This window comes from Engystomops pustulosus, unplaced genomic scaffold, assembly GCF_040894005.1.
Source record: "Engystomops pustulosus unplaced genomic scaffold, aEngPut4.maternal MAT_SCAFFOLD_130, whole genome shotgun sequence".
NCBI classification, from domain to species: Eukaryota; Metazoa; Chordata; class Amphibia; order Anura; family Leptodactylidae; genus Engystomops; species Engystomops pustulosus.
This window is the reverse complement of record NW_027285011.1, coordinates 1-209,790: the sequence shown is the minus strand read 5'-3', so window position 1 is coordinate 209,790 and position 209,790 is coordinate 1. Positions and strand designations below refer to the sequence as shown.

The 209,790-nt window shown below is 52.2% G+C and overlaps 2 protein-coding genes across 3 annotated transcripts; one reads left to right on the top strand and one right to left on the bottom strand.

Moving 5' to 3' along the window:
- The first annotated feature begins 42,679 nt into the window (after nucleotides 1-42,679).
- On the top strand, nucleotides 42,680-199,643 carry NPR2 (natriuretic peptide receptor 2). The gene is made up of 22 exons (XM_072131743.1): nucleotides 42,680-43,511; nucleotides 90,401-90,600; nucleotides 105,799-105,912; nucleotides 107,919-108,054; nucleotides 108,130-108,224; nucleotides 115,562-115,694; nucleotides 115,768-115,852; nucleotides 116,108-116,228; nucleotides 123,795-123,869; nucleotides 140,210-140,287; nucleotides 148,530-148,634; nucleotides 157,091-157,162; nucleotides 157,555-157,714; nucleotides 195,063-195,218; nucleotides 195,299-195,467; nucleotides 195,898-196,044; nucleotides 196,200-196,323; nucleotides 196,393-196,461; nucleotides 196,537-196,711; nucleotides 197,784-197,882; nucleotides 198,595-198,686; nucleotides 198,843-199,643. Exons 1-22 carry the CDS (start codon nucleotides 42,785-42,787, stop codon nucleotides 198,909-198,911), a joined length of 3,201 nt encoding a protein of 1,066 aa, XP_071987844.1. The 5' UTR covers nucleotides 42,680-42,784; the 3' UTR covers nucleotides 198,912-199,643.
- Nucleotides 199,644-201,678: 2,035 nt separating this feature from the next.
- SPAG8 (sperm associated antigen 8) lies at nucleotides 201,679-208,589 on the bottom strand. 2 transcript variants are annotated; one of them, XM_072131741.1, is made up of 6 exons: nucleotides 208,519-208,589; nucleotides 205,309-205,432; nucleotides 205,015-205,060; nucleotides 204,408-204,525; nucleotides 201,921-201,983; nucleotides 201,679-201,838 (listed from the first exon to the last, which is right to left on the bottom strand). In XM_072131741.1, the coding sequence occupies exons 1-6, from the start codon at nucleotides 208,567-208,569 to the stop codon at nucleotides 201,716-201,718; spliced, it is 525 nt and encodes a 174-aa protein (XP_071987842.1). In that variant the 5' UTR covers nucleotides 208,570-208,589; the 3' UTR covers nucleotides 201,679-201,715. The 2 variants fall into 2 exon arrangements, with proteins under 2 accessions (XP_071987842.1, XP_071987843.1); XM_072131742.1 differs by lacking the exon at nucleotides 205,015-205,060 and having other exon boundaries at nucleotides 205,302-205,432.
- Nucleotides 208,590-209,790: the final 1,201 nt, after the last annotated feature.

Below are 209,790 nucleotides of genomic sequence, written 5' to 3'. Positions count from 1 at the left end.
ACTACACAATGGGCAGCGCTGTTTCCTTCTGTCTCCCCGGTGTGTAGTACAGGTTAGTAATGAGGTGTGACCTGCAGTTACAGTGATCACCACTACACAATGGGCAGCGCTGTTTCCTTCTGTCTCCCCGGTGTGTAGTACAGGTTAGTAATGAGATGTGACCTGCAGTTACAGTGAGGCACCACTACACAATGGGCAGCGCTGTTTCCTTCTGTCTCCCCGGTGTGTAGTACAGGTTAGTAATGAGATGTGACCTGCAGTTACAGTGAGGCACCACTACACAATGGGCAGCGCTGTTTCCTTCTGTCTCCCCCGGTGTGTAGTACAGGTTAGTAATGAGATGTGATCCTGCAGTTACAGTGAGGCACCACTACACAATGGGCAGCGCTGTTTCCTTCTGTCTCCCCGGTGTGTAGTACAGGTTAGTAATGAGATGTGACCCTGCAGTTACAGTGAGGCACCACTACACAATGGGCAGCGCTGTTTCCTTCTGTCTCCCCGGTGTGTAGTACAGGTTAGTAATGAGATGTGACCCTGCAGTTACAGTGAGGCACCACTACACAATGGGCAGCGCTGTTTCCTTCTGTCTCCCCGGTGTGTAGTACAGGTTAGTAATGAGATGTGACCCTGCAGTTACAGTGAGGCACCACTACACAATGGGCAGCGCTGTTTCCTTCTGTCTCTCCTGTGTGTAGTACAGGTTAGTAATGAGATGTGACCCTGCAGTTACAGTGAGGCACCACTACACAATGGGCAGCGCTGTTTCCTTCTGTCTCCCCCCGGTGTGTAGTACAGGTTAGTAATGAGATGTGACCTGCAGTTACAGTGAGGCACCACTACACAATGGGCAGCGCTGTTTCCTTCTGTCTCCCCGGTGTGTAGTACAGGTTAGTAATGAGATGTGCCCTGCAGTTACAGTGAGGCACCACTACACAATGGGCAGCGCTGTTTCCTTCTGTCTCCCCCCGGTGTGTAGTACAGGTTAGTAATGAGATGTGACCCTGCAGTTACAGTGAGGCACCACTACACAATGGGCAGCGCTGTTTCCTTCTGTCTCCCCGGTGTGTAGTACAGGTTAGTAATGAGATGAGACCTGCAGTTACAGTGAGGCACCACTACACAATGGGCAGCGCTGTTTCCTTCTGTCTCTCCTGTGTGTAGTACAGGTTAGTAATGAGATGTGACCCTGCAGTTACAGTGAGGCACCACTACACAATGGGCAGCGCTGTTTCCTCCTGTCTCCCCTGTGTGTAGTACAGGTTAGTAATGAGATGTGACCCTGCAGTTACAGTGAGGCACCACTACACAATGGGCAGCGCTGTTTCCTTCTGTCTCCCCCCGGTGTGTAGTACAGGTTAGTAATGAGATGTGACCCTGCAGTTACAGTGAGGCACCACTACACAATGGGCAGCGCTGTTTCCTTCTGTCTCCCCGGTGTGTAGTACAGGTTAGTAATGAGATGTGACCCTGCAGTTACAGTGAGGCACCACTACACAATGGGCAGCGCTGTTTCCTTCTGTCTCCCCGGTGTGTAGTACAGGTTAGTAATGAGATGTGACCCTGCAGTTACAGTGAGGCACCACTACACAATGGGCAGCGCTGTTTCCTTCTGTCTCTCCTGTGTGTAGTACAGGTTAGTAATGAGATGTGACCCTGCAGTTACAGTGAGGCACCACTACACAATGGGCAGCGCTGTTTCCTTCTGTCTCCCCCCGTGTGTAGTACAGGTTAGTAATGAGATGTGACCTGCAGTTACAGTGAGGCACCACTACACAATGGGCAGCGCTGTTTCCTTCTGTCTCCCCGGTGTGTAGTACAGGTTAGTAATGAGGTGTGACCTGCAGTTACAGTGATCACCACTACACAATGGGCAGCGCTGTTTCCTTCTGTCTCCCCGGTGTGTAGTACAGGTTAGTAATGAGATGTGACCCTGCAGTTACAGTGATCACCACTACACAATGGGCAGCGCTGTTTCCTTCTGTCTCCCCGGTGTGTAGTACAGGTTAGTAATGAGATGTGACCTGCAGTTACAGTGAGGCACCACTACACAATGGGCAGCGCTGTTTCCTTCTGTCTCCCCGGTGTGTAGTACAGGTTAGTAATGAGATGTGACCCTGCAGTTACAGTGAGGCACCACTACACAATGGGCAGCGCTGTTTCCTTCTGTCTCCCCCCGGTGTGTAGTACAGGTTAGTAATGAGATGTGACCCTGCAGTTACAGTGAGGCACCACTACACAATGGGCAGCGCTGTTTCCTTCTGTCTCTCCCCGGTGTGTAGTACAGGTTAGTAATGAGATGTGACCCTGCAGTTACAGTGAGGCACCACTACACAATGGGCAGCGCTGTTTCCTTCTGTCTCTCCGGTGTGTAGTACAGGTTAGTAATGAGATGTGTCCCTGCAGTTACAGTGAGGCACCACTACACAATGGGCAGCGCTGTTTCCTTCTGTCTCCCCGGTGTGTAGTACAGGTTAGTAATGAGATGTGACCCTGCAGTTACAGTGAGGCACCACTACACAATGGGCAGCGCTGTTTCCTCCTGTCTCCCCCGGTGTGTAGTACAGGTTAGTAATGAGATGTGACCCTGCAGTTACAGTGATCACCACTACACAATGGGCAGCGCTGTTTCCTTCTGTCTCCCCCCGGTGTGTAGTACAGGTTAGTAATGAGATGTGACCTGCAGTTACAGTGAGGCACCACTACACAATGGGCAGCGCTGTTTCCTTCTGTCTCCCCGGTGTGTAGTACAGGTTAGTAATGAGATGTGACCCTGCAGTTACAGTGATCACCACTACACAATGGGCAGCGCTGTTTCCTTCTGTCTCCCCGGTGTGTAGTACAGGTTAGTAATGAGATGTGACCTGCAGTTACAGTGAGGCACCACTACACAATGGGCAGCGCTGTTTCCTTCTGTCTCCCCGGTGTGTAGTACAGGTTAGTAATGAGATGTGACCCTGCAGTTACAGTGAGGCACCACTACACAATGGGCAGCGCTGTTTCCTTCTGTCTCCCCCGGTGTGTAGTACAGGTTAGTAATGAGATGTGCCCTGCAGTTACAGTGAGGCACCACTACACAATGGGCAGCGCTGTTTCCTCCTGTCTCTCCTGTGTGTGTAGTACAGGTTAGTAATGAGATGTGACCCTGCAGTTACAGTGAGGCACCACTACACAATGGGCAGCGCTGTTTCCTCCTGTCTCTCCTGTGTGTGTAGTACAGGTTAGTAATGAGATGTGACCCTGCAGTTACAGTGAGGCACCACTACACAATGGGCAGCGCTGTTTCCTTCTGTCTCCCCGGTGTGTAGTACAGGTTAGTAATGAGATGTGACCTGCAGTTACAGTGAGGCACCACTACACAATGGGCAGCGCTGTTTCCTTCTGTCTCCCCGGTGTGTAGTACAGGTTAGTAATGAGATGTGCCCTGCAGTTACAGTGATCACCACTACACAATGGGCAGCGCTGTTTCCTTCTGTCTCCCCCCGGTGTGTAGTACAGGTTAGTAATGAGATGTACCCTGCAGTTACAGTGAGGCACCACTACACAATGGGCAGCGCTGTTTCCTTCTGTCTCCCCGGTGTGTAGTACAGGTTAGTAATGAGATGTGACCCTGCAGTTACAGTGAGGCACCACTACACAATGGGCAGCGCTGTTTCCTTCTGTCTCCCCGGTGTGTAGTACAGGTTAGTAATGAGATGTGACCCTGCAGTTACAGTGAGGCACCACTACACAATGGGCAGCGCTGTTTCCTTCTGTCTCCCCCCCGGTGTGTAGTACAGGTTAGTAATGAGATGTGTCCTGCAGTTACAGTGATCACCACTACACAATGGGCAGCGCTGTTTCCTCCTGTCTCCCCCCGGTGTGTAGTACAGGTTAGTAATGAGGTGTGACCCTGCAGTTACAGTGAGGCACCACTACACAATGGGCAGCGCTGTTTCCTTCTGTCTCCCCTGTGTGTAGTACAGGTTAGTAATGAGATGTGACCCTGCAGTTACAGTGAGGCACCACTACACAATGGGCAGCGCTGTTTCCTTCTGTCTCCCCTGTGTGTAGTACAGGTTAGTAATGAGATGTGACCCTGCAGTTACAGTGAGGCACCACTACACAATGGGCAGCGCTGTTTCCTTCTGTCTCCCCCCGGTGTGTAGTACAGGTTAGTAATGAGATGTGACCCTGCAGTTACAGTGAGGCACCACTACACAATGGGCAGCGCTGTTTCCTTCTGTCTCTCCCTGTGTGTAGTACAGGTTAGTAATGAGATGTGACCCTGCAGTTACAGTGAGGCACCACTACACAATGGGCAGCGCTGTTTCCTTCTGTCTCCCCGGTGTGTAGTACAGGTTAGTAATGAGATGTGACCCTGCAGTTACAGTGAGGCACCACTACACAATGGGCAGCGCTGTTTCCTTCTGTCTCCCCGGTGTGTAGTACAGGTTAGTAATGAGATGTGACCCTGCAGTTACAGTGAGGCACCACTACACAATGGGCAGCGCTGTTTCCTTCTGTCTCTCCTGTGTGTAGTACAGGTTAGTAATGAGATGTGACCCTGCAGTTACAGTGAGGCACCACTACACAATGGGCAGCGCTGTTTCCTTCTGTCTCTCCTGTGTGTAGTACAGGTTAGTAATGAGATGTGACCCGGCAGTTACAGTGAGGCACCACTACACAATGGGCAGCGCTGTTTCCTCCTGTCTCCCCGGTGTGTAGTACAGGTTAGTAATGAGGTGTGACCCTGCAGTTACAGTGAGGCACCACTACACAATGGGCAGCGCTGTTTCCTCCTGTCTCCCCGGTGTGTAGTACAGGTTAGTAATGAGGTGTGACCCTGCAGTTACAGTGATCACCACTACACAATGGGCAGCGCTGTTTCCTCCTGTCTCCCCGGTGTGTAGTACAGGTTAGTAATGAGGTGTGACCCTGCAGTTACAGTGATCACCACTACACAATGGGCAGCGCTGTTTCCTTCTGTCTCCCCCCGGTGTGTAGTACAGGTTAGTAATGAGATGTGTCCTGCAGTTACAGTGAGGCACCACTACACAATGGGCAGCGCTGTTTCCTCCTGTCTCCCCTGTGTGTAGTACAGGTTAGTAATGAGATGTGACCCTGCAGTTACAGTGAGGCACCACTACACAATGGGCAGCGCTGTTTCCTTCTGTCTCTCCTGTGTGTAGTACAGGTTAGTAATGAGATGTGACCCTGCAGTTACAGTGAGGCACCACTACACAATGGGCAGCGCTGTTTCCTTCTTTCTCTCCCCGGTGTGTAGTACAGGTTAGTAATGAGATGTGACCCTGCAGTTACAGTGAGGCACCACTACACAATGGGCAGCGCTGTTTCCTTCTGTCTCCCCGGTGTGTAGTACAGGTTAGTAATGAGATGTGACCTGCAGTTACAGTGAGGCACCACTACACAATGGGCAGCGCTGTTTCCTTCTGTCTCCCCGGTGTGTAGTACAGGTTAGTAATGAGATGTGACCCTGCAGTTACAGTGAGGCACCACTACACAATGGGCAGCGCTGTTTCCTTCTGTCTCTCCCCGGTGTGTAGTACAGGTTAGTAATGAGATGTGACCCTGCAGTTACAGTGATCACCACTACACAATGGGCAGCGCTGTTTCCTTCTGTCTCCCCTGTGTGTAGTACAGGTTAGTAATGAGATGTGACCCTGCAGTTACAGTGAGGCACCACTACACAATGGGCAGCGCTGTTTCCTTCTGTCTCCCCGGTGTGTAGTACAGGTTAGTAATGAGATGTGACCCTGCAGTTACAGTGAGGCACCACTACACAATGGGCAGCGCTGTTTCCTTCTGTCTCCCCGGTGTGTAGTACAGGTTAGTAATGAGATGTGACCCTGCAGTTACAGTGAGGCACCACTACACAATGGGCAGCGCTGTTTCCTTCTGTCTCTCCCCGGTGTGTAGTACAGGTTAGTAATGAGATGTGACCTGCAGTTACAGTGAGGCACCACTACACAATGGGCAGCGCTGTTTCCTTCTGTCTCCCCGGTGTGTAGTACAGGTTAGTAATGAGATGTGACCCTGCAGTTACAGTGAGGCACCACTACACAATGGGCAGCGCTGTTTCCTTCTGTCTCCCCGGTGTGTAGTACAGGTTAGTAATGAGATGTGACCCTGCAGTTACAGTGAGGCACCACTACACAATGGGCAGCGCTGTTTCCTTCTGTCTCCCCGGTGTGTAGTACAGGTTAGTAATGAGATGTGACCCTGCAGTTACAGTGAGGCACCACTACACAATGGGCAGCGCTGTTTCCTTCTGTCTCCCCCCGGTGTGTAGTACAGGTTAGTAATGAGATGTGACCTGCAGTTACAGTGAGGCACCACTACACAATGGGCAGCGCTGTTTCCTTCTGTCTCTCCCCGGTGTGTAGTACAGGTTAGTAATGAGGTGTGACCTGCGGTTACAGTGAGGCACCACTACACAATGGGCAGCGCTGTTTCCTTCTGTCTCTCCCCTGTGTGTAGTACAGGATAGTAATGAGGTGTGACCCTGCAGTTACAGTGAGGCACCACTACACAATGGGCAGCGCTGTTTCCTTCTGTCTCCCCTGTGTGTAGTACAGGTTAGTAATGAGATGTGACCCTGCAGTTACAGTGATCACCACTACACAATGGGCAGCGCTGTTTCCTCCTGTCTCCCCCCGGTGTGTAGTACAGGTTAGTAATGAGATGTGACCCTGCAGTTACAGTGAGGCACCACTACACAATGGGCAGCGCTGTTTCCTTCTGTCTCCCCGGTGTGTAGTACAGGTTAGTAATGAGATGTGACCCTGCAGTTACAGTGATCACCACTACACAATGGGCAGCGCTGTTTCCTCCTGTCTCCCCCCGGTGTGTAGTACAGGTTAGTAATGAGATGTGACCCTGCAGTTACAGTGAGGCACCACTACACAATGGGCAGCGCTGTTTCCTTCTGTCTCCCCGGTGTGTAGTACAGGTTAGTAATGAGATGTGACCCTGCAGTTACAGTGATCACCACTACACAATGGGCAGCGCTGTTTCCTTCTGTCTCCCCTGTGTGTAGTACAGGTTAGTAATGAGATGTGTCCCTGCAGTTACAGTGATCACCACTACACAATGGGCAGCGCTGTTTCCTTCTGTCTCCCCGGTGTGTAGTACAGGTTAGTAATGAGATGTGACCTGCAGTTACAGTGAGGCACCACTACACAATGGGCAGCGCTGTTTCCTCCTGTCTCCCCCGGTGTGTAGTACAGGTTAGTAATGAGATGTGACCCTGCAGTTACAGTGAGGCACCACTACACAATGGGCAGCGCTGTTTCCTCCTGTCTCTCTCCTGTGTGTAGTACAGGTTAGTAATGAGATGTGACCTGCAGTTACAGTGAGGCACCACTACACAATGGGCAGCGCTGTTTCCTTCTGTCTCTCCCCGGTGTGTAGTACAGGTTAGTAATGAGATGTGACCCTGCAGTTACAGTGAGGCACCACTACACAATGGGCAGCGCTGTTTCCTTCTTTCTCTCCCGGTGTGTAGTACAGGTTAGTAATGAGATGTGACCTGCAGTTACAGTGAGGCACCACTACACAATGGGCAGCGCTGTTTCCTTCTGTCTCCCCGGTGTGTAGTACAGGTTAGTAATGAGATGTGACCCTGCAGTTACAGTGAGGCACCACTACACAATGGGCAGCGCTGTTTCCTCCTGTCTCTCCTGTGTGTAGTACAGGTTAGTAATGAGATGTGACCTGCAGTTACAGTGAGGCACCACTACACAATGGCAGCGCTGTTTCCTTCTGTCTCTCCCGGTGTGTAGTACAGGTTAGTAATGAGATGTGACCCTGCAGTTACAGTGAGGCACCACTACACAATGGGCAGCGCTGTTTCCTTCTGTCTCCCCGGTGTGTAGTACAGGTTAGTAATGAGATGTGACCCTGCAGTTACAGTGAGGCACCACTACACAATGGGCAGCGCTGTTTCCTCCTGTCTCCCCGGTGTGTAGTACAGGTTAGTAATGAGATGTGACCCTGCAGTTACAGTGAGGCACCACTACACAATGGGCAGCGCTGTTTCCTCCTGTCTCCCCTGTGTGTAGTACAGGTTAGTAATGAGATGTGACCTGCAGTTACAGTGAGGCACCACTACACAATGGGCAGCGCTGTTTCCTTCTGTCTCTCCTGTGTGTAGTACAGGTTAGTAATGAGGTGTGACCCTGCAGTTACAGTGAGGCACCACTACACAATGGGCAGCGCTGTTTCCTTCTGTCTCTCCTGTGTGTAGTACAGGTTAGTAATGAGATGTGACCCTGCAGTTACAGTGAGGCACCACTACACAATGGGCAGCGCTGTTTCCTTCTGTCTCCCCCGGTGTGTAGTACAGGTTAGTAATGAGATGTGACCCTGCAGTTACAGTGAGGCACCACTACACAATGGGCAGCGCTGTTTCCTCCTGTCTCCCCGGTGTGTAGTACAGGTTAGTAATGAGATGTGACCCTGCAGTTACAGTGAGGCACCACTACACAATGGGCAGCGCTGTTTCCTCCTGTCTCCCCTGTGTGTAGTACAGGTTAGTAATGAGATGTGACCTGCAGTTACAGTGAGGCACCACTACACAATGGGCAGCGCTGTTTCCTTCTGTCTCTCCTGTGTGTAGTACAGGTTAGTAATGAGGTGTGACCCTGCAGTTACAGTGAGGCACCACTACACAATGGGCAGCGCTGTTTCCTTCTGTCTCCCTGTTGTGTAGTACAGGTTAGTAATGAGATGTGACCCTGCAGTTACAGTGAGGCACCACTACACAATGGGCAGCGCTGTTTCCTTCTGTCTCCTCCCGGTGTGTAGTACAGGTTAGTAATGAGATGTGACCCTGCAGTTACAGTGAGGCACCACTACACAATGGGCAGCGCTGTTTCCTCCTGTCTCTCCCCGGTGTGTAGTACAGGTTAGTAATGAGATGTGACCTGCAGTTACAGTGAGGCACCACTACACAATGGGCAGCGCTGTTTCCTTCTGTCTCTCCCCGGTGTGTAGTACAGGTTAGTAATGAGATGTGACCTGCAGTTACAGTGAGGCACCACTACACAATGGGCAGCGCTGTTTCCTTCTGTCTCCCCGGTGTGTAGTACAGGTTAGTAATGAGATGTGACCCTGCAGTTACAGTGAGGCACCACTACACAATGGGCAGCGCTGTTTCCTTCTGTCTCTCCCCGGTGTGTAGTACAGGTTAGTAATGAGATGTGACCTGCAGTTACAGTGAGGCACCACTACACAATGGGCAGCGCTGTTTCCTTCTGTCTCCCCGGTGTGTAGTACAGGTTAGTAATGAGATGTGACCTGCAGTTACAGTGAGGCACCACTACACAATGGGCAGCGCTGTTTCCTTCTGTCTCCCCCTGTGTGTAGTACAGGTTAGTAATGAGATGTGACCCTGCAGTTACAGTGAGGCACCACTACACAATGGGCAGCGCTGTTTCCTTCTGTCTCCCCGGTGTGTAGTACAGGTTAGTAATGAGATGAGACCTGCAGTTACAGTGAGGCACCACTACACAATGGGCAGCGCTGTTTCCTTCTGTCTCTCCTGTGTGTAGTACAGGTTAGTAATGAGATGTGACCCTGCAGTTACAGTGAGGCACCACTACACAATGGGCAGCGCTGTTTCCTTCTGTCTCCCCGGTGTGTAGTACAGGTTAGTAATGAGATGAGACCTGCAGTTACAGTGAGGCACCACTACACAATGGGCAGCGCTGTTTCCTTCTGTCTCTCCTGTGTGTAGTACAGGTTAGTAATGAGATGTGACCCTGCAGTTACAGTGAGGCACCACTACACAATGGGCAGCGCTGTTTCCTTCTGTCTCCCCGGTGTGTAGTACAGGTTAGTAATGAGATGTGATCCTGCAGTTACAGTGAGGCACCACTACACAATGGGCAGCGCTGTTTCCTCCTGTCTCCTCCCGGTGTGTAGTACAGGTTAGTAATGAGATGTGCCCTGCAGTTACAGTGATCACCACTACACAATGGGCAGCGCTGTTTCCTTCTGTCTCTCCCCGGTGTGTAGTACAGGTTAGTAATGAGATGTGTCCTGCAGTTACAGTGATCACCACTACACAATGGGCAGCGCTGTTTCCTTCTGTCTCTCCTGTGTGTAGTACAGGTTAGTAATGAGATGTGACCCTGCAGTTACAGTGAGGCACCACTACACAATGGGCAGCGCTGTTTCCTTCTGTCTCCCCCGGTGTGTAGTACAGGTTAGTAATGAGATGTGACCCTGCAGTTACAGTGAGGCACCACTACACAATGGGCAGCGCTGTTTCCTTCTGTCTCCCCCGGTGTGTAGTACAGGTTAGTAATGAGATGTGACCCTGCAGTTACAGTGAGGCACCACTACACAATGGGCAGCGCTGTTTCCTTCTGTCTCCCCCGGTGTGTAGTACAGGTTAGTAATGAGATGTGATCCTGCAGTTACAGTGAGGCACCACTACACAATGGGCAGCGCTGTTTCCTTCTGTCTCCCCGGTGTGTAGTACAGGTTAGTAATGAGATGTGACCTGCAGTTACAGTGAGGCACCACTACACAATGGGCAGCGCTGTTTCCTTCTGTCTCCCCGGTGTGTAGTACAGGTTAGTAATGAGATGTGTCCTGCAGTTACAGTGAGGCACCACTACACAATGGGCAGCGCTGTTTCCTCCTGTCTCCTCCCGGTGTGTAGTACAGGTTAGTAATGAGATGTGACCCTGCAGTTACAGTGAGGCACCACTACACAATGGGCAGCGCTGTTTCCTTCTGTCTCTCCTGTGTGTAGTACAGGTTAGTAATGAGATGTGACCTGCAGTTACAGTGAGGCACCACTACACAATGGGCAGCGCTGTTTCCTCCTGTCTCCTCCCGGTGTGTAGTACAGGTTAGTAATGAGATGTGACCCTGCAGTTACAGTGAGGCACCACTACACAATGGGCAGCGCTGTTTCCTTCTATCTCCCCGGTGTGTAGTACAGGTTAGTAATGAGATGTGACCCTGCAGTTACAGTGAGGCACCACTACACAATGGGCAGCGCTGTTTCCTTCTGTCTCTCCCCGGTGTGTAGTACAGGTTAGTAATGAGATGTGACCTGCAGTTACAGTGAGGCACCACTACACAATGGGCAGCGCTGTTTCCTTCTGTCTCCCCGGTGTGTAGTACAGGTTAGTAATGAGATGTGACCCTGCAGTTACAGTGAGGCACCACTACACAATGGGCAGCGCTGTTTCCTTCTGTCTCTCCTGTGTGTAGTACAGGTTAGTAATGAGATGTGACCTGCAGTTACAGTGAGGCACCACTACACAATGGGCAGCGCTGTTTCCTTCTGTCTCCCCGGTGTGTAGTACAGGTTAGTAATGAGATGTGACCCTGCAGTTACAGTGAGGCACCACTACACAATGGGCAGCGCTGTTTCCTTCTGTCTCTCCCCGGTGTGTAGTACAGGTTAGTAATGAGATGTGACCTGCAGTTACAGTGAGGCACCACTACACAATGGGCAGCGCTGTTTCCTTCTGTCTCCCCCGGTGTGTAGTACAGGTTAGTAATGAGATGTGACCTGCAGTTACAGTGAGGCACCACTACACAATGGGCAGCGCTGTTTCCTTCTGTCTCCCCGGTGTGTAGTACAGGTTAGTAATGAGATGTGACCCTGCAGTTACAGTGAGGCACCACTACACAATGGGCAGCGCTGTTTCCTTCTGTCTCTCCCCGGTGTGTAGTACAGGTTAGTAATGAGATGTGACCTGCAGTTACAGTGAGGCACCACTACACAATGGGCAGCGCTGTTTCCTTCTGTCTCCCCGGTGTGTAGTACAGGTTAGTAATGAGATGTGACCTGCAGTTACAGTGAGGCACCACTACACAATGGGCAGCGCTGTTTCCTTCTGTCTCTCCCCGGTGTGTAGTACAGGTTAGTAATGAGATGTGACCCTGCAGTTACAGTGATCACCACTACACAATGGGCAGCGCTGTTTCCTCCTGTCTCCCCGGTGTGTAGTACAGGTTAGTAATGAGATGTGACCCTGCAGTTACAGTGATCACCACTACACAATGGGCAGCGCTGTTTCCTTCTGTCTCCCCGGTGTGTAGTACAGGTTAGTAATGAGGTGTGACCTGCAGTTACAGTGAGGCACCACTACACAATGGGCAGCGCTGTTTCCTCCTGTCTCCCCGGTGTGTAGTACAGGTTAGTAATGAGATGTGCCCCTGCAGTTACAGTGATCACCACTACACAATGGGCAGCGCTGTTTCCTTCTGTCTCCCCGGTGTGTAGTACAGGTTAGTAATGAGATGTGACCTGCAGTTACAGTGAGGCACCACTACACAATGGGCAGCGCTGTTTCCTCCTGTCTCCTCCCGGTGTGTAGTACAGGTTAGTAATGAGATGTGACCTGCAGTTACAGTGAGGCACCACTACACAATGGGCAGCGCTGTTTCCTTCTGTCTCCCCCCTGTGTGTAGTACAGGTTAGTAATGAGATGTGACCCTGCAGTTACAGTGAGGCACCACTACACAATGGGCAGCGCTGTTTCCTCCTGTCTCCCCCCGGTGTGTAGTACAGGTTAGTAATGAGATGTGACCCTGCAGTTACAGTGAGGCACCACTACACAATGGGCAGCGCTGTTTCCTTCTGTCTCTCCCCGGTGTGTAGTACAGGTTAGTAATGAGATGTGACCCTGCAGTTACAGTGAGGCACCACTACACAATGGGCAGCGCTGTTTCCTCCTGTCTCCTCCCGGTGTGTAGTACAGGTTAGTAATGAGATGTGACCCTGCAGTTACAGTGAGGCACCACTACACAATGGGCAGCGCTGTTTCCTTCTGTCTCCCCCCGGTGTGTAGTACAGGTTAGTAATGAGGTGTGACCCTGCAGTTACAGTGAGGCACCACTACACAATGGGCAGCGCTGTTTCCTTCTGTCTCCCCCCGGTGTGTAGTACAGGTTAGTAATGAGATGTGACCTGCAGTTACAGTGAGGCACCACTACACAATGGGCAGCGCTGTTTCCTCCTGTCTCCTCCCGGTGTGTAGTACAGGTTAGTAATGAGATGTGACCCTGCAGTTACAGTGAGGCACCACTACACAATGGGCAGCGCTGTTTCCTTCTGTCTCCCCGGTGTGTAGTACAGGTTAGTAATGAGATGTGACCCTGCAGTTACAGTGAGGCACCACTACACAATGGGCAGCGCTGTTTCCTTCTATCTCCCCCCCGGTGTGTAGTACAGGTTAGTAATGAGATGTGACCCTGCAGTTACAGTGAGGCACCACTACACAATGGGCAGCGCTGTTTCCTTCTATCTCCCCCCCGGTGTGTAGTACAGGTTAGTAATGAGATGTGACCCTGCAGTTACAGTGAGGCACCACTACACAATGGGCAGCGCTGTTTCCTTCTATCTCCCCCCCGGTGTGTAGTACAGGTTAGTAATGAGATGTGACCTGCAGTTACAGTGAGGCACCACTACACAATGGGCAGCGCTGTTTCCTTCTGTCTCTCCGGTGTGTAGTACAGGTTAGTAATGAGATGTGACCTGCAGTTACAGTGAGGCACCACTACACAATGGGCAGCGCTGTTTCCTTCTGTCTCCCCCCGGTGTGTAGTACAGGTTAGTAATGAGATGTGACCTGCAGTTACAGTGAGGCACCACTACACAATGGGCAGCGCTGTTTCCTTCTGTCTCCCCGGTGTGTAGTACAGGTTAGTAATGAGATGTGTCCTGCAGTTACAGTGAGGCACCACTACACAATGGGCAGCGCTGTTTCCTTCTGTCTCCCCTGTGTGTAGTACAGGTTAGTAATGAGATGTGACCTGCAGTTACAGTGAGGCACCACTACACAATGGGCAGCGCTGTTTCCTTCTGTCTCCCCCCGGTGTGTAGTACAGGTTAGTAATGAGATGTGACCTGCAGTTACAGTGAGGCACCACTACACAATGGGCAGCGCTGTTTCCTTCTGTCTCCCCCGGTGTGTAGTACAGGTTAGTAATGAGATGTGACCTGCAGTTACAGTGAGGCACCACTACACAATGGGCAGCGCTGTTTCCTTCTGTCTCCCCGGTGTGTAGTACAGGTTAGTAATGAGATGTGACCCTGCAGTTACAGTGAGGCACCACTACACAATGGGCAGCGCTGTTTCCTTCTGTCTCCCCTGTGTGTAGTACAGGTTAGTAATGAGATGTGACCTGCAGTTACAGTGAGGCACCACTACACAATGGGCAGCGCTGTTTCCTCCTGTCTCCCCGGTGTGTAGTACAGGTTAGTAATGAGATGTGACCCTGCAGTTACAGTGAGGCACCACTACACAATGGGCAGCGCTGTTTCCTTCTGTCTCCCCCCGGTGTGTAGTACAGGTTAGTAATGAGATGTGACCTGCAGTTACATTGAGGCACCACTACACAATGGGCAGCGCTGTTTCCTTCTGTCTCTCCCCTGTGTGTAGTACAGGTTAGTAATGAGATGTGACCTGCAGTTACAGTGAGGCACCACTACACAATGGGCAGCGCTGTTTCCTTCTGTCTCCCCGGTGTGTAGTACAGGTTAGTAATGAGATGTGACCCTGCAGTTACAGTGAGGCACCACTACACAATGGGCAGCGCTGTTTCCTTCTGTCTCCCCCCGGTGTGTAGTACAGGTTAGTAATGAGATGTGACCTGCAGTTACAGTGAGGCACCACTACACAATGGGCAGCGCTGTTTCCTTCTGTCTCCCCGGTGTGTAGTACAGGTTAGTAATGAGATGTGACCCTGCAGTTACAGTGAGGCACCACTACACAATGGGCAGCGCTGTTTCCTTCTGTCTCTCCCCGGTGTGTAGTACAGGTTAGTAATGAGATGTGTCCTGCAGTTACAGTGAGGCACCACTACACAATGGGCAGCGCTGTTTCCTTCTGTCTCTCCTGTGTGTAGTACAGGTTAGTAATGAGATGTGACCTGCAGTTACAGTGAGGCACCACTACACAATGGGCAGCGCTGTTTCCTTCTGTCTCCCCCCTGTGTGTAGTACAGGTTAGTAATGAGATGTGACCCTGCAGTTACAGTGAGGCACCACTACACAATGGGCAGCGCTGTTTCCTTCTGTCTCCCCGGTGTGTAGTACAGGTTAGTAATGAGATGTGACCCTGCAGTTACAGTGAGGCACCACTACACAATGGGCAGCGCTGTTTCCTTCTGTCTCTCCTGTGTGTAGTACAGGTTAGTAATGAGGTGTGACCTGCAGTTACAGTGATCACCACTACACAATGGGCAGCGCTGTTTCCTTCTGTCTCCCCCCTGTGTGTAGTACAGGTTAGTAATGAGATGTGACCCTGCAGTTACAGTGAGGCACCACTACACAATGGGCAGCGCTGTTTCCTTCTGTCTCTCCTGTGTGTAGTACAGGTTAGTAATGAGGTGTGACCTGCAGTTACAGTGATCACCACTACACAATGGGCAGCGCTGTTTCCTTCTGTCTCTCCCCTGTGTGTAGTACAGGTTAGTAATGAGATGTGACCTGCAGTTACAGTGAGGCACCACTACACAATGGGCAGCGCTGTTTCCTTCTGTCTCCCCGGTGTGTAGTACAGGTTAGTAATGAGATGTGACCCTGCAGTTACAGTGAGGCACCACTACACAATGGGCAGCGCTGTTTCCTTCTGTCTCCCCGGTGTGTAGTACAGGTTAGTAATGAGATGTGACCCTGCAGTTACAGTGAGGCACCACTACACAATGGGCAGCGCTGTTTCCTTCTGTCTCCCCGGTGTGTAGTACAGGTTAGTAATGAGATGTGACCTGCAGTTACAGTGAGGCACCACTACACAATGGGCAGCGCTGTTTCCTCCTGTCTCTCTCCTGTGTGTAGTACAGGTTAGTAATGAGATGTGACCTGCAGTTACAGTGAGGCACCACTACACAATGGGCAGCGCTGTTTCCTTCTGTCTCCCCGGTGTGTAGTACAGGTTAGTAATGAGATGTGACCTGCAGTTACAGTGAGGCACCACTACACAATGGGCAGCGCTGTTTCCTTCTGTCTCCCCGGTGTGTAGTACAGGTTAGTAATGAGATGTGACCCTGCAGTTACAGTGAGGCACCACTACACAATGGGCAGCGCTGTTTCCTTCTGTCTCCCCGGTGTGTAGTACAGGTTAGTAATGAGATGTGACCTGCAGTTACAGTGAGGCACCACTACACAATGGGCAGCGCTGTTTCCTTCTGTCTCTCCTGTGTGTAGTACAGGTTAGTAATGAGATGTGACCCTGCAGTTACAGTGAGGCACCACTACACAATGGGCAGCGCTGTTTCCTTCTGTCTCCCCGGTGTGTAGTACAGGTTAGTAATGAGATGTGACCCTGCAGTTACAGTGAGGCACCACTACACAATGGGCAGCGCTGTTTCCTTCTGTCTCTCCCCTGTGTGTAGTACAGGTTAGTAATGAGATGTGACCCTGCAGTTACAGTGAGGCACCACTACACAATGGGCAGCGCTGTTTCCTCCTGTCTCCCCCCGGTGTGTAGTACAGGTTAGTAATGAGATGTGACCCTGCAGTTACAGTGAGGCACCACTACACAATGGGCAGCGCTGTTTCCTTCTGTCTCCCCCCGGTGTGTAGTACAGGTTAGTAATGAGATGTGACCCTGCAGTTACAGTGAGGCACCACTACACAATGGGCAGCGCTGTTTCCTCCTGTCTCCCCCCGGTGTGTAGTACAGGTTAGTAATGAGATGTGACCCTGCAGTTACAGTGAGGCACCACTACACAATGGGCAGCGCTGTTTCCTTCTGTCTCCCCGGTGTGTAGTACAGGTTAGTAATGAGATGTGACCTGCAGTTACAGTGAGGCACCACTACACAATGGGCAGCGCTGTTTCCTTCTGTCTCCCCGGTGTGTAGTACAGGTTAGTAATGAGGTGTGACCCTGCAGTTACAGTGAGGCACCACTACACAATGGGCAGCGCTGTTTCCTTCTGTCTCCCCGGTGTGTAGTACAGGTTAGTAATGAGATGTGACCCTGCAGTTACAGTGAGGCACCACTACACAATGGGCAGCGCTGTTTCCTTCTGTCTCCCCTGTGTGTAGTACAGGTTAGTAATGAGATGTGACCTGCAGTTACAGTGAGGCACCACTACACAATGGGCAGCGCTGTTTCCTTCTGTCTCTCCCCTGTGTGTAGTACAGGTTAGTAATGAGATGTGACCCTGCAGTTACAGTGAGGCACCACTACACAATGGGCAGCGCTGTTTCCTTCTGTCTCCCCGGTGTGTAGTACAGGTTAGTAATGAGATGTGACCTGCAGTTACAGTGAGGCACCACTACACAATGGGCAGCGCTGTTTCCTTCTGTCTCTCCTGTGTGTAGTACAGGTTAGTAATGAGATGTGACCCTGCAGTTACAGTGAGGCACCACTACACAATGGGCAGCGCTGTTTCCTTCTGTCTCTCCGGTGTGTAGTACAGGTTAGTAATGAGATGTGACCCTGCAGTTACAGTGAGGCACCACTACACAATGGGCAGCGCTGTTTCCTTCTGTCTCCCCTGTGTGTAGTACAGGTTAGTAATGAGATGTGACCCTGCAGTTACAGTGAGGCACCACTACACAATGGGCAGCGCTGTTTCCTTCTGTCTCTCCGGTGTGTAGTACAGGTTAGTAATGAGATGTGACCCTGCAGTTACAGTGATCACCACTACACAATGGGCAGCGCTGTTTCCTTCTGTCTCCCCCCGGTGTGTAGTACAGGTTAGTAATGAGATGTGACCCTGCAGTTACAGTGAGGCACCACTACACAATGGGCAGCGCTGTTTCCTTCTGTCTCCCCGGTGTGTAGTACAGGTTAGTAATGAGATGTGACCTGCAGTTACAGTGAGGCACCACTACACAATGGGCAGCGCTGTTTCCTTCTGTCTCCCCCGGTGTGTAGTACAGGTTAGTAATGAGGTGTGACCCTGCAGTTACAGTGAGGCACCACTACACAATGGGCAGCGCTGTTTCCTCCTGTCTCTCCTGTGTGTAGTACAGGTTAGTAATGAGGTGTGATCCTGCAGTTACAGTGAGGCACCACTACACAATGGGCAGCGCTGTTTCCTTCTGTCTCCCCGGTGTGTAGTACAGGTTAGTAATGAGGTGTGACCCTGCAGTTACAGTGAGGCACCACTACACAATGGGCAGCGCTGTTTCCTTCTGTCTCCCCGGTGTGTAGTACAGGTAAGTAATGAGATGTGACCCTGCAGTTACAGTGAGGCACCACTACACAATGGGCAGCGCTGTTTCCTCCTGTCTCCCCGGTGTGTAGTACAGGTTAGTAATGAGATGTGACCCTGCAGTTACAGTGAGGCACCACTACACAATGGGCAGCGCTGTTTCCTTCTGTCTCCCCCCGGTGTGTAGTACAGGTTAGTAATGAGATGTGACCCTGCAGTTACAGTGAGGCACCACTACACAATGGGCAGCGCTGTTTCCTTCTGTCTCCCCCGGTGTGTAGTACAGGTTAGTAATGAGGTGTGACCCTGCAGTTACAGTGAGGCACCACTACACAATGGGCAGCGCTGTTTCCTTCTGTCTCTCCTGTGTGTAGTACAGGTTAGTAATGAGATGTGACCTGCAGTTACAGTGAGGCACCACTACACAATGGGCAGCGCTGTTTCCTTCTGTCTCCCCGGTGTGTAGTACAGGTTAGTAATGAGATGTGACCCTGCAGTTACAGTGAGGCACCACTACACAATGGGCAGCGCTGTTTCCTTCTGTCTCTCCTGTGTGTAGTACAGGTTAGTAATGAGATGTGACCTGCAGTTACAGTGAGGCACCACTACACAATGGGCAGCGCTGTTTCCTTCTGTCTCCCCGGTGTGTAGTACAGGTTAGTAATGAGATGTGACCTGCAGTTACAGTGAGGCACCACTACACAATGGGCAGCGCTGTTTCCTCCTGTCTCTCCGGTGTGTAGTACAGGTTAGTAATGAGGTGTGACCCTGCAGTTACAGTGAGGCACCACTACACAATGGGCAGCGCTGTTTCCTTCTGTCTCCCCGGTGTGTAGTACAGGTTAGTAATGAGATGTGACCCTGCAGTTACAGTGAGGCACCACTACACAATGGGCAGCGCTGTTTCCTCCTGTCTCCCCGGTGTGTAGTACAGGTTAGTAATGAGATGTGACCTGCAGTTACAGTGAGGCACCACTACACAATGGGCAGCGCTGTTTCCTTCTGTCTCCCCGGTGTGTAGTACAGGTTAGTAATGAGATGTGACCTGCAGTTACAGTGAGGCACCACTACACAATGGGCAGCGCTGTTTCCTTCTGTCTCCCCCCGGTGTGTAGTACAGGTTAGTAATGAGATGTGACCCTGCAGTTACAGTGATCACCACTACACAATGGGCAGCGCTGTTTCCTTCTGTCTCCCCGGTGTGTAGTACAGGTTAGTAATGAGATGTGTCCTGCAGTTACAGTGATCACCACTACACAATGGGCAGCGCTGTTTCCTTCTGTCTCCCCGGTGTGTAGTACAGGTTAGTAATGAGATGTGCCCTGCAGTTACAGTGATCACCACTACACAATGGGCAGCGCTGTTTCCTTCTGTCTCCCCTGTGTGTAGTACAGGTTAGTAATGAGATGTGACCTGCAGTTACAGTGAGGCACCACTACACAATGGGCAGCGCTGTTTCCTTCTGTCTCCCCCCGGTGTGTAGTACAGGTTAGTAATGAGATGTGACCCTGCAGTTACAGTGAGGCACCACTACACAATGGGCAGCGCTGTTTCCTTCTGTCTCCCCCCGGTGTGTAGTACAGGTTAGTAATGAGATGTGACCCTGCAGTTACAGTGAGGCACCACTACACAATGGGCAGCGCTGTTTCCTCCTGTCTCCCCGGTGTGTAGTACAGGTTAGTAATGAGATGTGACCTGCAGTTACAGTGAGGCACCACTACACAATGGGCAGCGCTGTTTCCTTCTGTCTCTCCCCGGTGTGTAGTACAGGTTAGTAATGAGATGTGACCTGCAGTTACAGTGAGGCACCACTACACAATGGGCAGTGCTGTTTCCTTCTGTCTCCCCCCGGTGTGTAGTACAGGTTAGTAATGAGATGTGACCCTGCAGTTACAGTGAGGCACCACTACACAATGGGCAGCGCTGTTTCCTTCTGTCTCCCCCCGGTGTGTAGTACAGGTTAGTAATGAGATGTGACCCTGCAGTTACAGTGAGGCACCACTACACAATGGGCAGCGCTGTTTCCTTCTGTCTCCCCCCGGTGTGTAGTACAGGTTAGTAATGAGATGTGACCTGCAGTTACAGTGAGGCACCACTACACAATGGGCAGCGCTGTTTCCTTCTGTCTCCCCGGTGTGTAGTACAGGTTAGTAATGAGATGAGACCTGCAGTTACAGTGAGGCACCACTACACAATGGGCAGCGCTGTTTCCTTCTGTCTCCCCGGTGTGTAGTACAGGTTAGTAATGAGATGAGACCTGCAGTTACAGTGAGGCACCACTACACAATGGGCAGCGCTGTTTCCTTCTTTCTCTCCCCGGTGTGTAGTACAGGTTAGTAATGAGATGTGACCCTGCAGTTACAGTGAGGCACCACTACACAATGGGCAGCGCTGTTTCCTTCTGTCTCCCCCCGGTGTGTAGTACAGGTTAGTAATGAGATGTGCCCTGCAGTTACAGTGAGGCACCACTACACAATGGGCAGCGCTGTTTCCTTCTGTCTCCCCGGTGTGTAGTACAGGTTAGTAATGAGATGTGACCCTGCAGTTACAGTGAGGCACCACTACACAATGGGCAGTGCTGTTTCCTTCTGTCTCTCCGGTGTGTAGTACAGGTTAGTAATGAGGTGTGACCCTGCAGTTACAGTGAGGCACCACTACACAATGGGCAGCGCTGTTTCCTTCTGTCTCCCCGGTGTGTAGTACAGGTTAGTAATGAGATGTGACCCTGCAGTTACAGTGAGGCACCACTACACAATGGGCAGCGCTGTTTCCTTCTGTCTCTCCCCGGTGTGTAGTACAGGTTAGTAATGAGATGTGTCCTGCAGTTACAGTGAGGCACCACTACACAATGGGCAGTGCTGTTTCCTTCTGTCTCCCCGGTGTGTAGTACAGGTTAGTAATGAGATGTGACCTGCAGTTACAGTGAGGCACCACTACACAATGGGCAGTGCTGTTTCCTTCTGTCTCCCCCCGGTGTGTAGTACAGGTTAGTAATGAGATGTGACCCTGCAGTTACAGTGAGGCACCACTACACAATGGGCAGCGCTGTTTCCTTCTGTCTCCCCCCGGTGTGTAGTACAGGTTAGTAATGAGATGTGACCCTGCAGTTACAGTGAGGCACCACTACACAATGGGCAGTGCTGTTTCCTTCTGTCTCCCCCCGGTGTGTAGTACAGGTTAGTAATGAGATGTGACCCTGCAGTTACAGTGAGGCACCACTACACAATGGGCAGCGCTGTTTCCTTCTGTCTCTCCTGTGTGTAGTACAGGTTAGTAATGAGATGTGACCCTGCAGTTACAGTGAGGCACCACTACACAATGGGCAGCGCTGTTTCCTTCTGTCTCCCCGGTGTGTAGTACAGGTTAGTAATGAGATGTGACCTGCAGTTACAGTGAGGCACCACTACACAATGGGCAGCGCTGTTTCCTTCTGTCTCCCCGGTGTGTAGTACAGGTTAGTAATGAGATGTGACCTGCAGTTACAGTGATCACCACTACACAATGGGCAGCGCTGTTTCCTTCTGTCTCCCCGGTGTGTAGTACAGGTTAGTAATGAGATGTGACCCTGCAGTTACAGTGAGGCACCACTACACAATGGGCAGCGCTGTTTCCTTCTGTCTCCCCCCGGTGTGTAGTACAGGTTAGTAATGAGATGAGACCTGCAGTTACAGTGAGGCACCACTACACAATGGGCAGCGCTGTTTCCTTCTGTCTCCCCGGTGTGTAGTACAGGTTAGTAATGAGATGTGACCCTGCAGTTACAGTGAGGCACCACTACACAATGGGCAGCGCTGTTTCCTTCTGTCTCCCCGGTGTGTAGTACAGGTTAGTAATGAGATGTGCCCTGCAGTTACAGTGAGGCACCACTACACAATGGGCAGCGCTGTTTCCTTCTGTCTCCCCGGTGTGTAGTACAGGTTAGTAATGAGATGTGCCCTGCAGTTACAGTGAGGCACCACTACACAATGGGCAGCGCTGTTTCCTTCTGTCTCCCCCCGGTGTGTAGTACAGGTTAGTAATGAGATGTGACCTGCAGTTACAGTGAGGCACCACTACACAATGGGCAGCGCTGTTTCCTTCTGTCTCCCCCCTGTGTGTAGTACAGGTTAGTAATGAGATGTGACCTGCAGTTACAGTGAGGCACCACTACACAATGGGCAGCGCTGTTTCCTTCTGTCTCCCCCCTGTGTGTAGTACAGGTTAGTAATGAGATGTGACCCTGCAGTTACAGTGATCACCACTACACAATGGGCAGCGCTGTTTCCTTCTGTCTCTCCCCGGTGTGTAGTACAGGTTAGTAATGGGATGTGACCCTGCAGTTACAGTGATCACCACTACACAATGGGCAGCGCTGTTTCCTTCTGTCTCCCCGGTGTGTAGTACAGGTTAGTAATGAGATGTGTCCTGCAGTTACAGTGATCACCACTACACAATGGGCAGCGCTGTTTCCTTCTGTCTCTCCCCGGTGTGTAGTACAGGTTAGTAATGAGATGTGCCCTGCAGTTACAGTGATCACCACTACACAATGGGCAGCGCTGTTTCCTTCTGTCTCCCCGGTGTGTAGTACAGGTTAGTAATGAGATGTGACCCTGCAGTTACAGTGAGGCACCACTACACAATGGGCAGCGCTGTTTCCTTCTGTCTCCCCCCGGTGTGTAGTACAGGTTAGTAATGAGGTGTGACCCTGCAGTTACAGTGAGGCACCACTACACAATGGGCAGCGCTGTTTCCTTCTGTCTCTCCTGTGTGTAGTACAGGTTAGTAATGAGATGTGACCCTGCAGTTACAGTGAGGCACCACTACACAATGGGCAGCGCTGTTTCCTTCTGTCTCTCCGGTGTGTAGTACAGGTTAGTAATGAGATGTGACCTGCAGTTACAGTGAGGCACCACTACACAATGGGCAGCGCTGTTTCCTTCTGTCTCTCCTGTGTGTAGTACAGGTTAGTAATGAGATGTGACCTGCAGTTACAGTGAAGCACCACTACACAATGGGAGTATATACTGTATGTATGTGTGTGTATGTGCTGTACAGTATATACTGTATGTGTGTGTGTGTGTGTATATGCTGTACAGTATATACTGTATGTATGTATGTGTGTGTGCTGTACAGCATATACTGTATGTGTGTGTGTATATGGTGTACAGTATATACTGTATGTATGTGTGTGTGTGCTGTACAGTATATACTGTATGTGTGTGTGCTGTACAGTATATACTGTATGTGTGTGTGTGTATGTGCTGTACAGTATATACTGTATGTGTGTGTGTGTATGTGCTGTACAGTATATACTGTATGTGTGTGTGTGTATGTGCTGTACAGTATATACTGTATGTGTGTGTGTGTATGTGCTGTACAGTATATACTGTATGTGTGTGTGTATGTGCTGTACAGTATATACTGTATGTGTGTGTGTGTGTATGTGCTGTACAGTATATACTGTATGTGTGTGTGTGTATGTGCTGTACAGTATATACTGTATGTGTGTGTGTGTATGTGCTGTACAGTATATACTGTATGTGTGTGTGTGTATGTGCTGTACAGTATATACTGTATGTGTGTGTGTGTATGTGCTGTACAGTATATACTGTATGTGTGTGTGTGTATGTGCTGTACAGTATATACTGTATGTGTGTGTGTGTATGTGCTGTACAGTATATACTGTATGTATGTGTGTGTGTGTGTGTGTGCTGTACAGTATATACTGTATGTATGTGTGTGTGTGTGTATGTGCTGTACAGTATATACTGTATGTGTGTGTGTATGTGCTGTACAGTATATACTGTATGTGTGTGTGTATGTGCTGTACAGTATATACTGTATGTGTGTGTGTGTGCTGTACAGTATATACTGTATGTGTGTGTGTGTGCTGTACAGTATATACTGTATGTGCGTGTGTGTGCTGTACAGTATATACTGTATGTGTGTGTGTGTGCTGTACAGTATATACTGTATGTGTGTGTATGTGCTGTACAGTATATACTGTATGTGTGTGTGTGTGTGTATGTGCTGTACAGTATATACTGTATGTGTGTGTGTGTGTATGTGCTGTACAGTATATACTGTATGTGTGTGTGTGTGTGTATGTGCTGTACAGTATATACTGTATGTGTGTGTGTGTGTGTATGTGCTGTACAGTATATACTGTATGTGTGTGTATGTGCTGTACAGTATATACTGTATGTGTGTGTGTGTGTATGTGCTGTACAGTATATACTGTATGTGTGTGTGTGTGTATGTGCTGTACAGTATATACTGTATGTGTGTGTGTGTATGTGCTGTACAGTATATACTGTATGTGTGTGTGCTGTACAGTATATACTGTATGTGTGTGTGTGTGTGTGCTGTACAGTATATACTGTATGTGTGTGTGTGTGCTGTACAGTATATACTGTATGTGTTTGTGTGTGTGTGTGTGCTGTACAGTATATACTGTATGTGTGTGTGTGTTTGCTGTACAGTATATACTGTATGTGTGTGTGTGTGTGTGCTGTACAGTATATACTGTATGTGTGTGTGTGTGTGTGTGCTGTACAGTATATACTGTATGTGTGTGTGTGTGTGTGCTGTACAGTATATACTGTATGTCTGTGTGTGTGTGTGCTGTACAGTATATACTGTATGTGTGTGTGTGTGTGTGCTGTACAGTATATACTGTATGTGTGTGTGTGTGTGTGCTGTACAGTATATACTGTATGTGTGTGTGTGTGTGTGCTGTACAGTATATACTGTATGTGTGTGTGTGTGTGTGCTGTACAGTATATACTGTATGTGTGTGTGTGTGTGCTGTACAGTATATACTGTATGTGTGTGTGTGTGTGTGCTGTACAGTATATACTGTATGTGTGTGTGTGTGTGTGCTGTACAGTATATACTGTATGTGTGTGTGTGTGTGTGCTGTACAGTATATACTGTATGTGTGTGTGTGTGTGTGCTGTACAGTATATACTGTATGTGTGTGTGTGCTGTACAGTATATACTGTATGTGTGTGTGTGTGTGTGTGTATGTGCTGTACAGTATATACTGTATGTGTGTGTGTGTGTGTGCTGTACAGTATATACTGTATGTGTGTGTGTGTGTGTGTGCTGTACAGTATATACTGTATGTGTGTGTGTGTATGTGCTGTACAGTATATACTGTATGTGTGTGTGTGTGTGCTGTACAGTATATACTGTATGTATGTGTGTGTGTGTGTGTGTGTGTTGTACAGTATATACTGTATGTGTGTGTGTGTGTGTGTTGTACAGTATATACTGTATGTGTGTGTGTGTTGTACAGTATATACTGTATGTGTGTGTGTGTGTGTGTGTGTGCTGTACAGTATATACTGTATGTGTGTGTGTGTGTGCTGTACAGTATATACTGTATGTGTGTGTGTGTGTGCTGTACAGTATATACTGTATGTGTGTGTGTGCTGTACAGTATATACTGTATGTGTGTGTGTGTGTGTGTGTGTGTGCTGTACAGTATATACTGTATGTGTGTGTGTGTGTGTGCTGTACAGTATATACTGTATGTGTGTGTGTGTGTGTGTGTGTGCTGTACAGTATATACTGTATGTATGTGTGTGTGTGTGTGTGCTGTACAGTATATACTGTATGTATGTGTGTGTGTGTGTGTGCTGTACAGTATATACTGTATGTATGTGTGTGTGTGTGTGTGTGCTGTACAGTATATACTGTATGTGTGTGTGTGTGTGTGTGTGTGTTGTACAGTATATACTGTATGTGTGTGTGTGTTGTACAGTATATACTGTATGTGTGTGTGTGTGTGTTGTACAGTATATACTGTATGTGTGTGTGTGTGTGTTGTACAGTATATACTGTATGTGTGTGTGTGTGTGTGTTGTACAGTATATACTGTATGTGTGTGTGTGTTGTACAGTATATACTGTATGTGTGTGTGTGTGTGTTGTACAGTATATACTGTATGTGTGTGTGTGTTGTACAGTATATACTGTATGTGTGTGTGTGTTGTACAGTATATACTGTATGTGTGTGTGTGTGTGTGTGCTGTACAGTATATACTGTATGTGTGTGTGTGTGTGCTGTACAGTATATACTGTATGTGTGTGTGTGCTGTACAGTATATACTGTATGTGTGTGTGTGTGTGTGTGTGCTGTACAGTATATACTGTATGTGTGTGTGTGTGTGTGCTGTACAGTATATACTGTATGTGTGTGTGTGTGTGTGTGTGTGTGTGTGCTGTACAGTATATACTGTATGTATGTGTGTGTGTGTGTGTGCTGTACAGTATATACTGTATGTATGTGTGTGTGTGTGTGTGTGTGTGCTGTACAGTATATACTGTATGTGTGTGTGTGTGTTGTACAGTATATACTGTATGTGTGTGTGTGTGTGTTGTACAGTATATACTGTATGTGTGTGTGTGTGTTGTACAGTATATACTGTATGTGTGTGTGTGTGTGTGTGTTGTACAGTATATACTGTATGTGTGTGTGTGTTGTACAGTATATACTGTATGTGTGTGTGTGTGTGTGTGTGCTGTACAGTATATACTGTATGTGTGTGTGTGTGTGTGCTGTACAGTATATACTGTATGTGTGTGTGTGTGTGTGTGTGTGTGCTGTACAGTATATACTGTATGTATGTGTGTGTGTGTGTGTGCTGTACAGTATATACTGTATGTATGTGTGTGTGTGTGTGTGTGCTGTACAGTATATACTGTATGTGTGTGTGTGTGTTGTACAGTATATACTGTATGTGTGTGTGTGTGTGTTGTACAGTATATACTGTATGTGTGTGTGTGTGTGTTGTACAGTATATACTGTATGTGTGTGTGTGTGTTGTACAGTATATACTGTATGTGTGTGTGTGTGTGTGTGTGTTGTACAGTATATACTGTATGTGTGTGTGTGTTGTACAGTATATACTGTATGTGTGTGTGTGTGTGTGTTGTACAGTATATACTGTATGTGTGTGTGTGTTGTACAGTATATACTGTATGTGTGTGTGTGTTGTACAGTATATACTGTATGTGTGTGTGTGTTGTACAGTATATACTGTATGTGTGTATGTGTTGTACAGTATATACTGTATGTGTGTGTGTGTTGTACAGTATATACTGTATGTGTGTGTGTGTGTGTGCTGTACAGTATATACTGTATGTGTGTGTGTGTGTGCTGTACAGTATATACTGTATGTGTGTGTGTGCTGTACAGTATATACTGTATGTGTGTGTGTGTGTGTGTGTGCTGTACAGTATATACTGTATGTGTGTGTGTGTGCTGTACAGTATATACTGTATGTGTGTGTGTGTGTGTGTGTGTGCTGTACAGTATATACTGTATGTGTGTGTGTGTGTGTGTGTGCTGTACAGTATATACTGTATGTGTGTGTGTGTGCTGTACAGTATATACTGTATGTATGTGTGTGTGTGTGTGTGTGTGCTGTACAGTATATACTGTATGTGTGTGTGTGTGTGTGTGTGTGTGTGTTGTACAGTATATACTGTATGTGTGTGTGTGTGTGTGTTGTACAGTATATACTGTATGTGTGTGTGTGTGTGTGTTGTACAGTATATACTGTATGTGTGTGTGTGTGTGTGTGTTGTACAGTATATACTGTATGTGTGTGTGTGTTGTACAGTATATACTGTATGTGTGTGTGTGTGTTGTACAGTATATACTGTATGTGTGTGTGTGTTGTACAGTATATACTGTATGTGTGTGTGTGTTGTACAGTATATACTGTATGTGTGTGTGTGTTGTACAGTATATACTGTATGTGTGTGTGTGTGTGTGTGCTGTACAGTATATACTGTATGTGTGTGTGTGTGCTGTACAGTATATACTGTATGTGTGTGTGTGCTGTACAGTATATACTGTATGTGTGTGTGTGTGTGTGTGTGCTGTACAGTATATACTGTATGTGTGTGTGTGTGTATGTGTGCTGTACAGTATATACTGTATGTGTGTGTGTGTGTGTGTGTGCTGTACAGTATATACTGTATGTGTGTGTGTGCTGTACAGTATATACTGTATGTGTGTGTGTGTGTGTGCTGTACAGTATATACTGTATGTGTGTGTGTGTGTGTGCTGTACAGTATATACTGTATGTGTGTGTGTGTGTGTGCTGTACAGTATATACTGTATGTGTGTGTGTGTGTGTGCTGTACAGTATATACTGTATGTGTGTGTGTGTGCTGTACAGTATATACTGTATGTGTGTGTGTGTGTGTGCTGTACAGTATATACTGTATGTGTGTGTGTGTGTGTGTGCTGTACAGTATATACTGTATGTGTGTGTGTGTGTGTGTGCTGTACAGTATATACTGTATGTGTGTGTGTGTGTGTGTGTGTGCTGTACAGTATATACTGTATGTGTGTGTGTGTGTGTGTGTGTGTTGTACAGTATATACTGTATGTGTGTGTGTGTGTGTTGTACAGTATATACTGTATGTGTGTGTGTGTGTTGTACAGTATATACTGTATGTGTGTGTGTGTGTGTTGTACAGTATATACTGTATGTGTGTGTGTTGTACAGTATATACTGTATGTGTGTGTGTTGTACAGTATATACTGTATGTGTGTGTGTGTGTGTGTGTGTGTGTGTGCTGTACAGTATATACTGTATGTGTGTGTGTGTGTGTGTGTGCTGTACAGTATATACTGTATGTGTGTGTGTGTGTGTGTGTGCTGTACAGTATATACTGTATGTGTGTGTGTGCTGTACAGTATATACTGTATGTGTGTGTGTGTGTGTGTGTGTGTGTGCTGTACAGTATATACTGTATGTGTGTGTGTGTGTGTGTGCTGTACAGTATATACTGTATGTGTGTGTGTGTGTGTGTGCTGTACAGTATATACTGTATGTGTGTGTGTGTGTGTGTGTGTGTGTGCTGTACAGTATATACTGTATGTGTGTGTGTGTGTGTGTGCTGTACAGTATATACTGTATGTGTGTGTGTGTGTGTGTGCTGTACAGTATATACTGTATGTGTGTGTGTGTGTGCTGTACAGTATATACTGTATGTGTGTGTGTGTGTGTGCTGTACAGTATATACTGTATGCGTGTGTGTGTATAAACATTTATGTATGTATGAATATTTATTAAGGGGGAGGGGGGCCCCATGTAGAAATCTGCTGTGGGGCCCCGACTCTGGGACTCCCGTGGGATCTCTAGTTAGCACTTTCCAATGTTTTTTATGATGTTGGAGACACGCAGGGGATTCTGTCCGTTTTGCGTATCTCGCTCTTAGGTTGGAGTAAGTCGCCTCTGTCATGTGTGTCCGTCAATCTGAGGTTTTTATCAATTATTTTTTTAGGGTAACCCCTGTCCAAGTGTTTTAGTCATTATTGTTTAGTTAGTGTGGTAGGCCTGTTCATTGCTGGAGATCCTCCTTAGGCTTAGCGGATGTGACGCCAGCATGTGTCGTGGGGCGCACCGTCACACCCCAATAAGGGCGCAGGAGTGCGCTTTATATCCTCATCAATAGTAATGAGAGCTGCACGGAACTGCTGAGCACGTCGTCTATGTATCGCCACCACTCCCTGGCGTGTGGGAAGTGCTGGGACACATAGACACAGTCCTCCGCAAGCATTGCCATCATGATATTAGTGTAATTAGGGGCCATGTTCCCCCCATTGCCAAAACTCATTGCCAAACAAGAAGCCATTGTTGTGTAGCAGCGGCTCAGCGGATCCATGACAAGCAGAACACATTGTGGAGAGTTGGAGAGTGATCTGCTGAGGCGCACACAGACGCCACGGCAAAGCACACCAGGAACGATTCATCCGCTCTTGGAATGTTGATATTTTGTAGTTTGCTCAAAGTCCGATGCATCGCGGACATGAGACTGGATTTTCTGTACTGATTCCCCCAAAATGACATCCAAGACAACGGCTACATGTGGAAAGATGGAATTCCTCCAGAGACTACAGGCCTGACGGGTGGATTTTGTAAACTTTTCTGAATTTTTGGGAGAATATATATCAGCGGTGTGATGGGGTGCAGTACAGCCAGGTATTTGTGCATATTATCAGTAATGAGACCTGATGAGGTGTCCATGATGACGACGGCTCCGGCACTAATGTTCTCACACAATGGCACCACATACAGGACACGCCACTACCCCACATGTAATAGTGACCACGTGATCTACAGGTTATCACGCCCATGTGGAATCACGCATCATAAATACACAATCAGGAAGAGAAGACAGGACTTACCTGTGAGCCGACACTTGGTCACACAGAATCCCATCTAAGGTTTGTCCTCATTGATCATGTCCCCCCCCCCCCCCTGATACGAGGGGGCGACAGGACACAACTACTGAGGAAACGGGAGCTCCAATGGGTACATGGCCTAAACACGCTACAACCACACGGCCTCAATATCGAGTCCAATCTCAGCAGCATTATCTAGAGGATGGGACTGCCGCTCACTGTGATCGTCCCAATGTTTCTTCTGCACCTTCATGTCATGTATATTGTACGGGGAGAACCCCCCCCCCCCCAACTAATCCGGATGCTTCTATCTTTTTAGATGTCAAGACAATTGTTCATTAATAACCCCCATCGGACGGAGCAGCTTTGTTCACGTCTCCTACAGGAGTCTTATTTTTTGGTAATTTTGTCCCCATACATGCACAGATGTTACTTATCATCACGTTGTAGGAGTGCAGCGTCCCATAAGAACACAGGTCTGTCCATTGATGGACCAGTGACAATTGGGCGGTACTAGAGATACTGGGGGTCTTCTATAGTCTAGGACCCCCAGAATTTGTCCACCTCGTTGTTGATGGAAATGGGCTGCCAGATTCCAAGATGGCCACCGCTACCTGCACATGCCTTACACGCCTGCGCGACTGGTGACGTATACACCAATGTCATCACCTCCGGTACCACGTGGATCCATGACGTGTGGCCGCTGGCGGTTCCGAACACAAAAAACTATTTATGAATGAACCTGAGGAGACGTGGGGCAGGTGTGAATACCGAGGGGCGGGATCACTGTTACATTGTTTACACTCTTATTATGATGTAACAATACGATCGCACTGTAACAATGTCACGTGTATTATGATATTGCACTGGATCAATTATGAATTTTGTATCAATTATTGTTTCACATAATGATTGACCAATCAGAAGGGCTGTTGGTCCTTAAATAGTCGGATCTATTTCACTGTTGTTCTGCTATGTTCAGCACCGAAACGTCGCTGTGTGATGGAATAAAGGATCACCACTTTTCTACAATTCATTGAGTGCTAAGGGATCATCGGCTGCTGCACCAACCATCAACCACTGGCTCGGGCTGCTTTGGACTTTGCATTTTCTACATATATAATAACAGCCCCCCCCCCAGTAATACATCTACATACAGCAGCCAACCCCCAGTAATAAATCTATATACAGCCACCAACCCCCAGTAATACATCTATATACAGCCACCAACCCCCAGTAATACATCTATATACAGCCACCAACCCCCCAGTAATACAACTATATACAGCCACCAACCCCCCAGTAATACAACTATATACAGCCACCAACCCCCCAGTAATACATCTATATACAGCCACCAACCCCCAGTAATACAGCTATATACAGACATCAACCCCCAGTAATACATCTATATACAGACACCAACCCTCCAGTAATACAGCTATATACAGCCATCAACCCCCCAGTAATACAGCTATATACAGACACCAACCCCCAGTAATACATCTATATACAGCCACCAACCCCCCGTAATACAGCTATATACAGACACCAACCCCCCAGTAATAAATCTATATACAGCCACCAACCCCCAGTAATACATCTATATACAGCCACCAACCCCCAGTAATACAGCTATATACAGACACCAACCCCCCCAGTAATACATCTATATACAGCCGCCCACCCCCCAGTAATACATCTACATACAGCCACCAACCCCCAGTAATACATCTACATACAGCCGCCAACCCCCAGTAATACATCTATATACAGCCACCAACCCCCAGTAATACATCTATATACAGCCACCAACCCCCAGTAATACATCTATATACAGCCACCAACCCCCCAGTAATACAACTATATACAGCCACCAACCCCCCAGTAATACAACTATATACAGCCACCAACCCCCCAGTAATACATCTATATACAGCCACCAACCCCCAGTAATACAGCTATATACAGACATCAACCCCCAGTAATACATCTATATACAGACACCAACCCTCCAGTAATACAGCTATATACAGCCATCAACCCCCCAGTAATACAGCTATATACAGACACCAACCCCCAGTAATACATCTATATACAGCCACCAACCCCCCGTAATACAGCTATATACAGACACCAACCCCCCAGTAATAAATCTATATACAGCCACCAACCCCCAGTAATACATCTATATACAGCCACCAACCCCCAGTAATACAGCTATATACAGACACCAACCCCCCCAGTAATACATCTATATACAGCCGCCCACCCCCCAGTAATACATCTACATACAGCCACCAACCCCCAGTAATACATCTACATACAGCCGCCAACCCCCAGTAATACATCTATATACAGCTGCCAACCTCCCAGTAATACATCTATATACAGCCACCAACCCCCCAGTAATACAACTATATACAGCCACCAACCCCCCAGTAATACATCTACATACAGCTGCCAACCTCCCAGTAATACATCTATATACAGCCACCAACCCCCAGTAATACATCTATATACAGCCGCCAATCTCCCAGTAATACATCTATATACAGCCACCAACCCCCAGTAATACAGCTATATACAGCCGCCTACCTCCCTGTAATACATCTATATACAGCCACCAACCCCCCAGTAATACATCTATATACAGCAGCCAATCTCCCAGTAATACATCTATATACAGCCACCAACCCCCAGTAATACAGCTATATACAGCCGCCTACCTCCCTGTAATACATCTATATACAGCCACCAACCCCCCAGTAATACATCTATATACAGCAGCCAACCCCCCCCCAGTAATACATCTATATACAGCCGCCAATCTCCCAGTAATACATCTATATACAGCCGCCAACCTCCCTGTAATACATCTATATACAGCCACCAACCCCCCAGTAATACATCTATATACAGCAGCCAACCCCCCCCAGTAATACATCTATATACAGCCACCAACCCCCAGTAATACATCTATTTACAGCCACCAACCCCCAGTAATACATCTACATACAGCCGCCAACCTCCCAGTAATACATCTATATACAGCCACCAACCCCCAGTAATACACCTATATACAGCCACCAACCCCCATTAATACATCTACATACAGCCACCAACCCCCAGTAATACATCTATATACAGACACCAACCCCCCAGTAATACATCTATATACAGCCATTTCACCCCCAGTAATACATCTACATACAGCCGCCAACCCGCCCAGTAATACATCTATATACAGCCGCCAACCCCCAGTAATACATCTACATACAGCCGCCAACCCCCAGTAATACATCTACATACAGCAGCCAACCCCCCCCAGTAATACATCTATATACAGCCGCCAATCTCCCAGTAATACATCTATATACAGCCGCCAACCTCCCTGTAATACATCTATATACAGCCACCAACCCCCCAGTAATACATCTATATACAGCAGCCAACCCCCCCCAGTAATACATCTATATACAGCCACCAACCCCCAGTAATACATCTATTTACAGCCACCAACCCCCAGTAATACATCTACATACAGCCGCCAACCTCCCAGTAATACATCTATATACAGCCACCAACCCCCAGTAATACACCTATATACAGCCACCAACCCCCATTAATACATCTACATACAGCCACCAACCCCCAGTAATACATCTATATACAGACACCAACCCCCCAGTAATACATCTATATACAGCCATTTCACCCCCAGTAATACATCTACATACAGCCGCCAACCCGCCCAGTAATACATCTATATACAGCCGCCAACCCCCAGTAATACATCTACATACAGCCGCCAACCCCCAGTAATACATCTACATACAGCAGCCAACCCCCCCCAGTAATACATCTATATACAGCCGCCAATCTCCCAGTAATACATCTATATACAGCCGCCAACCTCCCTGTAATACATCTATATACAGCCACCAACCCCCCAGTAATACATCTATATACAGCAGCCAACCCCCCCCAGTAATACATCTATATACAGCCACCAACCCCCAGTAATACATCTATTTACAGCCACCAACCCCCAGTAATACATCTACATACAGCCGCCAACCTCCCAGTAATACATCTATATACAGCCACCAACCCCCAGTAATACACCTATATACAGCCACCAACCCCCATTAATACATCTACATACAGCCACCAACCCCCAGTAATACATCTATATACAGACACCAACCCCCCAGTAATACATCTATATACAGCCATTTCACCCCCAGTAATACATCTACATACAGCCGCCAACCCGCCCAGTAATACATCTATATACAGCCGCCAACCCCCAGTAATACATCTACATACAGCCGCCAACCCCCAGTAATACATCTACATACAGCAGCCAACCCCCCCCAGTAATACATCTATATACAGCCGCCAATCTCCCAGTAATACATCTATATACAGCCGCCAACCTCCCTGTAATACATCTATATACAGCCACCAACCCCCCAGTAATACATCTATATACAGCAGCCAACCCCCCCCAGTAATACATCTATATACAGCCACCAACCCCCAGTAATACATCTATTTACAGCCACCAACCCCCAGTAATACATCTACATACAGCCGCCAACCTCCCAGTAATACATCTATATACAGCCACCAACCCCCAGTAATACACCTATATACAGCCACCAACCCCCATTAATACATCTACATACAGCCACCAACCCCCAGTAATACATCTATATACAGACACCAACCCCCCAGTAATACATCTATATACAGCCATTTCACCCCCAGTAATACATCTACATACAGCCGCCAACCCGCCCAGTAATACATCTATATACAGCCGCCAACCCCCAGTAATACATCTACATACAGCCGCCAACCCCCAGTAATACATCTACATACAGCAGCCAACCCCCAGTAATACATCTATATACAGACACCAACCCCCAGTAATACATCTATATACAGACACCAACCCCCAGTAATACAACTATATACAGCAGCCAACCCCCCCAGTAATACATCTATATACAGCCACCAACCCCCAGTAATACATCTATATACAGACACCAACACCCCAGTAATACATCTACATACAGCCGCCAACCACCCCAGTAATACATCTATATACAACCGCCAACCCCCCCCAGTAATACATCTATATACAGACACCAACCCCCCAGTACTACATCTATATACAGCCGCCAACCCCCAGTAATACATCTATATACAGCCACCAACCCCCAGTAATACATCTACATACAGCCGCCAACCTCCCAGTAATACATCTATATACAGCCACCAACCCCCAGTAATACATCTATATACAGCCACCAACCCCCATTAATAAATCTACATACAGCCACCAACCCCCAGTAATACATCTATATACAGACACCAACCCCCCAGTAATACATCTATATACAGACACCAACCCCCAGTAATACATCTATATACAGACACCAACCCCCAGTAATACATTTATATACAGCAGCCAACCCCCCCAGTAATATATCTATATACAGCCACCAAACCCCCCAGTAATACATCTATATACAGCCACCAACCCCCCCCCAGTAATACATCTATATACAGCCACCAACCCCCCCCAGTAATACATCTATATACAGCCACCAACCCCCCCAGTAATACATCTATATACAGCCACCAACCCCCCCCAGTAATACATCTATATACAGCCACCAACCCCCCCCCAGTAATACATCTATATACAGCCACCAACCCCCCCCAGTAATACATCTATATACAGCCACCAACCCCCCCCAGTAATACATCTATATACAGCCACCAACCCCCCCCAGTAATACATCTATATACAGCCACCAACCCCCCCCCAGTAATACATCTATATACAGCCACCAACCCCCCCAGTAATACATCTATATACAGCCACCAACCCCCCCAGTAATACATCTATATACAGCCACCAACCCCCCCCAGTAATACATCTATATACAGCCACCAACCCCCCCCAGTAATACATCTATATACAGCCACCAACCCCCCCCAGTAATACATCTATATACAGCCACCAACCCCCCCCAGTAATACATCTATATACAGCCACCAACCCCCCCCAGTAATACATCTATATACAGCCACCAACCCCCCCAGTAATACATCTATATACAGCCACCAACCCCCCCCAGTAATACATCTATATACAGCCACCAACCCCCCCCAGTAATACATCTATATACAGCCACCAACCCCCCCCAGTAATACATCTATATACAGCCACCAACCCCCCCAGTAATACATCTATATACAGCCACCAACCCCCCCCCAGTAATACATCTATATACAGCCACCAACCCCCCCCAGTAATACATCTATATACAGCCACCAACCCCCCCCAGTAATACATCTATATACAGCCACCAACCCCCCCCAGTAATACATCTATATACAGCCACCAACCCCCCCCAGTAATACATCTATATACAGCCACCAACCCCCCCCAGTAATACATCTATATACAGCCACCAACCCCCCCCCCCAGTAATACATCTATATACAGCCACCAACCCCCCCCAGTAATACATCTATATACAGCCACCAACCCCCCCCCCCAGTAATACATCTATATACAGCCACCAACCCCCCCCAGTAATACATCTATATACAGCCACCAACCCCCCCCCAGTAATACATCTATATACAGCCACCAACCCCCCCCAGTAATACATCTATATACAGCCACCAACCCCCCCCAGTAATACATCTATATACAGCCACCAACCCCCCCCAGTAATACATCTATATACAGCCACCAACCCCCCCCAGTAATACATCTATATACAGCCACCAACCCCCCCCAGTAATACATCTATATACAGCCACCAACCCCCCCCAGTAATACATCTATATACAGCCACCAACCCCCCCCCAGTAATACATCTATATACAGCCACCAACCCCCCCCAGTAATACATCTATATACAGCCACCAACCCCCCCCAGTAATACATCTATATACAGCCACCAACCCCCCCCAGTAATACATCTATATACAGCCACCAACCCCCCCCAGTAATACATCTATATACAGCCACCAACCCCCCCCAGTAATACATCTATATACAGCCACCAACCCCCCCCCAGTAATACATCTATATACAGCCACCAACCCCCCCCAGTAATACATCTATATACAGCCACCAACCCCCCCCAGTAATACATCTATATACAGCCACCAACCCCCCCCAGTAATACATCTATATACAGCCACCAACCCCCCCCAGTAATACATCTATATACAGCCACCAACCCCCCCCCAGTAATACATCTATATACAGCCACCAACCCCCCCCAGTAATACATCTATATACAGCCACCAACCCCCCCCAGTAATACATCTATATACAGCCACCAACCCCCCCCAGTAATACATCTATATACAGCCACCAACCCCCCCCAGTAATACATCTATATACAGCCACCAACCCCCCCCAGTAATACATCTATATACAGCCACCAACCCCCCCCAGTAATACATCTATATACAGCCACCAACCCCCCCCAGTAATACATCTATATACAGCCACCAACCCCCCCCCCAGTAATACATCTATATACAGCCACCAACCCCCCAGTAATACATCTATATACAGCCACCAACCCCCCAGTAATACATCTATATACAGCCACCAACCCCCCCCCAGTAATACATCTATATACAGCCACCAACCCCCCAGTAACACATCTATATACAGCCACCAACCCCCCCCCAGTAATACATCTATATACAGCCACCAACCCCCCCCAGTAATACATCTATATACAGCCACCAACCCCCCCCCCAGTAATACATCTATATACAGCCACCAACCCCCCCCCAGTAATACATCTATATACAGCCACCAACCCCCCCCAGTAATACATCTATATACAGACACCAACCCCCCCCAGTAATACATCTATATACAGACACCAACCCCCCCAGTAATACATCTATATACAGACACCAACCCCCCCAGTAATACATCTATATACAGACACCAACCCCCCCCAGTAATACATCTATATACAGACACCAACCCCCCCCAGTAATACATCTATATACAGACACCAACCCCCCCCAGTAATACATCTATATACAGACACCAACCCCCCCCAGTAATACATCTATATACAGCCACCAACCCCCCCCCAGTAATACATCTATATACAGCCACCAACCCCCCCCCAGTAATACATCTATATACAGCCACCAACCCCCCCCAGTAATACATCTATATACAGCCACCAACCCCCCCCAGTAATACATCTATATACAGCCACCAACCCCCCCCAGTAATACATCTATATACAGCCACCAACCCCCCCCAGTAATACATCTATATACAGCCACCAACCCCCCCCAGTAATACATCTATATACAGCCACCAACCCCCCCCAGTAATACATCTATATACAGCCACCAACCCCCCCCAGTAATACATCTATATACAGCCACCAACCCCCCCCAGTAATACATCTATATACAGCCACCAACCCCCCCCAGTAATACATCTATATACAGACACCAACCCCCCCCAGTAATACATCTATATACAGCCACCAACCCCCCCCAGTAATACATCTATATACAGCCACCAACCCCCCCCCCCAGTAATACATCTATATACAGACACCAACCCCCCCCCAGTAATACATCTATATACAGACACCAACCCCCCCCAGTAATACATCTATATACAGACACCAACCCCCCCTGTAATACATCTATATACAGCCACCAACCCCCCCCAGTAATACATCTATATACAGCCACCAACCCCCCCCAGTAATACATCTATATACAGCCACCAACCCCCCCCAGTAATACATCTATATACAGCCACCAACCCCCCCCAGTAATACATCTATATACAGCCACCAACCCCCCCCAGTAATACATCTATATACAGCCACCAACCCCCCCCAGTAATACATCTATATACAGCCACCACCCCCCCCCAGTAATACATCTATATACAGACACCAACCCCCCCCCAGTAATACATCTATATACAGACACCAACCCCCCCAGTAATACATCTATATACAGACACCAACCCCCCCAGTAATACATCTATATACAGACACCAACCCCCCCCAGTAATACATCTATATACAGACACCAACCCCCCCCAGTAATACATCTATATACAGACACCAACCCCCCCCAGTAATACATCTATATACAGACACCAACCCCCCCCAGTAATACATCTATATACAGACACCAACCCCCCCCAGTAATACATCTATATACAGACACCAACCCCCCCCAGTAATACATCTATATACAGACACCAACCCCCCCCAGTAATACATCTATATACAGACACCAACCCCCCCAGTAATACATCTATATACAGACACCAACCCCCCCCAGTAATACATCTATATACAGACACCAACCCCCCCCAGTAATACATCTATATACAGACACCAACCCCCCCCAGTAATACATCTATATACAGACACCAACCCCCCCCAGTAATACATCTATATACAGACACCAACCCCCCCAGTAATACATCTATATACAGACACCAACCCCCCCAGTAATACATCTATATACAGACACCAACCCCCCCCAGTAATACATCTATATACAGACACCAACCCCCCCCCAGTAATACATCTATATACAGACACCAACCCCCCCCAGTAATACATCTATATACAGACACCAACCCCCCCCAGTAATACATCTATATACAGACACCAACCCCCCCCAGTAATACATCTATATACAGACACCAACCCCCCCCCAGTAATACATCTATATACAGACACCAACCCCCCCCAGTAATACATCTATATACAGACACCAACCCCCCCCAGTAATACATCTATATACAGACACCAACCCCCCCCAGTAATACATCTATATACAGACACCAACCCCCCCCAGTAATACATCTATATACAGACACCAACCCCCCCCAGTAATACATCTATATACAGACACCAACCCCCCCCCAGTAATACATCTATATACAGACACCAACCCCCCCCCAGTAATACATCTATATACAGACACCAACCCCCCCCCAGTAATACATCTACATACAGCAGCCAACCCCCCCCAGTAATACATCTATATACAGCCGCCAATCTCCCAGTAATACATCTATATACAGACACCAACCCCCCCCAGTAATACATCTATATACAGACACCAACCCCCCCCCAGTAATACATCTATATACAGACACCAACCCCCCCCAGTAATACATCTATATACAGACACCAACCCCCCCCAGTAATACATCTATATACAGACACCAACCCCCCCCAGTAATACATCTATATACAGACACCAACCCCCCCCAGTAATACATCTATATACAGACACCAACCCCCCCAGTAATACATCTATATACAGCCACCAACCCCCAGTAATACATCTACATACAGCCACCAACCCCCCCAGTAATACATCTACATACAGACACCAACCTCCCCAGTAATACATCTATATACAGACACCAACCCCCAGTAATACATCTATATACAGCAGCCAACCCCCCCAGTAATACATCTACATACAGCCACCAACCCCCCCAGTAATACATCTACATACAGCTACCAACCCCCCCAGTAATACATCTACATACAGGAGGAGGCACAGGGATAGTGCAGGGAGCTGCCGGCTCTGCTACATACAGAAGTAGGAGAGGAGGCACAGGGATAGTGCGGGGAGCTGCCGGCTCTGCTACATACAGCAGTAGGAGAGGAGGCACAGGGATAGTGCGGGGAGCTGCCGGCTCTGCTACATACAGCAGTAGGAGAGGAGGCACAGGGATAGTGCGGGGAGCTGCCGGCTCTGCTACATACAGCAGTAGGAGAGGAGGCACAGGGATAGTGCGGGGAGCTGCTGGCTCTGCTACATACAGCAGTAGGAGAGGCACAGGGATAGTGCGGGGAGCTGCCGGCTCTGCTACATACAGCAGTAGGAGAGGCACAGGGATAGTGCGGGGAGCTGCCGGCTCTGCTACATACAGCAGTAGGAGAGGCACAGGGATAGTGCGGGGAGCTGCCGGCTCTGCTACATACAGCAGTAGGAGAGGAGGCACAGGGATAGTGCGGGGAGCTGCCGGCTCTGCTACATACAGCAGTAGGAGAGGAGGCACAGGGATAGTGCGGGGAGCTGCCGGCTCTGCTACATACAGCAGTAGGAGAGGAGGCACAGGGATAGTGCGGGGAGCTGCCTGCTCTGCTACATACAGCAGTAGGAGAGGAGGCACAGGGATAGTGCGGGGAGCTGCCGGCTCTGCTACATACAGCAGTAGGAGAGGAGGCACAGGGATAGTGCGGGGAGCTGCCGGCTCTGCTACATACAGCAGTAGGAGAGGCACAGGGATAGTGCGGGGAGCTGCCGGCTCTGCTACATACAGCAGTAGGAGAGGCACAGGGATAGTGCGGGGAGCTGCCGACTCTGCTACATACAGCAGTAGGAGAGGAGGCACAGGGATAGTGCGGGGAGCTGCCGGCTCTGCTACATACAGCAGTAGGAGAGGAGGCACAGGGATAGTGCGGGGAGCTGCCGGCTCTGCTACATACAGCAGTAGGAGAGGAGGCACAGGGATAGTGCGGGGAGCTGCCTGCTCTGCTACATACAGCAGTAGGAGAGGAGGCACAGGGATAGTGCGGGGAGCTGCCGGCTCTGCTACATACAGCAGTAGGAGAGGAGGCACAGGGATAGTGCGGGGAGCTGCCGGCTCTGCTACATACAGCAGTAGGAGAGAGGGCACAGGGATAGTGCGGGGAGCTGCCGGCTCTGCTACATACAGCAGTAGGAGAGAGGGCACAGGGATAGTGCGGGGAGCTGCCGGCTCTGCTACATACAGCAGTAGGAGAGGCACAGGGATAGTGCAGGGAGCTGCCGGCCACACTCCTAGAAGTCACAGGGTAAATGGGGGGACTTCTGGTGACTCGTGTGTGTGATCCTGCATTGATGTTTGTGTCACTCTGTTGCCGTCAGTACATTTTTCTGAAGCCAGGCAGTAAATATTGTCAGGGTCTGGGTGCTCCGATGTCTCCACTAATGGGTGAGGTCAGGAGGAGTGACAGGAGGTGTTGTGCGGCCCCTATACATTCTATAGGGCGCTCCACTCCTGGTGTGGATGGGCACCCGGCGGACGCAGGATTCCAACAATAACATCTAGAGATTATGGGATCTGTTTTTAGGCTCTTACGAGGCTGCAGATAAGATTTGGGTCTGCGGTTCCTGCAGAGCTCCTGCAGGGGGAGTCCTTCTCCTGGGGTTGTCTCTCCCTGGGCTTGTGGTATGACATCTGGATGAGAGGTGAAGGGGGGAGGTAGTAGGAGGAGAGTTGTCTTCTTGCTCTGGGATAGTCCTGTGTGCGGCTGACGTTCCCCTTTGGGTGTGAAGGTTATGGCCCATGCACGTAGGCGGCTGTGAGGGGCGCGCGCCCTGCTCATTGATGTTATGATGCCCATTTTGGAGGGCAGCCCTGCCCTGAGCCTCGGCGCTTTGGCTTCCCTTCTCCTCTCCTTGTGTCCTCCGTGTACGGAGCAGAACCCCTCCATGAACCGTACGCTGACCCTGGCTGTGGTGCTGCCGGAGAGCAACCTGCGTTACGCCTGGTCATGGCCGCGCGTGTCTCCTGCGTTACGGATGGCGGTGGAGAAAGCCCAGAATGAGCTGCAGCTTCTGCCCGGGTACCACATCAGGACTGTCTTTGCCAATTCTGAACTTGATGGGGCCTGCTCGGAATATGTGGCTCCTCTCAAGGCTGTGGACCTCAAGCTCTACCACAACCCGGATGTGCTGTTTGGTCCCGGGTGCGTGTACCCCGCCGCCTCGGTCGCCCGCTTTGCTGCCCACTGGCGCCTCCCACTGATAACTGCCGGTGCTTTGGCCTTTGGATTTAAACCGGACGATGATCAATACAACACGACGGTGCGGACCGGCCCCACGGCTAACAAGCTGGGGGAGTTTGTCTCTCATCTACACGACCACTTTAACTGGAGTTCCCGAGCGGCCCTGGTGTACCACGACGTGAAGAAGGATGATCGCCCCCATTACTTCATCATTGAGGGGGTCTTCTGGGCCCTGGACAAGGAGTTCAGCAATCTGACGGTGAGATACCAGATGTATCCCGAGGATGATGATGTGGCCAGTGTTATTCAGTTCATTCAGAACAACGGTCGAGGTAAGTCGTCCTGAGTGGGTGCAGTTGTCTATGGTGACTCCATTATTACTGGGGGTGAATCATCTGATACCACGACCTGTCAATGGAGATTTACAGAATGTAAACCCGTGGCCTATGGGGATCACCTTGTGGGGTACATGTTGGTTGTAGTGTGGCACCATCCTGTGGCCTATGGGGGATCACCTTGTGGGGTACATGTTGGTTTGTAGTGTGGCACCATCCTGTGGCCTATGGGGGATCAACTTGTGCGGCACATGTTGGTTTGTAGTGTGGCACCATCCCGTGGCCTATGGGTATCACCTTGTGGGGTACATGTTGGTTTGTAGTGTGGCACCATCCCGTGGCCTATGGGGATCACCTTGTGGAGTACATGTTGGTTGTAGTGTGGCACCATCCCGTGGCCTATGGGGATCACCTTGTGGGGTACATGTTGGTTGTAGTGTGGCACCATCCCGTGGTCTATGGGGGGATTACCTTGTGGGGTACATGTTGTTTTGTAGTGTGGCACCATCCCGTGGCCTATGGGGGATCACCTTGTGGGGTACATGTTGGTTGTAGTGTGGCACCAACCTGTGGCCTATGGGGGATCACCTTGTGGGGTACATGTTGGTTGTAGTGTGGCACCATCCCGTGGTCTATGGGGGATCACCTTGTGGGGTACATGTTGGTTGTAGTGTGTCACCAACCTGTGGCCTATGGGGGATCACCTTGTGGGGTACATGTGGGTTTGTAGTGTGGCACCAACCCGTGGCCTATGGGGATCACCTTGTGGGGCACATGTTGGTTTGTAGTGTGGCACCATCCCGTGGCCTATGGGGGATCACCTTGTGGGGTACATGTTGGTTGTAGTGTGGCACCATCCTGTGGCCTATGGGGGATCACCTTGTGGGGTACATGTTGGTTTGTAGTGTGGCACCATCCTGTGGTCTATGGGGGATCACCTTGTGGGGTACATGTTGGTTTGTAGTGTGGCACCAACCTGTGGCCTATGGGGGATCACCTTGTGGGGTACATGTTGGTTTTAGTGTGGCACCAACCCGTGGCCTATGGGGGATCACCTTGTGGGGTACATGTTGGTTTGTAGTGTGGCACCAACACGTGGCCTATGGGGATCACCTTGTGGAGTACATGTTGGTTGTAGTGTGGCACCATCCCGTGGTCTATGGGGGGATCACCTTGTGGGGTGCATGTTGGTTTGTAGTGTGGCACCATCCCGTGGCCTATGGGGATCACCTTGTGGGGTACATGTTGGTTGTAGTGTGGCACCATCCCGTGGCCTATGGGGGATCACCTTGTGGGGTACATGTTGGTTGTAGTGTGGCACCAACCCGTGGCCTATGGGGATCACCTTGTCGGGTACATGTTGGTTGTAGTGTGGCACCATCCCGTGGTCTATGGGGGGATCACCTTGTGGGGTACATGTTGGTTGTAGTGTGGCACCAACCTGTGGCCTATGGGGGATCACCTTGTGGGGTACATGTGGGTTTGTAGTGTGGCACCATCCCGTGGTCTATGTGGGATCACCTTGTGGGGTACATGTTGGTTTGTAGTGTGGCACCATCCCGTGGCCTATGGGGGATCACCTTGTGGGGTACATGTTGGTTTGTAGTGTGGCACCATCCCGTGGCCTATGGGGGATCACCTTGTGGGGTACATGTTGGTTGTAGTGTGGCACCATCCCGTGGCCTATGGGGATCACCTTGTGGGGTACATGTTGGTTTGTAGTGTGGCACCATCCCGTGGCCTATGGGGGATCACCTTGTGGGGTACATGTTGGTTGTAGTGTGGCACCATCCCATGGCCTATGGGGATCACCTTGTGGGGTACATGTTGGTTGTAGTGTGGCACCAACCCGTGGCCTATGGGGGATCACCTTGTGGGGCACATGTTGGTTTGTAGTGTGGCACCATCCCGTGGCCTATGGGGGATCACCTTGTGGGGTACATGTTGGTTGTAGTGTGGCACCAACCCGTGGCCTATGGGGGATCACCTTGTGGGGCACATGTTGGTTTGTAGTGTGGCACCATCCCGTGGCCTATGGGGAACAGCTTGTGGGGTACATGTTGGTTGTAGTGTGGCACCATCCCGTGGCCTATGGGGGATCACCTTGTGGGGCACATGTTGGTTTGTAGTGTGGCACCAACCCGTGGCCTATGGGGGATCACCTTGTGGGGCACATGTTGGTTGTAGTGTGGCACCAACCTGTGGCCTATGGGGGATCACCTTGTGGGGCACATGTTGGTTGTAGTGTGGCACCTTCCCGTGGCCTATGGGGATCACCTTGTGGGGTACATGTTGGTTGTAGTGTGGCACCTTCCCGTGGCCTATGGGGATCACCATGTCGGGTACATGTTGGTTTTAGTGTGGCACCTTCCCGTGGTCAGTTTGCGGTTTATATGTTTCCACAGTGTATGGAGGATCTTGTGAGGTCCCAGATCATGTGACCCATTGGTTCTGTTCTGCTGCCCCGGCAATATGTGATGTATGTGCACCTCTGGTCCACTGATACAGGGCAAGGGTGAGAAGACTGCGCGGGAGGCCGGGGGGTGCTGGGACTGCCAGAGCTGGACCCTACAGGAGTGTAAGCCCCTCCTGCCCCACCTGGTAGAGTGTAAGCCCCTCCCGCCCCACCTGGTAGAGTGTAAGCCCTTCCCGCCCCACCTGGTAGAGTGTAAGCCCTTCCCGCCCCACCTGGTAGAGTGTAAGCCCCTCCCGCCCCACCTGGTAGAGTGTAAGCCCCTCCCGCCCCACCTGGTAGAGTGTAAGCCCCTCCCGCCCCACCTGGTTGAGTGTAAGCCCCTCCCGCCCCACCTGGTAGAGTGTAAGCCCCTGATACTCCTCCCACTCCTCTTGAATTTTCTTCTTATAGAGTGTAAGCTCCTCAGGTCAGGGCTTCCCCCCACTTGTCCTTATTGGCGGACAACCCAGCAGATGAGGCTGCCCCCCCCCCCCAGCACATGATGTCCTCATCGGTGAATCAACCCTGAGGAGGGTGTTCCTGATTCACCGCGAGGAGGGTGCTCCTGATTCACCGCGAGGAGGGTGCTCCTGATTCACCGTGAAGAGGGTGCTCCTGATTCACCGCGAGGAGGGTGCTCCTGATTCACCGCGAGGAGGGTGCTCCTGATTCACCGCGAGGAGGGTGCTCCTGATTCAGCGCGAGGAGGGTGCTCCTGGTTCACCGCGAGGAGGGTGATGACTACTTTTTGACTATATTTGATAGTGGGGTGGGGTGTCTGCGGCGCGTCGGGGTGGCTGCAGCGGGGTGTCTGCGGGGTGGCTGCGGAGCGGTGGGGTGGCTGCGGAGCGATGGGGTGGCTGCGGCGTGTTGGGGTGTCTGTGGCGTGTCGGGGTGTCTGCGGCGTGGTGGGGTGGCTGCGGAGCGGTGGGGTGGCTGCGGTGGGGTGGCTGCAGCGTGTCGGAGTGTCTGTGGCGTGTCGGGGTGTCTGCGGCGTGGTGGGCTGGCTGAGGAGTGGTGGGGTGGCTGCGGTGGGGTGACTGCGGCGCGGTGGGGTGCCTGCGGCGCGGTGGGGTGACTGTGGCGCGGGGGGTGACTGTGGCGCGGTGGGGTGGCTGTGAAGGGGTGGCTGCGGCGCGGTGGCCGCGGTGGGGTGACTGTGGCGCGGTGGGGTGGCTACGGCGTGGTGGCCATGGTGGGGTGACTGTGGCGGGGTGGGGTGGCTGCGGCGTGGTGGGGTGACTGTGGCGCGGTGGGGTGGCTGCGGCGCGGTGGCCACGGTGGGGTGACTGTGGCGCGGTGGGGTGGCTGCGGCGGGGTGGCTGCGGCGCGGTGGGGTGGCTGCGGCGGGGTGGCTGCGGCGCGGTGGGGTGGCTGCGGCGTGGTGGGGTGGCTGCGGCTGGGGTGGCTGCGGTTGGGTGGCTGCGGTGGGGTGGCTGTGGCTGCGTCGGGGGTGGCTGCGTCGGGGTGGCTGCGGCGCGGTGGGGTGGCTGTGGCGCTGTGGCTGCGGCCCGGTGGGGTCCCTGCGTATTCTCGGGTACTGCCCATAGGGAGGCCTCTCTTCCGAGGATGGGAGGGCAGATTCCCAGAAGAGAGTCGGTGGCCGCTGCTTTGCCATAAATCGTAGTGTTGGTTGTGCCGGAGCCACTTTGGTAAAGGGCAGAGTATTTTGATGCATCTCCGAGGTGAATCTCGAACCTGAAGGATGTGAAGGATCTGAGGGAGCACTGAGCCTTCTGTGACCACTTCTGTTGGTCGCTTGGGTTTCTCCGTGGGTGCCGACCTGCTGCTATTCCATGGTACCACTAGCTAGTGGTCTACAGCCTCGAGTAGCTTCGTGGTCTCCTGGATGTGGCCCGGAATACAGAACAAGCTCCGCCCAGTGTTCTCCGGGACGAGTCGTTTTACCAAGTCCATTGGGAACTTATTAGTCATTGTTGGTTTTAGGCTTCTGCGGCACCTTCACACCGGTGACCACGTACCTGATCACTATCACAGCAGCTCCAGAAGATCAGGGGGACATCATCATCATCATCATCATCATCATCATGCAGGACGTCCACCACAGACCAGGACAGCCAGGGGAGGCTGCATCTTCAGATCCTCTCCACCACCGCTGCTGGGATGGTGCTGCAGACGTGGAAGGACTCTTAAAGGGAACCTGCCAGCAGAAATTGAACTAATAAACTACTACCAGTATGTTGTCATACAGCAGATTATGTTTTATTTCATGACCCATTGAGGCGGAGATTTTTACCCTGAAGTCCAGCTCTCTTCCGCTCATTCAGTGTAATTGATGGTCCAGCTTCCAGAGACATCACTAAGCAGATCTTCTGAAGTCCAGCTCTCTTCCTCTCATTCAGTGTAATTGATGGTCCGGCCTCCAGAGACATCACTAAGCAGATCTCCTGAAGTCCAGCTCTCTTCCTCTCATTCAGTGTAATTGATGGTCCGGCCTCCAGAGACATCACTAAGCAGATCTCCTGAAGTCCAGCTCTCTTCCTCTCATTCAGTGTAATTGATGGTCCGGCCTCCAGAGACATCACTAAGCAGATCTCCTGAAGTCCAGCTCTCTTCCTCTCATTCAGTGTAATTGATGGTCCGGCCTCCAGAAACATCACTAAGCAGATCTCCTGAAGTCCAGCTCTCTTCCTCTCATTCAGTGTAATTGATGGTCCGGCTCAGTGTAATTGATGGTCCGGCCTCCAGAGACATCACTAAGCAGATCTCCTGAAGTCCAGCTCTCTTCCTCTCATTCAGTGTAGTTGATGGTCCGGCCTCCAGAGACATCACTAAGCAGATCTCCTGAAGTCCAGCTCTCTTCCTCTCATTCAGTGTAGTTGATGGTCTGGCCTCCAGAGACATCACTAAGCAGATCTCCTGAAGTCCAGCTCTCTTCCTCTCATTCAGTGTAGTTGATGGTCCGGCCTCCAGAGACATCACTAAGCAGATCTCCTGAAGTCCAGCTCTCTTCCTCTCATTCAGTGTAGTTGATGGTCCGGCCTCCAGAGACATCACTAAGCAGATCTCCTGAAGTCCAGCTCTCTTCCTCTCATTCAGTGTAGTTGATGGTCCAGCTTCCAGAGACATCACTAAGCAGATCTCCTGAAGTCCAGCTCTCTTCCTCTCATTCAGTGTAGTTGATGGTCCGGCCTCCAGAGACATCACTAAGCAGATCTCCTGAAGTCCAGCTCTCTTCCTCTCATTCAGTGTAGTTGATGGTCCAGCTTCCAGAGACATCACTAAGCAGATCTCCTGAAGTCCAGCTCTCTTCCTCTCATTCAGTGTAGTTGATGGTCCGGCCTCCAGAGACATCACTAAGCAGATCTCCTGAAGTCCAGCTCTCCTCCTCTCATTCAGTGTAGTTGATGGTCCGGCCTCCAGAGACATCACTAAGCAGATCTCCTGAAGTTTGATGTCAATCACCGAGGAGGAGGCGATCTCAGTTCATGGACCATGGAAGAAACATGACCTAGAAGGTTCTCCGCTGCTGCACGGTATTCTGGTAGTGGTTTATTAGACCACTTGCTGCTGACAGGTCCCCTTTAAGCTGGGGTCTGTGTGTATATAAGGGTCACTCGGCCCCTCTCTATAGCGTGGCTTGGCACCCGGCCATACGTATAGGATAAGATTGAGCATGTGTATGGCACATACCGCGACCCGGCGCCATAGCCGTCCACGTGAGAGCGTCCGTGTAAATACGGGAATCCTGCATGTGCAGAGCTACAGAGGCTCCATGATACAAGCAAAATCATTGCAAATGTATGTATAATTGGCAAAGGGGCGTGGCTTGTGGTCTGGTCAGGACATGGCTTGTGGTCTGGTCAGGGCGTGGCTTGTGGTCTGGTCAGGGCGTGGCTTGTGGTCTGGTCAGGGCGTGGCTTGTGGTCTGGTCAGGGCGTGGTTTGATTTGTGGATCACACGGAAGGACTGTCCTGGGAGGTGGGCCACAGACATGAGGGCTTTGACCTCTAAGGTGCCGGCTTTGTTTTCCCAGCAGATTTTGGCAGATGAGGGTCCCTTCCCCCGTCTGCGGCACCTGTCTGTCTGAGTTTACTTAAACCTCTTGTGTTCTGACCTGGGGGGAGATTCCTTCCATGGGGGGTCCGTCCTTCTGGCCATCGTCCTCCTGTCTAAGGCGTCTGGGAAATGATCCTGTCAGAAGAATTTATTTCCAGAGACCTCCAGCAACTGGACAGAGAGCGGACCCCACGGCGGCCTCCATATCCTATGGTCCCCACGGCGGCCTCCGTATCCTATGGTCCCCACGGCGGCCTCCATATCCTATGGTCCCCACGGCGGCGGCCTCCGTATCCTATGGTCCCCACGCCGGCGGCCTCCGTATCCTATGGTCCCCACGGCGGCCTCCATATCCTATGGTCCCCACGGCGGCGGCCTCCGTATCCTATGGCCCCCACGGCGACGGCCTCCGTATCCTATGGTCCCCACGGCGGCGGCCTCCATATCCTATGGTCCCCACGGCGGCGGCCTCCATATCCTATGGTCCCCGCGGCGGCGGCCTCCATATCCTATGGCCCCCACGGCGGCGGCCTCCATATCCTATGGCCCCCACGGCGGCGGCCTCCATATCCTATGGTCCCAGGTGTCCAAGCCTTTGTGGAGCCCCGGCCTAGGAGACCACGTCTGACCCCCAGTACTCAGAAGGATTGGGAGACACGCTGGGCAGACGGCACCCGGGGCTTCCTATGGCTTCTGCCTTCTCCGCTCTCACTACATGCGCTGAAGGTCTGGGGGCAGAACTGCTCTAGATTCCCATAGCAACCAATCAGAGCTCAGCTTCCATTTCCCATGGCTGTCTACAATATTAAAGCTGAGTTCTGATTGGTTCCCCCTCTTATTTGTGGTTTTCTCGTCTCCCTCCTGTTAATGTTGCCCCCTTGTATCTCCCCCTCTTATTATCGGCCCCTTTATCTCCCTATCCCTTCATGGACCCTCACCCCCTCTCACCTCCCCCATTACTGTGGGCCCCCTGGTGCTGATAGGGGGTCAGCAGGTGATCACAGGTACCTACCACGAGACCAGGTTTCTCCATGTCCAGTGAAGCTGTTCCACCATCTGGACCTGGTGCCGTCCTTGGACATGACTTATTCGTGGCCTCCTTAACCCTTACAGGAGCTTTTGGTTTGTGTTTCCGTTTTCTCCCTCGTTCCAGAAGTGATAACTTTGTCGTCTTCCGTTCTCAGAGACGCGTTCGTTATCTGCGGGACATGTTGTACTTTTAGTGGCGCCGCTTAATATTCCCTGGAATATAATCCAAGTGCAGGGAAACTAACAGAATACACATTCGTGGCGTTTTCTTGTGCTTTTGCGGGTTTTCCGCTTTATTCTTTGGGTCGCTCCAATCACAGGGATTCATAAGGTTTCTCACACTTTGGTGTCCGGACCTGTGGGCGGTGACAGCGGATTCATTTATATGAATTTGGGGCCTATATGACTGTTATATAAAAATGGGGAAAAAAGTGCCGATTCGGACAATTGGGCGCTACTATCCGCTGCAATGTTCATGGCCGCCAATAATCTTTTTTATACTTTGACAGAACGGAGATTTGGGCGACATTCGGCGATACCCAACGTGTCTATGAGTTTTACTGTTTATTTTATATGTTCTAGGGAAACTTTTCTTTATATTTTACATTTTTGACTATTATTTCGGACCCTCTAGGATACCCTAACCCTGCAGGGTCTGATTGCTCATTCTATATCTTGCAATACCACAATCTTGCTGCTCATCTCTAATACATCGCACAGAGATTCGTAGGCCGCCATATCATCGGATAGCCGCCCTCCCATGACGTCACGGGGGCGGTGATTGACCATTGAAGATGGCGCTGCTGATCGGCAGTCATATTGGGTGCCATGATCAGGGTCAGTGGTCGGGGGTCGCGGCTGTCAGCTGTATTATACAGATGTCCCCAAATATTTAGTGTCAGGGCCTGGAGCTGCCTCCAAGAATTGAGCCATTTTCTCAGCACCCCCAGGAGACCCTCCTGAGAACCACCCCCTGTGGTGGGCTTGTTAGCCTCACGTTCCCAGCCATCGTCAGAGGGATCATGGGACGTGTAGCGGTTGTACTGATACAGTCTTGTGTTTTCCATCCCCACCCGTCAGCTTGAGCGTCTCCACTGCTCTCCTCCGCGGTGCAGCCATCTCCACAGCCCCCGACCAATATCCGAGTGTTTACTGGCTCCAAGGCAAAACAACAAGGCCAGATGGTCAGAATATGGGACGACCTTCTCGCTCCTCCCACTAACAGTCCCTGAGGGACTCACAAACGCCATATCAATCCAACTGTTCCTGTCAGCACATGATGTGATCAGGTTTTCTACCATCCAGGGAGATGGCCTGTGGCCCGGTGCAAGTCCCTGGAGTCTCTGACCACGGCTGTGGATGAAGTCCTGACACTTGATGTTATGGTAGTGTTAAAGGAAACCTACCACTTGTAGTGGCAGGTTTCTGATGGAAATACCGGGCACCAGCTCAGGGTGAGCTCAGGGTGAGCTGGTGCCGGAGCTTATTTTTGTTAGTGTTTTAAACCGCGGTATCAATAAGATCCTGCGCCCAATATCCTGCATGTGTCGCTTCCCCGCTCAGGTCCCAGGAGTTCACCTTCTTCTTCCTGGTGCATGTAAGTGCATTGTCCGTGTATAATGCGCTGTGCGGGAGTCACACCTCTGTAGTATTAGGTGTGTATGTATCACCTCTGTAGTATTAGGTGTATATGTGCCACCTCTGTAGTATTAGGTGTGTATGTGTCACCTCTAGTATTAGGTGTGTATGTATCACCTCTGTAGTATTAGGTGTGTATGTGTCACCTCTGTAGTATTAGGTGTGTATGTATCACCTCTGTAGTATTAGGTGTGTATGTGTCACCTCTGTCGTATTAGGTGTGTATGTGTCACCTCTGTAGTATTAGGTGTGTATGTGTCACCTCTGTAGTATTAGGTGTGTATGTATCACCTCTGTAGTATTAGGTGTATATGTATCTATCACCTCTGTAGTATTAGGTGTGTATGTGTCACCTCTGTAGTATTAGGTGTGTATGTGTCACCTCTGTAGTATTAGGTGTGTATGTGTCACCTCTGTAGTATTAGGTGTGTTTGTGTCACCTCTGTAGTATTAGGTGTGTATGTGTCACCTCTGTAGTATTAGGTGTGTATGTGTCACCTCTGTAGTATTAGCTGTGTATGTGCCACCTCTGTAGTATTAGCTGTGTATGTGCCACCTCTGTAGTATTAGGTGTGTATGTATCACCTCTGTAGTATTAGGTGTGTATGTGTCACCTCTGTAGTATTAGGTGTGTATGTGTCACCTCTGTAGTATTAGGTGTGTATGTGTCACCTCTGTAGTATTAGGTGTATATGTGTCACCTCTGTAGTATCTGTAGTATTAGGTGTGTATGTGCCACCTCTGTAGTATCTGTAGTATTAGGTGTGTATGTGCCACCTCTGTAGTATTAGGTGTGTATGTATCACCTCTGTAGTATTAGGTGTGTATGTGTCACCTCTGTAGTATTAGGTGTGTATGTGTCACCTCTGTAGTATTAGGTGTGTATGTGCCACCTCTGTAGTATTAGGTGTGTATGTATCACCTCTGTAGTATTAGGTGTGTATGTGCCACCTCTGTAGTATTAGGTGTGTATGGGCCACCTCTGTATTATTAGGTGTGTATGTGCCACCTCTGTAGTATTAGGTGTGTATGTGCCACCTCTGTAGTATTAGGTGTGTATGTGTCACCTCTGTAGTATTAGGTGTGTATGTGTCACCTCTGTAGTATTAGGTGTGTATGTGTCACCTCTGTAGTATTAGCTGTGTATGTGCCACCTCTGTAGTATTAGGTGTGTATGTGCCACCTCTGTAGTATTAGGTGTGTATGTGCCACCTCTGTAGTATTAGGTGTGTATGTGCCACCTCTGTATTATTAGGTGTGTATGTGCCACCTCTGTAGTATTAGGTGTGTATGTGCCACCTCTGTAGTATTAGGTGTGTATGTGTCACCTCTGTAGTATTAGGTGTGTATGTGTCACCTCTGTAGTATTAGGTGTGTATGTATCACCTGTGTAGTATTAGGTATGTATGTATCACCTCTGTAGTATTAGGTGTGTATGTATCACCTCTGTAGTACTAGGTGTGTATGTATCACCTCTGTAGTATTAGGTGTGTATGTGTCACCTCTGTAGTATTAGGTGTGTATGTGTCACCTCTGTAGTATTAGGTGTGTATGTATCACCTCTGTAGTATTAGGTGTGTATGTATCACCTCTGTAGTATTAGGTGTGTATGTATCACCTCTGTAGTATCTGTAGTATTAGGTGTCTATGTGTCACCTCTGTAGCATCTGTAGTATTAGGTTTGTATGTGTCACCTCTGTAGTATTAGGTGTGTATGTGCCACCTCTGTAGTATTAGGTGTGTATGTATCACCTCTGTAGTATCTGTAGTATTAGGTATGTATGTATCACCTCTGTAGTATCTGTAATATTAGGTGTGTATGTGCCACCTCTGTAGTATTAGGTGTGTATGTGCCACCTCTGTAGTATTAGGTGTGTATGTGCCACCGCTGTAGTATTAGGTGTGTATGTATCACCTCTGTAGTATCTGTAGTAATAGGTATGTATGTATCACCTCTGTAATATCTGTAGTATTAGGTGTGTATGTGCTACCTCTGTAGTATTAGGTGTGTATGTGCCACCTCTGTAGTATTAGGTGTGTATGTATCACCTCTGTAGTATTAGGTGTGTATGTGTCACCTCTGTAGTATTAGGTGTGTATGTGTCACCTCTGTAGTATTAGGTGTGTATGTGCCACCTCTGTAGTATTAGGTGTGTATGTGTCACCTCTGTAGTATTAGGTGTGTATGTGTCACCTCTGTAGTATTAGGTGTGTATGTGTCACCTCTGTAGTATTAGGTGTGTATGTGTCACCTCTGTAGTATTAGGTGTGTATGTGTCACCTCTGTAGTATTAGGTGTGTATGTGTCACCTCTGTAGTATTAGGTGTGTATGTGTCACCTCTGTAGTATTAGGTGTGTATGTGTCACCTCTGTAGTATTAGGTGTGTATGTATCACCTCTGTAGTATTAGGTGTGTATGTATCACCTCTGTAGTACTAGGTGTGTATGTATCACCTCTGTAGTACTAGGTGTGTATGTATCACCTCTGTAGTATTAGGTGTGTATGTGTCACCTCTGTAGTATTAGGTGTGTATGTATCACCTCTGTAGTATTAGGTGTGTATGTGTCACCTCTGTAGTATTAGGTGTGTATGTGTCACCTCTGTAGTATTAGGTGTGTATGTGCCACCTCTGTAGTATTAGGTGTGTATGTATCACCTCTGTAGTATTAGGTGTGTATGTGTCACCTCTGTAGTATTAGGTGTGTATGTGTCACCTCTGTAGTATTAGGTGTGTATGTGTCACCTCTGTAGTATTAGGTGTGTATGTGTCACCTCTAGTATTAGGTGTGTATGTGTCACCTCTGTAGTATTAGGTGTGTATGTATCACCTCTGTAGTATTAGGTGTGTATGTATCACCTCTGTAGTACTAGGTGTGTATGTATCACCTCTGTAGTACTAGGTGTGTATGTATCACCTCTGTAGTATTAGGTGTGTATGTGTCACCTCTGTAGTATTAGGTGTGTATGTGTCACCTCTGTAGTATTAGGTGTGTATGTGATTGCTGTGTTCTGTGTACTTTTGCTTTCCTATACAGTAAGGAGTCCTGATGGTGTATGTATGATGGGGGAGGGTGATGTCACGGACCCCCATACACTACTAGCATTGTGTAAGTGGATAGAGCTGCGGGGGTCTCCTCCCCTCACATCTGCCAGGTAGAGGAATCCTGTACATTCCACGGAGGGGCCACATTCCGGCTCTTTCCCTCGGCCTCTCATTCTTTCCATCTACCGTTCCGTCACCTCCTCCTCCTCCTTCTCAGCCTGCGAGAAGCTGCACAGAGATCTTCTCCATCATATGGCACATCCACCTAGGCCAAACCTGCACCCGCAGCAGTCCCTCTACTCTACCAGCGGCCCTGCCCTCTACCTGTAATCCACCAGCAGCCCTGCCCTCTACCTCTACTCCACCCGCAGCCCTGCCCTCTACCTCTACTCCACCCGCAGCCCTGCCCTCTACCTGTAATCCACCAGCGGCCCTGCCCTCTACCTGTACTCTACCTCTACTCCACCTGCAGCCCTGCCCTCTACTTCTACTCCACCCGCAGCCCTGCCCTCTACCTCTACTCCACCCGCAGCCCTGCCCTCTACCTCTACTCCACCCGCAGCCCTGCCCTCTACCTGTACTCCACCCGCAGCCCTGCCCTCTACCTGTACTCCACCCGCAGCCCTGCCCTCTACCTGTAATCCACCAGCGGCCCTGCCCTCTACCTGTACTCTACCTCTACTCCACCTGCAGCCCTGCCCTCTACTTCTACTCCACCCGCAGCCCTGCCCTCTACCTCTACTCCACCCGCAGCCCTGCCCTCTACCTCTACTCCACCCGCAGCCCTGCCCTCTACCTGTACTCCACCCGCAGCCCTGCCCTCTACCTGTACTCCACCCGCAGCCCTGCCCTCTACCTGTAATCCACCAGCGGCCCTGCCCTCTACCTGTACTCTACCTCTACTCCACCTGCAGCCCTGCCCTCTACTTCTACTCCACCCGCAGCCCTGCCCTCTACCTCTACTCCACCCGCAGCCCTGCCCTCTACCTCTACTCCACCCGCAGCCCTGCCCTCTACCTCTACTCCACCCGCAGCCCTGCCCTCTACCTCTACTCCACCCGCAGCCCTGCCCTCTACCTGTACTCCACCCGCAGCCCTGCCCTCTACCTGTACTCCACCCGCAGCCCTGCCCTCTACCTGTACTCCACCCGCAGCCCTGCCCTCTACCTGTAATCCACCAGCGGCCCTGCCCTCTACCTGTACTCCACCAGCGGCCCTGCCCTCTACCTCTACTCCACCCGCAGCCCTGCCCTCTACCTCTACTCCACCCGCAGCCCTGCCCTCTACCTCTACTCCACCCGCAGCCCTGCCCTCTACCTCTACTCCACCCGCAGACCTGCCCTCTACCTCTACTCCACCCGCAGCCCTGCCCTCTACCTCTACTCCACCCGCAGCCCTGCCCTCTACCTCTACTCCACCCGCGGCCCTGCCCTCTACCTGTAATCCACCAGCGGCCCTGCCCTCTACCTGTACTCCACCAGCGGCCCTGCCCTCTACCTGTGCTCCACCCGCAGCCCTGCCCTCTACCTCTACTCCACCCGCAGCCCTGCCCTCTACCTCTACTCCACCCGCAGCCCTGCCCTCTACCTCTACTCCACCCGCAGCCCTGCCCTCTACCTCTACTCCACCCGCAGCCCTGCCCTCTACCTCTACTCCACCCGCAGCCCTGCCCTCTACCTCTACTCCACCCGCAGCCCTGCCCTCTACCTCTACTCCACCCGCAGCCCTGCCCTCTACCTCTACTCCACCAGCAGCCCTGCCCTCTACCTGTACTCCACCAGCGGCCCTGCCCTCTACCTGTGTACTATGCTGTACTATGTACTATGTGCAGTGTCCTCCCTCCTGTGCAGTCTGTACTATGTGCAGTGTCCTCCCTCCTGTGCAGTCTGTGCTATGTGCAGTGTCCTCCCTCCTGTGCAGTCTGTACTATGTGCAGTGTCCTCCCTCCTGTGCAGTCTGTACTATGTGCAGTGTCCTCCCTCCTGTGCAGTCTGTACTATGTGCAGTGTCCTCCTCCTGTGCAGTCTGTACTATGTGCAGTGTCCTCCCTCCTGTGCAGTCTGTACTATGTGCAGTCTCCTCTCTCCTGTGCAGTCTGTACTATGTGCAGTGTCCTCCCTCCTGTGCAGTCTGTACTATGTGCAGTGTCCTCCCTCCTGTGCAGTCTGTACTATGTGCAGTGTCTTCCCTCCTGTGCAGTCTGTACTATGTGCAGTGTCCTCTCTCCTGTGCAGCCTGTACTATGTGCAGTGTCCTCCCTCCTGTGCAGCCTGTACTATGTGCAGTGTCCTCCCTCCTGTGCAGTCTGTACTACGTGCAGTGTCCTCCCTCCTGTGCAGTCTGTACTATGTGCAGTGTCCTCCCTCCTGTGCAGTCTGTACTATGTGCAGTGTCCTCCCTCCTGTGCAGCCTGTACTATGTGCAGTGTCCTCCTTCCTGTGCAGCCTGTACTATGTGCAGTGTCCTCCCTCCTGTGCAGTCTGTACTATGTGCAGTGTCCTCCCTCCTGTGCAGTCTGTACTATGCGCATTCTCCCCCCTCCTGTGCAGTCTGTACTATGTGCAGTGTCCTCCCTCCTGTGCAGTCTGTACTATGTGCAGTGTCCTCCCTCCTGTGCAGTCTATACTATGTGCTGTCTCTTCCCTCCCGTGCAGTCTGTACTCTGTGCAGACAAGCAGCGTGATATTCAGTCTGTGGATGGGATCTGCAGGGATTACACACCCAAATCGCAGCCGGTGAAGTTGCTACTCAATACCACCACAGTCTCATGTGCAACACCCCTGACAATGCATAGGGTAGGTAATTTTTGTGAATAGCACCCTCTCCATGTACGGAGCTGTCTAGGGAGACTGATCACCTGGCTAGGAAGTCTCCAAAACTTTGTTATTGCAGCTGTAACCAATTGCTGGGAGGGCAAGAATTACCATACGGATTGTCTGTAGCCAATGAGATAGTGGGGGTCATTTCCGATTTTTCCTGAACCTTTTAACATAGGGCGTGCGACGGACTTTGCATATTAAATCCGGTGCATGGTCTGACTGAGCGCCAGAACACCCCCCGAATTTGTGTCTCCTAGTGCAGATGCACCACAAAACGGCTGACTATAGAAGGGCGGACACTTGTAATATAACGTCAGGCGCATACCCCCTAATAAATGTGCCCTGTTAGTCTAAAGGTGTTCCTTGGTTTCTCCAGGTGAGAAGGGGCTCGATGTAGAAGATGCATCTTCCACCCCAATGTCTGGGTGATGAGCAAACTGTAGGGCGTCCATAGATGAGCTCACTAGAGGACGGAGATGTGTGAGAACCAACCTCTCCAAGGTCTTCATTAAAAGGGATGTTAGTGCCACCGGTCTGGAGCTGGTGAGATCCAGCGGATGGAGTGTCTTCGGAATTGGTACCACACAAGATGTTTTCCACAGTTGTGTTATCCTTCCTCAGGCTCATTTGAACATATGTGCAATGATCCCACAAAGCTGATCCCCACAGGTCTTGAGTGGTCAGGCACTGATACCATCTGGCCCTGCAGCTTTGGCCACTTTGAGTCTTCGCTGTTCTCTTCTCACCTGGGCACTTGTAAAGATCCCATTATAACCTGATGACTGACAGCTGGTGGGACTGATCTGGACATGAGGGCTAACAGCAGGGGATCTAGTGGGGGAGGTCACATTGAGTGTGGAGGAGACAATAGAAGGGAATTCTGGTGACTTGGACAAATGTCCTCTCAGCAGGGATGCTTGTAAGATGGGAGGGAGAGGCCTCCTGAGAAGCCAATGGTGGACCTCCATCATCATTTCATCACCATCCTCTAAATCCACATCCATCTTTTCCCAGGACCTCCTTAAATCTTTAAGGTCTCCAACAGTTCACTGTTATCCTCCATAGATGAGGCTACTCCTTATTGTCAGCGATGGCTTCCAGCAGTAGAAGGTGGTGGTAGTACAGCAGTCCCTACACTGCGCCCACAGTGACCCGTAGATCCTGGAACTCCCTTTATCTATGGAGAAATTGTGTGCAGTGGGTATGGATTAGTGTGTAGCTGGTCGATACAGCTGGTACTTGTAGTGCAGCTTAGGTGTTTATGTAGCCTGTCCATTGGGACTTTCAGCTGAAGACCTGGGATATGTGCATGGAGCCCCCAGGCCATGCTGTGCCTCCTCGCCCCTTACTCCAGTCTCTTTAGTATCGGGGTGGAGGTGTCAGCACATGAAAGGTTAAGCTCTCTGCCAGGGCCTCTCGGGATGGATCTATAAAGTGCTGAGCGGAAGTGGCTCTCGTTACATAATGCAGCCACTATTGATCCATATGTGCCCCTCCCCCACCACCTCCCTGGTACACCCCAAGTCTTGTGCATCTTCGATTCATTGTAGATCGATGTCCTGCCAGCCGAGGTGCGGTGCCCACCGCTGGTAGAGTATCCGCAGGGGCCCCAGGAGTGCTGCACTATGGTCATAGACATGAAATGCAAATGTTTGCGTAGAAGCCGGCATGTGCGTGCTCTCCGCATGTGTCACGGCGAAGTACTGGGTAAGTTAGACACACGACTCTCTGCGCCCCTCGGCCCCCCTCTGCTGTCTCTAGGGAAAGAAAAGTGCTGCCATCTGGTAAGAGACTGTCTGGAATGTGCGGCTCACAGGAATGAGACAACCAGTAAGTAACTGCTCCGTATAAAGAGAGACAGATCAGGATGTGGCCACAAGACTGTTCCTGATGTTTTCAGAAGTGGGCTCAAAACCAATTTCCCCTCACTCACCTTGAAACTGAGTAGATGTGACCATCTCTGACAAATGCATGGAATTTACCAGCATGTACCTTGTCTCTTCCATGTCCTTCATGCTGGAGCCACGGCTGCCAGCTGCATAAGTGGCCACTTTATGAATTCCAAGAATATCTGCCACAAGCTTCCTGCACCCAGTCCTGAGACCTCACCGGCAGGAGCTTCCCATATATGGACCTGAGACCTCAATGCCAGGAGCTTCCTGTCCCTAGGCCTGAGACCTCAATGCCAGGAGCTTCCTGTAACTGGGCCTGAGACCTCAATGCCAGGAGCTTCCTGTCCCTAGGCCTGAGACCTCAATGCCTGGAGCTTCCTGTAACTGGGCCTGAGACCTCAATGCCAGGAGCTTCCTGTCCCTAGGCCTGAGACCTCAATGCCAGGAGCTTCCTGTCCCTAGGCCTGAGACCTCAATGCCAGAAGCTTCCTGTCCCTAGGCCTGAGACCTCAATGCCAGGAGCTTCCTGTCCCTAGGCCTGAGACCTCAATGCCAGGAGCTTCCTGTCCCTAGGCCTGAGACCTCAATGCCAGAAGCTTCCTGTCCCTAGGCCTGAGACCTCAATGCCAGGAGCTTCCTGTCCCTAGGCCTGAGACCTCAATGCCAGGAGCTTCCTGTCCCTAGGCCTGAGACCTCAATGCCAGGAGCTTCCTGTCCCTAGGCCCGAGACCTCAATGCCAGGAGCTTCCTGTAACTGGGCCTGAGACCTCAATGCCATGAGCTTCCTGTCCCTAGGCCTGAGACCTCAATGCCAGGAGCTTCCTGTCCCTAGGCCCGAGACCTCAATGCCAGGGGCTTCCTGTCCCTAGGCCTGAGACCTCAATGCCAGGAGCTTCCTGTCCCTAGGCCTGAGACCTCAATGCCATGGGCTTCCTGTCTCTAGGCCTGAGACCTCAATGCCATGGGCTTCCTGTCCCTAGGCCTGAGACCTCAATGCCAGGGGCTTCCTGTCCCTAGGCCTGAGACCTCAATGCCAGGAGCTTCCTGACCCTAGGCCTGAGACCTCAATGCCAGGAGCTTCCTGTCCCTAGGCCTGAGACCTCAATGCCAGGAGCTTCCTGTCCCTAGGCCTGAGACCTCAATGCCAGGAGCTTCCTGTCCCTAGGCCTGAGACCTCAATGCCAGGAGCTTCCTGTCCCTAGGCCTGAGACCTCAATGCCAGGAGCTTCCTGTCCCTAGGCCTGAGACCTCAATGCCAGGAGCTTCCTGTCCCTAGGCCTGAGACCTCAATGCCAGGAGCTTCCTGTCCCTAGGCCTGAGACCTCAATGCCAGGAGCTTCCTGTCCCTAGGCCTGAGACCTCAATGCCAGGGGCTTCCTGCCCCTAGGCCTGAGACCTCAATGCCTGGAGCTTCCTGTAACTGGGCCTGAGACCTCAATGCCAGGAGCTTCCTGTAACTGGGCCTGAGACCTCAATGCCATGAGCTTCCTGTCCCTAGGCCTGAGACCTCAATGGCAGGAGCTTCCTGTCCCTAGGCCCGAGACCTCAATGCCAGGAGCTTCCTGTAACTGGGCCTGAGACCTCAATGCCAGGAGCTTCCTGTCCCTAGGCCTGAGACCTCAATGCCAGGGGCTTCCTGTCCCTAGGCCTGAGACCTCAATTCCAGGAGCTTCCTGTCCCTAGGCCTGAGACCTCAATGCCAGGGGCTTCCTGTCTCTAGGCCTGAGACCACAATGCCAGGGGCTTCCTGTCCCTAGGCCTGAGACCTCAATGCCAGGAGCTTCCTGTAACTGGGCCTGAGACCTCAATGCCAGGAGCTTCCTGTAACTGGGCCTGAGACCTCAATGCCAGGAGCTTCCTTTCCCTAGGCCTGAGACCTCAATGCCAGGAGCTTCCTGTCCCTAGGCCTGAGACCTCAATGCCAGGAGCTTCCTGTCCCTAGGCCTGAGACCTCAATGCCAGGAGCTTCCTGTCCCTAGGCCTGAGACCTCAATGCCAGGAGCTTCCTGTAACTGGGCCTGAGACCTCAATGCCAGGAGCTTCCTGTAACTGGGCCTGAGACCTCAATGCCAGGAGCTTCCTTTCCCTAGACCTGAGACCTCAATGCCAGGAGCTTCCTTTCCCTAGACCTGAGACCTCAATGCCAGGAGCTTCCTGTCCCTAGGCCTGAGACCTCAATTCCAGGAGCTTCCTGTCCCTAGGCCTGAGACCTCAATGCCAGGAGCTTCCTGTCCCTAGGCCTTAGACCTCAATGCCAGGAGCTTCCTGTCCCTAGGCCTGAGACCTCAATGCCAGGAGCTTCCTGTCCCTAGGCCTGAGACCTCAATGCCAGGAGCTTCCTGTCCCTAGGCCTGAGACCTCAATGCCAGGAGCTTCCTGTCCCTAGGCCTGAGACCTCAATGCCAGGAGCTTCCTGTCTCTAGGCCTGAGAGCTCAATGCCAGGAGCTTCCTGTCCCTAGGCCTGAGACCTTAATGCCAGGAGCTTCCTGTCCCTGGGCCTGAGACCTCAATGCCAGGAGCTTCCTGTCCCTAGGCCTGAGACCTCAATGCCAGGGGCTTCCTGTCCCTAGGCCTGAGACCTCAATGCCAGGAGCTTCCTGTCCCTAGGCCTGAGACCTCAATGCCAGGGGCTTCCTGTCTCTAGGCCTGAGACCTCAATGCCAGGAGCTTCCTGTCCCTAGGCCTGAGACCTCAATGCCAGGAGCTTCCTGTAACTGGGCCTGAGACCTCAATGCCAGGAGCTTCCTGTAACTGGGCCTGAGACCTCAATGCCAGGAGCTTCCTGTAACTGGGCCTGAGACCTCAATGCCAGGAGCTTCCTGTCCCTAGGCCTGAGACCTCAATGCCAGGAGCTTCCTGTCCCTAGGCCTGAGACCTCAATGCCAGGAGCTTCCTGTCCCTAGGCCTGAGACCTCAATGCCAGGAGCTTCCTGTCCCTAGGCCTGAGACCTCAATGCCAGGAGCTTCCTGTCCCTAGGCCTGAGACCTCAATGCCAGGAGCTTCCTGTAACTGGGCCTGAGACCTCAATGCCAGGAGCTTCCTGTAACTGGGCCTGAGACCTCAATGCCAGGAGCTTCCTGTCCCTGGACCTGAGACCTCAATGCCAGGAGCTTCCTGTCCCTAGGCCTGTGACCTCAATTCCAGGAGCTTCCTGTCCCTAGGCCTGAGACCTCAATGCCAGGGGCTTTCTGTCCCTAGGCCTGAGACCTCAATGCCAGGGGCTTCCTGTTCCTAGGCCTTAGATCTCAATGCCAGGAGCTTCCTGTAACTGGGCCTGAGACCTCAATGCCAGGAGCTTCCTGTCCCTAGGCCTGAGACCTCAATGCCAGGAGCTTCCTGTCCCTAGGCCTGAGACATCAATGCCAGGGGCTTCCTGACCCTAGGCCTGAGACCTCAATGCCAGGAGCTTCCTGTCCCTAGGCCTGAGACCTCAATGCCAGGAGCTTCCTGTCCCTAGGCCTGAGACCTCAATGCCAGGAGCTTCCTGTCCCTAGGCCTGAGACCTCAATGCCAGGAGCTTCCTGTCCCTAGGCCTGAGACCTCAATGCCAGGAGCTTCCTGTCCCTAGGCCTGAGACCTCAATGCCAGGAGCTTCCTGTCCCTAGGCCTGAGACCTCAATGCCAGGAGCTTCCTGTCCCTAGGCCTGAGACCTCAATGCCAGGAGCTTCCTGTCTCTAGGCCTGAGAGCTCAATGCCAGGAGCTTCCTGTCCCTAGGCCTGAGACCTTAATGCCAGGAGCTTCCTGTCCCTAGGCCTGAGACCTTAATGCCAGGAGCTTCCTGTCCCTGGGCCTGAGACCTCAATGCCAGGAGCTTCCTGTAACTGGGCCTGATACCTCAAGGCCAGGGGCTTCCTATCCCTAGGCCTGAGACCTCAATGCCAGGAGCTTCCTGTCCCTAGGCCTGAGACCTCAATGCCAGGGGCTTCCCATATATGGACCTGCAACCTCAATGCCAGGGGCTTCCTGTCCCTAGGCCTGAGACCTCAATGCCAGGAGCTTCCCATATATGGACCTGCAACCTCAATGCCAGGGGCTTCCTGTCCCTAGGCCTGAGACCTCAATGCCAGGAGCTTCCCATATATGGACCTGCAACCTCAATGCCAGGGGCTTTCTGTCCCTAGGCCTGAGACCTCAATGCCAGGGGCTTCCTGTTCCTAGGCCTTAGATCTCAATGCCAGGAGCTTCCTGTAACTGGGCCTGAGACCTCAATGCCAGGAGCTTCCTGTCCCTAGGCCTGAGACCTCAATGCCAGGAGCTTCCTGTCCCTAGGCCTGAGACATCAATGCCAGGGGCTTCCTGACCCTAGGCCTGAGACCTCAATGCCAGGAGCTTCCTGTCCCTAGGCCTGAGACCTCAATGCCAGGAGCTTCCTGTCCCTAGGCCTGAGACCTCAATGCCAGGAGCTTCCTGTCCCTAGGCCTGAGACCTCAATGCCAGGAGCTTCCTGTCCCTAGGCCTGAGACCTCAATGCCAGGAGCTTCCTGTCCCTAGGCCTGAGACCTCAATGCCAGGAGCTTCCTGTCCCTAGGCCTGAGACCTCAATGCCAGGGGCTTCCTGTCCCTAGGCCTGAGACCTCAATGCCAGGGGCTTCCTGTCCCTAGGCCTGAGACCTCAATGCCAGGGGCTTCCTGTCCCTAGACCTGAGACCTCAATGCCAGGAGCTTCCTGTAACTGGGCCTGAGACCTCAATGCCAGGAGCTTCCCATATATGGACCTGCAACCTCAATGCCAGGAGCTTCCTGTCCCTAGGCCCGAGACCTCAATGCCAGGAGCTTCCTGTCCCTAGGCCTGAGACCTCAACGGCAGGACTTTCCGATTTGGCTTCGCAATTTGTGTGCGCTATATAAAAAAGAAATTATTACCATTATTATACCTGGGCCTGTGACCTCAATGCCAGGAGTTTCCTGGACCTGAGATCTCGGTACCTCACTGCCCGGAGGTCCTGAAACTTCAATGCCAGGAGCTTCCTGTACCCGTCCCGAGACCTCAATTCCTAGAACTTCCTGTGACCTCAATAACAGAAGCTCCATGCACGCAGTATTAATTGTGCCCTACCTGACACTAGCACTACATAGCAGAGTAATAATGTCCTGAGCACAGCCCCCCCTGTCCATCTCAAGTTACTGAGTGCTGCCAGATAATGGCCAGAGCCCCCTCCATCTGCCACTGTCATCTGCAGCCAGCCCTCCCCCAACATAAACATTTCAACATTAAAGGAAACCCACCACTTATAACCCACAAATACCGTGCACCAGCGCAGGGTGAGCCGATGCCGGAGCATTTGCAGAAACCACCATATTCCGTTTAAAACTGTTTTATTCTTTATATTCCAACCCCCCCATGCGCGCGACCGTGCGTCTTATTAGGAGGTGGCGGAGAGCTGGTGACGTCTCCGAGCTCTCGTGCACACTCGCGCCTCCTCCAGTACAATGTCCCCCACAGTCCATAGCCTCCTCCAGTACAATGTCCCCCACAGTCCATAGCCTCCTCCAGTACAGGGTCCCCCACAGTCCACAGTCTCCTCCAGTACAGTGTCCCCCACAGTCCATAGCCTCCTCCAGTACAATGTCCACCACAGTCCATAGTCTCCTCCAGTACAATGTCCCCCACAGTCCATAGCCTCCTCCAGTACAGGGTCCCCCACAGTCCATAGTCTCCTCCAGTACAGTGTCCCCCACAGTCCACAGTCTCCACCAGTACAGTGTCCCCCACAGTCCATAGCCTCCTCCAGTACAGGGTCCCCCACAGTCCATAGTCTCCTCCAGTACAGTGTCCCCCACAGTCCACAGTCTCCACCAGTACAGTGTCCCCCACAGTCCATAGCCTCCTCCAGTACAGTGTCCCCCACAGTCCATAGCCTCCTCCAGTACAGGGTCCCCCACAGTCCACAGTCTCCTCCAGTACAGTGTCCCCCACAGTCCATAGTCTCCTCCAGTACAATGTCCCCCACAGTCCATAGCCTCCTCCAGTACAATGTCCCCCACAGTCCATAGCCTCCTCCAGTACAATGTCCCCCACAGTCCATAGCCTCCTCCAGTACAGGGTCCCCCACAGTCCATAGTCTCCTCCAGTACAGTGTCTCCCACAGTCCACAATCTCCTCCAGTACAATGTCCCCCACAGTCCATAGTTTCCTCCAGTACAGTGTCCCCCACAGTCCATAGCCTCCTCCAGTACAGGGTCCCCCACAGTCCACAGTCTCCTCCAGTACAGTGTCCCCCACAGTCCACAGTCTCCTCCAGTACAATGTCCCCCACAGTCCATAGCCTCCTCCAGTACAATGTCCCCCACAGTCCATAGTCTCCTCCAGTACAATGTCCCCCACAGTCCATAGTCTCCTCCAGTACAGTGTCCCCCACAGTCCATAGCCGCCTCCAGTACAGGGTCCCCCACAGTCCATAGCCTCCTCCAGTACAATGTCCCCCACAGTCCATAGCCTCCTCCAGTACAATGTCCCCCACAGTCCATAGCCTCCTCCAGTACAGGGTCCCCCACAGTCCATAGCCTCCTCCAGTACAGTGTCCCCCACAGTCCATAGCCTCCTCCAGTACAGTGTCCCCCACAGTCCATAGCCTCCTCCAGTACAGTGTCCCCCACAGTCCATAGCCTCCTCCAGTACAATGTCCCCCACAGTCCATAGCCTCCTCCAGTACAATGTCCCCCACAGTCCATAGCCTCCTCCAGTACAGGGTCCCCCACAGTCCACAGTCTCCTCCAGTACAGTGTCCCCCAGAGTCCACAGTCTCCTCCAGTACAGTGTCCCCCACAGTCCATAGCCTCCTCCAGTACAGGGTCCCCCACAGTCCACAGTCTCCTCCAGTACAGTGTCCCCCACAGTCCATAGTCTCCTCCAGTACAATGTCCCCCACAGTCCATAGCCTCCACCAGTACAATGTCCCCCAAAGTCCATAGCCTCCTCCAGTACAATGTCCCCCACAGTCCATAGCCTCCTCCAGTACAATGTCCCCCACAGTCCATAGCCTCCTCCAGTACAGGGTCCCCCACAGTCCATAGTCTCCTCCAGTACAGTGTCCCCCACAGTCCACAATCTCCTCCAGTACAATGTCCCCCACAGTCCATAGTCTCCTCCAGTACAGTGTCCCCCACAGTCCATAGCCTCCTCCAGTACAGGGTCCCCCACAGTCCACAGTCTCCTCCAGTACAGTGTCCCCCACAGTCCATAGCCTCCTCCAGTACAATGTCCCCCACAGTCCATAGTCTCCTCCAGTACAATGTCCCCCACAGTCCATAGCCGCCTCCAGTACAGGGTCCCCCACAGTCCATAGCCTCCTCCAGTACAATGTCCCCCACAGTCCATAGCCTCCTCCAGTACAGGGTCCCCCACAGTCCATAGCCTCCTCCAGTACAGTGTCCCCCACAGTCCATAGCCTCCTCCAGTACAGTGTCCCCCACAGTCCATAGCCTCCTCCAGTTCAGTGTCCCCCACAGTCCATAGCCTCCTCCAGTACAATGTCCCCCACAGTCCATAGCCTCCTCCAGTACAATGTCCCCCACAGTCCATAGTCTCCTCCAGTACAGGGTCCCCCACAGTCCATAGTCTCCTCCAGTACAATGTCCCCCACAGTCCATAGCCGCCTCCAGTACAGGGTCCCCCACAGTCCATAGCCTCCTCCAGTACAATGTCCCCCACAGTCCATAGCCTCCTCCAGTACAGGGTCCCCCACAGTCCATAGCCTCCTCCAGTACAGTGTCCCCCACAGTCCATAGCCTCCTCCAGTTCAGTGTCCCCCACAGTCCATAGCCTCCTTCAGTACAATGTCCCCCACAGTCCATAGCCTCCTCCAGTACAATGTCCCCCACAGTCCATAGTCTCCTCCAGTACAGGGTCCCCCACAGTCCATAGCCTCCTCCAGTACAATGTCCCCCACAGTCCATAACCTCCTCCAGTACAATGTCCCCCACAGTCCATAGCCTCCTTCAGTACAGGGTCCCCCACAGTCCATAGTCTATTCCAGTACAATGTCCCCCACAGTCCATAGCCTTCTTCAGTACAGGGTCCCCTACAGTCCATAGCCTCCTCCAGTACAATGTCCCCCACAGTCCATAGCCTCCTCCAGTACAATGTCCCCCACAGTCCATAGCCTCCTCCAGTACAGTGTCCCCCACAGTCCATAGCCTCCCCCAGTACAGTGTCCCCCACAGTCCATAGCCTCCTCTCGTACATTGTCCCCCACAGTCCATAGCCTCCTCTCGTACATTGTCCCCCACAGTCCATAGCCTCCTCCAGTAAAGGGTCTCCCGACAGTCCATAACCTAGTCCAGTACAGGATCCCCCAGAGTCTATAACCTCCTCATAGCCTTCTCCAGTACTCTGACCCCCACATCCCGGGATGAGCCTGCTCAATCTAGTGGTGTCCTCACACTGACAGGTGCACTTTCTCAGGGCGGGTCCTTGCACTGTCTTGGGTCCTCAAACCATCTGGGGGTGGGGTCCTTGCACTGCCAGAGCGGCAATGTACCGTCTAAGGAGTACTTACTTGGGGTGGTTCTTGCATTATCTGGCCATCACACTGTCTGGAGGCATCTTTGCATTGTGCAATGGTTTCCTTGCACTGTCTGCGGGGGTCCTTGCTTTGATTGGGTATATTGCTCTGTCTGGGGGTCATGCACTCTCTGGGCAGTTCCGCATCATCTCCACTAGGTGTAGAGGATGCCCCTTGCCTATGGTGATGGTAGAACCTCCTCTCCTCTAGGTGTAGAGGATGTCCCCTGTCTATGGTGATGGTAGAACCTCCTCTCCTCTAGGTGTAGAGGATGCCCCTGTCTATAAAGATGGTAGAACCTCCTCTCCTCTAGCTGTAGAGGATGCCCCCTGTCTATGGTGATGGTAGAACCTCCTCTCCTCTAGGTGTAGAGGATGCCCCATGTCTATGGTGATGGTAGAACCTCCTCTAGGTGTAGAGGATGTCCCCTGTCTATGGTGATGGTAGAACCTCCTCTCCTCTAGGTGTAGAGGATGCCCCTGTCTATAAAGATGGTAGAACCTCCTCTCCTCTAGCTGTAGAGGATGCCCCCTGTCTATGGTGATGGTAGAACCTCCTCTCCTCTAGGTGTAGAGGATGCCCCCTGTCTATGGTGATGGTAGAACCTCCTCTCCTCTAGGTGTAGAGGATGCTTCCTGTCTTTGGTGATGGTAGATCCTCCTCTCCTCTAGGTGTAGAGGATGTCCCCTGTCTATGGTTATGATAGAACCTCCTCTCCTCTAGGTGTAGATTATGTCCCATGTCTATGGTGATGGTAGAACCTCCTCTCCTCTAGGTGTAGAGGATGTCCCCTGTCTATGGTGATGGTAGAACCCCCTCTCCTCTAGGTGTAGAGAATGCCCCCTGTCTATGGTAATGGTAGAACCTCCTCTCCTCTAGGTGTAGAGGATACCCCCTGTCTATGGTTATGATAGAACATCCTCTCCTCTAGGTGTAGATTATGTCCCATGTCTATGGTGATGGTAGAACCTCCTCTCCTCTAGGTGTAGAGGATGTCCCCTGTCTATGGTGATGGTAGAACCTCCTCTCCTCTAGGTGTAGAGGATGCCCCCCTGTCTATGGTGATGGTAGAACCTCCTCTCCTCTAGCTGTAGAGGATGCCCCCTGTCTATGGTGATGGTAGAACCTCCTCTCCTCTAGGTGTAGAGGATGCCCCCTGTCTATGGTGATGGTAGAACCTCCTCTCCTCTAGGTGTAGTAGATGCCTCCTGTCTATGGTGATGGTAAAACTTCCTCTCCTCTAGGTGTAGAGGATGCCCCCTGTCTATGGTGATGATAGAACCTCCTCTCCTCTAGGTGTAGAGGATGCCCCTGTCTATGGTGATGATAGAACCTCCTCTCCTCTAGGTGTAGAGGATGCCTCCTCTCTATGGTGATGGTAGAGCCTCCTCTTCTCTAGGTGTAGAGGATGCCCCCTGTCTATGGTGATGGTAGATCCTCCTCTCCTCTAGGTGTAGAGGATGCCCCATGTCTATGGTGATGGTAGAACCTCCTCTCCTCTAGGTGTAGAGGATGTCCCCTGTCTATGGTGATGGTAGAACCTCCTCTACTCTAGGTGTAGAGGATGCCCCTGTCTATAAAGATGGTAGAACCTCCTCTCCTCTAGCTGTAGAGGATGCCCCCGGCCAAGGTGATGGTAGAACCTCTTCTCCTCTAGGTGTAGAGGATGCCCCCTGTCTATGGTGATGGTAGAACCTCCTCTCCTCTAGGTGTAGTAGATGCCTCCTGTCTATGGTGATGGTAAAACCTCCTCTCCTCTAGGTGTAGAGGATGCCCCCTGTCTATGGTGATGGTAGAACCTCCTCTCCTCTAGGTGTAGAGGATGCCCCTGTCTATGGTGATGGTAGAACCTCCTCTCCTCTAGGTGTATAGGATGCCCCCTGTCTATGGTGATGATAGAACCTCCTCTCCTCTAGGTGTAGAGGATGCCCCTGTCTATGGTGATGATAGAACCTCCTCTCCTCTAGGTGTAGAGGATGCCTCCTCTCTATGGTGATGGTAGAGCCTCCTCTTCTCTAGGTGTAGAGGATGCCCCCTGTCTATGGTGATGGTAGATCCTCCTCTCCTCTAGGTGTAGAGGATGTCCCCTGTCTATGGTGATGGTAGAACCTCCTCTCCTCTAGGTGTAGAGGAGGCCCCTGTCTATGGTGATGGTAGAACCTCCTCTCCTCTAGGTGTAGAGGATGCCCCCTGTCTATGGTGATGGTAGATCCTCCTCTCCTCTAGGTGTAGAGGATGCCCCCTGTCTATGGTGATGGTAGAACCTCCTCTCCTCTAGGTGTAGAGGAGGCCCCTGTCTATGGTGATGGTAGAACCTCCTCTCCTCTAGGTGTAGAGGATGCCCCCTGTCTATGGAGATGGTAGATCCTCCTCTCCTCTAGGTGTAGGGGATGCCCCCTGTCTATGGTGATGGTAGAACCTCCTCTCCTCTAGGTGTAGAGGAGGCCCCTGTCTATGGTGATGGTAGAACCTCCTCTCCTCTAGGTGTAGTAGATGCCTCCTGTCTATGGTGATGGTAAAACATCCTCTCCTCTAGGTGTAGAGGATGTCCCCTGTCTATGGTGATGGTAGAACCTCCTCTCCTCTAGGTGTAGAGGAGGCCCCTGTCTATGGTGATGGTAGAACCTCCTCTCCTCTAGGTGTAGTAGATGCCTCCTGTCTATGGTGATGGTAAAACATCCTCTCCTCTAGGTGTAGAGGATGTCCCCTGTCTATGGTGATGGTAGAACCTCCTCTCCTCTAGGTGTAGAGGAGGCCCCTGTCTATGGTGATGGTAGAACCTCCTCTCCTCTAGGTGTAGTAGATGCCTCCTGTCTATGGTGATGGTAAAACCTCCTCTCCTCTAGGTGTAGAGGATGCCCCCTGTCTATGGTGATGGTAGAACCTCCTCTCCTCTAGGTGTAGAGGATGCCCCTGTCTATGGTGATGGTAGAACCTCCTCTCCTCTAGGTGTAGTAGATGCTTCCTGTCTATGGTGATGGTAAAACATCCTCTCCTCTAGGTGTAGAGGATGCCCCCTGTCTATGGTGATGGTAGAACCTCCTCTCCTCTAGGTGTAGAGGATGCCCCCTGTCTATGGTGATGATAGAACCTCCTCTCCTCTAGTTGTAGAGGATGCCCCTTTCTATGGTGATGATAGAACCTCCTCTTCTCTAGGTGTAGAGGATGCCCCCTGTCTATGGTGATGGTAGATCCTCCTCTCCTCTAGGTGTAGAGGATGTCCCCTGTCTATGGTGATGGTAGAACCTCCTCTCCTCTAGGTGTAGAGGAGGCCCCTGTCTATGGTGATGGTAGAACCTCCTTTCCTCTAGGTGTAGAGGATGCCCCCTGTCTATGGTGATGAAAGAACATCCTCTCCTTTTGGTGTAGAGGATGCCCCCTGTCTATGGTGATGGTAGAGCCTCCTCTTCTCTAGGTGTAGAGGATGCCCCCTGTCTATGGTGATGGTAGAACCTTCTCTCCTCTAGGTGTAGAGGATGTCCCCTGTCTATGGTGATGGTAGAACCTCCTCTCCTCTAGGTGTAGAGGATGTCCGCTGTCTATGGTGATGATAGAACCTCCTCTCCTCTAGGTGTAGAGGATGCCCCTGTCTATGGTGATGGTAGAACCTCCTCTCCTCTAGGTGTAGAGGATGTCCCTGTCTATGGTGATGGTAGAACCTCCTCTCCTCTAGGTGTAGAGGATGCCCCCTGTCTATGGTTATGATAGAACATCCTCTCCTCTTGGTGTAGAGGATGCCCCCTGTCTATGGTGATGGTAGAACCTCCTCACCTCTAGGTGTAGAGGATGCCCCCTGTCTATGGTGATGGTAGAACCTCTTCTCCTCTAGGTGTAGAGGATGTTCCCTGTCTATAGTGATGGTAGAACCTCCTCTCCTCTAGGTGTAGAGGATGCCCCCTGTCTATGGTTATGATAGAACATCCTCTCCTCTAGGTGTAGAGGATGCCCCCTGTCTATGGTTATGATAGAACATCCTCTCCTCTTGGTGTAGAGGATGCCCCCTGTCTATGGTGATGGTAGAACCTCCTCACCTCTAGGTGTAGAGGATGCCCCCTGTCTATGGTGATGGTAGATCCTCCTCTCCTTTAGGTGTAGAGGATGCCCCTGTCTATGGTGATGGTAGAACCTCCTCTCCTCTAGGTGTAGAGGATGTCCCTGTCTATGGTGATGGTAGAACCTCCTCTCCTCTAGGTGTAGAGGATGCCCCCTGTCTATGGTTATGATAGAACATCCTCTCCTCTAGGTGTAGAGGATGCCCCCTGTCTATGGTGATGATAGAACATCCTCTCCTCTTGGTGTAGAGGATGCCCCCTGTCTATGGTGATGGTAGAACCTCCTCACCTCTAGGTGTAGAGGATGCCCCCTGTCTATGGTGATGGTAGAACCTCTTCTCCTCTAGGTGTAGAGGATGTCCCCTGTCTATAGTGATGGTAGAACCTCCTCTCCTCTAGGTGTAGAGGATACCCCTGTCTCTGGTGATGGTGGAAACTCCTCTCCTCTAGTTGTAGAGGATGCCCCCTGTCTATGGTGATGGTAGAACCTCCTCTCCTCTAGGTGTAGAGGATGCCCCCTGTCTATGGTGATGGTAGGACCTCCTCTCCTCTAGGTGTAGAGGATGCCCCCTGTCTATGGTGATGGTAGGACCTCCTCTCCTCTAGGTGTAGAGGATGCCCCCTGTCTATGGTGATGGTAGAACCGCCTCTCCTCTAGGTGTAGAGGATGCCCCCTGTCTATGGTGATGGTAGAACCTCCTCTCCTCCAGGTGTAGAGGATGCCCCTGTCTATGGTGATGGTAGACCCTCCTCTCCTCCAGGTGTAGAGGATGCCCCTGTCTATGGTGATGGTAGACCCTCCTCTCCTCTAGGTGTAGAGGATGTCCCCTGTCTATGGTGATGATGCTGGATCTTACCTCCTTTTAGTGGTTATGAGGCGGCGCCATACCTCTTCCTGGGTTAAACTGTTGTAAATTCTTTTTTGAATGTCATTATTCCTCATTGTGTCTCCACCAGGGGATATTCCTGGGTAAAGACAGTTGAGAAGGCGACATTCAGAAACATTCATCTCCCTCCACTGTGACCCCCCCCCCCCTGGTTATTGCTCATCTCTCTCCACCCCCAGGTTATTCCTCAAAAGGCCACACTCCCGTTTTCTGTTTCTTATCATTAATATACTTAAAAAAACAAATTGGGATTATTTTTCCCCATCTTGGTGATATTTCTCTGTCTCTATTTTTGATGCCTTTACCTGCTTTTTACAGAATTTATTTTTCTCTCTATAATCCTGTAACACCTCATCGCTACCTTCAAGTGTAAGCACCCTAAATGACTTATCATTCTCACTAATTGCTCTCCCTCCAGTACAAGTTACCACATGCTCCCACACACATTACATACACGGCACAGGGTGTACACAGCAGTATATACCCCCTCAGACATTACATAAACGGCACAGGGTGTACACAGCAGTATATACCCCCTCAGACATTACATACATGGCACAGGGTGTACACAGCAGTATATACCCCCTCAGACATTACATACATGACACAGGGTGTACACAGCAGTATATACCCCCTCAGACATTACATACATGGCACAGGGTGTACACAGCAGTATATACCCCCTCAGACATTACATACATGACACAGGGTGTACACAGCAGTATATACCCCCTCAGACATTACATACATGGCACAGGGTGTACACAGCAGTATATACCCCCTCAGACATTACATACACGGCACAGGGTGTACACAGCAGTATATACCCCCTCAGACATTACATACACGGCACAGGGTGTACACAGCAGTATATACCCCCTCAGACATTACATACACGACACAGGATGTACACAGCAGTATATACCCCCTCAGACATTACATACATGGCACAGGATGTACACAGCAGTATATACCTCCTCAGACACTACATACATGGCACAGGGTGTACACAGCAGTATATACCTCCTCAGACACTACATACATGGCACAGGGTGTACACAGCAGTATATACCTCCTCAGACATAACATACATGGCACAGGATGTACACAGCAGTATATACCCCCTCAGACATTACATACATGACACAGGATGTACACAGCAGTATATACCTCCTCAGACATTACATACATGGCACAGGATGTACACAGCAGTATATACCTCCTCAGACATTACATACACGGCACAGGATGTACACAGCAGTATATACCTCCTCAGACATTACATACACGGCACAGGGTGTACACAGCAGTATATACCCCCTCAGACATTACATACACGGCACAGGATGTACACAGCAGTATATACCTCCTCAGACATTACATACACGGCACAGGATGTACACAGCAGTATATACCTCCTCAGACATTACATACACGACACAGGGTGTACACAGCAGTATATACCTCCTCAGACATTACATACATGGCACAGGGTGTACACAGCAGTATATACCTCCTCAGACATAACATACATGGCACAGGATGTACACAGCAGTATATACCTCCTCATACATTACATACATGGCACAGGGTGTACACAGCAGTATATACCTCCTCAGACATTACATACACGGCACAGGGTGTACACAGCAGTATATACCTCCTCATACATTACATACATGGCACAGGGTGTACACAGCAGTATATACCTCCTCAGACACTACATACATGGCACAGGGTGTACACAGCAGTATATACCCCCTCAGACATTACATACATGGCACAGGGTGTACACAGCAGTATATACCCCCTCAGACACTACATACATGGCACAGGGTGTACACAGCAGTATATACCCCCTCAGACATTACATACATGGCACAGGGTGTACACAGCAGTATATACCCCCTCAGACATTACATACATGGCACAGGGTGTACACAGCAGTATATACCCCCTCAGACATTACATACACGACACAGGATGTACACAGCAGTATATGCCCCCTCAGATATTACATACACGGCACAGGATGTACACAGCAGTATATACCTCCTCAGACATTACATACACGGCACAGGATGTACACAGCAGTATATACCTCCTCAGACATTACATACACGGCACAGGGTGTACACAGCAGTATATACCTCCTCAGACATTACATACATGGCACAGGGTGTACACAGCAGTATATACCCCCTCAGACATTACATACATGGCACAGGGTGTACACAGCAGTATATACCCCCTCAGACATTACATACATGACACAGGGTGTACACAGCAGTATATACCCCCTCAGACATTACATACATGGCACAGGATGTACACAGCAGTATATACCTCCTCAGACATTACATACATGACACAGGGTGTACACAGCAGTATATACCTCCTCAGACATTACATACATGACACAGGATGTACACAGCAGTATATACCCCTCAGACATTACATACATGACACAGGATGTACACAGCAGTATATACCTCCTCAGACATTACATACATGGCACAGGATGTACACAGCAGTATATACCCCCTCAGACATTACATACATGGCACAGGATGTACACAGCAGTATATACCCCCTCAGACATTACATACATGGCACAGGGTGTACACAGCAGTATATACCTCCTCAGACATTACATACATGACACAGGGTGTACACAGCAGTATATACCCCCTCAGACATTACATACATGACACAGGGTGTACACAGCAGTATATACCCCCTCAGACATTACATACATGACACAGGATGTACACAGCAGTATATACCTCCTCAGACATTACATACATGGCACAGGGTGTACACAGCTGTATATACCTCCTCAGACATTACATACACGGCACAGGATGTACACAGCAGTATATACCCCCTCAGGCATTACATACATGACACAGGATGTACACAGCAGTATATACCCCCTCAGACATTACATACATGGCACAGGGTGTACACAGCAGTATATACCTCCTCAGACATTACATACACGGCACAGGATGTACACAGCAGTATATACCCCCTCAGACATTACATACATGGCACAGGATGTACACAGCAGTATATACCTCCTCAAACATTAAATACATGGCACAGGATGTACACAGCAGTATATACCTCCTCAGACATTACATACACGGCACAGGATGTACACAGCTGTATATACCTCCTCAGACATTACATACATGACACAGGATGTACACAGCAGTATATACCCCCTCAGACATTACATACATGACACAGGATGTACACAGCAGTATATACCTCCTCAGACATTACATACACGACACAGGATCTACACAGCAGTATATACCCCCTCAGACATTACATACACGGCACAGGGTGTACACAGCAGTATATACCCCCTCAGACATTACATACACGACACAGGATCTACACAGCAGTATATACCCCCTCAGACATTACATACACGGCACAGGATGTACACAGCAGTATATACCTCCTCAGACATTACATACATGGCACAGGGTGTACACAGCAGTATATACCTCCTCAGACATTACATACATGACACAGGATGTACACAGCAGTATATACCTCCTCAGACATTACATACACAGCACAGGGTGTACACAGCAGTATATACCTCCTCAGACATTACATACATGGCACAGGGTGTACACAGCAGTATATACCCCCTCAGACATTACATACATGGCACAGGGTGTACACAGCAGTATATACCTCCTCAGACATTACATACACGGCACAGGATGTACACAGCAGTATATACCTCCTCAGACATTACATACACGACACAGGATGTACACAGCAGTATATACCTCCTCAGACATTACATACACAGCACAGGGTGTACACAGCAGTATATACCTCCTCAGACATTACATACATGGCACAGGGTGTACACAGCAGTATATACCTCCTCAGACACTACATACATGGCACAGGGTGTACACAGCAGTATATACCTCCTCAGACACTACATAGATGGCACAGGGTGTACACAGCAGTATATACCCCCTCAGACATTACATACATGACACAGGATGTACACAGCAGTATATACCCCCTCAGACATTACATACATGGCACAGGGTGTACACAGCAGTATATACCTCCTCAGACATTACATACATGGCACAGGGTGTACACAGCAGTATATACCTCCTCAGACATTACATACATGACACAGCAGTATATACCCCCTCAGACATTACATACATGACACAGGGTGTACACAGCAGTATATACCCCTCAGACATTACATACACGGCACAGGGTGTACACAGCAGTATATACCTCCTCAGACAATACATACATGACACAGGGTGTACACAGCAGTATATACCCCCTCAGACATTACCTACATGACACAGGGTGTACACAGCAGTATATACCTCCTCAGACATTACATACATGACACAGGATGTACACAGCAGTATATACCCCCTCAGACATTACATACAAGGCACAGGATGTACACAGCAGTATATACCTCCTCAGACATTACATACATGGCACAGGATGTACACAGCAGTATATACCCCCTCAGACATTACATACATGACACAGGATGTACACAGCAGTATATACCTCCTCAGACATTACATACACGACACAGGGTGTACACAGCAGTATATACCCCCTCAGACATTACATACACGACACAGGATGTACACAGCAGTATATACCCCCTCAGACATTACATACACGACACAGGATGTACACAGCAGTATATACCCCCTCAGACATTACATACACGACACAGGGTGTACACAGCAGTATATACCTCCTCAGACATTACATACATGACACAGGGTGTACACAGCAGTATATACCCCCTCAGACATTACATACACGACACAGGGTTTACACAGCAGTATATACCCCCTCAGACATTACATACACTGCACAGGGTGTACACAGCAGTATATACCCCCTCAGACATTACATACATGACACAGGGTGTACACAGCAGTATATACCTCCTCAGACATTACATACATGACACAGGATGTACACAGCAGTATATACCCCCTCAGACATTACATACACGACACAGGATGTACACAGCAGTATATACCTCCTCAGACATTACATACATGACACAGGGTGTACACAGCAGTATATACCTCCTCAGACATTACATACATGGCACAGGGTGTGCACAGCAGTATATACCCCCTCAGACATTACATACACGGCACAGGGTGTACACAGCAGTATATACCTCCTCAGACATTACATACACGACACAGGGTGTACACAGCAGTATATACCTCCTCAGACACTACATACATGACACAGGATGTACACAGCAGTATATACCTCCTCAGACATTACATACACGGCACAGGGTGTACACAGCAGTATATACCTCCTCAGACATTACATACATGACACAGGATGTACACAGCAGTATATACCTCCTCAGACATTACATACATGACACAGGGTGTACACAGCAGTATATACCCCCTCAGACATTACCTACATGACACAGGGTGTACACAGCAGTATATACCCCCTCAGACATTACCTACATGACACAGGATGTACACCGCAGTATATACATCCTCAGACATTACATACATGGCACAGGGTGTGCACAGCAGTATATACCCCCTCAGACATTACATACATGACACAGGGTGTACACAGCAGTATATACCCCCTCAGACATTACATACATGGCACAGGATGTACACAGCTGTATATACCTCCTCAGACATTACATACATGACACAGGATGTACACAGCAGTATATACCTCCTCAGACATTACATACATGACACAGGATGTACACAGCAGTATATACCCCCTCAGACATTACATACATGACACAGGATGTACACAGCAGTATATACCTCCTCAGACATTACATACATGGCACAGGGTGTACACAGCAGTATATACCTCCTCAGACATTACATACATGGCACAGGATGTACACAGCAGTATATACCTCCTCAGACATTACATACATGACACAGGGTGTACACAGCAGTATATACCCCCTCAGACATTACATACATGACACAGGGTGTACACAGCAGTATATACCCCCTCAGACATTACATACATGGCACAGGGTGTACACAGCAGTATATACCCCCTCAGACATTACATACATGACACAGGATGTACACAGCAGTATATACCTCCTCAGACATTACATACATGGCACAGGGTGTACACAGCAGTATATACCTCCTCAGACATTACATACATGGCACAGGATGTACACAGCAGTATATACCTCCTCAGACATTACATACATGGCACAGGATGTACACAGCAGTATATACCTCCTCAGACATTACATACATGGCACAGGATGTACACAGCAGTATATACCCCCTCAGACATTACATACACGACACAGGATGTACACAGCAGTATATACCTCCTCAGACATTACATACATGACACAGCAGTATATACCCCCTCAGACATTACATACATGACACAGCAGTATATACCTCCTCAGACATTACATACACGGCACAGGGTGTACACAGCAGTATATACCCCCTCAGACATTACATACATGACACAGGGTGTACACAGCAGTATATACCTCCTCAGACATTACATACACGGCACAGGGTGTACACAGCAGTATATACCCCCTCAGACATTACATACATGACACAGGGTGTACACAGCAGTATATACCTCCTCAGACATTACATACACGGCACAGGGTGTACACAGCAGTATATACCTCCTCAGACATTACATACACGCCACAGGATGTACACAGCAGTATATACCCCCTCAGACATTACATACACGACACAGGATGTACACAGCAGTATATACCCCTCAGACATTACATACATGACACAGCAGTATATACCTCCTCAGACATTACATACACGGCACAGGATGTACACAGCAGTATATACCCCCTCAGACATTACATACACGACACAGGATGTACACAGCAGTATATACCCCCTCAGACATTACATACATGACACAGCAGTATATACCCCCTCAGACATTACATACACAGCAGTATATACCCCCTGAGACATTACATACATGGCACAGGATGTACACAGCAGTATATACCCCCTCAGACATTACATACATGGCACAGGGTGTACACAGCAGTATATACCCCTCAGACATTACATACATGGCACAGGATGTACACAGCAGTATATACCTCCTCAGACATTACATACATGGCACAGGGTGTACACAGCAGTATATACCCCTCAGACATTACATACTCGGCACAGGATGTACACAGCAGTATATACCTCCTCAGACATTACATACATGGCACAGGGTGTACACCGCAGTATATACCTCCTCAGACATTACATACACGGCACAGGGTTTACACAGCAGTATATACCTCCTCAGACATTACATACATGGCACAGGATGTACACAGCAGTATATACCCCCTCAGACATTACATACATGGCACAGGGTGTACACAGCAGTATATACCCCCTCAGACATTACATACATGGCACAGGGTGTACACAGCAGTATATACCTCCTCAGACATTACATACATGACACAGGATGTACACAGCAGTATATACCCCCTCAGACATTACATACACGGCACAGGGTGTACACAGCAGTATATACCCCCTCAGACATTACATACATGACACAGGGTGTACACAGCAGTATATACCTCCTCAGACATTACATACATGACACAGGATGTACACAGCAGTATATACCTCCTCAGACATTACATACACGGCACAGGGTGTACACAGCAGTATATACCTCCTCAGACATTACATACATGGCACAGGATGTACACAGCAGTATATACCCCCTCAGACATTACATACATGACACAGGGTGTACACAGCAGTATATACCTCCTCAGACATTACATACATGACACAGGGTGTACACAGCAGTATATACCTCCTCAGACATTACATACACGGCACAGGATGTACACAGCAGTATATACCCCCTCAGACATTACATACATGACACAGGGTGTACACAGCAGTATATACCTCCTCAGACATTACATACACGGCACAGGGTGTACACAGCAGTATATACCCCCTCAGACATTACATATATGACACAGGGTGTACACAGCAGTATATACCTCCTCAGACATTACATACACGGCACAGGATGTACACAGCAGTATATACCCCCTCAGACATGATGTAGGGACTCCCGATGTGCTCCATACCTATGACACGCACCCCATGCAACCCTGTGTACCTTTACCTTGTCAAGAAATATCCGGAACACACCTTTAAAAGTTGGAATATGGCGGCCACAGCAGCCTCTTTATTAACAACATACAAAAAGGGAATTAAATATATTAACATAAATAACATGTTACAAAATAACATTTATAAACTATACATGAAAGAACCTGCAGAAAGAAGGTCTATGAGGGCCAGAGAGAAGAGAGTGTACGCAATATTCCCCACGCCGCACCGCTCCGGCTCGTGGGGTGACAAAAGTGTCGCGGACACTCAATTTCCTCCTCCCAGGTCCACCCACCTGGTGTGACCAAACGCTCGTTGTTACCAAAACCGCTTCACCTGTATAGTGCTTCACCCCACTGGCCCTCATAGACCCCGCCACAGGCTGCGTGACAAGCTAATTAGCATTTACCCAGCTCACCAAAAGGGGAGGGCGGGCGGGCGTTCAAATCCCTGGCGTCGTGGCAAGAGGAAGAAGGGGCCGTCCCAGCCTCCTTTTAAGCCCGGGAGACTGCGGCTCCCGCGAGATCTTCGGGCGGGCCTAAGCCCCGCCCCTTTAACTGTATCGCTCCGGTCCCCCTCATCATGACGGGCCTCCGCTACCGGCTCCGCCTCCTGGTCGCTTCGGCCCTAACTTTACATACATGGCACAGGGTGTACACAGCAGTATATACCTCCTCAGACATTACATACATGACACAGGGTGTACACAGCAGTATATACCCCCTCAGACATTACATACACGGCACAGGATGTACACAGCAGTATATACCCCCTCAGACATTACATACATGACACAGGATGTACACAGCAGTATATACCTCCTCAGACATTACATACATGACACAGGATGTACACAGCAGTATATACCCCCTCAGACATTACATACATGACACAGGATGTACACAGCAGTATATACCTCCTCAGACATTACATACATGACACAGGGTGTACACAGCAGTATATACCCCCTCAGACATTACATACATGGCACAGGGTGTACACAGCAGTATATACCCCCTCAGACATTACATACATGACACAGGATGTACACAGCAGTATATACCTCCTCAGACATTACATACACGACACAGGGTGTACACAGCAGTATATACCTCCTCAGACATTACATACATGACACAGGGTGTACACAGCAGTATATACCCCCTCAGACATTACATACATGGCACAGGATGTACACAGCAGTATATACCCCCTCAGACATTACATACATGACACAGGGTGTACACAGCAGTATATACCCCCTCAGACATTACATACATGACACAGGGTGTACACAGCAGTATATACCCCCTCAGACATTACATACATGGCACAGGGTGTACACAGCAGTATATACCTCCTCAGACATTACATACATAACACAGGATGTACACAGCAGTATATACCTCCTCAGACATTAAATACATGGCACAGGGTATATACTGCAGTATATACCCCCTCAGACATTACATACACGGCACAGGGTGTACACAGCAGTATATACCTCCTCAGACATTAAATACATGGCACAGGGTATATACTGCAGTATATACCCCCTCAGACATTACATACACGGCACAGGGTGTACACAGCAGTATATACCTCCTCAGACATTAAATACATGGCACAGGGTATATACTGCAGTATATACCCCCTCAGACATTACATACACGGCACAGGGTGTACACAGCAGTATATACCTCCTCAGACATTACATACACGGCACAATCCCTTGAGATGGTGTTTTTTTATTGTCTTGGTGATGAAGGGGTTAATATGGTTTCTCTCAGGCGGCGTTCACACATTGCGCTTTCTAAGTGTGATTTTTCTTGCAATTCTCCTCATAAAAATAATGGCACCTGATTGGTGGTTCAGCAAGATCAGCTGTGATTGGTTATCGGCTGGGTCCTGACCTCTCACTTATGGATATAAGGAGCCGTCAGCGGGGGCTTCAGAGAGCATGGGCCGCCCAGCCTCGCCCACCTCTCCCAGCCTCGCCCATCCACGCTCGCCCCGCCTCGCCCAGCCTCGCCTCGCCCCTCCTCTCCCAGCCTCGCCCACCTCTCCCAGCCTCGCCCATCCACGCTCGCCCCGCCTCGCCGCCTCGCCCAGCCTCGCCTCGCCCCTCCTCTCCCAGCCTCGCCCCTCCTCTCCCAGCCTCGCCCACCTCTCCCAGCCTCGCCCACCTTGCCCATCCTCGACATTACCTACATGACACAGGGTGTACACAGCAGTATATACCTCCTCAGCCATTACATACACGGCACAGGGTGTACACAGCAGTATATACCCCCGCAGACATTACATACATGACACAGGATGTACACAGCAGTATATACCTCCTCAGACATTACATACATGGCATAGGGTGTACACAGCAGTATATACCTCCTCAGACATTACATACATGGCACAGGATGTACACAGCAGTATATACCCCCTCAGACATTACATACATGACACAGGGTGTACACAGCAGTATATACCCCCTCAGACATTACATACATGACACAGGGTGTACACAGCAGTATATACCCCCTCAGACATTACATACATGGCACAGGATGTACACAGCAGTATATACCTCCTCAGACATTACATACATGGCACAGGATGTACACAGCAGTATATACCCCTCAGACATTACATACATGGCACAGGGTGTACACAGCAGTATATACCTCCTCAGACATTACATACATGACACAGGGTGTACACAGCAGTATATAGCTCCTCAGACATTACATACATGGCACAGGGTGTACACAGCAGTATATACCTCCTCAGACATTACATACATTAAACAGGGTGTACACAGCAGTATATACCTCCTCAGACATTAAATACATGGCACAGGGTGTACACAGCAGTATATACCCCCTCAGACATTACATACATGACACAGGGTGTACACAGCAGTATATACCTCCTCAGACATTACATACATGACACAGGGTGTACACAGCAGTATATACCCCCTCAGACATTACATACATGACACAGGGTGTACACAGCAGTATATACCTCCTCAGACATTACATACATGACACAGGATGTACACAGCAGTATATACCTCCTCAGACATTAAATACATGGCACAGGGTGTACACAGCAGTATATACCCCCTCAGACATTACATACATGACACAGGGTGTACACAGCAGTATATACCTCCTCAGACATTACATACATGACACAGGATGTACACAGCAGTATATACCTCCTCAGACATTAAATACATGGCACAGGGTATATACTGCAGGTCATTGCCACTTATGAAGTCCATTGTACTAATGGAAATACAAGATGAAGTCCCAGTAGAAGCACTTACCTGCTGGAGTCCTGCAATCCTCCGTTCCCTTTGGACACTATACACACTCAGCAGGGCCGACTGCAGGTTCATGTAGGCCCCTTTATTAGACCTCCCAAATTTGGATCACATTAAGTTCCCTACAGCCCCACGTTTGCCCCTCCTCTTACCCCATCGTGTGTTTTTCATGTTATTGTGCACAGGGGATACAGGGCGGCACAATCCCTTGAGATGGTGTTTTTTTATTGTCTTGGTGATGAAGGGGTTAATATGGTTTCTCTCAGGCGGCGTTCACACATTGCGCTTTCTAAGTGTGATTTTTCTTGCAATTCTCCTCATAAAAATAATGGCACCTGATTGGTGGTTCAGCAAGATCAGCTGTGATTGGTTATCGGCTGGGTCCTGACCTCTCACTTATGGATATAAGGAGCCATCAGCGGGGGCTTCAGAGAGCATGGGCCGCCCAGCCTCGCCCACCTCTCCCAGCCTCGCCCGCCTTGCCCATCCACGCCTGCCCCGCCTCGCCCAGCCTCGCCTCGCCCCTCCTCTCCCAGCCTCGACCACCTCTCCCAGCCTCGCCCGCCTTGCCCATCCTCGCTCGCCCCGCCTCGCCCCTCCTCTCCCAGCCTCGACCACCTCGCCCGCCTTGCCCATCCTCGCTCGCCCCGCCTCGCCCCTCCTCTCCCAGCCTCGACCACCTCTCCCAGCCTCGCCTCGACCACCTCTCCCAGCCTCGCCTCGACCACCTCTCCCAGCCTCGCCTCGACCACCTCTCCCAGCCTCGTCTCGACCACCTCTCCCAGCCTTGCCTCGACCACCTCTCCCAGCCTCGCACACCTCGCCTTGCCCCTCCTCTCCCAGTCTCGACCACCTCTCCCAGACTCGCCTCGACCACCTCTCCCAGACTCGCCTCGACCACCTCTCCCAGCCTCGCCCACCTCGCCTCGCCCCTCCTCTCCCAGCCTCGACCACCTCTCCCAGCCTCGCCTCGACCACCTCTCCCAGCCTCGCCTCAACCACCTCTCCCAGCCTCGCCTCAACCACCTCTCCCAGCCTCGCCTCGACCACCTCTCCCAGCCTTGCCTCGACCACCTCTCCCAGCCTCGCCTCGACCACCTCTCCCAGCCTCGCCTCGACCACCTCTCCCAGCCTCGCCCACCTCGCCCCTCCTCTCCCAGCCTCGACCACCTCTCCCAGCCTCGCCTCGACCACCTCTCCCAGCCTCGCCTCGACCACCTCTCCCAGCCTCGCCTCGACCACCTCTCCCAGCCTCGCCTCGACCACCTCTCGCAGCCTCGCCTCGACCACCTCTCCCAGCCTCGCCCACCTCACCTCGCCCCTCCTCTCCCAGCCTCGACCACCTCTCCCAGCCTCGACCACCTCTCCCAGCCTCGCCTTGACCACCTCTCCCAGCCTCGCCTCGACCACCTCTCCCAGCCTCGCCCGCCTCGACCACCTCTCCCAGCCTCTCCCGCCTCGACCACCTCTCCCAGCCTCGCCCGCCTCGACCACCTCTCCCAGCCTCGCCCGCCTCGACCACCTCTCCCAGCCTCGCCCGCCTCGACCACCTCTCCCAGCCTCGACCACCTCTCCCAGCCTCGCCCGCCTTGCCCATCCGCGCCCGCCTTGCCCATCCTCGCTCGCCCCACCTCGCCCGCCTCGCCAGCCTTTCCCTGTCTCGCCCGGCCTCTGCCCGCCTTGCCCAGCCTCTGCCCGCCTCTCCCGGCCTCGCCAGCCTTTCCCTGCCTTGCCCGCCTCTCCCAGCCTCGCCCAGCCTCTGCCCGCCTCGCCCAGCCTCTGCCCGGCTCGCCCAGCCTCTGCCCGCCTCGCCCGCCTCTCCCAGCCTCGCCAGCCTTTCCCTGCCTCGCACGCCTCTCCCAGCCTCTGCCCGCCTCGCCCAGCCTCTGCCCGCCTCGCCCAGCCTTGCCCAGCTCGCCCACCATTAGTCATCTAAATCTTGTGGCGATTGTTTGTTAGTGGGGTTTTGTCTCGGGCCGGGGAGACTCAGTTTTATATTTTTTGTATGATGAAATGTCACCACATTTTGCACAGCCGCTCTCTGTGGCTCAGGGAACATCTTAGACCACATTTTGAGCCAAAATTCTCACCCCCTGCTTTCCAAAATCCACTTATTACCCCCCATATACAGGAGCCATTGGGGGACATTTATTATGGTGTTTCCGCCAGTTTTGTGGCGCTCTCACCACATCTTCTGCTCTCAGACCTATTTGTTAGCTGTCGGGGACAGAAAAAATGACTTTTTCCGTCTGCTCCGACTCTTCTCCGAAAAGGGGCGTGGCTTTGGCGGAGTGGAAACTCAGACAGAATTAATATGTGTCACAGCCATTTTTGGGGCGCTGTAAACTGGCGGAAAGTAGACCAAAAGAAAACTGGTCTAGCAGGGACTGTTGGACATATTTCTGGTGCTCGGGACAGATTTTGGTCCCAGGGACAGAAAATGGTCTCGGGGACAGAAATGTCTCTGCACAGCTCTACAATATTAAATGTGTGTCTTCTTTCCGAGAGCAGGTCGGTAACAAAGCCAATGCAGACACCGACACTTTAAGTAAATGTCCCCCATTGTCTGCTGCTGGGGCAGGTGATACCTGAGCCGTGATTGGTTGTTGCTCTGCCACATGTCATTATTATGTGCTCTGAGCTGTGATTGGTTACTATTACAGGTGATTAATATGAGCTCTGAGCTGTGATTGGTTACTATTACAGGTGATTACTATGAGCTCTGAGCTGTGATTGGTTACTATTACAGGTCATTACTATGAGCTCTGAGCTGTGATTGGTTACTATTACAGGTCATTACTATGAGCTGTGAGCTGTGATTGGTTACTACTACAGGTCATTACTATGAGCTCTGAGCTGTGATTGGTTACTACTACAGGTCATTACTATGAGCTCTGAGCTGTGATTGGTTACTATTACAGGTGATTAATATGAGCTCTGAGCTGTGATTGGTTACTACTACAGGTGATTAATATGAGCTCTGAGCTGTGATTGGTTACTACTACAGGTCATTACTATGAGCTCTGAGCTGTGATTGGTTACTACTACAGGTCATTACTATGAGCTCTGAGCTGTGATTGGTTACTATTACAGGTGATTACTATGAGCTCTGAGCTGTGATTGGTTACTATTACAGGTGATTACTATGAGCTCTGAGCTGTGATTGGTTACTATTACAGGTGATTACTATGAGCTCTGAGCTGTGATTGGTTACTATTACAGGTGATTACTATGAGCTCTGAGCTATGATTGGTTACTACTACAGGTGATTACTATGAGCTCTGAGCTATGATTGGTTACTACTACAGGTCATTACTATGAGCTCTGAGCTGTGATTGGTTACTACTACAGGTCATTACTATGAGCTCTGAGCTGTGATTGGTTACTATTACAGGTGATTACTATGAGCTCTGAGCTGTGATTGGTTACTACTACAGGTCATTACTATGAGCTCTGAGCTGTGATTGGTTACTATTACAGGTGATTACTATGAGCTCTGAGCTGTGATTGGTTACTATTACAGGTGATTACTATGAGCTCTGAGCTGTGATTGGTTACTATTACAGGTGATTACTATGAGCTCTGAGCTGTGATTGGTTACTATTACAGGTGATTACTATGAGCTCTGAGCTATGATTGGTTACTACTACAGGTGATTACTATGAGCTCTGAGCTATGATTGGTTACTACTACAGGTCAGTAATATGAGCTCTGAGCTGTGATTGGTTACTACAGGCAGTGAGTATAAGACGCTTATGTGTGAGATAAGATGGAGAGAGACAGCGATAGGGGCGAGATTTATCAGAAGTGTCTGAAGGAAAACTCTTCCAGTTGCCCATGAAAACCAATCAGAGATCAGCTGTCATTTTATAAACCGCTGGGGGACATGAAAGCTGAGCTCTGATTGGTTGCCCTGGGCCACTAGAGTTCTGCTCTGAAGGTGCGGTCACATGTTGTGTTTACCGCATGCGTGTAAAAACGCATTGGAATAGCTGAAGAGTGATTTGCCTAATTAAACAGCTGTTAACACTTGCGTTTACTTTGCATTAACGGTTGCATTTTGTAAACACACGTGTTAACAGCTGTTTAATTAGGCAAATCATTCTTCAGCTATTGCAATGTGTTTTTAAAAGCATGCGTTCTGATAAATCTCCCCATAGACAAAGTGACAGAGACAGTCACTGGAATGAGAGTGCGAGAGACCGACAGTCACTGGAATGGGAGTGCGAGAGACCGACAGTCTCTGGAATGGGAGTGCCCGAGACCGACAGTCACTGGAATGTTAGTGCGAGAGACCGACAGTCACTGGAATGGGAGTGCGAGAGACCGACAGTCACTGGAATGGGAGTGCGAGAGACCGACAGTCACTGGAATGGGAGTGCGAGAGACCGACAGTCACTGGAATGAGAGTGCGAGGGACCGACAGTCACTGGAATGGGAGTGCAAGAGACCGACAGTCACTGGAATGGGAGTGCAAGAGACCGACAGTCTCTGGAATGGGAGTGCAAGAGACCGACAGTCTCTGGAATGGGAGTGCAAGAGACCGACAGTCTCTGGAATGTTAGTGCGAGAGACCGACAGTCTCTGGAATGGGAGTGCGAGAGACCGACAGTTTTTGGAATGGGAATGCGAGAGACCGACAGTCACTGGAATGGGAGTGCGAGAGACCGACAGTCACTGGAATGGGAGTGCGAGAGACCGACAGTCACTGGAATGGGAGTGCGAGAGACCGACAGTCACTGGAATGGGAGTGCGAGAGACCGACAGTCACTGGAATGGGAGTGCGAGAGACCGACAGTCACTGGAATGGGAGTGCGAGAGACCGACAGTCACTGGAATGGGAGTGCGAGGGACCGACAGTCTCTGGAATGGGAGTGCCCGAGACTGACAGTCACCATACATGCGTAGCCTCGGTGTCCTGTATTAATCTACGTGTAGACGGTGAGTAGTCGTGTCCTGTATTAGTCATCACCATCCTTTGGTGTCTTCTCCTGCAGTGATCTACATCTGTGGACCCCTGGAGATGTTCCATATGATCATGCTGCAGGCGCACAAGGAGAAGTTGACCAATGGCGACTACGTCTTCTTCTATCTGGACGTGTTTGGTGAAAGTTTACGTTCCAATGGCAGCAGAGACGCCTACAAACCCTGGCAGAGTAACCAGAGCCACGAGGAGGACCTGAAGGAAGCTTTCAAGGTTAGGAAGTCCTTCCCTCTACACCCCGGTGTCCTAACTACCACCCCAATCATCACACAAACAAGTTACCCCGGGCACATTAGGAGCGTTGCGGCGTGGACGTCACATGAAGAGACTTGTATAGGACACGAGAGAAACGAGACGGCGCCTCCAATGGAATAAAAAGGGGAGGACACAGGGAGCGGGAGGCGGACAGATCCCCACGGGGAGCGGGAGGCGGACAGATCCCCACGGGACACGGGGAGCAGGAGGCGGACAGATCCCCACGGGACACGGGGAGCGGGAGGCGGACAGATCCCCACGGGACACGGGGAGCGGGAGGCGGACAGATCCCCACGGGACACGGAGAGCGGGAGGCGGACAGATCCCCACGGGACACGGGGAGCGGGAGGCGGACAGATCCCCACGGGACACGGGGAGCGGGAGGCGGACAGATCCCCACGGGACACGGAGAGCGGGAGGCGGACAGATCCCCACGGGACACGGAGAGCGGGAGGCGGACAGATCCCCACGGGTCACGGGGAGCGGGAGGCGGACAGATCTCCACGGGACACGGGGAGCGGGAGGCGGACAGATCCCCACGGGACACGGGGAGCGGGAGGCGGACAGATCCCCACGGGATACGGGGAGCGGGAGGCGGACAGATCCCCACGGGACACGGGGAGCGGGAGGCGGACAGATCCCCACGGGACACGGAGAGCGGGAGGCGGACAGATCCCCACGGGACACGGAGAGCGGGAGGCGGACAGATCCCCACGGGTCACGGGGAGCGGGAGGCGGACAGATCTCCACGGGACACGGGGAGCAGGAGGCGGACAGATCCCCACGGGACACGGGGAGCGGGAGGCGGACAGATCCCCACGGGATACGGGGAGCGGGAGGCGGACAGATCCACACGGGACACGGGGAGCGGGAGGCGGACAGATCCCCACGGGACACGGAGAGCGGGAGGCGGACAGATCCCCACGGGATACGGGGAGCGGGAGGCGGACAGATCCCCACGGGACACGGAGAGCGGGAGGCGGACAGATCCCCACGGGACACGGAGAGCGGGAGGCGGACAGATCCCCACGGGACACGGAGAGCGGGAGGCGGACAGATCCCCACGGGACACGGGGAGCGGGAGGCGGACAGATCCCCACGGGACACGGGGAGCGGGAGGCGGACAGATCCCCACGGGATACGGGGAGCGGGAGGCGGACAGATCCCCACGGGACATATACCCTTCCTCCAGCCATATACCCCAGCATGCTCTGTTCTTGCTAGTCCTGCTGTATGGTGTTTGTTTCTGTCTGCTGCCTGTGTGTGACCCCCAGATTGTTCCTGACTCTGATTTGATCTGCGCTCGCTGGTGTTGTTTTGAACCTGTGTTGCCTTGACACCAGCAGGGGGCAGTGTGTCGTCCTATCACTACCACGGGTACCTGTCCTATACCATGGCCCCCCCACATCATCACACCAGCAGGGGGCAGTGTGTCCTCCTATCACTGCTAGGGGTGCCTGTCCAATACCATGGCCCCCACATCATCACACCAGCAGGGGCAGTGTGTCCTCCTATCACTACTAGGGGTGACTATCCTATACCATGGCCCCCACATCATCACACCAGCAGGGGGCAGTGTGTCCTCCTATCACTGCTAGGGGTGCCTGTCCAATACCATCAAGTAAAATTCCGATTTCTGCTGCACACAGATTCGATTAGAGGGTCCAGGTGCTCTGGAGAGGGTCCCAACCCCGTGCCATGTAAAAAATTATAGAACTCCAGTCACAATGTTGAGTTGCAATTTTAGGATTATTTATTACACAAACTTCAATTGTGACGTTTCGGTCTACATTAGACCTTCATCAGACTCTGTGGGTACAATAAGTGCGTGTTATAGTGTGTACAAAATTTCAAAATATACAAATATATACATATATACAAATTGTTCAGAAAACATTCTGATATTCACAGCATCTGTATGCATAATGAAGTCATTATTACATATACAACAAAATATTGTAATAATGATTTTATAACGATGTTATACTCCATAATACGATTATGCATACAGATGCTGTGAATATCAGAATGTTTTCTGAACAATTTGTATATATGTATATATTTGTATATTTTGAAATTTTGTACACACTATAACACGCACTTATTGTACCCACAGAGTCTGATGAAGGTCTAATGTAGACCGAAACGTCACAATTGAAGTTTGTCCAATACCATGTCCCCACATCCTCAGAGCAGCAGGGGGCAGTGTCCTCCTATCACTACTAGGGGTGACTGTCCTATACCATGGCCCCCACATCATCACAGCAGCAGGTGGCAGTGTCATCCTATCACTACTAGGGGTGACTGTCCTATAGCATGGCCCCCACATCATCACATCAGCAGGTGGCAGTGTCCTCCTATCACTACTAGGGGTGACTGTCCTATAGCATGGCCCCCATATCATCACACCAGCAGGTGGCAGTGTTCTCCTATCACTACTAGGGGTGACTGTCCTATAGCATGGCCCCCACATCATCACACCAGCAGAGGACAGTGTGTCCTCCTATCACTACTAGGGGTGACTGTCCTATAGCATGGCCCCCACATCATCACACCAGCAGGTGGCAGTGTCCTCCTATCACTACTAGGGGTGACTGTCCTATAGCATGGCCCCCACATCATCACACCAGCAGAGGGCAGTGTGTCCTCCTATCACTACTAGGGGTGACTGTCCTATAGCATGGCCCCCACATCATCACACCAGCAGGTGGCAGTGTCCTCCTATCACTACCAGGGGTGACTGTCCTATAGCATGGCCCCTACATCATCACACCAGCAGGGGGCAGTGTCCTCCTATCATTACTAGGGGTGACTGTCCTATACCATGACCCCCACATCCTCAGAGCAGCAGGTGGCAGTGTATCCTCCTATCACTACTAGGGGTGACTGTCCTATACCATGGCCCCCACATCATCACACCAGCAGAGGACAGTGTGTCCTCCTATCACTACTAGGGGTGACTGTCCTATACCATGGCCCCCACATCATCACACCAGCAGAGGACAGTGTGTCCTCCTATCACTACTAGGGGTGACTGTCCTATAGCATGGCCCCCACATCATCACACCAGCAGGTGGCAGTGTCCTCCTATCACTACCAGGGGTGACTGTCCTATAGCATGGCCCCTACATCATCACACCAGCAGGGGGCAGTGTGTCCTCCTATCACTGCTAGGGGTGACTGTCCTATAGCATGGCCCCCACATCATCACACCAGCAGGTGGCAGTGTCCTCCTATCACTACCAGGGGTGACTGTCCTATAGCATGGCCCCTACATCATCACACCAGCAGGTGGCAGTGTCCTCCTATCACTACTAGGGGTACTGTCCTATACCATGGCTCCCACATCATTACACCAGCAGGGGGCAGTGTGTCCTCCTATCACTGCTAGGGGTGACTGTCCTATAGCATAGCCCCCACATCATCACACCAGCAGGGGGCAGTGTCCTCCTATCATTACTAGGGGTGACTGTCCTATACCATGACCCCCACATCCTCAGAGCAGCAGGTGGCAGTGTCCTCCTATCACTACTAGGGGTGACTGTCCTATACCATGGCCCCCACATCATCACACCAGCAGAGGACAGTGTGTCCTCCTATCACTACTAGGGGTGACTGTCCTATAGCATGGCCCCTACATCATCACACCAGCAGGGGGCAGTGTGTCCTCCTATCACTGCTAGGGGTGACTGTCCTATAGCATGGCCCCCACATCATCACACCAGCAGGGGGCAGTGTCCTCCTATCATTACTAGGGGTGACTGTCCTATACCATGGCCCCCACATCATCACACCAGCAGGGGGCAGTGTGTCCTCCTATCACTGCTAGGGGTGACTATCCTATAGCATGGCCCCTACATCATTACACCAGCAGGGGGCAGTGTGTCCTCCTATCACTGCTAGGGGTGACTGTCCTATAGCATGGCCCCACATCATCACACCAGCAGGGGGCAGTGTGTCCTCCTATCACTACTAGGGGTGACTGTCCTATACCATGACCCCACATCATCACAGCAGCAGGGGGCAGTGTCCTCCTATCATTACTAGGGGTGACTGTCCTATACCATGACCCCCACATCCTCAGAGCAGCAGGGGGCAGTGTGTCCTCCTATCACTGCTAGGGGTGACTGTCCTATACCATGACCCCACATCATCACAGCAGCAGGGGGCAGTGTCCTCCTATCATTACTAGGGGTGACTGTCCTATACCATGACCCCCACATCCTCAGAGCAGCAGGGGGCAGTGTCCTCCTATCACTGGTAGGGGTGACTGTCCTATACCATGACCCCACATCATCACAGCAGCAGGGGGCAATGTGTCCTCCTATCACTTCTAGCGGTGTCTGTCCTATACCATGGCCCCCACATCATCACACCAGCAGGAGGCAGTGTGTCCTCCTATCACTACTAGGGGTGACTGTCCTATACCATGGCCCCCACATCATCACACCAGCAGGGGGCAGTGTGTCCTCCTATCACTGCTAGGGGTGACTGTCCTATACCATGGCCCCCACATCCTAAGAGCAGCAGGTGGCAGTGCCCTCATATCACTACTAGGGGTGACTGTCCTATACCATGACCCCACATCATCAGACCAGCAGGGGGCAGTGTATCCTCCTATCACTGCTAGGGGTGACTGTCCTATACCATGGCCCCCACATCATCACACCAGCAGGGGGCAGTGTGTCCTCCTATCACTGCTAGGGGTGACTGTCCTATACCATGGCCCCCACATCCTAAGAGCAGCAGGTGGCAGTGCCCTCATATCACTACTAGGGGTGACTGTCCTATACCATGACCCCACATCATCAGACCAGCAGGGGGCAGTGTATCCTCCTATCACTACTAGGGGTGACTGTCCTATAGCATGGCCCGCACATCGTCACAGCAGCAGGGGGCAGTGCCCTCATATCACTACTAGGGGTGACTGTCCTATACCATGACCCCACATCATCAGACCAGCAGGGGGCAGTGTATCCTCCTATCACTACTAGGGGTGACTGGACTATACCATGGCCCCCACATCCTCAGAGCAGCAGGTGGCAGTGCCCTCATATCACTACTAGGGGTGACTGTCCTATACCATGACCCCACATCATCAGACCAGCAGGGGGCAGTGTATCCTCCTATCACTGCTAGGGGTGACTGTCCTATAGCATGGCCCCCACATTCTCAGAGCAGCAGGAGGCAGTGTGTCCTCCTATCACTGCTAGGGGTGACTGTCCTTCACCATGGTCCCTGCATCATCACACCAGCAGGGGGCAGTGTCCTCCTATCACTACTAGGGGTGACTGTCCTATACCATGGCCCCCCACATCATCACGCCAGCAGGGGGCAGTGTGTCCTCCTATCACTGCTAGGGGTGACTGTTCTTCACCATGGCCCCTCACATCATCACACCAGCAGGGGGCAGTGTCCTCCTATCACTACTAGGGGTGACTGTTCTATACCATGGCCCCCACATCATTACACCAGCAGGTGGCAGTGTCCTCCTATCACTACTAGGGGTGACTGTCCTATACCATGGCCCCCACATCATCACACCAGCAGGGGGCAGTGTGTCCTCCTATCACTACTGGGGGTGACTGTCCTATAGCATGGCCCCCACATCATCACACCAGCAGGGGGCAGTGTGTCCTCCTATCACTTCTAGGGGTGACTGTCCTATTCAATGGCCCCCACATCATCACAGCAGCAGGGGGCAGTGTGTCCTCCTATCACTGCTAGGGGTGACTGCCCTATACCATGGCCCCACATCATCACAGCAGCAGGGGGCAGTGTGTCTTCCTATCACTTCTAGGGGTGACTGTCCTATACAATGGCCCCCACATCATCAGACCAGCAGGGGGCAGTGTCCTCCTATCACTACTAGGGGTGACTGTCCTATACCATGGCCCCCACATCATCAGACCAGCAGGGGGCAGTGTCCTCCTATCACTACTAGGGGTGACTGTCCTATACCATGGCCACCCACATCATCACACCAGCAGGGGGCAGTGTCCTCCTATCACTTTATAGGGATCACAGTCATAGCCCCCACATCATCACACCAGCAGGGGGTGTGTCCTCCTATAACTGCTATGGGTGATTGTCCTATCCCTTGATCCCCACAACCTCACACCTGTAGGGCGCAGTATGTCCTCCTATCACTACTAGGTTTGCCTGTCCTCTGATAATTCTTCATATAGGTGGTATGGGCGAGCGCCCGGGGCCTTCAGGATCCAAGGGGGCCACATCCAGCCAAACCCGGGAGCTGAGCCTCGGTACGTGCAAAAGAAAACTCTATGCTTGCCTCTGGCTTCTTCTCCCTGCGGCTCCATCTTCTCCTATTTCTGCCCGGGCACATCCTCTATGACGCGGCCGCGTGACGTGATAGCGTGTGTCCACGGGCTGGAACTGGAGAAGCCAAAGCCGTGGAGAGAAGAAGCCGTAGGTGAGTATAAAGATTTTTTTTGTGCAAAGGGGGTTCTGCTGTGGAGAGCTCTGCTGTGGACATTTCATGTGAGGGGGGCTCTGCTGTGGACATTTCATGTGAGGGGGGCTCTGCTGTGGACATTTCATGTGTAGGGGGCTCTGCTGTGGACATTTCATGTGAGGGGGGCTCTGCTGTGGACATTTCATGTGAGGGGGGCTCTGCTGTGGACATTTCATGTGAGGGGGGCTCTGCTGTGGACATTTCATGTGAGGGGGGCTCTGCTGTGGACATTTCATGTGAGAGGGGCTCTGCTGTGGATATTTCATGTGAGGGGGGCTCTGCTGTGGACATTTCATGTGAGGGGGGCTCTGCTGTGGACATTTCATGTGTGGGGGGCTCTGCTGTGGACATTTCATGTGAGGGGGGCTCTGCTGTGGACATTTCATGTGAGGGGGGCTCTGCTGTGGACATTTCATGTGAGGGGGGCTCTGCTGTGGACATTTCATGTGAGGGGGGCTCTGCTGTGGACATTTCATGTGAGAGGGGCTCTGCTGTGGACATTTCATGTGAGGGGGGCTCTGCTGTGGATATTTCATGTGAGGGGGGCTCTGCTGTGGACATTTCATGTGAGGGGGGGCTCTGCTGTGGACATTTCATGTGACGGGGGGCTCTGCTGTGGACATTTCATGTGAGGGGGGCTCTGCTGTGGACATTTCATGTGATGAGGGGCTCTGCTGTGGACATTTCATGTGAGGGGGGCTCTGCTGTGGACATTTCATGTGATGAGGGGCTCTGCTGTGGACATTTCATGGGATGGGGGGTTCTGCTGTGGAGAGCTCTGCTGTGGACATTTCATGTGAGGGGGGCTCTGCTGTGGACATTTCATGTGACGGGGGGCTCTGCTGTGGACATTTCATGTGACGGGGGGCTCTGCTGTGGACATTTCATGTGAGGGGGGCTCTGCTGTGGACATTTCATGTGATGAGGGGCTCTGCTGTGGACATTTCATGTGATGAGGGGCTCTGCTGTGGACATTTCATGTGATGAGGGGCTCTGCTGTGGACATTTCATGTGAGGGGGGCTCTGCTGTGGACATTTCATGTGAGGGGGGCTCTGCTGTGGACATTTCATGTGAGGGGGGCTCTGCTGTGGACATTTCATGTGAGGGGGGCTCTGCTGTGGACATTTCATGTGAGAGGGGCTCTGCTGTGGATATTTCATGTGAGGGGGGCTCTGCTGTGGACATTTCATGTGAGGGGGGCTCTGCTGTGGACATTTCATGTGTGGGGGGCTCTGCTGTGGACATTTCATGTGAGGGGGGCTCTGCTGTGGACATTTCATGTGAGGGGGGCTCTGCTGTGGACATTTCATGTGAGGGGGGCTCTGCTGTGGACATTTCATGTGAGGGGGGCTCTGCTGTGGACATTTCATGTGAGAGGGGCTCTGCTGTGGACATTTCATGTGAGGGGGGCTCTGCTGTGGATATTTCATGTGAGGGGGGCTCTGCTGTGGACATTTCATGTGAGGGGGGGCTCTGCTGTGGACATTTCATGTGACGGGGGGCTCTGCTGTGGACATTTCATGTGAGGGGGGCTCTGCTGTGGACATTTCATGTGATGAGGGGCTCTGCTGTGGACATTTCATGTGAGGGGGGCTCTGCTGTGGACATTTCATGTGATGAGGGGCTCTGCTGTGGACATTTCATGGGATGGGGGGTTCTGCTGTGGAGAGCTCTGCTGTGGACATTTCATGTGAGGGGGGCTCTGCTGTGGACATTTCATGTGACGGGGGGCTCTGCTGTGGACATTTCATGTGACGGGGGGCTCTGCTGTGGACATTTCATGTGAGGGGGGCTCTGCTGTGGACATTTCATGTGATGAGGGGCTCTGCTGTGGACATTTCATGTGATGAGGGGCTCTGCTGTGGACATTTCATGTGATGAGGGGCTCTGCTGTGGACATTTCATGTGAGGGGGGCTCTGCTGTGGACATTTCATGTGAGGGGGGCTCTGCTGTGGACATTTCATGTGAGGGGGGCTCTGCTGTGGACATTTCATGTGAGGGGGGCTCTGCTGTGGACATTTCATGTGAGAGGGGCTCTGCTGTGGATATTTCATGTGAGGGGGGCTCTGCTGTGGACATTTCATGTGAGGGGGGCTCTGCTGTGGACATTTCATGTGTGGGGGGCTCTGCTGTGGACATTTCATGTGAGGGGGGCTCTGCTGTGGACATTTCATGTGAGGGGGGCTCTGCTGTGGACATTTCATGTGAGGGGGGGCTCTGCTGTGGACATTTCATGTGACGGGGGGCTCTGCTGTGGACATTTCATGGGATGGGGGGCTCTGCTGTGGACATTTCATGTGAGGGGGGCTCTGCTGTGGACATTTCATGTGACGGGGGGCTCTGCTGTGGACATTTCATGTGACGGGGGGCTCTGCTGTGGACATTTCATGTGAGGGGGGCTCTGCTGTGGACATTTCATGTGATGAGGGGCTCTGCTGTGGACATTTCATGTGATGAGGGGCTCTGCTGTGGACATTTCATGTGATGAGGGGCTCTGCTGTGGACATTTCATGTGAGGGGGGCTCTGCTGTGGACATTTCATGTGAGGGGGGCTCTGCTGTGGACATTTCATGTGAGGGGGGCTCTGCTGTGGACATTTCATGTGAGGGGGGCTCTGCTGTGGACATTTCATGTGATGAGGGGCTCTGCTGTGGACATTTCATGTGAGGGGGGCTCTGCTGTGGACATTTCATGTGAGGGGGGCTCTGCTGTGGACATTTCATGTGAGGGGGGCTCTGCTGTGGACATTTCATGTGAGGGGGGCTCTGCTGTGGACATTTCATGTGAGGGGGGCTCTGCTGTGGACATTTCATGTGAGGGGGGCTCTGCTGTGGACATTTCATGGGATGGGGGGTTCTGCTGTGGAGAGCTCTGCTGTGGACATTTCATGTGAGGGGGGCTCTGCTATGGACATTTCATGTGAGGGGGGCTCTGCTGTGGACATTTCATGTGAGGGGGGCTCTGCTGTGGACATTTCATGTGATGAGGGGCTCTGCTGTGGAGAGCTCTTCATGTGAGGGGGGCTCTGCTGTGGACATTTCATGTGACGGGGGGCTCTGCTATGGACATTTCATGTGAGGGGGGCTCTGCTGTGGACATTTCATGTGAGGGGGGCTCTGCTGTGGACATTTCATGTGAGGGGGGCTCTGCTGTGGAGAGCTCTTCATGTAACGGTGGGCTCTGCTGTGGACATTTCATGTGAGAGGGGCTCTGCTGTGGACATTTCATGTGACGGGGGGCTCTGCTGTGGACATTTCATGTGAGGGGGGCTCTGCTGTGGACATTTCATGTGAGGGGGGCTCTGCTGTGGACATTTCATGTGATGGGGGGTTCTGCTGTGGAGAGCTCTGCTGTGGACATTTCATGTGAGGGGGGCTCTGCTGTGGACATTTCATGTGAGGGGGGCTCTGCTGTGGACATTTCATGTGAGGGGGGCTCTGCTATGGACATTTCATGTGAGGGGGGCTCTGCTGTGGACATTTCATGTGAGGGGGGCTCTGCTGTGGACATTTCATGGGATGGGGGGTTCTGCTGTGGAGAGCTCTGCTGTGGACATTTCATGTGAGGGGGGCTCTGCTGTGGACATTTCATGTGAGGGGGGCTCTGCTGTGGACATTTCATGTGAGGGGGGCTCTGCTGTGGACATTTCATGTGACGGGGGGCACTGCTGTGGACATTTCATGTGACGGGGGCTCTGCTGTGGACATTTCATGTGAGAGGGGCTCTGCTGTGGACATTTCATGTGAGAGGGGCTCTGCTGTGGACATTTCATGTGATGAGGGGCTCTGCTGTGGACATTTCATGTGAGGGGGGCTCTGCTGTGGACATTTCATGTGAGAGGGGCTCTGCTGAGGACATTTCATGTGACAGGGGGCTCTGCTGTGGACATTTCATGTGAGGGGGGCTCTGCTGTGGACATTTCATGTGAGGGGGGCTCTGCTGTGGACATTTCATGTGACGGGGGCTCTGCTGTGGACATTTCATGTGAGGGGGGCTCTGCTGTGGACATTTCATGTGAGGGGGGCTCTGCTGTGGACATTTCATGTGTGGGGGGCTCTGCTGTGGACATTTCATGTGAGGGGGGCTCTGCTGTGGACATTTCATGTGAGGGGGGCTCTGCTGTGGACATTTCATGTGAGGGGGGCTCTGCTGTGGACATTTCATGTGAGGGGGGCTCTGCTGTGGACATTTCATGTGATGAGGGGCTCTGCTGTGGAGAGCTCTTCATGTGAGGGGGGCTCTGCTGTGGACATTTCATGTGACGGGGGGCTCTGCTGTGGACATTTCATGTGAGGGGGGCTCTGCTATGGACATTTCATGTGAGGGGGGCTCTGCTGTGGACATTTCATGTGAGGGGGGCTCTGCTGTGGACATTTCATGTGAGGGGGGCTCTGCTGTGGACATTTCATGTGAGAGGGGCTCTGCTGTGGACATTTCATGTGAGGGGGGCTCTGCTGTGGACATTTCATGTGAGGGGGGCTCTGCTGTGGACATTTCATGTGATGGGGGGTTCTGCTGTGGAGAGCTCTGCTGTGGACATTTCATGTGAGGGGGGCTCTGCTGTGGACATTTCATGTGAGGGGGGCTCTGCTGTGGACATTTCATGTGAGGGGGGCTCTGCTGTGGACATTTCATGTGACGGGGGGCACTGCTGTGGACATTTCATGTGACGGGGGCTCTGCTGTGGACATTTCATGTGAGAGGGGCTCTGCTGTGGACATTTCATGTGAGAGGGGCTCTGCTGTGGACATTTCATGTGAGAGGGGCTCTGCTGTGGACATTTCATGTGATGAGGGGCTCTGCTGTGGACATTTCATGTGAGGGGGGCTCTGCTGTGGACATTTCATGTGAGGGGGGCTCTGCTGTGGACATTTCATGTGACGGGGGGCTCTGCTGTGGACATTTCATGTGACGGGCGGCTCTGCTGTGGACATTTCATGTGACGGGGGGCTCTGCTGTGGACATTTCATGTGAGGGGGGCTCTGCTGTGGACATTTCATGTGAGGGGGGCTCGGCTGTGGACATTTCATGTTAGGGGGGCTCTGCTGTGGAGAGCTCTTCATGTGAGGGGGGCTCTGCTGTGGACATTTCATGTGAGGGGGGCTCTGCTGTGGACATTTCATGTGAGGGGGGCTCTGCTGTGGAGAGCTCTTCATGTGACGGGGGGCTCTGCTGTGGACATTTCATGTGACGGGGGGCTCTGCTGTGGACATTTCATGTGACGGGGGGCTCTGCTGTGGACATTTCATGTGACGGGGGCTCTGCTGTGGAGAGCTCTGCTGTGGACATTTCATATGAGAGGGGCTCTGCTGTGGACATTTCATGTGACGTGGGGCTCTGCTGTGGACATTTCATGTGAGGGGGGCTCTGCTGTGGACATTTCATGTGACGGGGGGCTCTGCTGTGGACATTTCATGTGACGGGGGGCTCTGCTGTGGACATTTCATGTGAGGGGGGCTCTGCTGTGGACATTTCATGTGAGGGGGGCTCTGCTGTGGACATTTCATATGAGGGGGGCTCTGCTGTGGACATTTCATGTGAGGGGGGCTCTGCTGTGGAGAGCTCTTCATGTGACGGGGGGCTCTGCTGTGGACATTTCATGTGACGGGGGGCTCTGCTGTGGACATTTCATGTGAGAGGGCCTCTGCTGTGGACATTTCATGTGAGGGGGGCTCTGCTGTGGACATTTCATGTGAGGGGGGCTCTGCTGTGGACATTTCATGTGAGAGGGGCTCTGCTGTGGACATTTCATGTGAGGGGGGGCTCTGCTGTGGACATTTCATGTGACGGGGGCTCTGCTGTGGAGAGCTCTTCATGTGAGGGGGGCTCACATGTGGAGAGCTCTTCATGTGAGGGGGGCTCACATGTGGACATTTTATAAGAGAAGCAGGTCCACCCCCCCCCCCTCCCGGGGCTTATATCCCCCCCCCCTCCCAGGGCTTATACACGAGTATTTATTGTATGAAATTATTTTCCTCATAGTCAAAGGCCAAAGACAAGGGGACAATAAAGGTTTATGTGGGGGCTATAAAAATGGGGCATTTTATATCGGGGGTTGGGGTCAGATATTGTGGAGCCACCAATTTTATTTCAATGAACGATGGTTAAGGGGTCATCATCAAATTACTTTTATGTACATTACAAGATTGAGGATACAGAGGGGAGACGGAGGGGGGAGACGGCGAGGGGAGAGGGGAGACGGAGAGGGGAGACGGAGAGGGGAGGGGGGAGATGGCGAGGGGAGACGGGGAGGGGAGGGGGGAGACTGAGAGGGGAGGGGGGAGTTGGCGAGGGGAGACGGAGGGGGGAGACGGCGAGGGGAGAGGGGAGACGGCGAGGGGAGACGAAGGGGGAGACGGCGAGGGGAGAGGGGAGACGGAGAGGGGAGGGGGGAGAGGGGAGGGGAGGGGGGAGACGGCGAGGGGAGGGGGGAGTTGGCGAGGGGAGACGGAGGGGGGAGACGGAGGGGGGAGACGGCGAGGGGAGAGGGGAGACGGCGAGGGGAGAGGGGAGACGGCGAGGGGAGACGGAGGGGGGAGACGGCGAGGGGAGAGGGGAGACGGCGAGGGGAGAGGGGAGACGGCGAGGGGAGACGGAGGGGGGAGACGGCGAGGGGAGAGGGGAGACGGCGAGGGGAGAGGGGAGGTGAGGGGGGAGACGGCGAGGGGAGGGGGGAGACGAGACGGAGGGGGGAGACGGCGGGGGGAGACGGAGAGGGGAGAGACGTGGAGGGGGGGGAGACGGCGAGGGGAGAGACGGCGAGGGGAGAGGGGAGAGACGGCGAGGGGAGAGGGGAGACGGCGAGGGGGGAGACGGCGAGGGGGGAGGGGAGACGGCGAGGGGAGACGGCGAGGGGATACAGCGAGGATACATAGTAGCACCTTAGTCCTAACACCCGGGAACATGTTCTTTTGGACGTGGGGGGTCCCTAGTTGTGTGAATCAAATCCATGGGACACGTAATCCGACACTGGCCTCTCCCCTCCAGGTTATTAAAGAAAAAAAACCTTACTCACCTTGCCATGATTCGCTGCAGTCCTGCTTCCTCCTGTGGAGGAACTGTGGAGGAACGATGGCAAGATGATAGAGAGGAGGCAGCAGGTACTGCCTTCTGGTCTTGGCTCTGCACATCTAGTGTGTGGGGGCAGAGACCAAGAAGCGAGTCATTGTAGGACAGCACAGGACATTCTCCCTACCAACTGGGACGACGGGAGAGCACTTAAACACCATGACTGTCCTGCTGAAACAGGGACGGTTGGGAGAAATTCAAGTCTCTTCCTTGGTGTCAAAACCCCAGTGTCGCATCCCCACCATTCCTGTCCCTTACTCAGTCTCACATCCCCATCTTCCTGTCCCATCCTCTTTGTCACATCCACAGCCTTACTGCCCTTTCCTCAGTGTCACATCCCAGCCCATACTGTCTCCTCCGTGGTGTCACATCCCAGCCCACCCTTTTCCTTCCTCATTGTCACATCCTGCCCTTTTTGTCACTCCCTGGGTTTTACATCTCCACCCACCATGTCCTTCATTAGTATCACATCCCTGTCTTCCTGTCCCTTCTTCTGTGTCAAATGTGCAGCTTTTCTGTCCGTCCTCCCTTCCTACCTATTCTTTGGTTTAACATCTTTGCCCTTCTTGTCCCGCCTGTGGTGTCACATTTCCTCCCACCGTGTCCCTCTTTTAATGTCACATCCCTAACCATACTGTTCCTTCCTCTGTGTCACATCTCTGCCCTTCCTCTCCCTTCCCTCGGTGTCACATCTCTGCCCTTCCTCTCCCTTCCCTCGGTGTCACATCTCTGCCCTTCCTCTCCCTTCCCTCGGTGTCACATCTCTGCCCTTCCTCTCCCTTCCCTCGGTGTCACATCTCTGCCCTTCCTCTCCCTTCCTCTGTGTCACATCTCTGCCCTTCCTCTCCCTCCCTCTGTGTCATATCTCTGCTCTTCCTCTCCCTTCCTCTGTGTCACATCTCTGCTCTTCCTCTCCCTTCCTCTGTGTCACATATCTGCCCTTCCTCTCCCTTCCTCTGTGTCACATCTCTGCCCTTCCTCTCCCTTCCTCTGTGTCACATCTCTGCCCATCCTCTCCCTTCCTCTGTGTCACATCTCTGCCCTTCCTCTCCCTTCCTCTGTGTCACATCTCTGCCCTTCCTCTCTCTTCCTCTGTGTCACATCTCTGCCCTTCCTCTCCCTTCCCTCGGTGTCACATCTCTGCCCTTCCTCTCCCTTCCCTCGGTGTCACATCTCTGCCCTTCCTCTCCCTTCCTCTGTGTCACATCTCTGCTCTTCCTCTCCCTTCCTCTGTGTCACATCTCTGCCCTTCCTCTCCCTTCCTCTGTGTCACATCTCTGCCCTTCCTCTCCCTTCCTCTGTGTCACATCTCTGCCCTTCCTCTCTCTTCCTCTGTGTCACATCTCTGCCCTTCCTCTCCCTTCCTCTGTGTCACATCTCTGCCCTTCCTCTCCCTTCCTCTGTGTCACATCTCTGCCCTTCCTCTCCCTTCCTCTGTGTCACATCTCTGCCCTTCCTCTCCCTTCCTCTGTGTCACATCTCTGCCCTTCCTCTCTCTTCCTCTATGTCACATCTCTGCCCTTCCTCTCTCTTCCTCTGTGTCACATCTCTGCTCTTCCTCCCCCTCGTTGTTCACTCTCCTTCTGCTAATGTCTCTTCCTTGTTTTATAGACTGTCCTGATTATCTCCTACCATGAGCCCCAGAACCAAGAATATCGTTCCTTCCAGACCAACCTGATCCGGCGATGTAGGGAAGAGTTTAAAGTGGAGTTAAACTATTCTCTGGTAAGTTCCTGACGCCCTCCCACCTAATATCCATATAAACTCAAGACAGAGAATGGAAAATACAAAGATTGGTAAGCACTGGGAAAAACAACCTCCCATCGGGATCCAAGGGGTTAACCCGTGGTAGGAAAGGAGAGCATGGGAGTGCACACATCCCCAGGACATGGGGCCCTCAGCAGGGTTGGCTCTGGCTTTCAGAAGGCCCCTGGGGGGTGGAGCCTCTGTGAATTCATGTGGTAGCATTAAAATTTCAGGAGGGGAGGGGCCTCATTCTCACCACCCACTGGACGACAGTGTAAAGTAAACACCAGAACAATCTGTTTTACCATTCGGCGGCCCCTCTAGAATGTGTTAAATGCAATCAAGACAATTATGCAAATTCCCAAAGAATCTTACAAGATACATACACACTGCACACAACATATATAAGCAATGTACACAACATATATACACACTGCACACAACATATATACACACTGTACACAACATATATACACACTGCACACAACATATATACATACTACACAACATATATACACACTGCACAACATATATACACACTGTACACCTCATATATACGCAATGTACACAACATATGTACGCAATGTACACAACATATGTACGCAATGTACACAACATATGTACGCACTGTACACAACATATATACACACTGTACACAACATATATACACACTGTACACAACATATATACATACTACACAACATATATACACACTGTACACAACATATATACACACTGTACACAACATATATACACACTCTACACAATATACATATACACACTCTACACAATATACATATACACACTCTACACAACATATATACGCACTGTGCAAAACATATATACACACTGTGCACAATATACATATACACACTCTACACAACATATATACACACTGTACACAACATATATACACACTGCACACAACATATATACATACTACACAACATATATACACACTGCACAACATATATACACACTGTACACCTCATATATACGCAATGTACACAACATATGCACGCACTGTACACAACATATATACACACTGTACACAACATATATACACACTGCACACAACATATATACACACTGTACAAAACCCCGGCCTCGCTGTGTATATTACAGGGGGGAGCCCCGGCCTCGCTGTGTATATTACAGGGGGGAGCCCCGGCCTCGCTGTGTATATTACAGGGGGGAGCCCCGGCCTCGCTGTGTATATTACAGGGGGGAGCCCCGGCCTCGCTGTGTATATTACAGGGGGGAGCCCCGGCCTCGCTGTGTATATTACAGGGGGGAGCCCCGGCCTCGCTGTGTATATTACAGGGGGGAGCCCCGGCCTCGCTGTGTATATTACAGGGGGGAGCCCCGGCCTCGCTGTGTATATTACAGGGGGGAGCCCCGGCCTCGCTGTGTATATTACAGGGGGGAGGCCCGGCCTCGCTGTGTATATTACAGGGGGGAGCCCCGGCCTCGCTGTGTATATTACAGGGGGGAGCCCTGGCCTCGCTGTGTATATTACAGGGGGGAGCCCCGGCCTCGCTGTGTATATTACAGGGGGGAGCCCCGGCCTCGCTGTGTATATTACAGGGGGGAGCCCCGGCCTCGCTGTGTATATTACAGGGGGGAGCCCCGGCCTCGCTGTATATATTACAGGGGGGAGCCCCGGCCTCGCTGTGTATATTACAGGGGGGAGCCCCGGCCTCGCTGTGTATATTACAGGGGGGAGGCCCGGCCTCGCTGTGTATATTACAGGGGGGAGCCCCGGCCTCGCTGTGTATATTACAGGGGGGAGCCCTGGCCTCGCTGTGTATATTACAGGGGGGAGCCCCGGCCTCGCTGTGTATATTACAGGGGGGAGCCCCGGCCTCGCTGTGTATATTACAGAGGGGAGCCCTGGCCTCGCTGTGTATATTACAGGGGGGAGCCCCGGCCTCGCTGTGTATATTACAGGGGGGAGCCCTTCCTCAGGCTTTGTCTCTCGGCAGATGAACCTCATTGCCGGATGCTTCTATGACGGGGTGCTGCTCTATGCTCATGCTCTGAATGAGACGCTACAGGACGGGGGGTCCCCAAAGGATGGAATCCGCATTGTGCAGAAGATCCAGGAGCGCAGCATGCACGGTGAGGGGGGGGGATTATCGGCTGTGGTGCGGATGATGGGAGTTCTCCTTCTCTGCTGAATCTTCTATCTCCCAGGTATCACCGGCACGGTCAGCATGGACAAAAGCAACGACCGCAACACAGACTTTGACCTATGGACAATGGCGGAACATGAGAGCGGCCTCTTCCAGGTGAGATCCGGAGGAATCATATCCTATCATATAGAGCAGCGCTCAGTCCCGGTCACAGTCCTATCATATAGAAAAGCGGTCAGTCCCGGTCACAGTCCTATCATATAGAACAGCGGTCAGTCCCGGTCACAGTCCTCTCTGTCCTATCATATAGAGCAGCGGTCAGTCCCGGTCACAGTCCTCTCTGTCCTATCATATAGAGCAGCGCTCAGTCCTGGTCACAGTCCTCTCTGTCCTATCATATAGAGCAGCCGTCAGTCCCGGTCACAGTCCTCTCTGTCCTATCATATAGAGCAGCGCTCAGTCCCGGTCACAGTCCTCTCTGTCCTATCATATAGAGCAGCGCTCAGTCCCGGTCACAGTCCTCTCTGTCCTATCATATAGAGCAGCGGTCAGTCCCGGTCACAGTCCTCTCTGCCCTATCATATAGAGCAGCGGTCAGTCCCGGTCACAGTCCTCTCTGTCCTATCATATAGAGCAGCGGTCAGTCCTGGTCACAGTCCTCTCTGTCCTATCATATAGAGCAGCGGTCAGTCCTGGTCACAGTCCCCTCTGTCCTATCATATAGAGCAGCGCTCAGTCCCGGTCACATTCCTCTCTGTCCTATCATATAGAGCAGCGCTCAGTCCCGGTCACAGTCCTCTCTGTCCTATCATATAGAGCAGCGGTCAGTCCCGGTCACAGTCCTCTCTGTCCTATCATATAGAGCAGCGGTCAGTCCTGGTCACAGTCCTCTCTGTCCTATCATATAGAGCAGCGGTCAGTCCCGGTCACAGTCCTCTCTATCCTATCATATAGAGCAGCGCTCAGTCCCGGTCACAGTCCTATCATATAGAGCAGCGGTCAGTCCCGGTCACAGTCCTCTCTGTCCTATCATATAGAGCAGCGGTCAGTCCTGGTCACAGTCCTCTCTGTCCTATCATATAGAGCAGCGGTCAGTCCTGGTCACAGTCCTCTCTGTCCTATCATATAGAGCAGCGGTCAGTCCCGGTCACAGTCCTCTCTGTCCTATCATATAGAGCAGCGGTCAGTCCCGGTCACAGTCCTCTCTGTCCTATCATATAGAGCAGCGGTCAGTCCCGGTCACAGTCCTCTCTGTCCGATCATATAGAGCAGCGGTCAGTCCTGGTCACAGTCCTCTCTGTCCTTTCATATAGAGCAGCGGTCAGTCCCGGTCACAGTCCACTCTGTCCTATCATATAGAGCAGTGCTCAGTCCTGGTCACAGTCCTCTCTGTCCTATCATATAGAGCAGCGGTCAGTCCTGGTCACAGTCCTCTCTGTCCTATCATATAGAGCAGCGGTCAGTCCCGGTCACAGTCCTCTCTGTCCTATCATATAGAGCAGCGGTCAGTCCCGGTCACAGTCCTCTCTGTCCGATCATATAGAGCAGCGGTCAGTCCCGGTCACAGTCCTCTCTGTCCTATCATATAGAGCAGCGGTCAGTCCCGGTCACAGTCCTCTCTGTCCTATCATATAGAGCAGCGGTCAGTCCCGGTCACAGTCCTCTCTGTCCTATCATATAGAGCAGCGGTCAGTCCCGGTCACAGTCCTCTCTGTCCTATCATATAGAGCAGCGGTCAGTCCCGGTCACAGTCCTCTCTGTCCTATCATATAGAGCAGCGCTCAGTCCCGGTCACAGTCATCATATAGAGCAGCGCTCAGTCCCGGTCACAGTCCTATCATGTAGAGCAGCGGTCAGTCCTGGTCACAGTCCTCTCTGTCCTATCATATAGAGCAGCGCTCAGTCCCGGTCACAGTCCTATCATATAGAGCAGTGGTCAGTCCTGGTCACAGTCCTCTCTGTCCTATCATATAGAGCAGCGGTCAGTCCCGGTCACAGTCCACTCTGTCCTATCATATAGAGCAGCGGTCAGTCCCGGTCACAGTCCTATCATATAGAGCAGCGCTCAGTCCCGGTCACAGTCCTCTCTGTCCTATCATATAGAGCAGCGGTCAGTCCCGGTCACAGTCCTCTCTGTCCTATCATATAGAGCAGCGGTCAGTCCCGGTCACAGTCCTCTCTGTCCTATCATATAGAGCAGCGGTCAGTCCCGGTCACAGTCCTCTCTGTCCTATCATATAGAGCAGCTGTCAGTCCTGGTCACAGTCCTCTCTGTCCTATCATATAGAGCAGCGGTCAGTCCTGGTCACAGTCCTCTCTGTCCTATCATATAGAGCAGCGGTCAGTCCTGGTCACAGTCCTCTCTGTCCTATCATATAGAGCAGCGGTCAGTCCCGGTCACAGTCCTCTCTGTCCTATCATATAGAGCAGCGGTCAGTCCCAGTCACAGTCCTCTCTGTCCTATCATATAGAGCAGCGGTCAGTCCTGGTCACAGTCCTCTCTATCCTATCATATAGAGCAGCGGTCAGTCCCAGTCACAGTCCTCTCTGTCCTATCATATAGAGCAGCGGTCAGTCCCGGTCACAGTGCTATCATGTAGAGCAGTGGTCAGTCCTGGTCACAGTCCTCTCTGTCCTATCATATAGAGCAGCGCTCAGTCCCGGTCACAGTCCTCTCTATCCTATCATATAGAGCAGCGCTCAGTCCCGGTCACAGTCCTATCATATAGAGCAGCGGTCAGTCCCGGTCACAGTCCTCTCTGTCCTATCATATAGAGCAGCGGTCAGTCCTGGTCACAGTCCTCTCTGTCCTATCATATAGAGCAGCGGTCAGTCCTGGTCACAGTCCTATCATATAGAGCAGGGGTCAGTCCCGGTCACAGTCCTATCATATAGAGCAGCGGTCAGTCCCGGTCACAGTCCTCTCTGTCCTATCATATAGAGCAGCGGTCAGTCCCGGTCACAGTCCTCTCTGTCCTATCATATAGTGCAGCGGTCAGTCCTGGTGACAGTCCTCTCTGTCCTATCATATAGAGCAGCGGTCAGTCCTGGTCACAGTCCTCTCTGTCCTATCATATAGAGCAGCGGTCAGTCCCAGTCACAGTCCTCTCTGTCCTATCATATAGAGCAGCGGTCAGTCCCGGTCACAGTCCTCTCTGTCCTATCATATAGAGCAGCGGTCAGTCCCGGTCACAGTCCTCTCTGTCCTATCATATAGAGCAGCGCTCAGTCCCGGTCACAGTCCTCTCTGTCCTATCATATAGAGCAGCGCTCAGTCCCGGTCACAGTCCTCTCTGTCCTATCATATAGAGCAGTGGTCAGCCCTGGTCACAATCCTCTCTGTCCTATCATATAGAGCAGTGGTCAGTCCCGGTCACAGTCCTCTCTGTCCTATCATATAGAGCAGCGGTCAGTCCTGGTCACAGTCCTCTCTGTCCTATCATATAGAGCAGTGGTCAGTCCCGGTCACAGTCCTCTCTGTCCTATCATATAGAGCAGTGGTCAGCCCTGGTCACAGTCCTCTCTGTCCTATCATATAGAGCAGTGGTCAGTCCCGGTCACAGTCCTCTCTGTCCTATCATATAGAGCAGCGGTCAGTCCTGGTCACAGTCCTCTCTATCCTATCATATAGAGCAACGGTCAGTCCCGGTCACAGTCCTCTCTGTCCTATCATATAGAGCAGCGCTCAGTCCCGGTCACAGTCCTCTCTGTCCTATCATATAGAGCAGCGGTCAGTCCTGGTCACAGTCCTCTCTATCCTATCATATAGAGCAGCGGTCAGTCCTGGTCACAGTCCTCTCTGTCCTATCATATAGAGCAGCGGTCAGTCCCGGTCACAGTCCTCTCTGTCCTATCATATAGAGCAGCCGTCAGTCCCGGTCACAGTCCTCTCTGTCCTATCATATAGAGCAGCCGTCAGTCCCGGTCACAGTCCTATCATATAGAGCAGCGGTCAGTCCCGGTCACAGTCCTCTCTGTCCTATCATATAGAGCAGCGGTCAGTCCCGGTCACAGTCCTCTCTGTCCGATCATATAGAGCAGCGGTCAGTCCTGGTCACAGTCCTCTCTGTCCTTTCATTTAGAGCAGCGGTCAGTCCCGGTCACAGTCCACTCTGTCCTATCATATAGAGCAGCGGTCAGTCCCGGTCACAGTCCACTCTGTCCTATCATATAGAGCAGCGGTCAGTCTCAGTCCCGGTCACAGTCCTATCATGTAGAGCAGCGGTCAGTCCCGGTCACAGTCCTCTCTGTCCTATCATGTAGAGCAGCGGTCAGTCCCGGTCACAGTCCTATCATGTAGAGCAGCGGTCAGTCCCGGTCACAGTCCTATCATGTAGAGCAGCGGTCAGTCCTGGTCACAGTCCTCTCTGTCCTATCATGTAGAGCAGCGGTCAGTGCCGGTCACAGTCCTATCATGTAGAGCAGCGGTCAGTCCCGGTCACAGTCCTATCATATAGAGCAGCGGTCAGTCCCGGTCACAGTCTTCTGTGTCCTATCATGTAGAGCAGCGGTCAGTCCTGGTCACAGTCCTCTCTGTCCTATCATATAGAGCAGCGGTCAGTCCCGGTCACAGTCCTATCATATAGAGCAGCGGTCAGTCCCGGTCACAGTCCTCTCTGTCCTATCATATAGAGCAGCGGTCAGTCCCGGTCACAGTCCTCTCTGTCCTATCATATAGAGCAGCGCCCAGTCCCGGTCACAGTCCTATCATATAGAGCAGCGGTCAGTCCCGGTCACAGTCCTATCATATAGAGCAGCGGTCAGTCCTGGTCACAGTCCTCTCTGTCCTATCATATAGAGCAGCGGTCAGTCCCGGTCACAGTCCTCTCTGTCCTATCATATAGAGCAGCGCTCAGTCCCGGTCACAGTCCTCTCTGTCCTATCATATAGAGCAGCGGTCAGTCCCGGTCACAGTCCTCTCTGTCCTATCATATAGAGCAGCGGTCAGTCCCGGTCACAGTCCTATCATATAGAGCAGCGGTCAGTCCCGGTCACAGTCCTCTCTGTCCTATCAAATAGAGCAGCGGTCAGTCCTGGTCACAGTCCTCTCTGTCCTTTCATTTAGAGCAGCGGTCAGTCCCGGTCACAGTCCTCTCTGTCCTATCATATAGAGCAGCGGTCAGTCCCGGTCACAGTCCTATCATATAGAGCAGCGGTCAGTCCTGGTCACAGTCCTCTCTGTCCTATCATATAGAGCAGCGGTCAGTCCCGGTCACAGTCCTATCATATAGAGCAGCGGTCAGTCCTGGTCACAGTCCTCTCTGTCCTATCATATAGAGCAGCGGTCAGTCCCGGTCACAGTCCTCTCTGTCCTATCATATAGAGCAGCGGTCAGTCCTGGTCACAGTCCTCTCTGTCCTATCATATAGAGCAGCGGTCAGTCCCGGTCACAGTCCTCTCTGTCCTATCATATAGAGCAGCGCTCAGTCCCGGTCACAGTCCTCTCTGTCCTATCATATAGAGCAGCGCTCAGTCCCGGTCACAGTCCTATCATATAGAGCAGCGGTCAGTCCTGGTCACAGTCCTCTCTGTCCTATCATATAGAGCAGCGGTCAGTCCCGGTCACAGTCCTCTCTGTCCTATCATATAGAGCAGCGCTCAGTCCCGGTCACAGTCCTCTCTGTCCTATCATATAGAGCAGCGGTCAGTCCCGGTCACAGTCCTATCATGTAGAGCAGCGGTCAGTCCCGGTCACAGTCCTATCATATAGAGCAGCGCTCAGTCCCGGTCACAGTCCTATCATATAGAGCAGCGGTCAGTCCCGGTCACAGTCCTATCATATAGAGCAGCGGTCAGTCCCGGTCACAGTCCTCTCTGTCCTATCATATAGAGCAGCGGTCAGTCCTGGTCACAGTCCTCTCTGTCCTATCATATAGAACAGCGGTCAGTCCCAGTCACAGTCCTATCATATAGAGCAGCGGTCAGTCCTGGTCACAGTCCTCTCTGTCCTATCATATAGAGCAGCGGTCAGTCCCGGTCACAGTCCTCTCTGTCCTATCATATAGAGCAGCGGTCAGTCCCGGTCACAGTCCTCTCTGTCCTATCATATAGAGCAGTGGTCAGTCCTGGTCACAGTCCTCTCTGTCCTATCATATAGAGCAGCGGTCTGTCCCGGTCACAGTCCTCTCTGTCCTATCATATAGAGCAGTGGTCAGTCCCGGTCACAGTCCTCTCTGTCCTATCATATAGAGCAGCGGTCAGTCCTGGTCACAGTCCTCTCTGTCCTATCATATAGAGCAGCGGTCAGTCCCGGTCACAGTCCTCTCTGTCCTATCATATAGAGCAGCGGTCAGTCCTGGTCACAGTCCTCTCTGTCCTATCATATAGAGCAGCGGTCAGTCCCGGTCACAGTCCTCTCTGTCCTATCATATAGAGCAGTGGTCAGTCCCGGTCACAGTCCTCTCTGTCCTATCATATAGAGCAGCGGTCAGTCCCGGTCACAGTCCTATCATGTAGAGCAGCGGTCAGTCCTGGTCACAGTCCTCTCTGTCCTATCATATAGAGCAGCGCTCAGTCCTGGTCACCGTCCTATCATATAGAGCAGCGGTCAGTCCCGGTCACAGTCCTCTCTGTCCTATCATATAGAGCAGTGGTCAGCCCTGGTCACAGTCCTCTCTGTCCTATCATATAGAGCAGCGGTCAGTCCCGGTCACAGTCCTCTCTGTCCTATCATATAGAGCAGCGGTCAGTCCTGGTCACAGTCCTCTCTGTCCTATCATATAGAGCAGCGGTCAGTCCCGGTCACAGTCCTCTCTGTCCTATCATATAGAGCAGTGCTCAGTCCTGGTCACCGTCCTATCATATAGAGCAGCGGTCAGTCCCGGTCACAGTCCTCTCTGTCCTATCATATAGAGCAGCGGTCAGTCCTGGTCACAGTCCTCTCTGTCCTATCATATAGAGCAGCGGTCAGTCCTGGTCACAGTCCTCTCTGTCCTATCATATAGAGCAGCGCTCAGTCCCGGTCACAGTCCTATCATGTAGAGCAGCGGTCAGTCCCGGTCACAGTCCTCTCTGTCCTATCATATAGAGCAGCGGTCAGTCCCGGTCACAGTCCTCTCTGTCCTATCATATAGAGCAGCGGTCAGTCCCGGTCACAGTCCTCTGTGTCCTATCATGTAGAGCAGCGGTCAGTCCCGGTCACAGTCCTCTCTGTCCTATCATATAGAGCAGCGGTCAGTCCCGGTCACAGTGCTATCATGTAGAGCAGTGGTCAGTCCCGGTCACAGTCCTCTCTGTCCTATCATATAGAGCAGCGGTCTGTCCCGGTCACAGTCCTCTCTGTCCTATCATATAGAGCAGCGCTCAGTCCTGGTCACAGTCCTATCATGTAGAGCAGCAGTCAGTCCCGGTCACAGTCCTATCATGTAGAGCAGCGGTCAGTCCCGGTCACAGTCCTCTCTGTCCTATCATATAGAGCAGCGGTCAGTCCCGGTCACAGTCCTCTCTGTCCTATACACCACTAACCTCAATGTTTCTTATCCTCATTCTTTTAGGTTGTCGGCCATTATGATGGAATTAGTAAGCAAATCAACTGGACAGGGACCCCAATCCTGTGGCTGAAGGGCTCCCCCCCCTCGGACAGCCCCATCTGTGTATTTGATACCGATGACCCTTCGTGTGTGAAAAGTAAGTGACCCCATGTCTGAGGATTTCCCCCCGGCTGTCATTCCTCCCCTTGTGACCCTCCTCTCCTCCTCAGCTCCGCTCTCCACACTCGCCATGGTGGCTCTCGGGGCCGGGCTCACCCTGCTGATGTTCGGGATGGCTAGTATCCTCATTATGAGGTAAGTCCTGCAGGTCAGTGTCATTGAGCACAATGTTCAGCAGTCACTGTGTAGCGGCCCTATGAAGCCATATGTTCTAGGAGGCGGGATTATACCTTGAAGTAGGAGGAGTCACCAGGTAGAAAGAGCGTTTATGCTGTGAAAGGGGTCAGGGATGTAATTTGGGGTTTTCCTTTATATTTTTGGGGTCCCATATAGTTGTAGGGTTGTGCAGTGATGGGGACAGGTTGATTTATGTCTGATGTCTGTCCGCAGGAAGCTGATGTTGGAGAAGGAGTTGGCGAGCATGCTGTGGAGGATCCGATGGGAGGAGCTGCAGTTTGGCAATTCGGAGAAATATCACAAATGTGCCGGGAGCCGCCTGACCCTATCACTAGTGAGGAAACTTGTGTATTTGTTGTGACCCCACCATAACTCTGTGTTCCGGCTGCAACTGTTCCATAGAGCTGTTTCCCATATAGAGAACATTCCCCCCTAAGAGCAGGTCAGACGAGGAAGGGCAGGGGAAGAAGCAAAGGGCTGCGGGCGGAAAGGGGGAGCAAGGGCAGGGCAAGAATCACAGGTGTCAGGGTTCAGGCCCAGGGAGATGGTACTAGCCCACACCTGGGACCCAAATCTAACAGGTCGTTCCAAAGGGCTAGCCCGCGGTGGCAGCCAAGGTTGAGGGTCATTAGGAGGTGACAGTCTCATAGTGGACCACTGAAGCAGGAGATTTCTGAGAGAAGCGGTTCAAGACGACTGGCTTCAGGAGGGAGACATGGAAGGGGTTCGGGATGCACTTCGATGGAGAAAGGTGGAGCTTGTAGGCCACAGGGTTGATGCGGTTGAAGCAGGGGCCAAGCTTGTAGCTTAGTATCTTCAGCCGTACATATTTAGAAGATAACCACTCGTGTCACCTGGAGAGAAGATAGGAGGGGTCCGCCGCTTCTTGACAGTGGTCAGACAGTAGGTGTTCTCCTTAAGGAGACCTTGCCAATTAAGGCCACCTTAAAGGCGTGTGGAGACTTAAAGCCATAGATGCTCCACTAGGGAATTCTGGGAAGAATGTAAATAAGTTTTCCAAGGTGTTAAATGGAAAACAATACCTCCTTTCGCTACCTTGAAAGGCCGCCCCCTGGAGCCGCAACAGCAATTTGTTTAGGCGAGATGATATGCCAAGGCGCCGGCTCTTTAACAACATCCGAAGCAACGGGATCAGCCTTGATATTCTTGTCCGCAGGACAACAGGTTAAAGCGTGAGAAAAGCAAGGACCAGCGGGTTTGCCTGGGATTCAGGTGCTGGGCTGTCTGGAGGTACAGAAGGTTCTTGTGGTCTGTGTACACACACAGGATGGAGAGCTCCCTCCAGTAGATGCCACCATTCCTCCAGAGTAAGTTTGATGGCTAATAGTTCTCTGTCACCGAATAATTTCTCTCCGCTGACGAAAAAGGTCCTAGAAAAGAAGCCGCATGTGAGAGTTCGGCCCTTGGGCCCTTTCTGGGTGAGCACAGCTCCAGCTCCAACTGAGGATGCATCCACCTCAAGATGAAAGGGTTTCTCTGTGTCAGGCCTAGTGAGAACAGGGGCCGAGGCAAAAGCAGACTTCAACCTGGAGAATGCCTCCTCAACCGCAGGGGGCCAGGTATGAGGATTGGCAGCTTTCTTGGTAAGTGCCACGATGGGAGAGACCAGAGTGGAAAAATGCAGAATTAACTGCCGATAATAGTTCGCAAAACCCAGGAACCTCTGTGTGGCTCGTAGACCTTCTGGGCGAGGCCACTGTAGACCTGCAGACAGCTTATCAGGATCTATTTGGTGGTCTCTGTCGGAAATTATATAGCCGAGGAATGGGAGGCTGCGTGTGGCCTCTGTCGGAAATTATATAGCCAAGGAATGGGAGGCTGCGTGTGGTCTCTGTCGGAAATCATATAGCCAAGGAATGGGAGGCTGCGTGTGGTCTCTGTCGGAAATTATATAGCCGAGGAATGGGAGGCTGGGTGTGGTCTCTGTCGTAAATTATATAGCCGAGGAATGGGAGGCTGGGTGTGGTCTCTGTCGTAAATTATATAGCCGAGGAATGGGAGGCTGCGTGTGGCCTCTGTCGGAAATTATATAGCCGAGGAATGGGAGGCTGGGTGTGGTCTCTGTCGTAAATTATATAGCCGAGGAATGGGAGGCTGGGTGTGGTCTCTGTCGTAAATTATATAGCCGAGGAATGGGAGGCTGCGTGTGGCCTCTGTCGGAAATTATATAGCCGAGGAATGGGAGGCTGCGTGTGGCCTCTGTCGGAAATTATATAGCCGAGGAATGGGAGGCTGCGTGTGGCCTCTGGCGGAAATTATATAGCCGAGGAATGGGAGGCTGCGTGTGGCCTCTGGCGGAAATTATATAGCCGAGGAATGGGAGGCTGAGTGTGGCCTCTGGCGGAAATTATATAGCCGAGGAATGGGAGGCTGCGTGTGGCCTCTGTCGGAAATTATATAGCCGAGGAATGGGAGGCTGCGTGTGGTCTCTGTCGGAAATTATATAGCCGAGGAATGGGAGGCTGGGTGTGGTCTCTGTCGTAAATTATATAGCCGAGAAATGGGAGGCTGCGTGTGGCCTCTGTCGGAAATTATATAGCCGAGGAATGGGAGGCTGCGTGTGGCCTCTGTCGGAAATTATATAGCCGAGGAATGGGAGGCTGCGTGTGGTCTCTGGCGGAAATTATATAGCCGAGGAATGGGAGGCTGCGTGTGGTCTCTGGCGGAAATTATATAGCCGAGGAATGGGAGGCTGCGTGTGGTCTCTGGCGGAAATTATATAGCCGAGGAATGGGAGGCTGCGTGTGGTCTCTGTCGGAAATTATATAGCCGAGGAATGGGAGGCTGCGTGTGGTCTCTGTTGGAAATCATATAGCCGAGGAATGGGAGGCTGCGTGTGGTCTCTGTCGGAAATTATATAGCCAAGGAATGGGAGGCTGCGTGTGGCCTCTGTCGGAAATTATATAGCCAAGGAATGGGAGGCTGCGTGTGGCCTCTGGCGGAAATTATATAGCCAAGGAATGGGAGGCTGCGTGTGGCCTCTGGCGGAAATTATATAGCCGAGGAATGGGAGGCTGCGTGTGGTCTCTGTCGGAAATTATATAGCCGAGGAATGGGAGGCTGCGTGTGGTCTCTGTCGGAAATCATATAGCCGAGGAATGGGAGGCTGCGTGTGGTCTCTGTCGGAAATTATATAGCCAAGGAATGGGAGGCTGCGTGTGGCCTCTGTCGGAAATTATATAGCCGAGGAATGGGAGGCTGCGTGTGGCCTCTGTCGGAAATTATACAGACGAGGAATGGGAGGCTGCGTGTGTCCTCTGTCGGAAATTATATAGCCGAGGAATGGGAGGCTGCGTTGGTGAAACTGTAGCTTAGCGTAGAGACTGTACGTGTGACTGATGTGTCTCGAGGTCTGGAGAGCAGACAAAGATATCATCAAGGTAAACCACAGCACAGGAGTACAGCAGATCCCTGAAAATGTCATTCACAAACTCCTGGAAGACAGACAGGAGCATTACATAGACTAAATGGCATCACAAGATATTCAAAGTGGCCATCACAGGTGTTAAACGCCATCTTCCACTCATCTTCCTTGCGGGTCCGGATGAGGTTATAAGCACCATGGAGGTCCAGCTTGGAGAACACCCTAGAACCGTGCAGCTGATCAAAGAGTTCTGTAATCAACGGCAAGGGGGTAGCGTTTTTTAACCGTGACCTTGTTCAGCCTGTGATAGTCAATGGAGGGAAGCAAGGAACCGTCCTTCTTGGTCACAAAGAAGAATCCTGCACCAGCAGGAGAGGAGAATTTTCATATGAGACCTCTCTGCAAGTTCTCCTTAATGAACTCGGACATAGCAGCCGTCTCTGGAACAGAATGTGGAGCTCCTCCTAGGAGGAGAGGCACCTGGCAGGAAATCCACAGGGCAATCGTAGGGACGGTGCAGTGGCAAAGTCTCTGATTGTTTTTTGGAAAAAACATCTGCAAAGTAGCAAGCTGGTAAACCCTCCAGAGAATTGGAAGATAGGACAGGTAGAGGTGTCACCAGGCAGCGTGAGTGGCAATCTAGACACCAACGCAGGATCTCACCCGTCTTCCAGTTGAGGACCGGAGCATGACTTTGCAGCCATGGGAGACCCAGGAGGACAGGTGAAGTGGCTTGTTGCGGCATGTAGAATGACAGTTTTTCTTTGTGAAGAACTCCCACTTGAAGACTGACGGGTTCAGTGCAGTACTGGACCAGATCAGAGAGAAGCTGACTGCTGACCAAGGCAATTACTAGAAGTTGCTTGAGAGGAACGTGATGCTGGGAGACCAGATTGGCATCCAGAAAGTTCCCCGCAGAACCAGAGTCCAAGAAGGCAGAGATTTGCACAGGAGTGCCAGTACTAACACTGAGGAGCGCTGAAACAGTCAGGCATTGAGAAGCTGTATTCGCACCTATGGAGGCTTTTCCCAGAAGCCCTAGGGGCTGGAGTTTTGTGGATGTTTGGGACGGACTGGACAAGCCCCGATGAAGTGCTTGGGACTAGCACAATACAAGCAGAGGTTTTCCTAACAACGTCTGTAGCGTTCCTTGGCTGTGAGTCGGATTCTGTCGACTTGCATAGGTTCTACTGCAGACTGTGCAGCTGGAGGCTGGATCGGCCTTTGTAAAACCGGAGCTAAACGAGGCATACGTGGAAGCTGGACTTGCGGTTGCTCATGACGCAACTCTTCAGCACGCTCCATGAACCGCATGTCTATCCGGGTGGCCAGGGTGATGAGACAACTCAGAATAGCAGGCAAGTCATGAGCGGCCAATGCGTCCTTGACCTGGGAAGACAGTCCTTTCTTGATAGTTGCTGACAAGGCCGCGCCATTCCAGGAGAGCTTGGAAGAGCCCATAGACGAGTTCAGCAGCGCCGTTTCACTCGAGCGGGTTCCTCAAACACAGAGCGCAATTCAGCCAGAAAGGTAGTATGGGTAGCTGTGAATGGAACATTTCTGTCCCATAGGCCAGGGCTTTCCCGGAAAGGAGGCTGCAGATGATTGCAACCTTGGAGCGTTCGGTGACAAACTGGGATGGCATCAGTTCTATGTGCAGCAAGCACTGTGTAATGAAGCCCATCATACTTGTCGGGCCTCGAAAGTCTGAGCCTTGGTTCTGCTGCCGGAAGACTAGCTGGAGTGACCGAAGAAGTCGCCAGCCTGATGCTGGTGCTTGGAGATAAGTAGCTGTTGTAGAGCAGTGGTAACTTGACCAAGCAGTTCTCCTTGAGGCGCAACCTTTTATGACTGCTGGGTGCTGGAAAGATCAGCCAGTACCGGATGTGACAGCTTGGCGGGATCCATGGCCGGACCTTACTGTCAGGGTTCAGGTTCAGTGGTCCCTCGGCACTAGCTGACACCTGGAATCGGAATCTTACTGGCACCTAGCAACACGGAACAGGAACGGAATACAGAAACACTGAAGCAGGTACAGGAACGCAGGAACTTAGTGGGCCTTTCACTTCAACGGGAATGGCTTGAAGATCCAGCGAGGAGTGAGGGGATAAATAGAACTCGGGAGTGGCCAGCACAAATCAGGGTTAAGCTGGCCCTTTAAATTTCTGAGTGCTGGCGCACGCATGCCCTAGGGAGCGTGGCCTATCTGGGATGGGTGCTGGAGCATGGAGAGGTGCGGACCGGGGCAGCGTCGCCACAGAGAGGGCTACGGGTGTGCCTGCGATATGAGGCATGGATTGCAGGGACTCCCGTGACTACAGGGCAGAGGGAGGAAGGGCAGTGGAAGAAAGCACAGAGCAGAGGGAGGAAGGGCAGTGGAAGAAAGCACAGGACAGAGGGAGGAAGGGCAGTGGAAGAAAGCACTGGGCTGCTGGAAGTAGAACAGGGCAGAAGGAGGAAGCATAGAGGAAGAAGCACAGGACAGAGGGAGGAAGGGCAGTGGAAGGAGGAAGCACAGGGGAAGAAGCACAGGACAGAGGGAGGAAGGGCAGGGGGAAGAAGCACAGGGCAGGGGAAGAAGCACAGGGCAGAGGGAGGAAGGGCAGGGAAAGAAGCACAGGACTGCTGTAGGTAACACAGGACAATGGGAGAAAGGGCAGGCAAAGAAAGGGGAAGGAGAGACTAACAGGGCTGCAGAAGGTTGCACAGGGCAGAGGGAGAAAGGGCAGGGGAAGAAAGGGCAGGGCGAGGAAGGGCAGTAAAATAAGCACAGGGCTGTGGTAGGAAACAAAGGGCAGGTGGATGAATGGGGGGAAGAAGCAAAGGTCAGATGTAAGAAGGGCAGGTGGAAGAAGCACATTTTTGCGGGATTTAGCACCGGGCAAAAGGAAGAAGGGCAGGGGAAGAAGCACAGGACAGAGGGAAGAAGGGCAGGGGAAAAAGCACGTAGCTGCTGAAGGTAGTGCAGAGCTGGGGGAGGAAGGGCAGGGGATGAAGCACAAGGCTGTGGGAGGTAGCATAGGGCAGAGGTAGGAAGGGCAGGGGGAAGAAGCATAGGGCTGTGGGAGATAGCGAAGGGTAGGGGAAGAAGCACACGGCTGCTGGAGGTAGTGCTGGACAGGGGGAGGAAGGGCAGGGAATGAAGCACAAGGCTGTGGGAGGTAGCACAGGACAGAGGTAGGAAGGGCAGGGGGAAGAAGCATAGGGCTGTGGGAGATATCGAAGGGTAGGGGAAGAAGCACACGGCTGCTGGAGGTAGTGCTGGACAGGGGGGGGGGGGAGGGCAGGGAATGAAGCACAAGGCTGTGGGAGGTAGCACAGGGCAGAGGTAGGAAGGACAGGGGGAAGAAGCTCATGGCTGTGGGAGATATCGAAGGGTAGGGGAAGAAGCACACGGCTGCTGGAGGTAGTGCTGGACAGGGGGAGGAAGGGCAGGGGATGAAGCACAAGGCTGTGGGAGGTAGCACAGGGCAGAGGTAGGAAGGGCAGGGGGAAGAAGCATAGGGCTGTGGGAGGTAGCGCAAGGCAGGGGGAGGTAGGACAGGGGGAAGAGGCTCATGGCTGTGGGAGATATCGAAGGGTAGGGGAAGAAGCACACGGCTGCTGGAGGTAGTGCTGGACAGGGGGAGGAAGGGCAGGGGAGGAAGTTGCAAGAAGCACAGGGCTGTGGGAGATGGTGCAGGGAAGGGGGAGGAAGAAACAAAGGGCTACGGAAGGTTGCACAGGGCAGGAAGAGGAAGGGCAGGGGAAGCAGCACAGGGCAGAGGCAGGAAGGACATGGGAAAGAAGCACAGGGCTGCAGGAGGTAACAGGGAAGGAGAAGGAAGGCCAGGGTGAAGAATGACAGGTCTGCGGGAGGTAACAGGGCAAGGGGAAGAAGGGCTGGGGGAAGAAGCACAGGGATGTGGGAGGAAGGGCAGGGGGAAGAAGCACAGGGATGTGGGAGGTAGTGCAGAGTAGGGAGAGGTAGCACAGGGCAGGGCAATTAGAGCAGGACAGGGCCATGGGAGCAAGCGTGGTGCAGGTTAGGGGAGGAAAGGGCAAGGGGAATAAGGATAGGGTAGCGGAATGAAAGGTGGGGAAGAAAACGCATGGTAGGGGAAGGAAGGGAAGGGGGAATAAGGACAGGGCAGGGCCAGTATGAGCAGGACAATGCATTGGGAGCAAGCATGGTGAAGGGCAGGGGTAGTACATGCAGCACATGGGGAGTGATCACAGGATAAGGGGTAATAACATTAGAGCTTCCTCGTGCCGCTGGTTTTGTCACCATAGTAGATGAAGCTGGCAGCTCCCTCCTTTCTCCTGGTCAGAGCCATCTGGTCAGAGCCACACATCTGTCCCAGCCATCCCATAATGTATCCAGCTGCCTGGATCTTGCCGGGAGAGGTTTCCCCCACCCTATAATATTATGGTCTCATCAGGGCACTCTATAGGTAGGTGGTGGGGTAGGTTTTGCAGAGTAATAAGCGCCATACTATCCTTGTCTTGTGTGTGACTGTGGGCTCTTTGTCCTAGAGAGGCTCCAGTTATGGGTCACTTATGACCGCTCATGGAAAGTATCAGATCTTTGCCAACACAGGACACTTCAAGGTAAGTGCTGCCTGACTGCCCCTCGGGGCTCATATCTGCCCCTCACCGTGGACTATTCTTCTCATCCATTACTCCACATCGTTATTAACCTTCTATAGGACCATCTCACTCTTCAGTCTCCATGTCCTAACCCCGAGACTTTCTAAAGGGCTGTCTCTCTCTCCTCTGTCTGTCTCCCTCCTCTGTCTGTCTCCCTCCTCTGTCTGTCTCCCTCCTCTGTCTGTCTCCCTCTCCTCTGTCTGTCTCTCTCTCCTTTGTCTGTCTGTCTCTCTCCTCTGTCTGTCTGTCTCTCTCTCCTCTGTCTGTCTGTCTCTCTCTCTCTCCTCTGTGTCTCTCTCTCTCTCTCCTCTGTCTATCTCTCTCTCTCCTCTGTCTCTCTCTCTCTCTCCTCTGTCTCTCTCTCTCTCTCCTCTGTCTCTCTCTCTCTAATAGAGGGGAGTGCAGCTCTCTAGTGTGAGGTTCTCCAGTCTATAGGACTGTATCTCTGCTGTCTCTCTCTCTCTCTCTAATAGAGGGGAGTGCAGCTCTCTAGTGTGAGGTTCTCCGGTCTATAGGACTGTCTCTCTGCTGTCTCTCTCTCCTCTGTCTCTCTCTCTCTAATAGAGGGGAGCGCAGCTCTCTAGTGTGAGGTTCTCCGGTCTATAGGACTGTCTCTCTGCTCTCTCTCTCTCCTCTGTCTCTCTCTCTCTAATAGAGGGGAGTGCAGCTCTCTAGTGTGAGGTTCTCCAGTCTATAGGACTGTATCTCTGCTGTCTCTCTCTCTCTCTCTAATAGAGGGGAGTGCAGCTCTCTAGTGTGAGGTTCTCCGGTCTATAGGACTGTCTCTCTGCTGTCTCTCTCTCCTCTGTCTCTCTCTCTCTAATAGAGGGGAGTGCAGCTCTCTAGTGTGAGGTTCTCCGGTCTATAGGACTGTCTCTCTGCTCTCTCTCTCTCCTCTGTCTCTCTCTCTCTAATAGAGGGGAGTGCAGCTCTCTAGTGTGAGGTTCTCCGGTCTATAGGACTGTCTCTCTGCTGTCTCTCTCTCTCTCCTCTGTCTCTCTCTCTAATAGAGGGGAGTGCAGCTCTCTAGTGTGAGGTTCTCCAGTCTATAGGACTGTCTCTCTGCTGTCTCTCTCTCTCTCTCTCTCTCTCTCTCTCTCTCTCCTCTGTCTCTCTCTCTCTCTCTAATAGAGGGGAGTGCAGCTCTCTAGTGTGAGGTTCTCCAGTCTATAGGACTACGGGTAGATGCTGGGTCCGAGTGTTTCCTCTCGGAGGTGGTAGGAGGATCAAGGGGAGACAAGAGCGCAAAGAGACTCAAGTGCTTCTTTAATGTAAGAGTGATGAGATAAAAGATAATGGGGGTCATTTACTAAGGGCCCGATTCGCGTTTTCCCGATGTGTTACCCGAATATTTCCGATTTGCGCCGATTGTACCTGAATTGCCCCGGGATTTTGGCGCACGCGATCGGATTGTGGCGCATCGGCGGCGGCATGCGCGTGACGGAAATCGGGGGGCGTGGCCGAGCAAAAACCCGACGTATTCGGAAAAACCGCCGCATTTAAAAACCGAAAAAGTGTCGCCCGGGAAGCGCTTACCTTCACCTGGTCCGAGGTGGTGCATTCCGGCGCGTTGAGATGATTTTCAGCGCAGCAGCGCCACCTGGTGGACGGCGGAGGAACTACCTTCACAAATCCCGGCCGGACCCGAATCCTGTGCAGAGAACGCGCCGCTGGATCGCGAATGGGCCGGGTAAGTAAATGTGCCCCAATGACTCTCACCTGATGTTCGGAGGAGTCTGAGCGTGACGGTGAGCAATTTGCTCTTGGAGGTATTCCGATGCTTTCAGGAAACTGGAGAGCTGACAGCCACGAGGTTTAGGTGATGGTCCGTTCTCCCAGGAAGATGGACCGACAGGCAAATGCAGGTGATACACGTGGAATTGGTAACCTCGTTGATCGCGGCGCTGCTATTTCCAGAAGTCACTTGCACAGTGTAGATGAATTCTTTTTTTAATTCTTTTTTTTAAAGTATTTATTGAATCACTAGTGTAACGCGTAGTCTTTCAATAAATACTTTTAAAAAAAGAATTCATCTACACTGTGCAAGTGACTTCTGGAAATAGCAGCGCCGCGATCAACGAGGTTACCAATTCCACGTGTATCACCTGCAGTCTATAGGACTGTCTCTCTGCTGTCTCTCTGTCTCTCTCTCCTCTGTCTCTCTCTCTCTCTCGCTCTCTCTCTCTCCTCTGTCTCTCTCTCTCTAATAGAGGGAAGTGCAGCTCTCTAGTGTGAGGTTCTCCGGTCTATAGGACTGTCTCTCTGCTGTCTCTCTCTCTCCTCTGTCTCTCTCTCTCTAATAGAGGGGAGTGCAGCTCTCTAGTGTGAGGTTCTCCAGTCTATAGGACTGTCTCTCTGCTCTCTCTCTCTCTCCTCTGTCTCTCTCTCTCTCCTCTGTCTCTCTCTCTCTCTCTCTCTCTCTCTCTCTCTCTCTCTCTCTCCTCTGTCTCTCTCTCTCTCTAATAGAGGGGAGTGCAGCTCTCTAGTGTGAGGTTCTCCAGTCTATAGGACTGTCTCTCTGCTGTCTCTCTCTCTCTCTCGCTCTCTCTCTCTCCTCTGTCTCTCTCTCTCTCCTCTGTCTCTTTCTCTCTCCTCTGTCTCTCTGCTGTCTCTCTCTCTCTCTCTCGCTCTCTCTCTCTCTCTCCTCTGTCTCTCTCTCTCTCTCTCTCTAATAGAGGGGAGTGCAGCTCTCTAGTGTGAGGTTCTCCAGTCTATAGGACTGTCTCTCTGCTCTCTCTCTCTCTCTCCTCTGTCTCTCGCTCTCTCTCCTCTGTCTCTCTCTCTCTCTCCTCTCTCTCTCTCTCTCCTCTGTCTCTCTCTCTCTCTAATAGAGGGAAGTGCAGCTCTCTAGTGTGAGGTTCTCCGGTCGATAGGACTGTCTCTCTGCTGTCTCTCTCTCTCTCTCTCTCTCTCTCTCTCTCTCCTCTGTCTCTCTCTCTCTCTAATAGAGGGGAGTGCAGCTCTCTAGTGTGAGGTTCTCCAGTCTATAGGACTGTCTCTCTGCTGTCTCTCTCTCTCCTCTGTCTCTCTCTCCTCTGTCTCTCTCTCTCTCTCCTCTGTCTCTCTCTCTCTCTCTAATAGAGGGGAGTGCAGCTCTCTAGTGTGAGGTTCTCCGGTCTATAGGACTGTCTCTCTGCTGTCTCTCTCTCTCTCTCTCTCTCTCTCTCTCTCTCTCCTCTGTCTCTCTCTCTCTCTCCTCTCTCTGCTCTCTCTCTCTCCTCTGTCTCTCTCTCTCTCTAATAGAGGGGAGTGCAGCTCTCTAGTGTGAGGTTCTCCAGTCTATAGGACTGTCTCTGTGCTGTCTCTCTCTCTCGCTCTCTCTCTCTCTCTCCTCTGTCTCTCTCTCCTCTGTCTCTCTCTCTCCTCTGTCTCTCTCTCTCTCTCTCTAATAGAGGGGAGTGCAGCTCTCTAGTGTGAGGTTCTCCGGTCTATAGGACTGTCTCTCTGCTTTCTCTCTCTCTCTCTCTCTCTCTCTCTCTCTCTCTCTCTCTCTCTCTCCTCTGTCTCTCTCTCTCTCCTCTGTCTCTCTCTCTCTCTAATAGAGGGGAGTGCAGCTCTCTAGTGTGAGGTTCTCCAGTCTATAGGACTGTCTCTCTGCTCTCTCTCTCTCTCCGCTGTCTCTCTCTCTCTCCTCTGTCTCTCTCACTCTCTCTAATAGAGGGGAGTGCAGCTCTCTAGTGTGAGGTACTCCAGTCCTGGTGATCAGTCCTGCTGTGATATAGTGACTGCAGCGCAGTGATGGTGATCAGTCCTGCTGTGATATAGTGACTGCAGCGCAGTGATGGTGATCAGTCCTGCTGTGATATAGTGACTGCAGCGCAGTGATGGTGATCAGTCCTGCTGTGATATAGTGACTGCAGCGCAGTGATGGTGATGAGTCCTGCTGTGATATAGTGACTGCAGCGCAGTGATGGTGATTAGTCCTGCTGTGATATAGTGACTGCAGCGCAGTGATGGTGATCAGTCCTGCTGTGATATAGTGACTGCAGCGCAGTGGTGGTGATCAGTCCTGCTGTGACATAGTGACTGCAGCGCAGTGGTGGTGATCAGTCCTGCTGTGATATAGTGACTGCAGCGCAGTGATGGTGATCAGTCCTGCTGTGATATAGTGACTGCAGCGCAGTGGTGGTGATCAGTCCTGCTGTGATATAGTGACTGCAGCGCAGTGGTGGTGATCAGTCCTGCTGTGATATAGTGACTGCAGCACAGTGGTGGTGATCAGTCCTGCTGTGATATAGTGACTGCAGCGCAGTGGTGGTGATCAGTCCTGCTGTGATATAGTGACTGCAGCGCAGTGATGGTGATCAGTCCTGCTGTGATATAGTGACTGCAGCGCAGTGGTGGTGATCAGTCCTGCTGTGATATAGTGACTGCAGCGCAGTGGTGGTGATCAGTCCTGCTGTGATATAGTGACTGCAGCGCAGTGGTGGTGATCAGTCCTGCTGTGATATAGTGACTGCAGCGCAGTGGTGGTGATCAGTCCTGCTGTGATATAGTGACTGCAGCGTAGTGGTGGTGATCAGTCCTGCTGTGATATAGTGACTGCAGCGCAGTGGTGGTGATCAGTCCTGCTGTGACATAGTGACTGCAGCGCAGTGGTGGTGATCAGTCCTGCTGTGATATAGTGACTGCAGCGCAGTGATGGTGATCAGTCCTGCTGTGATATAGTGACTGCAGCGCAGTGATGGTGATCAGTCCTGCTGTGATATAGTGACTGCAGCGCAGTGATGGTGATCAGTCCTGCTGTGATATAGTGACTGCAGCGCAGTGATGGTGATCAGTCCTGCTGTGATATAGTGACTGCAGCGCAGTGGTGGTGATCAGTCCTGCTGTGATATAGTGACTGCAGCGCAGTGATGGTGATCAGTCCTGCTGTGATATAGTGACTGCAGCGCAGTGATGGTGATCAGTCCTGCTGTGATATAGTGACTGCAGCGCAGTGGTGGTGATCAGTCCTGCTGTGATATAGTGACTGCAGCGCAGTGATGGTGATCAGTTCTGCTGTGATATAGTGACTGCAGCGCAGTGATGGTGATCAGTCCTGCTGTGACATAGTGACTGCAGCGCAGTGATGGGGATCAGTCCTGCTGTGATATAGTGACTGCAGCGCAGTGGTGGTGATCAGTCCTGCTGTGATATAGTGACTGCAGCGCAGTGATGGTGATCAGTCCTGCTGTGATATAGTGACTGCAGCGCAGTGATGGTGATCAGTCCTGCTGTGATATAGTGACTGCAGCGCAGTGGTGGTGATCAGTCCTGCTGTGATATAGTGACTGCAGCGCAGTGGTGGTGATCAGTCCTGCTGTGACATAGTGACTGCAGCGCAGTGATGGTGATCAGTCCTGCTGTGATATAGTGACTGCAGCGCAGTGATGGGGATCAGTCCTGCTGTGATATAGTGACTGCAGCGCAGTGATGGTGATCAGTTCTGCTGTGATATAGTGACTGCAGCGCAGTGATGGTGATCAGTCCTGCTGTGATATAGTGACTGCAGCGCAGTGATGGTGATCAGTCCTGCTGTGATATAGTGACTGCAGCGCAGTGATGGTGATCAGTCCTGCTGTGATATAGTGACTGCAGCGCAGTGATGGTGATCAGTCCTGCTGTGATATAGTGACTGCAGCGCAGTGGTGGTGATCAGTCCTGCTGTGATATAGTGACTGCAGCGCAGTGGTGGTGATCAGTCCTGCTGTGACATAGTGACTGCAGCGCAGTGATGGTGATCAGTCCTGCTGTGATATAGTGACTGCAGCGCAGTGGTGGTGATCAGTCCTGCTGTGACATAGTGACTGCAGCGCAGTGGTGGTGATCAGTCCTGCTGTGATATAGTGACTGCAGCGCAGTGATGGTGATCAGTCCTGCTGTGATATAGTGACTGCAGCGCAGTGGTGGTGATCAGTCCTGCTGTGAGATAGTGACTGCAGCGCAGTGGTGGTGATCAGTCCTGCTGTGATATAGTGACTGCAGCGCAGTGATGGTGATCAGTCCTGCTGTGATATAGTGACTGCAGCGCAGTGATGGTGATCAGTCCTGCTGTGATATAGTGACTGCAGCGCAGTGATGGTGATCAGTCCTGCTGTGATATAGTGACTGCAGCGCAGTGATGGTGATCAGTCCTGCTGTGATATAGTGACTGCAGCGCAGTGGTGGTGATCAGTCCTGCTGTGATATAGTGACTGCAGCGCAGTGGTGGTGATCAGTCCTGCTGTGATATAGTGACTGCAGCGCAGTGATGGTGATCAGTCCTGCTGTGATATAGTGACTGCAGCGCAGTGGTGGTGATCAGTCCTGCTGTGATATAGTGACTGCAGCGCAGTGATGGTGATCAGTCCTGCTGTGACATAGTGACTGCAGCGCAGTGGTGGTGATCAGTCCTGCTGTGATATAGTGACTGCAGCGCAGTGATAGGGATCAGTCCTGCTGTGATATAGTGACTGCAGCGCAGTGGTGGTGATCAGTCCTGCTGTGATATAATGACTGCAGCGCAGTGGTGGTGATCAGTCCTGCTGTGATATAGTGACTGCAGCGCAGTGATGGTGATCAGTCCTGCTGTGATATAGTGACTGCAGCGCAGTGGTGGTGATCAGTCCTGCTGTGATATAGTGACTGCAGCGCAGTGATGGGGATCAGTCCTGCTGTGATATAGTGACTGCAGCGCAGTGATGGTGATCAGTCCTGCTGTGATATAGTGACTGCAGCGCAGTGATGGTGATCAGTCCTGCTGTGATATAGTGACTGCAGCGCAGTGGTGGTGATCAGTCCTGCTGTGATATAGTGACTGCAGCGCAGTGATGGTGATCAGTCCTGCTGTGACATAGTGACTGCAGCGCAGTGGTGGTGATCAGTCCTGCTGTGATATAGTGACTGCAGCGCAGTGATGGTGATCAGTTCTGCTGTGATATAGTGACTGCAGCGCAGTGGTGGTGATCAGTCCTGCTGTGACATAGTGACTGCAGCGCAGTGGTGGTGATCAGTCCTGCTGTGATATAGTGACTGCAGCGCAGTGATGGTGATCAGTCCTGCTGTGATATAGTGACTGCAGCGCAGTGATGGTGATCAGTCCTGCTGTGATATAGTGACTGCAGCGCAGTGGTGGTGATCAGTCCTGCTGTGATATAGTGACTGCAGCGCAGTGGTGGTGATCAGTCCTGCTGTGATATAGTGACTGCAGCGCAGTGATGGTGATCAGTCCTGCTGTGATATAGTGACTGCAGCGTAGTGGTGGTGATCAGTCCTGCTGTGACATAGTGACTGCAGCGCAGTGGTGGTGATCAGTCCTGCTGTGATATAGTGACTGCAGCGCAGTGGTGGTGATCAGTCCTGCTGTGATATAGTGACTGCAGCGCAGTGGTGGTGATCAGTCCTGCTGTGATATAGTGACTGCAGCGCAGTGGTGGTGATCAGTCCTGCTGTGATATAGTGACTGCAGCGCAGTGGTGGTGATCAGTCCTGCTGTGATATAGTGACTGCAGCGCAGTGGTGGTGATCAGTCCTGCTGTGATATAGTGACTGCAGCGCAGTGGTGGTGATCAGTCCTGCTGTGATATAGTGACTGCAGCGCAGTGGTGGTGATCAGTCCTGCTGTGATATAGTGACTGCAGCGCAGTGGTGGTGATCAGTCCTGCTGTGACATAGTGACTGCAGCGCAGTGATGGTGATCAGTCCTGCTGTGACATAGTGACTGCAGCGCAGTGGTGGTGATCAGTCCTGCTGTGATATAGTGACTGCAGCGCAGTGGTGGTGATCAGTCCTGCTGTGATATAGTGACTGCAGCGCAGTGATGGTGATCAGTCCTGCTGTGATATAGTGACTGCAGCGCAGTGATGGTGATCAGTCCTGCTGTGATATAGTGACTGCAGCGCAGTGGTGGTGATCAGTCCTGCTGTGATATAGTGACTGCAGCGCAGTGATGGTGATCAGTCCTGCTGTGATATAGTGACTGCAGCGCAGTGATGGTGATCAGTCCTGCTGTGATATAGTGACTGCAGCGCAGTGATGGTGATTAGTCCTGCTGTGATATAGTGACTGCAGCGCAGTGATGGTGATTAGTCCTGCTGTGATATAGTGACTGCAGCGCAGTGGTGGTGATCAGTCCTGCTGTGATATAGTGACTGCAGCGCAGTGGTGGTGATCAGTCCTGCTGTGATATAGTGACTGCAGCGCAGTGATGGTGATCAGTCCTGCTGTGATATAGTGACTGCAGCGCAGTGGTGGTGATCAGTCCTGCTGTGATATAGTGACTGCAGCGCAGTGATGGTGATCAGTCCTGCTGTGATATAGTGACTGCAGCGCAGTGGTGGTGATCAGTCCTGCTGTGATATAGTGACTGCAGCGCAGTGATGGTGATCAGTTCTGCTGTGATATAGTGACTGCAGCGCAGTGGTGGTGATCAGTCCTGCTGTGATATAGTGACTGCAGCGCAGTGGTGGTGATCAGTCCTGCTGTGATATAGTGACTGCAGCGCAGTGGTGGTGATCAGTTCTGCTGTGATATAGTGACTGCAGCGCAGTGGTGGTGATCAGTCCTGCTGTGATATAGTGACTGCAGCGCAGTGATGGTGATCAGTCCTGCTGTGATATAGTGACTGCAGCGCAGTGGTGGTGATCAGTCCTGCTGTGATATAGTGACTGCAGCGCAGTGGTGGTGATCAGTCCTGCTGTGATATAGTGACTGCAGCGCAGTGATGGTGATCAGTCCTGCTGTGATATAGTGACTGCAGCGCAGTGATGGTGATCAGTCCTGCTGTGATATAGTGACTGCAGCGCAGTGGTGGTGATCAGTCCTGCTGTGACATAGTGACTGCAGCGCAGTGATGGTGATCAGTCCTGCTGTGATATAGTGACTGCAGCGCAGTGATGGGGATCAGTCCTGCTGTGACATAGTGACTGCAGCGCAGTGGTGGTGATCAGTCCTGCTGTGATATAGTGACTGCAGCGCAGTGATGGTGATCAGTCCTGCTGTGATATAGTGACTGCAGCGCAGTGGTGGTGATCAGTCCTGCTGTGATATAGTGACTGCAGCGCAGTGATGGTGATCAGTCCTGCTGTGATATAGTGACTGCAGCGCAGTGGTGGTGATCAGTCCTGCTGTGATATAGTGACTGCAGCGCAGTGATAGGGATCAGTCCTGCTGTGATATAGTGACTGCAGCGCAGTGATGGTGATCAGTCCTGCTGTGATATAGTGACTGCAGCGCAGTGATGGTGATCAGTCCTGCTGTGATATAGTGACTGCAGCACAATGATGGTGATCAGTCCTGCTGTGATATAATGACTGCAGCGCAGTGGTGGTGATCAGTCCTGCTGTGATATAGTGACTGCAGCGCAGTGGTGGTGATCAGTCCTGCTGTGATATAGTGACTGCAGCGCAGTGGTGGTGATCAGTCCTGCTGTGATATAGTGACTGCAGCGCAGTGATGGTGATCAGTCCTGCTGTGATATAGTGACTGCAGCGCAGTGATAGGGATCAGTCCTGCTGTGATATAGTGACTGCAGCGCAGTGGTGGTGATCAGTCCTGCTGTGATATAGTGACTGCAGCGCAGTGATGGTGATCAGTCCTGCTGTGATATAGTGACTGCAGCGCAGTGATGGTGATCAGTCCTGCTGTGATATAGTGACTGCAGCGCAGTGGTGGTGATCAGTCCTGCTGTGATATAGTGACTGCAGCGCAGTGGTGGTGATCAGTCCTGCTGTGACATAGTGACTGCAGCGCAGTGGTGGTGATCAGTCCTGCTGTGATATAGTGACTGCAGCGCAGTGGTGGTGATCAGTCCTGCTGTGATATAGTGACTGCAGCGCAGTGGTGGTGATCAGTCCTGCTGTGATATAGTGACTGCAGCGCAGTGGTGGTGATCAGTCCTGCTGTGATATAGTGACTGCAGCGCAGTGGTGGTGATCAGTCCTGCTGTGATATAGTGACTGCAGCGCAGTGATGGTGATCAGTCCTGCTGTGATATAGTGACTGCAGCGCAGTGGTGGTGATCAGTCCTGCTGTGATATAGTGACTGCAGCGCAGTGATGGTGATCAGTCCTGCTGTGATATAGTGACTGCAGCGCAGTGGTGGTGATCAGTCCTGCTGTGATATAGTGACTGCAGCGCAGTGGTGGTGATCAGTCCTGCTGTGATATAGTGACTGCAGCGCAGTGGTGGTGATCAGTCCTGCTGTGATATAGTGACTGCAGCGCAGTGATGGTGATCAGTCCTGCTGTGATATAATGACTGCAGCGCAGTGATGGTGATCAGTCCTGCTGTGATATAGTGACTGCAGCGCAGTGATGGTGATCAGTCCTGCTGTGATATAGTGACTGCAGCGCAGTGGTGGTGATCAGTCCTGCTGTGATATAGTGACTGCAGCGCAGTGATAGGGATCAGTCCTGCTGTGATATAGTGACTGCAGCGCAGTGATGGTGATCAGTCCTGCTGTGATATAGTGACTGCAGCGCAGTGATGGTGATCAGTCCTGCTGTGATATAGTGACTGCAGCGCAGTGATAGGGATCAGTCCTGCTGTGATATAGTGACTGCAGCGCAGTGGTGGTGATCAGTCCTGCTGTGATATAGTGACTGCAGCGCAGTGATGGTGATCAGTCCTGCTGTGATATAGTGACTGCAGCGCAGTGGTGGTGATCAGTCCTGCTGTGATATAGTGACTGCAGCGCAGTGGTGGTGATCAGTCCTGCTGTGATATAGTGACTGCAGCGCAGTGATGGTGATCAGTCCTGCTGTGATATAGTGACTGCAGCGCAGTGATGGTGATCAGTCCTGCTGTGATATAGTGAATGCAGCGCAGTGGTGGTGATCAGTCCTGCTGTGATATAGTGACTGCAGCGCAGTGGTGGTGATCAGTCCTGCTGTGATATAGTGACTGCAGCGCAGTGATGGTGATCAGTCCTGCTGTGATATAGTGAATGCAGCGCAGTGGTGGTGATCAGTCCTGCTGTGATATAGTGACTGCAGCGCAGTGGTGGTGATCAGTCCTGCTGTGATATAGTGACTGCAGCGCAGTGATGGTGATCAGTCCTGCTGTGATATAGTGACTGCAGCGCAGTGGTGGTGATCAGTCCTGCTGTGATATAGTGACTGCAGCGCAGTGATGGTGATCAGTCCTGCTGTGATATAGTGACTGCAGCGCAGTGATGGTGATCAGTCCTGCTGTGATATAGTGAATGCAGCGCAGTGGTGGTGATCAGTCCTGCTGTGATATAGTGACTGCAGCGCAGTGGTGGTGATCAGTCCTGCTGTGATATAGTGACTGCAGCGCAGTGGTGGTGATCAGTCCTGCTGTGATATAGTGACTGCAGCGCAGTGGTGGTGATCAGTCCTGCTGTGATATAGTGACTGCAGCGCAGTGATGGTGATCAGTCCTGCTGTGACATAGTGACTGCAGCGCAGTGATGGTGATCAGTCCTGCTGTGATATAGTGACTGCAGCGCAGTGATGGTGATCAGTCCTGCTGTGATATAGTGACTGCAGCGCAGTGATGGTGATCAGTCCTGCTGTGATATAGTGACTGTGCAGCGCAGTGATGGTGATCAGTCCTGCTGTGATATAGTGACTGCAGCGCAGTGATGGTGATCAGTCCTGCTGTGATATAGTTACTGCAGCACAATGATGGTGATCAGTCCTGCTGTGATATAGTGACTGCAGCGCAGTGATGGTGATCAGTCCTGCTGTGATATAGTGACTGCAGCGCAGTGGTGGTGATCAGTCCTGCTGTGACATAGTGACTGCAGCGCAGTGGTGGTGATCAGTCCTGCTGTGATATAGTGACTGCAGCGCAGTGGTGGTGATCAGTCCTGCTGTGATATAGTGACTGCAGCGCAGTGGTGGTGATCAGTCCTGCTGTGATATAGTGACTGCAGCGCAGTGATGGTGATCAGTCCTGCTGTGATATAGTGACTGCAGCGCAGTGATGGTGATCAGTCCTGCTGTGACATAGTGACTGCAGCGCAGTGATGGGGATCAGTCCTGCTGTGATATAGTGACTGCAGCGCAGTGGTGGTGATCAGTCCTGCTGTGATATAGTGACTGCAGCGCAGTGATGGTGATCAGTCCTGCTGTGATATAGTGACTGCAGCGCAGTGATGGTGATCAGTCCTGCTGTGATATAGTGACTGCAGCGCAGTGGTGGTGATCAGTCCTGCTGTGATATAGTGACTGCAGCGCAGTGATGGTGATTAGTCCTGCTGTGATATAGTGACTGCAGCGCAGTGGTGGTGATCAGTCCTGCTGTGATATAGTGACTGCAGCGCAGTGATGGTGATCAGTCCTGCTGTGATATAGTGACTGCAGCGCAGTGGTGGTGATCAGTCCTGCTGTGATATAGTGACTGCAGCGCAGTGATGGTGATCAGTCCTGCTGTGATATAGTGACTGCAGCGCAGTGGTGGTGATCAGTCCTGCTGTGATATAGTGACTGCAGCGCAGTGGTGGTGATCAGTCCTGCTGTGATATAGTGACTGCAGCGCAGTGGTGGTGATCAGTCCTGCTGTGATATAGTGACTGCAGCGCAGTGGTGGTGATCAGTCCTGCTGTGATATAGTGACTGCAGCGCAGTGGTGGTGATCAGTCCTGCTGTGATATAGTGACTGCAGCGCAGTGATGGTGATCAGTCCTGCTGTGATATAGTGACTGCAGCGCAGTGGTGGTGATCAGTCCTGCTGTGATATAGTGACTGCAGCGCAGTGATGGTGATCAGTCCTGCTGTGATATAGTGACTGCAGCGCAGTGGTGGTGATCAGTCCTGCTGTGATATAGTGACTGCAGCGCAGTGGTGGTGATCAGTCCTGCTGTGATATAGTGACTGCAGCGCAGTGATGGTGATCAGTCCTGCTGTGATATAGTGACTGCAGCGCAGTGGTGGTGATCAGTCCTGCTGTGATATAGTGACTGCAGCGCAGTGGTGGTGATCAGTCCTGCTGTGATATAGTGACTGCAGCGCAGTGGTGGTGATCAGTCCTGCTGTGATATAGTGACTGCAGCACAATGATGGTGATCAGTCCTGCTGTGACATAGTGACTGCAGCGCAGTGATGGGGATCAGTCCTGCTGTGACATAGTGACTGCAGCGCAGTGATGGTGATCAGTCCTGCTGTGACATAGTGACTGCAGCGCAGTGATGGTGATCAGTCCTGCTGTGACATAGTGACTGCAGCGCAGTGATGGTGATCAGTCCTGCTGTGATATAGTGACTGCAGCGCAGTGGTGGTGATCAGTCCTGCTGTGATATAGTGACTGCAGCGCAGTGGTGGTGATCAGTCCTGCTGTGACATAGTGACTGCAGCGCAGTGATGGTGATCAGTCCTGCTGTGATATAGTGACTGCAGCGCAGTGGTGGTGATCAGTCCTGCTGTGACATAGTGACTGCAGCGCAGTGATGGGGATCAGTCCTGCTGTGACATAGTGACTGCAGCGCAGTGGTGGTGATCAGTCCTGCTGTGATATAGTGACTGCAGCGCAGTGATGGTGATTAGTCCTGCTGTGATATAGTGACTGCAGCGCAGTGATGGTGATCAGTCCTGCTGTGATATAGTGACTGCAGCGCAGTGGTGGTGATCAGTCCTGCTGTGATATAGTGACTGCAGCGCAGTGATGGTGATGAGTCCTGCTGTGATATAGTGACTGCAGCGCAGTGGTGGTGATCAGTCCTGCTGTGATATAGTGACTGCAGCGCAGTGATGGTGATCAGTCCTGCTGTGATATAGTGACTGCAGCGCAGTGATGGTGATCAGTCCTGCTGTGATATAGTGACTGCAGCGCAGTGATGGTGATCAGTCCTGCTGTGATATAGTGACTGCAGCGCAGTGATGGTGATCAGTCCTGCTGTGATATAGTGACTGCAGCGCAGTGGTGGTGATCAGTCCTGCTGTGATATAGTGACTGCAGCGCAGTGATAGGGATCAGTCCTGCTGTGATATAGTGACTGCAGCGCAGTGATGGTGATCAGTCCTGCTGTGATATAGTGACTGCAGCGCAGTGGTGGTGATCAGTCCTGCTGTGATATAGTGACTGCAGCGTGGTGATGGTGATCAGTCCTGCTGTGATATAGTGACTGCAGCGCAGTGGTGGTGATCAGTCCTGCTGTGATATAGTGACTGCAGCGCAGTGGTGGTGATCAGTCCTGCTGTGATATAGTGACTGCAGCACAGTGGTGGTGATCAGTCCTGCTGTGATATAGTGACTGCAGCGCAGTGATGGTGATGAGTCCTGCTGTGATATAGTGACTGCAGCGCAGTGATGGTGATGAGTCCTGCTGTGATATAGTGACTGCAGCGCAGTGATGGTGATCAGTCCTGCTGTGATATAGTGACTGCAGCGCAGTGATGGTGATCAGTCCTGCTGTGATATAGTGACTGCAGCGCAGTGGTGGTGATCAGTCCTGCTGTGATATAGTGACTGCAGCGCAGTGATAGGGATCAGTCCTGCTGTGATATAGTGACTGCAGCGCAGTGGTGGTGATCAGTCCTGCTGTGATATAGTGACTGCAGCACAGTGGTGGTGATCAGTCCTGCTGTGAGATAGTGACTGCAGCGCAGTGGTGGTGATCAGTCCTGCTGTGATATAGTGACTGCAGCGCAGTGGTGGTGATCAGTCCTGCTGTGATATAGTGACTGCAGCACAGTGGTGGTGATCAGTCCTGCTGTGATATAGTGACTGCAGCGCAGTGGTGGTGATCAGTCCTGCTGTGATATAGTGACTGCAGCGCAGTGATGGTGATCAGTCCTGCTGTGAGATAGTGACTGCAGCGCAGTGGTGGTGATCAGTCCTGCTGTGACATAGTGACTGCAGCGCAGTGATGGGGATCAGTCCTGCTGTGATATAGTGACTGCAGCGCAGTGGTGGTGATCAGTCCTGCTGTGATATAGTGACTGCAGCGCAGTGATGGTGATCAGTCCTGCTGTGACATAGTGACTGCAGCACAGTGATGGTGATCAGTCCTGCTGTGAGATAGTGACTGCAGCGCAGTGGTGGTGATCAGTCCTGCTGTGATATAGTGACTGCAGCGCAGTGATGGTGATCAGTCCTGCTGTGATATAGTGACTGCAGCGCAGTGATGGTGATCAGTCCTGCTGTGATATAGTGACTGCAGCGCAGTGGTGGTGATCAGTCCTGCTGTGATATAGTGACTGCAGCGCAGTGGTGGTGATCAGTCCTGCTGTGATATAGTGACTGCAGCGCAGTGATGGGGATCAGTCCTGCTGTGATATAGTGACTGCAGCGCAGTGGTGGTGATCAGTCCTGCTGTGAGATAGTGACTGCAGCGCAGTGGTGGTGATCAGTCCTGCTGTGATATAGTGACTGCAGCGCAGTGGTGGTGATCAGTCCTGCTGTGATATAGTGACTGCAGCCTGCGTCTCCTCCCCTGTCTCGCCTGTGTCTCCTCTGTCTCGCCTGTGTCTCCTCTGTCTCGCCTGTGTCTCCTCTGTCTCGCCTGTGTCTCCTCTGTCTCGCCTGCGTCTCCTCTGTCTCGCCTGCGTCTCCTCCCCTGTCTCGCCTGCGTCTCCTCCCCTGTCTCGCCTGCGTCTCTTCCCCTGTCTCGCCTGCGTCTCCTCCCCTGTCTCGCCTGCGTCTCCTCCCCTGTCTCGCCTGTGTCTCCTCCCCTGTCTCGCCTGTGTCTCCTCCCCTGTCTCGCCTGTGTCTCCTCCCCTGTCTCGCCTGTGTCTCCTCCCCTGTCTCGCCTGTAACTCCTCCCCTGTCTCGTCTGTGTCTCCGCCCCTGTCTCGCCTGTGTCTCCTCCCCTGTCTCGCCTGTGTCTCCTCCCCTGTCTCGCCTGTGTCTCCTCCCCTGTCTCGCCTGTGTCTCCTCCCCTGTCTCGCCTGTGTCTCCTCCCCTGTCCCGCCTGTGTCTCCTCCTCTGTCCCGCCCGTGTCTCCTCCTCTGTCTCGCCTCCGTCTCCTCCCCTGTCTCGCCCGTGTCTCCTCCCCTGTCTCGCCCGTGTCTCCTCCTCTGTCTCGCCCGTGTCTCCTCCTCTGTCTCGCCCGTGTCTCCTCCTCTGTCTCGCCCGTGTCTCCTCCTCTGTCTCGCCCGTGTCTCCTCCTCTGTCTCGCCCGTGTCTCCTCCTCTGTCTCGCCCGTGTCTCCTCCCCTGTCTCGCCCGTGTCTCCTCCCCTGTCTCGCCCGTGTCTCCTCCTCTGTCTCGCCCGTGTCTCCTCCTCTGTCTCGCCCGTGTCTCCTCCTCTGTCTCGCCCGTGTCTCCTCCTCTGTCTCGCCCGTGTCCTGTCTCTCTCTCTCTCTCTCTCTCTCTATCTCTCTCTGTCCTTGGGTTTCAGATGTTGGAGTCTCATCTGTTTTCTGATTCTTTTATCAGGGAAATGTCGTTGCCATCAAACACGTAAATAAGAAGCGCATCGAGCTGACCAGACAAGTCCTGTTTGAGCTAAAGCATGTAAGTGTAATGTTACTGTGACATCACTGGGGACATGGAAGTGTAATGTTACTGTGACATCACTGGGGACATGGAGGTGTAATGTTACTGTGACATCACTGGTGACATGTAAGTGTAATGTTACTGTGACATCACTGGTGATATGTAAGTGTAATGTTACTGTGACATCACTGGGGACATGGAGGTGTAATGTTACTATGACATCACTGGTGACATGGAGGTGTAATGTTACTATGACATCACTGGGGACATGGAGGTGTAATGTTACTATGACATCACTGGTGACATGGAGGTGTAATGTTACTATGACATCACTGGTGATATGTAAGTGTAATGTTACTATGACATCACTGGTGACATGGAGGTGTAATGTTACTATGACATCACTGGTGACATGGAAGTGTAATGTTACTATGACATCACTGGTGACATGGAGGTGTAATGTTACTATGACATCACTGGGGACATGGAGGTGTAATGTTACTATGACATCACTGGTGACATGGAAGTGTAGTGTTACTGTGACATCACTGGTGACATGGAGGTGTAATGTTACTATGACATCACTGGTGACATGGAGGTGTAATGTTACTGTGACATCACTGGGGACATGTAAGTGTAATGTTACTGTGACATCACTGGTGATATGTAAGTGTAATGTTACTGTGACATCACTGGGGACATGGAGGTGTAATGTTACTGTGACATCACTGGTGATATGTAAGTGTAATGTTACTGTGACATCACTGGTGATATGTAAGTGTAATGTTACTGTGACATCACTGGTGACATGGAGGTGTAATGTTACTATGACATCACTGGTGACATGGAAGTGTAATGTTACTATGACATCACTGGTGACATGGAGGTGTAATGTTACTGTGACATCACTGGGGACATGTAAGTGTAATGTTACTGTGACATCACTGGTGATATGTAAGTGTAATGTTACTGTGACATCACTGGGGACATGGAGGTTTAATGTTACTGTGACATCACTGGTGATATGTAAGTGTAATGTTACTATGACATCACTGGGGACATGGAGGTGTAATGTTACTATGACATCACTGGGGACATGGAGGTGTAATGTTACTGTGACATCACTGGTGACATGTAAGTGTAATGTTACTGTGACATCACTGGTGACATGTAAGTGTAATGTTACTGTGACATCACTGGTGACATGGAGGTGTAATGTTACTGTGACATCACTGGGGACATGGAAGTGTAATGTTACTGTGACATCACTGGTGACATGGAGGTGTAATGTTACTGTGACATCACTGGTGATATGTAAGTGTAATGTTACTATGACATCACTGGTGACATGGAGGTGTAATGTTACTGTGACATCACTGGTGATATGTAAGTGTAATGTTACTATGACATCACTGGTGACATGGAAGTGTAATGTTACTATGACATCACTGGTGACATGGAGGTGTAATGTTACTATGACATCACTGGTGACATGGAAGTGTAATGTTACTATGACATCACTGGTGACATGGAGGTGTAATGTTACTATGACATCACTGGTGACATGGAGGTGTAATGTTACTATGACATCACTGGTGATATGTAAGTGTAATGTTACTGTGACATCACTGGTGACATGGAAGTGTAATGTTACTGTGACATCACTGGTGACATGTAAGTGTAATGTTACTATGACATCACTGGTGACATGGAGGTGTAATGTTACTGTGACATCACTGGTGACATGGAAGTGTAATGTTACTATGACATCACTGGTGACATGTAAGTGTAATGTTACTGTGACATCACTGGGGACATGGAGGTGTAATGTTACTATGACATCACTGGTGACATGGAAGTGTAATGTTACTATGACAGCACTGGTGACATGGAGGTGTAATGTTACTGTGACATCACTGGGGACATGGAAGTGTAATGTTACTGTGACATCACTGGTGACATGGAGGTGTAATGTTACTATGACATCACTGGTGACATGGAGGTGTAATGTTACTGTGACATCACTGGGGACATGGAGGTGTAATGTTACTATGACATCACTGGGGACATGGAGGTGTAATGTTACTATGACATCACTGGGGACATGGAGGTGTAATGTTACTATGACATCACTGGTGATATGTAAGTGTAATGTTACTGTGACATCACTGGTGACATGGAGGTGTAATGTTACTATGACATCACTGGTGACATGGAAGTGTAATGTTACTGTGACATCACTGGTGACATGGAGGTGTAATGTTACTGTGACATCACTGGTGATATGTAAGTGTAATGTTACTGTGACATCACTGGTGATATGGAGGTGTAATGTTACTATGACATCACTGGTGACATGGAAGTGTAATGTTACTATGACATCACTGGGGACATGGAAGTGTAATGTTACTGTGACATCACTGGTGACATGGAAGTGTAATGTTACTATGACATCACTGGTGACATGGAGGTGTAATGTTACTATGACATCACTGGGGACATGGAGGTGTAATGTTACTATGACATCACTGTTGACATGGAAGTGTAATGTTACTGTGACATCACTGGTGACATGGAGGTGTAATGTTACTATGACATCACTAGTGACATGGAAGTGTAATGTTACTGTGACATCACTGGTGACATGGAAGTGTAATGTTACTATGACATCACTGGTGACATGTAAGTGTAATGTTACTATGACATCACTGGGGACATGGAGGTGTAATGTTACTGTGACATCACTGGTGACATGGAGGTGTAATGTTACTGTGACATCACTGGGGACATGGAGGTGTAATGTTACTATGACATCACTGGTGATATGTAAGTGTAATGTTACTGTGACATCACTGGGGGCATGGAAGTGTAATGTTACTGTGACATCACTGGGGACATGGATGTGTAATGTTACTATGACATCACTGGTGATATGTAAATGTAATGTTACTATGACATCACTGGTGACATGTAAGTGTAATGTTACTGTGACATCACTGGTGACATGGAAGTGTAATGTTACTATGACATCACTGGGGACATGGAGGTGTAATGTTACTATGACATCACTGGTGATATGGAGGTGTAATGTTACTATGACATCACTGGTGACATGGAGGTGTAATGTTACTATGACATCACTGGTGACATGTAAGTGTAATGTTACTATGACATCACTGGTGACATGGAAGTGTAATGTTACTGTGACATCACTGGTGACATGGAAGTGTAATGTTACTGTGACATCACTGGTGACATGGAGGTGTAATGTTACTATGACATCACTAGTGACATGGAAGTGTAATGTTACTGTGACATCACTGGTGACATGGAAGTGTAATGTTACTATGACATCACTGGTGACATGTAAGTGTAATGTTACTGTGACATCACTGGTGACATAGAGGTGTAATGTTACTGTGACATCACTGGGGACATGGAAGTGTAATGTTACTGTGACATCACTGGTGACATGGAAGTGTAATGTTACTATGACATCACTGGGGACATGGAGGTGTAATGTTACTGTGACATCACTGGTGACATGGAGGTGTAATGTTACTGTGACATCACTGGGGACATGGAGGTGTAATGTTACTATGACATCACTGGTGATATGTAAGTGTAATGTTACTGTGACATCACTGGGGGCATGGATGTGTAATGTTACTATGACATCACTGGTGATATGTAAATGTAATGTTACTATGACATCACTGGTGACATGTAAGTGTAATGTTACTGTGACATCACTGGGGACATGGAGGTGTAATGTTACTATGACATCACTGGTGATATGGAGGTGTAATGTTACTATGACATCACTGGTGACATGGAGGTGTAATGTTACTATGACATCACTGGTGACATGTAAGTGTAATGTTACTATGACATCACTGGTGACATGGAAGTGTAATGTTACTGTGACATCACTGGTGACATGTAAGTGTAATGTTACTATGACATCACTGGTGACATAGAGGTGTAATGTTACTATGACATCACTGGTGATATGGAGGTGTAATGTTACTATGACATCACTGGTGACATGGAAGTGTCATGTTACTATGACATCACTGGTGACATGGAGGTGTAATGTTACTGTGACATCACTGGGGACATGGAGGTGTAATGTTACTATGACATCACTGGTGATATGTAAGTGTAATGTTACTATGACATCACTGGGGACATGGAGGTGTAATGTTACTGTGACATCACTGGTGATATGGAGGTGTAATGTTACTGTGACATCACTGGGGACATGGAGGTGTAATGTTACTATGACATCACTGGTGACATGGAAGTGTAATGTTACTGTGACATCACTGGTGACATGGAGGTGTAATGTTACTGTGACATCACTGGTGACATGGAGGTGTAATGTTACTATGACATCACTGGTGATATGGAGGTGTAATGTTACTATGACATCACTGGTGACATGGAAGTGTAATGTTACTATGACATCACTGGGGACATGGAGGTGTAATGTTACTGTGACATCACTGGTGACATGGAAGTGTAATGTTACTATGACATCACTGGTGATATGGAGGTGTAATGTTACTATGACATCACTGGTGACATGGAGGTGTAATGTTACTGTGACATCACTGGTGACATGGAAGTGTAATGTTACTATGACATCACTGGTGACATGTAAGTGTAATGTTACTATGACATCACTGGGGACATGGAGGTGTAATGTTACTATGACATCACTGGGGACATGGAGGTGTAATGTTACTATGACATCACTGGTGACATGGAGGTGTAATGTTACTATGACATCACTGGTGATATGGAGGTGTAATGTTACTATGACATCACTGGTGACATGGAAGTGTAGTGTTACTGTGACATCACTGGTGACATGGAGGTGTAATGTTACTATGACATCACTGGGGACATGGAGGTGTAATGTTACTATGACATCACTGGGGACATGGAGGTGTAATGTTACTGTGACATCACTGGTGACATGTAAGTGTAATGTTACTGTGACATCACTGGTGACATGTAAGTGTAATGTTACTGTGACATCACTGGTGACATGGAGGTGTAATGTTACTGTGACATCACTGGGGACATGGAAGTGTAATGTTACTGTGACATCACTGGTGACATGGAGGTGTAATGTTACTATGACATCACTGGTGACATGGAGGTGTAATGTTACTATGACATCACTGGTGATATGGAGGTGTAATGTTACTATGACATCACTGGGGACATGGAGGTGTAATGTTACTATGACATCACTGGGGACATGGAAGTGTAATGTTACTATGACATCACTGGGGACATGGAGGTGTAATGTTACTGTGACATCACTGGTGACATGGAAGTGTAATGTTACTGTGACATCACTGGTGACATGGAGGTGTAATGTTACTATGACATCACTAGTGACATGGAAGTGTAATGTTACTGTGACATCACTGGTGACATGGAGGTGTAATGTTACTATGACATCACTAGTGACATGGAGGTGTAATGTTACTATGACATCACTAGTGACATGGAAGTGTAATGTTACTGTGACATCACTGGTGACATGTAAGTGTAATGTTACTATGACATCACTGGGGACATGGAAGTGTAATGTTACTATGACATCACTGGTGACATGTAAGTGTAATGTTACTATGACACCACTGGGGACATGGAGGTGTAATGTTACTGTGACATCAATGGTGACATGGAGGTGTAATGTTACTGTGACATCACTGGGGACATGGAGGTGTAATGTTACTATGACATCACTGGTGATATGTAAGTGTAATGTTACTGTGACATCACTGGGGACATGGAAGTGTAATGTTACTGTGACATCACTGGGGACATGGATGTGTAATGTTACTATGACATCACTGGTGATATGTAAATGTAATGTTACTATGACATCACTGGTGACATGTAAGTGTAATGTTACTGTGACATCACTGGTGACATGGAAGTGTAATGTTACTATGACATCACTGGGGACATGGAGGTGTAATGTTACTATGACATCACTGGTGATATGGAGGTGTAATGTTACTATGACATCACTGGTGACATGGAGGTGTAATGTTACTATGACATCACTGGTGACATGTAAGTGTAATGTTACTATGACATCACTGGTGACATGGAAGTGTAATGTTACTATGACATCACTGGTGACATGGAAGTGTAATGTTACTGTGACATCACTGGTGACATGTAAGTGTAATGTTACTATGACATCACTGGTGACATAGAGGTGTAATGTTACTATGACATCACTGGTGACATGGAGGTGTAATGTTACTATGACATCACTGGTGACATGGAAGTGTCATGTTACTGTGACATCACTGGTGACATGGAGGTGTAATGTTACTGTGACATCACTGGGGACATGGAGGTGTAATGTTACTATGACATCACTGGTGATATGGAGGCGTAATGTTACTGTGACATCACTGGGGACATGGAGGTGTATTGTTACTATGACATCACTGGTGACATGGAAGTGTAATGTTACTATGACATCACTGGTGACATGGAGGTGTAATGTTACTGTGACATCACTGGGGACATGGAGGTGTAATGTTACTATGACATCACTGGTGACATGGAAGTGTAATGTTACTGTGACATCACTGGTGACATGGAGGTGTAATGTTACTGTGACATCACTGGTGACATGGAGGTGTAATGTTACTATGACATCACTGGTGATATGGAGGTGTAATGTTACTATGACATCACTGGTGACATGGAAGTGTAATGTTACTATGACATCACTGGGGACATGGAGGTGTAATGTTACTGTGACATCACTGGTGACATGGAAGTGTAATGTTACTATGACATCACTGGTGATATGGAGGTGTAATGTTACTATGACATCACTGGTGACATGTAAGTGTAATGTTACTATGACATCACTGGGGACATGGAGGTGTAATGTTACTATGACATCACTGGGGACATGGAGGTGTAATGTTACTATGACATCACTGGTGACATGGAGGTGTAATGTTACTATGACATCACTGGTGATATGGAGGTGTAATGTTACTATGACATCACTGGTGACATGGAAGTGTAATGTTACTATGACATCACTGGGGACATGGAGGTGTAATGTTACTATGACATCACTGGGGACATGGAAGTGTAATGTTACTATGACATCACTGGGGACATGGAAGTGTAATGTTACTATGACATCACTGGTGATATGGAGGTGTAATGTTACTATGACATCACTGGGGACATGGAGGTGTAATGTTACTATGACATCACTGGGGACATGGAAGTGTAATGTTACTATGACATCACTGGGGACATGGATGTGTAATGTTACTATGACATCACTGGGGACATGGAAGTGTAATGTTACTATGACATCACTGGTGATATGTAAGTGTAATGTTACTATGACATCACTGGGGACATGGAAGTGTAATGTTACTGTGACATCACTAGTGACATGGAGGTGTAATGTTACTGTGACATCACTGGGGACATGGAGGTGTAATGTTACTATGACATCACTGGTGACATGGAAGTGTAATGTTACTATGACATCACTGGGGACATGGAAGTGTAATGTTACTATGACATCACTGGGGACATGGAAGTGTAATGTTACTATGACATCACTGGGGACATGGAAGTGTAATGTTACTATGACATCACTGGGGACATGGAGGTGTGATGTTACTATGACATCACTGGGGACATGGAAGTGTAATGTTACTATGACATCACTGGGGACATGGAGGTGTAATGTTACTATGACATCACTGTGGACATGGAAGTGTAATGTTACTATGACATCACTGGTGACATGGAGGTGTAATGTTACTGTGACATCACTGGTGACATGGAGGTGTAATGTTACTGTGACATCACTGGTGACATGGAAGTGTAATGTTACTATGACATCACTGGTGACATGGAGGTGTAATGTTACTGTGACATCACTGGTGACATGGAGGTGTAATGTTACTGTGACATCACTGGTGACATGGAAGTGTAATGTTACTATGACATCACTGGTGACATCACTGATTTCATGGTCTTATTACACTGGCGTATAGGCCTTCAAATATTTACAAATGCAGGGGTCGTGGCTGCCACGGGGCGTTCCACTTCCACCTCGAAGGCCCCCACCACATATATGAAGACGCCCGACCTCTTGTAGGGGAGGTGGGCTCCTGCCTTGATGTTTTGTAGATGCCCCCAATAAGCTCTGGTTTGTTTTTTGTCGTTTTCACAGATGCGGGACGTTCAGTTTAATCACCTAACTCGGTTCCTCGGTGCCTGCATTGATGCTCCAAATATTTGTATAGTGACAGAGTATTGCCCCAGGGGCAGTTTACAGGTAAGATGTATAAAAAAAATTAAAGGTGGTAGAGGGGCAGGATACACGATGGAAAGAGGACAACATGGGGCAAAAAACATGGAGGAACGAGGAAACCTGGGGCAGGAGACGCTGGGGAAAGAGGACAACATGGGGCAAAAGACAAGGGGGAAAGAGGACAACATGGGGCAGGAGACATGGGGGATAGAGGACAACATGGTGCAGGAGACACTGGGGAAAGAGGACAACATGGGGCAGGAGACACTGGGGAAAGAGGACAACATGGGGCAAAAGACAAGGGGGAAAGAGGACAACATGGGGCAGGAGACATGGGGAATAGAGGACAACATGGTGCAGGAGACATTGGGGAAAGAGGACAACATGGGACAGGAGACACTGGAGAAAGAGGACAATATGGGGCAAAAGACAAGGGGGAAATAGGACAATATGGGGCAGGAGACATAGGGGATAGAGGACAACATGGGGCAGGAGACACTGGGGAAAGAGGACAACATGGGGCAAAAGACAAGGGGGAAAGAGGACAACATGGGGCAGGAGACATGGGGGAAAGAGGACAACATGGGGCAGGAGACACAGGGGAAAGAGGACAACATGGGGCAAAAGACAAGGGGGAAAGAGGACAACATGGGGCAGGAGACACAGGGGAAAGAGGACAACATGGGGCAGGAGACATGGAGGAACGAGGAAACCCAGGGCAGGAGACACTGGGGAAAGAGGACAACATGGGGCAAAAGACAAGGGGGAAAGAGGACAACATGGGGCAGGAGACATGGGGAATAGAGGACAACATGGTGCAGGAGACACTGGGGAAAGAGGACAACATGGGACAGGAGACACTGGAGAAAGAGGACAATATGGGGCAAAAGACAAGGGGGAAATAGGACAATATGGGGCAGGAGACATAAGTGATAGAGGACAACATGGGGCAGGAGACACTGGGGAAAGAGAACAACATGGGGCAAAAGACAAGGGGGAAAGAGGACAACATAAGGCAGGAGACACTGGGGAAAGAGGACAACATGGGGCAAAAGACAAGGGGGAAAGAGGACAACATGGGGCAGGAGACATGGGGGAAAGAGGACAACATGGGGCAGGAGACATGGAGGAACGAGGAAACCCAGGGCAGGAGACACTGGGGAAAGAGGACAACATGGGGCAAAAGACAAGGGGGAAAGAGGACAACATGGGGCAGGAGACATGGGGGAAAGAGGACAACATAGGGCAGGAGACACAGGGGCAACAGGACAACGTGGGGCAGGAAACATGGGGGAAAGAGGACAACATGGGGCAGGAGACATGGAGGATAGAGGACAACATGGGGCAGGAGACACAGGGGCAACAGGACAACATGGGGCAGGAGACATGGAGGAAAGAGGACAACATGGGGCAGGAGACATGGGGGAAAGAGGACAACATGGGGCAGGAGACACAGGGGAAAGAGGACAACATGGGGCAGGAGACATGGAGGATAGAGGACAACATGGGGCAGGAGAAATGGTGGAAAGAGGACAACATGGGGCAGGAGACATGGGGGAAAGAGGACAACATTGGGGAGCAGACATGGAGATAGGAGGAAAACCTGGGGCAGGAGACGTTGAGGAAAGAAAACATCATGCTGCAGGGGACATAAGGTAAAGAGGACAACATGGGGCAGGAGACATGGAGGAAGGAGGACCACATAGGGCAGGAGGCATGGAGGAAAGAGGACAACATGGGGCAGGTGACATGGAGGATAGAGGACAACATGGGGCAGGAGACGTGGAGGAAAGAGGACAACATGGGGCAGGAGACATGGGGGAAAGAGGACAACATGAGGCAGGAGACATGGAGGAAAGAGGAAACTCTGGGCATGAGACATGGGGGAAAGAGGACAACATGGGGCAGGAGACATGGAAGAAAGAGGACAACATGGGGCAGAAGACATGGGGGAAAAAGGACAACATGGGGCAGGAGATATGGAGGAAAGAGGACAACATGGGGCAGAAGACATGGGGGAAAGAGGACAAAATGGGGCAGGAGACATGGTCGAAAGAGGACAACATGGGGCAGGAGACATGGTCGAAAGAGGCCAACATGGGGCAGGAGACATGGTCGAAAGAGGACAACATGGGGCAGGAGACATGGAGGAAGGAGAACAACATGGGGCAGGAGACATGCGGGAAAGAGGACAACATGGGGCAGGAGACATGGGGGAAAGAGGACAACATGGGGCAGGAGACACAGGGGAAAGAGGACAACATGGGGCAAAAGACAAGGGGGAAAGAGGACAACATGGGGCAGGAGACACAGGGGAAAGAGGACAACATGGGGCAGGAGACATGGAGGAACGAGGAAACCCAGGGCAGGAGACACTGGGGAAAGAGGACAACATGGGGCAAAAGACAAGGGGGGAAAAGGACAACATGGGGCAGGAGATATGGAGGAAAGAGGACAACATTGGGCAGAAGACATGGGGGAAAGAGGACAACATGGGGCAGGAGACATGGTCGAAAGAGGACAACATGGGGCAGGAGACATGGTCGAAAGAGGACAACATGGGGCAGGAGACATGGACGAAAGAGGACAACATGGGAGAGGAGACATGGAGGAAGGAGGACAACATGGGGCAGGAGACATGCGGGAAAGAGGACAACATGGGGCAGAAGACATGCGGGAAAGAGGACAACATGGGGCAGGAGAAATGGGGGAAAGAGGACAACATGGGGCAGGAGACATGCAGGAAAGAGGACAACATGGGGCAGGAGACATGGGGGAAAGAGGACAACATGGGGCAAAAGACAAGGGGGAAAGAGGACAACATGGGGCAGGAGACACAGGGGAAAGAGGACAACATGGGGCAGGAGACATGGAGGAACGAGGAAACCCAGGGCAGGAGACACTGGGGAAAGAGGACAACATGGGGCAAAAGACATGGGGGAAAAAGGACAACATGGGGCAGGAGATATGGAGGAAAGAGGACAACATGGGGCAGAAGACATGGGGGAAAGAGGACAACATGGGGCAGGAGACATGGTCGAAAGAGGACAACATGGGGCAGGAGACATGGTCGAAAGAGGACAACATGGGGCAGGAGACATGGACGAAATACGACAACATGGGACAGGAGACATGGAGGAAGGAGGACAACATGGGGCAGGAGACATGCGGGAAAGAGGACAACATGGGACAGAAGACATGCGGGAAAGAGGACAACCTGGGGCAGGAGAAATGGGGGAAAGAGGACAACATGGGGCAGGAGAAATGGGGGAAAGAGGACAACATGGGGCAGGAGACATGCGTGAAAGAGGACAACATGGGGCAGGAGACATGGGGGAAAGAGGACAACATGGGGCAGGAGACATGGAGGAAAGAGGACAACATGGGGCAGGAGAAATGGGGAAAAAGAGGACAACATGGGGCAGGAGACATAGGGGAAATAGGACAACATGGGGCAGGAGACATAGGGGAAATAGGACAACATGGGGCAGGAGACATGGTGGAAATAGGACAACATGGGGCAGGAGACATGGTGGAAAGAGGACAACATGGGGCAGGAGACATGGTGGAAAGAGGACAACATGGGGCAGGAGACACAGGGGAAATAGGACAACATGGGGCAGGAGATATAGGGGAAAGAGGACAACATGGGGCAGGAGACATGGGGGAAAGAGGACAACATGGGGCAGGAGACATGGGGGAAAGAGGACAACATGGGGCAGGAGACATGGGGGAAAGAGGACAACATGGGGCAGGAGACATAGGGGAAATAGGACAACATGGGGCAGGAGACATAGGGGAAAGAGGACAACATGGGGCAGGAGACATAGGGGAAATAGGACAACATGGGGCAGGAGACATGGTGGAAAGAGGACAACATGGGGCAGAAGACATGGGGGAAAGAGGACAACATGGGGCAGGAGACATGGTGGAAAGAGGACAACATGGGACAGGAGACATGGAGGAAAGAGGACAACATGGGACAGGAGACATGGAGGAAGGAGGACAACATGGGGCAGGAGACATGCGGGAAAGAGGACAACATGGGGCAGGAGACATGGGGGAAAGAGGACAACATGGGGCAGGAGACATGGAGGAAAGAGGACAACATGGGGCAGGAGAAATGGGGGAAAGAGGACAACATGGGTCAGGAGACATGCGTGAAAGAAGACAACATGGGGCAGGAGACATGCGTGAAAGAGGACAACATGGGGCAGGAGATATAGGGGAAAGAGGACAACATGGGGCAGGAGACATGGGGGAAAGAGGACAACATGGGGCAGGAGACATGGGGGAAAGAGGACAACATGGGGCAGGAGACATGGGGGAAAGAGGACAACATGGGGCAGGAGACATGGTGGAAAGAGGACAACATTGGGGAGCAGACATGGATAAAGGAGGAAAACCTGGGGAAGGAGACATTGAGGAAAGAAAACATCATGCTGCAGGGGACATGAGGTAAAGAGGACAACATGGGGCAGAAGACATGGAGGAAGGAGGACAACATGGGGCAGGAGACATGGTGGAAATAGGACAACATGGGGCAGGAGACATGGTGGAAATAGGACAACATGGGGCAGGAGACATGGTGGAAATAGGACAACATGGGGCAGGAGACATAGGGGAAAGAGGACAACATGGGGCAGGAGACATGGTGGAAAGAGGACAACATGGGGCAGGAGACATGGTGGAAATAGGACAACATGGGGCAGGAGACATAGGGGAAAGAGGACAACATGGGGCAGGAGACATGGTGGAAAGAGGACAACATGGGGCAGGAGACATGGTGGAAAGAGGACAACATGGGGCAGGAGACATGGTGGAAAGAGGACATCATGGGGCAGGAGACACAGGGGAAATATGACAACATGGGGCAGGAGACATAGGGGAAAGAGGACAACATGGGGCAGGAGGCATAGGGGAAATAGGACAACATGGGGCAGGAGACATGGTGGAAAGAGGACAACATGGGGCAGGAGACATGGTGGAAAGAGGACAACATGGGGCAGGAGACATGGGGGAAAGAGGACAACATGGGGCAGGAGACATAGGGGAAATAGGACAACATGGGGCAGGAGACATAGGGGAAAGAGGACAACATGGGGCAGGAGACATGGTGGAAAGAGGACAACATGGGGCAGGAGACATGGTGGAAAGAGGACAACATGGGGCAGGAGACATGGTGGAAATAGGACAACATGGGGCAGGAGACATAGGGGAAAGAGGACAACATGGGGCAGGAGACATGGTGGAAAGAGGACAACATGGGGCAGGAGACATGGTGGAAATAGGACAACATGGGGCAGGAGACATGGTGGAAATAGGACAACATGGGGCAGGAGACATAGGGGAAAGAGGACAACATGGGGCAGGAGACATGGTGGAAAGAGGACAACATGGGGCAGGAGACATGGTGGAAAGAGGACAACATGGGGCAGGAGACATGGTGGAAAGAGGACATCATGGGGCAGGAGACACAGGGGAAATATGACAACATGGGGCAGGAGACATAGGGGAAAGAGGACAACATGGGGCAGGAGGCATAGGGGAAATAGGACAACATGGGGCAGGAGACATGGTGGAAAGAGGACAACATGGGGCAGGAGACATGGTGGAAAGAGGACAACATGGGGCAGGAGACATGGGGGAAAGAGGACAACATGGGGCAGGAGACATAGGGGAAATAGGACAACATGGGGCAGGAGACATAGGGGAAAGAGGACAACATGGGGCAGGAGACATAGGGGAAATAGGACAACATGGGGCAGGAGACATGGTGGAAAGAGGACAACATGGGGCAGGAGACATGGTGGAAAGAGGACAACATTGGGGAGCAGACATGGATAAAGGAGGAAAACCTGGGGAAGGAGACATTGAGGAAAGAAAACATCATGCTGCAGGGGACATGAGGTAAAGAGGACAACATGGGGCAGAAGACATGGAGGAAGGAGGACAACATGGGGCAGGAGACATGGTGGAAATAGGACAACATGGGGCAGGAGACTTGGTGGAAATAGGACAACATGGGGCAGGAGACATAGGGGAAAGAGGACAACATGGGGCAGGAGACATGGTGGAAAGAGGACAACATGGGGCAGGAGACATGGTGGAAATAGGACAACATGGGGCAGGAGACATAGGGGAAAGAGGACAACATGGGGCAGGAGACATGGTGGAAAGAGGACAACATGGGGCAGGAGACATGGTGGAAAGAGGACAACATGGGGCAGGAGACATGGTGGAAAGAGGACATCATGGGGCAGGAGACACAGGGGAAATATGACAACATGGGGCAGGAGACATAGGGGAAAGAGGACAACATGGGGCAGGAGGCATAGTGGAAATAGGACAACATGGGGCAGGAGACATGGTGGAAAGAGGACAACATGGGGCAGGAGACATGGTGGAAAGAGGACAACATGGGGCAGGAGACATGGGGGAAAGAGGACAACATGGGGCAGGAGAAATGGGGGAAAGAAGACAACTTGGGGCAGGAGACATGGGGGAAAGAGGACAACATGGGGCAGGAGACATAGGGGAAATAGGACAACATGGGGCAGGAGACATAGGGGAAATAGGACAACATGGGGCAGGAGACATGGTGGAAAGAGGACAACATGGGGCAGGAGACATGGTGGAAAGAGGACAACATTGGGGAGCAGACATGGATAAAGGAGGAAAACCTGGGGAAGGAGACATTGAGGAAAGAAAGCATCATGCTGCAGGGGACATGAGGTAAAGAGGACAACATGGGGCAGAAGACATGGAGGAAGGAGGACCACATAGGGCATGAGGCATGGAGGAAAGAGGACAACATGGGGCAGGAGACCTGGAGGAAAGAGGACAACATGGGGCAGGAGACATGGGGGAAAGAGGACAACATGGGGCATTAGAAATGGGGGGAAGAGGACAACATGGGGCAGGAGACATGGGGGAAAGAGGACAACATGGGGCAGGAGACATGGGGGAAAGAGGACAACATGGGGCAGGAGACATGGGGGAAAGAGGACAACATGGGGCAGGAGACATGGGGGAAAGAGGACAACATGGAGCAGGAGACATGGGGGAAAGAGGACAACATGGGGCAGGAGACATGGGGGAAAGAGGACAACATGGGGCAGTAGAAATGGGGGGAAAGAGGACAACATGGGGCAGGAGACCTGGAGGAAAGAGGACAACATGGGGCAGGAGACATGGGGGAAAGAGAACAACATGGGACAGGAGACATGGGGGAAAGAGAACAACATGGGGCAGGAGACATGGGGGAAAGGGGACGACATGGGGCTGGAGACATGGGGGAAAGAGGACAACATGGGGCAATGGACATAGGGGAAATAGGACAACATGGGGCAGGAGACAAGGTGGAAAGAGGACAACATGGGGCAGGAGACACTGGGGAAAGAGGACAACATGGGGCAGGAGACATGCGGGAAAGAGGACAACATGGGGCAGGAATGAAAGTGGGAGAACAAAAAGACAACAAGGAGGACGGCGCCTCGCGTGATATCGTCGGGGAAGTGAAAAAGGTAGGTAAAGGGTGTGCTCACCTGTTGAGCACTTGTAAAAGTGCAGTAAGGAAGGAGGGAAATAGGGTATCCACTCCTTAATCGGGTCTCCAATAATGGTATCTTGAGCAGCTCCCACTTACTCCAGTGACCGGTATCCAACGGAAACCGTAATGGTGTGTAAATTAAAGAAGCAAAGGTTTTTGAGTATGTGCGGGTGCGCTAACAACCAGATTAGGAGATGAGAGGTATACAATAATCCAATGGTATACAATAATTGGAAAAAGGATCGGATAAGATAAATTATGTGTATTTTTAATAGATACAGCAGTAAAAGAAATCCAATGGATCCATTGGATTTCTTTTACTGCTGTATCTATTAAAAATACACATAATTTATCTTATCCGATCCTTTTTCCAATTACTGTATACCATTGGATTATTGTATACCTCTCATCTCCTAATCTGGTTGTTAGCGCACCCGCACATACTCCAAAACCTTTGCTTCTTTAATTTAAACATGGGGCAGGAGACATGGGGGAAAGAGGACAACATGGGGCAGGAGACACGGGGGGGAAAAAGGACAACATGGGGCAGGAGACACAGGGGAAAGAGGACAACATGGGGCAGGAGACATGGGGGAAAGGGGACGACATGGGGCAGGAGACATGGGGGAAAAAGGACAACATGGGGCAGGAGACATGCGGGAAAGAGGACAACATGGGGCAGGAGACATGGGGGAAAGGAGACGACATGGGGCAGATCAGTTAACTTTTGAGCAGGGCCATGGTGTTAAACACGAGGCAGTGCGTTGACATAAGGTAGAGAGGGAGTGGCAAACAAAGGACAGGTGAAAAATTTTGGACATAAATTGGGGCGGGGGGGGGATTGGGTTTGCCTGGTATGATTTAGGACAGTCTCAGTAGTGGATTGAAGAATTATAAGGGTGAAGAGCTATCTCTATTCTCTTTATAGGATATTTTGGAAAATGATAGCATTAACCTTGACTGGATGTTCCGAAACTCCCTCATCAATGACATAGTAAAGGTGAGTGGAGATCTGTATTGCCGCTTCTTTAAGATGAGCCACCCTGAGGCTGGTGACGGGCTACAGATCATGTCCTATGTTCAGGAGCTCACATGTCCATGACTAGTGAGGGCACCCAAACTCCTCCTTACCTCGTGCTTGTGGATATTAACAGTGCATCCAAATGAAAGAAATGGTCCCGACACTTCAACAGCTGAAAAAGGCTCAGGAGGGCCGAAACGCGTGCTGAATATTACTTGGATGCTTTATGACAAACTGGACCTAGAATACAAAGAAGTTAGAAGCTGCCTCCATGTGCCGGGACCATTTCTTTGACCAGACTTCTGACATCTGATGCGCTGCTGAGGAAGCCCCTCCCACTTGTATTTTCTCTCATGCTTTTGCCTCTTCAGGGGATGTGTTTCCTTCACCGCAGCATCATTGGATCTCATGGTAACCTGAAGTCCTCCAACTGTGTGGTGGACAGCCGTTTTGTGTTGAAGATCACCGACTATGGGCTGGCCAGCTTCCGCTCCACCTGTGAGGCCGATGATGTCTACGCCTTGTATGCCAGTGAGTGTGAATGTCCCTTCACCTTCCTGCCTTGTCATCTCATCCACACCCTCAGCTACAACAATAAAACCCTAACCTGATCACTGGAGATGAGACCTTCGCAGGAGCACTGTGGTATCTACAAACATGTAGTTAATAGAGGGCGACCCTACCCTGACAAAAGTTACTTGGTAGGTAAACTGTGTAGGTAGGTGATTAGTGTCACAGTAAAAAGATTTATGGCAGGTTATTACCCACCCCCATATGACAGCTTTATATCATAGAGAGGAGTGGTCACTGTGTATGGGGGGTGTAGTCACAGAGGGGTCAGAGCACCCATGCTGACCCCTGACCACTGCTGGCTATGATAGAAAGGTGTCAGGACACAGGACATGGCAGCTCGCTGTGTATGGGGGGTGTAGTCACAGAGGGGTCAGAGCACCCATGCTGACCCCTGACCACTGCTGGCTATGATAGAAAGGTGTCAGGACATGGCAGCTCGCTGTGTATGGGGGATGTAGTCACAGAGGGGTCAGAGCTCCCATGCTGACCCCTGACCACTGCTGGCTATGATAGAAAGGTGTCAGGACACACAGAACATGGCAGCGCGCTGTGTATGGGTGGTGTAGTCACAGAGGGGTCAGAGCACCCATGCTGACCCCTGGCCACTGCTGGCTATGATAGAAAGGTGTCAGGACACACAGGACATGGCAGCTCGCTGTGTATGGGGGGTGTAGTCACAGAGGGATCAGAGCGCCCATGCTGACCCCTGACCACTGCTGGCTATGATAGAAAGGTGTCAGGACACACAGGACATGGCAGCTCGCTGTGTATGGGGGGTGTAGTCACAGAGGGGTCACAGCGCCCATGCTGACCCCTGACCACTGCTGGCTATGATAGAAAGGTGTCAGGACACACAGGACATGGCAGCTCGCTGTGTATGGGGGGTGTAGTCACAGAGAGGTCAGAGCACCCATGCTGAACCCTGACCCCTGACCACTGCTGGCTATGATAGAAAGGTGTCAGGACACACAGGACATGGCAGCTCGCTGTGTATGGGGGGTGTAGTCACAGAGGGGTCAGAGCACCCATGCTGACCCCTGACCACTGCTGGCTATGATAGAAAGGTGTCAGGACACACAGGACATGGCAGCTCGCTGTGTATGGGGGGTGTAGTCACAGAGGGGTCAGAGCGCCCATGCTGACCCCTGAGCACTGCTGGCTATGATAGAAAGGTGTCAGGACACAGGACATGGCAGCTTGCTGTGTATGGGGGTGTAGTCACAGAGGGGTCAGAGCACCCATGCTGACCCCTGACCACTGCTGGCTATGATAGAAAGGTGTCAGAACACACAGGACATGGCAGCTCGCTGTGTATGGGGGGTGTAGTCACAGATGGGTCAGAGCGCCCATGTTGACCCCTGACCACTGCTGGCTATGATAGAAAGGTGTTAGGACACACAGGACATGGCAGCTCGCTGTGTATGGGGGGTGTAGTCACAGAGTGGTCAGAGCACCCATGCTGACCCCTGACCACTGCTGGCTATGATAGGTGTCAGGACACAGGACATGGCAGCTCGCTGTGTATGGGGGGTGTAGTCACAGAGAGGTCAGAGCACCCATGCTGAACCCTGACCCCTGACCACTGCTGGCTATGATAGAAAGGTGTCAGGACACACAGGACATGGCAGCTCGCTGTGTATGGGGGTGTAGTCACAGAGGGGTCAGAGCACCCATGCTGACCCCTGACCACTGCTGGCTATGATAGAAAGGTGTCAGGACACACAGGACATGGCAGCTCGCTGTGTATGGGGGGTGTAGTCACAGAGGGGTCAGAGCGCCCATGCTGACCCCTGACCACTGCTGGCTATGATATAAAGGTGTCAGGACACACAGGACATGGCAGCTCGCTGTGTATGGGGGTGTAGTCACAGAGGGGTCAGAGCGCTCATGCTGACCCCTGAGCACTGCTGGCTATGATAGAAAGGTGTCAGGACACACAGGACATGGCAGCTCGCTGTGTATGGGGGGTGTAGTCACAGAGGAGTCAGAGCACCCATGCTGACCACTGCTGGCTATGATAGAAAGGTGTCAGGACACAGGACATGGCAGCGCGCTGTGTATGGGTGGTGTAGCCACAGAGGGGTCAGAGCACCCATACTGACCACTGACCACTGCTGGCTATGATAGAAAGGTGTCAGGACACACAGGACATGGCAGCTCGCTGTATATGGGGGGTGTAGTCACAGAGAGGTCAGAGCGTCCATGCTGACCCCTGACCACTGCTGGCTATGATACAAAGGTGTCAGGACACACAGGACATGGCAGCTCGCTGTATATGGGGGGTGTAGTCACAGAGGGGTCAGAGCGTCCATGCTGACCCCTGACCACTGCTGGCTATGATACAAAGGTGTCAGGACACACAGGACATGGCAGCTCGCTGTGTATAGGGGGTGTTGTCACAGAGGGATCAGAACACCCATGCTGACCACTGCTGGCTATGATAGAAAGGTGTCAGGACACACAGGACATGGCAGCTCGCTGTGTATGGGGGGTGTAGTCACAGAGGGGTCAGAGCACCCATGCTGACCCCTGACCACTGCTGGCTATGATAGAAAGGTGTCAGGACACACAGGACATGGCAGCTCGCTGTGTATGGGGGGTGTAGTCACAGAGGGGTCAGAGCACCCATGCTGATCCCTGACCACTGCTGGCTATGATAGAAAGGTGTCAGGACACACAGGACATGGTAGCTCGCTGTGTATGGGGGTGTAGTCACAGTGGGGTCAGAGCGCCCATGCTGACCCCTGACCACTGCTGGCTATGATAGAAAGGTGTCAGGACACACAGGACATGGCAGCTCGCTGTGTATGGGGGATGTAGTCACAGAGGGGTCAGAGCATCCATGCTGACCACTGCTGGCTATGATAGAAAGGTGTCAGGACACAAGACATGGCAGCTCGTTGTGTATGGGGGGTGTAATCACAGAGGGGTCAGAGCGCCCATGCTGACCACTGACCACTGCTGGCTATGATAGAAAGGTGTCAGGACACACAGGACATGGCAGCTTGCTGTGTATGGGGGATCTAGTCACAGAGGGGTCACAGCACCCATGCTGACCCCTGACCACAGCTGGCTATGATAGAATGGTGTCAGGACACACAGGACATGGCAGCTCGCTGTGTATGGGGGGTGTAGTCACAGAGGGGTCAGAGCGTCCATGCTGACCCCTGACCACTGCTGGCTATGATAGAAAGGTGTCAGGACACACAGGACATGGCAGCTCACTGTGTATGGGGGATGTAGTCACAGAGGGGTCAGAGCGCCCATGCTGACCCCTGACCACTGCTGGCTATGATAGAAAGGTGTCAGGACACACAGGACATGGCAGCTCGCTGTGTATAGGGGGGTGTAGTCACAGAGGGGTCAGAACGCCCATGCTGACCCCTGACCACTGCTGGCTATGATAGAAAGGTGTCAGGACACACAGGACATGGCAGCTCGCTGTGTATTGGGGTGTAGTCACAGAGGGGTCAGAGCACCCATGCTGACCCTTGACCACTGCTGGCTATGATAGAAAGGTGTCAGGACACAGGACATGGCAGCGCGCTGTGTATGGGTGGTGTAGTAACAGAGGGGTCAGAGCGCCCATGCTGACCCTTCACCACTGCTGGCTATGATAGAAAGGTGTCAGGACACACAGGACATGGCAGCTCGCTGTGTATGGGGGGTGTAGTCAAAGAGGAGTCAGAACACCCATGCTGACCACTGCTGGCTATGATAGAAAGGTGTCAGGACACAGGACATGGCAGCGCGCTGTGTATGGGTGGTGTAGTCACAGAGGGGTCAGAGCATCCATACTGACCACTGACCACTGCTGGCCATGATAGAAAGGTGTCAGGACACACAGGACATGGCAGCTCGCTGTGTATGGGGGGTGTAGTCAAAGAGGAGTCAGAACACCCATGCTGACCACTGCTGGCTATGATAGAAAGGTGTCAGGACACACAGGACATGGCAGCTCGCTGTATATGGGGGGTGTAGTCACAGAGGGGTCAGAGCGTCCATGCTGACCCCTGACCACTGCTGGCCATGATAGAAAGGTGTCAGGACACAGGACCTGGCAGCTTGCTGTGTATGGGGGGTGTAGCCACAGAGGGGTCAGAGCGCCCATGCTGACCCCTGACCACTGCTGGCTATGATAGAAAGGTGTCAGGACACACAGGACATGGCAGCTCGCTGTGTATGGGGGTGTAGTAACAGAGGGGTCAGAGCGCCCATGCTGACCCCTGACCACTGCTGGCTATGATAGAAAGGTGTCAGGACACACAGGACATGGCAGCTCGCTGTGTATGGGGGTGTAGTCACAGAGTGGTCTGAGAGCGCTCATGCTGACCCCTGACCACTGCTGGCTATGATAGAAAGGTGTCAGGACACACAGGACATGCTGTGATAGCTCGCTGTGTATGGGGGTGTAGTCACAGAGGGGTCAGAGCTCCCATGCTGACCCCTGACCACTGCTGGCTATGATAGAAAGGTGTCAGGACACACAGAACATGGCAGCGCGCTGTGTATGGGTGGTGTAGTCACAGAGGGGTCAGAGCACCCATGCTGACCCCTGACCACTGCTGGCTATGATAGAAAGGTGTCAGAACACACAGGACATGGCAGCTCGCTGTGTAGGGGGGTGTAGTCACAGAGGGGTCAGAGCGCCCATGCTGACCCCTGGCCACTGCTGGCTATGATAGAAAGGTGTCAGGACACACAGGACATGGCAGCTCCCTGTGTATGGGGGTGTAGTCACAGAGAGATCAGAGCGCCCATGCTGACCCCTGGCCACTGCTGGCTATGATAGAAAGGTGTCAGGACACACAGGACATGGCAGCTCGCTGTGTATGGGGGTGTAGTCACAGAGGGGTCAGAGCGCCCATGCTGACCCCTGGCCACTGCTGGCTATGATAGAAAGGTGTCAGGACACACAGGACATGGCAGCTCCCTGTGTATGGGGGGTGTAGTCACAGAGAGATCAGAGCGCCCATGCTGACCCCTGGCCACTGCTGGCTATGATAGAAAGGTGTCAGGACACACAGGACATGGCAGCTCGCTGTGTATGGGGGGTGTAGTCACAGAGGGGTCAGAGCGCCCATGCTGACCCCTGAGCACTGCTGGATATGATAGAAAGGTGTCAGGACACAGGACATGGCAGCTTGCTGTGTATGGGGGTGTAGTCACAGAGGGGTCAGAGCACCCATGCTGACCCCTGACCACTGCTGGCTATGATAGAAAGGTGTCAGGACACAGGACATGGCAGCTCGCTGTGTATGGGGGGTGTAGTCACAGAGGGGTCAGAGCACCCATGCTGACCCCTGACCACTGCTGGCTATGATAGAAAGGTGTCAGGACATGGCAGCTCGCTGTGTATGGGGGATGTAGTCACAGAGGGGTCAGAGCTCCCATGCTGACCCCTGACCACTGCTGGCTATGATAGAAAGGTGTCAGAACACACAGGACATGGCAGCTCGCTGTGTATGGGGGGTGTAGTCACAGAGGGGTCAGAGCGCCCATGTTGTCCCCTGACCACTGCTGGCTATGATAGAAAGGTGTTAGGACACACAGGACATGGCAGCTCGCTGTGTATGGGGGGTGTAGTCACAGAGGGGTCAGAGCACCCATGCTGAACCCTGACCCCTGACCACTGCTGGCTATGATAGAAAGGTGTCAGGACACACAGGACATGGCAGCTCGCTGTGTATGGGGGTGTAGTCACAGAGGGGTCAGAGCACCCATGCTGACCGCTGGCTATGATATAAAGGTGTCAGGACACACAGGACATGGCAGCTCGCTGTGTATGGGGGTGTAGTCACAGAGGGGTCAGAGCGCTCATGCTGACCCCTGAGCACTGCTGGCTATGATAGAAAGGTGTCAGGACACACAGGACATGGCGGCTCGCTGTGTATGGGGGGTGTAGTCACAGAGGAGTCAGAGCACCCATGCTGACCACTGCTGGCTATGATAGAAAGGTGTCAGGACACACAGGACATGGCAGCTCGCTGTATATGGGGGGTGTAGTCACAGAGGGGTCAGAGCGTCCATGCTGACCCCTGACCACTGCTGGCTATGATACAAAGGTGTCAGGACACACAGGACATGGCAGCTCGCTGTGTATAGGGGGTGTTGTCACAGAGGGATCAGAACACCCATGCTGACCCCTGACCACTGCTGGCTATGATAGAAAGGTGTCAGGACACACAGGACATGGCAGCTCGCTGTGTATGGGGGTGTTGTCACAGAGGGGTCAGAGCATCCATGCTGACCACTGCTGGCTATGATAGAAAGGTGTCAGGACACAAGACATGGCAGCTCGCTGTGTATGGGGGGTGTAATCACAGAGGGGTCAGAGCGCCCATGCTGACCACTGACCACTGCTGGCTATGATAGAAAGGTGTCAGGACACACAGGACATGGCAGCTTGCTGTGTATGGGGGATCTAGTCACAGAGGGGTCACAGCACCCATGCTGACCCCTGACCACAGCTGGCTATGATAGAATGGTGTCAGGACACACAGGACATGGCAGCTCGCTGTGTATGGGGGGTGTAGTCACAGAGGGGTCAGAGCGTCCATGCTGACCCCTGACCACTGCTGGCTATGATAGAAAGGTGTCAGGACACACAGGACATGGCAGCTCACTGTGTATGGGGGATGTAGTCACAGAGGGGTCAGAGCGCCCATGCTGACCCCTGACCACTGCTGGCTATGATAGAATGGTGTCAGGACACACAGGACATGGCAGCTCGCTGTGTATGGGGGGGTATAGTCACAGAGGGGTCAGAACGCCCATGCTGACCCCTGACCACTGCTGGCTATGATAGAAAGGTGTCAGGACACACAGGACATGGCAGCTCGCTGTGTATGGGGGTGTAGTCACAGAGGGGTCAGAGCACCCATGCTGACCCTTGACCACTGCTGGCTATGATAGAAAGGTGTCAGGACACAGGACATGGCAGCGCGCTGTGTATGGGTGGTGTAGTAACAGAGGGGTCAGAGCGCCCATGCTGACCCTTCACCACTGCTGGCTATGATAGAAAGGTGTCAGGACACACAGGACATGGCAGCTCGCTGTGTATGGGGGGTGTAGTCAAAGAGGAGTCAGAACACCCATGCTGACCACTGCTGGCTATGATAGAAAGGTGTCAGGACACAGGACATGGCAGCGCGCTGTGTATGGGTGGTGTAGTCACAGAGGGGTCAGAGCATCCATACTGACCACTGACCACTGCTGGCTATGATAGAAAGGTGTCAGGACACACAGGACATGGCAGCTCGCTGTATATGGGGGGTGTAGTCACAGAGGGGTCAGAGCGTCCATGCTGACCCCTGACCACTGCTGGCCATGATAGAAAGGTGTCAGGACACAGGACCTGGCAGCTTGCTGTGTATGGGGGGTGTAGCCACAGAGGGGTCAGAGCACCCATGCTGACCCCTGACCACTGCTGGCTATGATAGAAAGGTGTCAGGACACACAGGACATGGCAGCTCGCTGTGTATGGGGGTGTAGTAACAGAGGGGTCAGAGCGCCCATGCTGACCCCTGACCACTGCTGGCTATGATAGAAAGGTGTCAGGACACACAGGACATGGCAGCTCGCTGTGTATGGGGGTGTAGTCACAGAGTGGTCTGAGAGCGCTCATGCTGACCCCTGACCACTGCTGGCTATGATAGAAAGGTGTCAGGACACACAGGACATGGCAGCTCGCTGTGTATGGGGGTGTAGTCACAGAGGGGTCAGAGCACCCATGCTGACCCCTGACCACTGCTCGCTATGATAGACAGGTGTCAGGACACACAGAACATGGCAGCGCGCTGTGTATGGGGGTGTAGTCACAGAGGGGTCAGAGCGCCCATGCTGACCCCTGACCACTGCTGGCTATGATAGAAAGGTGTCAGGACACAGGACATGGCAGCTCGCTGTGTATGGGGGGTGTAGTCACAGAGGGGTCAGAGAGCCCATGCTGACCCCTGACCACTGCTGGCTATGATAGAAAGGTGTCAGGACACAGGACATGGCAGCTCGCTGTGTATGGGGGGTGTAGTCACAGAGGGGTCAGAGAGCCCATGCTGACCCCTGACTACTGCTGGCCATGATAGAAAGGTGTCAGGACACAGGACCTGGCAGCTTGCTGTGTATACGGGTGTAGTCACAGAGGGGTCAGAGCACCCATGCTGACCCCTGAGCACTGCTGGCTATGATAGAAAGGTGTCAAGACACAGGACATGGCAGCTCCCTGTGTATGGGGGGTGTAGCCACAGAGGGGTCAGAGCGCCCATGCTGACCCCTGACCACTGCTGGCTATGATAGAAAGGTGTCAGGACACACAGGACATGGCAGCTCGCTGTGTATGGGGGTGTAGTAACAGAGGGGTCAGAGCGCCCATGCTGACCCCTGACCACTGCTGGCTATGATAGAAAGGTGTCAGGACACACAGGACATGGCAGCTCGCTGTGTATGGGGGTGTAGTCACAGAGTGGTCAGAGCGCTCATGCTGATCCCTGACCACTGCTGGCTATGATAGAAAGGTGTCAGGACACACAGGACATGGCAGCTCGCTGTGTATGGGGGTGTAGTCACAGAGGGGTCAGAGCACCCATGCTGACCCCTGACCACTGCTCGCTATGATAGAAAGGTGTCAGGACACACAGGACATGGCAGCTCGCTGTGTATGGGGGGTGTAGTCACAGAGGGGTCAGAGCGCCCATGCTGTCCCCTGACCACTGCTGGCTATGATAGAAAGGTGTCAGGACACACAGGACATGGCAGCTCGCTGTGTATGGGGGGTGTTGTCACAGAGGGGTCAGAGCGCCCATGCTGACCCCTGACCACTGCTGGCTATGATAGAAAGGTGTCAGGACACAGGACATGGCAGCTCGCTGTGAATGGGGGGTGTAGTCACAGAGGGGTCAGAGCGCCCATGCTGACCCCTGACCACTGCTGGCTATGATAGAAAGGTGTCAGGACACACAGGACATGGCAGCTCGCTGTGTATGGGGGGTGTAGTCACAGAGAGGTCAGAGCGCCCATGCTGACCCTTGACCACTGCTGGCTATGATAGAAAGGTGTCAGGACACACAGGACATGGCAGCTCGCTGTGTATGGGGGGTGTAGTCACAGAGGGGTCAGAACACCCATGCTGACCACTGCTGGCTATGATAGAAAGGTGTCAGGACACACAGGACATGGCAGCTCGCTGTGTATGGGGGGTGTAGTCACAGAGGGGTCAGAGCACCCATGCTGACCACTGCTGGCTATGATAGAAAGGTGTCAGGACACACAGGACAAGGCAGCTCGCTGTTTATGGGGGGTGTAGTCACAGAGGGGTCAGAGCGCCCATGCTGACCCCTGACCACTGCTGGCTATGATAGAAAGGTGTCAGGACACACAGGACATGGCAGCTCGCTGTGTATGGGGGGTTTAGTCACGGAGGGGTCAGAGCACCCATGCTGACCCCTGACCACTGCTGGCTATGATAGAAAGGTGTCAGGACACACAGGACATGGCAGCTCGCTGTGTATGGGGAGTGTAGTCACAGAGGGGTCAGAGCGTCCCTGCTTACCCCTGACCACTGCTGGCTATGATAGAAAGGTGTCAGGACACACATGGCATGGCAGCTCACTGTGTAAAGGGGATGTAGTCACAGAGGGGTCAGAGCACCCATGCTGACCCCTGACCACTGCTGGCTATGATAGAAAGGTGTCAGGACACACAGGACATGGCAGCTCGCTGTGTATGGGGGATGTAGTCACAGAGGGGTCAGAGTGCCCATGCTGACCCCTGACCACTGCTGGTTAAGATAGAAAGGTGTCAGGACACATAGGACATGGCAGCTCGTTGTGTATGGGGAGGTGTAGTCACAGAGGGGTCAGAGCGCCCATGCTGATCCCTGACCACTGCTGGCTAAGATAGAAAGGTGTCAGGACATAGGACATGGCAGCTCGCTGCATATGGGGAGTGTAGTCACAGAGAGGTCAGAGCACCCATGCTAACCCCTGACCACTGCTGGCTATGATAAAAAAGGTGTCAGAACACAGGACATGGCAGCTCGCTGTGTATGGGGGGTGTAGTCACAGAGAGGTCAGAGCGCCCATGCTGACCCCTGACCACTGCTGGCTATGATAGAAAGGTGTCAGGACACACAGGACATGGCAGCTCGCTGTGTATGGGGGGTGTAGTCACAGAGGGGTCAGAGCACCCGTGCTGACCCCTGACCACTGCTGGCTATGATAGAATGGTGTCAGGACATAGGACATGGCAGCTCGCTGTGTATGGGGGTGTAGTCACAGAGGGGTCAGAGCGCCCATGCTGACCCCTGACCACTGCTGGCTATGATAGAATGGTGTCAGGACATAGGACATGGCAGCTCGCTGTGCATGGGGGGTGTAGTGTCAGAAAGGTCAGAGCGCCCATGCTGACCCCTGACCACTGCTGGCTATGATAGAAAGGTGTCAGGACACACAGGACATGGCAGCTCGCTGTGTATGGGGGGTGTAGTCACAGAGGGGTCAGAGCGCCCATGCTGACCCCTGACCCCTGACCACTGTTGGCTATGAAAGAAAGGTGTCATGACACACAGGACATGACAGCTCGCTGTGTATGGGGGGTGTAGTCACAGAGGGGTCAGAGCACCCATGCTGACCCCTGACCACTGCTGGCTATGATAGAAAGGTGTCAGGACACACAGGACATGGCAGCTCCTTGTGTATGGGGGGTGTAGTCACAGAGGGGTCAGAACACCCATGCTGACCACTGCTGGCTATGATAGAAAGGTGTCAGGACACACAGGACATGGCAGCTCGCTGTGTATGGGGGTGTAGTCACAGGGGGGTCAGAGCACCCATACTGACCCCTGACCCCTGCTGGCTATGATAGAAAGGTGTCAGGACACACAGGATATGGCAGCTCGCTGTGTATGGGGGGTGTAGTCACAGAGGGGTCAGAGCGCCCATGCTGACCCCTGACCACTGCTGGCTATGATAGAATGGTGTCAGGACATAGGACATGGCAGCTCACTGTGTATGGAAGTGTTTTCACAGAGGGGTCAGAGCGCCCATGCTGACCCCTGACCACTGCTGGGTATGATAGAAAGGTGTCAGGAAACACAGGACTTGGCAGCTCGCTGTGTATGGGGGGTGTAGTCACAGAGGGGTCAGAGCACCGGTGCTGACCCCTGACCACTGCTGGCTATGATAGAATGGTGTCAGGTCATAGGACATGGCAGCTCGCTGTGTATGGGGTTGTAGTCACAGAGGGGTCAGAGCGCCCATGCTGACCCCTGACCACTGCTGGCTATGATAGAATGGTGTCAGGACATAGGACATGGCAGCTCGCTGTGCATGGGGGGTGTAGTGTCAGAGGGGTCAGAGCGCCCATGCTGACCCCTGACCACTGCTGGCTATGATAGAAAGGTGTCAGGACACACAGGACATGGCAGCTCGCTGTGTATGGGGGGTGTAGTCACAGAGGGGTCAGAGCGCCCATGCTTACCCCTGACCCCTGACCACTGTTGGCTATGATAGAAAGGTGTCAGGACACACAGGACATGACAGCTCGCTGTGTATGGGGGGTGTAGTCACAGAGGGGTCAGAGCGCCCATGCTGACCCCTGACCACTGCTGGCTATGATAGAAAGGTGTCAGGACACACAGGACGTGGCAGCTCGCTGTGTATGGGGGTGTAGTCACAGAGTGGTCAGAGCGCCCATGCTGACCCCTGACCACTGCTGGCTATGATAGAAAGGTGTCAGGACATAGGACATGGCAGCTCGCTGTGCATGGGGGGTGTAGTGTCAGAGGGGTCAGAGCGCCCATGCTGACCCCTGACCACTGCTGGCTATGATAGAAAGGTGTCAGGACACACAGGACATGGCAGCTCGCTGTGTATGGGGGGTGTAGTCACAGAGGGGTCAGAGCGCCCATGCTTACCCCTGACCCCTGACCACTGTTGGCTATGATAGAAAGGTGTCAGGACACACAGGACATGACAGCTCGCTGTGTATGGGGGGTGTAGTCACAGAGGGGTCAGAGCGCCCATGCTGACCCCTGACCACTGCTGGCTATGATAGAAAGGTGTCAGGACACACAGGACGTGGCAGCTCGCTGTGTATGGGGGTGTAGTCACAGAGGGGTCAGAGCGCCCATGCTGACCCCTGACCACTGCTGGCTATGATAGAAAGGTGTCAGGACACAGGACATGGCAGCTTGCTGTGTATGGGGGTGTAGTCACAGAGGGTTCAGAGCACCCATGCTGACCCCTGACCACTGCTGGCTATGATAGAAAGGTGTCAGGACACACAGGACATGGCAGCTCGCTGTGTATGGGCGATGTAGTCACAGAGGGGTCAGAGCGCCCATGCTGTCCCCTGACCACTGCTGGCTATGATAGAAAGGTGTCAGGACACACAGGACATGGCAGCTCGCTGTGTATGGGGGTGTAGTCACAGAGTGGTCAGAGCGCCCATGCGGACCCCTGACCACTGCTGGCTATGATAGAAAGGTGTCAGGACACACAGGACATGGCAGCTCGCTGTGTATGGGGGATGTAGTCACAGAGGGGTCAGAGCGCCCATGCTGACCCCTGACCACTGCTGGCTATGATAGAAAGGTGTCAGAACACAGGACATGGCAGCTCGCTGTGTATGGGCGATGTAGTCACAGAGGGGTCAGAGCGCCCAGGCTGACCCCTGACCAGTGCTGGCTATGATAGAAAGGTGTCAGGACACACAGGACATGGCAGCTCGCTGTGTATGGGGGGTGTAGTCACAGAGGGGTCAGAGCGCCCATGCTGACCCCTGACCACTGCTGGCTATGATAGAAAGGTGTCAGGACACACAGGACATGGCAGCTCGCTGTGTATGGGGGTTGTAGTCACAGAGGGGTCAGAGCGCCCATGCTGACCCCTGACCTCTGCTGGCTATGATAGAATGGTGTCAGGACACACAGGACATGGCAGCTCGCTGTGTATGGGGGTGTAGTCACAGAGTGGTCAGAGCGCCCATTCTGACCCCTGACCACTGCTGGCTATGATAGAATGGTGTCAGGACATAGGACATGGCAGCTCGCTGTGCATGGGGGGTGTAGTGTCAGAGGGGTCAGAGCGCCCATGCTGACCCCTGACCACTGCTGGCTATGATAGAAAGGTGTCAGGACACACAGGACATGGCAGCTCGCTGTGTATGGGGGGTGTAGTCACAGAGGGGTCAGAGCGCCCATGCTGACCCCTGACCCCTGACCACTGTTGGCTATGATAGAAAGGTGTCAGGACACACAGGACATGACAGTTCGTTGTGTATGGGGGGTGTAGTCACAGAGGGGTCAGAGCACCCATGCTGACCCCTGACCACTGCTGGCTATGATAGAAAGGTGTCAGGACACACAGGACGTGGCAGCTCGCTGTGTATGGGGGTGTAGTCACAGAGTGGTCAGAGCGCCCATGCTGACCCCTGACCACTGCTGGCTATGATAGAAAGGTGTCAGGACACAGGACATGGCAGCTTGCTGTGTATGGGGGTGTAGTCACAGAGGGGTCAGAGCACCCATGCTGACCCCTGACCACTGCTCGCTATGATAGACAGGTGTCAGGACACACAGAACATGGCAGCGCGCTGTGTATGGGGGTGTAGTCACAGAGGGGTCAGAGCGCCCATGCTGACCCCTGACCACTGCTGGCTATGATAGAAAGGTGTCAGGACACAGGACATGGCAGCTCGCTGTGTATGGGGGGTGTAGTCACAGAGGGGTCAGAGAGCCCATGCTGACCCCTGACCACTGCTGGCTATGATAGAAAGGTGTCAGGACACAGGACATGGCAGCTCGCTGTGTATGGGGGGTGTAGTCACAGAGGGGTCAGAGAGCCCATGCTGACCCCTGACTACTGCTGGCCATGATAGAAAGGTGTCAGGACACAGGACCTGGCAGCTTGCTGTGTATACGGGTGTAGTCACAGAGGGGTCAGAGCACCCATGCTGACCCCTGAGCACTGCTGGCTATGATAGAAAGGTGTCAAGACACAGGACATGGCAGCTCCCTGTGTATGGGGGGTGTAGCCACAGAGGGGTCAGAGCGCCCATGCTGACCCCTGACCACTGCTGGCTATGATAGAAAGGTGTCAGGACACACAGGACATGGCAGCTCGCTGTGTATGGGGGTGTAGTAACAGAGGGGTCAGAGCGCCCATGCTGACCCCTGACCACTGCTGGCTATGATAGAAAGGTGTCAGGACACACAGGACATGGCAGCTCGCTGTGTATGGGGGTGTAGTCACAGAGTGGTCAGAGCGCTCATGCTGATCCCTGACCACTGCTGGCTATGATAGAAAGGTGTCAGGACACACAGGACATGGCAGCTCGCTGTGTATGGGGGTGTAGTCACAGAGGGGTCAGAGCACCCATGCTGACCCCTGACCACTGCTCGCTATGATAGAAAGGTGTCAGGACACACAGGACATGGCAGCTCGCTGTGTATGGGGGGTGTAGTCACAGAGGGGTCAGAGCGCCCATGCTGTCCCCTGACCACTGCTGGCTATGATAGAAAGGTGTCAGGACACACAGGACATGGCAGCTCGCTGTGTATGGGGGGTGTTGTCACAGAGGGGTCAGAGCGCCCATGCTGACCCCTGACCACTGCTGGCTATGATAGAAAGGTGTCAGGACACAGGACATGGCAGCTCGCTGTGAATGGGGGGTGTAGTCACAGAGAGGTCAGAGCGCCCATGCTGACCCTTGACCACTGCTGGCTATGATAGAAAGGTGTCAGGACACACAGGACATGGCAGCTCGCTGTGTATGGGGGGTGTAGTCACAGAGGGGTCAGAACACCCATGCTGACCACTGCTGGCTATGATAGAAAGGTGTCAGGACACACAGGACATGGCAGCTCGCTGTGTATGGGGGGGTGTAGTCACAGAGGGGTCAGAGCACCCATGCTGACCACTGCTGGCTATGATAGAAAGGTGTCAGGACACACAGGACAAGGCAGCTCGCTGTTTATGGGGGGTGTAGTCACAGAGGGGTCAGAGCGCCCATGCTGACCCCTGACCACTGCTGGCTATGATAGAAAGGTGTCAGGACACACAGGACATGGCAGCTCGCTGTGTATGGGGGGTTTAGTCACGGAGGGGTCAGAGCACCCATGCTGACCCCTGACCACTGCTGGCTATGATAGAAAGGTGTCAGGACACACAGGACATGGCAGCTCGCTGTGTATGGGGAGTGTAGTCACAGAGGGGTCAGAGCGTCCCTGCTTACCCCTGACCACTGCTGGCTATGATAGAAAGGTGTCAGGACACACATGGCATGGCAGCTCACTGTGTAAAGGGGATGTAGTCACAGAGGGGTCAGAGCACCCATGCTGACCCCTGACCACTGCTGGCTATGATAGAAAGGTGTCAGGACACACAGGACATGGCAGCTCGCTGTGTATGGGGGATGTAGTCACAGAGGGGTCAGAGTGCCCATGCTGACCCCTGACCACTGCTGGTTAAGATAGAAAGGTGTCAGGACACATAGGACATGGCAGCTCGCTGTGTATGGGGAGGTGTAGTCACAGAGGGGTCAGAGCGCCCATGCTGATCCCTGACCACTGCTGGCTAAGATAGAAAGGTGTCAGGACATAGGACATGGCAGCTCGCTGCATATGGGGAGTGTAGTCACAGAGAGGTCAGAGCACCCATGCTAACCCCTGACCACTGCTGGCTATGATAAAAAAGGTGTCAGAACACAGGACATGGCAGCTCGCTGTGTATGGGGGGTGTAGTCACAATGGGGTCAGAGCACCCATGCTGACCACTGACCCCTGCTGGCTATGATAGAAAGGTGTCAGGACACACAGGACATGGCAGCTCGCTGTGTATGGGGGGTGTAGTCACAGAGAGGTCAGAGCGCCCATGCTGACCCCTGACCACTGCTGGCTATGATAGAAAGGTGTCAGGACACACAGGACATGGCAGCTCGCTGTGTATGGGGGGTGTAGTCACAGAGGGGTCAGAGCACCCGTGCTGACCCCTGACCACTGCTGGCTATGATAGAATGGTGTCAGGACATAGGACATGGCAGCTCGCTGTGTATGGGGGTGTAGTCACAGAGGGGTCAGAGCGCCCATGCTGACCCCTGACCACTGCTGGCTATGATAGAATGGTGTCAGGACATAGGACATGGCAGCTCGCTGTGCATGGGGGGTGTAGTGTCAGAAAGGTCAGAGCGCCCATGCTGACCCCTGACCACTGCTGGCTATGATAGAAAGGTGTCAGGACACACAGGACATGGCAGCTCGCTGTGTATGGGGGGTGTAGTCACAGAGGGGTCAGAGCGCCCATGCTGACCCCTGACCCCTGACCACTGTTGGCTATGAAAGAAAGGTGTCATGACACACAGGACATGACAGCTCGCTGTGTATGGGGGGTGTAGTCACAGAGGGGTCAGAGCACCCATGCTGACCCCTGACCACTGCTGGCTATGATAGAAAGGTGTCAGGACACACAGGACATGGCAGCTCCTTGTGTATGGGGGGTGTAGTCACAGAGGGGTCAGAACACCCATGCTGACCACTGCTGGCTATGATAGAAAGGTGTCAGGACACACAGGACATGGCAGCTCGCTGTGTATGGGGGTGTAGTCACAGGGGGGTCAGAGCACCCATACTGACCCCTGACCCCTGCTGGCTATGATAGAAAGGTGTCAGGACACACAGGATATGGCAGCTCGCTGTGTATGGGGGGTGTAGTCACAGAGGGGTCAGAGCGCCCATGCTGACCCCTGACCACTGCTGGCTATGATAGAATGGTGTCAGGACATAGGACATGGCAGCTCACTGTGTATGGAAGTGTTTTCACAGAGGGGTCAGAGCGCCCATGCTGACCCCTGACCACTGCTGGGTATGATAGAAAGGTGTCAGGAAACACAGGACTTGGCAGCTCGCTGTGTATGGGGGGTGTAGTCACAGAGGGGTCAGAGCACCGGTGCTGACCCCTGACCACTGCTGGCTATGATAGAATGGTGTCAGGTCATAGGACATGGCAGCTCGCTGTGTATGGGGTTGTAGTCACAGAGGGGTCAGAGCGCCCATGCTGACCCCTGACCACTGCTGGCTATGATAGAATGGTGTCAGGACATAGGACATGGCAGCTCGCTGTGCATGGGGGGTGTAGTGTCAGAGGGGTCAGAGCGCCCATGCTGACCCCTGACCACTGCTGGCTATGATAGAAAGGTGTCAGGACACACAGGACATGGCAGCTCGCTGTGTATGGGGGGTGTAGTCACAGAGGGGTCAGAGCGCCCATGCTTACCCCTGACCCCTGACCACTGTTGGCTATGATAGAAAGGTGTCAGGACACACAGGACATGACAGCTCGCTGTGTATGGGGGGTGTAGTCACAGAGGGGTCAGAGCGCCCATGCTGACCCCTGACCACTGCTGGCTATGATAGAAAGGTGTCAGGACACACAGGACGTGGCAGCTCGCTGTGTATGGGGGTGTAGTCACAGAGTGGTCAGAGCGCCCATGCTGACCCCTGACCACTGCTGGCTATGATAGAAAGGTGTCAGGACATAGGACATGGCAGCTCGCTGTGCATGGGGGGTGTAGTGTCAGAGGGGTCAGAGCGCCCATGCTGACCCCTGACCACTGCTGGCTATGATAGAAAGGTGTCAGGACACACAGGACATGGCAGCTCGCTGTGTATGGGGGGTGTAGTCACAGAGGGGTCAGAGCGCCCATGCTTACCCCTGACCCCTGACCACTGTTGGCTATGATAGAAAGGTGTCAGGACACACAGGACATGACAGCTCGCTGTGTATGGGGGGTGTAGTCACAGAGGGGTCAGAGCGCCCATGCTGACCCCTGACCACTGCTGGCTATGATAGAAAGGTGTCAGGACACACAGGACGTGGCAGCTCGCTGTGTATGGGGGTGTAGTCACAGAGTGGTCAGAGCGCCCATGCTGACCCCTGACCACTGCTGGCTATGATAGAAAGCTGTCAGGACATAGGACATGGCAGCTCGCTGTGCATGGGGGGTGTAGTGTCAGAGGGGTCAGAGCGCCCATGCTGACCCCTGACCACTGCTGGCTATGATAGAAAGGTGTCAGGACACACAGGACATGGCAGCTCGCTGTGTATGGGGGGTGTAGTCACAGAGGGGTCAGAGCGCCCATGCTTACCCCTGACCCCTGACCACTGTTGGCTATGATAGAAAGGTGTCAGGACACACAGGACATGACAGCTCGCTGTGTATGGGGGGTGTAGTCACAGAGGGGTCAGAGCGCCCATGCTGACCCCTGACCACTGCTGGCTATGATAGAAAGGTGTCAGGACACACAGGACGTGGCAGCTCGCTGTGTATGGGGGTGTAGTCACAGAGTGGTCAGAGCGCCCATGCTGACCCCTGACCACTGCTGGCTATGATAGAAAGGTGTCAGGACACAGGACATGGCAGCTTGCTGTGTATGGGGGTGTAGTCACAGAGGGTTCAGAGCACCCATGCTGACCCCTGACCACTGCTGGCTATGATAGAAAGGTGTCAGGACACACAGGACATGGCAGCTCGCTGTGTATGGGCGATGTAGTCACAGAGGGGTCAGAGCGCCCATGCTGTCCCCTGACCACTGCTGGCTATGATAGAAAGGTGTCAGGACACACAGGACATGGCAGCTCGCTGTGTATGGGGGTGTAGTCACAGAGTGGTCAGAGCGCCCATGCGGACCCCTGACCACTGCTGGCTATGATAGAAAGGTGTCAGGACACACAGGACATGGCAGCTCGCTGTGTATGGGGGATGTAGTCACAGAGGGGTCAGAGCGCCCATGCTGACCCCTGACCACTGCTGGCTATGATAGAAAGGTGTCAGAACACAGGACATGGCAGCTCGCTGTGTATGGGCGATGTAGTCACAGAGGGGTCAGAGCGCCCAGGCTGACCCCTGACCAGTGCTGGCTATGATAGAAAGGTGTCAGGACACACAGGACATGGCAGCTCGCTGTGTATGGGGGGTGTAGTCACAGAGGGGTCAGAGCGCCCATGCTGACCCCTGACCACTGCTGGCTATGATAGAAAGGTGTCAGGACACACAGGACATGGCAGCTCGCTGTGTATGGGGGTTGTAGTCACAGAGGGGTCAGAGCGCCCATGCTGACCCCTGACCTCTGCTGGCTATGATAGAATGGTGTCAGGACACACAGGACATGGCAGCTCGCTGTGTATGGGGGTGTAGTCACAGAGTGGTCAGAGCGCCCATTCTGACCCCTGACCACTGCTGGCTATGATAGAATGGTGTCAGGACATAGGACATGGCAGCTCACTGTGTATGGAAGTGTTTTCACAGAGGGGTCAGAGCGCCCATGCTGACCCCTGACCACTGCTGGGTATGATAGAAAGGTGTCAGGACACACAGGACATGGCAGCTCGCTGTGTATGGGGGTTGTAGTCACAGAGGGGTCAGAGCGCCCATGCTGACCCCTGACCTCTGCTGGCTATGATAGAATGGTGTCAGGACACACAGGATATGGCAGCTCGCTGTGTATGGGGGGTGTAGTCACAGAGGGGTCAGAGCGCCCATGCTGACCCCTGACCACTGCTGGCTATGATAGAATGGTGTCAGGACATAGGACATGGCAGCTCACTGTGTATGGAAGTGTTTTCACAGAGGGGTCAGAGCGCCCATGCTGACCCCTGACCACTGCTGGGTATGATAGAAAGGTGTCAGGAAACACAGGACTTGGCAGCTCGCTGTGTATGGGGGGTGTAGTCACAGAGGGGTCAGAGCACCGGTGCTGACCCCTGACCACTGCTGGCTATGATAGAATGGTGTCAGGTCATAGGACATGGCAGCTCGCTGTGTATGGGGTTGTAGTCACAGAGGGGTCAGAGCGCCCATGCTGACCCCTGACCACTGCTGGCTATGATAGAAAGGTGTCAGGACACACAGGACATGGCAGCTCGCTGTGTATGGGGGTTGTAGTCACAGAGGGGTCAGAGCGCCCATGCTGACCCCTGACCTCTGCTGGCTATGATAGAATGGTGTCAGGACACACAGGATATGGCAGCTCGCTGTGTATGGGGGGTGTAGTCACAGAGGGGTCAGAGCGCCCATGCTGACCCCTGACCACTGCTGGCTATGATAGAATGGTGTCAGGACATAGGACATGGCAGCTCACTGTGTATGGAAGTGTTTTCACAGAGGGGTCAGAGCGCCCATGCTGACCCCTGACCACTGCTGGGTATGATAGAAAGGTGTCAGGAAACACAGGACTTGGCAGCTCGCTGTGTATGGGGGGTGTAGTCACAGAGGGGTCAGAGCACCGGTGCTGACCCCTGACCACTGCTGGCTATGATAGAATGGTGTCAGGTCATAGGACATGGCAGCTCGCTGTGTATGGGGTTGTAGTCACAGAGGGGTCAGAGCGCCCATGCTGACCCCTGACCACTGCTGGCTATGATAGAATGGTGTCAGGACATAGGACATGGCAGCTCGCTGTGCATGGGGGGTGTAGTGTCAGAGGGGTCAGAGCGCCCATGCTGACCCCTGACCACTGCTGGCTATGATAGAAAGGTGTCAGGACACACAGGACATGGCAGCTCGCTGTGTATGGGGGGTGTAGTCACAGAGGGGTCAGAGCGCCCATGCTTACCCCTGACCCCTGACCACTGTTGGCTATGATAGAAAGGTGTCAGGACACACAGGACATGACAGCTCGCTGTGTATGGGGGGTGTAGTCACAGAGGGGTCAGAGCGCCCATGCTGACCCCTGACCACTGCTGGCTATGATAGAAAGGTGTCAGGACACACAGGACGTGGCAGCTCGCTGTGTATGGGGGTGTAGTCACAGAGTGGTCAGAGCGCCCATGCTGACCCCTGACCACTGCTGGCTATGATAGAAAGGTGTCAGGACATAGGACATGGCAGCTCGCTGTGCATGGGGGGTGTAGTGTCAGAGGGGTCAGAGCGCCCATGCTGACCCCTGACCACTGCTGGCTATGATAGAAAGGTGTCAGGACACACAGGACATGGCAGCTCGCTGTGTATGGGGGGTGTAGTCACAGAGGGGTCAGAGCGCCCATGCTTACCCCTGACCCCTGACCACTGTTGGCTATGATAGAAAGGTGTCAGGACACACAGGACATGACAGCTCGCTGTGTATGGGGGGTGTAGTCACAGAGGGGTCAGAGCGCCCATGCTGACCCCTGACCACTGCTGGCTATGATAGAAAGGTGTCAGGACACACAGGACGTGGCAGCTCGCTGTGTATGGGGGTGTAGTCACAGAGTGGTCAGAGCGCCCATGCTGACCCCTGACCACTGCTGGCTATGATAGAAAGCTGTCAGGACATAGGACATGGCAGCTCGCTGTGCATGGGGGGTGTAGTGTCAGAGGGGTCAGAGCGCCCATGCTGACCCCTGACCACTGCTGGCTATGATAGAAAGGTGTCAGGACACACAGGACATGGCAGCTCGCTGTGTATGGGGGGTGTAGTCACAGAGGGGTCAGAGCGCCCATGCTTACCCCTGACCCCTGACCACTGTTGGCTATGATAGAAAGGTGTCAGGACACACAGGACATGACAGCTCGCTGTGTATGGGGGGTGTAGTCACAGAGGGGTCAGAGCGCCCATGCTGACCCCTGACCACTGCTGGCTATGATAGAAAGGTGTCAGGACACACAGGACGTGGCAGCTCGCTGTGTATGGGGGTGTAGTCACAGAGTGGTCAGAGCGCCCATGCTGACCCCTGACCACTGCTGGCTATGATAGAAAGGTGTCAGGACACAGGACATGGCAGCTTGCTGTGTATGGGGGTGTAGTCACAGAGGGTTCAGAGCACCCATGCTGACCCCTGACCACTGCTGGCTATGATAGAAAGGTGTCAGGACACACAGGACATGGCAGCTCGCTGTGTATGGGCGATGTAGTCACAGAGGGGTCAGAGCGCCCATGCTGTCCCCTGACCACTGCTGGCTATGATAGAAAGGTGTCAGGACACACAGGACATGGCAGCTCGCTGTGTATGGGGGTGTAGTCACAGAGTGGTCAGAGCGCCCATGCGGACCCCTGACCACTGCTGGCTATGATAGAAAGGTGTCAGGACACACAGGACATGGCAGCTCGCTGTGTATGGGGGATGTAGTCACAGAGGGGTCAGAGCGCCCATGCTGACCCCTGACCACTGCTGGCTATGATAGAAAGGTGTCAGAACACAGGACATGGCAGCTCGCTGTGTATGGGCGATGTAGTCACAGAGGGGTCAGAGCGCCCAGGCTGACCCCTGACCAGTGCTGGCTATGATAGAAAGGTGTCAGGACACACAGGACATGGCAGCTCGCTGTGTATGGGGGGTGTAGTCACAGAGGGGTCAGAGCGCCCATGCTGACCCCTGACCACTGCTGGCTATGATAGAAAGGTGTCAGGACACACAGGACATGGCAGCTCGCTGTGTATGGGGGTTGTAGTCACAGAGGGGTCAGAGCGCCCATGCTGACCCCTGACCTCTGCTGGCTATGATAGAATGGTGTCAGGACACACAGGACATGGCAGCTCGCTGTGTATGGGGGTGTAGTCACAGAGTGGTCAGAGCGCCCATTCTGACCCCTGACCACTGCTGGCTATGATAGAATGGTGTCAGGACATAGGACATGGCAGCTCGCTGTGCATGGGGGGTGTAGTGTCAGAGGGGTCAGAGCGCCCATGCTGACCCCTGACCACTGCTGGCTATGATAGAAAGGTGTCAGGACACACAGGACATGGCAGCTCGCTGTGTATGGGGGGTGTAGTCACAGAGGGGTCAGAGCGCCCATGCTGACCCCTGACCCCTGACCACTGTTGGCTATGATAGAAAGGTGTCAGGACACACAGGACATGACAGTTCGTTGTGTATGGGGGGTGTAGTCACAGAGGGGTCAGAGCACCCATGCTGACCCCTGACCACTGCTGGCTATGATAGAAAGGTGTCAGGACACACAGGACGTGGCAGCTCGCTGTGTATGGGGGTGTAGTCACAGAGTGGTCAGAGCGCCCATGCTGACCCCTGACCACTGCTGGCTATGATAGAAAGGTGTCAGGACACAGGACATGGCAGCTTGCTGTGTATGGGGGTGTAGTCACAGAGGGGTCAGAGCACCCATGCTGACCCCTGACCACTGCTGGCTATGATAGAAAGGTGTCAGGACACACAGGACGTGGCAGCTCGCTGTGTATGGGGGTGTAGTTACAGAGTGGTCAGAGCGCCCATGCTGACCCGTGAACACTGCTGGCTATGATAGAAAGGTGTCAGGACACACAGGACATGGCAGCTCGCTATGTATGGGGGGTGTAGTCACAGAGAGGTCAGAGCGCCCATGCTGACCCCTGACCACTGCTGGCTATGATAGAAAGGTGTCAGGACACACAGGACATGGCAGCTCGCTGTGTATGGGGGTGTAGTCACAGAGTGGTCAGAGCGCCCATGCGGACCCCTGACCACTGCTGGCTATGATAGAAATGTGTCAGGACACACAGGACATGGCAGCTCGCTGTGTATGGGGGATGTAGTCACAGAGGGGTCAGAGCGCCCATGCTGACCCCTGACCACTGCTGGCTATGATAGAAAGGTGTCAGGACACACAGGACATGGCAGCTCGCTGTGTATGGGGGGTGTAGTCACAGAGGGGTCAGAGGCCCCAGGCTGACCCCTGACCTCTGCTGGCTATGATAGAATGGTGTCAGGACACACAGGACATGGCAGCTCGCTGTGTATGGAGGTGTAGTCACAGAGTGGTCAGAGCGCCCATGCTGACCCCTGACCACTGCTGGCTATGATAGAAAGGTGTCAGGACACACAGGACATGGCAGCTCGCTGTGTATGGGGGGTGTAGTCACAGAGAGGTCAGAGCGCCCATGCTGACCCCTGACCACTGCTGGCTATGATAGAAATGTGTCAGGACACACAGGACATGGCAGCTCGCTGTGTATGGGGGTGTAGTCACAGAGTGGTCAGAGAGCCCATGCTGACTCCTGACCACTGCTGGCTATGATAGAAAGGTGTCAGGACACACAGGACATGGCAGCTCGCTGTGTATGGGGGGTGTAGTCACAGAGGGGTCAGAGCGCCCATGCTGACCCCTGACCACTGCTGGCTATGATAGAAAGGTGTAAGGACACACAGGACATGGCAGCTCGCTTTGTATGGGGGCTGTAGTCACAGAGGGGTCAGAGCACCCATGCTGACCCCTGACCACTGCTGGCTATAATAGAAAGGTGTCAGGACACACAGGACATGGCAGCTCGCTGTGTATGGGGGATGTAGTCACAGAGGGGTCAGAGCACCCATGCTGACCCTTGACCACTGCTGGCTATGATAGAAAGGTGACAGGACACTGGACATGGCAGCGCGCTGTGTATGGGTGGTGTAGTCACAGAGGGGTCAGAGCGCCCATGCTGACACCTGACCACTGCTGGCTATGATAGAAAGGTGTCAGGACACACAGGACATGGCAGCTCGCTGTGTATGGGGGTGTAGTCACAGAGGGGTCAGAGCACCCATACTGACCCCTGACCCCTGCTTGCTATGTTAGAAAGGTGTCAGGACACACAGGACATGGCAGCTCGCTGTGTATGGGGGGTGTAGTCACAGAGGGGTCAGAGCACCCATGCTGACCCCTGACCACTGCTGGCTATGATAGAATGGTGTCAGGACATAGGACATGGCAGCTCGCTGTGTATGGAAGTGTATTCACAGAGGGGTCAGAGCGCCCATGCTGACCCCTGACCACTGCTGGGTATGATAGAAAGGTGTCAGGACACACAGGACATGGCAGCTCGCTGTGTATGGGGGGTGTAGTCACAGAGGGGTCAGAGCGCCCATGCTGACCCCTGACCACTGCTGGCTATGATAGAAAGGTGTCAGGACACACAGGACATGGCAGCTCGCTGTGTATGGGGGGTGTAGTCACAGAGGGGTCAGAGCGCCCATGCTGACCCCTTTCCTCTGCTGGCTATGATAGAAAGGTGTCAGGACACACAGGACATGCCAGCTCGCTGTGTATGGGGGGTGTAGTCACAGAGGGGTCAGAGCGCCCATGCTGACCCCTGACCCCTGACAACTGCTGGCTATGATAGAAAGGTGTCAGGACACACAGGACATGGCAGCTCGCTGTGTATGGGGGGTGTAGTCACAGAGGGGTCAGAGCACCCATGCTGACCCCTGACCACTGCTGGCTATGATAGAAAGGTGTCAGGACACACAGGACGTGGCAGCTCGCTGTGTATGGCGGTGTAGTCACAGAGTGGTCAGAGCGCCCATGTGGACCCCTGACCACTGCTGGCTATGATAGAAAGCTGTCAGGACACACAGGACATGGCAGCTCGCTGTGTATGGGCGATGTAGTCACAGAGGGGTCAGAGCGCCCATGCTGACCCCTGACCACTGCTGGCTATGATAGAGAGGTGTCAGGACACAGGACATGGCAGCTTGCTGTGTATGGGGGTGTAGTCAAAGAGGGGTCAGTGCACCCATGCTGACCCCTGACCACTGCTGGCTATGATAGAAAGGTGTCAGGACACAGGACATGGCAGCTCCCTGTGTATGGGGGGTGTAGTCACAGAGGGGTCAGAGCACCCATGCTAACCCCTGACCACTGCTGGCTATGATAGAATGGTGTCAGGACATAGGACATGGCAGCTCGCTGTGTATGGAAGTGTATTCACAGAGGGGTCAGAGCGCTCATGCTGACCCCTGACCACTGCTGGGTATGATAGAAAGGTGTCAGGACACACAGGATATGGCAGCTCGCTGTGTATGGGGGGTGTAGTCACAGAGGGGTCAGAGCGCCCATGCTGACCCCTGACCACTGCTGGCTATGAGAGAAAGGTGTCAGGACACACAGGACATGGCAGCTCGCTGTGTATGGGGGGTGTAGTCACAGAGGGGTCAGAGCGCCCATGCTGACCCCTGACCACTGCTGGCTATGATAGAAAGGTGTCAGGACACACAGGACATGGCAGATCGCTGTGTATGGGGGGTGTAGTCACAGAGGGGTTAGAGCACCCATGCTGACCCCTTACCACTGCTGGCTATGATAGAAAGGTGTCAGGACACACAAGACATGGCAGCTCGCTGTGAATGGGGGGTGGAGTCACAGAGGGGTCAGAGCGCCCATGCTGACCCCTGACCTCTGCTGGCTATGATAGAAGGGTGTCAGGACACACAGGACATGCCAGCTCGCTGTGTATGGGGGATGTAGTCACAGAGGGGTCAGAGCGCCCATGCTGACCCCTGACCCCTGACAACTGCTGGCTATGATAGAAAGGTGTCAGGACACACAGGACATGGCAGCTCACTGTGTATGGGGGTGTAGTCACAGAGGGGTCAGAGCACCCATGCTGACCCCTGACCACTGCTGGCTATGATAGAAAGGTGTCAGGACACACAGGACGTGGCAGCTCGCTGTGTATGGGGGCTGTAGTCACAGAGGGGTCAGAGCACCCATGCTGACCCCTGACCACTGCTGGCTATGATAGAAAGGTGTCAGGACACACAGGACATGGCAGCTCGCTGTGTATGGGGGGTGTAGTCACAGAGGGGTCAGAGCACCCATGCTGACCCCTGACCACTGCTGGCTATGATAGAAAGGTGACAGGACACTGGACATGGCAGCGCGCTGTGTATGGGTGGTGTAGTCACAGAGGGGTCAGAGCGCCCATGCTGACTCCTGACCACTGCTGGCTATGATAGAAAGGTGTCAGAACACACAGGACATGGCAGCTCGCTGTGTATGGGGGTGTAGTCACAGAGGGGTCAGAGCACCCATACTGACCCCTGACCCCTGCTGGCTATGATAGAAAGGTGTCAGGACACACAGGACATGGCAGCTCGCTGTGTATGGGGGGTGTAATCACAGAGGGGTCAGAGCACCCATGCTGACCCCTGACCACTGCTGGCTATGATAGAATGGTGTCAGGACATAGGACATGGCAGCTCGCTGTGTATAGAAGTGTATTCACAGAGGGGTCAGAGCGCCCATGCTGACCCCTGACCACTGCTGGGTATGATAGAAAGGTGTCAGGACACACAGGACATGGCAGCTCCCTGTGTATGGGGGGGTGTAGTCACAGAGTGATCAGAGCACCCATGCTGACCCCTGACCACTGCTGGCTATGATAGAATGGTGTCAGGACATAGGACATGGCAGCTCGCTGTGTATGGAAGGTGTAGTCACAGAGGGGTCAGAGCACCCATGCTGACCCCTTACCACTGCTGGCTATGATAGAAAGGTGTCAGGACACACAAGACATGGCATCTCGCTGTGAATGGGGGGTGGTGTCACAGAGGGGTCAGAGCGCCCATGCGGACCCCTGACCACTGCTGGCTATGATAGAAAGGTGTCAGGACACACAGGACATGGCAGCTCGCTGTGTATGGGGGGTGTAGTCACAGAGGGGTCAGAGCGCCCATGCTGACCCCTGACCCCTGACAACTGCTGGCTATAATAGAAAGGTGTCAGGACACACAGGACATGGCAGCTCGCTGTGTATGGGGGGTGTAGTCACAGAGGGGTCAGAGCGCCCATGCTGACCCCTGACCACTGCTGGCTATGATAGAAAGGTGTCAGGACACACAGGACATGGCAGCTCGCTGTGTATGGGGGTGTAGTCACAGAGTGGTCAGAGCGCCCATGCGGACCCCTGACCACTGCTGGCTATGATAGAAAGGTGTCAGGACACACAGGACATGGCAGCTCGCTGTGTATGGGCGATGTAGTCACAGAGGGGTCAGAGCGCCCATGCTGACCCCTGACCACTGCTGGCTATGATAGAGAGGTGTCAGGACACAGGACATGGCAGCTTGCTGTGTATGGGGGTGTAGTCAAAGAGGGGTCAGAGCACCCATGCTGACCCCTGACCACTGCTGGCTATGATAGAAAGGTGTCAAGACACAAGACATGGCAGCTCCCTGTGTATGGGGGGTGTAGTCACAGAGGGGTCAGAGCACCCATGCTAACCCCTGACCACTGCTGGCTATGATAGAATGGTGTCAGGACATAGGACATGGCAGCTCGCTGTGTATGGAAGTGTATTCACAGAGTGGTCAGAGCGCCCATGCTGACCCCTGACCACTGCTGGGTATGATAGAAAGGTGTCAGGACACACAGGATATGGCAGATCGCTGTGTATGGGGGGTGCAGTCACAGAGGGGTCAGAGCGCCCATGCTGACCCCTGACCACTGCTGGCTATGATAGAATGGTGTCAGGACATAGGACATGGCAGCTCGCTGTGTATGGGGGGTGTAGTCACAGAGGGGTCCGAGCGCCCATTCTGACCCCTGACCACTGCTGGGTATGATAGAAAGGTGTCAGGACACACAGGATATGGCAGATCGCTGTGTATGGGGGGTGCAGTCACAGAGGGGTCAGAGCGCCCATGCTGACCCCTGACCACTGCTGGCTATGATAGAAAGGTGTCAGGACACACAGGACATGGCAGATCGCTGTGTATGGGGGGTGTAGTCACAGAGGGGTCAGAGCACCCATGCTGACCCCTGACCACTGCTGGCTATGTTAGAAAGGTGTCAGGACACACAAGACATGGCAGCTCGCTGTGAATGGGGGGTGGAGTCACAGAGGGGTCAGAGCGCCCATGCTGACCCCTGACCTCTCCTGGCTATGATAGAAAGGTGTCAGGACACACAGGACATGCCAGCTCGCTGTGTATGGGCGGTGTAGTCACAGAGGGGTCAGAGCGCCCATGCTGACCCCTGACCCCTGACCACTGCTGGCTATGATAGAAAGGTGTCAGGACACACAGCACATGGCAGCTCGCTGTGTATGGGGGGTGTAGTCACAGAGGGGTCAGAGCACCCATGCTGACCCCTGACCACTGCTGGCTATGATAGAAAGGTGTCAGGACACACAGGACATGGCAGCTCGCTGTGTATGGCGGTGTAGTCACAGAGGGGTCAGAGCGCCCATGCTGACCCCTGACCACTGCTGGCTATGATAGAAAGGTGTCAGGACACACAGGACATGGCAGCTCGCTGTGTATGGGGGTGTAGTCACAGAGTGGTCAGAGCGCCCATGCGGACCCCTGACCACTGCTGGCTATGATAGAAAGGTGTCAGAACACACAGGACATGGCAGCTCGCTGTGTATGGGGGATATAGTCACAGAAGGGTCAGAGCGCCCATGCTGACCCCTGACCACTGCTGGCTATGATAGAAAGGTGTCAGAACACAGGACATGGCAGCTCGCTGTGTATGGGCGATGTAGTCAAAGAGGGGTCAGAGCACCCATGCTGACCCCTGACCACTGCTGGCTATGATAGAGAGGTGTCAGGACACAGGACATGGCAGCTTGCTGTGTATGGGGGTGTAGTCAAAGAGGGGTCAGAGCACCCATGCTGACACCTGACCACTGCTGGCTATGATAGAAAGTTGTCAGGACACACAGGACGTGGCAGCTCGCTGTGTATGGGGGTGTAGTCACAGAGTGGTCAGAGCGCCCATGCTGACCCCTGACCACTGCTGGCTATGATAGGTGTCAGGACACAGGACCTGGCAGCTTGCTGTGTATGGGGGGTGTAGTCACAGAGAGGTCCGAGCACCCATGCTGACCCCTGACCACTGCTGGTTATGATAGAAAGGTGTCAGGACACACAGGCATGGCAGCTCGCTGTGTATGGGGGTGTAGTCACAGAGGGGTCAGAGCGCCCATGCTGACCCCTGACCACTGTTGGCTATGATAGAAAGGTGTCAGGACACAGGACATGGCAGCTCGCTGTGTATGGTGGGTGTAGTCACAGAGGGGTCAGAGCGCCCATGCTGACCCCTGACCACTGCTGGCTATGATAGAAAGGTATCAGGACACACAGGACATGGCAGCTCGCTGTGTATGGGGGTGTAGTCACAGAGTGGTCAGAGCGCCCATGCTGACCCCTGACCACTGCTGGCTATGATAGAAAGGTGTCAGGACACACAGGACATGGCAGCTCGCTGTGTATGGGGAATGTAGTCACAGAGGGGTCAGAGCGCCCATGCTGACCCCTGACCACTGCTGGCTATGATAGAAAGGTGTCAGGACACACAGGACATGGCAGCTCGCTGTGTATGGGGGGTGTAGTCACAGAGGGGTGCTGACCCCTGACCACTGCTGGCTATGATAGAAAGGTGTCAGGACATAGGACATGGCAGCTCGCTGTGTATGGGGGGTGTAGTCACAGAGGTGTCAGGGCGCCCATGCTGACCCCTGACCACTGCTGGCTATGATAGAAAGGTGTCAGAACACAGGACATGGCAGCTCGCTGTGTATGGGCGATGTAGTCACAGAGGGGTCAGAGCGCCTATGCTGACTCCTGACCACTGCTGGCTAAAATAGAAAGGTGTCAGGACACAGGAAATGGCAGCTTGCTGTATATGGGGGTGTAGTCAAAGAGGGGTCAGAGCACCCATGCTGACCCCTGACCACTGCTGGCTATGATAGAAAGGTGTCAGGACACACAGGACGTGGCAGATCGCTTTGTATGGGGGTGTAGTCACAGAGTGGTCAGAGCGACCATGCTGACCCCTGACCACTGCTGGCTATGATAGAAAGGTGTCAGGACACACAGGACATGGCAGCTCGCTGTGTATGGGGGTGTAGTCACAGAGTGGTCAGAGCGCCCATGCGGACCCCTGACCACTGCTGGCTATGATAGAAAGGTGTCAGGACACATAGGACATGGCAGCTCGCTGTGTATGAGGGATGTAGTCACAGAGGGGTCAGAGCGCCCATGCTGACCCCTGACCACTGCTGGCTATGATAGAAAGGTGTCAGAACACAGGACATGGCAGCTCGCTGTGTATGGGCGATTTAGTCACAGAGGGGTCAGAGCACCCATGCTGACCCCTGACCACTGCTGGCTATGATAGAAAGGTGTCAGGACACACAGGACATGGCAGCTCGCTGTGTATGGGGGTGTAGTCACAGAGTGGTCAGAGCGCCCATGCTGACCCCTAACCACTGCTGGCTATGATAGAAAGGTGTCAGGACACACAGGACATGGCAGCTCGCTGTGTATGGGGGGTGTAGTCACAGAGGGGTCAGAGCCCCCATGCTGACCCCTGACCACTGCTGGCTATGATAGAAAGGTGTCAGGACACACAGGACATGGCAGCTCGCTGTGTATGGGGGTGTAGTCACAGAGTGGTCAGAGCGCCCATGCGGACCCCTGACCACTGCTGGCTATGATAGAAAGGTGTCAGGACACACAGGACATGGCAGCTCGCTGTGTATGGGGGATATAGTCACAGAAGGGTCAGAGCGCCCATGCTGACCCCTGACCACTGCTGGCTATGATAGAAAGGTGTCAGAACACAGGACATGGCAGCTCGCTGTGTATGGGCGATGTAGTCAAAGAGGGGTCAGAGCGCCCATGCTGACCCCTGACCACTGCTGGCTATGATAGAGAGGTGTCAGGACACAGGACATGGCAGCTTGCTGTGTATGGGGGTGTAGTCAAAGAGGGGTCAGAGCACCCATGCTGACCCCTGACCACTGCTGGCTATGATAGAAAGTTGTCAGGACACACAGGACGTGGCAGCTCGCTGTGTATGGGGGTGTAGTCACAGAGTGGTCAGAGCGCCCATGCTGACCCCTGACCACTGCAGGCTATAATAGAAAGGTGTCAGGACACACAGGACATGGCAGCTCACTGTGTATGGGGGTGTAGTCAAAGAGGGGTCAGAGCACCCATGCTGACCCCTGACCACTGCTGGCTATGATAGAAAGGTGTCAGGACACACAGGACGTGGCAGATCGCTTTGTATGGGGGTGTAGTCACAGAGTGGTCAGAGCGACCCTGCTGACCCCTGACCACTGCTGGCTATGATAGAAAGGTGTCAGGACACACAGGACATGGCAGCTCGCTGTGTATGGGGGTGTAGTCACAGAGTGGTCAGAGCGCCCATGCGGACCCCTGACCACTGCTGGCTATGATAGAAAGGTGTCAGGACACATAGGACATGGCAGCTCGCTGTGTATGAGGGATGTAGTCACAGAGGGGTCAGAGCGCCCATGCTGACCCCTGACCACTGCTGGCTATGATAGAAAGGTGTCAGAACACAGGACATGGCAGCTCGCTGTGTATGGGGGGTGTAGTCACAGAGGGGTCAGAGCACCCATGCTGACCCCTGACCACTGCTGGCTATGATAGAAAGGTGTCAGGACACACAGGACATGGCAGCTCGCTGTGTATGGGGGTGTAGTCACAGAGTGGTCAGAGCGCCCATGCTGACCCCTGACCACTGCTGGCTATGATAGAAAGGTGTCAGGACACACAGGACATGGCAGCTCGCTGTGTATGGGGAATGTAGTCACAGAGGGGTCAGAGCGCCCATGCTGACCCCTGACCACTGCTGGCTATGATAGAAAGGTGTCAGGACACACAGGACATGGCAGCTTGCTGTGTATGGGGGGTGTAGTCACAGAGGGGTCAGAGCACCCATGCTGACCCCTGACCACTGCTGGCTATGATAGAAAGGTGTCAGGACACACAGGACATGGCAGCTCGCTGTGTATTGGGGGTGTAGTCACAGAGGGGTCAGAGCGCCCATGTTGACCCCTGACCACTGCTGGCTATGACAGAATAGTGTCAAGACACACAGGACATGGCAGCTCGCTGTGTATGGGGGGGGGGTTGTAGTCACAGAGGGGTCAGAGCGCCCATGCTGACCCCTGACCACTGCTGGCTATGATAGAAAGGTGTCAGGACATAGGACATGGCAGCTCGCTGTGTATGGGGGGTGTAGTCACAGAGGTGTCAGGTCGCCCATGCTGACCCCTGACCACTGCTGGCTATGATAGAAAGGTGTCAGAACACAGGACATGGCAGCTCGCTGTGTATGGGCGATGTAGTCACAGAGGGGTCAGAGCGCCTATGCTGACTCCTGACCTCTGCTAGCTATGATAGAAAGGTGTCAGGACACAGGACATGGCAGCTTGCTGTGTATAGGGGTGTAGTCAAAGAGGGGTCAGAGCACCCATGCTGACCCCTGACCACTGCTGGCTATGATAGAAAGGTGTCAGGACACACAGGACGTGGCAGCTCGCTTTGTATGGGGGTGTAGTCACAGAGTGGTCAGAGCGCCCATGCGGACCCCTGACCACTGCTGGCTATGATAGAAAGGTGTCAGGACACACAGGACATGGCAGCTCGCTGTGTATGGGGGGTGTAGTCACAGAGGGGTCAGAGCGCCCATGCTGACCCCTGACCACTGCTGGCTATGACAGAATGGTGTCAAGACACACAGGACATGGCAGCTCGCTGTGTATGGGGGGTGTAGTCACAGAGGTGTCAGGGCGCCCATGCTGACCCCTGACCACTGCTGCCTATGATAGAAAGGTGTCAGGACATAGGACATGGCAGCTCGCTGTGTATGGGGGTGTAGTCACAAAGGTGTCAGGGCGCCCATGCTGACCCACGACCACTGCTGGCTATGATAGAAAGGTGTCAGGACACACAGGACATGGCAGCTCGCTGTGTATGGGGGGTGTAGTCACAGAGGGGTCAGAGCTCCCATGCTGACCCCTGACCACTGCTGGCTATGATAGAAAGGTGTCAGGACACACAGGACATGGCAGCTCGCTGTGTATGGGGTGTGTAGTCACAGAGGGGTCAGAGCGCCCATGCTGACCCCTGACCACTACTGGCTATGATAGAAAGGTGTCAGGACACACAGGACATGGCAGCTCGCTGTGTATGGGGGTGTAGTCACAGAATGGTCAGAGCGCCCATGCTGACCCCTGACCACTGCTGGATATGATAGAAAGGTGTCAGGACACACAGGACATGGCAGCTCGCTGTGTCACAGAGGGGTCAGAGCACCCATGCTGACCCCTGACTACTGCTGGCTATGATAGAAAGGTGTCAGGACACACAGGACATGGCAGCTCCCTGTGTATGGGGGATGTAGTCACAGAGGGGTCAGAGCACCCATGCTGACCCCTGACCACTGCTGGCTATGATAGAAAGGTGTCAGGACACACAGGACATGGCAGCTTGCTGTGTATGGGGGGTGTAGTCACAGAGAGGTCAGAGCGCCCATGCTGACCCCTGACCACTGCTGGCTATGATAGAAAGGTGTCAGGACACACAGGACATGGCAGCTCGCTGTGTATGGGGGGTTTAGTCACAGAGGGGTCAGAGCACCCATGTTGACCCCTGCTGGCTATGATAGAAAGGTGTCAGGACACACAGGACATGGCAGCTCGCTGTGTATGGGGGATGTAGTCAAAGAGGGGTCAGAGTGCCCATGCTGACCCCTGACCACTGCTGGCTATGATAGAAAGGTGTCAGGACACACAGGACATGGCAGCTCGCTATGTATGGGGGGTGTAGTCACAGAGGGGTCAGAGCGCCCATGTTGACCCCTGACCACTGCTGGCTATGATAGAAAGGTGTCAGGACACACAGGACATGGCAGCTCGCTGTGTATGGGGGCTGTAGTCACAGAGGGGTCAGAGCGCCCATGCTGACCCCTGACCACTGCTGTCTATGATAGAAAGGTGTCAGGACACACAGGACATGGCAGCTCGCTGTGTATGGGGGGTGTAGTCATAGAGAGGTCAGAGCGCCCATGCTGACCCCTGACCACTGCTGGCTATGATAGAAAGGTGTCAGTACACACAGGACATGGCAGCTTGCTGTGTATGGGGGGTGTAGTCACAGAGGGGTCAGAGCGCCCATGCTGACCCCTGACCACTGCTGGCTATGATAGAACGGTGTCAGGACACACAGGACATGGCATCTCGCTGTGTATGGGGGGGGTGTGGTCACAGAGGGGTCAGAGCACCCATGCTGACCCCTGACCACTGCTGGCTATGATAGAAAGGTGTCAGGACACACAGGACATGGCAGCTCACTGTGTATGGGGGGTGTAGTCACAGAGAGGGGTTGGGCGCCCATGCTGACCCCAGACCACTGCTGGCTATGATAGAAAGGTGTCAGGACACACAGGACAGCTCGCTGTGTATGGGGGGTGTAGTCACAGAGAGATCAGAGCGCCCATGCTGACCCCTGACCACTGCTGGCTATGATAGAAAGGTGTCAGGACACACAGGACATGGCAGCTCGCTGTGTATGGGGGGTGTAGTCACAGAGGGGTCAGAGCACCCATGCTGACCCCTGACCACTGCTGGCTATGATAGAATGGTGTCAGGACATAGGACATGGCAGCTCGCTGTGTATGGAAGTGTATTCACAGAGGGGTCAGAGCGCCCATGCTGACCCCTGACCACTGCTGGGTATGATAGAAAGGTGTCAGGACACACAGGACATGGCAGCTCGCTGTGTATGGGAGGTGTAATCACAGACGGGTCAGATCGCCCATGCTGACCCCTAACCACTGCTGGCTATGATAGAATGGTGTCAGGACACACAGGACATGGCAGCTCGCTGTGTATGGGGGGTGTAGTCACAGAGGGGTCAGAGCACCCATGCTGAACCCTGACCACTGCTGGCTATGATAGAAAGGTGTCAGGACACATAGGACATGGCAGCTCGCTGTGTATGGGGGGTGTAGTCACAGAGGGGTCAGAGCACCCATGCTGACCCCTGACCACTGCTGGCTATGATAGAAAGGTGTCAGGACACAGGACATGGCAGCTCGCTGTGTATGGGGGATGTAGTCACAGAGGGGTCAGAGCGCCCATGCTGACCCCTGACCACTGCTGGCTATGATAGAAAGGTGTCAGGACACACAGGACATGGCAGCTCGCTGTGTATGGGGGGTGTAGTCACAGAGGGGTCAGAGTGCCCATGCTGACCCCTGACCACTGCTGGCTATGATAGAAAGGTGTCAGGACAAAGGACATGGCAGTTCGCTGTGTATGGGGGGTGTAGTCACAGTGGGGTCAGAGCGCCCATGCTGACCCCTGACCACTGCTGGCTATGATAGAAAGGTGTCAGGACACACAGGACATGGCAGCTCGCTGTGTATGGGGGGTGTAGTCACAGATTGGTCAGAGCGCCCATGCTGACCCCTGACCCCTGCTGGCTATGATAGAAAGGTGTCAGGACACACAGGACATGGCAGCTCGCTGTGTATGGGGGTGTAGTCACAGAGAGGTCAGAGCACCCATGCTGACCCCTGCTGGGTATGATAGAAAGGTGTCAGGACACACAGGACATGGCAGCTCGCTGTATATGGGGGATGTAGTCACAGTGGGGTCAGAGCGCCCATGCTGACCCCTGACCACTGCTGGCTATGATAGAAAGGTGTCAGGACACACAGGACATGGCAGCTCGCTGTGTATGGGGGGCGTAGTCACAGATTGGTCAGAGCGCCCATGCTGACCCCTGACCCCTGCTGGCTATGATAGAAAGGTGTCAGGACACACAGGACATGGCAGCTCGCTGTGTATGGGGGTGTAGTCACAGAGAGGTCAGAGCACCCATGCTGACCCCTGCTGGGTATGCAAGAAAGGTGTCAGGACACACAGGACATGGCAGCTCGCTGTATATGGGGGGTGTAGTCACAGTGGGGTCAAAGCGCCCATGCTGACCCCTAACCACTGCTGGCTATGATAGAAAGGTGTCAGGACACACAGGACATGGCAGCTCGCTGTGTATGGGGGGTGTAGTCACAGATTGGTCAGAGCGCCCATGCTGACCCCTGACCCCTGCTGGCTATGATAGAAAGGTGTCAGGACACACAGGACATGGCAGCTCGCTGTGTATGGGGGGTGTAGTCACAGAGAGGTCAGAGCGCCCATGCTGACCCCTGACCACTGCTGGCTATGATAGAAAGGTGTCAGGACATACAGGACATGGCAGCTCGCTGTGTATGGGGGTGTAGTCACAGTGGGGTCAGAGCGCCCATGCTGACCCCTGACCACTGCTGGCTATGATAGAAAGGTGTCAGGACACACAGGACATTGCAGCTCCCTGTGTATGGGGGGTGTAGTCACAGAGTTGGGACAATTCTATTGCTGCCCATTATTTATGTCTGATGGTTGTGACTCTCTCCAGGGTTGGGTCAATGTCATTGCTGAACAGTAAGAGAGATTGACATTGCATTGTTCTTAAAGGGAACCTGTCATCCGGGACCTCATTGTCACTACAGACAGGTTACAGGAGCCCATCGCCCTCTGCAGTCTCTAAGCATTTGTAGTAGAATATAATTCTGTGTAAATCCTGTCCAAGAGCTGAGCAGCAGACAAACCAAAGCCCAACCCCTGGGACTACACAGAGGAATCTGAAAGGTCCATGGTAATTATATTGTAATAGAAATGCTTAGAGCCGGCAGGAAGCCTGCTGTGCACTGCAGGCTTGAGCTGGTGACCGGTTCCCTGTGTGATCCTTCCATGTTTGATGTTTTCTTCTTTGTGTAGAGAAGCTTTGGACGGCTCCTGAGCTGCTGCGCATGGGTAGACCTCCACCCCAGGGCACTCAGAAGGGCGATGTCTACAGTTTTGGGATCATACTGCAGGAGATCGCACTGAGGAATGGGGCATTTTACATCCAGGGCATGGACCTCAGCCCGAAGGGTAATGTCAGAGGGGCCCCGGCACCGGGAGAGGCGCTGATCCCCAGCTCCCAATATTTACATATCCCCCCTGACTTCCAGAGATTGTGCAGAAGGTGAGGAATGGGCAGCGGCCGTACTTCAGGCCCTCGGTGGACAGCAGCTGCCACAGCGAGGAGCTGGGGGTCCTGATGGAGAGGTGCTGGGCCGAGGACCCCCTGGAGAGGCCGGACTTCAATCAGACTAAGATCTACATCTGCAAGTTCAACAAGTGAGTCCCGGGAGCTGCTTCCGGTGGTCCCTCAGTGTCTTGCAGGGACGGCACCTCCAGTATTCTGGATAACTTACTGTCCCGCAGCCGTGGCCCCTTCTTATGTTCTCCGTGTCTTGCAGGGAGGGCACCAGCAGTATTCTGGATAACTTACTGTCCCGCAGCCGTGGCCCCTTCTTATGTTCTCCGTGTCTTGCAGGGAGGGCACCACCAGTATTCTGGATAATTTACTGTCCCGCAGCCGTGGCCCCTTCTTATGTTCTCCGTGTCTTGCAGGGAGGGCACCAGCAGTATTCTGGATAACTTACTGTCCCGCAGCCGTGGCCCCTTCTTATGTTCTCCGTGTCTTGCAGGGAGGGCACCACCAGTATTCTGGATAATTTACTGTCCCGCAGCCGTGGCCCCTTGTTATGTTCTCCGTGTTTTGCAGGGAGGGCACCACCAGTATTCTGGATAACTTACTGTCCCGCATGGAGCAATATGCCAACAACCTGGAGAAATTAGTGGAGGAGCGGACACAAGCCTACCTGGAGGAGAAGCGCAAGGCCGAAAACCTGCTCTACCAGATCCTGCCGCAGTGAGTACTGGCATGTGGCGCCTCGCTCGTGTCTCTGGCGCCTGGCTCGTGTCTCTGGCGCCTGGCTCGTGTCTCTGGCGCCTCGCTCGTGTCTCTGGCGCCTGGCTCGTGTCTCTGGCGCCACGCTCACGACCCGTTGTCTGCTTCCTGTGCAGTTCGGTGGCCGAGCAGCTGAAGAGAGGGGAGACGGTCCAGGCCGAAGCCTTTGACAGTGTCACCATCTATTTCAGTGATATTGTGGGGTTCACGTCCATGTCTGCGGAGAGCACCCCCATGCAGGTAACCCTATTACACACTAGGGGCTCCTAGACGTAGACCTTGTTACGAGCTGACCTTGTGTCTCCGCAGGTCGTGACCCTGCTCAATGACCTTTACACCTGTTTTGATGCAATAATAGACAACTTTGATGTGTATAAGGTAAGAGGTGGATATTCGGGGATGGCTCCCTCCTCCGTGGTCTTCTGCCTTTCACATAGGGGGCTATCTCTGCAGGTGGAGACCATTGGTGACGCGTACATGGTGGTTTCAGGGTTACCTGTGCGGAACGGCAAGTCCCACGCCAGAGAAATAGCGCGGATGTCTCTCGCCCTCCTGGACACGGTCACAACTTTCAAGATCCGTCACAGGCCGAGCACGCAGCTGCGCCTCCGGATAGGAATCCATACAGGTAGCGGAGGGAGTGTGATGGATCTATAGGGACTGGGGGGTCAGGGTGGGCCATGGGGGCGGCTCAGCGCTGTCACTGATGGGTCACATGGAGACGCCACCTTATGGGGTTCACATGACCCCGGGGAGGGAGGTCACAGGGGGCACGGCCGCTTCTGTCTGGCATCCAGTGAGTTTAGTCTGGGTACATTTTGTCTGTGGACAGACTTGTGGCTTGTGGAGCTGCCACGTTCAGAGTGTGTCGTCTCCTCCCTGTGTATAAGGACAGGATAGTAGTACACGGCTGGGGGTCACACTGGGGATAGTAGTACACGGCTGGGGGATCACACTGGGGATAGTAGTACACGGCTGGGGGTCACACTGGGGATAGTAGTACACGGCTGGGGGTCACACTGGGGATAGTAGTACACGGCTGGGGGTCACACTGGGGATAGTAGTACACGGCTGGGGATAGTAGTACACAGATGACGCTGTGGGTGCCGACTGTCCGGGGGCTTTCAGCGCTGAGAGGGTTAATCTCTTTTTTTTCCTAAACAAAGACAAGAGCTGAACTATTCCTAGTAAGGAGCGATGATCCCGGGAATGTGCGGGAGGTCTCATCCATCTCCAGGCATAAAAGGACCCCCAGAGGCCGACGTAGTCCACAGTCCACTGGGGGGGGGGGGTTATCACAGGACACTGGGGGGTGAGGGGGGATCACAGGACACTGGGGGGGGGGGGTTATCACAGGACACTGGGGAGGGGGGTTATCACAGGACACTGGGGGGGGGGATCACAGGACACTGGGGGGGGGGGGTCACAGGACACTGGGGGGGGGTCACAGGACACTGGGGGGGGGATCACAGGACACTGGGGGGGGGATCACAGGACACTGGGGGGGTCACAGGACACTGGGGGGGGAGGATCACAGGACACTGGGGGGGGGATCACAGGACACTGAGGGGGGGGGGGGGATCACAGGGTCTTCTGGCCTGCTCATGCTAAGGGCCTGGTGGCAGTTGGGTGGATCGGAGCGGTCATGGTCAGGATGACTTGATTCTCTTTGTCACCTGCTTTTCCTCTTGTCTGCTCAGGTCCAGTTTGTGCCGGGGTGGTTGGACTGAAGATGCCTCGTTACTGTTTATTTGGTGACACGGTGAACACAGCGTCCAGGATGGAGTCTAATGGGGAAGGTGAGTATCATCTCCGGCATTCACAAGAGCAATATACTACAAACTCAAGGGGCGCAAGGTCTGATGTCATCATAATTCACGCCAAGTGCACTTCCTGTCATATAGATAGTAAGAAGTGCAACATTCCCCACCGGGGCCTTTTCTTGGGGTCTGGAGGCAGCTGGTCATGGAGAGGGTCCACAGGAATGGTGCACCAGCCCGGTAGTAGATGCTGGGATGGAGCTGTGTCCAAACTCTGGAAGCTGCAGCTCTGGATTAGAGTCTCCTGACTGAGTTCCTGGGATTAGTATCTGTGGCAGCACTGAAGGTCTCCTCTGCAGTCTCTCTATCTGAACCTTGTGCTCTCATCCAGCAGGGGTTTCTATTCCCCTGGTCAGGTGGTAGCACCTCTTCAATCACACTGCAGCTTTCATAACAGACACCTCATTGGCTAAATACATGCACCAGCTAAGTGTTGCCTTGCCAGGCCTTATCTTCAAGCTGCAATTCCCATGTTCCACTTCTGACATGGAGAGGGACACTTTCCCAACACCTGCCTAACCCTTTGCATCTGCAGGAGTCGTCCAGGGGCTCAGGGGGTGGCAGCGGCAGGTTTCGTCAGGATTCATTGATGATCGGTAAACGTGTAGTGGCAGATGATCCCACATGAAGGTCCAGAGAGCCACCACTAAAGGCTCCTTGTCTAAGCTTCTCACTTTCTTCTCTTCCTCAGCACTCAAGATCCACATTTCTTCAGCCACCAAAGAAGTTTTAGATGAATTTGGCTGCTTTCAACTCGAACTTCGGGGAGATATTGAAATGAAGGTAATAAAAATTGAAAATGTCTAGACAAGGACATCTGAGGAGACGTAGGGGGTCGCGATGGTATTTATCAGATTATGGATTATGAGTAGTCACATGTTCACTAGATGAACTTTACATCTGAAGATGATTTGACTCTTTTTTTCTGGTCTCTTCTAGGGCAAGGGAAAGATGAGGACCTTCTGGTTACTCGGGGAAGTGACAGATGATGATGATGATGTGATTTGAAGCTCTTTTGACGATCCACATGTGTCTTGAGCTGCTCCTTAGACTCATCTGGGTCACAAGGTTACCCACAGCCTGCTCTTCCCAGAGCACAATGCATATGGTGGCCTCAGTGGTTGGAAGGACATACACCTTACTGGTTACTCTGGTCTCTGGGAACGAGAAATATGCACCAGCTAATAAGCCAAGAGATGACCTCTGTACTGGTCATATGGCCGCAATACACCACAACCTGCAGCTGAACTAGGGCCTGCTAGAAGCGCATCATCGCAGGAAGCACCTCGGCATCTGCCACAGGAAGTAAACTTCACACCAAAGCCTTCACCTTACTAAAAACGACCAAGGCAATGCAGTGCAGGTCCACAAATGGATTTCTCCTTGCACATTGTCTGGGTCTCGTTACTGGACTTTTCCATGGAATCCTCTTTAGATGCCACTACAAAGATGAATTCTTTTTTTATCCACTGTTTCCATTCCTTGTTCGGACCAGCAAATCCCTGTGCCACGCACCAAGCCTACTGGGTTTTCATTCATAGGACTGGTCCCTGGCAGGACAATGCAGGGCTGCGCCCATACCAGAGGGTGCTGGAGGATCAGATCTACAGCCGGCGTGTATCCCGCAGAAAGCCCTCTGACCTGCAGCCTCTCCATGGAGATCTCCTGAGGCCGATGTGTAGGAATCGTCGCTGGAGTCCATGGCACATTCAGCCTTCAATAAAGACAAGTAGATCTGGAGTCTATGCTTTGTGTTGGCCATTAATGTATTTTTCCAGTGTCTCATGCGATGGATCCCATTGTCACAAACGCACAACTCAAAATGCGGCGAGCCACGAGCAACGCAGGTACCAGGAAAACTACATAACCCGGACGGATCCAAATGAACGTCTAACCAACATTTCTCTTTCTGTTCATATGTGTTTTTTGTGCAGAATGACGTGTAACGTATGGAGATAATACTCCTGGTTCTGACTGTGACGTGGGGAGATCCTGCTCCTGGTTCTGACTGTGACGTGGGGAGATCCTGCTCCTGGTTCTGACTGTGACGTGGGGAGATCCTGCTCCTGGTTCTGACTGTGACGTGGGGAGATCCTGCTCCTGGTTCTGACTGTGACGTGGGGAGATCCTGCTCCTGGTTCTGACTGTGACGTGGGGAGATCCTGCTCCTGGTTCTGACTGTGACGTGGGGAGATCCTGCTCCTGGTTCTGACTGTGACGTGGGGAGATCCTGCTCCTGGTTCTGACTGTGACGTGGGGAGATCCTGCTCCTGGTTCTGACTGTGACGTGGGGAGATCCTGCTCCTGGTTCTGACTGTGACGTGGGGAGATCCTGCTCCTGGTTCTGACTGTGACGTGGGGAGATCCTGCTCCTGGTTCTGACTGTGACGTGGGGAGATCCTGCTCCTGGTTCTGACTGTGACGTGGGGAGATCCTGCTCCTGGTTCTGACTGTGACGTGGGGAGATCCTGCTCCTGGTTCTGACTGTGACGTGGGGAGATCCTGCTCCTGGTTCTGACTGTGACGTGGGGAGATCCTGCTCCTGGTTCTGACTGTGACGTGGGGAGATCCTGCTCCTGGTTCTGACTGTGACGTGGGGAGATCCTGCTCCTGGTTCTGACTGTGACGTGGGGAGATCCTGCTCCTGGTTCTGACTGTGACGTGGGGAGATCCTGCTCCTGGTTCTGACTGTGACGTGGGGAGATCCTGCTCCTGGTTCTGACTGTGACGTGGGGAGATCCTGCTCCTGGTTCTGACTGTGACGTGGGGAGATCCTGCTCCTGGTTCTGACTGTGACGTGGGGAGATCCTGCTCCTGGTTCTGACTGTGACGTGGGGAGATCCTGCTCCTGGTTCTGACTGTGACGTGGGGAGATCCTGCTCCTGGTTCTGACTGTGACGTGGGGAGATCCTGCTCCTGGTTCTGACTGTGACGTGGGGAGATCCTGCTCCTGGTTCTGACTGTGACGTGGGGAGATCCTGCTCCTGGTTCTGACTGTGACGTGGGGAGATCCTGCTCCTGGTTCTGACTGTGACGTGGGGAGATCCTGCTCCTGGTTCTGACTGTGACGTGGGGAGATCCTGCTCCTGGTTCTGACTGTGACGTGGGGAGATCATGCTCCTGGTTCTGACTGTGACGTGGGGAGATCATGCTCCTGGTTCTGACTGTGACGTGGGGAGATCATACTCCTGGTTCTGACTGTGACGTGGGGAGATCATTCTCCTGGTTCTGACTGTGACGTGGGGAGATCATGCTCCTGGTTCTGACTGTGACGTGGGGAGATCATGCTCCTGGTTCTGACTGTGACGTGGGGAGATTTTACACCTGGTTCTGACTGTGACGTGGGGAGATTTTACACCTGGTTCTGACTGTGACGTGGGGAGATCATGTGGACAGCTTCCCGCTCAGTCTCTGGTCTGATGTTGCCCCTTGGGAGCTCTCGTTGATCACTGAGTGACATGTTGGGATCAGTCTCCCACTGCTATCGACTCTATGGAGATTATTCTCCCGATTGAGACCAAGTAGAGGGCGGCCATCTTGCCTGAGCGGTTGTTAATAATAATAATTCCTTTATCCCTGTCCCCAATGGGGATCACAGTAATCATCTACCTGTATGTTTTGGAGTGCAGGAGGACCCGCAGGAAGCAATATTCTCCAGCCCTGCTCTGTGCCAGAGGCCATTGTGCAGATGCCCCTATGACCTCTAGTAGACCCTAGTATAATAGATGGGTTATCTGTAATCCTGAATAATAGTAAGGAAGAACCGACCCAATGATACTGAACATCACACACATGGTTTTCAGTGCGGAGAACTACATGTTGGGATAATTCTCCATGCAGCGCGGGAGCGACTGGTCCAGGTAGTCAGACATCGGAGTGGAAAAAGCTGAACTCCTTTTGAAGGGAGAGTCTCGTGTTCGGATGTCGGAGACTCCCTGCATGGAGGAGACACATAAGGAGAAAAGGTAAAAAACAGGAAGGTAAGAAGGAAAACAGGACTAAGACACACAAACTTACAGTGATGTGGTGCACGTTGTCTGTCCAGAAGGTCACTGCCTGCTCCGAGTGATAGTCCCCAGTCTGTCAAAGACAACATCATGGGAATGAATTACCACCAAATCTCACATTCTGCAGGACATTCAGCAAACCCACATCTATGGAAGTGATAGAAGACGCTGGAATCCAATAGATTCATCAGCCCTGACCAGAAACTCTGAGAAATCCAGACATGTAAAGACCTTCTACTAGTAACATATCAAACACTACAGCCAGGGATTATCTTCATAGCTCAGCTGATCACTAGCATCCAATCACATTACAGGGAGGATCAGATGATCACTAGCATCCCATCACATTACAGGGAGGATCAGATGATCACTAGCATCCCATCACATTACAGGGAGGATCAGATGATCACTAGCATCCAATCACATTACAGGGAGGATCAGATGATCACTAGCATCCCATCACATTACAGGAGGGATGAGATGATAACTAGGATCCCATCACATTACAGGGAGGATCAGATGATCACTAGCATCCAATCACATTACAGGAGGGATGAGATGATAACTAGGATCCCATCACATTACAGGGAGAATCAGATGATCACTAGGATCCCATCACATTACAGGGGGGATCAGATGATCACTAGGATCCCATCACATTACAGGGGGGATCAGATGATCACTAGGATCCCATCACATTACAGGGAGGATCAGATGATCACTAGGATCCCATCACATGACAGGGAGGATGCGATGATCACTAGGATCCCATCACATTACAGGAGGGATCAGATGATCACTAGGATCCAATCACATGACAGGGAGGATCAGATGATCACTAGGATCCAATCACGTGACAGGGAGGATCAGTTGATCACTAGGATCCAATCACATGACAGGGAGGATCAGATGATCACTAGGATACAATCACATGACAGGGAGGATCAGATGATCACTAGGATACAATCACATTACAGGGAGGATCAGATGATCACTAGGATCCCATCACATTACAGGGAGGATGAGATGATCACTAGGATCCCATCACATGACAGGGAGGATGAGATGATCACTAGGATCCCATCACATGACAGGGAGGATGAGATGATCACTAGGATCCCATCACATGACAGGGAGGATGAGATGATCACTAGGATCCCATCACATTACAGGGAGGATGAGATGATCACAAGGATCCCATCATATGACAGGGAGGACGAGATGATCACTAGGATCCCATCATATGACAGGGAGGATGAGATGATCACTAGGATCCCATCATATGACAGGGAGGATGAGATGATCACTAGGATCCCATCATATGACAGGGAGGATGAGATGATCACTAGGATCCCATCATATGACAGGGAGGATGAGATGATCACTAGGATCCCATCACATGACAGGGAGGATGAGATGATCACTAGGATCCCATCACATGACAGGGAGGATGAGATGATCACTAGGATCCCATCACATGACAGGGAGGATCAGATGATCACTAGGATCCCATCACATGACAGGGGGGATGAGATGATCACTAGGATCCCATCACATTACAGGGAGGATGAGATGATCACTTGGATCCCATCACAGGGAGGATGAGATGATCACTAGGATCCCATCACAGGGAGGATGAGATGATCACTAGGATCCCATCACAGGGAGGATGAGATGATCACTAGGATCCCATCACACTACAGGGAGGATCAGATGATCACTAGGATCCCATCACATTACAGGGGGGGATCAGATGATCACTGGGATCCCATCACATTACAGGGGGGATCAGATGATCACTAGGATCCCATCACATTACAGGGAGCATCAGATGATCACTAGGATCCAATCACATTACAGGAGGATGAGATGATCACTAGGATCCAATCACATTACAGGGAGGATCAGATGATCACTAGGATCCCATCACATTACAGGGAGGATCAGATGATCACTAGGATCCCATCACATTACAGGGAGGATGAGATGATCACTAGGATCCCATCACATTACAGGGAGGATGAGATGATCACTAGGATCCCATCACATGACAGGGAGGATCAGATGATCACTAGGATCCCATCACATGACAGGGAGGATCAGATGATCACTAGGATCCCATCACATGACAGGGAGGATCAGATGATCACTAGGATCCCATCACATTACAGGGAGGATCAGATGATCACTAGGATCCCATCACATTACAGGGAGCATCAGATGATCACTAGGATCCCATCACATGACAGGGGGGATGAGATGATCACTAGGATCCCATCACATGACAGGGGGGATGAGATGATCACTAGGATCCCATCACATTACAGGGAGCATCAGATGATCACTAGGATCCCATCACATTACAGGGAGCATCAGATGATCACTAGGATCCCATCACATGACAGGGAGGATCAGATGATCACTAGGATCCCATCACATGACAGGGGGGATCAGATGATCACTAGGATCCCATCACATGACAGGGGGGATCACTTACGTTCCTGTTCTCTGGGATCCGTGGGATGAAACCCGCAGCCTCGTAGTCTCTTTTTGTTGTAGATTCTGCGACCAACGTTTCCTCCGCTGGAGACATCAACTCCGCGAGAATCTCCTGACTAAGAGACCAAAACCACAAATTGTTATTCTCACGTCTCCCGTCTCGGGGTGTTGTAGTGCACCCACAGCACATAGTACCAGAAAACTGGCGCAGACACTTTATATCAGGTACAAGATACAAAGACCTTCTATCAGTATATAGTACCAGAAAACTGGCGCAGACACTTTATATCATGTACAAGATACAAAGACCTTCTATCAGTATATAGTACCAGAAAACTGGCACAGACACTTTATATCATGTACAAGATACAAAGACCTTCTATCAGTATATAGTACCAGAAAACTGGCGCAGACACTTTATAACACGTACAAGATACAAAGACCTTCTATCAGTATATAGTACCAGAAAACTGGCACAGACACTTTATATCATGTACAAGATACAAAGACCTTCTATCAGTATATAGTACCAGAAAACTGGCGCAGACACTTTATAACACGTACAGTCCCTAGTAGGGATCAGACTCCCCCCGTCCCTCACGCACCTAAACTTGTGATAGAGAGACTTGCGGAGCTTCTCCTCCCGGACTCCTGTGGATGACAATGAGGGGGTGAGGTGGGGGGGCAAGGGGGTAGTTTGGGGTCTGTACACACTCTATACCCAGGTCTTGGCGCCTCCTGTGGATGACAATGAGGGGGTGAGGTGGGGGGGGGCAGGGGGTAGTTGGGGGTCTGTACACACTCTATACCCAGGTCTTGGCGCCTCCTGTGGATGACAATGAGGGGGTGAGGTGGGGGGGGGGGCAGGGGGTAGTTGGGGGTCTGTACACACTCTATACCCATGTCTTGATGTGTTGTAGACCTGCCAGCCCCCGGCTCCGCGCTGATCGTCCCTTTGTGTCCTTGTCCCTCCATGATGGTCCCAAGAGCAGAGGAGGCGCCGACCGGACCGGGGGAAGCTCCCTGTATTGGGGACACAACAAGACCATTAGGAGGGAGCCTCGAAGCCCGGAAGAGAAGAGAAGAGAGGGAGCCTCGAAGCCCGAGAAGAGAGAAGAAAGAGAAGAGAAGAGAAGAGAGGGAGCCTCGAAGCCGAGAAGAGAAGAGAAGAGCCTCGAAGCCCGAGAAGAGAAGAGAAGAGAAGAGAGGGAGCCTCGAAGCCCGAGAAGAGAAGAGAAGAGAAGAGAGGGAGCCTCGAAGCCCGAGAAGAGAAGAGAAGAGAAGAGAGGGAGCCTCGAAGCCCGAGAAGAGAAGAGAAGGAGAAGAGAGGAGCCTCGAAGCCCGAGAAGAGAAGAGAAGAGAAGAGAGGGAGCCTCGAAGCCCGAGAAGAGAAGAGAAGAGAGGGAGCCTCGAAGCCCGAGAAGAGAAGAGAAGAGAAGAGAAGAGAGGGAGCCTCGAAGCCCGAGAAGAGAAGAGAAGAGAGGGAGCCTCGAAGCCCGAGAAGAGAAGAGAAGAGAAGAGAGGGAGCCTCGAAGCCCGAGAAGAGAAGAGAAGAGAAGAGAGGGAGCCTCAAGCCAGAGAAGAGAAGAGAAGAGAGGGAGCCTCGAAGCCCGAGAAGAGAAGAGAAGAGAAGAGAGGGAGCCTCGAAGCCCGAGAAGAGAAGAGAAGAGAAGAGAAGAGAGGGAGCCTCGAAGCCCGAGAAGAGAAGAGAAGAGAAGAGAGGGAGCCTCGAAGCCCGAGAAGAGAAGAGAAGAGAAGAGAGGGAGCCTCGAAGCCCGAGAAGAGAAGAGAAGAGAAGAGAGGGAGCCTCGAAGCCGAGAAGAGAAGAGAAGAGAAGAGAGGGAGCCTCGAAGCCCGAGAAGAGAGAGAAGAGAGGGAGCCTCGAAGCCCGAGAAGAGAAGAGAAGAGAAGAGAGGGAGCCTCGAAGCCCCGAGAAGAGAAGAGAAGAGAAGAGAGGGAGCCTCGAAGCCAGAGAAGAGAAGAGAAGAGAGGGAGCCTCGAAGCCCGAGAAGAGAAGAGAAGAGAAGAGAGGGAGCCTCGAAGCCCGAGAAGAGAAGAGAAGAGAAGAGAAGAGAGGGAGCCTCGAAGCCCGAGAAAGAGAGAGAAGAGAAAGAGAGGGAGCCTCGAAGCCCGAGAAGAGAAGAGAAGAGAAGAGAAGAGATCGAGCCTCGAAGCCCGAGAAGAGAAGAGAAGAGAAGAGAAGAGATCGAGCCTCGAAGCCCGAGAAGAGAAGAGAAGAGAAGAGAGGGAGCCTCGAAGCCCGAGAAGAGAAGAGAAGAGAAGAGAGGGAGCCTCGAAGCCCGAGAAGAGAAGAGAAGAGAGGGAGCCTCGAAGCCCGAGAAGAGAAGAGAAGAGAAGAGAAGAGAAGAGAAGAGAAGAGAAGAGAAGAGAAGAGAAGAGAAGAGAAAGAGAAGAGAAGAGAAGAGAAGAGAAGAGAAGAGAGGGAGCCTCGAAGCCCGAGAAGAGAAGAGAAGAGAAGAGAAGAGAGGGGAGCCTCGAAGCCCGAGAAGAGAAGAGAAGAGAAGAGAAGAGAGGGAGCCTCGAAGCCCGAGAAGAGAAGAGAAGAGAAGAGAGGGAGCCTCGAAGCCCGAGAAGAGAAGAGAAGAGAAGAGAGGGAGCCTCGAAGCCCGAGAAGAGAAGAGAAGAGAAGAGAAGAGAGGGAGCCTCGAAAGCCCGAGAAGAGAAGAGAAGAGAAGAGAGGGAGCCTCGAAGCCCGAGAAGAGAAGAGAAGAGAAGAGAGGGAGCCTCGAAGCCCGAGAAGAGAAGAGAAGAGAAGAGAGGGAGCCTCGAAGCCCGAGAAGAGAAGAGAAGAGAAGAGAGGAGCCTCGAAGCCCGAGAAGAGAAGAGAAGAGAAGAGAGGGAGCCTCGAAGCCCGAGAAGAGAAGAGAAGAGAAGAGAGGAGCCTCGAAGCCCGAGAAGAGAAGAGAAGAGAGGGAGCCTCGAAGCCCGAGAAGAGAAGAGAAGAGAAGAGAGGGAGCCTCGAAGCCCGAGAAGAGAAGAGAAGAGAAGAGAGGGAGCCTCGAAGCCCGAGAAGAGAAGAGAAGAGAAGAGAGGGAGCCTCGAAGCCCGAGAAGAGAAGAGAAGAGAAGAGAGGGAGCCTCGAAGCCCGAGAAGAGAAGAGAAGAGAAGAGAGGAGCCTCGAAGCCCGAGAAGAGAAGAGAAGAGAAGAGAGGGAGCCTCGAAGCCCGAGAAGAGAAGAGAAGAGAAGAGAGGAGCCTCGAAGCCCGAGAAGAGAAGAGAAGAGAAGAGAGGGAGCCTCGAAGCCCGAGAAGAGAAGAGAAGAGAAGAGAGGGAGCCTCGAAGCCCGAGAAGAGAAGAGAAGAGAAGAGAGGGAGCTCGAAGCCCGAGAAGAGAAGAGAAGAGAAGAGAGGGAGCCTCGAAGCCCGAGAAGAGAAGAGAAGAGAAGAGAGGGAGCCTCGAAGCCCGAGAAGAGAAGAGAAGAGAAGAGAGGGAGCCTCGAAGCCAGAGAAGAGAAGAGAAGAGAAGAGAGGGAGCCTCGAAGCCCGAGAAGAGAAGAGAAGAGAAGAGAGGGAGCCTCGAAGCCCGAGAAGAGAAGAGAAGAGAGGGAGCCTCGAAGCCCGAGAAGAGAAGAGAAGAGAGGGAGCCTCGAAGCCCGAGAAGAGAAGAGAAGAGAGGGAGCCTCGAAGCCCGAGAAGAGAAGAGAAGAGAAGAGAAGAGAGGGAGCCCCCCGAAGCCGAGAGGGAGCCCCCCGAAGCCGAGAGACGAGAGGGAGCCCCCCGAAGCCGAGAGACGAGAGGGAGCCCCCCCGAAGCCGAGAGGGAGCCCCCCCGAAGCCGAGAGACGAGAGGGAGCCCCCCGAAGACGAGAGGGAGCCCCCCGAAGACGAGAGGGAGCCCCCCGAAGCCGAGAGACGAGAGGGAGCCCCCCGAAGCCGAGAGACGAGACGAAGTCCAGCCCAGGAGAGAGAAGGGCACGAGAGGCACAGACAACGACATGCGATGGGACATGGGGCTGTAGAAATGAGATAAGAGATGAAATGGGGTGCTGCCGTTTTGGAGGGAGGACAATCAATCCTATGGAGACTTATGGATGAGCAGGATGTCACACAGCATGGAGGGCAGAGGACAACCACAAGGGGCGCCACTCACTGCTTCCTGCCAGGGGGCGACTCTGGACTGTTCCCCAGTGGTGAGCTCCATCCTCAGCAATGAGAGATCTGTAAGGAGTAAACAGCAGAAAATATTTCATTTACCAAAAGTGTGGGGGGGGGGGGGGATATTACACTGATATCAGTAGTGGGGGGGGGGATATTACACTGATATCAGTAGTGGGGGGGGGGGGGATATTACACTGATATCAGTAGTGGGGGGAGGATATTACACTGATATCAGTAGTATCAGTAGTGGGGGGGAGATATTACACTGATATCAGTAGTGGGGGGGGGATATTACACTGATATCAGTAGTGGGGGGGGGATATTACCACTGATATCAGTAGTGGGGGGAGGATATTACACTGATATCAGTAGTGGGGGAGGATATTACACTGATATCAGTAGTGGGGGGAGGATATTACACTGATATCAGTAGTGGGGGGAGGATATTACACTGATATCAGTAGTGGGGGGAGGATATTACACTGATATCAGTAGTGGGGGGAGGATATTACACTGATATCAGTAGTGGGGGGAGGATATTACACTGATATCAGTAGTGGGGGGAGATATTACACTGATATCAGTAGTGGGGGGAGGATATTACACTGATATCAGTAGTGGGGGGAGGATATTACACTGATATCAGTAGTGGGGGGAGGATATTACACTGATATCAGTAGTGGGGGGAGGATATTACACTGATATCAGTAGTGGGGGAGGATATTACACTGATATCAGTAGTGGGGGGAGGATATTACACTGATATCAGTAGTGGGGGGAGGATATTACACTGATATCAGTAGTGGGGGGAGGATATTACACTGATATCAGTAGTGGGGGGAGGATATTACACTGATATCAGTAGTGGGGGGAGGATATTACACTGATATCAGTAGTGGGGGAGGATATTACACTGATATCAGTAGTGGGGGGAGGATATTACACTGATATCAGTAGTGGGGGGAGGATATTACACTGATATCAGTAGTGGGGGAGGATATTACACTGATATCAGTAGTGGGAGGTATTACACTGATATCAGTAGTGGGGGGAGGATATTACACTGATATCAGTAGTGGGGGAGGATATTACACTGATATCAGTAGTGGGGGGAGGATATTACACTGATATCAGTAGTGGGGGGAGGATATTACACTGATATCAGTAGTGGGGGGGATATTACACTGGAAGTATCAGTAGTGGGGGGGGATATTCACCACTGATATCAGTCAGTGGGGGAGGATATTCCACATGCTATCAGAGT

What these genes read in the sequence shown, in the direction of transcription:
- NPR2 (XM_072131743.1), top strand. Translation starts at nt 42,785, where the DNA reads ATGATGCCCATTTTGGAGGGCAGCCCTGCCCTGAGCCTCGGCGCTTTG. An exon ending in CCAGGAGCGCAGCATGCACG is followed by an intron (nt 108,055 to 108,129) that starts GTGAGGGGGGGG and finishes TCTATCTCCCAG; the next exon opens with GTATCACCGGCACGGTCAGC. An exon ending in TCCTGTTTGAGCTAAAGCAT is followed by an intron (nt 140,288 to 148,529) that starts GTAAGTGTAATG and finishes TCGTTTTCACAG; the next exon opens with ATGCGGGACGTTCAGTTTAA.
- SPAG8 (XM_072131741.1), bottom strand. Translation starts at nt 208,569, where the DNA reads ATGGAGCTCACCACTGGGGAACAGTCCAGAGTCGCCCCCTGGCAGGAA. An exon ending in GGATCCCAGAGAACAGGAAC is followed by an intron (nt 201,984 to 204,407) that starts GTAAGTGATCCC and finishes TGTCTTTGACAG; the next exon opens with ACTGGGGACTATCACTCGGA. An exon ending in ACAACGTGCACCACATCACT is followed by an intron (nt 201,839 to 201,920) that starts GTAAGTTTGTGT and finishes TCCTCCATGCAG; the next exon opens with GGAGTCTCCGACATCCGAAC.